Below are 288,358 nucleotides of genomic sequence, written 5' to 3'. Positions count from 1 at the left end.
GTATGTTGTTCAGAAAATGTTGTCTTTCCCCCTTCCAATGTATACATTTAACATATTATGCCAAATATTATAAATTATTTTGTAATGCAATGTTATTATACCCCTCCATTGAGATACAGATATTCGTTGGATTTGATTTGATGTATGTGAGGCATACTAGAACTACTGTACTGCTTGAAATAAATGATTTTCAAGGCAGAATATACTTTGATTTTCTTTGAGATGAAAAAAGCTGATCAGTGAAGCAATCACAATCAGGTGAATCTTCATTTTTGAACACTCATGAGTATCTTCTTTATTAAAAGAAGGCCTGTGGTTATCTTTTACTTAAATAAATGGAACATTGAATCATATTATTCTGTAGTGAGCTTTCTTCGATTTGTTTTTAATGAGCCACAATGTGTTCAAAAACAATGTTTCTTGAGATAATTAAATGTTATGTGGGGATTAAATCAGTTTTGAAAACAAATTGACTTAAGTGACTAGGCTACTTGCCCACAAGAACCACTTTTGTTAGCTGGCTGAGGCATATTAGGGTGCAACTTGATGTGATGCTAGAAATTTGTGATTAGGCTTTCTCACAATAGGTTGATCAGGAGAACCAGTTGGTTTGGGATTATAACTCCAGGGAAGGGCTGCAAGACCAATATTGTCTGCGTCGTGTCAATCCACCCCCCAATTATATTTTCCCTGTGATAGAAAACCTACAGATAATCATATAGGACAGTCAGATATAAAAGACATCAGGGCTACTGCACATTCAATTCTTGTGTAGAAGAAGAAAATTCAGCTATCCTGATAAGATTGCATGCACTCCAAACACTGCCATAGTGGGTGCTAACTTGAAATAGATATGAAGTTAAGAGAGGTTGTCATGTTGGATATGGAAACAATATCCCACTCTCTTTTTTGAGTTATGTAAACCTCTTTGGCTGGATACTGGGGGTTGATACTTACAATAACCTACCAGGCAAATGGCTGTTTATGTGCAGGATTGGAGATGGTTGGTGCTTACATTTTATTTATTGTATTTTGCTATGCAGAAATGGCATGTGCATTCATTTGTAACATGTATGCTTTGCATTGGGTCAAAGTTATATATGTCTAAATGGTGGTGTGGTGGGTAGAGTTAAGAACAGGTGCACAAATAATGAAATTGCAGATATTTTTTTCTGGGGGAAATTAGTCTGCCATGTTATAAAAAATACCTGGTACAAAATCTATTGTGTAGAATACTGATTTCAATGTCTCTAGTGCTGTAAGACAGAAAATTCACCTGTATGTCACTTTGTATTGCTACTTGTGGGATCATTTAAATTGATTCAGAAGTGAAACATCTAAATTGATCCCAGAAAGCAGTTAGTGCAGCTAGCACAACATGAGTGTAATATGATCTGAATGACTTACTTCCAACAGCAGTGGAGTGGCCACATTTCTTCACTAGTCAAAGCTTTTGAACTGTCTTCAAAGGCAGCTTCATATAAATGCACAGCAGTTGTTATGAGAGTAACTTAAACTCAGATTGTCCAGACTGGGTTACAGCTGCTGTACCAGCAACCTTAGTTTATGAAAGTCACTCTGCCACAATCACTGGTAATGCCAACATGCCCTGCATCCCCAGACTTCACTTTTGGTCTTTCTAAGATATTTCCCCCCTATCCATAGAACGTTCATTTTGACAGGATTAATCTTCAGCACAGTTCAATCCAAGATCCATGTGACTTTCACCAACGTCTTTGTGTTGTGTTGTTGCTATGTGTCATCAAGTTATGGTGTCCCTGTGAATGAAAGATCACCAAGAGACCCTGTCATTATGAGACCTGCTCACCTCTTGCAAACTAAGGGCTGTGGCTTCATTGACAGAGTTAATCTATTTGTAAAATGGTCTTCTTCTTTTTCTACTTTCTTCCACTTTACCAAGTACTAGTTGCCTTTTCCAATGTGTCAAATAAAAAATGAATGAATGAATGAATGAATGTGTCATGCTGTCTAATGGTATTTTGGCTTTTGATGAGGATTCAGACTTAATTTACTGTCAAACCCATTTATTGATATTTTCTAAAGTCCCTGGTATCTGTAGAAGTCTCCTCGAGCACCGCATGTCTTCTTACAAGCTTTCTTCATTCTCCACCTTTCATGACCATAGATAGAAATTGACTATACAGCTGACCCTCTGTTTTTTGCGGGGGATCTGTTCCGGATTCCCCCCATATGAAAATGAAGTTTGGCTTGAATATAGGCATGTGGCTACGGGAGTGCACATGCGCAAACCTTGGCCACGTGCCCCATTATTTTCCCCTCTGTTCATCTCTCATGCATAAGCGAGGGATGCGAGTTTGAAACCTGCAAGAACAGAGGGAAGACTGTACTATGGCATGAATGATTTCAATTGATAATATTTACACTTGAGGTATTTTCAATTTCTTTCATAACTATCCTTCCAAGTCTTAGTCTTCTGATTTCTTGACTACAACCTCCATTTTGACTGATGACTGAGGCAAGGTATAGAAATTTTTTAACAATGCTGAGGTCTTCATATCCACTTCTTAGTTGTGTAAATCTTTTGTCATCATTATTATTGTTTTCTTAATATTCAACTATAACTCTGCTTTTGTACTTTCCTTCTTAGTTTACATTAGTAGTCATTCTAAGTTCTTGCTGCCTTCTGCTAATAGTATGATGTTGACTGCATATCTTAAATTATTCATGTTTCTCCTTCCAATTTTCACACTACCTTTTCCCAAATTTAATCCTGCTTTTCAAAAGATAGGGTGATAAAATGTTCCTTTGTCTGGACTTCTTGCCAACTGGAACCCAATCTGTTTCTCCATAGTTCATCCTGACAGTAACATCTTGTTAGGAATATAGGCAATCCATCATGGCAATCAAATGTTGTTGCACTTCTGTTTCTTTTAGAGTGATCCATAAGTTGCCATGATTTACACAGTCAAAGGCTTTCCTGTAATCAATAAAGTACAAGGCTGATTTTCTTCTGAAAGTCTTTGGTGTCTTCTATCAGCCAATGAAGTTTTTCAATATGATCTTTTGTGCCTCTTTCTTTTCTGAATCCAGTTTGGATGTTTGCCATTTCTCACATCATATACTGTAAAAGTCTTCATTGTAAAATTTTGAGCATCACAATAGATTAATTCACTAGTGTGATGGCTGTTACAGTTCCTGGCATTTCTTTTCTTGGGCACTGGAAAGTATGGCCCGGTACATACCTTTCTGGATGTCTGGAGCGGCAGTGGCATTTTTTCCTTTACAGTGAAGCCGCACCTGCTAAACTGCGTGGCTTCCCTGCAGAGGAAAAAGAACCCGCAAAAAGCAGGTTCTTTTTAAAGCCATGGGGCTGTGCAGCAACGTGCAGATGCCGCTCGGCGCTTATGTAACAATGGCAGCGCCCATGTATACAGGGTCCTGCCATTGTTACAGCGCCGTGCCATACTAGGGTTAGGAACTATGCGGTTGCTGCACGGTCCCTTAACCAGAGTATGGTGCCAGCCAGCACAGCGCTTTAGTGCCATGTATACCACACCTTAATTGAGCAATTTCAGTCTTGTTTTGCTAGAATTTCTTTAAAAATATTTTTTATTAAAAATAAACACAACCAAACGCACTTTAAAACTTGTATCTAAAAACAACATAAAAAGGTAAAGGCCAAGGTTTCCCCTTTGGCAAGGTTGCCAAGTCATATCCGACTATAGGGAGCGGTGCTAATTTCCGTTACTAAACTGAAGAGCCAGCATTGTTAAAGACAACTCTGTGATCATTTGGCCAGCATGACCCCACAGAATGCTGTCACCTTCCCACTGAAGTGGTGTCTATTTATCTACTTGCACTTTTACATGCTTTCAAAATGCTAGGTTGGCAGAAGCTGGGACTAGTGACGGGAGCTCACTCCATCACACTGTGCTTTGGCCTTAAACTGCCAACCTGCCAGTCTTGCAGTTGTCAAAGTCAGCATCTTAACCTTAAGCTGAGCCATCACATCCTTCAATATAAATACATAACAGGCATACATAACGACAACACTGCAAACCCAACTAAACAACAAAACAAAAACAAACAATATTAACACTACAGACTGCCCACCCTCAAACTGATGGTTATATTTCACTATTACTAAACTTCCTTTATATGATATTTATACTTCTGCTACACACAAATTCTATTTAATTTATAAATTCTAAAACAGATGTATAGCCTCAGTGATATTGCACAAAAGTAATAATTTTTAATCTTTATTAAAACATTGTTCAAAGATTTCTCCTTAATCAACATTTATCAATTTTAGCTGAAATGCCTTGTTAGAATTTGAATGGATTCCCTCTCTATAGCTTGTCTTATTGGAAATTTATTTCTTCCAATGGTTTGAGAACAGCTTGTTGATGTGAAAAATCGTAGGCACAGAAGAGAACTTTGTGGCAACTTGTAGACAAAAGGCTATGTGAAATTCTATCTTGTGGCTGACAAACCAAGTTTATATGAGTTTGCTAGGTTAGAAGAAGCAATTTCAATTCATTTTATTTATTATACTATACACAAATCATGTGTATACACAAACCACACTTTTTACAAGGGTGGGAAACTTCTTATGAATTCAGTTTCAAGCAGCTCCCCCTGGAGTTACATCACAGTGGTTGGTGGCAAAAACAAAAGGGCGTTGAAGTGCTTACTGGCAACAACACAGTTTTCTGATTGGCATTTCAGTGTTTCTGAAAGAAAAGAAAAAGCAGTACAGGTTGAGTATCCCTTATCCAGAATTCTGAAATACTTCAAAATCCAAAATTATCTATATGGTGGCTGAGATTGTGACATTTTTGCTTTCTGATTGTTCAGTGTACACAAACTTTTTTTCAGACACAAAATTATTAAAAATATTATGTACAAAATTACCTCTGGGTTATGGACATGATCAAAGAAGGCTTCTATTGTGGGACTAGAGCAAGATAGAGCCATTATTGGGAAGCAATTACTGCACAACATTGGGTTCATCCTGTTGCTGGTATGGGCTTCATTTGTTTCTGAAATGTACATTGTCATGGATGGAGAAACCCATCAATGATTTACAGTAGGGTAGTCCCCATTGCAGAATAATTTCTTCCACTTCAGAAACAAAGAGACAGAAGTCACATGGCATGAGGGTATCAGGAGTCTCCTCCTCTTCCATTCCTGCTTGCCGAGACATTCCTTTGATTTTTTCTTTTTTTTGCTGTCAATCTCCATCTGATATCTTTTGCTCTCAACAGATCGATCTCTCTTCCCCCCATGAGACCAATCTTTCTCTCCCCTGCCAGACCAATCTCTTTTTCTCCCACCAGGTCATTCTCTCTTCACCCTTACCAGAACAATCTCTCTTCCCCTTGTCAAACTAACCTCTCGCCCCTGCCCAACAGATTGATCCTTCTTACCCCTACTAGACCAGTCTTTCTTCCTCTACCAGACCAATCCCTCTTCCCCCACCAGACCAATCTCTCTTCTCCCCCAGTAGACCAAATTTCACTCCTTTCCTGCCAGAATGACAATCTGTCTTCTCCCCTCCACCACCCACTCTGTGGGTTTATTAATTAAATGTTAATATGTATTGATATGTATTATGTTTAATTATTTTTGTAGAATGTACGCCATAGGCAGGTTTATTTTATTTATTCTATTTTTAACTGATGGTATGTACAGCACTCTGTAAATTTACAGTGCTTTATAAATAAAGCATAATAATAATAATAATAATAATAATAATGTGTCCCCCAAACTGATCTGCATGCCCAAAGTAGGGCAACGAAGGAGAGGAAGCAGAAGCTCTGCAGTGCAGAAGGAATGTGCAGCATCATAACCAATATTGAAGCAGAGGTCATAGAATCATAGAATAATAGAGTTGGAAGAGACCACAATGGCCATCCAGTCCAACCCCCTGCCATGCAGGAAATCTCAATTAAAGCATCCCCAACAGATGGCTATCCAGCCTCTGCTTAAAGACCTCTAAGGAAGGAGACTCCACAAAGATTGCTTTAATACTGGTAAGAAACTCATACATATCTATGCTGTACCTACAGACCTACAGATGATGCCACAGCCAAGAATTCTGATGCAGCAACCTGCATGAAGACATTACAGTTTCTCCTGCCCAGGAACTAAAAATCTGAGATGCTTTTCCTTCTGGCCAGGAAATTATTTGAATCTTCTGAACAGTGACAAACATCTTTGATGGTTGATAAGTGCATTCTCACATCATGAGAAGGCATGGCCCATTAGAAAAGTCAATAATGCAAGGAAAGGTAGAAGGTAGTAGAAAGAAAGGAAGACCTTGCACCAGGTCAGTAAACTCAATCAGGGAGGCCACAGGTCTGAATTTACAGGACCTAAGCAGAGCAGTGGAGAACAAGGGGTCTTAGAGATATCTCACTCACAGGTTCACCATGAGTCAGGGCTGACTTGAGGGCAGTTAACAACAACAAACAACAAAGATGCATTCTAAATTTAACATGAATTTGGTGGTTTGCTTTTCTGTGAATGTATATTCCCACCTATGGGCAAGTGTGTTAGTTTCTAAGGTGGCTGGGAAGTAGGTATCAGAACAGATAACTCCTTTTATAAATTGCATTCTATGTCAAGAGAAAAACATGAAAGTACTGTTTGCTACATTCAGAAGTCCAGGATTTCAATTACCATAAAGAGATAATGGTTTTTCAGGAGGGAAAGCACTTATACAAACCATATCCTGAAGAGAATTTCACACTTTTGGCTGGAGGTACTGCTTGCAAAAGTCTTTAATAACTCCTCTGTGTTTGCCTTTATTGCTCTCATTCTCATTGCTTTTACTTCTTTTCCTCTTGGCTGGCTAGATTCCTAATGGGTTCCAACTGCTTTACTTACTCAAAGTGTATGAACATATTTTGAAGACATGAGAATCTCTTCATCTTTCTCTACTAATCCATATTAAATATAAACCGATACACATTAAAAACTGGACCGCAACACAGATGATACAAATTTCACAGATTACCCATACTTTTTTTTTTAACAAATTACCACTAGCAAACCAATATGTGACCAAAATTTACCAGCCTGCTCCTAGTTTTGTGGTACTACCCCTGTTGATAGAGATGATAGGTTACATTGGCTCTTTAGTTTTTTGTGGGTTTTTCAGGCTATGTGGCCATGTTCTAGACTTTCTTCCTGGCGCTTTGCCAGCATCTGTGGCTGGCATCTTCAGAGATCATGCACACAATTGCACACAAATCTATTGCACACAAATTATTGTTATCATTATTATTATTATTATTATTATTATTATTATTATTATCATCTTGCATCTCCCTATGGATCAGTGAGGCGGGTTACAGTGAAAATAAAAATACATAGGTCAGCTATCATCAACACAATACAACCATCCCCCTGCCCTCCAATCCTCCACCCTCAACATAACCATGAAAACAAGTTAAGCAATAAAATAGTTAAAAACAATGTAAAAACAGCAGAAAGGAGTGAGATAACTTGGGGCAGGTTTTTTATTCCAAACTACTAATGGTCTTGGTTGTTAATCAGTGTGCACACAGACAAAGAGAGCTCTTTATTCAACCATAGATCTTCCATGACCCGGCAACATTTTCCTTCTACAAAGAGAACCTTCAGAATTGCCTGGATTCTGTATAAGAAATAAAGTCATTAAAAAACAGCACCACCCAAACCTCATCTTGGACAAATCCTAGCTTTTTTTAAAATAGATTTTTCCTTTATTTCGAACAAGATTAAAATTACAAAAACCAACATATTTACAATTCTTTTTTTCCAGTATTGATCATAGCATCCACATCTATTATAAAGTAATTTAAATTCTTCCAATATATCACATAGTTTTTCTTTTAACTCGTCAACCAATTCATCAAAAATGAAAAGAAATTCCTTCTAAAGCCATTTACAGTTTGACCTTCCTTCTTTTAGATTCTACTTCTGTGTGGTAATTACATCTCTTTACACCCAAGATTCTTCTCTTTGGATTTTCTTGCTTTTTTTTTTTATCATTTTTCCTTTTTAAACTTATATGGTTTCATGTTTTTGTACAAATCCTAGCTTTTAAATAGAGGTACCTGAGCACTGAAATATCTGTTTTCTGTCTGTGAAATGTAATAAAGCTTGAATTTAAATTTCTTATCAAAGCTTTATCCCTGAGATCCCAGTTTAGAGACTAGAATATATTAATAAAATGATCCCATTGAATGGTGGGAACCCTCTAACACAGTGGTTCCCAAACTTTGGTCCTCCAGATGTCTTGTGCTTCAGCTCCCAGAATTCATGACTGTTGGCTGACTGGGGTTTCTGGGAGTTGAAGTGCAAAACACTTGGAGGACAAAAATTTGGAAACCACTACAACTCTTCAGAACCTTGTAATAGGCCTACATTGTTTTCTCCAGCCACCTATCAATGAAAACAGCTTGGCATTGGTTGCTCCAAGCAGCTACCCAACTTGCTTCCCAAAGAGGTCTGAATTATGCTCATCATTTGCAAATTGCTTATCCAGTGTCTTTTAAAGACCATATTCAATATTGTTTTTCCATGTTGGAGAAGTAGAATCTTTAATTACAACTATGGTTCAAAATTTCAGTGCACTGAGCTGAATCATATTTGAGTGCTGCTATATTTGAAGATAATTTTCAAGTATAATTGCAACACTTCCATTTAAACAAAATTAAGTGTTTAATCTTTAACTGTTATGTGTTTAGGGTGCAAATATCAAAATTAGTTAGCATAAATGTTGGTGAAACCAATACACATATTGATACTTGATGTTATAGTAGGTATTTGGGTCTGAGCCGTATACATCCTGAGAAAACAGTGAGGTATAAATACATACTGTATATACTCATGTATAAGTCTAGAAATTTTGGTAAAAATTCACCCCAAAAACCTAGGTTGACTTATCCATGGGTCAATGTAAATACTATACTTTAACTCTTAATAAGAATGGAACAATCTTATTAAGAAAGGCAAGAGGGCAATCTGTCCTGGAAGTACTGACCTCCCTCTACTCTCTCTTCCATTCAGCCTTTAACGAAAGCCAAAACAGTTATGCCTTCCATAATTTTGTAGGTTCTTTTGCATTGTTTTCCTTTGTTTCATCATTTAGATTCTTTTTTACGTGTCCCTAAATTTTACCCTTGACTTATCCAAGGGTCATTTCAAAATCCATAATTTTGCCCTTAAAACTTGTCCTCGACTTATACATGAGGTTGACTTATAGTTGAGTATACATGGTAAATAAAATTTGGAAGGACTATTCAGGAGAATGTTCTTTTGTTCTTTTGTTGGCCTTTCATGAATGGGCTGTGGCATAATATCCTTCTGTAGTGCCAGGCAGCTGACAGTGCCATTTTAAATTCCCACAATATCCTACAATGCTCCTATGTAGAGGAAACTGGGAGAAATTAGAATGGTGGCTCCCAGTCCTAGCTATCCAGTGAGGAGACATCAGTAGCATGGGATTCACTAGATGGTGTGGGATTACACATATTCATAGAACTACAAATAGCCATGCAGCATTTTTACACAGGCCAATTAAACTGGTTTCTCCTTGTCCTCATAGCAACCTGTCTATACAATGCAAGGCCAAATCCCTGATTTCTGTATGAATTATCTTCATGACAGGAGGCCAGTTCTGCAATGAATCCACCCCTTCCCTCCCTTGAACCAATATAAAATAACTCACTTTTGGAGCACTGTGCAGTCACACTGAGCAGCTGACTACACAAAGGTCCCCTCTGTGTCACCTGGTGCTACTCCTGCTGCTGGTGAGTGTCCTAACTGGGTACCCAGTGATGTGATCAATGTTGAATACTGCATTTCTGACCTCAGAGGAGCAATTCATGCCAGCAGTGGTGTGTTGGGTGGCTGACTACACACATGTGTCACTGCTGTGGTGTCTGGCATGCAGCCCCATGCAAATGGCTTTCTCTGATGTCACAACGAGGCACCCAGCCATATGATCGATGCTGGGTGCTGCATTTCTCACCTCAGAGAAAATTACTAGCACCTAGAAGTGGTGCTGGACAACATGGCAGGGATGTGTGTATAGATAGCTGTCCAACATTGCAGCAGAGTGCAAAGGTGATGGGCGGGATCTAGGGCAGTTCCAGGGCCAGAATACTCCTGGAGCAGTCTGGAGTATTTTGGCTGGTGTAGACGAATCATTCTCCCTTTCCCACTTCTGTCTCTCTCACACCAATCTAGTGGAAGCGGATAATATGTTAATGTATCTTTTATTTTCTTGCTTAATGTTTCACACTCTCACATTAAATGCAAAAATCCATGGACTTTTACTGGCAGTGCACAAAGTGATTAAATGAAAAGCAAACACTACCTATTAATAGGGCTGCATTTCAAGGTAGCCTCTGAATTGTCAGTTTAGTATTTTTATTTATTCTCTTTATTTTGAAGATTTGAGTAATTTACTCTGTTATTGTTGCTTATGAGTAGTAAGGAGTTTACAAAATTACACAAATGCCTAGAAGCATCATGAATGATTAAATTCTGTGTATTAAAGAGGATGCAAATTAGAATGTGCTTTGCAAGAGAATTTGTTAAAATTAGTTGCATACTTTTTTAGAATCTCTTGTGAATCAGACTCGTGATTTTAGGCCCTGAAGATATTACATGGAAATGAGCCCTATTGATTTCAGTGGGGCTTTTTTAGTTAGAATGCTTAGGTCCATATTTTAAAAGGGGAAAAAACCCTTTTGTGTCCTTTTCCTCCCCACATTTGATAAGAAAAAGAAACCAGATGGAATTCTTTTATTTATATCAAAGAACTAAATAAAGAAATACTGCAGAAATATTCCAGTTTGAGACTGCTTTAACTGCCCTGGTTCAACGCTAGGGAATTCTAGGAACTAGTTTTGTGAGACATTTAGCCTTCTCTCTCAGAGAGTTTTGGTGCCACAACAAACTACCATTCCCAGAATTCCCTGACACTGAGCAGTCTCAAACTGGATTATTTCTGCAGTGTGTTTTGAACCTATGTAAAACAATCATACAGATGTACTGAAATCAACAGATTTTACCATTGTATATCACCAAAAGAGAGCCCGTGTGCAGTGATTTGGATGGTGGACTAGGACTTTGAGAGACTAGAGTTTGAATCCCCATTCGGCCATGGAAACCCACTGGGTGCCCTTGTCATATGCTGTCAGAGGACGGCAATGGCAAATCTCCTTTGAAGAAACCCTGCCAAGAACTCCCCATGATATGGGATGCCATAAGTCTGAAATGACTTGAAGGCACACATCAACATCATCCATGAAGGATGTAGTTAAATATTATACATTTAGCATATCATCATCATTTAGAATACAGTCAGCTTTCTGTGTCCATGGATTATTCATAGAATCATAGAATCATAGAATCTTAGAGTTGGAAGAGACCACTAGGGCCATCCAGTCCAACCCCCTGCCATGCAGGAAATCCAAATCAAAGCATCCCTGACAGATGGCCATCCAGCCTCTGTTTAAAGACCTCCAAGGAAGGAGACTCTATCACCTTCCGAGGAAGTGCATTCCAAGCATCCACAACTTGAATATATACCTTGACTTTGGCATTTTATATAAGAGACATCATGTTATTATCATTGTATTTATTTATTTTTATTTTTATTGAGCATTCCTTTTTTAATTTTATTAAATTTACAAAAACAGACATACATAACATAAAACATTTAAGTCACAAACACAATCTCTCATATCAATTGTTTACCATCAGATGGAAAAATTGAAAAAGTTTTCTTCGTAAACAATCCTCTCTCAAATACCACCTTTCTCTTGTCTCTCTTATCCTTCACTCCTCTGAACCTTTCCTCCAATCTTGCGTCCTCAACACTCCATAAACTTTCTTCACTTACACTTACCCTCTTTCACATACTGACACATTTTCTTCACCTTACCAAACATTCTTCCTAACTTACAAAAACTACCTACCTACCAAACTAACAATTCCTACCTCAATCTACTCGTCTAACATAAAAACACAGACCTTCCTATCTTGCACTCGGGAATAATCTTCAACATTTCATTTGTAATCCTATTGTTATTTACTTATTATTTATATCTGTATGCTACAATCTTACTGAATATTTCTAAGAAGACTCCAGATTCTAAGCATCTTCATGGCCCTTTCAAATAAAGAAGTGGACATATGTTTGTTACATTTGGTAGCATCCAATTAGTTATTGGCTCATATCTTACTATTCTGTGTAAATCAAGCACTAATCATGCAAGACTTTTTAAGGATTGGAAATGGTGCTACAACAACCTTTATTGCTGTTGAATGTTTTGGCAATATTGAGGAGCAGACTCAGCCATGAAGGTCAGAAACCGTTTTTAGACTATTAGAGATCAGGTGTACAGTTGGAGATATGCTTACAATAATATTCTGACACTTTTGATCATATGCTGCAGGAATCCCCAGTGGGGGATTTCTTCAGGGAGAAATATTAATTGCAGCCCTAAGGAAAATGTGTAATAGGCCATCCCTGCTGAACAGAGGAAGTATTTTAAATGTGATTCCAAAATGAAATATTACAGAAAGTTTTTTAAAAAAATCATGTTAACAAGGTGAGATACATAGTATCAAGTGAGTCAAGAGAGTTTTGCCAAATACTGGTTGTTATTGTTTTCTTCTTCTTCTTCTTCCTAGAATGTTGTTTTCAACAGCTCCTGTTTTCAACAGTTGTGCTTAAATGTGGGTGTATAGCACAAGGACATAGCAACCACATAAGGAAGATTTAAAAACCAATAACAATCTCATCAAGCAATAATGTTAATACAATTGCTATTAACTACTCAATGTAAATTAGTTCTATATTTTTAAAAAATTATTTTGACCTAGATTTGATGCAGTGTAAACAAAGGCCTATGGAGTGGTGATAAGTGCAGCAAAGAACTCGTTCTAGGCTGCGCGTATCGCGTCCACGGAGTCGCGTCCGGCAGAGCTGTTCAGGGTAGTGAGGGAGCTCACTCAGCTACCCTCCTCCCTGAACTCTATTTTGGAACCATCCAAGGCCTGCTGTGACGAGTTTAACAACTTCTTCGCGGATAAAACCTCTCGGATAAGGGCTGATCTCGACGCCAGCATTTCTTCAGGAACCAGAGTAGAGGTCTCCAGAGCTTCCGTGGACTCAATTGTACTGGATCATTTTGAGTCGGTGAGTACTGAGGAAGTGGACAAGATCCTTCGAAGTGTTAGGAAGACAACATGCTCTCTCGATCCCTGTCCCTCGTGGCTAGCGGCTCAGGGGGGTGCGGCTGTAACCATCTTGTTGCGCTGCACAATCAATGCAGCACTCAGGGAAGGGCGATTTCCATCCAGCTTAAAATTGGCCATAGTAAAACCGCTGTTAAAAAAGCTCTCCCTAGACCCCCTGATGCATAATAATTATTGGCCTGTTTTGCTGCTACCTTTTTTGAGGAAGGTGATCGAGAGGGCAGTTGCAATCCAGCTTCAATCGGTCTTGGATGATACTGATTTTCTAGACCCATTTCAAACCGGCTTCCGGGCGGGCTATGGAGTTGAGACTGCCATGGTCGCCCTGGTCAATGATCTCCGTCTGGGCATGGACAGGGGTAGCATGTCCCTGTTAGTGCTCTTAGACATCTCAGCGGCTTTCGATACCACTGACCATGGTATCCTTCTGGAATGCCTGAGGGAGTTGGGTATCGGGGGCACTGCGCTCCAGTGGTTCCATTCCTACCTCTCGGGTAGATTCCAGATGGTGCAGCTGGCGGACGTGTGCTCTGATAAGAGGGCACTTACATCTGGTGTCCCTCAAGGAGCCATTCTGTCCCCCATGCTATTCAACATTTACATGAAACCGCTGGGAGAGATCATCCGGAGACACGGGGCGAGGTGTTATCAGTACGCTGATGACACCCAAATATGTTTCTCCGACTGATGCAGTGACCAAGGATGGCATCTCTCCTCTGAATGCCTGTCTGGAGTCGGTAATGGGCTGGATGAGGGAAAACAGACTCAGTTTGAATCCAGAGAAAACAGAAGTGCTCGTGATAGGTTCCCCGGGCCCGGGGAAGGATATTTGTCCACCTGTCCTGAACGGGGTCACGCTCCCCTTGAAGGACTCTGTTCGCAGTCTGGGGGTGCTTCTGGACTCGTCGCTCCACCTTACATCTCAGGTGGATGCGACGGTCAGGAGCACCTGTTATCAGCTTCGGCTGATACGCCAGCTGCGACCCTACCTGGGTCAGGGGGACCTTGAAACGGTGGTACATGCTCTGGTGACCTCTCGGTTGGATTTCTGTAATGCGCTCTACATGGGGCAACCCTTGTACCATACTCGGAAGCTACAACTGGTTCAGAACATGGCAGCAAGACTGGTCACTGGATCCTCCAGGACCAGCCACATAACACCTGTCTTGAAAGATCTACATTGGCTGCCTATTTGCTTCCGGGCGCAATACAAGGTGTTGGTTATAACCTATAAAGCCCTAAATGGCTTGGGCTCAGGGTACTTGGAGGACCGCCTCTCCCCATACAATCTGCCCCACGCCCTCAGATCAGCCGGGAAGCAACTGTTGAGGGTTCCAGACACAAAATATGCTGCAACTGCTCAGAGGGCGTATTCTATCTCGGCCCCGCAGCTCTGGAACTCTCTTCCTGGCGAGCTCCGCTCAGTCACCTCCCTTGACCAATTCAGGAAGAGGTTAAAAACCTTCCTCTTCTAACAAGCCTTTCCCCAGACATTGTAACATCTGTTATCTCCCCACTGCACACTGCACATGCACTTTTGAGTCAGTTAGTCTGTATGTTTTAGCTTGTATTTTTTAACCTTGTTTTAATTGTTTTTATATTGATGTATTGATTGATTGTTATTACAATTTGTATATTGTATACAACCATGTTACCCGCTTTGATCTACCCAGGAAAAGCGGGCTACAAATAAATGATTTATTATTATTATTATTATTATTATTATTTATTTATTTATTTAAAGTCCATAGCAGTTCTTTTGGAAACTGGTAAAGTATCTTCTATAATAATAGTAGCCCCAAATGTACTGATCAGCCAGTAGTTTCCAATAAGACATTTCCTGGTTTATCATATACACTGCAAATCCAAAATGGAACAAAATGAAGGAGAAATCAATGGCAGATTAATCTTGCATTGTCTGGTTTCAGAACTTTGGTAACAGGTAAAAGTAATTTTGAAATTATACGAAACATGGAGAGAGGATAATGAGAGAACAGTGAGCACTGTGGTCCAATTTAGACAGAAGTAATACTGAGCCCTTGGTTTGGAACAGTATTAACAAACTAAGGAAATGTTGAATTCACATACAAACAAGCAGCTTCATTTATATACCACTTCATACTGAACTAGCAGTGTCTAAGTGGTTTACAGCTGTAAGCTAATTGCCCCCAACAATTTGGGTACTCATTTTAGTGACCTCAGAAGGATGCAAGATTGAGTCAGGCTTGAGCCCTTTTGCTGGTATTGAATTTGCAACCTTGTGGTTTTGAGTGAGTGGCTGCAGTACAGGTATTTAACCACTGTGCCACCAGGGCTCTACTAACCTATGCCTCCAGTGCAGCTCCAGTGAAATCAGAAACATATATCTCATACTCTAAGTAGTGGTGGCTTATCATTACATGTAAACTGCAGATGTTGTTGTGTGCCTTGAAGTCATTTCCAATTTATGATGACCCTAAGGTGAGCCCATTTGGGGTTTTCTTGGCAAGATTTGTTTAGCTTGGCCTCTAAGGCACAGAGAGTGTGACTTGCCCAAGGTCACCCAGTGAATTTCCATGGCTGAGCAGGGTTTCGAACCCTGGTTTCCAGAGTTATAGTCTAGCACTCAAACCACTATGCTACACTGGCTCACTATCATACAGCATGTCTATACTAAATTTCTGGGGATATGTTTTTAAGCAGTAGTATCTGTGTCTTGGCAAACCCATTACCCAACAGGGAAAAAAAGCATTGAGTGACAATGCTGTGGATGTGTTCTTTACACACTGAGAGCATGTGGCAATGCGTGTGTGTTGGATGATGATATGAAAATCCACCCTTCTCTGATAGACTTTGGCTCTAGTCCTTTCGTGGCTTCAGTTCTAACACTGACGTACTCACTTGGTTTAAAAATAGCATAGCAGACACTCTTTTCTTGTGTGTGTGATGTCACTTGAGCTGTGAAACCTATACACATCAGACTCTGTGGCAACCTCTTCGAATAGTTTTGTCATTTTCTTTTTGTAATAATAACTAATGTATTATTTTCATGTAAGATGAGATTTTTAGGATTTAGTCTTTGAAAGACAATAGAAGAGTCAAAATCTTTTTTGCTCTCTGTGGACTGCTGTGACATTAAAACTTTACTAGGATTGTAATGCTGTAAAATTGATCTAATTTTCTTTCCCCTAAATCTTTTCACTTGAACAATCAGCACTAATGTCTGCCTGTACAGGTGTGTACCTTTAGATCACTCTGCTCATTTGTCTTTATTACTTAGCCTGAGAATGCTCAAAGCCTGCTTGCAGGTTACAGTGAGCAATTTTGTTCTCTGTTGGATTCATGCTGAGGACGTAGTCTAGTAGAAGTCAACAACATATTAATCTGTGACCTTGCACCAATATGTATTTTGCATCCTACTGGTGTGTCAAAGTGATCCAGTAGATATTGCATACATGGACTTTCAAACAGCTTTTGACAAAGTCCCTTAGCAAAGGCACTTGAGCAAATGTAGTGTTCATGAGATAACAGTACAGTTTATCTTCTTGATTAGTAATATTAAATAACAAGAAGCAGAGAATAGAAATGAGTACAAAACTCTGACAATAGAGGCATGCCTAAGGGGCTGTGCATACTGGCCATAAAGGCAGGGTTGGGGGCGAAGTTGGGTTGTAGCATCCATATGATGCATGCCCCGGCTCTGCCCCCAAGGTGGTGTGACACCATACATCACACCACACAGTGCATGGCATCACGGCACTTCTCTGGTGCTGTGTCCACACGATGCAGCGCTGAAGGAGCGCCATAAAGCTGTGGCTATCATGCCCTTCTCAAGGCACAAAAAAGAGCTGCTTTTTGCGGCTTCTTTTTGCACCCTGCAAAGGCCAGATTGGGCTGTGGCATGTGGTTGCTGCAGCCCTGATCTGGCTGTAAAAGGGGCGGCTGCACAGCCCCTGAGTTAACAAAACCTCTGATAAAGAAGCTGCTTTTTACAAAGTCCTTTTATGGTTACTCAGTACCTCTTCTTTTTCATGGTCCTCTGTCTAGCTTGATTTTTTAACGCATAACTAGCATTGGGAGACAGTTGAAGGAGGGTTGTAGAAACACAGACTTTCATCAGATTGCAGCCGTGGCTCTGCTGTAAATAGCACAATACATTTTCTGCTGGGAAAGAAGAGGATTTTATTGCTGTAGCTGTATGTGCCTGCCTACAACAGGCAAGATAAACAGCAGCTGCCTCCAGAATCCTTTACTAAGCATGTGTGAACAGAACAAGAGGGGAAACGCAAAGGCAGTTAAGACTTCCTCAGCAGCTACCATATTTTCCGGCATATAAGATGACTTTTTCGCACAGGAAAGTCTTCCGCAAAGTCGGGGGACTTCTTATATGCCGGAAAAAAAAGGCCTTGCCAGCCAGTTGGGCCCTAAAGAGACCCTGCAGTGGCAAGACCTTCTCTCGAGGCAGAGGCCTTCTCCTGAGGCGGCTCGTGTGATGCGTCCTCCGCCTCAGAGAAGGCCTTGCCAGCTGGTTGGGCCTCGAGGAGAGGCTGTGGCGGCAAGGCCTTCTCCTGAGGTGGAGGATGTGCCGTGTGGCTCCTCCTTCTCAGGAGCAGGCCTTGCTGCCGTGGGCGCTCTTTAGGGCCTAACCAGCTGGCAAGGTCTTCTCCTGAAGGCAGAGGAGCTGTGCGGCACGTCCCCCACCTTGGGAGAAGGCCTTGCCACCACGGGCTCTCTTTAGGACCCAACCGGCTGGCATGGCCTTCTCCGAGGCAGAGGCCTTCTCCCGAGGTGGCTTGCGCGGTGCATCCTCCGCCTTGGGAGAAGGCCTTGCCAGCCGGTTCGGCCCTAAAAAGAGCCTGCGGCAGCAAGGCCTTCTCCAAGGCAGAGGATGTGCCTCATGGCTTCTCTGCCTCGAGAGAAGGCAGCCAGCTAGCTGGGCCCTTCCTCTTTCTCCTCCTCTTCTTCCTCTCTTCTTTTTCTTCTTCTTCTCCTCCCCTTCTTCTTTTTCTTCCCCTCTTACTCTTATTCTTTCTCCTCCTCCTCCTCCTCCTCTTCCCCTCTTCTTCTTCCTCCTTCGCTTCTTCTTCCCCTCTTCATCCTCCTCCTTTTTATCCTCTTTTTCCTATTCTTCTTCTTCTTTCTCCTCCATTTCTTCTTTCTTCTTCTGCTTTTTTTCTCTTCCTCCTCTGCTGCTGCTGCTGCTGCTACTGTTGTGTGCCTTCAGCTCCTTTCTGACTTATCGTGGAAGAGAGGGGTAGTCTTATACGTTGAGTATATCCGAAACTCTGTATTTTAAGTTGTAAAGTTGGGGGTCGTCTTATACACCTGGTCATCTTATACGCCGGAAAATATGATACTCTTAGCATGTTAAAAAGGCATAAAACTAGCCACCAAAATGGAAATCGTTAGAAGAATGAAGATTAGTGAAAGAAAAGAATCATCCCTAGATGCATAATGGAAGAATCTTTCAAGTAGTGTTTAGAAGGTTCAGAATGTTTTTGTATTCTTATCCAAGGGTTACCTGATCTGGTTGTTTCTTTTCATGTGTACATATTGTAGTTTTGAATAAAAAGTTACTTGAAACTTGTTGGAGTGTTCTTATTCTTGTGTTGTAATAACCTATCCTTATCCTTTCTGTGTTATTCTGCTTGTGGTACCAACATTTCTATTAAATAAATCCTTTCTGTGTTATTTCTGTTTGTGGTACCAACTTTTCTATTAAAGAAGTCCTTTCTGTGCTATTTCTGCTTGTGGTGCCATTCTATTAAAGAAGGCATGCCCAGCAATGCATCTACTTCATTAACTGTGGTATCCTTGTAAAAGGATCTAAGAAGTGGAGTTCCTCTAGGATCTGTATTGGGACTGTGCTTCTTAACATATTTGTAAATGGCCTAAAGTAGTGGTTCTCTAACCTTTTAACCTTGTGATCACCTTTACATCTACACGTAGAGGTCATGCTCCTCCAAAACATAGTATGTGAATAAAAATATTTTGTTTGCTTAGTGTGCATATTTTTGTTCACACATTCATGCATATTTTAACATTTTATAAGGAAATAACATTATTCAAATTAGGACAGTTTTATTTAAATAAATTCAGTATTTAACATATGTAAATTTTACGTATATTGTCACACAGTTCCATATATTTTCACCAGTGCTCACAGATAGGTACACACCCTGAGTGAATCAGCATTGAAATAATTCAGTTTGACACCACTTTAATGGCCATCCTATGCAGTCCAGGGATTTGTAGTTTGTTTAGCTACCAGAGCTCTCTAACAGAAAAGGCTAAATAGCTCACAAAACTATAAATCAGGGGTAGGCAACCTTTTTGAGCCGGGGGCCGGGTTGGTGTCCCTCAGGCGACTGGGGGGCTGAAGCCGGGGGTGGAGCTTCAACCCTCCGGGGCGGGGCCTACAGGGTGGGGCCGCGAGCTGGAGGGCCCCAGGGACGGCAGCGGGCCCCCCAGAGGCCCCCTGCTGCCCTCGGAGCCCTCCTGGAGGGCCCCAGGGATGGCAGCGGGCCCCTCAGAAGCCCCCTGCCGCCCTCGGAGCCCTCCTGGAGGGCCCCAGGGACGGCAAAGGGCCCCCCAGAGGCCCCCTGCCGCCCTCGGAGCCCTCCTGGAGGGCCCCAGGGACGGCAGCGGGCCCCTCAGAGGCCCCCTGCCGCCCTCGGATCCCTGCTGGAAGGCCCCAGGGACGGCAGCGGGCCCCCCAGAGGCCCCCTGCCGCTCTCGGAGCCCTCCTGGAGGGCCCCAGGGACGGCAGCGGGGCTCCCAGAGGCCCCCTGCCGCCCTCGGAGCCCTGCTGGAGGGCCCCAGGGACGGCAGCAGGGCTCCCAGAGGCCCCCTGCCACCCTCGGAGCCCTGCTGGAGGGCCCCAGGGACGGCAAAGGGCCCCCCAGAGGCCACCTGCCGCTTCGGAGCCTTCCTGGAGGGCCCCAGGGACGGCAGCGGGCCCCCCAGAGGCCCCCTGCCGCCCTCGGAGCCCTCCTGGAGGGCCCCAGGGACGGCAGCGGGCCCCCCAGAGGCCCCCTGCCGCCCTCGGAGCCCTCCTGGAGGGCCCCAGGGATGGCAGCGGGGCTCCCAGAGGCCCCCTGCCGCCCTCGGAGCCCTGCTGGAGGGCCCCAGGGACGGCAGCAGGGCTCCCAGAGGCCCCCTGCCGCCCTCGGAGCCCTGCTGGAGGGCCCCAGGGACGGCAAAGGGCCCCCCCAGAGGCCACCTGCCGCCTCGGAGCCTTCCTGGAGGGCCCCAGGGACGGCAAAGGGCCCCCCAGAGGCCCCCTGCCGCCCTCGGAGCCCTCCTGGAGGGCCCCAGGGATGGCAGCGGGCCCCCAGGAGGCCCCCTGCCGACCTCAGAGCGCTCCTGGAGGGCCCCAGGGGCAGCAGCGGGCCCCAGAGGCCCTCTGCCGCCCTCGGAGCCCACCTGGAGGGCCCCCGGGATGGCAAAGGGCCCCCCAGAGGCCCCCTGCCGCCCTCGGAGCCCGCCTGGAGGGCCCCAGGGACGGAAGCAGGGCCCCCAGAGGCCCCCTGCCACACTCGGAGCCCTCCTGGAGGGCCCCAGGGACTGCAAAGGGTCCTCCAGAGGGCCCCTGCCGCCCTCGGAGCCCTCCTGGAGGGCCCCAGGGACGGCAGCGGGCCCCGCAGAGGCCCCCTGCCACTCTCGGAGCCCTCCTGGAGGGCCCCAGGGACGGCAGCGGGGCTCCCAGAGGCCCCCTGCCACCCTTGGAGCCCTGCTGGAAGGCCCCAGGGACGGCAAAGGGCCCCCCAGAGGCCCCCTTCCGCCCTTGGAGCCCTCCTGGAGGGCCCCAGGGACGGCAGCGGGCCCCCAGAGGCCCCCTGCCGCTCTCGGAGCCCTCCTGGAGGGCCCCAGGGACGGCAGCGGGGCCCCCAGAGGCCCCCTGCCGCCCTCGGAGCCCACCTGGAGGGCCCCAGGGACGGCAGCGGGGCCCCCAGAGGCCCCCTGCCGCCCTCGGAGCCCTCCTGGGTGCCGCCATTTTGGGAGACAAAATGGCGGCGAAGTCTCGCGTGACCTCCCCTGAGGTCGCGCAAGATTTCCCCACCATTTTGGGCGAAAAAATGGCGGCGCCCATAGCAGCCTCTGGGGCTATGGGCGCCGCCATTTTTTTGCCCAAAATGGCGGCGAAATCTCACGCGACCTCGCCGCCATTTTGCCGCCCAAAATGGCGGCGCCCAGAGCGTCGAAAAGCCGTGACGGGCGGCCACCGCGGTGGCGGCAGCAGCGGCAACAGCAGCCAGGGGCCAGGCGGCAGGCCTCCGCGGGCCGCATCCGGCCCGCGGGCTGGAGGTTGCCGACCCCTGCTATAAATCCTAGAATTCCAGAGCATTGAGCCTTGGCAGTTAAAGTGATGTCAAACTATTATTTGTTCAGCACAGGATCAGCAGGGTCATTTGCTTTTTCCCTCACACCCATACGCGTTTATCATACACAGAAACATTTGTTATCAGGACAGTGATGGGATGGGTGGGAAAAAAAGAGGAATGGGCTCTGCCAAAGGCCATGATCCAGTGAGCTTCCCTGCTTTCCTCCTCCTCCCCACTTAGGTAGAGCCAGATGCTCTAAATGACCTCTTTTCTTCACCTCCAGGTCAGAAAAAAATTGGTAAGTGGAGAAGATGGAGGAGGAATTATCAGGGTCTCCAAGTCTTGCACCCCCATCATCATTTGAGAACCACTGGCCTAAAACTGGTCAATGAACATGCTAAGTTTGCCAAAGATACCAAATTTGTCACAAATTATTCAGAGTATAAGAGGTTTACCAAAGAATATTCAGAGTATTAAAAATAAAATAGAATTGCAAGCAAATTTTAAAAAGGTATTTTCCAAATGAGTGATCAAACTGGTGTGGTTCAGTATAACTAATAAACCCTCATTTCACATATACATTGATGGTTAATTGACATTTGGATACCAGACTGAGATCTTTTTCTTCTTGAAGGGTAAGTCTGCCCAACCATACGAAGTCACATTTGGCAAGAAAGGTGAGATACAGATCCTATAATTATAACAAGAATAATTTGGTTTTATTATTAGCTATACCACTTCTTTTACTATTTTAATTTTGAAACAGTTGTTATTTTCAGTTATTTTTATAGTAGCTCCTCGAAGAGCATTTGCTAGTTGAACTATGTAGATTATTACTCAAATCAGCTCCTTTCAGATTACTGTAAATCCATTGATTTCCCCCCCCCCCCTGTCTTCCATTCCAAAACACCTGGCTGGGCATATGTGCCCTTTCACCTTTGTTGGCACTTTCTTCCCCATGCTAGTGTTTGGAGAAATTCAAGCAAGACTCCATGAAACTGAAAACAAGGAAGTGTTGTGGGTAGTGGTGGACCTTTAGCAGGATAGATTAATTTGCAAATGATAAAATTGTGGAAGGAGGGACACCTAAGAACTCATTTCATTATGTCAGTGTTGCTTGTGCAAGAACACCATCCACATGAATTTTAATATAGACTTTAAAAACTGCAAAATTATGTGGAAATTAGATGGAATAAACTGAAAATAAAGATGAGAAACTGATAAATTTATCCCAATTCATGTAGGAGGTAGCTGACATACCTTTGAATGCCCATGGCTGGAGAATAGTGGGAAAACTGGTCTGCCCTTGTGTTCTGTTTATGGCATTTTGTTGGTTTCTGTTGGAAGCACAACACTAGACTAGATAAGTTTTTGTTCTGATCCACTCAGGCTGTCACTTTATTTTTATAATCAGAATTGTTCACCATGATAGGCCTTTTGGCTCTTCTTAATGAAAGTAGGAGACAGTGTTGGACTATGACTCTGGAGACCATAGTTTGATTCCTAGATCAGCCATAATTGCAGGGGAAGGCAATGGGAAACCTCCTCTGAACAAATCTTGCCAAGAAAAGCCCATGGTAGGTTTGCCTTTTGGTCGCCATAAGTCGGAAACAACTTGAAGGCACACAAGACATGCACACACAATGAAACCTGGTTTAATACTGCCAGCTTTCAATGACACAACTCTTATTTATTTAAATACTGTAATATATCCCACCATCTTTCTGATAACCTGAAGGTGATGTACAGTAAAATCAACTTGACCAGCTTGCAGTGCATCATAGTGAAATGATTTTAATTTTTTTAAAAAAATAAACAATTTAACAAGTTGAAAGACTGATTAAAACGGGTTAGAATGATTTGAAGCCATGAACATGTGTGGATTTGTATAAAAGCAATTAGACTCCATATTTCTTGCTTCCTTTGGCTCTACCTTGACAGATATGACTCTTCTTGCCTTTGTGTTTGCACTTCTTTTCTTCCTTGAGGGACGTGAACACAGATTGCCAACACAATACTGGCCACAGCTACTACCTGTAGACATTATAGTCCTAGTGAATAGTATCTCTGTAGCTTCTTTACAACAAACACCCCAATACAGCTACGAGTGGTCATAGGGGCTAAAAAGTCATGGAGAGGATATGGATGCAGTGTAAGCAGACTTTCATCTGCTATGCTTGGTGATCATGCATTTCTTTTGCTTTTAAACCCTAGGACTATCACTGAGTTGTCTTCTGTGATCTTCAGGGACTATAGAGTTGCCTGGAGTTTCTAAATCAGTGCCGGGATTTCTGAATAACTTTCTTTTGGAGAGCCCTGTGCCTCCTCATTACACCAGTTAGACAAGGCATTGGTTACACCCATGCTGATTGGATCTTGCATTCATTTGACTGGATTCTTGTTTCATTGGTGCTCTTAAGGTAATGTGACACACTACTGATATCTCTTGCATTGCTTGACTTATTGTTTTACTTTGAAAAGTCTTTTCATCTGTCTACTCTAAGGTTGTGCAAATGTACACACAGAGGTGACTTTGTCATGTGTCTGGCAAAGTGAGCTATTTTCCATGGAATCTTGTGTTGCAAGTCTCAGAGTTGCCACCGGATTTTTCTGAAATAAGCTGCTTGTCAGTCAGAAAATGTTTGGTGCTCAGGAGCTTGATAATTTGCTAAGTTGTTCATTAAAGCAGAAGTGTGTCTACCTTTGCAGACAAATCCAATAGCACTAATAGCTTCATAGCGCTCTGTGCCAGCCTTCTCTTCTCTGTCCTTTCTAGTCTGATAGTCATGTTATATAGGCCTGCTAAGTAAAAAATGATTTAGCAAGATGCTATGAATCATAGTTGATGCTTTTTCTTCAGTGACCTTTCCCATAAGATTTCTTTAAGACAGGAATCCTTTCTCCAATCTTAAATGATGAATGGGCACTCAAATATTGGACCAGATGTAAGAGTCTGTGTGGCTGAAAGGTTAACAGGCAAGTCGGATCGCTAGCAAATAGGCTTGTATGTGTCAGAATTTCATTTTGACAGACTGGAGTGTTCATTCTGATAAGCCACTGATGCTCCTAGAAGAAAAAAAAGGATTGCCTGATATTTCAAACACATTAGTGGTATTCACGAAGAAAGAAAGGACAAAGTCTAGAAAAGCATGGAGTTGCATTTTAATCTCAGATGATATGCTATTAATGCCAATCTTTCCCTCCTAAGCATGTGATCTTGAAAATTTATATACTGGTAATTGAATTATTCATTATGTTGCTGAATGTTTTAGAAATCATTCTGAGGGATGATGACAACAGTGATGATAATGTGGTATTTTAGCACAGAAACACTGATGAGCATAATAATAAATACCACAGCATAGCACCTTTAAAAGGTTAGATAAAAGTTAGAAAACTCAGGTGCAATCCAATATACATTTACTTGAGAATATGCTGATGAAACCTAAAAAGACATCTGAGTAGATGTGCATAGGACTGTGCTGTATGTTGTTTGCATGAGACAATTTTTAAAAGTACCTAGCTACAGATGCCATAAAATACCATTGATTTTATATGTAAAATATTTTTACAAAATTTTTATTAAACATGTAAAACACATACATTAATAAAAACACAAAAACACAAAAGGCACACATTTTACATATCAGCACTCCATACCTTCTTTTTATAAAATTCTCCTAGTCATATCAAACCAACCAATCACTTTTCCTCTTCCATACCTTTTATATTCCTACCTCTCTTAATATCTTCTTCATCCATTCTGTCTTTCAACCCTCCTTCTTCTCCATCCCTTAAACATTCTCTATATCTCCATTCTACATATACTGTACCTTTCTCACTTACTCAAACCTTCTCTTCAACATACTTATACAATCATTCAAACTTATATGTATGTACAGCTTTTCATATGTAAAATATTTTGAAGTAAACATAAAAGTTAAATCATTCCACCCTATCTTCCTAAGATCTACCTGCAATTTTACTTTTGTATTTTGTTTCATTTGGGAGGGAGAATTCTGCACTCTGTTTTCTAAGGAGAGCTAAGAATGTTTTCAGTTATTCTGTTAAGTTTGAGTGATACAGACATTTTATCTGGGGCAAAAAGCAAAAGGCTATGGGAATAAAGATAAAAGATTCTTGGTAACACAATTTGATCCAGCCCCCTTCTTGAAAAAGCACTTGTGTTAGTAGCTTTGGTACTAATGTTTGCTCTATCGCACATTAGTATAAATTGGTATAGGTACATTAGTATAAATTCATCCATGTTCTTAAAAGACAGCATACATTTCACAAAATATTTTTAAAAGATGAGATTTTTTACAGATTTTAGGAAATTGTCAAGTGACTATAGTGTAACTGAAAGTGAGGCAGGGTTTGTATTTCTCATCATTTACTAGCAGTTCCCACAAACTGTTGGGATTGTATTGCTCCTCATTTACTAACAACTTCCACATACTACAGATTAGCATGCCATGGAGAAACAGCCTAGTAGAAAATACCACAATAGTCATGCTGAATCAAACTTGTAGGGTAATTTAAGTTTCCTAAATCTACAGCCTTTTTAAGGAAACAAAAATATTTAAATATCAAAACATCAAAGCTACTGTCTACCTTCAAAACAGCAGAATAGCAGAAATGTCTGACTCCAAAAACAACACAAATACGTTGTAGTTTAAAACAAAAGTTTACTAATGTCTTTAATCTATATTTATATAAAAAGCTATACCATAATCTAGCTAGTTCAAGTAAAAAGAAATATTTATATCACCATCCTTCCAAAGAAGGTTGAGAGAGCAGGAAGATAGAACACAAGACCTCAGCTGACAATATTTTGAGAACTATAATAATGATGTATGTGTAGGATTGCCATAAGTCAGGACCTCCAAACTGGGACAAATGCAGGACAACATTTTCAAATGTAGGACACAGTTTTAATAAATGGAGGACACGTGGAAAAAATTGATGATTTTTTAAAAAATGTTAATATAAATGCATGTTTCTTAGGCATGATCCAAATGGAGGACATTTTGAAATTTGACAGAAGAGGACATGTCCTGGAAAAGGAGGAGGATGTCTGGTCACCTTGTCTCTGGTCCAAAATACACTGCAGAAATAAAACATATCTGGACTGAAATGCCCAGAGTTCCTCACCAAAGCTGCATCCACACTGAGGAAAGAATCCAGTTTGAGAGTGATTTAACTGTCCTGGGTTAGTGCTGGGGAATGCTGGGAATTGTAGTACACTGTGGCCCCAGAGCTATCTCTGACAGGGAGTCACATAACCCTCCAAACATAGTTGAACTGCAGTGCCCAGAATGCCTCACCAGGTGCATCCACACTGAGGAAATGGTCCAGTTTGAGACTGCTCAGTGCTGGGGAATCCTGGGAATTGTAGTCTATTGTGGCCTCAGAGCCATCAATGACAGAGGAGTCTCAATGTCTCCCAAACACTAGCATTCCCAGGATCCCCTACCACTGAGTTAAAGCAGTCTCAAAAGTGGGTTATTACTCCGGCAGTCTGTGAGAGAGATAGAAAGGCTAGGGACTGGATTCATTCATTAACTCACAAAAGGAGGATATCTGTGTCCAAAACACGCTGCTTTGACTGCCAGGGCTCAGTGCTATGGAATCCTGGGAAGTGTAGTTTATTGTGGCACCAGAACTCTCTGACAGAGAAGGCTAAATGCCTCACAGACACCAGAGTTCCAGAGCATTGAGCCCTGGCAGTCAAAGTTAGAAAAAATACACAGGGGCAAAATAAATCTTGAAAATGGCCATGCACCACCTCCTCCTTCTCCTTCTCCTCATCCTCCTCGGTGCCAAAGGAAATGGCCCTCTCCCCCCTGCTGCCTTGGGGACCAAACAGAGGAGGAGCTCCTCTTCCTGAGCCTGGCAACCTCCTGTTGCCAACAAGCCTCGAAGATAATTCCCCAAACGTTTGGCCAAAACTCATCAAATCCCCCCCATATCTCACCAAATATTCAGTCAAAATCCCTGAAAAGTCCCTGTAATGTTAATATGGCAATAAAACATAGCCCTAATTGAATAAAAATAATTGGAACTTATTTCAACTTTCAAAATTACCATTAAAACCAACCACCAAAATCACACCAAAGGCTCTGAAAAGTACCCATTTTGGTATGAAAGTCACCAGATTGGCAAAACCCAGGACAAACCTGAGTCAAGGAGGAAACCGTGCAGGGACGCCCCCTAGTGGGGAAAAACCGGGAATGTCCCGTCGGCAGGAGGGTTATGGCAACCCTATGCATGTGCCTCTTGTGTGTGGGAGATTTGCGGGACAATACGCGTTGCTTTTGTAGTATTCATGTACAGTCTGATTTTAAGCAGCTTCTGTTTTGGAGAAGTTTAATATTGTTTAAACTGGGTGAATAGTTCAAAGCAAAGAGATTAATCCTTCAGGTCACCTCACTTGCATGTTTACTACCTGCAACAGAAAGTAAAGAGATTTCTTTTCAAATATTTAATCCATTGTTCCCAACTTGGTGTTGTCCAGATGTGTTGCTGCAATTCTCTTAATCTATGATCACCTAAAGGGTTGTCAAACTGCATTATTTTTACAGTGTAGATGTACAGCATACTATATTGTATGCTGTATGTACAGCACACAGCATTCAGCATACTGAAGTATTTGCGAGGGCCCACCTTTCCCTGCAGGACCTGAATGAGGGGTTATTTTGTTGTTTTCTTTGCAGCTATTCCTACCACTCACATCCAGAATGAATTAAAAATAAATTGGAAGTAAAGCAATTACTTTACTGTTCTGACTGTAAGTCCTTACATTTGAGAAATAACATAAAAAGCAGGAACAATGCTACTTTATTGCTGTAATGTAATGTTTTCTAGTTACTTTTTAAAGTGATTTTTGTGCTATATTACTCAATGAGACACTGAAAAATAGCAACCTCAGTTTGACCAAGTTAAGTCTGCATATCTCCTGAAAAATCTCCTTTTGTTTTACATATAAAATCTTTTCAAATATTTCTTTTACCTAAGTGTTTTGAAATATAAACTTATATATGTATAAACTTTTATTTGTAAAATAAATCCAAAATAATATTTATTATGGATATAAAATGCTTATATGTAATATAAACTAATAAAATAACAAATAATAAAATAAAACAAACAAGTTAATAAAATATAAAACAAATATTATTTCATATTTGTTTTACTATATATATCACCATCAAGTTGGTTTCAACTTATGATGACCCTATGAATGAGAGACCTCCAAATGCATAAATGCATTTATTTTATCATTTTAATGCTGCCTCTCTCACAGAGTGGTACCCAAGGCAGCTTCCAGAGAAAATCAGTTAAATTACCTTAATAATAAAAAATTTAAAACAATTTACCCCCCCCCCCCCCCCGCACATTAAACAATATAAAATCAGGACAGAACTTAGAATCACAGACAGTGGAGTTACTTAATTATTTTGTTTTCCTGTATGGCTTTTAAAATTAACTCCATTGTCTGCGATTCTATGTTTTGATTTTATCCTGGTATTTTGTTACATTTGGGAGAAAGCATCATACACTCATACATTTAGGGGAGAGAAAAGAAGTACCTCCACCCTCTTTTGAAACCTACCTGTTTAAATGCTGCATGCAGCCAAAATAGGAGGAAACAAGATCCAAACCCATTCCAAGGCTATATATCAGAGCAAAATAACTTCTGGTTTGATTTGATTCAAGCCAGAAAGTGCAAACTACCACATGCACTGGTGTGGAGATGGAGGGAGGCGCCAAACAGCTGGTGGAAGTGGGCAGGAGTAGGTGCCCTAGGCCAGGTGAACTGCAGGTGTGATTGTGATCCCCCCAATTTTTTTTGTCTACCACCTGCAAATGAATCCCATTTTACACACAGAAATAAAATAATGACAATAAAATACCAACAATGCAATGGGTTAATAAAAATATTTACAAACTGGTTGTTCTAATGGGGGCCTTGGGAGAAAGGGGGTATGTATTGGGGGGGTTCCATGATCGTGCTGTGCCAGTGTGTCACTGGGCACACTGATGTGCTGTATGTGCGACCAGTTGATTGTGTACTTGTGTGGCCAGTTGCATGACTGGTCCAATAAGCTGGTGACTGAGCAGAATGAGGGAGATGATTGGCAGGTTCTGATGGTTTGTTCAAGCACTTGTGATCATATGTTTGGGGTAGAACAGAAAAATAATAATGGTGTGATGTGGTTTGTGGCCATGAATGCTCCATTTTGGCGAGTCCTTGCAGCGGTATGGACTGCCCATCAGTGGTCAGCCTGTTGTGCAAACCAGCAGTGAGGTCACCGATTCTCCTTGCAGTTTGGGAATCCCTGGAGGTGAGCCAGCTTTTCTGCTCCATCTACTCAGAGCCTTAGAGTTCCTTGTACTGATTACTTGTTTTCTAAGCTAAAATGTTTTCTGTTGTTACAAAGGACAGTTTATAAATGGAAGACAACATTAATGAACATTTAACAAATTATGCAGATGCGCCAAGACAGAACCTTGCATGCACAGTGTCTCCTTTAATATTTTGAACTGGAGGCAAAATTCTAAAGGAAACAACACTTTATTCAGAAGATAAAGCCAAGCCAAGCATTGCAAGCTGATCAGTGACAGATCAAATCAGGAAATGATGAATGTCAGTGACATCACTAGTATGGATTTCCCCAAATTAAATGCCTAATGGCTGTGCATTTATTGTTTAAAAATGATAAGCTGATAAAAAGAGTGAGCTTGATTTTCTTTCATGTGAAACACAAGTTTGCTTGCTTGTTTACCATGTTGGTTTGATGTTTTCCTGAGCATCAATTGTTCATAAGTACAGGCAACTTGCGTTTGAATTGACTCTGAACTTTGCGTACCTTTGAAGGTCACAATGCCATTTTGGCTTTGATTGGCCTCAGCATGTATTCTCTGGTTACACTTAACCTTTTTCGTGATTGTTTTCCATGACATATTTGACATATGCATGTACGTTTTCTGTCTAAACTAATAGATGTGAGTAGGTTTTGTTTTTTTTAATTAGAAAGATGTTTGCATGGTGCTTGGAGTATTTGTCCTCTTGGATGTTCTATGATCATTCCAGTTAATTGCTTATTTTTAGATATTTCTGCAAGTGTTTTGAAGTCAGACTCCTTCAAGCTTGTGCTTTCAGGCTGTAATAGGACTGAAACTGAAATATATTTCAGATTTTATTCATTTGTTTTTGCATATTACAATGCCAAGGAACAGCCATTTGCAGCAGTTGCCAGTAGCAGATTAAGTAGTTTTTACCAGTGAGTGGTTCTGTAGCATATGAAAAATCGAGTGGCCGCGTTTGAACTATTGCCAAACATTTACTGTGCAAGAAAAGTCTTCAGCTGTTGCCTTCTTACAATGAGAACAATGTATGTTAAGAGAATTGTTCTATGATGCAAATACACGTAAATGAAAAGAGAAGCCTGATGCAAGATGCAGAACAGAAATAGATTAGATACCTTCAAAAATCCTAAGAAGTCTTTCAGTTTACTAAGATATGTGTGTCATGGGAAGATATAGACATATATGGTGATGTTACTATCTTGCGTGCACATATGTTTCCTAAGTGATTGTGTCCTTACATTTCAGTTCTTCTAATGTATGCCTCTCACATTCTGTGCCATTATGTAATATGTCTCATGTTACCTGCTTTTGTACTGAAATGAAAAGTTTTCTGTCAGGAGTATATTGCATTTTTATGCTACTTCCTATAAAGCCCCAGTGACTCTCCCCAAAATATTTTGATTGAAATAAAACAATGATTGCAGATTATGTCAGGAAAAATATATTCTGTGTAAAACCTGGCTTGAAAGTGATAGTGTGCGTCATTATCCACGTTCTGAATAAGAATTCTTTGTCATCAGCTGATGACCATATTTTTTAAATAGTGCTAACATTTTAAAATAGTTTAAAAAGTAACATTGCCTATTTTTGTTTGTAATGAATGCCTTATTTATTTATTTATTTATTTATTTATTTATTTATTTATTTATTTATTTATGGATGGTATTTATACCCTGCCCTTCAGCCCTAAAGGCTATCAGAGCAGCTTACAATTATTATTTTTAATTAGAGGGTTCCCTACCCTCAGGTTTACAGTCTAAAAGACACGACATAAAAGGAGAAGGGAATGGTGGTGGGAAAGGGGATGAGGTCCACTGGTTCTTCTCTCCCTCTGAGGCCTGGACCAAGGCAGATGGACTAGAGGGAGGGCTCTTCTTCTTCAGGCTAGCCTTGGTGGAGCTGGACCTGCCTGGTCACTCTCTCACAGGCTGAAGGATGACAATTACCATGGAGGGAGGGCTCTCTTTCTTCAGGCTAGCCCTGGTGGAGCTGGACCTGCCTGGTCAACTCCTGCACAGTTCATTATAAACCAAATGTTCTTGTTCTTTAAAGCACACATGTGCACTGTAAATTCTGAGCTCCCAGAACAAGTTGCTTTCCATGAAATTAACAATTAAGATTGAGGGTCTATTTTTAAATCTTAAAAGCTATCTTGAATGCATGTATACAATTAGCAACTGTGTTAATTTTGGATTACTAATTAATTACAATGTAGAAATGTTTTTCTCCCTTCCTCTGAGAATCTCTAAAAATATAACTGTTATGAGAAAAATATTGCTCAAGTTTCAGCTATAGTAGTGTTTATAGGAAGGGTGATTGTATTTAATATGATTGCTAAAAGTGTTAAATTGCACAGATGACAATATTAAAATGGAATTCAGTATTTGTTTCTCCTCTTAGAGTCCCTTTCACACTGTAGCAGTGTTGAATACATGGTATTTCCATTAAAACATAATTACTATTGTTGGGATACTTTTAGTATAATTAAACATCTGCATTGGAAACCTTTTTCTGTCTCGAAGTTCAGGATCCTAAAGGGCTGTGTCCATGTTTCATAAATACACCTGCCCCCCCCCAACCCCAATTGTGTGTCATTCCATAGGATTTCTCAGATGTTGTTTTAAATTATATGAACTCAAACTTGTGATTTAGGAATAGGAGGAAAGTATTTTTCAGAATTGAAATTGGGATCCAATATACAATATACATGTGCACAACAGGCCTTCCTATCAAATCTTCAGATTATAAATTACTACCTATGTATAGCCCAAAAGGGGGAAATGCATCACAAAAATGAGGGCAAAATCAGACAAAGGTTCTCACAAATGCCCATATGCTAATTTATATGTATAAAGGAAAATTTAGAAAAAAAAGTTGTTGTGAAAGAATTGTGTTGTTGTGTCTGACCTATGGCAATGCTAAGGTAACCTGATTGTTGGGTTTTCTTGGCAAGATTTAATCAGAGGGGGTTTGGACAATGCAAGCCCCAGATTCCAGTTCTGGTGCAGTTTGGACAACATTTGACCAGTTCAGAAGTGAACCCTAGGGCTTAGGAAACCCCCCTTATAATAGAGTCAAATAACTCACCTTTTGCTCTGGATCTTTCCAAAAGATACAGAGCCCTCTGTTATGACACTGGGTTGCTGTTTATTACATGCCCCCCTGTTTTGCCAGCTGTAGCTGTAGCCATGATGAGTTGCTCGCTCTGCAGTCAGAACAAGGTGTCCACCCATATGATCAATGCTGGGTGCCTCATTCTGACTTGAGAGCAAGGGACTCACTGTGGTGGTGGCTGTGCCACGCACATGAACAGCCCCCTGGTGTTGCAGTGGGAGTGCCAGCTAATGAGTTGATGTCAGGGCAGCTCTAGACCCAGAATACTCTGGGCTGTTCCTGGTGTATTCTGTTATGGAGAGACTCCTGAAATGGAGAAAAGAGATCAAGGCAAGTTGCTGCTGTTGCAAGGGTAGAGATGAAAGGCAGGAGACCCAGTGCCTGAATAGAGCACTCAGATGCTTATGTGGATGTGCCAGGGCAGCTGGATTCTGAAATTCCCTCTTGCAGATGTGCTTTGTCCCATTTCTAGCATATATATTTTTTTTGCTACATGAAAAGGAATTACTAGGGATATTATTATGATTATTATTAATTGTTTTTGGCACTTGGGTCCAATAGAAAGGTGCAGTATACATGCTTTTAATAATACTCCAGAAAATAGAACATATACATCGTGCCCTCTGTATGTGCTGGTGTTAGGGGCACAGGACCTCCATGAAAATGGGAAAACTCAGGTTTTTTTTTAACCTGAGAGAACACTTCTCTAGGAATGTCTAGGTCTTCCAGTAAAACTCTATGATGAACATCAGCCAGACGTTGACCATATAATCATGCTGGAGGACCTACAAATGGATAGAAAAGTGTTTTCTCTAGGAATATCTAGGTCCTCCAGCGTAACTGTATGGTCAAGTTCCATCTGAGTCATGCTGGAGTATCTAGAGATCCTTAGGGAGAATATATCAATTAAATCCATCAATTATCAAAGCCCAAAAGTCAAAGCTACAAATGTGACTGTATTGCTCATGGCCCATTACTGATACACTAAGCTACAGCCTAGCACAACGATAAGCTTATGTAAAGCTATTGATTTCCAGAGACCTAACCATGGTCCTATCTATATGAATTGTGTTTCAGGTTCTCTGAAGAAGTTTGTTATTAGATGAGTAATAGCTGGTTATGAAAAATTCAAAACATAAAGATAAACAATCTCCTTTCAGAGGGTGATGCTTCTGTATTCTAATGTTCAACTTTGTTCTCCCGTCTATTTTGCCCCTTCAACTCATTTTTTATTTAGTCATATCCCCCACCTCCCTTCAGGATACCAGTGATCCATAAGTCATTCAAACAACATGCTAGGAAATCCAGTGCTGTGTCATCCAAGTTTCATCAAAGGCATCACGATTTGAAATATCTTCCCCTATCCCTACTCATCCCCCATAAAGAAGAAATTATTACTGTATGTGTTTTGCAATCCATTCAATTTTAAACTACAACCCAACGAATACAACTAACAGAATAGGAAGTTAAATATATACAGGGATAGTTGGAAACCAACATGCTGCTGGCAGGGGGATGTATGCAGAAATTCATGTTATTGTCTAGCTTCTTTTATATAAAAATCTGCATATTGATATATAATTAATCAAAATGTTAGTTGTTGTTATGGGGATCCTAGAAAGTAGGGCTGATGCCTATAATATTTGAGTTCTTCTTGGGAAGTAACTTGATACCAATATAATGGACACACATTATGCATTATTCATAGAAACATCTAGTCACTATGTACTCTTCCTATGGACCAGATGTACTCAACATGTTACCATCCAGATATTTTGGATTATGGTTTGCACCAAGCCCCAGTTTGGCTCATTAGTGGCTGGAATGATGGAGATTATAGTCCAAAATGACTGGAGGGTACCACATTGGTAAAGGTATAATAATCTTAATGAGGGCTAGGGAACTAATTACGTAGATAACTTGACCTCGGTGAATCAGCGAACCAAGCATCTTAAGTACATTCCTGCTCAGAAAACTCTACGAAAAAATTTCTTGCCCAAACTTGTTTGGTATTCCCACATCATCCTGCTGACAAGAAGCCAGGAATATTACACCACATAGTTAAGAGTGCAAACACCTTTTATGGGTGGGGCACAAATCTGTGACCTTTTTAAAAAAATACTACAATCCCATCACATGTCTAAAACATCATGTCTTTTGAGATAATGTTTCTATTTTATTTCTGAAATTAAATCTTTACATTACTAAAATTGCGTTATGGATTATGCTTCAGGAATTTTCTGATTCTCCTTTGCCTTCTCCTTTTGCAACTTTTATTTAATCTAACACTACATGTTCTGTAACGTTTTGTTTGGTACATATAAAGACATTCTCTAGCCAGTGTTTTGAACTTTTTAGTCAAATGCATTGCTACTCAAAGTGATAATCTGTGCAGTGGTGCTGATCTATGAACCATTAAGTTTTGGTCCACTATGGGTATCCAGGAAAATATGAAAGTACAATAATAAAACAGATATATGTATTATTTATTCATTGCATTTATATGCTGCCTTTACCGCACAGTGGGACCCAAGGCAGCTCAAGAACAATAAAATGGGGCCCCGAAACTGATGGGCTGAAAAATGCAGTTTCCGGCTGCATTAGATGACGCACAACCGGAACATGGAGGAAACCAGGCCATACCTGCATCGTTCCCAAAGAACTGGGCCAAAAAGGAGCAGTCAAATACTGCTCCTTTTGCTGGCCTGGTTCAAAACGGTAACAGCAGCTCAGCCTGAGGCCAGGCAGAAGTAATTAACATGGCCCCAGTGCAAATTGTGTCGGTGTGGCCATGGACCATCTTTTTTGGCCCATCTGATTTAGACCAAAGTAGACGTAAGGTGACTCACAAGTAATATGGCAAGAATATGCTACCAGTCTCTGGTGCTGTGGGGGTGGGGGTGGGGGGGAAATGCTGGTTGGCCAAATGAGGTAGCTATTCTAATAGACCAAAGCAGTTGCAAAAGTTTTGCAAATAGATAATTTCACTTCATATTTTGAACTTTTAATCTTTCTATTGCCAAACAGTGAATTATATCCCAAAGTCATATGAGCCTTCTGGAAAGCTTTCTTTATACTCATAAGTCTTTATTGTGAAATCATTTTCATCTCATTTTTTCTCTCCCCCCCCCCCCCCTACATATTGTAATTAGTCTGTTGCTTGAGCCAGACTGTAAAATTTGAAAAACTGGAGGACTGATTTTGGTCTTCCTTTTTTCCCCCATTCACTTCCTTTTATTTCTGCACATGTCAGGGTGCCTTCTTTGCATTTATATCCAGATATACAGAATGGTGTGTTAGTATTTTGTACCTCTAAATCTCACAGACATGACTGATATTCCATTGTACATTTGGGATCAGCGTCCTTGATTATTATATATTTGTCTCCCACTTGATGCTTTCTCCTGCCTTTGCACAAGGTCCTCTGACACTTCTAAACAAACTCCATGGGATTTAGAGAAATACATGGGTCAGCAACCTGTTGCTTGTTCTGCGCTAACACTGTTACTGATTGAGTCCATTAAGTCTCTCAAAGTTTTGGCAACATAAAAACAAGTATATATGTGTTGTAAATGTCCTCAAGCAAGTTAAATGTCCCAGTCCTCCCTTGTCTCATCATCATCATAGAATTCTAATCTGGGCTTCCCTTGACACATCAGATTTCTGGGTCTTAGTGAAGCATGCACCCCCTTGGATCTTGCAAATCATTGTTTTAAAACATGTTTTTTCTGACCAAGTGTGGAATCCTTTGTCCTGAAGACCACAAGACTGTGATACATTTTTTGAGTTTTTGAGAAGACAGAATATACAAGGAGCCTAATATAATACACTTGTTTATTGCTGTTTCCCCCCTGCTTCCATCATTGGTACTGCACTTCTTTTTCATATTCAAGGATATATGGAGTTGGCTAAGAAAGTCATGTGAAAAAAGAAAAAAATATTTCTATTATAATATTTATTTATGATCCATTTTTTCCTGGCCTGGAATTCAAAGCAGCTTACAAAAGTGAAAAGACTCAATCATTATGAAACCAATAGGTTTCATCCCATTGACACATGAATCCAAGGATGATCCTGCTAGAAAATCTCTTTCTTCTCTTGTACACATGGTCCTAAATAGAACCCAAAAGTTTTTCTAATAGAGCAGAAAGCAAATTGCACCAAGTTTCTCTGATATTCACTTTCTTTTCTCTTAGCCTCCCAGATCTTGCACTTCATGTGACCTTTTGTGAGAAGGGAAGGCTTTCCCCCTGCAGGTTGCTTCAGCAAAAGGAAAGTTGAGCCTCATCTGCACTGCAAAAATGATTCAGGTTGACACTACTTTGTCACGACTCAATTGTGTGGAATCCTGGGATTTGTAGCTTATTGTGGCATCAGAGCTCTCTGACAGAGAAGGCTAAATATCACAAAACTCACAGAATTCCACAGAATTGAGCCATGGCAGTTAAAGTTGTGTCAGCCTTATTTCTGCAGTATAGATAAGGCCTTGGATAATTACCTCCACTGCTCAAGAATTTGTATCCTGTGCAGCACTGAACTCATCCCATTGTTTCTGCTGTGCTTTCAGTTACTTTTTTTTCCTGGTGTGTGTTGTTGGAGAATTGCCCCTGAAGAACACAGCATATATGTTTAAGATCAGCAGTGGAGGTCCTTCTTGCTTGACCATCTTTGTAAGAAGTCAGTTGGTGACTACAGGTGAGGGGGTAGTTATTTATGAGATAGCTAATACAATACTTTTCACTCCAGTTTCTCTTGTTAGTATTTTTTTCAATTGCCTTTATTCATCCTGATGTTTGTTGTTCTTTTGAGTTACATTCAGAGTATTTTGTACTGTAAAAAGATCCCACAAAATGTACAAACAAATTAATAATTCTTCAAAGAACTCAGTCAATAAAGCACCAGTTTTCACTTTGACCCCTCCTTCTTGGGTGCTGCTTCTTTTTTCTTCCCCATTTTAAAAAGGCCCCATCTGACAAACTACTCTTCTCAAATGAATCTCAGTTTTATGTCAATGTTTGTTAACAGAGAGGGAAGAAGTCTTGGCAGGCATATATCAGGGGGTGGCATCAGTGGTATGTCAGTTGTGATGAGGAAGTAGAGATTGATTTATCAAGCCAGAGAAACTACCTGTTTTGGGGAGGCATGCAAGACAATGTGGTTACCAGAAGTTATGTAAGGAGTTAAGTAAGTAAAGACCAATAAATGGGTCTAAGAGCCAAGCAGGCCAACCTCTCCCTAGAAGACAAGATGACTAAACTGAGGCTGTTGTACTTTGGAGCTATCATGAGAAGATGTGGCTCACTAGAAAAGAAAAAAAAGATGCAAGGTAATAGGAAAAGAGGAAGATCACATTACAACTCAATAGATGCAATCAAGGGAGCCACAGCCCTGAGTTTGCAAGGCCTGAGCAGGACTGTTGATGGTAGGGTGACTTGGAGGTCTCTCACTCATAGAATTGCCATACATTGAAGCAGTTGATAGCTGTTAACAGCAGTGAAATTAAGAAAAATAAAACCTGCAGTAATGATAGTGGATAGTACAATCATATTCTGCCTTTGCCCATGGTAAAATATTTCCTCCATCCAGTTAAACTCTTCTGCTATCAAAATTATCCTCTTGAATCATCAGCCTGCAAGTATGTTCCCACATGGCATCAAAATAGAACTGAGTGAGCCAAAAGACAGGATTTGATTATCTGATCTAAATTTAAAAAGCAAAGACCATGGTCAGAATCCAAATGAGTGTCCATGCATGGACTTGGAGAAGCAGCAACACATTGAAATTTCCACCTCCTTGTGTCTCTGTAGTCTCATTCTGTCTCATTCATATTGAATAAAAATCTATGGATGACTGGACACAGTGGGTAGGGATTATAGCTCAGTGGCAAAGCATAAGGTTTGTATGTAGAAGGACCCAGCTTCAGTCTCTCAAATCCCCAAGCACAGTTGAGAAAGATTCTTGTGTGAAGCTGTGCAAAGCTGCAGGTAGTCCATGTCAACTGGCCAATAGCCTGATCTAGTGTATGGCAGTTTCTCATGTCTAAGTCAGCTGACTTCTCTTTGTTTCTCCCCATTCACCAGTGAAAGCTCCCCCCTCCCCCACAAGTATTAAGGAGCTTAGAAGCTGTATCTTGGCTGACGGGACTCTCCTGCTATATGGCATAAGGCTGAAAGGATGGAATTGATGGTACTTTTCCTAAGGAGGATATAGACTGATTTGAGATGCTTAAAGTAGCATCTGCTAAATCTCCTTAACTTGCTTTCTGCTTCATGATACTCTTCAGTATCATGAACTGGACCTTTTCAACTGTGTAGCCTGGATTCCTAGAGGTCAGCAGCCACAACGTTCAGCTTCCTGTAGACCATAGGACCATCCATTGCTTCCTGCATAGGCCCCTGCAACATACTGGATACCACAAAATGAGTTTCTAAAATTTTTGGAACTGGCAGCCTGGGATTGCTTTTCTTCTCTGAGATTTACTTATTAGTGTGAAGGAACACAGCCAGTCTTAGCCGATAAGTCTTGTACCATGCACATTACATCAGGAAATCCCTTTGTTCTTTGTGCATAACTGTGTTCATTGCCTACCCTTTGTTCCAAGGTTAGTGAACAGTTAAAAACTTAAGGAGAGGGTGGAGATCAAACACTCCCTCTCTAAATAAGAAAGGTGTGCCTCATCATGACACAGAAAGTATCATTGCTTTTGGAAGGTACATCCTAAGGTAAGATGCTATTGATGGCTGTTTAAATAATCTCACATGTTGTTTATCTACTTCATCTGTTTCCACAATTTATCTGTCAGTTCAGTAATCATTTTACCACTTTCTGGTTCAGTCACAGGCATGGCATGGGCACATGGAAAAACGTTTATTGATGGTGTACTTGAAAAAACTATGTCTAATAAAACCTTTCCACTAGGAAGAATGCCAACTAAATAAGGGAAGGACAATTATATCTTTGATTGTGAGTGGCAGAATGTGTGATCTCTGCAATGAGATAACTAGTTTACTTGGAGAAATAACAAGACAGGGCACATATTTTAGAAATACTTTATTCAATTAAGCATCTTCAGGGATTTGGTTACAAACCAAAACAGCTATCGTTCACTATTCCATACATTTGATAGTATATATATTCGATATGTGTGTGCACTCCATTTATTTGGTAGTAGATGATTTAGCTGTCCTTTGTAAAGTTGCATTCTGGCAGATGAGATTTAAATGAGTATTTGCTTCTATGCAGCTCTTTTCATATTGGTTCTAGAGAGTATGAATTCCAAAACAGGTGTGACAACTGCCCTGAAACAAAATTTTGCAATAATTTCTGACCAAGAACCAGCATGCTGTAATGGTTTGAGATATTGGGGGACTGAAAGAAAATTTCATGGGAAGTGGAATTCATATGGCTTTCCCCCCCCCAACACCCCCATTTTACCTTCCTCCCTGTAACTAAGCGCCTGCTTTAGTAACAAAGGAATTTTATTTACTAATAATATAATGATGGAGTGACTTGAGTGTTGGTCTGAGACGCTGGGAGAACAGGATTCAAATTTTTGCTCAGCCATGGAAACCCACTGGGTGACCTTTGGACAAGTCATACTTTCAGTGTTAGAAGGCAATGGAAAACCTCCTTTGAATAAGTCTTGCAAAGAAAACCCAAGGATAGGTTTGGCATAAGTCAACAGTGGTGTTATTCAAAATGATTAACAACTTTTTTTGCCACCACACATTAACCAAAATTTTCCAACTGTTGCATTCTTCATCATTTCACTTACAAAACACGTTGATGATGATGATGATGATGATGATTGTGGCAACAACAACAATTGAAACAACATTCAGTTTTTTTGTTGTTGTTTTACATTATTATCAAACCATCTAAAAAGCATAAATTTACAGCTCTATATAAATAAAGCTTAATAATAATAATAATAATAATAATAATAATAATAATAATAATAATAATGTACTAATGGCTGGCAGACAATGAAGTAAGAGACCACAAGGTTGGCTGATGATGAAGAAATGTGGTGGCTGCAGCACTGGACAGGGGTCAAGACTACACACTGTCAGGATGACCCTTCCTCTGCTTGTTTTCTCAGTCATTATCCCTCGCTCTGCCTCCTTTCTTTTTTCTTCTCTGCCTTCCCTTATGTAAACTGCCTTCTTCCTTAGCCTTCGTTGGTGGTACATGCTGCTTTGGCAGAGGCAGGGCTGGTCAGGAAAGCTCTTGGACCCTTCCTGCTGCTGCTGCTGCTACTGCTATTGCTGCCAGGCCCAGAGAGGACAGCTGACAATGAATCAAAGCATGCACCATTTTTCTCCTCCCACAACAAGCGTTTCAAGGAATCCCACACATTTCAACAACTGGGTTCAGGTGAACTGGTGCAAATTGACTGAATGGCATCACTGTAGGTCTGACTTGACTTGAAGATACATAAAAGTATCCTTACCTCTTTAGGGTTCTAGCCAGGCAGGCTGTGTCCATGAAACTAAAGTTTGGAGGCCCCAAGCCGTAATTTTAGGTTTATTGGCACTTTATCCTATAAAAATAAGTTTGGAATAACAGCTTCATGTTGAAATGTCTGCCACGCCCTTTCCATTTATATTCATGCATTAAATAGATCAATGAGAAGTTAACATCATGTGGGAAGGATGCTATTGAATGCCTGTTCGTGTCTGTGCTATTTTCTTTCCCAGCTATCTGGGAGGTAGATAAATTTTGTTACAGATAAGGTCATACAGATATTCACCACACACATAAGTAACAAGCAGTTCTTAGAAATAATCTCTATGTCTTAGATCTGAAATGGGTATCTTTGATAGGTCCAGGGGCCAGTTTTCTGCCCATTCAAGATTTTCTTGCCTTTTCCAGGGGGCTGCACAAACAAACAAAAACCCTTAAAGGGAACGGCAGAATGGGCAAGGCAAGGTTTTGAAAGATAGTTATTTTTTTGATACTAAACAAAAGATGAGCCCCTGAAACTTGTTGGAAATGTGAATTAATATTGTTAGAGGCTTCCAGGAGATACTATTTGCTGTCCCTTTTCACCAGAAAAAGGCTAGTTCCAGGTACCCTGAGATGGTTTGGGCTTACAAAAACAGCCTTGAGGTTATATATGACTCTAAAGCCACACTGTGCCCACCTCTGTTTTAGAATCTGGTTTCATTCCTTTAAGATTACTGTATTCTGTGGTTATTGTCTCATGAACATTTTACTATGTTTGTCCATGGAGATGGGATAACAACTGCAGTTTGTGAGGGGCAATCTCTTCTTTCTGTGAGGAACAGTTGTAATACATGAGTGATCCAGATATACAGATGAGGGGGGACTGTCAATAGAAAAAGGAGTACAATAATCATTGATTATATATGGGGAAGTGGGGAGTATTGTTATATTACCATATTGCTTCCTTGTTCTTTCCTAGCCCTGTTCTTTGGCAACCATATACATCAGGATCCCATTAGTAACAGAAGAAGCTCTAGACAAATAATTCCCAAAGTGGGTGGGGGCAGTAGAAAGATCCAGGGGGTGTTGAGGAAAAAGGGGGTGGCAGGGGGGAAGTGAAAGAAAAGGTATGGTGTGCAAGAAAGACAAGAGGCCTTTAGGACCATGGTGGGGATGAAAGTTGGATAAAAGTTCTTTTCAGGATCCCTTAGAACAACACAAATCCTTGCTGATCACTTCATGTGGTGGTGTCTCCCACTCTTTGCTCACTTGCTTAGCCACATCTTTTGCTAATAGTGGATGGAAACTCTTGTAAGGTTTAGGTGCAGGGCAGCACTTCCATGACAATGATCCAGATCTTTGGTGGTGAAAATGCACTACCAGATTGATCTGGATTCTGTGGGATCTTGTTTGGAGTGTAGTCCTCCCTCCTCCTCCCCCCCCCCCCAGTGTGAACTGCAATAGGGGTAAAATGCCACAGAGAGATTCAATTGTGCCGAGGAGACACGGATTTCCTTGGGACAGAAAGATAAGTGTGAATGTTCCCAATGATTGGATGGTGGTGGTGGTGGTGGTGGTGGTGGTGGGCCTTAAAGCTGTGTGTGGAAAATAGACCAAGAAACAGGCATTCAGGGGTGCTAGGGTTGTCATGTAAGAGGAAACGGGAGTGTAGCCTAAAAAAGTTTGATGACCACTGCTCTGGACTGTTGAAACAGCTCAAGCTGCAGATATGAGAGCCCAAGATTCAAATGTGAGCTACCACCTCCACTGTGAAAGGTTAGGAGGAGCCCTCACAGACAGATGAAAGGGTGTGGTTGATATCATCCATTTAAAGAGAGTGGTGCATCCTGTGGAACTCCCCCATGGGCCATTTACCTTTTTTAAGTCAATTTCACCTATCTTGTTTTTTCACTCAAGAGTCTTAGTCAGAGGTATCCCAACAGGCCTCCTTGTTCTTTCTCCACCAGGCAATTGCGTTATACAGCATGGTAGTAATATACATCTTCCTTGTGTCTGTATGCTTACTAGGGTCTGTAAATTCTACAGAGTTTTTTGTGGGTTTTTTTGGGGGGCTATGTGGCCATGTTCTAGAAGAGTTTCTTCCTGACGTTTCACCAGCATCAGTGGCTGGCATCTTCAGAGAAATTCTACAGACTTTTATGGGTCAGAAGGTGGAGGAACCAGTAGCATCTTTGCTGCCAGAGTCTCATATAGGCCATTGCTCTACTATAGCAGAGATAACCAAAGTGCAGCCCATAGTCCACATTATTATGATTTTATTTATATGGCATCCTTAATGTACTTGGAACTTCACAGAATAAAAAAATTAAAGAGGCATGCAAACTATTAAAAATATAGGAAGGAGGGAAGAATACAGTTAATAAACTGTTTGTTTGCAAACACAGATTTATATGACTTTACAGATAAGTTCAAATGGTGCTCAAAAATAAACTGGGAGCTGGTGATATTCTTTTAGTGCTGTCTTATAACTTCCACTCACTGGTTTTAGTAGAGATGTTATTTTAGATAACCAAAAGATCTAGCCTCTGGTTTGAGACATATTGTTGCATACAGTGTGTATATGATATATGCAAAAGTAGAATTGCTGTACTTCAAATTTCAAAAAGAATTTTCCATCTAATCAAATGTAATCTCTCTAAATTTGTCCAGATGTACAAGTTTCCTCCTCACCTTCAAAACAGTACAAAACAGAATCATTAGTTCTTCTGATACTTCTGAATAAATTCGGTGGAAATTTTACTAACGCATGGAATCATAGAATTGGAAGACACCACAAGGGTCATCTAATCTCTTCCACCCTTCTGTAAACATGCAAAGAAGAAAATTTCTAGACATGCTTTCCTATAAGTAATGGTCATTGGACTCAGGGCAGACAAGGCAAAAGGAGTGGCCAGAGGTGTGGTGTGGTACTGCACAGGCCCAGGCCTGATCTGCACCACTGCCACGATCCTGAGTGGGACACCAGCAAAGAGCGGACTTTCCCTGCTTCTTTAGTAGCTGGCTTTTGCCAGCTGGGTGACCTCCCTGTGTGAGCTCACCCAGAATTATATGGAAGTGAAATAAGAGTGGAATAAGATTTTTTTTACTCTGTCTCACTGTAGAGTAGTATTCCATCCACATGCAATCCTGTCTAAATTCAGGACTTAGGCTCAGTACAGACTGATACTGTGTGCTGGCCTGGGGCTGAAATTAGGATTCAGGAGAGCAGAGCATCTGCATGCTCCCAAGCCCTACCACGCTGTCTGGGTGGCATCTTGGCGTGCACACATTCAGATGGCTCATGCTCCGATGACGTGCCTCATGCACTGTGTTCAAACAATGTGGCACACAGGGGATGTTGCCGCGCTGCTCCAGAGCGCTAATGGTGCTTGGGCAGCGGCAGAAAAAGGAGCTGCATTTTGTAGCTCCTTTTTCATGGTGCATTGTTGCTGCACCATTTGGTTGGTGCGGCCATGATCCAGGGGAGAAAGGGGCGGCTGTTGTTTGCCCCTTTCCCCCGTCTGTACAGGCGCTCAATCACAGGTAAATGTGTACAGTTCTGCAGATTAAGTGAAGGCCATTGGCAGGCACCCCTTCCCGTATAAACCAATCACAGTGCCTCCCTCCCTACTCTATCTTTTTAGAATTTAATATCATTCCATTTGTCTCTTGGTGTTGCATGTATCCCCAATTTGGTACTATAAAACTAAATGAGTGAGAGTGTTTACTTGGACTGTCTGCCAATTAAATAAACTTAGGCTGATAAATCTCTGGCTCTTTACCAATATATTGGTTAATTAATCAACTGAATAAATTTGAAGATATTTCCATTTAACAAAAGCTCAATGCAGATTAATTTTTGAAACATACAAGGAAGTTGATTTACAAATTTAAAAACTGAAATATTTTATATTGTTAGCAGGTAAAGCAACCAAATGTTTCAGCACAGTCCTGTACAGGTTTACTTGGCATTTGGTATTTACTGTCAAGTAAACCTGTACAGGACTGTGCTGAAACATTTGGTTGCTTTACCTGCTAACAATATAAAATATCTATCAAGCCAAACATGGTGTCACATGATGCTGTTCACCATCCATAGAACTCTTTCCTTTGAAGTCTTCATCTCCTCTTTATGATAAAAACAGTGACCAGGATTCATCCTTCTGCATGCTTAGAAAGTGCTTCTGCACACACATTATTTCTTCTAGCACTATCCTCCTGTGCTAAATCACATGACACACTCAGAAGTAGATGCAAAATCTAGTGTATGTACACAACTAAGTACACGGTGTTTTGGATCCCAGCTAATATTGTGAATCTTGCTGATGGAAACCGGTTGTGAGCAGTTCTCAATGTTGATTTATTTATTTAGATGGTGGCAATCTGAGCAATAACATGTATTAATAAATGTATTCAATGCCTGCAAAGTAGCATACCTGCTAATTTTTGATTGCCAATTAAAAATTGTGCACAAACTTGTAATTTTTAGTTCATAAAAATTCAGTTTACGATGTCTAAAAGTTACATTTTAAACATTGTAAGAGGGCTTAAGAAAATCTAACCCAAATCAGTGTAATTGCTGTTTCAATTCCATACGGAATACAGAAAAGCTAGCCTGAAGCTACTATTTCACTTATGAATGTTTATAAAAAACATTGTATATATATATATAAAAAACATACTTTTGTTTTTCAGGTAGCTCTTAACTGCCCCTGAATTTAACCCTGGACTATGGAAGTCAAACTTTGGTTCCTCAAAAGGCCTGACTAGTTAAAAAGAAAAGGAAGCATCTAATTGCAGAGGTGGGAATCCTCATCCCCTCCAGATGTTGATGCTGCTCCCAGCATTCCTAGCTGTGCTGACTAGTCCTGCTGGGGCTTACAACCCAACAATATCTGGTGGGCTAGGGCTGCATGATTCTCACACCATAATCTAATGTGTTCCTTGTGGCAATAGCAAGTTAAAAGCATCAGGCTGGCAACTTTCAAGCTCAATATGTGTTTAGCTGGGAATAAGCCTTATTAATCTCAGGCAGGCTTTCCTCTGAGCAGGCATGCTAGGAATTGCTTTGTCAAGCAATACTCCCCACTTTCCAGTGTGTACTGTTTGCAAGCAAGGGAATGCTACAGTATCTTCTCAGACTTGAACATCTGCCTTTCTTCTGTTTAAAATCACAGAAGCCTTGCCAAAAAAAAAAAAAAAAAAAAAAAAAAAAAAAAAAAAAAAGAAAAAAAAAAGAAGGGAGGATATGTCTGTAGAGTATTTAATAAATCTGATGCATATAATATAATGACCCTTCCTATTCTGTAATGTTCAGAAATTAAACATGCATTTAGGTCACAGTCCAACCAAAATAAACTGCTTTTCAGCTTTATTACATTTTTGCACTCATGCATTTCTGTTTGAGATACATGGGACTTCAGAGCACTTAACTTTGGCTTTTGGTATTTTTGTTGTTTTACATGTAATTTGATTTCTTTGATTAGCTAGTCTTCAGATGCGTATGCTATCTGCATTTGACATTCCTATTAATATTAAAGCTTTGTTTGTGTTTTTATATGGCTAGCTGTTGTTATGAATAAATGAAATTTGCAAGTGGGCAAGTCATGTTCTCTCAGCCTCATAGCATGGCAATGACAGATACCCTCTTAAGAAATTTGACAAGAAAACACCATGATTGGTTTGTCTTAGGGTCACCATAATTTGGAAATGCCTTGAAGGCACACAGCAGCAGCAGCAGCAGCAGCAGCAGCATGGAGTTTGCCAAGCAGGTTTGTCTTTCTGGACACCAATCAAGGAAAAGCAAATGTCTGCATCTGTGGCTAAAACTTATGGATTGTATGTGATTTGCATTCTGATACTAATTGCTCACTAGAAATGTATACTTGAGCACAAGACAACATTCCTGGTATTGTAACCCTGATGATTTATTATTTCTGGGCATGACATTGTGTGTTATGCAGTGACAGCACATTTCATAATAATCTAGCTATTATTAGCACTACCAGTAAAGTGTTTGCTCATCATGCAAATTGTTGACTACAGTTGCCAAGTGTCTCTTACAGAAGGGACTGAACCAGTTTAATGGAACACTGTTTCCCACACATAAACAATGAATTCTTGAGTCCTGTCATCCTGGTGCCTGGAATTATTGCTGTTGTGTTTCTCCTATATTAGACAAAGGAAAAATCCAGTCATGTGTAAAGTATAGGTTTGAATGAACAGTGAGCATTTTCCTAGCATATCAGTTTTTTCTTACTGTTTCAAAATGAATGCTCAATCCTTCCTCTTTTATACATAGCATCGGACAGTAAGTTTGTTTTAATGGAGGCAGGGAGAGTTTTGAATGAAGAACCAACACCATTAGCATTACTAAACCATTTCAGAAAATTAAAAACCTAATGGATCATTTTATTCTTTGCTGTCCAGCAAAAGAGGCATTGGCAAATCCTTGTCTTGATTAGCAGCAATGAGCTGCTAAATTGCATAAGGAGAATGTGCTGACAGCCAGAAGCCCATCTCTCAGCTTCAAATTTTAAGAGTTCTGATATTAAATGAAGTTTCCTTTCATTTATTTCCACAAAAATATCTTACTGGACCATGAAGAAATAATGTGCATAATTTCCCATTCAGGTTAATGCCTGTAAGCATTTCTAAGAATATGTTTCACAATAAGTATTCTGTCCTGAAATGGCACGACATATATCCTTATTCTTTGGCTGGTATCCTGAGATAGACAAGCAAGGGGGAAAAATCCTGGCATTGGCATTGTTCGTAAATGATGATAGCAAAATGCATTGTGTGATTTTAACTTGTGCAAGTGATTGTACAAGCATACACCTTGAAACTTTATGCAAGACCTTGCTCAAGAGACTGTACCATTCATTTAAATAAAATTGCATCTGGAATTCAGTTCTCTCACACTGAGTTGGAGAATGACTTTCTGCATAGTGAGGAGGACATCTGCTTGTGGAAGGGTATCTGTGGAACAAATTCATTATTGTTTGGTGTCCTTACTTTATTTAAAAATTATTCTATTAAACAATGAAAGTACTTTTGTTGTGCTGTGATATGCTTTCAGATCAACTCCAACTTATGCCGTCCCTCTCATAAGGTTTTCTTAACAAGATTTCTTCAGAGATTTGGCATTGCTTTCCTCTGAGCAGTGGCATCACTAAGGTAATGTGGAGAGAGCGGCTCACACCAGATTACCTGACCAGAGGGGGAGACACCAAAATGACTTTCATGTGTGGGAAGGTGCTGGTTCCATTCTGACCAGCAGGCAGAAAGTTTGTTGCTGGTGAGGTTCCTTCCCATGCCTTGTGTTTCTCTGTCCTGTAGCTTGCCCTGGGCTGCCCCACTTTCCCTGCCCCTCTCATTCAACTTCAGCTACTCTCCAGCTTGCTCTGCCTTCACTGTCCTTTTAAATCCCAGTATAAGGGCCGCCTCTTTTCTACCCTGCTCCCTTTCTGGCCTATTTGCCAGGCTCAGTGTGTGAGCCAAGCTCATGCCAGAGCAATGTCTCCAAGTGACTGTTGCAAGGTGCTGCTGAGTGAAATGTGCACTTAAAAAGCAGAGTAGCACACACTTGCACTCTGCTGCTCTCCTTTCCTCATTATTCCCACACTTTCCTCTCCTGTGTGCCTGTGGAGGTGCTTGAATGTGCAACTATGCATGCACATCAACCTCCTCAGCTAAAAGTCTTGGATGACACATCTTCCTGTATCCTCCCTCAAATATCACTTCAGGAGTAGAAAGACACAGTGATAGTGTTAGTATCTGTCCTACAGTCTTCCAATACTCATATTTTAGATTCTCCAACCTTCTGAAACCTTCCCTCACTGCTACTATTTTTTAAAAAAAGTTTTTAAAAAATCCTACAGGATAGCTACGAGTAGCGGGGATTGGTATAGGATGACCTGTTGATCTCATTAAAGCCACTCCTGCGTCATCCAGTTGTTTCTCTTTCTTTCAGTAGTACCAACCCTGGGTAACACTGCCAATGAGGCTTCAATGGTCCCCCTTTTTAGTCTTATGCATTTCCTAAATTTCTAGCCTTGCTGATATAAAGACTGCCATGTAGGTTTGCCATACTTCTACTATAAGGTAACTCAGGTGCCAGCATGCTTTGACCAAGACAATGGACCATTTTGGGGCTGTAGGGCCAGGCTATGTGTGTACAGAGAGGAAGAGCTGCCATTAACCTGTTGTTTTGTGATGTCAACCTGTTTCCAACTTGGTGACCCTACCTGAGGCTGACAGAGTGTGATTTGCCCAGGGTCACCCAGTGGGCTTCTGTGGCTGAAACTCTGGTCTACCAGAGTCTTAGTCCAACACTCAAACTACTACACCATGTTGGCTGTCCATGCAAGGACTCTCCAGTAACCTCTGCACCCAGTAAACAACACCTGGTTTAAACTAGTATCGATAAATGTTCTGTTCATTGATTTTTGCAGTCTCTTTTTTAAAAAGCAGGCAGGCAGGCTGCAGGGATAATGGGTGTTGCATCTGATGTTTCAACTTTTCTTCATACCTTTTGTTTTTGTTTTGTTGAAGAGTTTTAGAGAACTATGAAGGTCATTGTTTGAAGTAACTTGTCAAAGCTTTGCCCAAGGTACAAAGAAAACAACTGGTCAAGTGTACCTTCTTCACTCACTGCAAACCACAAAAAGTGTTTGGTGGTGGCCTAGAGGAAAATGGAGGTTACCTGAAGAAAGACTGTATGGCCAGGTATCCCCAGATTGTTTTTTTAAGGTTGGGGGTGTTTATATTGGTGGGCAAGTACTGTATATACTCATGTATAAGTCTAGAAATTTAGGTAAAAAAATTAACCCCAAAAAACTCCATGGGTCAATGTAGGTACTGTTCTTTTACTCTTATTTAAAAAAGGAATCATTCCCTAGTGAAAGGCAAGAGTGTCATCTGCCCTTTTTAATGGTTTTTTTTTATATATTGTATTTTTTTAAAGATTGTACGCCACTTTGATTGTGGAAACAAAAAGCGGGATATAAATTAAAGTTTTATTTATTTATTTATGCCCTCGAGTCACTAAAACCCCTCTGTTTTCTCATCCATCCAGTCTTTAGTAAGAGCACAAACAATTATGCCTGCTGGAATTCTGTAAGTTCTTTGGCATTGTTTTCCTTTGATTCGTCCTTTACATCCTTTGTTTGATGCCCCTAAATTTTACCCTCGACTTATCCATGGGTCAGATCAAAATCCATAATTTTGGTCTCAAAACCTGCCCTTGACTTATACACGAAGTCAACTTATAGTCAAGTATATAGGGTAGTTATTAATTTTGCGTACTTACAGGTACTTGCAAGGGAAAGTCAAATTAATTTACACATCTATTATCATTCAAAGTATGAAGACTCTTATCAGCATAAGAAATACTATATATTATAAATGTACTGTACAATTATCAGACAAGGAAATGACTTCTGAGACCAAAGCAGGGATGTAGCTACAGAGGGATGGATACAATTGGGGTGCTGCCCTCCAAATAAGAATTCTGCGCTCTAATGAAGTTTTCATTCTGTCTCACTCATTTTTCTCCCCTCATAACTATATCCTGCTGAAGCTGATTGTTCAGCTTAAAAAGGAGGAAAGGTGTGTGTGTGTGGGGGGGGGGGGGGAGAAATGTGGCAGTACCTTTACAACCGTTTTTTATTTTAGCATGCAGTTTTGTGAATATAAACCATGATCATGTAGCTGTTTCAGTTAGGGTGTATGGAATTTGTCCTGAAAATGGTTTTAGCTGCTAATCAGTTTTTGTACCATTATTTGTCTGCCAGCAGGTGCTTCAGCTTTGTCCCCAATCCTCCTGCATCTCTTCCTTTTCTTGGATTATTAAAGTGGGTGATCCCCCACAATGTGGAATTACTGAATAGGAAGACGATAGAATGCCACTCAGTCAATCCAGTGTAGTTAACAGATTGATGTTACCGAACGTAGGTGAAGGAAATTATGAGTGAGGTCATACGCAGCAAATAAGCAGGTTGTGATCTAGTGCTAAATTGCTGATAAAATTGGCACAAGCTCTATCACTGGGGTAAGGGGTATCATATAGTCAGGGTACTACTACATAAAAGGCTCTATTCCATATTATCACTCACTATAATTCTCCTAATGGTGGGGAAATGAGGTAGGTCTCCCCTCTAGATCTAAGTAGAGAGAAGATTTCCTTCCAACCTCAGGCCCCATGTCATTTAGGAGTTTGTAAGTTGATACCACCATTGTGCATTTTGTCTAAAATAGGCTGACCATATTTCCTTGAGAGAAAAACAGAACATTGGAATGACACAAATGGGTCGGGGTTATGTAATATTCCATATTCATGAAAAAGTATGATAATGACAAAAGTTTTATTACATGAACATATTGAGCTAACAATTATTCTTCAGTGACATAACTCAAAAAATTAGACAGATGTAGAGGAGGACTGTATTTCACCACAATTGTAACATGAATATTTCTCTGATGAAGTAATCTTATGCAGCAAACTTCAGTCCTTCAACATCATATCATAAAACTTCTCACACTCCATGACAATTTTTTTTTGACAACCACAGTTTCAAACCAAAATCTTGAAACATTTTTTTTTTGCAACATAAGGGCATTTTTCTTGAAAATGGGAGAAAATTGACATTTAAATTAAAATGATGGGGTGGCCTGGAAATATGGAAAAAAGGAACTGTGCCATTTAAAATGGTAGTTACCATCAGCCTAGCCTAAAAACAAGTATGCAACTAAATGCAGCTTTCTCAGAAGATGTATTTTGCATTAGATCATTTTCAAGGGCAGCTCCAGGAAAAGCATTATTATTATTATTATTATTATTATTATTATTATTATTTCTATTTGTTAACATACAGCTTTTCACTAACAAAGAAAGCAAAACCAAACCAAACCAAACAAACCCCAAGGTGATTTACAGTATCTTGGTTATGAGATACCAGAGCATGGTTCACAGTGGCTAAGCTTGGAAGGAGTGCCTTAGGGCTTGTCTACATGATTTTTCATCCTGGAGAGAAGTGACCAGTGGGGTCCCACAGGGCTCTGTCCTGGGCCCAGTGCTATTCAACATCTTTATCAATGACCTGGATGACAGAATTGGGAGCATACTTATCAAATTTGCAGATGACACCAAATTAGGGGGAATAGCTAATACCCCAGAGGACAGGATCAAGATTCAAAATGACCTGAATAGATTAGAAAGCTGGGCCAAAGCTAACAAAATGAAATTCAACACAGAGAAATGTAAGGTATTGCACTTAGGGCGGAAAAATAAAATGCACAGATATAGAATGGGTGACACCTGGTTGAATGAAACTACATGTGAAAGGGATCTAGGAGTCCAAGTAGACCACAAGCTGAACATGAGTGAACAGTGTGATGCGGCAGCTAAAAAGGCCAATGCTATTTTAGGCTGCATCAATAGAAGTATAGTGTCTAGATCAAGAGAAGTAATAGTGCCACTGTATTCTGCTTTGGTCAGGCCCCACCTAAAATATTGTGTCCAGTTCTGGGCGCCACAATTCAGAAAGGACATTGAGAAACTGGAGTGTGTCCAAAGGAGGGCGACAAAAATGGTGAAGGGTCTGGAAACCATGCCCTATGAGGAACGACTTAGGGAGCTGAGGATGTTTAGCCTGGAGAAAAGAAGGTTAAGAGGTGATATGATAGCCCTGTTTAAATATTTGAAAGGATGTCATATTGAGGAGGGAGCAAGCTTGTTTTCTGCTGCTCCAGAGAACAGGACCCGGAACAATGGATGCAAACTACAGGAAAAGAGATTCCACCTGAACATTAGGAGGAACTTCCTGACAATAAGGGCTGTTCGACAGCGGAATGCACTTCCTCGGAAGGTGATAGAGTCTCCTTCCTTGGAGGTCTTTAAACAGAGGCTGGATGGCCATCTGTCAGGGATGCTTTGATTTGGATTTCCTGCATGGCAGGGGGTTGGACTGGATGGCCCTAGTGGTCTCTTCCAACTCTACGATTCTATGATTCTATGATTCTATGATTTAAATGCTTTGCATCCTATTTGAATAGACTATGATCCCTCCACATGCAGTTTGGAGAACTTCAGGCTTTTTGCAAGGAGAGGAATCCTCAAATTCTGCAGAAAAAGGAACTGCGGTTTTTACCAGAGTATCCATGAGTATCTGTGAGGATGCAGCTTATCGAACATGTGGCCATCTGTCCACTTTGGATGATTCACATGGCTGTAGATTTTCGGCATAGGGAGGGCAAATGGTGCATATTTGCACAAGAAAGTGAAGACAAGTGTTGATGTAAATGGGTGAAAATCCACAGCATAATATAGTTATGTGTAGACTAGCCCTTAGCAGTACACACAGATGTCACTCTTACTTTTTTAAAAAATGTGCCTACCTCATTCTCAGAACCCAAAACTACTAACCCATAGGACTTTGATCATGTTGTAACTGGTCTACATATATACGTAACTGGCTCTCTTGCAACCCATGCCAGCCTCCAGCACCTTCACAGAGTAACTGGAGTCAGATGACAAAGAGAGGCAGAGCTGTGTCTCATCAGTGTACTACTGGTACTTTGGCCTAGATCTGAAACTACTGCTGAAACTACTACTGACTCTTGACATAAAATAAAATAAAATAATTTTTTAATTTATATCCCTCCTCTCTGTCCGAGACAACTGGGGTGGCTTACAAGTTAATACAATACAGTCCCATATCCTGGAATCCCACCCCTAACATAATAATTAAACAGTTCACAATTTAAAATGATCCATCTGGGAGAGGCGGGAAAATACAAATAAACTATTATTGTTGTTATTATTATTATTGTTGTTGTTGTTATTATTATTATTATTAAAACACACCTTAAAATCAACAAGCATAAACAGTTCCATAAGTGGCTATAGCAGATTGAAAGGGTCATGGGTTCCAATTTTGGTGGCCGGTTATCTATTCAGGAAAGGCCTGCCAGAAGAGATCCATCTTAACAGCTTTTTAAAAGCTGTTTAAGCTGGTAATGTGATGGATCTCTTCCAGCAGGCCGTTCCATAATCTGAGAGCGGTTGCAATAAGTTCCTCTCATAGGACCTGAGGAGAATTATACAGGAGGCAGTCCTGAAGATAGGTTGGACCCAAGCCATTTAGGGCTTTAAAGGTCATAACCAACACCTTGTACTGTGCCCAGAAACTAATGGGCAGCCAGTGGAGCAATTTTAAAATAGGTGTTATATGATTGCTTCTGTCTTTACCAGAAACCTATCTGCCATGTTCTGCACTAATTGAAGTTTCTGAACTAGGCACAAGGGTAGCCCTGTGTAGAGTGCATTGCAGAAATCAAGTTGTGAGGTTACCAGCACATGCACCACAGTTTCTAGGTTCCTCACTTCCAGGAAACAGCATAGCTGACATATCAGCTGGACCCTGCTGCATAAGGAAAATTCCACGTATGCTCGAGCCCGATTTAAAGCAATGGGGCTCTTGCCTATGGCACGTGCACACGCATTATTGTCAATGGGGCTCAAGGGTGCACGCTATTTGTTTTACGTGGGGGAAGGGTTCAGAACAGATCCCCATGTAAATCAAGGGCACATTATACTATAGATTAGAGTGCAACAAACATTTCACTTTTGCCCCAAATCCCATTCTACAGTATTTGTTCAACAGGATGTCCTGGGTGATTATCCTAACCCTTTCTATGACTTTTAATACTATTAACAGGAATGTACTCCCCTATCTCTTTCCTGGCAAACCTAGAACCAGGCCATTTGTTTCAGATTTGCACCGTTGTTCAACAAATATGTGTAAAGAAAGCATGTGAAGAAGAACCTTTACTTAAGCCAATGATTATGATTATGATTATGGTTGTTTATTTATATCCCACTTTCTCCCCAAAATTGGGATTCAAAACAGCTTACAATTTAAAAGCATAGTACAGTAGACCCTTGTTATACGATGGGGTTTGGTTCCAAGATCCCCCATAGATAACAAAATCTGTGGATGCTCAAGTCTCATTAAATATAATGGTAGAGCAAAATGGTGTCCCTTATAAAAATGTAAAATCAAGGTTTGATATTTGAAATTTATACTTTTTAAAATATTTTCAAACCATGGAGGCTTGAATCTGTATATAAAAAATCCATGTTTAAGACTGTATAATTAAAAACATACAAAAGTGACAATTCAAATAGAATTAAACTATTACAATATTAAAACAAACCACTTTTTTAAATAAGAGGATACAATTAAAAAAGATAGCAGTCATAGCCTGCCAATGGAAGGCAAACAAGGGTGGGGGGGCATTTAGGCCTCCTTGGGAAGGGAGTGCCACATTCTCAGGGCAGCCATCGAGAAGTCCCTCTCTCATGTTCCCACCAACTGTGCTTGTGATGGTGGTAGGACTGAGAGAAGGGCCTCTCCTGAGGATCTCAAAGCCCGGCCTGGTTCATACAGGGATATATGGTCTGCCAAATACCGTGGACCTGAGCCATATAAGGCTCTATAGGTCGTAACCAGCACTGAATTGAATTGTGCCAGGAAACAAACTAGCAGCCAGCGGAGCTGTTTCAACAGCTTAAATCAGGAGGTTTCATTTAGTGATTTAAATTATGATATAAATGATACAGTGATTTAAATTGACTTGAATCAAATAAGTCCACCCCATTTAGAAGTTCATGTACAGCAGCCTTTCATTGGCACTGTTGTAACAGTCACACCCTGTAGTATAAAGAGGCACCAACCACTCCCTTGACCTAATTTGTCATTCTCATTCACACACACCTTGATGCCCAATGGCATAAAGAACAAAATTCATTTATCCATGTGGTTGGCTATGCTTTTCCAAGAACCTTATTTACATAATCAAGCTTGAATAGCTGAAATGGATCCCAACCAACTTTTCTTGACACTGCTGTAGACACCTCTGTTACCTCTGTAGCAATAGCAGCATCAGGTTTTGCCTGTATGTGTGCTACTTTGTATTCAATATGCCCTGTAACTTTGCCAAAGCAGACTTCCACTGTAGAAATAATGCAGTTTGTCACCACTTTAAGTGCTGTAGTTCCATCCAATGGAATCCTGGGATTCGTAGTTTTACAAGGTCTTTAGCCTTCTCTACCAAAGGTGCTGGTGCTGGACAAATCTCTAGATCCCAGGATTCTGTAGGATGGAGCCTTGTCAGTTAAAATGATGTTATACAGTGTAGATGCCCCCAGGTCTGACTTCAGTAAACCTTCCACCACCAAATTAGCCCTACCTACCTGAGGATGCATTGATTGTTTTCTTTGTTGTCATCTCTGCCTTGGGTTTCACACAACAAAGTGCTTTCAGCAATGTTGAATCACATTTGCTTTCTAGCTCATGACACTTGTATGCTAGGTGTTATCTCCCTTACTTCATTGCCCTACAATGCCTCCAAATCACAAGAGAGAACACTTGAAAGTAATTTTGTGGAAAATTTTCTCTGTCATCATTTCACTATGAGATTAGGGTTTCAGTAGGAGCATCAGCCATGTCAGCCATCCAAATCTACAGTTTTCAGGGGTCAGATTATTAATCTTTCGCTATGTTATACATATATACCTGGAAATCAGTTCCACTTAACACAGTGGGAGTTACTTTTGAGAAAATGTACATAGGCTTGTGTTCTAAAGGCATTATTTAAATTAGTTATAAACAACAAATATATAATGTACTTGTGGTATGCTATTACATCCCTATATTAAAAATAAATTGCAACCCAGTCCACAAAATATAAAATAATATACAGGCATGCTTAGAAAAGCCACTGAGAAAGAGGCATCTTTTAACTAAGTCTTATTATGCCTCCCCAGCCCTCTTTCTCCCTGGTCTTCTACCAAGCTTCAAGGTTTTTTTTTTAGTAGAATCAGTATTTGGAGGATGGTGATGGAGGACTGGAGAAACACATACTTTTATGCTGGGTTCCAGAAGCATATCTGTAGTAAGCATCTACTTCATTTACACGAGGTATAAGAAAGTTGTCACAGGTCCGAAACACATGGCCCAAAAAGAGCAGCTTCTGGGTGTTTTGGGGGCAAAGCATGCAGACAACACATGCCCCGGAGTGTCTGGAAGCTGCTCTGGGACCACCTAAGGCGGCCTAAAGCTGCTGGAAAAAAGAGCGCAGAAAAAACATTCCTTGCCAGTGGGCTGTGCGATCACTGGAATCCCTGACCAATGAAGGGCTGATTAAAAAACACTATAAATATTATCAACAGGTTGTACAGATACTCCCTTGATCCTTTGTCAAATATACCACCTATTGTTGGGTGTCGGGTGAAGCAGACCGGTGGCTTGCAGCAGCCTCTATTTGACAAAGGATCAAGGGAGTATCTGTACAACCTGTTGATAATATTTATAGTGTTTTTTAAAATGGTAATTCATGCAACAATTCGTAATGCCCAAGCAGGCAAAAACTTCCTTTGGTGTGTGTGTGTGTGTGTGTGTGTGTGTGTGTATATATATATATATGTATATAATGTGGAGAGTTCATCTCAGTGCTTTGAAAATAGCATAACCTCTTCATGGACTGCATGAAAGACATTTCTATTTTTCCTAGGTAACCTGACAGTGGTCCCCCTTAATTCAGTGATATTGCCCACATAGTCTGAGCCATTTGGAGGGGAAATATCCCCCCCATCTGAAAATTCTACCAACTCAGCCTCCTCCTTTTCAACAGAATGCAAATTAGCCTGTTGGCAGCTTTCAAGGCTTGGCAGCTCAGTGCCTTACAAACCCTTGCCAATGCAGAGTAAGACACTCCTAGGTTTACCCAGCCAGCCATCTGGATGGATCTGTATTTTAATGATTATTTGGTAATTTATATACATTCCAAGCTCTTTGGAATTTTTATTGAGTATTATTTTTCTAATCAGTATTTGGAAAACCATTACCTTGAAGAAGTAGCAGGAAATTGCTCTCAATTTCTGATTAATAGAATTTAAAAGACAATTTGTACCGGCTTTGATGTATGCCTCTTTATTTCAGTGGTGTGGCGTTTGGAATAGCAAAAGGCTGTTGGCCATCAACTACTGTTGCCTCTGCATCATCTGTAGTTTGCTTCCCTTTTTAGATGAACTTTCTAGTTTCTGGCTGTTCTAAATCCATGTGTGAGTTTTGATAGCATTTTCTACTTTTTGAGATGAGCAGTTGATTATATTAAATTCAGTGCTTCTGTTCAAACCATATACTGGATTCTCATTAATGATAAAGGTAAACAGAATGAGAAAATCATTTCCCCTTAGTTTACTTTAAAAACCTGGTAGGTCAGAGAAAGAGATAAAAAGAAGCAGCCATTGTAATCTTTGTAACATCTTTTTTTTTTTTACTGTGACAAAAATGAAAGGAAAGAAAATAGAACATGATGGGTTTTTAAAATGTGAAAATATTTACACTTTGGAAGGCAGAGAAATCACAGTGGGGAATATATTTATATTTATGGGAAAATAACTTTTTAGAAAATAAATGTAGACTCTTGTGTACATTTAAAATAAGTGCATTTTATTAAATGAGTCCACTGTTTCTCAGGGAATCACATAATAGTTTCCCATATGATCCCAAGGGTTTCTGATGCCTCCTTTTTTGTCCTTGTGGCCAGAGAGTGTGCCTGCAAGGCCATGTTCCGCAGCAATGATTATAGTCTACTATACTTGGGGGAAGGGTATTAGTCATACCCAGTAAGGAAGTGAGTATAAATATAATACACAAAATCGGTGAATTCTTAACAACCAATGTCAATAAATAAACAATATAACTGAAACACATATAGAATATACCAGACAATTATATGGTTAACCTGAATGTAATATATAGATTAATGCACAGACAGCAAGCTCTTACAGCTTCATATTACAAATATTAAAGGACACATGTTTTTAAGATTTGTTAAAGATTACTATTAATACAGCCTTTCAACATTTACAACCCTTCATGCAAGCTCTCATAATTGTTTATTCCTCTTAGTGAAGGATGTATGTTTTAAAGATATTATGGACTGCAGTGCATATATTTATTTCATGTTTATTGTTTGTTGTCTGTAGAATATTAAATGCAAACATTTTGCAAATATTTCCAAATGTTCTTTCCATCTTAAGGTGACAGAGAGGGCTGTGTATGTGCCAGAAATCATTGGTTGCCTAAGGGACTGCAGTTAAGCATTCTTAGAGAAAGTGCAACTGCTTATGTAATTATTGTTTCCATAGTGCTTCAACAAGGTCTTAGCCTTCTCTGTCTTCTTTTTTTTTGGAATACCTGTGTGCAAATTGCTGTGGGAAGAACGACTGGCTATTAGAGCAATTCACTTTCTCAGTATTTCTCTTGATGTCAGTCTTTTTTGTTCACAGCGTTCCCTTCTTGATCTTTCACCATAGAGCCTATCACTTTTGTGTGTGAAGGATGCACAACATGATACCAGAGTGCTGTAGTCCCAAGAACCTTGCCACCTGAGTTCTAGCTTCCATGTTTGGGCTTTATGTGTTGAGCTGGATGTGTTGTGACTGAGTGAACATAGTTTTTGTTCAGCTCCCAGGCCCTGTCACAAAGAGGTAGTTGGAATGGGAAAAGGTGCCAGCAGTGTATTTGGCTTCCCAGTTGTGTTCATTGTGACTGTCTGACTGAGGCCAAAGTGCAGATTTTGGATACAAGAGTTTTCTACTTCATTTAACTTTCTAGTTCCTCTAGTTCATTTCCCTAGGATAAAGGTACATCACCACTGGATCTGAAATCAAGGACTGAAACAAATCATTAGTTTGAATCCTAAACCCAGTCCCCTGCCAATTTGTCACTGATGTTTTCATTTTCAATCCTACCGCTGGGAGAATTACAATTGTAGAGATATGTTACCAAAATGTTCCATTGGATGAAAGGGATGGCAAATGTTTTTGTTCAGTTTGGATTTTCATGCATACTTACTTGATTTGTGCTAGTTGCCTTTATAAATGAACCAGAAAGCAGTTGCTTCCCAAATCTGTACTTTTCACAACTCTGCATTCAGGTTTGCCAGTGAAATCACTGTACACTATGGTTTGTGTATTCATTTTGAAATTAAGTATTCAGGATCCCCCATGGATAACAAAATCCGTGGATGCTTAAGTCCTATTAAATATAATGGCATAGCAAAATGATGCCATGTAAAATGTAAAATCAAGGTTTGCTATTTGGAATTTATACTTTAAAAATATTTTCAAGCTGTGGATGCTTGAATCTATTGATAAAAAATATGTGGATAAGGAGGGCCAAACATAATATGAATTTTATATTATGAGGAATTTATGTGAAATTAATATGAATTTCATGTTGTGAGAAATTCATGTGAAATTAATATGAATTTTCCTTTAGAGTTTTAAAAACAAAATTCACAACTTGAAAAATGTTTAATGCGGGGAATCTGAAAAAATAAGTAAAATCCATTTTTGCAGTTTCACCCATTCCTCATGTTATAATCATGATGTTCCATCCTCTCCTCATTTAATGCTGAGGAAGCACAGAGTACACTTTTTATAAATCAGCTTTAGTTCAGTAACTTTTTAGATGCAAATGAAAATAAAGTGAACAAACAATGATAACTATGCATGTCTTTTTGTAATTCAGCGAAGGTGTCATTGAAACATGATTTATGATAAACCCAAACAAAGGAGGATTATTTATCTTTCCAGCAAGGATGCATTAAACCTGCAAATATTACAAGGGATGGGCGATTTCCATCGGATCTTAAATTGGCCATAGTAAGACCGATCCTAAAAAAGCCCTCCCTTGACCCCCTGGTTCATAATAATTATCGGCCGGTGTCGCTGCTACCATTCTTGGGGAAGGTGATTGAGAGGGCGGTTGCGATTCAGCTTCAGGCGGTCTTGGATGAAACGGATTATCTGGACCCATTTCAAACTGGCTTCCGGGCGGGTCATGGGGTTGAGACGGCCATGGTCGCCTTGGTCGATGATCTCCGTCTGGGCATTGACAGGGGAAGCGTGTCCCTGTTGGTGCTCTTGGACATCTCAGCGGCTTTCGATACCATAGACCATGGTATCCTTCTGGGGCGCCTGGCTGAGGTGGGAATCGGGGGCACTGCGCTCCAGTGGTTCCGTTCCTACCTCTCTGGGAGGTCCCAGATGGTGCAGCTGGGGGACGTGTGCTCCAGTGAGCGGGCCCTCAAAACTGGGGTCCCTCAAGGAGCCATTCTGTCCCCCATGCTATTTAACATTTACATGAAACCGCTGGGAGAGATCATCCGGAGACATGGGGCGCGGGGTTATCAGTACGCTGATGACACCCAAATTATTTTCTCTATGTCTCCGACTGATGCAGTGACCGGGGATGGCGTCTCCCCCCTCGTGGCCTGTCTGGAGTCAGTAATGGGCTGGATGAGGGAAAACCGACTCAAACTTAATCCAGAGAAGACGGAGGTACTAGTGATAGGTTCCCCTGGTCCAGGAATGACGGTGGTTCCACCTGTCCTGAATGGGGTCACGCTCCCCGTGAAGGACTCCGTGCGCAGTCTGGGGGTGCTTCTTGACTCTTCCCTTCACCTGACTGCTCAGGTGAATGCGACAGTCAAGAGCACCTGTTATCAGCTTCGGCTGATTCGCCAGCTGCGCCCATACCTGGCCCAGAGGGACCTTGAAACTGTTGTACACGCTCTGGTAACTTCGAGACTGGATTTCTGTAATGTACTCTACATGGGGCAACCCTTATATCTAACTCGGAAGCTGCAATTGGTGCAGAACATGGCAGCACGGCTGGTCACTGGTGCTCCCAGGACCAGCCATATAACACCCGTGCTTAAAGATCTCCATTGGCTGCCCATTCGCTTCCGAGCACAATATAAGGCGTTGGTTATTACCTATAAAGCCCTAAATGGCTTGTGTCCAGGATTCCTGAAGGACCGCCTCTCCCCGTACATTCCGCCTCGCACCCTCAGAACATCCGGGCAGCAACTCCTGAAGGTGCCTGGGGCTAGGTTGGCTGCTACGGCCAGAAGATCTTTTTCCACAGCTGCCCCAGCCCTCTGGAACACGCTGCCCACGGAGCTCCGCTCATCCACCACCCTGGCCCAATTTAGGAAGGGTCTAAAAACCTTCCTATTTAATCAGGCATTCCCCGACTAAAACATCCTGTGGGCCTCCCTCCTCTCTCGTGGCCGTGAGGATGGGCTAAGGGGGTTTTTATTGATTAATATTATTGTGCTTGTTTTTAATTCTGTATTCTGTCTGCGCTTCGGTGCATTTTGTTAGCCGCCCTGATCATTCGGAAGGGCGGGGTATAAATAAAAATTTTATTATTATTATTTATTAAATATTTAACCTTGCTGCACCAGTGCACTTTCTGTTCTGCTGAGTGGTAGCTCAGTGCACTGGATTTGAAGGCTTTCTTTGTGGAACAATACTATCTATGTGCACCAGTTGATGAACACCAAAGGCACACAACATTCACAACATGGCTGTCATGGCAAGCATGATTCACTTTCTTGGAAGGCAAACAACTGAAGTTAAAAGAAAAACAGTTTTCACAAGAATCTAATATAATTCAGAGTTGGAATTTGAACTCCAAAACACAAGTTCACCAGTTACCTGGTCCCAGATTTTGGAACTCCTTCTCTAGGGAGGCCAGACTGGTCCCATCCTTGCTCTTATTCTGTAAGTTAAAACATTTTTATGCCATCAGGCATGTTTTTCCAGAGAGACTGAGATGGGATTTTAATGCTGTGCTGTGCTGATTAGAGAGTGCTTTTAGAGAGCCAATGTGGTGTAGTAGTTTGAGTGTTGGACTAGGACTCCGAGGGTCCAGGGCTCAAATCCCTGCTTGATCATGGAAACCTACTGGTCACAACTCTTCAGCAGGTGACAACTCTCTGAGAAAGCAATGCCTAACCTTCTCTGAACAAATATTGCCAAGAAAACCCAATGATAGATTCACCTTAGGGTTTCCGTAAATCGGAAATTACTTGAAAGCATACCGCAGCGTCACTTTTCTTAATGTTTGTATGTAGTCTTTTAATGAATTTTAATTTTTCAATGTTTAATGTTTTTAACTTTCTAAATTGTTCGATTGTTTTTAAAATTACTTTCATATTTGTACATTTATTTAAATTTTGTTTAGTTTTAATCTGTTATTGTTTTTAAATATATCATTGTTCACCTTGCGTCTCATTATTGAGATAAAGGTGGGACATAGAAATAAATAAATAAATAAATAAATAAATAAATAAATAAATTAGGTTTCTTCATTAATACCCATTTCAAAGAAGGCAGATTTAAAAACATATTTTAAACCAACCAATAATCACTGTTTGTGATTATGTTAGAAACAACAAACTGGCTGTGAAGTCAGCAATGTGAGAAATATGAAATGTTGGGAGGTTTCATGGGAAAAAAAAAACTCCATGGAAATTCAGGAGAGGGTGACTATACCACAATTTGTTTATTGTGGCTGACATGTCCTATTTATTTCAGTGGATCTATTCTAGATAGGGCTAATGTTGGGTTTAGTCCTTTGCTAAAAGGACTCATTGCATTGGTGAATTAATGCACCCCTCACCACTCGTGTTCATTTCACAATGTACCCCATTTTATATCTAAGGCTACAGACATTCTAGTATGTAATTACATATTTTGAAAGTCTAAATCATTTTCTAATTTTATTGTTCTTTGTAATATTGTTATTTGAATCACATAACAAACAGATTTCTGCTCTGATCCCTCTTACTCACATCAAAGTATTTAAATACTGAGATTTCAATATTAGCATAGATTTACAAGACTTCTTAATTTTGTCCTTATTGACATTTATTTGAGTTATAAAGTGCATCATTTTCCTTCTAAGTGCAGCCTGCTGATAGCTGTGAGAGAGCAATTTGAAGCAAAAAAGAAGAAATCATTATTTGCTGTTCTAAACCTCTGTTGAGATCAGAGGTCATTTGCTTGACACTGCAAAAATAAATAATGACAGATTCCTTTTTCCAAACAGCTTGCCTCTAAATTGGGTACAGAAATAATGTGAGAAGCAGGAATGCCTGGTTGTTGTTGTTGTTGTTGTTGTTGTTGTTGTTTTTAATGTAAACGAAGAAAATTTTTCTAGCAATTCCTTAGTGCTATATGTGTTCACATATATCACTATGAAATGGAAGGCAGAGCTAGGAATTATATAAGTGCTCTGAACATTTCTTCTTTCTTTCTTTTAGTTTACCCTTGTGCCAGAGGCTGTGAAGGCATTTTATAACCATTTCGTAATGGAAAAAGGAAAATTATAATGAGTAATATCCTAGGAGTTGTTTGGACTCATATAAAGCTCTCATTGGTGCAGAGCAGTGGTTCTCATCCTTTTGTCCTCCAGCAGCTTTCAACTTCACTTCCCAGAAACACTAGCCAGCTTAACCCATGCTGGGGTATTCTGGGAGTTGAAGTCCAAAACATCTGGAAAACAAATGGTGAAGATCCCTGGTCTAGAGGTATGTTAATACTTTCCCTCATCATATTTGATGGTCTATAGGCAGGAGTACCAGCCCCACTTCCCATGAAATGAAGTGGACCTTTCACTTTTGACAGTGGATGAATTATGGTACATCTCCTCTGAAAGGGAGGTCTGCTGTTTGTGCCATTGGTTCTGCCTATCCCAAACCTTTTTCTGAGCAATACTCAGAGTGTGACATTGGCTGGGTAACCACAGCTTTCTGCTCTCCTGGGGTGGCATATTCTGCAGGTGGAAGGGAGTTGATGTGGCTCCCTGGATCAGCCTCCAGCCCAGTGCCTTGCTCTGTGGAGCCCTCAATGTGAGATCCTGAATGGAATGGTGCTCTAGAGAGCCACACTGCTCACCTTTCTGCTGTGGCTAGCGGCTCTCTGAAGAGGCTGACTGTCCGGTGTTTCCACCTGAAGATCTTTTATTCCTCAGAGCAAGTTATTAGGAAGGCAGAGAAGCAGATAGCAGACTCTCTTGAGATCCCACAGGCCCAAAACATGTTGCTCTGAGTGCCTCCTTCTTCCTCAGAGAAAGGCTTTTGAAGCAATGGGGCTCAAAAATTTCATGCAAAATGGGGAACTCTTTTTAAAAAACGAACAAACAAAAGGTAAATCAGAAGCAAAGCATAGCACAGCAATAATTTACTGGCTCTTTCATTTCTGGCCTACACATATATCAAACTGCTACCATATAAATACAAAGAACTATTTAATTAGCCAAATGAAACTATCACTCATCGGCTTAGCATGGCAACCTATGGCAGCGTGAAGCCCCAAACACTTTAGGAATGTGCACAGTCACATTACAATTTTTTAAAATCTCTATTTCAAAACTTCTCTGTACCCAGTGTGGAGCCTTGCCATCTTCTGGTTGCTTGTTTTAGTTTCCCGTCTCTTTATGAAACAGTTGCCCAAATCTCTGAGCAAGAACCTGAGAGTAGTGTTCATTTCAGTCACAGCAAACTGCTAGGCATATTGGCAGTGTTCCTAGACTTTTCATAAAAGAGATTTCAGGATCAAATGAAAGTTGCATATCTTGTTCCATGGATTTATAAGGTGTTATTATCAGTGGATAATGGTAGTCATGCTCAGTGCTTTCTGCATTTTACAGTCTGCCTTCCCAAAACACAAGAGATGTTATTTCCCTGGGGGATATGTTATTAAGTGAATCCTGACCATGGCATAAACATAATAAGAGATATGTCGTTCTGCAAGTAGAGGATCTGTCTTTTTGTTGGTTAATATTTAATTGAAGGTCAAATGAAATATTAAACAGGCAAATTATTTAATTGTATGTGAGAAAACAGCATCATTGCCTAACGTTGGCTGACAAAATGACATCGTAGTATTTACAAGAGCTGGAACAAATATTAAACAGAGTGATGGACGTGTGAACCAGGAGAAATCTTCTAAAGTATATTTATGTCACTTGTAGGAAAAGATCTGTGAGAAACACTGGATGTAACATATGACAAGTCAAATGAAGGCCCTAAAAGCTGTAGATCTAGCAACATTTCCAGTTTTCCAACAACTAGTGATTTCTATTCATGCAGCAGTAATAAGGAAAGCAATTAATCTTCTATGTTTTAAATGTCTATTTTCTTTAGAATAAATGGATAACAATAAAGGTCTAGGGCAATATTTACTATCCTGCCTAGTAATTATTGTAATTTGTTTTAAAACATGGCTTTTAGAGAAATTATCTGATACAATGACAATAAATAGGGGATGAATCAGTCAAGATACTTTTGTTGAAAAATGGCTTCCATTGATTGAATCTGTAAATACAACCTTGCAAACTATTAGACCACCTCAGTCCCATCGAAGCGTCTGATTAGACATGATAACGAACTCTCTCAATAAGGAAGGCACAGACCCAAGATAAAAGTTGTCATGATATTAATTTTATTATTGTATCATGCTAAATACATTTATTTACTGAGTATACAATTTTAAAATTAAATTTAAAAACAGTGATGCCCCTTTCAACTGAAGATTACTCTAAGGTTCCCTGATATAGCAGTGCTCCACTTTGCACAGTCTTGGATGGTGACAAAAACAGACTTACTTTAAAAAAATAATAGACTGATCTGAAGTAGAGTAGCTACTAAGGTTGCATGAATTCTACCCTATAAGAGGATGCTTCCTGCCATAGCTGAAGTAAAGTGCTAATGAAGGTTCTTAGGTTGCAGATCCATTCTGTAGTAATATGAAACATGTGGCTCTGTCAGGTCAAATATTTTCCTGAAACAGGAGGCAGCCTTGTGAAAAAGAGCAACACATTACAGCTCATGAATGCACAAAAAGTATTCTTGTTCTTTTACTCTCTCTCTCTCTTTCTCTTAATCAAGATTCTCATGAGAATCTGATCCCTTTTCTTTTTAGAACTTCCAGCCATTTGATTCATTTGGGTCTGCAGCCCCATACGGCTACTTTGAAAGTTTATAATACATGCAAGAGACCTACATAATGGTTGTGTCACATCATAACTAGTTGAATCCTGCATCCTCACCTAGTTTTACTTGGCCCATCACAAGCAGACATTTAATGATAAGTGTGAAAGTGAAATCCAACTCACTGCAAAACTTTGAGGTTATGCAACCAGCAGAGGAAATTACATACACAATAGCAGGTGGCTCCTGGACTACATAGAATAATGGAAACAATGAACAATCTGTTTACACATGCAGTTCATATATGTCTGTTAAAGGTTGAATGAATGAATTAATTAATTAATGACATGCAGTTCATCACATTTTCTTCTCAACTATTGACTTTTCCCTAGAAAAATAACTACTTGGGGGGTCTGGAAATTCAACATCAGTTACAGAAATTCTCGTGTGTGTTTCTGGCATCCTTGGATGCATTATATTAAACTCCAGTAATATTTAACTGAACATGGCTTATCATCCATTATCCAGAAATTGTATTAACATTTGAAAGGTCTGTTTTTACTGTGCAAAATAACAAAACCCCTTTCAAAGGGTTATGGGTTGTTCAAGCTATATAATGGCAGAAAGCCTCTCTATGCAATGCAAAACCCTTTAATCTCTGTTAAACTCTTGAGTGGCAAAGTATAATAGCTTCCTTCACCATAGTTGTGCATAGTTCATTAGCACCTTCCTGGGAAAGAACATTTTACAAAATGTTAAGTAATTGCTTCTTCCCACTGATCATCTGTGTGCATGTCTGAATATTTCACATTAAAGTCCCTTAAAGGTAGTTAGGTTTGCCTGCTTGGCATTTGCAAAGAAATATTCAGCTCTCCTGCTAAGAGTATCAAGTGTTCTGGTGAGTCAGATAACAGGTGGTGCTGAAGGAGAGCAACGTTTCCTTTACATACGACACAGAGGACTTGCTGTTTAGCCTAAAGCACTCAGGTGTTTTCATCTTCATCGTTGTGTTTGTGTTTATCTTCACAAGCTGTGAAAGCAGCAAAGTTTCATTTATTTAAATGCATTCCTGACTGGAAATAGAAAAAAAAGTCTCTTTTTCAAATTCATTTTCCCCTGCACTGAAAAATGGTTTTTCTAATGCATAAAAGCATAAGTAATAGTAGCCAATCGATTTTTATTACTTCATATAGGCATCATCGGGGTGTGGGTGTGCATGCGTGCACATGTGTATGTGTTTTCTTAGGAGATGAAAGATTAATAGAATGGTCTGAACAAGAGCCCCTACTAGAGACACATCTAGGTTGTTGGGCTAATGGCTTACTTATTAATATTCATGAGCCATCTCATTTAGCTGGTGCTCTAGGGACTTGATTAAAGTAAGGACTGCAATTGCTACTGAAGCTAGAAAGAGTCTTATGGGTGACACAGCTAGTCCATGGGCAATCGGTTGAGCCGGCTACGACAACAATTCTGTTACGGCTTCACCAGCATATATTGTCAACCCTTCTGTGTTAAGGCTCATGCATTCAAGCCCCTTTTAAGATTGGTGTGATGGAATCAGTTTCTCATTTAAGCTTCTAATACATGCTTTGCATTTATTTCCTAAGGTCTGAAGGAAGAGATGACCATGTAGATGACAGCAGACGGGGTGCAGCATAATGGGAAACAGTGAATGGGGTGGAACTGGCCTGCAACCTTGAAAACAGCCATCGTGTGGACTATTACCAGAGAGAGACATCCATCAGTTATTGCTTTCTCGCCTGTTATTATTGGAAGCAGAAAGTGGATTCCTTCTGTTATTTTGTCCGGGACTTGAATTTCCACCCTTGCAAATTTTCCAGTTGTATATAGCACATAGCACAGAGCAATACTATCAGCAGCAATGGGTGATATGACAAATAGCGATTTTTATTCAAAGAACCAAAGAAATGAGGCCAACCATGCAGGAGAATTTGGGTGCACGCTTGAGGAGCTGCGCTCGCTCATGGAACTTCGAGGAATGGAAGCAGTAACAAAAATTAAAGAGACATATGGGGACACTGAGGGCCTATGCAGACACTTGAAGACATCGCCAACAGAAGGTAAGGAATAAGCGTGCTTCACTTTCCCCTTGGCACATACTGGGCTTTTGGTGTTTATGGTGGTATTCCCAATAGAATGAAGAATACTACAGAAGGGAAAAAAAACCCAGAGAGACTATATTGCAAACATACAGATACAATCAATGATTAAAGCTTGTGTAGAGTGAGAGTATAAAAAAACTTGCTGCTCTTAAAAAGAAATCAAATATGTTAATTTGATTTTGAATCAGATACATTTTCAGAGGAATGGGTGGGAGTAATTATTGAAGAGTTTTTGGTTTAATTATGTTCTGGGCTACACAGGTTGAGTCTCCTTTATCCAGAATTCCAAAATCTGAAATATTCCCAAATCCCAAACTGTCCACATGGGTGGCCTACATAGTGACAACTTTGCTTTCTTATGGGTGAATGTAGACAAACATTGTTTCATGTACAACATTATTAAAAATATTGTACCTTTAGGATATGTGTATAAGGCATATATGAAATATAAATGAATTTCATGTTTAGTTTTGAATCTTTTATTAGGCATATCCAAATATTTCAAAACCTGAAAAACTTCAAAATCTGAAACACTTCTGGTGCTAAATATTTCCGATGAGGGAGACTCAGCCTATAATATTGTTAAAGTTATCCAAATATGGATTGTTTTGATATTATGCTTATTGTTGTATAACAATATTACTTTACTTTTATGCACATCCCATCTGTCTACATAGCTGAAGCTGCTTTGGTTATTTGAAATACAACACTAAAGCTTGTGTCATAATGTCATGGATAATCACATAGCAACTTCTTCTCACAAACACCTTTTGAACACGTTATCTGTTGCGTCTCACTTAAATGCATTATGAGCAGTATAAAGTTTATTTTAGAGGCAGAACTTTACATATGAATTCTGTCATTTTGATTTTTCAGTATGGAAAGCCATCCTATAAATATGTTTGAAATGCTTTCATAGACAGCTTGACTGACAAATTAGGAGAGTAGAAGATGAGGATTTGCATCTATTTGTCTTCTGATTTTAAACACCTCATGACTCAGAAAAGAGTCACTCTGCTGGTATCTTTTAAAAGTAAAATGCTATTGGATTTCTAGTTTAGCAGTTAGGGGTTAGATTTGGCTATTGTAGTAATGCTTGACTTTTGAGGGCCATCTGGTCATCTGACATACAACATTGTCATTTGATGAATAGGTGGGACAGTGACATCAAAAAGCTAGAATAATCCCTCCACTGGTGTCTTTGCATAGTTTGCATTGTATTTAGTCCGAGTATGTGTGTACGAACGCCTTCAAGTCTCCTGTCAGTTTATGGCAACCCGGTGAATTTCACAGAGTTTTTATTGGCAAGGAATACTCAAAGGTGGTTCTTCCAGTACTATCCTATGAAATATAACCTGCAATACTTGCTATTCATTAGCAGTTTCCCATCCAAGAAATAACCAGGGCTGATCCTGCTTAACTTCAAAGATCAGATGGGATCAGGGTATCACTGATGGAAATTATCAGTTATCATGCATGGTAAGAGTTAGGGATAGGAATTCACACTCCAGTTTTAGATGAAATTTTGTCATATAAATGTGTATAAAATTGTAGTACAGAAGCAGTCTCAGAAAAGTAGGCCATAATGCAAATCCTTTTGCTTTGTGGGCTAGACTGTGAAACTCCAAAAGTATTTTTGGAGTGGTGTGGACTTCTGAAGTACCATGTACTTATTTCTGAAGTGAAGATCAGGCCTGGATGATAGTGTGAAATAATAAAATATGGGGTCTTAATTAAGAAAAAGCTCTGCTTGTATAACTAAAATAATTTGAATTGGATTTACCATCACACTGAAGTAAGAGGGTAGGGAAACACTTTTTGGTGACCCTCTGCCTTTGAGCAGCCTTTTTGGTCTTCTGAAAATCTACCAGATGAGAGAGATTATGCATTTGACACATCTGAGAAGGAGAAAGTGGAATATTTTGTGTCTCTGCCCCTTTTCTCTAGCCAGGAACCTTAACTGGATCTTGGCCACTTGTAGAATGTCCAATCTGGATCCAGCTCCATAACCTGAAATTTACAATTATGTGATGTATTCTTGTATTTAGAGAAATATTAAAGGCAATTATGGTATGAAGTACCCTGCTGCCATTTTGCTGTTGAACTGTAGTAGCAATAAATGTAAACTTTGTAAGCTGGAAGTCCCTATATAGGTCTTTTGCAACTTTATAACAAGTAACAATATAGATTGGAAGAATAGCATATGTGGCCCAATAGCTGTTGGACTCCATTGCCCATCAGACCAAACCAGTAAGTGACCAATGATAAGGGATGATAGGAGTTGCAGTCAAACATGGGGAAAATGATACATTTCCTCCCTGTGGTACAGATCTTGAAAAGAGGGGGGAAACTATCATGCAGTAGCAGAAGTAGTGTATAGTTTTATGCTGTAGAAGTAAGAGATCAGGTATTGTATCATGAAAAATATTTAGCATGCACGTTTTGTGCGCATTGGGAGAATTGTTATATGCTCTACGATAATATCCAGCCATACCAATATCTTCTAAGGTAAACTGAAACTCCTGGGATAAGTGTGTTCTATAGTTCAAATTCTCAGTTACATAATATTATAGCAGCTGAGAGTACAGCCATAGTGCAGCCTGAGAAGAATTCTGTATTGCATTATTTACAGAAGAGGGAATGATGAAGAAATATAATCCCGCTTAACAGGACAGGCTATTCAGTTCCATATAGTCTGTTATACAAAGTAGTTCAAAAATAATATGTACTTAAGGTAAGAGTTCCAAATTCCACGAATGCCGTCAACTATTGGGGCATAGAGAATTACACATGGATTTTGGAATTAGCCTCAAATCATAAAGGCAACTGAATTCTGACATTGTGAATGGCAGAGGTACATATCATAATGAAATATTTGTTTGGCAGACTTCTTATAAGTTGAAAAAAACATAGGTTACATGACATACGCACATGGAATGAAAATGTTAATTATACCTAGTTGTGGAAGAAGACAGCCACCTTCCAGCTAATTTCACATAATGAATAAAGAAATGAAATTAGCTGTGACAATAGAAATTTCACTGCATGAGTATACCTAAGTCACAGCAACAGATATACTTGATGTAGTACTGGAACACAATAGCCATTTATACAGTGTTTTCTAAGCATTCATCAAATGTAAGTCTTGCTGTCTGTAAGGACACTTTGTAAATAGCCTTCCGCCTTCATGCACCTTAAAGGCAATTCTGAATGAATGTTCTATTGCAGAATGCTGTTCCAATCATTCCTGGAACAACCGTAGACACACATTTCTGGCTTTATTTGCAAAATATACTGATTTAATGTAATTTTAATGTCTATTGTTGTTATTCTTACTGTTTGTTTATTGTATTGTATCGGTATTATGCTGTGCACCGCCCTGATCATGGGAAGGGCGGTATAAAAATAAAAATTTTATTTATTTATTTATTATATATAAAAATAATAGAACTCCCTAAAAATTTCAGACCCAAGTTGAACAAACAATTAAGAATATCAGTTTGGATAAGATGAATATAAGAGGTTGTTGTGTCAGATTAAAGAACGAAATTATGTGATCATTGAATGGTTATAAAAATGTGATCCTGTTGTTGAATTCATGAAGAAGAGTTATTCCCATTTAGAGTCAGGGGAAATATTATTCATGAATAATAAAAAGTTGATGTTGACATTATTGGACCAATAATAATGCAATGGTTTTAACAAAAGATTTGTTGGAAGCTCTTTAAGTAATCAATATTTAATTTTCTACATTGAGTACCTGTGCAAAGATGGGTGAAGAGCTGGTGACAAATTCTTCATTTTCCATATCCATACATAGAACTCTTGATGTTGTTGTTGCTGTGTGCCTTCAAGTAGTTTCCAACTTATGGGGATCCTACGTCTGTCATGTGTGCTTCTTGGCAAGATTTGTTCAGAGGCAGTTTGTCTTTACTTCCTTTCAAGCTGAGAGAGTATGACTTGTCTAAGGTCACCCACTGGGTTTCCATGGCTGGGCAACAATTCAAATCCTGGTCTCCAGAGTTGTAGTCCAATATTCAAACCACTACACCACACTAGCTTGCCATATAGAACTCTACTGTCCCATATATGTGTTCCAAACCCATATGTAGAACTTCATTGTGGCTCACAGCTGCAGAGCAATCTCCATTTCTGCTCTTGACTCATCATTTCTTCCCTCTCTGACATTTCTATGTTCCAAAGAATGCAAGTTATGAGTTGTCATGGTGGTGTAGTGAGGTTCCAAAAACCTGTTAAAACAAACAAACAAACAAAAATCTTCACCAGGATACCATGGAGGAGGTCACTCTGTCCTCTCTAGAAATGGATTTGTAGAAAGCTACTCCAAGGCTTCTCTTGGAGAGAATGTCTGAGGGTGATAGGACTAAGAGATGGGCCACTCCTGAAAATCTTAAACTCTTGGACAGGTCATTGTGAGAGAATACAGTCCTTTGAGTCAGTGCAAAGCAAGGCAGTGGTCTGTGGAGAACCTCTTATCTGTGAGCCATTGGTTTGCTGGGTGTGTTTCAAGGAGAGAAAGAAATAGTTGTAGTCATTGGGCACAAAAAAGCCTTTCTCTTCTAACATAAGAAAGCCTAAGAAACATTACCTTAGATAAACCGGATCTAAACCACATCAGGCCTTTAAAGTCATATCCAGCTCTGCAATATCTGGTAAGAGTAAGGGTGCAGTTCCTTAAAGGTAAAGAACATTTGGCACTTTATTTCAGTTAAGTTCTTTTAGCTTGTTAACTCATAACTCATGTGAAAACAAGACATCCATTACTTGTCTGAACAATCTGATTAGCGATTGTGCGAATAGAGTTCCCACCTGGGAAATAACAACCTGCACTTATTGCTGTTTAAAAATATTGGATGGCTGATGTTTCCCTTTAAGTGTGCCAAGTGAAAATGAGTTTACTTCAAAGTAAACTGGGTGCTTTGAACAGTGCTACGTTGGTGCAATATTTTAATGAAGATGAACAGATTAAGGAAGGTCAGACTGTCATTCTAAAGAGGCTTAATTCACACCTTCTATGATGTCCAAGCATTTGAGGAACTAATTAGACAAGTTATCGCACATTGTTATGAAGTCTTTTCTTGAGGCTGCATTTGAAAAGCATGGCTATGATTTTTAGAGATATTATCATAAATGGTCCCTGGAAACAAATACCTTGAAAAATGCACCAGTGTTCCCTGATGGCACAGAAATCTATTAGCAAGTCAGAATGTTATTCAAATTCCATACAAAAGAGTGTAGAACTTACTGTGGTGAGCAGTTACGGCTTCTTTGCTGCTCTTTATGTATGAATGCTTGTTTCTTAAATGTAAAACATTTATAGGCTGCTTTTATTCGCTCAAGGCAGCTTCTGTATTTTATAGAAATAAAAATGACAATAATTGGAGTAACAGTAAACTTCCAAATAAACTTAATTGTTAATAAGAACCAGAAATCAAAAGAGCAAATAAACAATGAAAAATAACAGAAGCCAAAGAAAGTCTTATAAAAATTTAAATGATGTTGAAATGATTACAGTAGAAATTCTGCAGCCCATAAAACTATCCTAAGAAAAAGCCAGAGAAATCGTATGCATTTTAGGGATCTTCTACATCTTTATTTTTATTTTATGTGTTTTATTTGCTATATATCCCACCTTTGGGCCACTAGAAGCTCTCAAACATCTGTTATGCTTTGGCCAGAATGGATCCATGCTTAAGAAATCCCTTTACTTTGTGCTCCTCAGTCTAGTTGTTCTCACCAGCAAACATGCAAATTACTACTTTAGTTGTTGATTTCAACATAAGGGCAGCCATTAATATGCAGGAAGGTAGCCCTTCAGGTAACTGGATCTGAAGCCGTTTAAGGTTTTAATCATTAAACCCAGCTCTTTAATTTGGTCTCAGAAATACAGCAGCAGCAAGCACAACTGATGCAGTATAGGTGTCATGATATTGGAGTAGCCTCATTCTGCTTCAGCTGAAGTTCCTAAAGGCAGGCTCTACTTAGAGCACAGTAGAATAGTTCAGGGAGACTATGGTGCGTTACAGACAGGTCTGGCTCCGCCTCCGCTTGCAGTGTCCGGGAGCCACAGTGGCCAAACCGCGTGGCTCCCAGACGCTCCAAGGAAGGAGCGGCTGCCATTTGTCACGGACTCTGTCCGTGATAGGGTTGGGGCGTCTGGAAGAGATGCCCCTTTTTCAAACTGGGGCGTCCTCAGGACGTCCCTAATGGCGGTCTGTAACCCGCCTATGTGTGTATGTGCCTTTACGTTGCCTGTTGACTTATGGGGACCCCATGAATTTCATGGGGTTTCCTTAGGCAAGGAATAATCAGAGATGGGTTTTATGAGTCCCTTCCTCTCAAATATAACCAGTGCACCTGATATATGTTGGTGATCTCCCATCCAAGTAATAACTAGGGCTGACCCTTCTAAGGATCTGGTACCTTTAGGGTATTTAGGCCCATCTAGTGCAATTCATGCACCAGGCTAAGTACTTCTGATCCCTGCACCCACATGGTGCACCCTGATCCCTGCACCCACACCTTACTACTAAGTTCAAGGTGACTCTCAAACTGTGCACTTGTCCTTCAGAGAGACCAAACTCATTTCAAACTAGTGATGTATGTCTCAATTTTGGTGACCAAATAAAGCAATGAATAATTTCAGCAATTTCGTCCCAGTGCAGGAGGTTCCATGAAAACTGTGTAGTATTGGCAGTCTTTTATGCACAAAAGCCACATTATGTGTGGAAAACATGGTTTTCTATGTAGAAAACAATATTTCTGTGCCAAAAAATACAGTTTTTTGTGTAGCTGCCCCCCTCACTAGAAAAGTACCAAGCTGCGAAGTTTCTTGACAAAGGGACTTCTCATCAGTTTCCTGTAACTCAGAAAGAATTGCTCTGCTTGCTAGAATATTTTTTAATATTCTCCTATCCCCTTTTAAAGATCTGTTTTAAACTTCCATACAACATAGGAGATTCTCACAACCCAAATCCTCACTGGGATAGAAATGGGTTATAACCATCACTAACGGATCTTATCACACTGCCCCATGCCTAGGCAGTAGGCAGCCCATATCCAACTCAGGCTTCTCCTGCAGCTTTACAAGAATGTCCAGATGGATGTTAGACACCCATTTCAAATCATGTCTCCAGGATTAAACTGTTCCTCTTGTGGCTTAAAAATAAAGTGAGTCAACAGAAGGGTGACATTTTTATTAGATGTGTTAGATCTATAACTTAACCCTTTTGTGTTTTAATTTATTTAATTTTTTTTTTTTTTTTGCTTTTTTAGGTGATTTTATTATAATGTGGTTTTATTTTACTGTATGTTTTACTTTTATGTGAGCCACCTTTTATTACAGTGCCCTAATAGGCAGACTACAAATATAATTAGAAACCTTGAAAATCTATGATTTCATTAGTGTAGTTAGTTCTTCCACTAGTTGATGTGGACAGTCCCTCTACAAATGCAGATCACATAACTGATGTCTCAAATTTGTCATCATGTTGCCAACCTTCTAAACAAGTCTACCTAGATTAGAGATGCTACTGGTACTCTGCTCAAAGCCTTAATTGCTTGGTAGAATCTGCCAGAGTTTATGCTCTAATCGGCAGCTGTAACCTTGCATAGGCCAGGGTTACCTCCCCACCATGGTGAGGTAGCTAAGATCATTTTAATTTTGAAGAGTTTAAATGAATAACCATTTCAGAATTTAAAAAAACACACACACACACAGATGCCAGATAATAAAACATCCAAATGTTATATTTTAGGTTTTTTTTTTTTTAAAAAAACATCATATTCAGTATACAGGCCACAATGTCACAGCTACATGCTGCTTCCTGATGTGACCCTTAAAGCCCATCTTAAAAAGCAGACAAAGGAGTTGTGTGGCAGTGGTGATCGGAGGGCTGAAAAATGACTTGTCTTGCTCCCTCCCACCAGTGAGTCATCACTGATCAGCAGAAGCATGGACCTCTGTGGCCTCCTGTCATAACTCCTTATCACACTGGAGCTCGCTGAAGGGAGCAGACTGGATACAACATCACTGAGCACTTCTCTTTCCAGTGCCACAGAACTCCTTTACTCAGTACAGCTGCCTGATTTTTAATGTGAATTTAATGTGGCACAAATGTAAATGTGAACATGAAGCACTTACACGGTTGTGTCTAGTTTATGTCATTGCAACTGCCTAAGAAGATGCTGGCCACAAATCTGAAATTTGCTTCAAAATGTGATACTGGAGATCACATGGCAAATTTCTGAATATTTGCAGATATGCAGTTCAGCTCTAATCTGGGAAGTGGTTTTTACCCCTTTTAAGAGGAGAGGTAGTTTTATTGTGGTGCAGTTATAGCTGAGAGGAGCCAAGAACTAGGCCATCGGTGTTACACTGGACAGGGAATCAGAGTAGGGGGCCAAAGCAAGAAAAAAAATAGGATATAAAGGTGCAGGACTGAATAGCAATTGTCAGGACCAATCCCTGCCCAAAGAGTACAGGAAGATACTGAAGTTAAAGAAGACTGTTTTGTTTTGGTAAGATTTAACTAAAAGAGGAAACTCTCCTATACCCTGTTCTGTCCAGGATAATCTGACAGCAAACCTGGGATACAAAGTCAATTCAGAGCTTCATTGTACCTCACTAGTGAGGTAGATGGTTCATTTGTGATATGCACTGAGAATTATATTGTTGCCTTTGTATTGAGATGTATTGCCATTGATGTTATGATGTTATGATGTTTTTGAGATATGCTGTATTATGTTATTGTTTGCGAACTGTTGTAAACCACTTTGATTAATTCATTTTAGAAAAGCGGTATACAAATAAATATTATTATTATTATTACACATTTCAGCTGCACGCATATGCAAAGACTATTAGTTCGAATCCTGACAGAATTTGACAGATGCACTTCCCTTCTGATGCAATTACATTGCTTGTTTTAAGGAAAGCAAATATTCTTCCAGAGTTAATAAAATATGCACTATGCGAATGGAAAGGAGAAAGATCTCCCCCTCCCCCCACAGTATGATGATAAAAATCGAACTTGACTGCACACTGTGTGCCTTGCCTGTGTCATATCACATTGTTCTATCATTTACTTGGCCTTCTCATATTAATGTCATTTTAATAAAACTTGTCCTAAATGTGGCACAAAAGAATTTTAAGCTTACATGGGTTCAGCCTATATTTTGCTGTTTGCCACATATCCATCTCTTTTCTTTTCATTCAAAGAAAATACCAAAGCAGTAACAACAATCTGAAATTTGGGAGAGAACAGATGAGTAAATGTGTCTTGACTTTTGCAAATGACAGAGGTCCTCTAATGTAAATATTTATTATGAAACATGAAATGATTCAGGAACATTTTTTCTGTTCAGTTATTATCTCTTACCCCTTTGGTTTACTATGTGTGCATAGTATTTTGAAAAGTCAGTACCATTTGTGAGCATACTTGAGGTATACTATACATCTCTTGTATGTTCTGTTTACCTTTGAGTTTGAGTAGATAACAACAACAACAACAACAACAACAACAATGTGAGTGTTAAATTTGACGTTTCATGCACAATATCTTACAGCTAGCTGATAGTATGGATGTTGTGACAGCACATTGTGTAAACTTTCTGACATGGATATTATAGTTCTGCAGGTACTGAGAGACATCCTGTTTTGGACTACTAGGAGAAATGGAATAATGGTGCTCATTAAGACAAACATGAGGGGCACAGTTTAGTGCAGGGAGGAGGTGCATGAGGTACAGATCCCTTCTGTCCCAAGCTGATATCACTGTTTTGTCTGTCAGGTTTCAATAGGAGGTCTCCCTTGGTGGAGGCCCAAAGGTGATGGGCTGGACAAACACTCCAATTCAATTTCAACTAGGTGACTAGAGACAAGAGGCCCATGATGAAAGGACTTCTTCGTCAAATCAAATCATGCAGCCTGTTACCTGACAGGACAAATCTGAACTCCTGCAAAATGGACAGCAAGATAGTAACAGTGGCATCATCAACAAAGAGTGCCTTCCTGACCCATCACTCTCCTTCTCTTGCTTTTAAGAGTGATATCAAATCTCCTGATGGGAACTATGACTCCCATTATTCCTGGCCCTAGTTCCACCTGAAAACAGTAGTTGCCAGTGGGACTCAGTCCTCACTGAGAATCTCAAGTCTGTTTTCAAGCTGAGCAACCTGGTACCTAGCCATCTCTCTGATGGACTTCTTGGTGATTAAGTATAATTTTTTAATCTTTTATAACAACAATAGCAAGAACAACAACATGTGGGAGGAAAAGTTGAATGTGAAAATTAACGCTCAAGGCAGAATGCTGCTCCTGAGATTAAAAATAGGTGTATAGACAGATAGCTGGATACACCCGGAACAAGGCTAGAGATGTGTGCATGTAAACTACAAAGGTCAACAGTAAAATGGACAAACATTGCTCAAATTTCTTCAGTAAGTGGAAGAAACTACTTTCTGGAATAAGCAAAAAACCACTGAAACAAGCAGAGACCATAGCAATGCATGGCAATGCAGAAGCTGACCCTTTTTGTTGGAATGTAGGGAATAAGTACAGATGCCGTCTGTAACTGATGGATGCACATCACCAAGTTTGTTCAAAATGTTATTAAATAGTATTCAGGCTAGTCTTCTCCAAACTGGCAGCCTCCAGTTGTGTTGGACTACAGTGCCCACCAGCCTGCCTACAAAATCTTACGGGCTGGAGATGGTGGGAGTTGTAGTCCAACACTACTGAAGGCTGCCAAATTGAGGAATTCTAATTTAGTTCCAGGGGCTACAAAGAATACTGATGAAACTGATATGGACAATTCTGGGGAATCTCAATTAGTTTCATAGAACTGGCTACAGAGGCTGCAAGGAAGCTTTTCAATTTCATCAGTTTTTTTCTCTGTCTTTGCAGAGTAAATATGATACTGTTACTGTACTGTTGACATTTACAGCACTGTATGCAAGCTACCATGAAAACAACAACAACCCACCAACTTTTTCATTCGAGATTTCTGGATCTGAGTTGGATACATGTATATGTTTCACAGATACACGGGAAGTTGCTTAGAAAACTCATAGCTCCAAGATACCATTCAGAGGCTATGTAGTTACCTGATGCTATAAAGTGGAACAGCAGAACATCAATCAACATAAAGAGACAAATGCTACACACTTCTACCTGTAATGTAGGTCACTATGTAGGTATCCATCTTGTGGATGACAAGATAAAAAATGGAATTTAACCAAGAACCATCAGTTGAATTGGAAGCTGAGGGGCAAGTTGAACCATGGACTTTCTGCCACACCACACAAGCTTTAGATAAATTATGAAGAACACAAAATATAGTGTCTGAAAAGGGCTGAACAAGACCTTACACCATAGGTGTTCAGCTGTACCTTTGAGGACTTTTGGAATGTTGTGTGAAGCAGTGTCCAAGCTACAATTAACTGTTGTATACAAGTAGAAATGCTAGCTGAAAGTAACAGCTACAATAATATGAGGGAGAAAACTTGCAGAATGAAAGAGACAAGAGGACAGATATTTTTCTGGGTGCATCTAGTGGTCATTCAGCCTGACTGTCACTAGGAAGCCACACAGGGATGGTAAAAGCCTTTCTGCTGACTCAGATAATAAAGAAAACTAGGAGAGATTCAGCAGTGTGAGGGAGAGCAACCTTCGAATGTAGTCCCTTCACCTCTTTGGTACTTTCCCCAAACTATGGAACGGCCTGCCGGACGAGATCCATCAAATTGCCAGCTTAGACAGCTTTAAAAAATCTGTCAAGATGGATCTCTTTCGGCAGGCCTTTCCCAAATAAAAGTGCCTGGCCACAGAATGACTGCCCCCCACATCATGTATCAGCCCACCGCTCTGTCCTCGCTGTATTTTTATTGTGTTTTTAATAGATGTTTTAATTGTAACTTGTTTAATCCTGTTTTAAGAGGGGGAATTTGGGACATAATGTTGTAAATGTGGATATTTTAATATGTTGTGAGCCGCCTTGATTGTCTTGTCACAGAAAAGTGGAATAAAAATAAAAGTTTTATTTATTTTATTTTCTGCCCCACTTACTATGAACGTTTTCTAAACAGATTCAGTCCAAGGAAATCATCTCAATAATCTGAAATAAGAAGAAAAATTCAACTTATAGCCTTTTATGTACTATGGCATACCTACAGTTTGGCCCTATGTGTGTGTATGTGTGTGTGTGTGTGTGTGTGTGTATATATATATATATATATATATACACACACACACACACACACACATACATACACACACACACACACACACACACACACAACCAAATACCGACCAAATATGCAAATATATGCATGTGCGTGTTTTAAAATACTGGCAAAAAGGTAAAAGGTAAAGGTTGTTCTGAAAATCATGCATAGAAATCATTCATTTGTCAGCTGTAGGCTTTTTTTTTTTAAAACCGTTATGCTTTCCTTGAAACGTCACAGGTGATGCACAATATACTGACTGGTTTGACGTGCTCTGGTTTCCATATACACTTTTGGTGTGGACAATGAAGTACAGAGGCACTTTGTTCTTTAGTTCATTGTTTTATTAACCTTCCAAGCCTGCAAGTTCTCTCAGTATGAACAAACGTATTCTGTGAGGGCTGATCATCCCTTTTTGTTTCATTATGCACCTTTGAAGTTGATGAACAAGTACTGTGCCTTGCTATCTATTCAAAAGACAAAGATCTTTTAATTCTTAGAAGAGAAAATCATAGTAAAAGAAAGAATTGAATATGCGCACATTAATTGTGTTTGTCTTAACGTTGTAATTCTCTAAGAGAAGTAAGGCAGTTGAACAGAATGAACTTCGGAGTGTACATGGATGGGATTGTGCACTGCAAATGAGTTTATTTCAAAGGGCTTCCAAAGTATGTTTAAGGTTTCCAAAGTACACTGGTGCATTTTTCTTCATGAGGATTAAAACTCTTGGGCAAAATTGTTGACACCCTGCCTGTGCAATCTCCTCCTCTTTAGAGGATCTGTTCTTCTGTGGCATCAGCTATTGTAACTGTTGACTTTCATATTAGTGGGTTATCAGAGTGGTGAGTGCACTTTGGGTTTTACTCCAAAGTTTAAAGGAATTGCCTATTGCCTATTGTGGGGGACAAGGTTCAACAACTTGCGTAGCTTGGATAAGCTCCAACTAAAACCCAGAGCTTATCTGACGTGGAAGCCACAGCTGTGACTGACATCAACTAAAGACTCATTCCTTTTGCCTATTTTTTTAAATTTCAGCTGGAAGTTGTTCTCATTCTCTGCAATTTGGTCTCTTATGCTTCATTGTATTTTGACTGTTAGGTGTTTTACTGTCATTTATTTAGCTTTTAAATCCTTGAGAATTTATCTGTGACATAGCCTATCAATAAATAGATAAATAAGTATAGATCGATAAATAATAGGGAAGAAGTCACTGGGGTCAGTTAAGGAAAGTTGGATTTAGTTATGCACCACTTTCCCCTTTTCAAAGAATTCAATTCAGAACTGTCCTTGGTAAACTTGGCAAGGAAAGAAACATCCTAAAATAGTAATGCTTCTGTTTTGCCAAAAGAACATTTGACTTTATAGAATAGATTGCAGTTTCTGAACTGGAAGGGAACTTCAGGTACTTCAAGGAAGTTTGTGAACTGAAAAATAAATAAATTTCAGTCTCTTGTCCAGGCTAATGTGTTCTTTGTAAGCAGCCATTATGGCAAAAATAGGTAGAGTGATATATGGAGTGGGAAGACTCCATATGATCATAATAGAAGGTAGAGCCACAGGGTATTGGTAATTTGTCCCCCACTTCAAATATTTTTGGATAGCCTTGGCAACAGGACTCTTGGGATTAAAATGCTGCTGCTCAGTGCCAAGTTGGTAAATGGAAAAATATCCTTGACCCAGGACTTGACCCTGGATGAGTGTTCTGGCTTGGCTTGTATTACAGAGACCTGACTGGATGAAGCAGGGGGCAGGTAACCTCTCCTAGCTTTGTCGACCTGGGCTATTTGTACAGTAGTAGGCAAGGCCTGGGTTTAGAATTGCAATGATCGGTTGGGATTCCATCTCTCTTCCCAAGTTCCCTGTCCCACAGTCTGCTGGATTCAGGTTAGGTGCTTTACTGTGTGTGTTTGAGCATGGGTAGCCAGGATACATTAGGGATTCTGTTGGTGTACCACACACCCTCTCCCTCAACAGTCTCCCTTCCTGAGCTGGCTGAGTTGGTCTTGACAGCAGTGTTGGAGTTCCCTAGGCTTGTTGTACTGGGGGACTTCAATGTTCATGCAGAGGCCACTCTGTCAGGAGCAGCTCAGGACTTCATGTCTATCATGACAACCAGGGGTCTGTCCCAAGTAATATGCTTCACAATATACTCTTGACCAGATTTTCTTGGCTGGGCTGGGTGGCATGATCTGGGTGTGGATGGACTTTCTATAGTTTCATTGCCAAGGAATTATCACTACCTGGTGGGATTTAGACTCACTGGGATTGTTACCCTCTGCGGGGGTGGGGAGCTAATGAAGATGGTCCACCCCAGGAGGCTTAAGAATCCAGATGGATTCCTCACCACTCTTGCAACGTTCCCTGTCGAAGCCTTGACTGATCTTTGGAATAGAGAAATGGCCAGGGTGGTGAACACAATTGCCACTAAGCATCCCCTCTTATGGAGTAGATCCAAGCAAGCCCCTTGGTTCACTAGTGATGAAATGAGTGGGACAGAGACGGGAATGGTGACAGTGGAAGTCCAACCAAACATAAACTAGAATTCATTAGAAAGTCTATGCTGTGGCAATGGTAGCAGCAATGAAATTATAGTTCTCTGCACAGTGTCATCCAGCAGAGCTTTCCCAAGTGGTGTGTGACCTTTTACACTCCCCATGAGAAGAAAACAAAGCCCTATCAATAGCCCACCGTGGAGACTTTGCAAGAGTTTGCAAGACACTTTGCAGACATAATTGCTCAGATTCATTCTGACTTGGATGCTGTAGTTGATACAGGTCAAGTACATGTAATCTTGATGCCTGCTTGTCCTGTATTATTGGATACATTTCAGTTTGTGCAGCCTGAGGATGTGGGCAGGATCTTTGGAGAGGTGAAAGGCATCACATGTCTACTGGATAAATGAGTTCTGAAAGCATCTAGAGAGGATCTGGAGTGAGTAAGGGGAGTGGTGAACATCTCACTGGAGCAAAGGCCATTCTGCTTAAAAGAGACTGTGGTGTGTCCATTACAAAACAAACAAACAAACAAACAAAAACCCCACCCACCCTGGACCCCACAAATCTGAATAAAGTCTCTAATATGTAATTTTGGGGCAAGGTCATGGAGAATGTTCCAGCACCAGGGTTTTCTGGATGAGAAGGATTATCAAGATTCATTTCAATCTGGCTTCATTCCTAGTTATAGGACAGAGACAGCTTTGGTCCCCTTAATGGGCAACCACTTTGGTCCTCTTAGTGGATGCAGGGAACAAAGAGGTTCTGTTGGACATCTCAACCGCTTTTGGGAACACTGACTTTGGTATCCTTCTGACTACCTGTCCAAGATGGGACTTGGGGATATAATTCTGCAGTTGTTCTGGTCCTTCCTGTAGGGGCAAACCTAGATGGTGGTGACGCTCTGGCCATTGACCTGTTGGGCTCCCTCAGGGTTCAGTTTTGTCCGCCATGCTGTTTTACATCTATGTGATTTAAACCACTGGGAGAGGTGATTTGGAGTTTTGGAGTTCAGTGTCACTAATATGCAGATGACCCAATTCTATCTCTTCTTTCCATCTGATTCCAAGGAAGCTGTCTTGGTACTGAACCAATATCTGTTGTCAGTAATCAACTGTATGAGGGCAAACAAGTTGAAATTTAATCCAGATAAAGCAGAGGGGTTTCTAGTAAGTCAAAAGACAAATCGAGAAATAGGGACTTGGTCTTGCTCCCTCTGAAATCTCAAACTTGCAGCTTGGGTGTCTCCTGGACTCTGCTCTGAGTCTGGATGCCAGATTTTGGTTATGGCCAGGAGTGCAGCTGTACAAATAAAACAAGTGTGGATAGCTGTGCCCATTCCTTGAGTTGTCAGCTACAGTGACACATGCCTTGATTAAATTACTTTTGGACTACTGTAAATACATTCTACTTAGGGCTGCCTTTAGAAACTTCACTGGGTCCAAAATGCTGCAGTTAGAATTCTGGCTGTATGCTATTATAGATACCATGTATCTGCCCTATTCAAACAGCTTCACTGGCTGCCAGTTAATTTCTGGGCACCATTCAGTTGTTGGGCATGACTTTATAAAGTCCTATATTATTAGGTCCAAACTATTTGAAGGACTATGGTCCAAACCACAATGCAGAAATAATCCAGTTTGAGACCAATTTAACGGTTTGGCTCAGTGCTAAGGAATGCTGGGGAAAGTCATTTATTGTGGCACCAGAGGTCCCTAGCACTGAGCTAGGGCAGTTAAAGTGATCTCAAATGGGATTCTTTTTTGCCATGTGTTTTGGACCTATATTAAACTGCTAGAGTCTTAAGATCCATGAGGGATGGCTTTTTTTTAGTCCTGTCAGGGTCACAGTCTTGCATTGTGAGGATACGAGAGAGAGCCTTCTCAGTGGCTGCTCCCACCATCTGGAACTACCTTCTGCCAAGCCCCTTTCCCTGTTTTACTTTTCCAGCAGACAAAGCTCTTTCTACTTAGGCAGACTTTTAATGTATAAGCAGAGAGGCTTAATACTGAGCTGTGTGCTTTAAAAAAAATAATTTAATGTTTTTAAAAATAATTGCATACTGTTTTAAATGTGATTATTGTAATTATTTAAAAATGGTATTGTTGAGTTTTAATTGATTTCTTTTGTGAGCCATTTTGGATCATACTCTGGGAGAAAGGGTATATCAATGAAATGAATGCATGCATGAATGAATATCTAGTGGAGGAGACACTATGCAGCTAGTTAACCCAGTCAGTGTGATCAGCCTGGAGACCAAGAAGCACATGTATACCAGGAACTCCAGCTGATTTTCATTAGAAAACTATCCTGTAGCTGTACTGTACTCATAAATATGGCTTTATTAGCACGTGTTGACATTAATAAAGAACCAAACTCTGGCAATTAGATGTGTTCTTACCATTATGCAGTACAATTGTGTTTGCATAAGACATTGTATCATGAGCAATTCACACTATGCCATATTAAGTTTTGGTGGTGTCACTCTGTTCACTTTAACTTGTTTGTTTTGTATACAGAAATATTAGCTATTTTTTATTTGTCAGAGGTTTTGCTTGAATACACAATTCATACTTTTTCCTCATAATGTGTCTGAATATCCTGTTTTCCTGTGAAACATATGATGATAGAAAGTTTTTTTAAAAAATGCATGATGTCTTATGTACTGTAGTATTAACGTGACCTGCTTTTGGTGGATTACAAAGCATTGATATATTTCCCTTTCCCAACTTCCCTTTATACAAATTACATTTAATGTTCAGGACGAGGTAAGGATTTCTTTATTAACATTTATGGCACATGACTGTTAAACTATCATCTTATGAAATACACAGCATCTTCACTAGGTCTTAAATCTTCAATGTAATTTGCATGAAGCCATGTCAGAAAATGTCTGAAGTGATTAATAATAATTCTTCCTAGTGTGGATAGCTATTTTAGCATCAGCAAACTATAGAGGCCTCTTAAGGGCAAATAGAAGTTTCTTTCTCCCTCCAAACATAGAAGTTATTTTTAATTCCTGATGTTAATCCTGTTCAACAGTGATATCAGTCTGTGGCATGTGTTGTCATGAGATGCCAGTAGTTCTGCACACTGTCCCAGTTTTGTAGAGGTACTGTTTGCTCTTGCTATCAATGTTGATATGGCTGATAACTTAAAATCATTACAAGCATAAATCTATTATGTTTGTTGTACATCATAGCAGCAATATCTTTTTTGTGTTTTCTTTTTCAGTTGTTTTCTCTTTAAACATTTCCATGCTTAGCAGCTGTGTGTATGGAAGTGTGCATGTGCCTTCCAGTCACCTGTCAACTCATCGTTAACCCCATGAATTTGATAGGGTTCTCTCAGGCAAGGAATACTTAGAGGTGGTTTTTCCAGTTCCTTTCTCTGAAATGTAGTCCAGATATTCATTGGTGGTCTCCCATCCAAGTACTGACCCCACTTAGCTTCCAAAACTAGAAACTGCCACAGTTAAAACAGAGACACTTGGATGGGAGATACAAAGTGTGTGCTGATGAAATGGTTCATAGAATCATAAAGTTGGAAAAGACCACAAGGGTCATCCAGTCCAACAGACTCTCAGTAATAAGAGACTCTCAGCTTTTGCCTATTTTTGTGTGTGTATATTTTGCTATTGTACAGAGGTAGCTGGGATCACCCATCAATTCTCTCACATTTGCTCACAGCAGTGTCTACACTGCAGTTTCCTAGTGATAGTTGAATTGAATACAGGATGAAATGCATGAATACTGTAACATCCATTGTAGATGCAGTTTCCCAGTGATACAGTGGTACCTCGGGATACGAAATACCCAGGTTACGAAATTTTCAGGATACGAAAAAAAATAATTTAAAAAAAATTTTCCGGGTTAAGAAAGTTTTTTCGGGTTACGAAAAAACTTTTGGTGCTTTTCTGCGCGATTTCACACGGAATCGCGGCTTTTCCCCATTAGCGCCTATGGGGATTCGGCTTGCGAAAGCCTTTCGGGTTACGAAATTGACAGCAGAACGAATTAATTTCGTAACCCGAGGCACCACTGTAGTTGAATTGAATACAGGATGAAATGCATGAATACTGTAACATCCATTGTAGATAATGTTGCACAGAATAGTAGATTGTAGATATTCTGATGCACCAAATTCAGTGAAGAATCTTGTGGAATTTTAAAGACATCAGGTCATATCTGATGAAATGTACCATAGTCCACAAAAGCTTATGCTAGAAAATTCTGTATTCCAATTTCTGTATTCCACTGTATAAGTCTAGAATTTTTAGTCAAAAATTGACCCCAAAAACAGAGGTCAACCTATCCACAGGTCAATGTTAGTACTGTACTTTAACTCTTATTTTAAAAAAGGAACCATGCACTAGTGAAAGGTGAAGTATAATCTCTCCTGGAAGCACTAACCCTCCTCTATTCTCTCATCCATCCAGCTTTTAGGATGTGTACAAACAGTTATGCCTTCTGGAATTCTGTAAGTTCTTAGGCATTGTTTTCCTCTGCTTCATCCTTTAGATCCTTTGTTACGTGGCCCTAAATTTTACCCTCAACTTATCAATGGGGCATATGAAAATCCATAATTTTGGCCCCCAAACCTTCCCTTGACTTATATATGACGTCGACTTATAGTCGAGTATATACGGTAGCCTTAAAGGTGCTGCTGATTTTCTTTATTAAGTCTTTAAAGACTAGAACATTTATTGTGGCATAGGATTTCCTTAGTTAGATGCTACTTGTTCAGATGCATATTGTGTTCCATAGTGAGTGAGTCTGTATCCTAGGTACACAGAGAAGATGCCTGCATAACTTACCTATTTTAATAGCAGTAAAAAACTGAGACCATGGGAAAGATAGCGGTAGGTGTGTCACATTAACATGTAGAATATAAATATAAGTATAGTATGAAGAATATAAATAAATTACACAACGTAAGCAATTATCCTTACTTGGAATATTAATAATGCAACAAACTTTTAAAGAAGGACAGTTGTTCTCCTTAGTTCTGTGGTAGGCAATTTTTTGGCTAGTGGAATTACCTGCTTCATTTCCTAGAAACCAAGATCCACTAATTACTGAATGCAAAATAGTGTGATGGAAAGCAGCATAATTAATTACCTACTGGATCCCATGGCCACACACTATCTGCAATTTCATGCCTGCATCTAAATTACTCTAGGTCAGAGATTCTAATATAAAACTTGCATAGCGGCTCATAGAACTGCAGAGTTCTGTGCATAGGCAGCCAGCTGTTACTTGTACTTTTCAGGAGATAAACACTAAGAGAGAAGTGATTGGCACAAGGCATGTGTGAATTTCTTTTGGCTTGTTATTAAGTCAACACCATTAAATGATCACTAGAGAGAAAACCTTGGCAGACTCCTGCAAATAACTCAGAACTCTATCAGTAGATCCTAATTCATTTTCTGCCTGCCTCTATTTGAATGATAAACTAGTCATTCCCAGAGTCTGAGTTTCCCAGAATTTCCTAATGTATTCATTTGGTGTTATTAATTGCCTCATAGTCAACCAACTCATGATGACCCTATGAATGAGAGACCTATCATGAACAGTTTTTGCAGACCCAGTCATGGCTTCTATGACTGAATTTGTCCATTTTGAATGCTATCTTCCTCTTTTCCTATTGCTTTCTACTTTGCCAAGTGTTACTGTCTTTTCTAGTGAGTCATATCTTCTCATGATATGGCCAAAGTACAACAGTCTCAGTTTAGTCATCTTGGATTCTACGGTGAGCTCAGGGGTGATTTGCTCTAGGACCCATTTCTTTGTCTTTTTAGGAGTTCACAGTATCCAAATAACTCTTTTCCAGCACCACATGTCAAATACAGTGGACCGTTCCGGACCCCCTGCACGTAAGGCAAATTCCGCCTATGTTTGAGCCCCATTCATTTGAATGGGGCTTGTGCACACGTGGTGGCGCATGCGCACCACAGACACGCACCCCATTGATTTGAATGGGACGCGCTGACCCTTGGGACCAGCATGCTCCCCGCGGTTCAGGTCAATATATAGCACGCCCGCATATAACGCGGGCACACTGTAATATGATTCTCATATCAGTTATTTCACTGTCCAGCTTTCAGAACCATATATACAAAACTGGAAATACAATTGCATGGACAATCCTGGCTTTGGTATTCAATGATATCTTTGCATTCATACTCAGCACCTTTATTCTGGAGCTTTCTTTGAACCTTTTGCCTTTTCTTTCCAATGTCTTATTTTTCTGCAGCAAATCCAGTTCTAGTCTTTTCTTCATGCGGATTGCTTTTTAGTATGTTAATGCATAGCAGTATTTTATTACCTGACAGTCAGTGTGGTGTAGTGGTTTGAGTGTTGGACTATGATTCTAGAGGCCAGGATTTGAATCCCTGCTCAGCCATGAAACCCTACTGGTGGCCTTGGACAAGTCACACTGTCTCAGCCTCAGAGACTGGCAATAGCAACCCGCCCCCCCCCTCCCCTGAAGAAAACATGCTGGTTTGTTCTTTTTGTGTTGCAGAAGCCTCTCCCTATTCTTTCTAAATTAATTTCTGTTTCTGGCACCAAATTTTGGTTAAAGAAGTAATGCCCAGGAACATATCTATGTTAACTGAGGTATATCTATACTGCAGATGATGGTACTGTCAAGAGTGTCTGTCCTGAAATGTTTAATATCTGGATAAGTTCTTAATAATAAAAGCAATCACTTGGATAGCCACTTCCCCAAGGCCTTGAATGTTAAAACCAAGACCTTGAATTGGACCCAGAAAGGAACTGACAACAAGTTCAGAAATTTCCTTGTAAAGTAGTTCAGGATGAGGAATATGATCTGTTCTCTTCTGTTTTTCTGATACTTCCAGTAAGTGGGTGGATAATTACTACAGGTGCTTACATTCATCACCACTGAAGTAATTACCACCTCACCATCATTTCATAACAATACTCTTTCAAAACCATGCTGCAGAAAAATGTATCCGCATATTTTTCTAGATTTCCTTGAGGATTTCCTCCATCCCTTATATTTCATGCTAATAAGAATGAAATGTTCAACTCTTTCATATTTTAGTAGTTCATATTTTACTAGTAAACTATAGATTTGTGCTAGTATATAAGACTTTTTGTAATTATAATTTTAACTTCTTTAGCTGTTAATTTAAAGTGCTGATCTGGGATATAATTAGATTTTCTCTCCATTTATTCCTTTCTTGGGGTGAAGCAGATGGGTAGGAAGGAGCAGCCAGAAGCCTCTTCCAGCCCAATTGCCATGGGGCCATGGTGAAAACCCGCCACGACCCCAAGGGCGCCTCCTGTCATGGCCCCAAATAGGAGTGGAAAAGATCTATTCCTTTGGGAGCTGGATTTTCTGCCTTAGGCATCCTTGGCGCCACCCTAGGGTGGCTTCTGAAGGCTCTGAGGGAATGCGTCGTGTAAACCCCATGCCCCCAGAGCATCCGGAAACCACCCACATCTGCCTGCATGTTTCAGGCCTTAATCTCAGTACAAGATCACTTTATTATGGTGTATACAATTTTTAAATGACTTATTCTATTTCCATTTTTATAAACATGGCCTAAATACAGATGTCAACCTCTTTCAGAGTGGATTCACTGAATCAATGAAACACAGATTATTATTGACTTGTTGTTCTGTTGTTATCTGCCTTCAAGTCAGTTCTGACTTACGATAGTCTGAACCTAAGAGTTTCTTGGCAAGATTTCTTCAGAGTAGGTTTGCTACTGCTTCCTTTGAGGCCAAGAGAATGTGACTTGCCCAGGATCAATCAGTTAGTTTGTATGGCTGAGTTGGGGATTTTCTATGTTTCTTCTCAAAGGTAGGAATGAGTAATTACAGCAGGTTTTTTTTCCTGCTGTGATAAAGTCTTCCAAAACAGTGCAGCTTTGAAGGTTATTCACAATTTCGGATATATTCTGCACAAAATTTGTACTTGGTTTATTTACAAAAACAACAACATGATTTTCGGTGGAGGAAACAGCATTTTTCCCTGTGGAAAATAATGTTTCAATGCAGGAATATTAATTGTAATGCTGTTTTATGTGAAAATTAATAATGTGCAAATTTTACAAATTTCCAATTATACCTTTTTCTGCATAGAAAACAACAACGAGTATAATACAAATAGAATTTCAGTCTGAAGAAATATCTTCTTTTTCACAGTGACAGAATTTTTACTTACTTGGTGGGGCGTTTTTGTAGTTATGTTTTTAAATATATTGCTTCCACTTGTTGAATTGCTATATTAATTAGCAAGAATCAGAATGGGGGACAAGGTGGTTAGCAATATCATTTTCATTACATTTTTTTTAAAGGAAAAAGATAAGTAGGATTTGTACCAGTGGAGTGACAATTTCATTATATAGTGGTTCATAGTTGTTTATAGCTAAAATCATTCATTTTATGCTAGAGGCTTTTAGGATTTTCCTTGCTGCTGTGAAACCCTTAACTTTCTTTGTTACTGAAGCTGAGTTTGGGCCAATTGCTGCATTTATTAGGAACTTGGTATATGCCTAGAATCCAGAAAATCCCCAGGTTTTTTTTTTAAAAGAAAATACATCGTGAAACCTAACCCATCTGTCACACTCTGTGCTGGAGAACAATTACTAATACATTGCTGTCATCCTCAGATCTTGACAAATACCACTTCTCTGGCAAGTAATAGTTTTTGCACAGAAGGCATGGAACTAATGTTTTGAGGTAGGCTTTCTTTTTTGTTTTCTTCTGCCAGATGCATTGGAAGAAAAATTAGTGCTAATTGAGGAGTGAATTATTATTTTGTTGAGATGGTTTGTTATTGGGAGGGGGGCATGTCTTGTGCCCATCTTAATTCTTCCTATCAGTTACCATGTTGGTGAGAACCCTTTATTCCTATTTTTTGTACAGGAAAGGAGTGTGGCATTGGATGCTAGGCAACCGCCAAACCGGAGGCTACTAAATAGTTGTAGGCATGTTTTCTTGCATTTTGCCTCCACTGAATGTATAATTTTTTAAATTCATTTATTATTTAAGTAACTTATACTCCACTTATTTTCCTCCAAAAAACAGTCATTCAAAACAGTTTACCAAATGTAAAATGCTTAACAGCAGGAGCTGACACATAACATATTTGCAAGCTAAAAGCAGGATTCGAATCTCTGCTCAGGCATGGAAATCCACTGGAAATCCACCTTGGATCACAGGTCACTCTCTCTCAGCTTCAGAGGAAGGTAAATCCTCAACAAATCTGGTAAAAAAAACCCACGATAGGTTCACCATTGGTTCGCCATAGGTCAGAAATAGGCCATAGGCACACAACAACAATAAAAACAGCAGAAAAAACAAAAATAAAATAAAACAAAACTAACACAGTCAGTCAATCTGTCAATAATCTGAGCTACAACATTAGTGAATGCTTAGTTTAAAAATCTTAGTAATGCTTAGAGGTGAAACAGGGGGTTGGACTGGATGGCCCTTGCGATCTCTTCCAACTCTATGATTCTATGATTCTAATGAATTTTTTGTTGTTTCAAATAACTTAGACAAGTGTGCTGACAGATGAAAGTCCCTGGTTTTGTTCTTGTACAAACCAATTTATTTTGGATATCCACATGACATTTTCTTCATTTGGAAGTATGTCCTGGGAGACCTCAGAATTATCAAGGGCTTCTTATTCTCACCCCCCAGTTTTGCATTTAAATTCAATGTTTTTTTTTAAAAAAACAATAAATTCCTAAAACATGCAGCTTGATGGATACTTAGTGTTAGAATCAGCTTTGCTCATGCTCATCTTCTCAACATTTCCCCCCCAACATAGAACAGATACTGCACTGTTTTTAATAAAGGAGCAACTAATTAAAGTAAGTTTGCAAATGGCTCCAGAACATCCACTAGGGAATACTTGATTTATTTTCCACATGTAAAAATAAGCATAATGAGCTCTAAAACAATGAATTCATTATTTTATCAAGTTTATTACATTGCTCAGTCTGTTATGGGAAATCTGAGCAAGCAAAATTTTTACATCTGCAGCTTTCTTTCAGGCAAATTGTTTGCGGTTAGATAACATGAAGAAGCAGGAAAAGGACACCTTCAAAACTGTATTTCAAATTTAAGTGCAGCTTGCAGTAGTTTTGTTTTAGTTATCAGAGTGGTTTTGAGACATTCTATATTCAAAGAAGCTTTTCCCCGTGGAAACATCTGCCAGTCAACTTTGGCACACTTGCTAAGTTGGACAGTGGACTCTCGTCCTATGAATCTATCATCATTTCATCTTTTTTATATTCTTCAGTATATTGTTTCCATCATCTTTTTTTTTACTAGTTGGTTATATAACATGTTCCCCAGCTGGTCATATAGCTCCCAACTCTTGGCTTAAACTCTCCTTTGATTTCTTGGGTTTTTTAAAAGAGATCTCTTGTTTTTCCTTTTTTGTTGTTATCTTCTATTTCTTTGCATTGATTATTACACTAATTGATTATTTCTTTTTGCTCCTGTGTACACTTCATTGAATAGTTGCACTCAGGTTTCTGACCCTACTTCTGTTCCTTTTTAGTTTTACCCCCTTTTATGCCTTATCTGTTGTAAACTGCTTGAAGAATTTCATCTGTCATCCATCGAGCCTTCTTTTGGTTGCAGATAGTGTCTTTTTGCATTCTTCCCTAACAGTGTTCCTCGGTTCAGTACAGAGTTCTTCTAGCTCTCAATCAATTAGGCGTAATAGTGCTATTTTAAAATATATATATATATCTTTACATTCTGTGGGGTTCTTCAGACTGTATTCTAACACAAAGATTGGCTTAGTATTCTTCTTTACCTCTACTTTAATTTATTCCAAGTTTTGATATTAACAGTTCATAGACTCTGCAGTAATCTGCTTCTGGTCTTGTTTTCAAAGAGAGAATAGAGCTTTTCCACCTTCTTTTGATTATGTCATTTATTTGATTTCTATATTGGTCATCAGGTGATGTCCATGTATACAGTCACTTCTGTGGTCTTGCAAAATGAATTCAGTTGCTCTCTTCCTTCATTTCTTGATCCTAGGTTGAATTCTCCCAGTCTTTGGTTCTGCTCAGTTTCCTGCTTTTTCATCCTAATCACCTATGGTTACCAACTTGTCATGCTTTGCTGTGTGATCAATTTTCTCCTGGCATCCCGCATAGAATATTTCAATTTCTCCTTCTTTGGTCTCTGTATTTGGAGCATAAATTTGGATTATGGTTATAGCATAACTGTATTTGGAGCATAAATTTGGATTATGGTTATATAGATTTTTATTTCCTGAATAAAACATTTGAATTAATATGCCCCATTCCTATCCACTTTAACTCATTCACCACAAATAGTGAAATGTTTATACATTCCTTTACTTGTTTTCCAATGTCTAGCGTCCCCAATTCATGCTTCTCACATTCCCTGTTCCTATAAAACATCTTGTGCAGCTTCATATTTTTCTTTCACCTCTGAACACCTTAACAGCTGAATGTCCTTTCAACTAGAGTTCAGTTGCATCATTAGCCACAGAGCTACTTGTAGTTGTCCTCTTCTGTACCCTAGTATCTTGCTGATGACTTTCTGAGTGTTATCTGTTGTTTCTTTATGGTTTGTCTCATCATGGAGTTTTCATGATAGAAGATGTTTAGAAGAAGTTTACTGATGCCTTTTTCTGCGCATTACTAACAAATGTTAGTATGGCACCATTAGTAACAAGTGTTAGGAGCACTTAGTCTCATCACCCCAGAAATGTAGTGGCATGATGAGTCACATTTACACACTCTCCAACTTTTCGCAGATGAAAATCAGGGTACATGTAGCTAAGCAACACCAGAGTGTGGTCAAGATGGTAAAGATTATTAATGAGGAAAAACAGAGATGCTAGGACAGGCTGCAGCAGTTTGCATTTTTCTCTTTCTGTGTGTTTGTTATGTGTCTTCAGGTCACCTATCAAATTATGGTGATGATGAACAACTGAATTTAGGCAAAGAACACTGACAGTTGGTTTCCCCAGTTCCTTCCTTTGAAATATAGCCTACAACACCGGATATCCATTGGCAGTCTTCCATCCAAGTACCAACCAGGGCTGACTCTTCCAGCAGGTTAAACGCTTTCAATTCTGACAGACTTCTGGCCACAATTGGCTGTTGTAGAATGCTTTTTTAATGGGGCGAGGAGTTGTACTTTCTCCTTTTCAAAACAAATGGTTTAAAACAGTGCTTGGTTTTAATATGATAGCTTATATAATTGTTTTAATTGTTCTTTAATGTTATGACAGTGATTGAAAACTGTGTTTTGGTTTTATTCATGTTGTAAAATGCATTTGGTCTCAGACCAATATGTTTTGTGGTCAGTTTTGTCTTACAAGCCTCAGTATGCATTAAATAGATGAAGCCCTGACTATAATCCTAGTTGTCTTTCCGCATTTCTGTTACTACTAGAGTTCCAGAGAAGAGTAGAAGGGAGATGCAGAAAGAAGATGTGGGCTAGTTACTGGATAGAGAGAAATGGAGCAGATAAAGTCTACAGTTGTGAAGGAGTAAACTCATATCTTTCCCTCCACAACCGTGGTTATTAAATGCAGGCATTTGTAGCAGTCTCATCCCACACCCTTCTAAGTTTTTTCTCTCCCAGTGAAAGGCTGGCAGTCACTTTCCTTGAGATCGTTTCTTTAACAGCTTACATTGCAGGTGACCCTAAACATATAGAAGGTTTTGTAACAAGCAGTTTTCCCCAAAACCAACTGGGAAAAATGCTTCTATTTTCAGGAATAAATAGCCAAAGGGAAAAGAAATGGCAAAGTTCTAAAATACATAAGAGTTCTAGCTACATGCTGAGTCTCCCTCATCTGAAATTCTTGAGATCAGAAGTGTTTGGGATTTGAGAGTTTTTCATAGTTTGGAATATTTACATATATATAATAAGATATTTTGGAGATAGGACACAAATCTAAACATGAAATTCATTTATGTTTTGTATACACCTTTTACACATAGCCTGAAGGTAATTTTATACACAGTATTTTAAATAATGTTGTGCATGAAACAAAGTTTGTGTACATAGAACCACCAGAAAGCAAAGTTGTCACTATCCCAGCCAACCTTGTGGACAGTTTTGGATTTTGGAATATTTAAGATTTTGGAATTCCAGATAAGGGAGACTCAACTTGAATTAGGTTTTTAAGTTTTGAATGGACAGAATAATATCATAGTGTTATGTTGTCCCTGCAAAGACATTCCTTTTGTGATGTTGCTAGATTTAACAATACAAACATTTAGGATAAGTGATGCAAGAACCACTGAAGCTATATCAAAGCAACCAGATTGGATAGAAAGTTATCATTAATTCTAATGTGCAATTCTCGGGGGGAAAAAATCTTTAGAATAAATGTGTTATGAATCATGATTTTCAGTTTCTCAATGTCCTGTTCAGTACATGAAAGAGCTTATTAGGATTACACTGGATTATCAAAATGCAACACACTGGTGAGAAATGTAAGTTGCCTCTGCTCCGCAGTAAAGGATGTTCACTTAGCAGTGTTCAGGAATGCACGCCATCAAAGCTCTTATCCTTGAAATTGGAATAAACATGTGTATGCAGAGTTTACATTTATGAAGGTCAAGGGAAATGAAGGTCTGGGAAAAATCAATCTGGTTTTAAGAGTATGAAAACAAGGAGTACTGAGAGTACTTTGTGATTCTGAATGTGCTCTGTGCTTCAAGATAATACAGCTCTGGTGGTGAGTAGGAAAATTTGCATTAAGTGGGTATATACCTATAGGGACATATGGATATGGGTGGCAGGTGGTGGTGGGGTTGAGATTGTAAATATCTAAGAAACTGATGTTCTTATTATAAGCTTCCTCCATTGAGAGTGTTCTAGTCAAGTCTATACTAGAAGAAATGTAGAAAAACAACATCCATAGCTTCTTATTGTATTTGGTATCTGTTGTTATGATATTTGACCTGTTTCAAAATAGGGATTTTCTTTAAAATAATACATGATTACTTATGAACAAAATGATCTAACCTATTCAAAATATAAGGAGAAGAGAGGAATGAAATGAAAAGGAAAGAAAACCTGTAAGGATCTCTTGTAAAAATTCTTTAGAATGTTGTATCTGTTTATCCAGCACCTAATCCATTTAGCTGCATATCCAGAACCTCAGTCCTCGTGATCTTTTGAAAACCACCACAAGTATGCTTGAAGGATGGAATAAGGGTTGTTGTTTTTTCTTTTCCTCCAAATGTTTTTTCCCCAATGTTCTTTCTCCAGAGAACATTGATGACCAAGTTTTGAGGCTCATCCACGTGTCCTTTAGCAAACTTCACCTAGCTGACAGCTTTGTTTTTTAGAGCAATGGTTTCCTCCTGGTTATTCCCCCATGAAAATCATTCTTGTTTGCTGCTGACACTTGCTGTAAAATCTGGGTGGCCCTTGCGTTTTCCAAATTCTTAGCGACCTTGAGCTTGTCTACACAATTACAACAGACATAGAGGCAAATTGCAGCCAATTCAGCTAATGTAGCCACATGTTCCCACATTCCAAGCTGTTCTCCCTGAAACATTTTTGGCAACACGTCCATAGCTGCTTGACTTTAAAATTATTTTCCCTTGTCCGTCAAGCATGTGAATGTATGCATTACTGCCCTGGTCCAGGATACTCCTCTGACTGTTTTTTTATAAACTACAGAAGGACTGGCCTTTGGTCCTCACTAAAGCTAATGCAAACAGTTAATCAGAGATACTCGAAGATACAAAGATACTCATAAATGCAACACCCTTGTTTAAAAATGGTAAACAAGACACTCAAACTTCCCATTTCTTGAGAGTTGTCATTTCCTGGAAGGAATGATCATGCAACTGCTGGACCCTGTTTGTCCCACCACCATCACCACAAGTTCCTCCCTCTGCCACTAATGCAAATCATCCTCTGGAGCCAATGCAAATCATCCAGATGACTTTTTATCATGGCATGTCCTATCCCCCAAGAACAATATGGTAAAGACTAAACTCATAAAGTTTCTGATCCTTTTTGTGATCGTATCTCCCAAATTAACTCTACAGACCACTCAGTTACTTAAGTACCCTTTTCTAATTCTTCCCTTTAATTCAGCTGATTCATCCAGGGCATCCCTCATTTTTGGACCTGCTCTGAATTTTTCATATTTATTGCTTGCCTAATTTATGTCATTTTATTCCACAAGGTGTGGTATCATTGATATAAACAGTACTGGATATTTGTAAAAGACCTGGCTTTGGTTCACTAAGGCTGTCATGATAAAATATGTAACATCCACAATTATTATTAGGGTTCACAAACTTTTTCTCATCACTCTATGCACTCTATGTTGACTTGTAGCTCAAGGTCACATTCTTTTCTAATGTGGGATGGAAAAGTCAATTTCCATTCATGGTTCCAGTCTTTAGATTCTAGGTCCTAAAATGGAGAATAACAGTTTGTTTTCAATATGTGGATATTTACCCAATTTAGGTAGATGATGATTGTGATAGTTGTCAAGCAAGAAACATTTACCAAATGACTTAGTATGTGTTAACAGCTTGGACTAGCAGAAATTACTATTATAGGGGTAACAGTCATGGCCTGATGTTAAGGCTTTCTCACGAGATTCATATAGGGCTGTTATATCTAAACATTTCAGGGATCATGGTTGTGTTCAGCTACTAATTCAGTTGTTTATCCTCAGAAAACATATAAATTTGGAATGTAGGCATATCTTCCAGCATTTCACACATGAAAACTGGGACAGGTGTAGTCAAGCACCATCAGAGATGACAAAAGTTATTAAGGAAGAAGAATGTACAAGCTGGGACAGGCTGTTGCAGTTTGCTTTTGCCGAAGCTTTCTGGGAAAGGCAAATTTATCTCCCCCCCCCCTCCATTTCTTTCCTTCAGAGTGGAGTGCAAATTACTATTGCACTCGGAACTCTGTTTTTAGTAATTGAAGTAAACAGGACAAACAAAGAAAGTGGAGAAAAAGAAATTAGAACATTTTCAAAGCAGCTGAAAAAGTGGGATGAGAGAGGCTTAACTGCAGCTGTCCCGATTTGGAGGATATATGTAGGAGAAATTGGTTTGAATATTGCCTGTCCTGATAGTGAAGCAAATAAAACACTTCAGTGGTTGACAGATGACAGATTTTTGGCAGACATTACCAGTCCCTCCCCCTCATACATTTTTGGAGGTGGATGATTTGCTGGTTAATTTTTCCAGTTGTACAGTATCTTTTGGGAAACATTTTGATGGGATAAGCCAGGATGAAGATCTAGAATGTGTCATGTCCTGCTAGTAGTACAAAATGCAAAATGTGATTTTGGCCAATTTTATCCCAATGGACATCATAAGGTTTGTTTTGCACATGTTCAGTTCATATTTTCTATCCAATGAACAACATGTGCAAGGGGTCAGGAGGGGAAATGGAGGTGAGTGTAGCTGGTTACCGAAGCATGGGAGAAAATATGGTGATAATGCCCAATTTATTCTGCCTTGAAGACAAAATATTTCAGAAGACATCTTAAAGCAACTCGCAGGAAGGAGAAAGGCCATGAACAGAATCCACAGATATTGCAGCTTGAATAGTTTAACTAATTTTTGCAGTTCTACTAGGCTGAATACATTTATTTTTTAACCTAACATATTTTCATCTGGTTATTAGTAAAATAAACTTTATTCCTCTCCTTTGGAAATGCCAAGAAACATGCCAATTTTCAGAAAGAATTCATTAGTAAGGTCAGAACATCCTGTTTCTGGAATATTGTCATGATGGGGAGCTCTGTCCTAGCTCAGAACAAAGTCCAGACAGCCATATCTTCATTTGTATCTTAGAGTTTATTTTTAGACAAAAGACAGAAGACAAAACAAAGACAAAGGACTTTATCACACCGCCTCCAGTGCCCGATTTACTTCTTCTAAATTTGAGCCAAATTTGGAAATTACGCTGATTTTATCGCATGGACTTCCCCCTCAAAACATCTCCTCATTGCCTCCAGTGTTGAATTTGGGCCCCGTAAGTCACTTTGGCGGCCATTTTTTCCAAATTGGATGCTTTGGAATTGGAAAAAATGGCTGCTGAAGTGACTTACGGGGCCTGAATTCAACACTGGAGGGGAAGCCGTTTTGAGGGAGAAGTCCATGAAATAAGCGTTACTTCCGAATTTGTCTCAAATTCGGAAGAGGTAAGTCAGGCACTGGACGTGGTGCGTTAAACTCCAAAAACAAAGACACCTAGCTAGGTGGGTGCTGATGATTTTTGTGACACGGATTAACAGTTTGCAGGCACTTTTAAAGTTTTGCTTGGCTCATAGCAAATACATGTAGACCAAACAGCTTGCTTGCCTCTGCTCACCTTGTATTACTTTCCACTTTGCCTATTACATGTTTCTCCTTGACATGTTCCCCCCACCTTACACATGATCATTAAATCTTTAATTGTTCCTCCCATGGGTGGGGAAATTAATATTATAAGGAGCTTAATGAGGCTATAGGACAGCAAAGTTCATCTCTTGTAGCTCTCCTACTCCCAATGTTCCAGGGTGGTCTCTTATGGTCTCCTCTGACCACAAGTTTGGTTTCAGTTCGACAGTTGTCTCTATCTGTGTCCTGTTTTGCCCAACTTATTTTTATTAATAGCATAGTCAGGTTTCCAATTTGGAAAAAATGGCCACCGAAGTGACTTACAGGGCCCCAATTCAGCACTGGTGGCAATGGGAAGCTGTTTTGGGAGAAATGTCAGTGTGATGAAATCAGCCTAACCTCCAAATTTCAGCCAAATTCAGAAGAGGTAAGTCGGCACCAGAGGCAATGAGATAAATTCCAGAGTTGTAGACTGTGGGGTTTTTTTTTTGGGGGGGGGGTGTTCTGGAGGTGAGAATGTTAAAGAGATCACTTCTGGTCCATCTTTCTCAGCTTCTATGGCAAATAATGCATCCCCTTAGTGCCAGGGTCAGTTTTATGGAACACAGGGTGAAATAATTAACATTATTTCTCAAAGAGGAACATTGTGAAGACACACCCAACTAAAGGTGGTGGCAACTTTGGGTGTGCAACGCCGGTACCCTGGTGAGATCGAACTCTTCTACCCAAAAAGGCTCAGAAGCTGAATGTAAAGTTCATAAAAGGGGGAAGTTTAATTTAAAGAACAAAAATAAAGAGTTTTCTCCCCCCCCCCCCCAGCTCTAAATAAAAGATACTTTACAGACTTTCAGCAATCTTCAGGGTGTCATATTTCTGGGTCTGATCTTGGTTTGATCTCCTCTCTCAATGGAGCTGGTGCAGGGTCTTTCAGCTCCTGAATTCCTTTACTCACTTGCTGTTGGTAACTAAAATGGCTAAGTGTAAGAAATGCCCTTTCCAGCTGTCTGCACCTGTTTACCACCAAAAGACAGCTCTCTGCCTACTCACAGCAAAGACTGCTCCAAACTAAAAAGCCTCTAGCTAAGGCAGAGCATGCTGGGAAAGGGCAAACCAAACCTGGAAAAATGCAGGGGATACTACAGCTCCTCCCACAACTAATACAATGAACTTTCCTACACTAAATATTCTATGGCCTGAACCAACACAAAAGGAAATGCAGGGGAAGATTCAAATAGTCCTGGCAGGGCATCACAAACATGCATGTGCCATAAAAATGAAGCAGTTAGGGAGAGGGAAAAAAGGAATGTAGCAGTGTCTTCAAGACTTGTTGTTGTTGTTGTTGTGTGCCTTCAAGTCATTTTTGATTTACGACAAACCTATGGTGGACCTATCATAAAGTTTTCTTTGTAAGATTTTTCAGAGGGGGTTTGCCATTGCCATCCTTTGAGGCAAAGAGAGTGTGATATGCCCAAAGTCTCTTAGTGGGGTTTCATGGCTGAGTATGATTTTGAACCCTGGCCTCTAGAGTCATAGTCCAGTGCTCAAACCAGCACCCCACACTGGTTCCCAATTACTAAAATGCTTCTATGCATTAGCAAGAGAGGTGAGAAGAAGGGTCATCCAGAGATGCCTAGCCTTGACCCTTGCCCAGTGCTGCAGCCATGTGTGCATCCACATATATTTCTTCAGCATCAACCACCCTTGTGATCTTTTATTTAATTTTCTGCCAGCAATTAGTAAGTTTTGAGAATAATGTAGAATTAAAAATTGCATGTTGCTTCAGTTGTAGCTGTTCTTGCCACAATCATCATCATCATCATTATCATCATCATCGTCGTCGTCATCATATTTTGAAGCAGAATGATGAAACATGCAACAGATGAAACCTATCATGGAGTTTTCTTGGCAAGATTTGTTCAGAGAAGGGTTAGCATTGCCTTTCACTGAGGCTGAGAGAGTGTGACTTGCCCAAGGTCACTTAGCCAAGAATTGAACCCTGGTCTCCAGAGTTGTGATCCAACACTCAAACCACTACTCCATACTAGCTCTCTAAAAGCATATCTACATGGGACATAAAAATGGGTTTTCCCTGCCCTTGCTGTGATCTGTCTTCATAACTCAAGGCCAGAGCCCCAAACCAACTGTGGACTGTTTTCATGAAATAAGGCCAGTTCTGCATCAAATCTGGGACATCCCTCCCTTAAACCATTTAAAAAACAAGAACTCCTTTTTAACCTTTTGCTCTAGATCTTCCAGGAAAATCTAGAGCAATGCAATTGTTGGTACAGTTAAAACCCTCTAAGGTCACAACAAGGTGCCTGGCTGTGTGAGTGATGCTGGGAGCCTTATTTTTGGCCTCAGATGGTGCAACCTGCACCAGTGGTAGTAGTGCCTTGCATCTAAGCAGAAGATTGTATAAACAGCTGCCTGCCTTTGCTTTGAAATGCTCAGGGGAATTCAAAGCAGCTTTGGGGCCATAAAACTCTGGGAGCAGCCCAAAGTATTCTGGCTAGTGTAGACACACCCTAAGACTGATATTTTTTATGCTGAAGCCAGCCATCTGAAAAGGGGAAAAAGACAAGCAAGCAAAACCATTGGTTTCAGCAGGTGCAGGGGGAGTGAGTAATATCTGCAGCTGAATTTACAGATCCCAGGAGAATTTCTGTTGCTAGACGTACAGCCCCCAGATATGTGAATTAAGAAAAGCTCTCTCTAATTTACAAATGTATTAGCTTATCAGAGATTTGTGCTAGTGGAAATGTGAGAGTTTTTTTCTACATCATTTTGAACCATTTAAGTGTAGTGCAAGGTTTTATGGGATGTGTGATAATAAAAGATTTCATTTCAACCCCAGTTTGGTACTTTGGAAAATGAAACAATTCAGAGGCTGTCCAACATGACTTGAGTGCTAAATACCAGTTGAAATTTAATATTATGAAGTTTTGCCTCCCATTGATTACAACTAGATTTTTAAAAAAAATGCTTTCAACCATTTTCCTATTTGTCATTGTTAGAATAAATGAACAGTCAGAGTTGCGTTTTAGAAAGGGATAGTGCCTGCCAGATTTCAGACAAATAGGAGTGTGTGTGGGAGGGAAGGACTGTGCTACATAATATTAAAGTAGTTTTTGATATTTACTGTCAACTCTGCCATGCTCTTTGGATATTACTGGTTGCCTTTCCCAGTTGTGTACTTGCAACATGGAATGGTGACTTCAGCTGTATAAGAGTTTCACTTACAGCGATTCCTGTGGAGAGACAAATCTGGGACATTTGTCTACCATTCTGCCAGTGAAAGCCATGCAAAGGTAGAACTAACCACACAACATCCTAAATAATCTGTCTCTAAGGGCATGTCTTTCAAAGATAGACTTTCCAGAATTTGGAGCTTGACTGAATACGGAAAGCCCTTTGCGCAACAGGTTAAACTGAAAGGAGTCAGTGTGTGTGTGTGTGTGTGTGTGTGTGTGTGTGTGTGTGTAATTGGATGTATGGAATAATAAGGTCCATTTTCTACCCCCTGCTTTTGTTCAAGAGTAGGAAGTTGATAAATGTTCCTCACTGTCAGTGCAAATCTGCAGTCAACTGAAATTCTGAATGATAAATTATAGATGAATGTACCTGAGGGGGCTGAGATGACTGCTATCAGATCTGTGTGATGTTAGAGTTTGAAAGGGATGCCTGGAGAAAAGGAAGTCTTTAATAATTAACCAACCTGTAGATGGGATGGGGAGACAGCCTTGGCCTATATACTGTAAGCATTTTCCTTTATGTCAACGAGAATAAAGAGTCTATGGTAACTGCAAGTCATACACACCAGTGGAAGCTGGAGTGCTCTTCCATTGTGCTGGGCACTCATCTTACCTGAGCACGGCACTTTATGTTATGGCATTTTTCTTTCATTCTGAGGCACTACAGTTCATGCGAGGTGAAGGATATCTTAAATAGCTTCACTAGACATAAGTGCTTGTGGCTTATTATACAGCAAGTGGTATCTATAATCTGCCATGTTGAAATGAAGTATCGGTTATAAACCTCACTCTGTTGAGGTGTCTTTCAGGGGAAGGATTGCAAGGTATGCTTTTAATTGCTTACCTGTCCACCGAGGTAACTGAAGGTTTCCATCATATGGCCTTCAAGATATGTTCCTGTTTGAGCTTTTTCTATGCATTTTGAATTGTTCTATGCAAAAATAATGGTTATTGGTTTTACATGAAATACCAGCATTGTTTGTAAAGTAAAATATAGTGATATTGTAAACTATACTAAAATATAGTAATATTGAAAATTTTCATTCAAAAGATAAGTCTACTGAGGCGAGTTATCGTCTGCTGTGAATGAGCCTTGTATTAGAATTAAGTTGATTTTAATGCCATTTATTGCTTAATTCCATTTTAACTTTTGTAGATTTTTATGAGTATGAATTTTAATTAGTTTTGGTTGTACTTTTTGTAAGTCACCTTGAATCTCAAAGCTGGGGAAAAGGCATAACACAAGTAAACAAAAATACAGTTTCAGAGACCACTGGTGTCTACATATTTGCCTGGATCTTTCTGGAAGTCTCAGTGGACTCAGTCAGTATGTGACAATCAGCAATCAGAGATATTATGATTTTATTGCCTGAGATATTATGGAGATGTAACCCAAAAAAGTAACTTCCCCACGCTTTGAGAACAACACTGCTAGGACACCTGGTAGCACGTGGAACTTTCTGTTGAAATTGTGAGCTTTGTTTAGACCATGGATCAGGTTCTGCTTGTTACTTCTGTTGCATTATCTGGAGCAAAGATGAGGTGGTATGTATGTGTGTGTGAGGGGAGGGATCTCGGTCTGAAAGAACAGGAGATCTTGCTTCTGGTCATGGTTTAGTTTCTTCACATTACACAATTCTAGTGTAATGATTCCACTTGAATCACCATGGCTGGATCCTATGAAATCCTGGGATTAGTATTTGGTCAGAATCACTAGAGGAATCCTTTGGCTGAGAATTCTAAAAGCTCCTTCCTAAACAACAAATCTCAGGATTGCTTAGGATGTTGCTAGAGCAGTAAGATGGCCAAAAAGACCAACTCATGGATTCTAGAACAGATAAAGCTTGAACTGGAAGCCATGGCCCAATCTAGACAGGCCTAAAGTGCGCCCTTGTCATGTGCTAGGGGTTGGCCGAGGGCGCACCGCCCATACGTGCCTCACCCCTAGCATGTGATGAGGGCATCAAAATGGCGGCGCCCTGTACACACAGGCGCCGCCATTTTGACATGACAGACAGCTAGCGTTCGCACGTCCCGGCATCATTGTAATGCCACGAGTGCACCATTGGCGCACTGTGGCATCACAATGGCGCAGAAATAACCCGCTTTTTGCAGGTTCTTTTTGCTGTGCGAGGGAGCCATGCAATTTGTCCACTATGGCTCCCTCACACAGCAGAACAAGGCGTGGATAGACCGCCTTTTTTGGGCAGTCTGTATCTTGCCCAAGATGACTAAACTGAGGTTGTCAAACTTTGCCCCATCATGAGACATTAGTGAATGATGACAATAATGCTAGGAAAGGTAGTAATGCTAGGATAGGTGGAAAGTTAAGAGAGCAGTAGAAAGAGAGGAAGACAGCATAGTGATAATTGGATTCATGGGTATAAGCCTTCAGAACCTGAGCAGAGCAGTGGAGGAGAGAGAGTCATGGAGATGTTTTATCCATAGGGTTGACATGTGTCTAGATCGATGCAAGGGCAGTTAACAACAGCAGCAGCAGCAACAACAACAACATAACATGGCAGTTCAAGTGGAATATAGTACTATAAATTATTTAGTATTAAAGGACCTCAGTTCTCTGTCTTGGCTTCAGTGCTGGTCTTTCAAGGAACTCAAGCAGCAGTGCTGTCATTAGCCTCACCCCAGTCCCATAGTCAAGTCTGCATCTATTTTCTAAAGAAATAAAGGCCCCATTCAAACTACACAATTTTAGCACTATTATCCCACTTTAACTGCCATGATTCGATCCTGTGGTTTGGAGTTGGATGAGGCACTGGGATGCTCTGGCTGAGGACAAGTGCAAGTTCAAGTGCAATATTAGTGCTATAATTATGTTGTGTGAATAGACCTGAAGCGTACAGTGGTCCTTGAGCATCTCATTCTTAAAACTATAATGTCCTTTCCATTTCTGCTTCTTTCCCTTCTATACCTGCCTATTAGTTCCCCAACTACATTTGTATCTTCCCTGTTATTATCGTTTAGACATGTTTCTTAGCTTGCCCTTGACATTGTTTCTGTCTAGCTATAAACTAGGGCCTGGTGAGCGTACTCAGATATTTTTTTTTTTAAAAAAAAAACTCTTTATTAAGCACAAAAATATAATATAAAACTCATATAAAAGGGAAAACATATAATCTTTCCCTCTGTTCTTCCTTTACCCAGCAGCACAGAAAATGCATCCCAGAATGCCCAGAAAAGGCGACAGACGCTTGTAAGGTTTGGCTCTGAATCTCCTATGTCGTTCCTGCTGATTACACTCTCTCTAACCAGCAACCACCAAACTCAGCACTTCCCTGCTCTGTGTGTAGCAGTTTTGGAGGCTACTTCATGGTGCCATCTCCAACCTGGAGGTCTTGAGTTTATCAGACTTGATTTGGAGTGTGAGACGGTTACAGGCAAAAATGGAGAATGTTCAGAGAAAAGGTTGTTTAGCCTCCACTGAAAAGTTACTTAATAATTTGTGTGAGTCTCCAAATGCTGGCTCTGGTGACCTTTCAGATCCTCAAGCTGTTGGGTGATTGCTGCCACTGCTGATGTTGCTTAAAATGAAGTAGCTTAGCTTTTTCTCCCTGTGTCCTCTGCTGCAGCTGCTGCAGGAGGTCCACTAAGTAATTGCTCCTCTTTACTCCTCCTTTCACACATCCTCTTTCTCTTGTACCACCCACCTACTATTCTGATGCCTGAAATGGTGGGAAATAGTTTTCCAGACTCACATGCCATTGTGTGGTGCCACAGGGAAACTGCATTTCCAATTATTTTTGGCAACAGGAATGAGGGAAAATTGAGTTGGAGAGAGAAAGAGAGGCCAACCTTCTGACCTTTCTGTTTCCCACCCATCTCACTGATGGAGAAGCAGAAGCAACAACTAAAGGACATCCTTTAATAGGTGGGAGGATAAATGGAAAGAAAGGAGGAGTTAAAATCTGCATAAAAATCCGAACCACAGAGAAATGTGGGGTTTTTTCAAAGGAAAAGGTCATACTTGAAGCTTGATGACATTTCACTAAGTGATACATTTGTGGATTGTATCACACCAGGTGAGGATCACATCACAGAAATCTCCCTCACAAAATACCCAAAACCTTCCTCTCAAGCTAAGAAAGCTTATTTTGTATATAGGAATACTGAGTCTAGCAGTCAGCACAACACACACAAGTGTAGTATCTTAATTCAGCATCTTAATGAGAAAGCGGCCCTGGCTTAACGTGGATCTTGTCTTTAACTTTTGGGCACATTCAGAAAATTATTTTGGAAGGCAATAGAAGAGGTGGGGTGGACTAAGAGGTTATTTTTGAAAGTCAGTCACATTCAGTTTTCCTATTGACAATTTGTATGCTTGAATTACCTAGACAAGGTGAAGCTGCTTTGCACATTTTCATCTTGTGTTTGCTCATCAATTTCTACGCCTACAGTAGCACACACACAGCAATGTTCTAATGTTTCACATTTTGATGACTACTCTATTACTGCTTCCCTTAATAGCATTCCTATTATTTGATAGTCTACGATAGTTTGAAAAGTAGAACTATATTGCCTGTAGTTTGTTATTTCAATACACACTAGGAAAAAACCAACACATTATTTCTTTTGCATCTTAACAGCAGGTTGGCTGCTTGTTAGTGTTGCTATGTACCACAGCTTGAATAGTTTTTTGTTAATTATGTAATACTAGCATGTTAACATGCAGCTGTGCTACCTTTTTGTGGATGGCTTGGAAATACTGGTTATACCTGATACTTGGTGTAACGGACCCCCTTTTAAAGATGGCAGGCGCTTGGGCTTTATTTATCCCACCGCTGCCACCTAATTATGCTGTCACCATTTATGTACCGGATGTCCAAACCACAAGCCTTCTTTTTTTATGGCAAGCACCTGGGACTTCTGTTATCCCACTGCTGTCACCATTTATTTATTTATTTATTTATTTAGGTATTTATATCCCACCCTTCAATTATGTAACGGTTACCCTTCTTTCCTTATTGCTGCCACCAATTTTGTAATGACTACCCTCTTTTTTATGCCTGGCGGTAGGGTCTTTTCTTTATATAGTAGCATGGAGCTGATATGTATGACTGACAAGCTTGTATGTAAACCAAAATATAAACTTTATTAAACAGAATGGTTGAACATCTCTTTCTTGAACTGAATGATATTAGGTAATTGCTAGTTCAGGCACAGGTTACTTAGTTATACTTGTATTATTTGACTCGGCTACTGTCACTTTATTTTTCCCTAGATATCCCTCTATCACCTAGAGACTTTTCTGCCTCTCTTTAGACAGTTCGTTCTCTTAACTCAGCCACCAAGGCTAACCATATCCCACAGGATATCACACTCCAGTCCCTCCCTCTCCTAGAGGTCTGGCAGTGCAACGGTAGGGAGCCCTTACTACACAGACTCTACCCCTAACCGTCCTTCTCGAGCCCTGGAACCCTCCCTCTCAGGATTCCAGCCCCTAACTAACACATTCCCGCAGGACCTCCTGGACCTCAGTCCTCTCTCCCCAAGATTCTAAACCCTAACTGCCGTTCTAAACTGTCCCGGTTCCAACTGACTCCCCAACTGTCAGTTCGGAATCTTCAAAAGTTCCAGCCTACAGGCTATTGGCTGGCCCTCAGCTGCCTTCTGATTGGACAGCTGGGAGTGCTCTCCGTTACACTTGGGAATTAGGTTTTTAAAAATAAAATAAAAAAAGGGGGGGACACCTAATTTTTATTGTATTTGACTCTTTCTTCCTGATTGGGATGTACTTCGTTTTCTGTTTTATGCTATTTTGTTTATTTGTATTTTCAAACTGTCATAAATCCGCTTGTAAAATTTTCTAGTGGAAGTTGCTCTATAAATTTAATTCTTTAAAAAAATCTTTCCCACTTCAGTTTTGCTAGCTGAGTGAGGTGGGTGACACTCACCCCAAACTTTGAGCTTGTTTTCTCATTTAGTTGCACTCCCCAAATATAATAACAGATGTAATTAAATTATGGATCTCTTGAGTTCCTTCCCCCACACTCCTCTTTTGAAGCTATCAGTACATGGTATCTGTATTTCAAACATCAGTTGTGTTTTTAACTTGTGTTCCTTTTTAATTAATGTAAAGTTTGAAATTTTATGCTTCAGCAAACAAGAATGTTGGCATGATAAAGTGGGCACATGAAGTTTGCAAAGACTGAGCACATCATTTGTTTATTAAAAAATATTTTTGATTAACACTGTTCAAATCTGAATGGATTTTTTGTTACTAGAAACAACTTTACCACATATGTACCATATATTAGTTGACCAAAGTGTGAATGTAAATCCATTTATCATAATGTCTGAACATTAAGACTTAAGAATAACTTTACCTCACAAGAACTAGAGGATAGAGGGAAATGAAAATATTTTCTTAACTTGCTAATTTGTTGAAGGCTTATATACATATCATAGGTTCACACTGCCATCTATTCCAATTTACATTAAAATTGTGCATGGATCCATTGTTATCTGCAGGCAGCTTTATTTTAACTATTTTTGCAGTTCTGAAACCTTCAGGGCTTCCCCTAGTCTTGTGCGTGGGTGTTGTTGGTGTGTGTGGGTACTGCTGTTGTGGTTACATAAGTGACACTACTCAGGGAATTGAGCTGGAATTAGAACATACAGTGTTATTGACTAAAATGTTTTGATTGCTGCAGTAAGATTTCTGAAAACATCTTGTACTTTTAAAAAAATACTTGTGCCTCCACATTTCTTTTTCTGCTGGATGAATAAATATGTAAGTCTTCGCACTTTCCTCTCAGTTAATCACATAAACTTCCTATCACTTGATCAAAACCAACGTTCACTGTTGTAAGCAGAACCCATAGTTCTGCCCCATTAAGGTTCAGTTGGAGAAGGTGACTTCGGTTGAGGCATGATAAAGTCTGGCAATGCAGCCTGATAAGTCTGATAATACAAAATCTGTATGAACCCTGGACAGAACTGTGTTGAAAGGGATGTCTGGAGCATTCTCCTTACTGGGAGGTGAGGTTCAGTAAGGTGCACAGGCCTTCTGAAGACTTCTGAATATTGGCCATATTAGTCCTGCTATGTCCTCACCCTACAAAAGGGCTATCTGTGCACTCGGTACTTGTGCAATGTTACAGTGAGAGTTTGTTTTCCAAATCAGAAGAATCTGGCAAATCAGTTTCTTCCAACAGGAAACGTCTGAGAGCTGGAGGATGATGATTAATTGAAAAATACCTCTTCCCTTGTCCATGTTTTCCTGTTGTTCTGAGTCAGTTTGAGGCTAGAAAACATGATGTATTTAGTATTTCTTCTGAAAATGATCTTCACTAATTTCACTACCAAAATTAGATTGGATCTTCATATTGGAAGAGAGTGCTTAATGTCATTCCACAAATGAGATTATGACTACAGTAGATCAGAGAATGACCCACAGCCTTCATTTTGATCACCTACAATAATTACTGCCACTTTCTTGGAGCTGTGGTAAGTGAAGAAGTAAACATTCATTGCTTACCACTACCTATGGGAGATTTTTGCTCTGGCAGTACTGTCTGCTTTGAAGCTGTGCACACCCTCATTTTTAGAATGACGATGGCAGAAGATGTTGTGTCTTGGGAGTATATAGAGAAAGGAGGTAGTGTATGCACCACATGCACAACATTCTTACTTTCTATGATACGAAGACTTCATCATCACTATTGAGCTTAAGAATTCCTTAAGAACAGAATGTATACATTTTATGGTTAAGACTATAAAATATTATTACATGCTCCCCTTTTTCTCAGCAATATGAAGTTCCAGAGAGTGTTACAGGACTTAGGTTCTTTGAGATGACTTGCAGGGTCTTTGTAATATCTGTTTTGTTCTAAAATAAACAAGTGGAACATGTTATTAATGAGCAGACTGCAAAGAATAAGCAGCAGAACTCCTGAGAATAGTTTATGCACACTTTGTCCCCCCCCCCACCAAAGCTGCAGTTCCACTTCCATGTAACCACCACTAGGAATGCTTACCTCACCAATGTCCTTCCCCACCATATCACCATGAATGACCATATCACCCTCAGTGTTTTAGAAGCTAAGGAGGGTCTGGCCTGGTTATTACATGGGCACCAAGAAAGTGGAGGTATATCAAGGATTTCCCCATAGGACTAAGAATCATGACAGAAATCCTGGAGAGCAAGCCAGAGTTCACAAGACTGGGCTAGATGTACCAATGGCATGATTCAGTAAAAGGCAGCCTCCTGTGTTCTCATGTCTTATCACCAAAATATATTTGATGTTACCTTCGGACCATTCCTCTGTAAGTAAAATTGTCCTTCAGGGATGAAGAAATGTGCAAATTTTGGGAAGATATTAGTAAAAACCAACCAAATGAAATTTTCACTCATCCAATTTAAAGCACAACTTAATCCAATTTAGTGTTCATTTAGAACTGGACACGTTTTAATTATCTGGGTTGAGGAGGGTTGACATGAATGCACCCTTAAGGAAGCAGCTAGCTGATTAGCAGTTGTGAAATGACAGGTCTGAACTTTCTGATTTGCTGACATACAAGATTGCATCAGATATTACTTCTACCCCTTTTCAGAAGAACTCATTGTAATGTTCATGGTCTATTGTTCCCATAAATCCTTAAAACAACCCATGAGATAGGTTATATTGAGAGATGGTGACTGCCCAAGGTAACCCAGTGAGGTTTGTAGCTGAGCTGTGATTTGAAACCAGCTCTTCCCATTTCTTTTCTGACATGTTATCACACTATTAAGAGAAAGTCCTTGCAGAACAGGAGTTCTTGGTTCACTTTTTGCAGGCCCAAGATGAATGAATATGTAAAAATAAGTAGCACTGTTATGTGAAGTCGAAGGCTTTCATGGCCGGCATCCATGTTTTTTTGTGGGTTTTTCGGGCTATGTGGCCATGTTCTTGAAAATTTTTCTTCCTGACGTTTCACCAGCAGCTGTGGCTGGCATCTTCAGAGAATGCTTTGCCTGGAAAAAATTGGGCGTATATATACTGTGTGAGCCTGGGAATGCAGAAGTGATACTGTTTGAGCCTGGGAATGCACTGTTATCTTTGGTAGGCAGAGATCATCATTCCACCTGGTTGAATGGTAACCTTTGATGACATAAGAAAACAAAATGGAACAAAAATGGAAAGCGACTGAACACTTTGTTATTTTAGGATAACAGCTTCTGAATACTGATTTGTAAACATTTCTCTGTCAAAAGCTAAGCAATTTAATGTACTGCTTGTTCTTGTTGTTTTTTAAAGATGTAATTTATAAAGATAATGAAATAGTAAAGGAAGTTAATGTAGACTAGCATGCAAATAGTAAGGCTGATGACTTAGTAGCACTCCTCCCACTTTGTAAAATTGCCTTTTATTTAATTAAGACTCTCCAGGAGGCTGATGCATTCCTCTTACTGGGAAAACAGCTGTATTGCCATGATGAATCCTCCAAACAGCTAAATTTATCTGTGACTGCTGTGAATCATGGCAGATAAATGCCAGAAATTATCATTGTATTGCTAGGAAATGCTTGCTTTTGGAACAGTTTTCTCAGTAATTATCACCATTATATCTTGCAATGGCATTTTGTTTTGAACATTCATCATTATCAATCTTCTGTCCATAATGTTTAACTATCTCCTTTGTAGAAGAGCATTTAATACCCCTCCCAGACTGTGTTGGCTTAATTGTCCTTGTAGATATTCAGTTCAAGAAAAGTAAAAACTACATGTGTGCAAAACAAAGCATACACAGGAGACATATGTTGACAAAATAAATAAGACGTCGATTTCCCAATGACTCTAAGCATTTGTTAAAAATCTCCAATGGCAGTTTCCTCAATGTAATGGCAAATTACACTGCAGGGAGTAAGCAGATGAAATTTTTCATTTCTTTGTGTGCGAATGAAATGAGTAAAGACAAATAAAGTTAAGGTTTTCCTCCCACTAACTTCACAGTAAGCCAGAGTAAATCCATGTCATAAAATCAAAGTCAAAAGCAAAAAAGAAAATGCCATCTAGGCTTCTAATGTTTGCCTTAAAGACCAGACAATCCCCTTACCAGATATTTCTGCATGAAATAGTCTACAATAAGCCATTTGAAAGTTGAGAAAATTTAGTAAGTATGCAGGCCAAACGATCAGTGATTCAATTGAGTCAATTGCAATTGATCAGTGATTCAACTGAGTCAAAAGCACACAGTGCCTCTTCTTCTTTGGTTATATCCTGAACTTCTCAAGTCTTCAGTTGTTGGCTGGGGTACTACTTGTTTGGTGGTTGGACAAGCTCAAAATACTCATCTGTTTTCTCTATGTGACTGATAATTGTACCTGCGTCATTGAGGGGTTTTCATTGTCCTGGGAATCTGTGGGCTGGCACTGGGACAAATTACTGCTCCTTCCTAGTGGCTGCTCAGAGGGCTAACACCAAGTCTCACAGTGCTGGCTGGCTATAGCAAGACTTGGCAGTGTGATCTAGGGCAAAATCTCCCCTAGCTTAGTAGCCAAATGGAGATGAGGGACTTGTGAAAGCAGGGCAACCTGTCCTGGTTTTGGTATATAAGGATAGCCTGCAGGACCCAGAATTTTCTTTTTTAAAATGGAAAGCCACAAAATTTTGCCTATAGCCAATCATGGGAAAGCTTTTTTTTAAAAAAACTAGAATTCTTCCAATCCTTGCCTTGTTCATCAGAGTGCTAGAGAAGTAGTAAGAGGAGCAACGAAAGCAAAAGAGGCAGGCAGCATCTCCAGTACACAGAGAGATTCAGACAGAATTTAAGACAAGAAAGTTAATTGGTTAATAAACTGGGTGCATTTTCTGTGGGGAGTAGGTAGATTTGTGAGTGTTTTGTGTGGGGAGTTGCTGGGTATGGGAGGGGTGCACAAGGAGAATGGAATGTCAGGTTGAATGTGCCAGCAAGCAAGCATGAGGTGCGTGAATTCTCTGAAATGAGTGCATTTTTTTGGGTGGGGTGAATGAATGAAGGATGAGTGGATTTCTAACAGGGAAATGGTGTGGGCTACATGGATTTCTGTTTGGAGTGAATGGATTTCCCCCAACATACACCGTTTTGCACTTACTAGCTTAAGACCACTTGTATTGGTTTCCTTCACTGTGCAATGCTGGATGTTGGTGGAACAGATAAATGTGGCCATAAAGGAATGTTTATGTGTGGCTTTGTGGATTATTTTTTTTAATAAAAAAAATACAAAACAAGACCTAAAACCTCCAAATGTCTCCTGGGATATTGTGGCATTGTGCTATGTTTTGGCTTTCTCTAGGCTGATTTAGGCCCAGGAGATAGGGTTGCCATAAGTCAGGACCTCCAAACTGGGACAAATGTAAGACAACATTTTCAAATGTAGGACACTGTTTTAATAAATGGAAGACACACGAAAAAATGGATGTTTTTTTTTTTAAAATGTTAATATAAATGCATGTTTCTTAGGCATGATCCAAATGGAGGACATTTTGAAATTTGACAGAAGAGGACATGTCCTGGAAAAGGAGGAGGATGTCTGGTCACCTTGTCTCTGGTCCAAAATACACTGCAGAAATAAAACATAGCTGGACTGAAATGCCCAGAGTTCCTCACCAAAGCTGCATCCACACTGAGGAAAGAATCCAGTTCAAGAGTGATTTAACTGTCCTGGGTTAGTGCTGGGGAATGCTGGGAATTGTAGTACACTGTGGCCCCAGAGCTATCTCTGACAGGGAGTCACATAACCCTCCAAACATAGTTGAACTGCAGTGCCCAGAATGCCTCACCAGGTGCATCCACACTGAGGAAATGGTCCAGTTTGAGACTGCTCAGTGCTGGGGAATCCTGGGAATTGTAGTCTGTTGTGGCCTCAGAGCCATCACTGACAGAGGAGTCTCAATGTCTCCCAAACACTAGCATTCCCAGGATCCCCTACCATTGAGTTAAAGCAGTCTCAAAGTGGGTTATTACTCCGGCAGTCTGTGAGAGAGATAGAAAGGCTAGGGACTGGATTCATTCATTAACTCACAAAAGGAGGATATCTGTGTCCAAAACACGCTGCTTTGACTGCCAGGGCTCAGTGCTATGGAATCCTGGGAATTGTAGTTTATTGTGGCACCAGAACTCTCTGACAGAGAAGGCTAAATGCCTCACAGACACCAGAATTCCAGAGCATTGAGCCCTGGCAGTCAAAGTTAGAAAAAATACACAGGGGCAAAATAAAGATTGAAAATGGCCACGCTCCTCCTCCTCCTCCTCCTCCTCCTCTTCCTCATCATCCTCGCCTCGGTGCCAAAGGAAATGGCCCTCTCCCCCCCCCCCCCCCTCTGCCTTGCTGGGACCAAACAGAGGAGGAGCTCCTCTTCCTGAGCCTGGCAACCTCCTGTTGCCAACAAGCCTCGAAGATAATTCCCCAAACGTTTGGCCAAAACTCACCAAATCCCCCGATATCTCACCAAATATTCAGTCAAAATCCTTGAAAAGTCCCTGTAATGTTAATATGGCAATAAAACATAGCCCTAATTGAATAAAAATAATTGGAACTTATTTCAATTCTCAAAATTACCATTAAAACCAACCACCAAAATCACACCAAAGGCTCTGAAAAGTACCTATTTTGGTGTGAAAGTCACCAGATTGGCAACACTGCGGGCGGGAGTCAAGGAGGAAACCGTGCAGGGACGCCCCCTAGTGGGGAAAAACTGGGAATGTCCCGCCGGCAGGAGGGTTATGGCAACCCTACCAGGAGAGGACTTTTTCAAAGTGACTTGAAAGTCAGCTTCTGGGTAATATCCTGTTTAAAAGCACCTTTGAGGCATGTTGTTAAGAGAAAAAAAAGGTGTTCTGGGGTGGACTTTCCACAACCTTGGTCTAGAGCTTTGTTGGCCCATGATGCACCCATATAGTTCTGCACTATTCTGTCGTCTTTAAAACTAGGCATCTGTTCATAATAGTGATCAAAATTATGAAAAAGCGCCAATGTAGAGAATAGAGGAATTCCTCCTTGCGCTGTGTTCTGGGCTCGAATCAGAATTCTTGCATGTGTCCTAGAAACTTTTTTGGGCAAATAACATAAAAGCTACTGAATGAAAGTTACTTTACAGAGTGAGCTCATCTATGCAAGAAATTATTAATCTGGATATCCAAATTATAATCTAAAGTGAATGACCAAAGGAACAAATTCACAGAAATTAGGGACACTGTAACAATAAATTCAGTCAGTTTGTTAGCATGACATGGCCAGTTGTATTCGAAAAGATTTACCCAGTAGTATCATAATATACACTCAACAAAATTAGTGTATACTCTTTTACAGATTATTTCATTAACTTGCCATGTATTCTGCTTTATACTAGCAATGGAAGAGGTACACATGGTAGAGAACATACAGTATTTGTGTAACTGACCTCTAATTATTAGTGCACTTTATTACAGAAAAATACCGTGAAATTTTGCTACAAATTATATTTTTATTTTATGTATTGAATTTAATAAGCCCTATGTTATTTAAATGAGAGCCACCATGATGTAGTCCTTTGAGTGTTGGACTATGGAGAGCAGGGTTGAATCCCTGCTTGGCCATGGAAACTCACTGGGTGACCTTGGAAAAGTCACACTCTTTCAGCCACAAAAGGAGGCAAGGGCAACCCGCCTGAACAAATTCTGCCAAGAAAGCCCTGTGATAGATTCACCTTAATAAGTCAGAAATTACTTGAAAGTGATTTCTTGAAAGTACACAACAACAACATTACACAAAACTTAGTTCCACAACGATTGTTCAGTTGTATACTTTTTTTTGTAAGTAGAATAGAACTGTACACACTGTGCTCCGCTTGAAACACTAGGACTATTTAAAAAAATTTTTGTTATAGCTTCACAGATGATGACTTATTTATAAAGAAGTCTTTTAGATCTGCAGTGAGATGCTGAATTTTTAAAAGCAGGGTGTGTGTTAGAAGCTAAATAATTAAACTCAGTGCCTCTTCAGCATTTTATTTCAAATATTAAATATTGCATAAGACATTTCTCCCAGAAGGAATCAGATTTTTAAAGAATGGTGGGATTTTGAAAATTCATAATTTTGTTTGATAAAACTGGTTTGGAACCCATTAAGTATGGCAGATAGAGATTTGTGCTAGAAACTAGAAGAACTGAGCTTAACACTTTAGATGTTGCTTTAGATTAGAAGCATAGGTTTTTCACTTTTAATTTGTTTTCTGTAAAATAGTAATAACTGCAATCTGATTTCTTGGATCATGGTGAGACTTCAATAGCTGGTGAAGTGCAAGTGTGAAGACTTTAATTCAATGATTCCTTCTCTGGACAGTTTTTATTCTGCCCTTAGGCACAAGCGCTCTCAGTTTGGCTAAGAAATCTAAAGATTTTTCTCCACTTCTCTCCCCCCACACACAGTGAATTAGACTGTGATATCATATCCCAATGGATTTCATGGCTCAGTGGTGATTTGAACCTGTCTCTCCCTGATAATAGTACAATCATCCCTCCATATTTGTGGCTTTGATATTTGCGGATTTGATTATTCACAGATTTCATTAATATGTTCTCTCTAGGACTGTCTAGGTCCTCCAGTGCAACTCTGTGGTCAACTTTAACTAAAAGTTGCACTGAAAGACCGTTTGTAGCTACTCCAGTGCCATTCTATGGTCAGTGTATGTTGGACATTGACCACAGAGTTGCACTGGAGGGCCTAGAGATTCCTAGAGAGGTGTCCTCTCAGGTAAAAACAGTGTTTTTGTTATTTGTGGTTTTTCCATATTCACGGGGGTCTTGTTCCCCTAACCCTAGAGAATATGGAGGGACAACTGTACTATATAATTGACAAATGGCTATGTCCTGACCATTTGGCTTATATAATTAAATCAGTTCTCACCCTTCTTGTTTGTTTGTTCAGTTTGTACCCTGCCTTTTTCCTACCAAATGACCCAAGAAGGCTTACAAAATGTAGGATAGAATGTTACTATAATCGACATTGTTAATAATGTACAAGTTAAACAGTTAAACAACATTATTAAAGCAGATGGTTAAAAACAATTTAAATACACTTAAAACAATTAAAAACAAATAGGATAAAAACATCACTATCACTATTTCACCATATGATTTAAAAACCAATCAAATGTCTGCCTAAATAAGGTCTTAACATAGTGGTGGTGATGGTGGTGGACTCAGAATTCATGAGGAAGAGAATTCCACAGCCTGGGAACAATGACTGAGAAGGCTCCTTCTTCTTATCTTCTCATAGAGATTGTATATGTTTCCAGTCCTTACTTTCAAAGCTCTCCAAGGTCTTGTTGCTCTTCATTCCTCTGTGTTTATATCCTGATCACCCCTTCCTGTGACTTTTGCTAAGTCATCTCCACCCCTCTCTAAAGAAAGATTTTTCACTACCTTTCATGCCTGGAGGTGCTTCCCAGAGTTCTTCTGTGTGACACCACTCCTTTAGGATTACTTTTTCCAGGAAACCATTGAATCATCTTCCTTGTCTCTATATTGTAATTAAGTCAAAGATTGTGTAATTAATGTAATCACATACGACTTTTTCACATGGGAGGAATGTATCACCATCCCGGAAAAAAAGAAAGTGGGGCCAATTTGGAAATGCATGGAATTACGTACTACTTCATCACACACAGACAAAAATAGCATTCATCCAAAGGAGAAAGCAGTGCCAATGCGAATGAATTCATTACATGAGTACAGTGCGCCTGGGTTATACGTGGCTTTGAGTGGGGCGCAAGGGGTGGTGTGTCCCATTCACATAAATGGGGCGCTCTCCCATGGCGTGCGCCCCACACGCTGTTGCCACGCCGCCACAGGCACAAGCCCCATGAGCATCTGCGTATTTTCTCTTACGCAGGGGGCGGGGGGGGGGCGGCAGAACGGATCCTTGTGTAAGAGGAGGGTGGACTGTATATACAAATTGGCTTTCTATTGCAAATTAATGTGTTTGCACCTGTGCAGGGAGGACAGGATCACGTCAGGACGATTTTGCAGTTCCAGTCCCAAGGACACACCCCCTAAGTTGGAGGTGGACAGAAATGAAAAGGAGGCAGGAGATGTGCTCAGCCTCCTCATCTTTACCTTTTCCCCTTTCCCTAATTCTGCCAAAAAGAGCTGTTTTCCTCTGGGCAGCTAGGGAGTAGGAAGGAAAATCACAGGAGGGAAAATCGTAGCAAAAGATCTTGGGAACTGTAGTCTGTTTCTAACATTTCCTGACAGAGCATTAAACTGAGTTTTTATTTTGTTGCTGTGTGCCTTCAAGTTGTTTCAGACTTATGCCAAACCCTATTATGGGGTGTGTGAGCAAGCTTGCTGAAGCAGAATCCCTTCATTCTTCCCTGGAAATCTTGATAAAAAGTTTAGAGACCAGTAATTAATGAGATGAAGTAGTTAAGGAATCCCCCCCAGTCAAGCAGGGATAGTTTTAATGAATACAGTCCATTTGTCCATAGAAAACAGACATTGGATCAAGCCACCCTTCATTACAATTATTCCCTAATGTTCCTTCTTTAAAATTTGCCCCTGATTTTGAAGTTCTAAATTTATCTTCATTCTGTAAAACTCTAGATTCTGTGTTCTTGTGCCAATGATTTCATTGAATGTTGTCTTTAAATCTGAGAACAAGCCACTGACTTGTGTGCTATACTTCCAGCTGGCCGAGATAATTTCAGAATCCCCCCAACAGGAATGCAATTTTGACATTTATGACTTACTCAGAAATTACACAAGCAAGCACTACTCATAAAAGGTGATAGATTAATGCCTTTGGAAATTACAAAGTGTTCAGGATTGGAGAGAGGTACAGGTCAATTTGAACCTGACTGCTGAGAAGTAAGTGTGTGTGTGTGTGTGTAAATGTCTATCTGAAATTTCCCCTAGAATGGAAATGAACTCTATCCTTGGCACCATAAATAGTCACAGATATATCTTTGCATTATGAGCACACTGTATCTTCTATGGTTTCGTTTAGATGGATGAAATTACAACTGCCTGAGCATATTAAGCTGGTGATAGTAGGAAGGGTGCCTTTTGCTTTAATTGCAGCAGCTTTGGGAAAGAAGCAGTGCCAGCCCTTATTATTGTGATGAGTTGATTGGCTGAGAGATGTATTCTGTGACAACAGGAATCATAAGGTTCTGTTTTTGTTGATTGCTTTCACAATACTAAGAATGATAGAAAGCATTTACAGTGCATCAGAAATTAGGTGAATATCTCCATACAAGACGAGCAGAGCAGCTAACAAGGAGAGTAATCATAAGCACACACAAATGTGGTTTTGTGGTTTTTTGTTGTTGTTTTTGCATATGAGATTCAAACAGTCATAGAAGAAAATGCACACAGTGTTGACAGAATAATAATAATAATAATGGTAACAATGAATTAGACTATTTGCTAGACCTTTACTCCTCAACTTTAATAATTTGTTTTATATTTTCTTCTTCCAAACACAAAAACCATTCTATTAATTCCTTCCTTGCTATTTATTTTACAGACACCAATGTCTGTAAACCCAGTGAATGAATGCAATATTCATAGTAGTCTTTTGAAGGGGGGGGGGGCATCCTTTCTATGTGATAGGTAAAATATACAATTCTCATTAAAAGGCCATTTTGAAGCTTCCCAGATAAGGTCAAGAAATCATCTGCATTAGTTTACAAGCAAATGTTGAACTACAGTAGTATGAACAGACCTTTGTTTTTCATTGTATTTTTCTCAAACCTGAAATATGCCCCCAGGTGCAGTGTTCCCATAGTGTGTGTGTGTGTGTGTGTGTGTGTGTGTGGTATTTTGCATCTGATGGAGGTAAACTATAAACAAAGTCCTCCCATCAACAAGGTTTGGGTATTTGGCAACAATTGGCTGAGCAAAGATTCAAAACCTGATCTCCCATTGTCCTAGTACAACACTCAAACTACTACACACTGCTGGGATATGAAAGCATTATCAAAATCCAGCGAGAATAAAAAATGATTTCAGCTTGTCAAAAGCATCCAGAGGGGGTCCACTCATACAGGGCCATGTGTTGCAAGGGATATGCTAGTAATCTGTACACGGAGTCTCAGTAATTCCAGAATGTTTGGTAAACTGATTTACATGGGGTGGTTAAGCTTGTGATATCTGCTTTGTTCTTGTTCTTGTTGTTTTGCTAGAGCCTTGACAGCTATAAATCAAAGATAGATGTGAATTTAGCTAGAGGTTAGAAGTGTTAGTTTTTCTATGTATAGTTCCCAGAACTCTCCAGCTGGCAAAGTTTCTGAGTGGGAAATCGGGGGAAATTATGGTAACAGTAGGATAAATTCTGCAAGCTCTACAGTTAACAAATTCTGAACTCCAGATCCCTCCCCCATACCAGAAATGAAAGAAGTTCACAGTTCTTCTACATACAAACCAAGCCACAGTTTGTTCAGCTCCAAAGCTTGATTTAACCCAGCAATATAATTGGGAGGTAAGAGCAGCTATACTCCTTCTGCTGTTATTATTATGCAGTTTCCAGTCAGCAGTTCTTTCTGATCTTCCTGATCACACAGAGAACCACCAGTTCATCCCAGATTTTCTGTAATAGCTAAAATAAAATAAAATTTAGAATTCATCCTTGGAAGCTCTCCCACAGATAAGGCATAGCAGATGTGTAGTTTATTTTTATAAATTGTAAGATTCCTGCTTAAACCATGCTGCATGAATGTGCCTTTCGACAGTTTAACGTCAGAAGCAAAACAGTTTTGGAGACACAATAAAAAGTCTTCTTCCATTGAGAGGAAGCTTAAATACTTATGGATGCCATCCTGGAGTACATGGAATCTAGGAGGCTGCATTGGTATGTGTAAACAGAAGCAATACGAAAGCACACTTGGATGGTTTAGTACAGTTCCTCTGCCATTTTGAAGATGAGGCTACACCAACTCTTCAGATGTGATATCATTCAGATGTGATATCATTTAAAAAAATAGATCCACAATCCTATACACTTGTTGCTGTTAACTGCCTTTGAGTTGCCCCCCCCCAATTCATAGCCCCCCCCCCCTGTGTATGAGACACCCCAAAGCCCCCCTGTCCTCTACTGGTTAAAGCTGTGCCAGAAGAGCTTCTCTTGTGCCTGGAAGAACTAATGGGGCATGCTCCGCAGCCATGAGCCCCATTAGTTCCAATGGGGCTCCAGCATACACTGATTTCCCCTTACGCAGAGGGATCTGGAACGGATCCCCATGTAAGGGGAGGGCCCACTGTATACTGAAATAGAAGCAGTTGCTTTCTCTAGGAGGCTGTCAGACTTAAATGTCTCAAAGCTGAAGATTGTATAACAGAAAAGAAAACCAAATAATAGGTTTGGAAATTTTGGTGAGGTTGAGAGGACAAAGAGTAAAATAGATGTAGACCAGGTTAGTGGCTATTGTTCATTGGATCCGGTATTTGCAAGAGAAAGAAAAGTAAGGCTCCATGTTTAATGAAAATCATCATTTTCTAGAATTTTTGGTGTTTGGACTCATTGGGAAATAGATGAATATTGGAGGCTAAAACACTGAATTTCTTGAAAGCATGATGACTTTGTGCTGCAACCGTCTCTTTTTGTTATGTTTTAATTATTGTAGGATTCCTTGGGCTGTCCCTGGCATGCAGAGAGTTCCCTGTGTGATTAATTCTGTGTCACTCTGCTTAGTTTCATGACAGCCAAATTAATGTTGGAAATGTGTGAGTCATTGTGTAAAGAGCTTTCTCAAGGACAAGCCAAGGGCATGAGAGGATGTAAAATGAATGTTAGACTGGGGTGGCTCACGAACCATCTAAAAGTGTTTCAGTACTGAGAAATTTTGTTCCCAAAAGTTGTACAGGGGAATAAAATGGATGTGGCTTTATCCATTCTATTTTCAAGCTATCTGTAACATGTTTGCTTCTCCCCCCCCCCCCCCCCCCATTTAAAAGTAAGCTTCTGGTTGAATTCTTTGGCTTCAAGCCAGAACAGCTTTTTTTACATAAAAAAGACCTGTCTATTTATGGAAAGGCTGACAATCCAGTGAAGAGGCAAGCAAGGCAATGTTCATTTATTCTCCCATCCCCCTCAAGACTCCTGCACAGTTTCTTCTGCTGTCCTATAATTGTCCAAGTAGATTTTCAGCAACTGTTGTGGGCATTAGGACTGGAGAAATGGGCAGCCTTGCTTGCAGACATGACTGTGTGCCCCCCAAAGGATGTCAGAGTTAGAGACAGGTGGTTAGGATTCCCTGATGTGTTACCCTTTTGTCTGTTTTGTTCTTTCCTCCTACATAGACTGATACTCTCAGGACTGATTTTGCTTCCTCCCACACACCTCTTCACCATGTTGGGAAATGTAAGAGATTTCAAGCAGAGGAATCAAATTGGCAAGGTGCAAACTGAACACTCTTACCCACATACCATGCATCTAGAAAAGAAAAGAAATATGCATAATCTTCTTGGTAAAAGGAATATAAGTAGCTTTACTTACAAATTACTTGTCCATAATCAAACATGAGGTCAAATGGAAGAGAAAGAGAGAGGGAAGAAGACAATAAATGTCAGTCACATGGACATCACTTGAGGGGTGTGTGTGTCAGATTGCACTAGGTGACATCCAAAGATAGGGTGACACCACTGCTCCCTGAACATCTGCCTTTTGGCAGATATGGGCTGTGGTGTTCGCCTGCATCCTTTTAAAATTCTGGAGCTCAGCAGAGGAGATGGTGTGAGTGGGGTAAGACCTAGTGGTAGGAGAAAGGAGAGGCCTCAGTTGTTTTCTATTAAATAATTTTAAATTATAAAAAATATTATTTTTTAAAAATATATTTTTAAAAATCCACACCTGACCAAATTGTCACTTTAACCACATGAAACTATGTACATGTGAATACATTTAGCCTGTGTGTATGACATTGAAGGGCGGGGTATAAGTACCGTATAAAAATAAATAAATAAATTTTAATTTAAAGGTATAATTTTAATTTTGCTAGTTGTTTATGTCACAACGATTGCCATTATATTCAGTGATATACAAGAATTATGATTTATGAGAAACATTTAGATATTCCTAGAGAGAACATATTAATCAAATCAATAACAAAATCTGCAAAAGTCAAATCTGCAAATGTGGAGGGTTGGCTGTACTAAGGATTCTATATAGAGTAGTATAGGAGGAAGTCAATTGGGGGGGGGGAGAGAGAGAGGGAGAGAGAGAGAGAGAGACCAACCATAAGTTACTGCACTGGGTGACACCAATCCTCTTGACATCACTGGTCAGTTTGAATGATGTAGGAAGAAAGTGGATGTGGAAAAGCAAATAAACAGGAAGTCAACAAATATGCAAACTATCTGTTAGTGATCGTGGATATGCAAAGGCTGCTCACTCTAAAACACTACCATTTCCATATGCAGAGAAGCAAACCCAATCCTTTCTGACTCCAAATATGTTATTCTCTCTATTATAAACATTATCATTACTGAAAATGGCTTTTCACTAAAAGATTCCATACACCAGCTTCCATGTAGGCTAACACAAGAAGGGTAAATTGTGTGTGTGTGTATGTGTGTGTGTGTGTGTGTCAAAATTCTGCTTCCATAAGTAAATGTCCAGTCAGAAAATGTCTGGCTATAACTCTAAATATGAAAAGGATGTTATTAATAACATAATGCAGTACTATGTAGACTATATGGTAAAATTAGTATGTGATTCCCCAAAATCTTGTGTCTTGACTTCTAAGCAGGGCAGCTCCACACATTGCAGCAGTAAACACAGAAAGTGTGAATGTCACACATGCATGCACTCATATCTTTTAAACACCTGGATACCCATATCTGAGAACCTGGTACTCGCTGTATCATTTAGCAGAGCTGTTCTGACTTACCAAATGAAGCAGAGCATAGCAGATGTGAGAATTAATTAAAATATGAAGACACTGTAGCTTTATTAATAGTAGTGATTATGTATGCAGTCCTGCACTCAGCTACACGCACGCATGCATTGCATTTAGTGTAGTACCACATTCTTCCAGAGTCTGGTATGGCTCAGAGGGGCAGAATATTTTCAGTGCAGTCCAGTGGAGTCCACCAAGCAATGCACATGTGGATTTGCATCCCTAATAGGACCAGGATATCTTGCAGACAAGGGAACACTGTTGATCAGTGCTAGATCAAGAGCATATCAGTCATGTTCTATAAATGTTTCTGGGGGAAGGATGTTTTATTCAAATATCAGCCTCCTCCTTGTGCATGGTGCAGAGTCAGGCTTACTGTGCTGCATGAATAAAAAATGTTTATCCTTCAGTGACACTGAGGCTGTAAATGAATAATGGCAGTTCAGGTTAAGAGGCGCTGTCATTGTATCCTTCAGCTCTGGAACATTGCTACATAAAATGCTGCATTGCAGCTATATCTTTTTTAAAAAGTTGTGGGGATGTATTTTTTAGCAACTTGTTTTTTAAAAAATGCAAGAGAAAGAAGTATGGCAAAATGTAAGAGAAATGCCAAAGAAAGTACATATGAATGTATGAAGACTCTGGTAGAAATGAAAGACTGTAAAAAGAGATTTATTGGATTGCTGAAAAACAAACACAGACACTTGTTTGATTATAATTACTAGAATGTCAAGAATTCTGGGAGCTGTGGTCCAAAAAGTAACTTTTCCAATCCCTGGAAATAAGAAATGCTGCCAATACTATACCGTTATATTAAGCTGCAAAAATTCCCAAAGAAAAGTAGTGAATTGCTTAGTGTCTTCACCACATTTGGTAAGAAGAGAGCAGGCACCCTTAGGAAGATCATGTTCCTGACAGGCTTCCAAAGAAATGCACTATCTGATGCATGTTTACTGGGAAGCCAGTTGCTCCATGTTCAAGTGGGCCTTTTCCACTAATAACTACTCTTAGCCTCAATGATAATGCTGAGCCAGGCGAAGTGCCAATCCTAGCAATTTAAGTGGCTTGTGAATCCTAGCCATAACAAGTTACAGTGGCTAGATAGAATTGATTAAAAGCTGTTGGATCACATGGGATATATAATTGGTCCGGAAGGGATGAGTATTGGCACCCGAAAGAACTTTGTCTTGCATAGTCTTTGATCAGTCTCTTTATGTTGGATATTTCATTCTGTTTGCCTTCTGTTATTTCAGGCAAGCTCAAAATCCCTTCCCCCCAGAATTCTTAAAGCATGAGCCTATAAGCAGAAAATCTTATGATCACCTTTATTAAACTGTTGCCACAATCAGTAAGGTGCCATTTCTCATCAACCAATTTTTGTTTATTATCGTATATAATTTTAAAAAAACTTTATTTTTTTACAAGTGCATTGAATTGTCCAAAATAGTTATTTTTTTGCTACTTTTAAACAAATAAATGCTTACTACCTAATTTGGCTTGTATGGGGGGAGTCCTTTAACAATAGCAGATAATCTAATTCTAGATTTTTAAAAAGTGATGTAAAATTCAGTTTAAGGCAAAAAAAGATGAGTGCACAAAAGAATAGCATAAGAACAGCATATGCACATTTTAAAGTCCTAGGATACCATGTTTTTAGGCATCTTATGATAATTTTCTTCTGCATGTGCTCATGATGTTTGGACTGATTGATACTTCCTACTTCATTGGAAATCCATTTCCACATACTGTTTGAAAGGGCTCATCTCTGGCCCCTTGCTTGAATGGCTACCTGTTTCAATTTCTGAGTTAAATGATCTGATAAAACAAATAAAATCAGGCAAAGCAGCAGGCTAGAATTAGATTCCTCTAGAGTTAATTAAGAGAAAAATCTATTGTTATTATTATTATTATTATTACTACTACTATTATTAGGAATATTTATATCCTGCTCTTCAGCCACAAAGGCTCTCAGAGCAGCTTACAAAATTTTTAATTAGACAGTTCCCTTACAATCTAAAAAGACATGACACAAAAGGACAAGGGAATGATGGTGGGGAAGGGGATCAAGTCCAGTGGTTCTTCTCTCCTTCTAGGGCCAGGGCCATGGCAGATGGACTGGAGAGAGGACTCTTCTTCTTTCTCTGCCTAGGCCTGATGAAGCTGCACCTCTCCCCCTGAGGCCAGATGATGGTGGATGGACCAGAGGGAGGGCCTTCTTCTTACTCTGGGCAAGGACCAATGGAGCTGGTCTGCCCTTCTCTCCCTCTGAGGCCTGATGATGGTGGATGGATTACTGGCCACTGATTCTGGCAAACTTTTTTTTTTTTCACAGAACAAAATGCTTGCATCCTATCTGATTAGGAACAGTTGTCACTATTCCATTTCTTTTTAAAGAGCAAGCCAACACAGTGAACTACTGTCCCGTTACTGACCATGATTACCATGTGTTAAATATCTCTCTTCAAACTTTAAACCTGGGTGGATGATGAAAACATCTCACCTAATGACCACACAGGTTTTAGAGCAGTCTGATGCACTACAAATCAGCCATTGATTCTGACTGACTATAATGTGGAGAAACATACTAGCAAACCTAATATGTCATTGCTTTCAGCCTTCCTATATCTCACATCTACCTTTGATTCTCTGTCTTTAGAGATAATGGTATCAATTTGCTTCATCAACTGTGGGTTGCTACCTATTACTTCTTAAGTACAAGATGCATGAAAGCACAAGCCTAAAAATCAGATGCAGTCTGGAGCGATCTATCCAACACCATTCTCATATCTAAAGAAGGAAAGTGAAGTGTACAGTCACTTCATTTTTCTTCATTTCTACATCAATTTACTTATCCGAATACTTGACCATCCTTAATTTCATCCTTCTAGGCCAGTTGGTGGAAGCCTAGCAGTACTACAGTATGTTGATAAAGCATTACATTTGTTTCTGTCTCCCATGGACTTCAGAACAGCTTTGTCTGCACAATACTGCCAGAATGAATGCTTGCACATAAATTATCAGAAAACAAAAGGCATGGGTTGTGCTAAAAATTGAAGGCTTTATAGATGGTCTATGAATGGTCTATAAATGGTTCAGTCAAAAGACTGAAGAAATAATTCTGGGCATTCCTTTTCAAGCTAGTGGTAGCCACAATGCTGATGCAGAATGTGCTGCTCAGCCAGTGTATATCACTTACTCAGCTTTTGTATGGAGCAAATCTATTCCCTATCTCAGTTTCCCAAACTGTCCAATCAAAATTCTTTAACTGTCTTCTGGTGTTTGAAATGATTCTCTTTGACTAGAGGCTTGACTTTTGGATGCAGAATGTGGCTTATTATCTTTAATAGCTGATTTTACTTCAAACCACCACCACCACCAGTGGTGTAGCATGGGGATGTGACTGTTTGCTAATTTTGTTCTTGAAGAAAGCAACAAATAATTTTAGCAATTTTCTACCCAGTGGGAGAAAATCTTCAGTAACTGCATAATTTTTGAAGACTATATGCCGTTCAGCACTTATTATGCACAAAATTAGCACTTTAAAAAGAAATAAGAAAATAGCATCTTATGGGCAGTTAACAGCATTTTCTATGCATAAAATATTTTTTCAGCAGTATTTCATTGGAATGGATCATGTGCAAAGCAGAATACAGTCTCCCTCAGGCAACACACTATATTGAATATCAGTGTCTGGTTTCTAGACACAGAGAGTGATTAGAGAGGCAGACTCTAGTGAAGTAAGGCATACACACATGCATTAAGCCTATCCAGGTCATGCACATACACATGTGAAAATGAGGAGACGTGTAGCAGTGGGATCTCACTTGTTCTCTTCTCAGTCATGGAAAGCAGAGCCAAAGGGAGAAGACCACAAAATGTTCATCTTCAATCCAGTCCAGGGATCAGGAATCCAAACAATCAGATAATTCTCAAAAACATAGCTCAGCTTGATGAATGGTTGTCTGCATCAAGAACTCTCTCCACCACCAGAATGGTGCTTTCCTCCTACATGAGGCAAATAAGATACAGGGAGCACACAAAGAAGGTGATAAATCAGCAAGATACAACCTGATCTAATGCTTCTGGGTTTTAGAACTTTATACTATTAGGCAGCAACAATGGTAGTTTTACACCATTTTGTGCAAAAATAATTCTTAGGGATGCAAGAAATTTCATTGGTACCATCAGAAACTATATTACTGACTTGCATGCAAGGAGATGGGTATTATATTTTGGGGTTTTTTTGGGGGGGAGGGGGCAAGGTGTTGGTTGCTCATTCACACACACACACACACAAAGACAAATGTGCATCCCTTCTCTGAAGGGGTTTTCTGTGTGAATAGAAACATTCTAGGACTTGGAAAGTAACTTTCATATAATTAATTAAATTTATTAAAAGTAATTCACTATCTTTATAATTAAAATTTTAAATTAACTGTTTACTTTTCCTGTTTCTCAAACCAACTAAAAATGACTTTTAGATACTTCTTTTAAAAATGTCTGAATGTTGGCCTGTGATATAAGCAAGCTCCATTCCCATCTACTTAATTGTTCTTTCAAGCTTCCAACAACCAAACATAGAAAATCATAGCCTTTGAACTAAATGATATTTCTCCCCTAATATTTTGTGATGCTACATTATTCCCACAATTATAAAATTAAAAGTTCCAGTTGCAGTGAAAAAGAATGATGCTATTCCTCATTCAGAACAGTATTTTATGTATATGTTATGTATATTGAAATGTTCCCATTTGTTTATTCCTTTTGGAGCCAAAGTATGGAGTGATCTGAGTGTTGCTCTATGACTCTGGGAGACCAGGGTTAGAATCCCTGTTTGACCGGTTGACCAGTTAGATGACCTTGGGGAAGTCACACTCTCTCAACCTCAGAGGAGGGGAATGACTTCTAAACAAATCTTGCCAAGAAAGTCCTGTGGTAGTTCTATTTTAGAGTCACCATAAATTGGACATGATTTGAAGGCACATACAACAAGCAATGCAGGTATTGAACTTAGGCCTTTTGTTATACATTCTGCTGTGACAGAATGTGTGCACCAGTATTCATATATGTCATTATCTGAAGAACTTCATCCTCCTATATAAGCACACCTGGTCTCTGATCTTTGCCAGAGGCCCTCCTCTTGATCCTAGCCACCTTCACAGGCATGTTTGGCAAGAATAAGGAGGAAGGCTTTCTCTGTGGGTGCTCCTTCACTTTCGAAATTCCTCCCTCAGGACACTAAGTAGCTCCCTCTTTGCTCTCCTTCCATCAGCAAATGAAAACTTTTCTGTTCTGAAAGACTGCAAGTGTACAGTTTTACTGCCTTTCATTTTCATCTTATATCTGTTTTTAAAGGTTTTAATTGTATGGATTACTTAATTGCATTTTTACAGTTGTTTTGGATGTTTTACTCATGGTTTTGTTTAAGTGCTTTAAATTATTTGTTTTAATTTTAGTAAGGCACTATGAGGATATGAATAATCATCATCATTATCATGAGCAACATAAAAACTTGGGAACAGCTATAGGAAGGGATGGACAGGGGCTCTGACAGTTCTTCTCAATGTTTGAGAGGGAGGAAGTAAGGCTTGTTGAGGCAGTGACAACTACTTTGGTGCCTCCTATATAAGTGAGGTAATGCATCTGTTCTGGGTTATTGAAAGTTCTGGGAATAGGTTGCAGCACCTTGGATAGCTCATTTACAATCCACCCACCAGCTTCCCCTGGGATGAGGTATGTCTGAGTAGAGGCAGCTACTGATGGCAATCATATGGACCCTCTTCTGGGACTAAGCCCCATTGAATTCTGTTTAGTATAGTCATAGGATTGTATAGCTGGCCCTCTGTAACCATGGATTCTGCATCCACAGATTCAATCATCTATGACTTGAAATATTCCAAAACAAACAAACAAAACAAAAAGCATACCTTGCTTTTAGCATTTTATACAAAGAACACCATTTAGCATCCACAGATTTTGATATCTATGGTCAGTGTTTGGTTGGAACCAAACCCCAACAGATACCAAGAGCCCTCTGAACTATTATTATGATTTTAGAGTTCTGACTAATAATAATAATCATCATCATCCTCATATTACTTAAACAACAAAATGTATTTTAGAAAAATAGGCATGAGGCATATACAGGTCTGTGCTTCTGGCAGGGTTTACACCCCAGTTTTCCAGGGACTGGCACCATACTTATTCCCATTGACTACAGTTGATTCTTTCTTTCCTGGAAATTATCAGAGGACTGTCATCTGATGGCTTGCAGAGTGGTACTGATCCATGGATTATCATTTTAGATACCACTATTATATGTATGCATCTGCCCTTCAGTTGCTTGTCAACGTATGGTGATCCCATAAATTTCATAGAATTAGTACTTGAATGGGAGACTGTCAGGGATTACCAGGTGCTGAAGGCTATATTTCAGAGGAAGGAACTGGCAAAATCCTTTCTGAGTAATTCCTTACTTTAAAAAACAACAACAAACACTCACAGATTACTGAAAATCTGATACCATGATATATTAATACTTGTGTAAATAATTCTTCTAAAAATATTTAATTTTGAAAATGCTAAATAATATGTCTTCACAAACCCTCACAAGATCCTTTTTCAAACTGTGCATAAAACCCCAATGCATAGAAACTACTTGGCATTTTTCATTTGTGTTCTATAAATATGTCCTTTGATAACCAATCTATTTCAACAGAAATAAAACCTTTTCTTTGGCAATATGTAAATTAATATGGTATATTTCTCACGTATTTTCAGCTTCTCTCTTTTACAGTCCCTTAAATTCTTTTACAATTTTCTGCATTAAAGTTGTTTCCATCTGTGACTCTTTTGTGTGTTTGAAATGTATGACTAGAGATTTTTGCTGACATATAAAAGAGCAAAATTATTACAAGCCTTAACTTTTAATTAACCTGTATTTAGTAAAGAACTTCACATGTAATGATTACAAACACATATAGAAAAAGGCAGGGTCCGAATAAACCACAAAAGACCATCACGAACATATTAAAGATATAATTACAGACTAAATGAAAAGAATCTTTATAGTCCCTAGGAATAACAAATGAATAGGAATATATGCAAAACTAAACAGAATGTCACAACTTAGAACCAATATGAAACGGTGCCAGAAGTAATATTACAAATATAGCCAGATAATCAATATACCAGAAACTACCTTATAAAACTATACAACAAAGAAAATGAATACTAAATGAATGAAGTTGATAACAATACCTAAACATACAAAGTCAAATTTAAATCTTCCAATGATAAACGAACTCCAGCTGTGTATAAAACAGAATAGCTACTGTGAAAATACTTGCTCCAATGAATGACAAAAATGAAACAGACTATTCATGATGGGCAACCAATCTGTGTTCTCTTGTGAAATAGGAACATTCCTGAGATATCTATAACTGTTTCATGAAGGGCACATGAAATATTGGAAAGTTCCTAATGAAGAAGACCCTACATAAAACATTGGCTATTCATATTGACTATAAAGACTATATTCATTAATTTTTCAATTATGCTATTTAATAATCTTTATCTGTGTTTCTGAGATGGTCTTTTGTAGTTTTTCATTATGTAGAGAATACAAATCCATGTACTATGCTTTACAAAATAGGCACATATGACAAAAAAATGAATAATTTTTTTGTATCCGCTTTTTCACAAAGGAATCAAAGCAGATTCCAACAGTATAATTAAAACATAAAACAATTAAAATTACAATTTAAAATGCCCCAAGCCCCAATCCTCCCCCCAATCATAAAAACAGTGATCAACCCATAAAAAGAGATTAAACATCCAAATTTAAAACTGTCCAATAGAAATACACTAAAATTTCGAGCAGATTGGCTCAAGAAATGAGGGGGGATGGGGAAATGGTATCAATCAATCATGATATCAGAACAATAGAGGTATCATTAGAAAGGGGAGGCAAGTCTAATGGATCTAATCTAGTCTGGAAAGGCCTGCCAGAAGAGATCCATCTTAATAGCCTTTTTATTTATTGCTTTATTTAACTCAAATTTAATATTCAAAGAATTTCATGTCATTTTCCATGTGCCCAGAAGATTTTTGGGAATGTGCAGAGTTAAGGCAAAACACTTTGTTTAGTACTGTCAACAGAAGATACCACTGCTTTTCCATTTGGTTTCCAAGGACCATCTTGAAAACATCAATTTCCATTTCATTTATGAAACATTGAAGGCTGTCTTTTAAGGAATAGTGTGTGTAGCCTTTGAGCTTAGCCTAACAGACCACCAGTTCAGGACCATTCCTTACCAGGGATATTTTAAGATTCCACTAAAATAACGCCAATTCGTCAATCTGTTTTCTATCCTCCCTACCTATATTGGTGTTACTTACCATTCACCTTCATGCATAACCACTAGATAGCTAGGCTTGTAATTCAGTTTTAATGCACCCATCTATAGGTTTTTGTGAGCACACACTTCAGAGTGTTGACCTATCATTGTTATAGCATACATCACATCTCTGTATCATGCTTTGAAGTACAGTAACTGTGACTTAACACTGATAATTCACGATACTTTAAAAACAAGAACATACTCCTTAAGTTTCACTTTTGGAAAACAAGCTGTACACACGTCATTTTCAAGTGATTTTCCTAAACAGCTTTAAAACATATTGTACATACCAGCAGCTGCTCTTGTAAGTATTTTTCCATTTTGGAGGGTTAGATTCTCTTAAAGTATACAATATAGTGCCACCTGAAAGCATCTTGTTAGTGTTACCCAATCTGTTGCTTTGGGGCTGTTTATGATAGATTTTCCATGTACCATCAAGAATTATTTTGATGGTTTTATTGTTTTTAAATGGACTGTGCAATAAACTGTTCAGTAGCTAGAGGAAGTGACAGAATAATTAATTATGTCATGTCTTTTGTTTCTGTTCTAAGGAGAGGAAGGGAGTGCAGGAGGGTTTAACAGCAACACTGAAATGTATTGCTTCAGCGAAGCCCCTGGCTTACAGAGGAATAAATGTAATATACTGTGCAAGACTGCAGGGAACAGTTTAAATTGTTCAAAGTAATCATAATATATCATCTTATCCCATAATTTCAAAAAACATTACAAAAGATATTTTTTCATATGTTAACAATCCCCCATGAAATGTTTTCCCCCCTGTATGTATGTTCCATTGTACAAAGAATCCTGCTTTTAAAATATTGGCTAACAGAAGTAAAATCTCCTGCTGTATTCATTTTATTTGAACATCTCATAATATCCAGGCAACTCTGAAAACTATAGCATTATTGTTATATGGTAATCCTGTTTTTCCCTTTGAAGCACTAGGACTTTCACCCTACTCACCGTATCAACACAGCACAGAACACAACAATAACAACAGGAACAAGGAGCTTAAAAGTGGGCAGGGCGATCCTAGTCTCTGTCTGGAGGGAGTTTAGGATGGGTTAGAAATCCCCTCCTCCTTCTGGCAGAGAAGAACTTTACCAGCAGGGCAGCCTGTTTGCCACAGATTAGTGGGTTAGCTCTAAGAAATACATAGGAGTTGGGAATGGCTTTGAATTTACTAAATTCAAAATCTTCTCAGTTGCTCACACATATGCCACTCTTAGATGGTGTAGGTATTTTTCTCCCAGTGGAATTTGAACATCTGCTTGAGAAGGAAAAAAAAATGGATTTCCCACCACCACCTCAAAAAGACCTCCAGCCCTTGCCAGAACAAGCCGGCAGGTCTTGGGAAGTCATGGGTTGCCTGCTAGGTCCATCCCATTTGGAAGTGGTCTGAAGTCTCTTCTCCTAATCCAGCTTTCTTAACACCTTCACTCTACACTGTCACCCTGTTGAATCTGAGTACAGTGAGTCCTTGGTATCTGCTGGGGTTTGGTTCTAGGAACCCCCATTGGTAGAAAAATCCATGGATGCTCATGTCCCATTAACTGTAATGGCATAGTACAATGGTGTCTCTTACATAAAATAGCAAAAATCAAGGTTTGATTTTTAGAATTTATATTCTAAAAATATATAAATTATTCCATTGTCAATTCACCGCCCATAATGCTTGCTTGGTATATGTGTGAGGAAGCATAAGAGATAAAGGGAGAGGCACACAGCATTTTAAATGGTAAAATAGACTTCCCTAACTCACCTCCCTGACTATCACAACCAAAGGGACCTGATAGGACACCATCAGGGCACAAGGCAATGGTTGTTTTTTTTTAAAGTAGAGCTTGAAACATTAGGTTTTGAAAGCACGACTTTCCAGCATGGTCAGTGGCCATAGTTTCTGGGATAGTCTGGGAAATGAGGAAAAACTGGTTGCTTGAATTGTAACTCCCACCCAGATAAAATGTCCAGTGGCCATAGTTGTTGGGGCATTCTGGGAGCATTAGAAAGTTTGGGGTTTTTTGGATTACAACTGCCAGAATGCCACTCTGGCCATGCTGGCTTATAGTCTGTGAACTGTAGTCTAAGAGAGGTAGTTCAGATTTAGCTATCTTTCAACCACAATTCCTTATTTGCAAATGAGATGATATTAATGGCATAATTGATAGGACTGCTAGATGGGAAGTGGATATTACATACCACATCACATGTTCAGAAGGTGATACAGAAATCCTTAATAATAGATAAGCTTTTCCATAGTATAAAGACACAGTTAGATACAAAACCTTGAATATTATAGGGATTTATTAATAATTGGGTGTTTTGAATTATTTTCATGATAAAAATAATAGTCAATTCATCATTTTAATAATAATAATAATAATAATAATAATAATAAATTTTATTTATATTTTCCTGCTTCTCCCAGGTGGATTGAGGCAGGATTACAACCCAACAATAACAATAAGATGCAAGAATAAAACATATAATTTTCAAGCATTAAAACAGTTTAAAAAAGTACAGTCAAACAATTATAAGATATAATATTCTGATCCTGAGCAGAAGTGAATTATGTCTTTACAGAAGATTGGGTGGATAGGCTTGCCAGAAGAGATCCGTCTTAACTGCCCTCTTGAAACCCTCCAAGGAGGTAATAAGACAGATCTCTTCCGGGAGGTTGTTCCATAGTTTAGGAGCCACTGAAGTAAAGGTTCTTTGAGAAGTTGAAACCAGTCTGGTTGGATGTACTTCCAACAGATCTTTCCCGGAGGTTCTGAGAGTGCGGGGCAGATTATGCAGGGAGAGGCGTTCCTTTAAGTAACTCGGGCCTGAGCCACGTAGGGTTTTATAGATGATAACCAACACCTTATACTGCACCTGGAAGTTAATAGGTAGCCAATGAAGTTCTTTCAAAATAGGTGTTGTATGGTCAAATTTCGAAGAATCAGTGACCAATTTGGCTGCCGTGTTTTGTACTAATTGAAGCTTCCGAATTTGGTACAAGGGTAGCCCCATGTAGAGCGCATTACAGAAATCAAGGCGAGAGATTACCAATGCATGTACCACTGCTTTAAGGTCCTTTCGGTCCAGGTAGGGTTGCAGTTGTCGTATCAACCGAAGTTGGTACCAAGCACTCCTGGCTGTCACGTTTACTTGAGATGACAATTGTAGCGATGAGTCCAGGAGTACTCCCAAACTGCGAACTTCGTCCTTTAGGGGAAGTGTGACCCCGTCCAGGACAGGTTGACTAATTTCCTTCCCAGGACCTAGGGAACCTATCGCAAGTACCTCCGTTTTCTCTGGATTCAACCTGAGTTTGTTTTCTCTCATCCAGCCCATTACTGACCCTAGACAGGCATCCAGAGGAGAGATGCCATCCCTAGTCACTGCAGCAATCGGAGACATAGAGAAATAAATCTGGGTGTCATCAGTGTACTGATAACACCGCGCCCCATGTCTCTGGATGATCTCTCCCAGCGGCTTCATGTAAATGTTAAATAGCAAGGGGGATAGAATGGCGCCCTGAGGGACGCCAGATGTCAGCTCTCTCTTAGAGGAGCAACTATCCCCCAGCCTCACCATCTGGGATCTGTCTGAGAGGTAGGAATGGAACAACTGAACTGCAGTGCCCCCGATACCTAGCTCTCTCAGGCGTTCCAGAAGGATACCATGGTTGATGGTATCAAAGGCTGCTGAGATGTCCAAGAGCACCAACAGGGTCACACTTTCCCTGCTGATACCCAGTCGGAGATTGTCAACCAAGGCAACCATGGCCGTCTCAACTTGTATCCCGCTCTAAAGCCAGTTTGAAATGGGTCCAGATAATCGGCTTCATCCAAGACAGCCTGGAGCTGGAAGGCGATTTTTTAACTCATTTTTTAAACTCATTTTTAACTCATTTAACCACATTTGTTGTTTTCTAGTAATTTATATGAACATTAAATATATAATATGTAGATCAAATTATTTATTAGTGTTGTATTCTTCCCTTCAATACCCGTTACAGTTTAGTAGAATGGATATTCTATTTTACAGAGTGTTTGTGTGTGTGTTTATGTGGGGGGGGGGGGGTATGTGCCTTCAAGTCTTTTGTGACCAGGCCTGTAGCTAGGGGAGGGCAAGCGGGGCACTGCCCCAGGGCCTCCAGCCAAAGGGGCCCCCAAAATAGGGTTACCTAAAAATTTTTTTTTTACAAACTTACTTTCCGCTATTTTAGTAGAGGACATAGCGGCCACAGGGGGTTCATTTTGGGCAGCAGCAGGGCCAGTGGCACACATACGCGCCACCGCAGTCACCAGGAGGAAGCCAGGGGGAGATGCTGCTGGCTGCTGCACATGGCTGGCCTGGGCTGGGAAAGAAATACGGCTGAGGCACTGGAGGAGGTCCATAGCGCTGCCACCCTTCTGGCCTCACTGCAACCTGAGAAGGATGCACCCTTGAAGGAGGAGGAAAGGAAGAGGAGGAGAGCCCCTTGGGGAGGGAGATGAAGCCAAGCTCCAGCAACTCCTGCCGTTGTTGTTGTTGTTGTTGTTGTTGTTGTTGTTGTTGTTGTGTGCCTTCAAGTCGTTTTGGACCAAGGCGACCCTATCCTGGGGTTTTCTTGGTCCTCTTCTCCTCCTCCTCTCCTTCTCTCCTCCTTCTCCTCCTTTCTTCTTCTTTTCCTCCTCCTTTCTCCTTTGCCTTCCTCCTCCTGCTGCTCTCCTTCTCCTTCCTCCTCCTCCTCCTCCCTCCCCTCCTGGTGTGTGTGTGTGCTGAATCATGGGGGGCTTTCTGGGGCTTGCCTTGGGTGGGTGCCATCGGGCCCTGGCTAGAGGAGGCCCAGAGCCCTCCCGTCTGTTTCCCCCAAATCTCTCCATCATCTCCCAGGGACCAAAGGGGCCCTGCTCTCCTCCCCCCCACTTTGCCCCAAGGTGGCTCTGTCCAACAACGCCCCTGGGGAGGCTCTTCCCGAGGGTCGGGCACCTTCTGTGTTGTGGGCTACAAGTTTTTTCATCATCAGGTGGTTTTAGTGGCAAGCTTTGTTCAGAAATGGATTGCCATTGCCTTCCTCTGAGACTGAGACAGTGTGACTTGGGTGTGTGTGTGTATGCGCACCTTCAAGGGGTTTTCTTGGGAGCTTTGTTCAGAGAGGGTTTACCTTTGACTTCTTCTGAGGCTGAGAGTGTGTGACTTTCCCAAAGGTTTTCTTGGAAGATTTGTTCAGAGGGGGTTTGCCTTCACCTTCCCTTGAGGCTGAGAGAGTGTGACTAGCCCAGTGAGGTTTTTAATGCCCAAGCAAGGATTGAACCCTGGGCCTCCACCACTGCCTCCTGCTGAGATGCATTTAACCTCAGAGGTGCTCCAAAATCTCTGTCATCAAATTCTATTATTATTATTATTATTATTATTAACTGAAAGAAAGAAGTTGGCAGCATGAGCTTTTCTAAAGCGTACTTCCTGAGATGCATTTAGTCTCTAATGTGATCAAAAAACTCTATGTCTTTGAATTCTATTATTATTATTATTATCTGAAAGAAAGAAATTGGCAGCGTGAGCTTTCCTAAAGCCTACTTCCTCAGATGCATTTAGTCTCAGAGGTGGAACAAGATCTCTATAACATAAGGGTTTATATTAATGTTTTGGTTTAAAAATTTTTTTAATGTTTTTAGCTTTTACTTGGTTATGTCCCCCATTTTTCTCAAATGCCCCACATTTTGGGGTAAATTTTGACCAACATTTGTCCTACATTTTGGTCTAAATTTTGTCCTACCAATTTTGGATTGGGGATTGTGATTTTATGATTTTCATTTGATGTAACTTTTATGGATTATTTTATGGAACCCACCTCGGTCCATAAGAGAGATGCAGGCTAAAAATAATAATTATCATAATTATTATATTTTTCCTACATTTTTCCTGGTTTGGTGGTAGAGAATTATGGCAACCCTACCTCAAAGGAACCGCATGAGCCACATCATTGACACACGGCCCATGTAAAGAGTGGTGTGCCAAGATGCTGCCCGCGGTGCGCAGTACGACTCGGGACATTAAAAAACATAGGGGCCCCAAATGTACTTTCTGCCCCAGGGCCCCTAAAGGCCTAGCTACGGGCCTGTTTGTGACTTACGGTTACCCTAAGGCAGGGTTTTCTTGGGAAGCTTTTTCAGAGGAGGTTCCAGTCAGCAAATAGTTGTCTAGCAAATGTATTCGTGAAAGATTTCTATAAATGTATGGCTATGTTTGTAATATATTAGCTCAGCCTTATCAACAGAAAATAATAAAAATTGGAAGTTTAATGAGCTAATTTTTTTCAGTTTTTCAACTTTTTTTTAAACTGCTTTACTTTGAAAATGCAGTTAATATGGGTGTTAAGAAACCTGCTAGTCACTCTTAAACCATTTGTATTTCATTTCTTTATAGGATTGCCTGGCACTGCTGCTGACTTAGATAAAAGAAAGCTAATATATGGGAAAAACTTTATACCTCCGAAGAAGCCAAAAACTTTCATACAGTTAGTCTGGGAAGCATTACAGGATGTGACTCTTATCATCTTGGAAATTGCAGCCATTATATCTCTTGGACTCTCATTTTATCATCCACCTGGAGAGGAAAATGAAGGTAAACTTATTTTCTTATTCTAACACTAATGTCATAAATTAAATTTCCTATCTGTCATGTCTGTATTGCAACTTTTCTACATCTCTTCTCTCATACCCATTTTGTATTTTTACCTGAATGTTTTATTTGAATTTTAGCTTGACTTGATTTGCCTCTTAATGTTTTATCAGCTGTCTTAATTTCAGTTTATACTAGGAAAACCGTATGTTTAAAAGGTGCCCAAATATACTCCTCACATCAAAGAGTGCTATCAGAACTGTTTTTGTGCATGTGTGTATTGATGTTTCTGACAAAAAGCAGGACTAGGAAATAAGGAATTTTCCAGATTTTGTTGGACTGCAACTTCCAGCAGCATAGTTAATGATGGGGGAATGATGGAATTGCAATGCAATAATATTTGGTGCCAGGCACATGATCTCCATCTCTGGCATTAAAAAAAAAAAGCCCAGACTGAAAGAATAATGATTATAATATCAATGTGTTCTAAATTTATTTTAATTGTCATGGATTTTAGATGCTTAGACAACTCCTTTGAGTAGACATCCATGTTGTCTTGGGATTTATTATAAAAAGAAAAGGAAAAGTCAGACGCACACTCTGGACTTCAAGAAAGCTGATTTCAGTTTGTTGTTGTTAACTGCCATCAAGTTACTTGGACTTATCATGACCCCATGAATAAGAAACTTCCAAGTCACCCTGTCATCCTACTCAAGTCTCGCTGATTACCCATGGCTTCCTTGATTGAGTCTATCTGGAATGCAGTCCCCCCCCCCCACTGCCTTCTACTAAGTATTGTACTGCATTCCTTACTAAGTGTTGTTGTCTTTTCTAGTGAGCTATGTCTTCTCATGTTATGACCAAAGTATGACTGTCTCAGTTTACTCATCTTGGTTTCAAGGAAGAGTTCACATTTGATTTGCTTTGGGACCTGTTTATTTCTCTTTTTAGCAGTGCATGATATCTGCAGAACTCTTCACCAGCATCACATCTCAAATGAGTTGATGTTCTTCCTATCAGCTTTCTTTACTGTACAGCTTTCACAGTCATACATAGAAATGGGAAATAAAATGGCACGGACAATCATAACTTTAGCATTCGTAGATCTTTATACTTCAGAATCATGTCTTGTTCCTTCATAACTTCCCTTCCAAGTCCTAGTCTTCTGATTTCCTGACTGCAGTCTCCATTCTAATTAATGACTCAGCCAAGGTATGGGAAATCTTAACTATTTCAGTATCTTCATTTTCTCCTTTAAAGTTATGTAAATCATCTGTGGTCATTTTTGTTTTCTTAATGTTTAACTGTAAACCTGCCTTTACCATTTCTTCCTTGACTTTCTTCCGTAATGATTCCAAACTGTGATAGTGGTATGGTATCACCTGCATATCTTAAAACTATTGCTGTTTCTTCCTCCAGTTTTTACGTCTCTTTTCTCTGAGTCAAATCCTTCTTTATGTTTGATATGTTTAGTGTACAAGTTAAACAGATAGAGTGATCAAATGCAGCCTTGTCTGATCCTGTTGTCAATTGGAAACTATTCCATTCCATTTCTCTATATTTTGCCTTGATGGACAAATCTCTTGTCCTGAGTACAGGAAATACAAATGTTGTGGCACACCCATAGTTTTTCATGATGTATAGAATTAAGGTTTTGCTATAATCTATAAAACTCATGCTTATTTTCATTTGAAATACTGTAGTGTGCTTTATTATCCAACATACATTTGCAGTATGATTCCTAGTGCCCCTTCCTTTCCTGAACCCAGTATGGCCATCTGGCATTTCTTGCTCCATGAATAGTAAAAGGTTTTGTTGCAGAATTTTGAGCATTACTTTGCTTGCCTGGGAAAGAAATGCTGTGGTCCTGTGGTATCTCCTTTCTTGGGAATTGGAATGTATGTTGAGTGTTTTCAATCTGTAGACCATTCTTTTCTTTTCCAAATTTGTTGACAAATTTTATTTAGAACTAGAGTAGATTCTGTCCCTGGAGCTTGAAGCAGCTCTGTTGATATGTCCAGCTTACCTGAGGGAACGCGTCTCCCATACAATCCTTCCCACACTCTCAGGTCCTCTGGGAAGAATCTCTTGCAGTCCAAGAAAACCAGACTGGTATCGACTTCCCAGAGGACATTTTCTGTTGCCGCTTCAGGCACTCCCAAATTGACCTCCTCGGAATGTTCACTCTCCAGTTGGGAATTATTCTTTTTAATGCTATTTTAAAGTAGGAGGGAGATAGGGAATTGGATTTTATATGCTTTGCTATATTTTTACTTGTGGTTTGTTGTGTTCTATTTTTATTGTTCTTACGTTTGTTATTACCTGCCTCTATCCAATACAGGGAGAGGCGGGATACAAATTATTATTATTATTATTATTATTATTATTATTATTTTGCTATCTGTTCCTGGTGGTTTATTTCTCTCAGCTACTCTGAGTTCAGCTCCCACTTCACTTTCTGAAACTGTAGGTTCATCTTCATATTGTTCTTTCTTGAATGAATCTGTCATCTCTTTTCTATAGTTGTTCCATATTGTTTCCACAATCTTTATATTTCTTCTTGATCATGCAGTGTGTTCCCCTGCTGGTTGTAGAGCGTCTGCACTCTTCATTTAAATTTCTCTTGACTAACTTGGGAAAGAGGTCTTTTGTTCTTCCTTTGTGGTTGTTGTTATCTTCTATTTCTTTACAGTGATTATTATAGTAATTCTCCTTGGTAAATGATTTACAAAATGGAACAGAAGCATTCAGCATACACCATACATACTTAGATTGTTGTTTCAGATGAGGATAAAACACATCTAGGAACATACCCTACAAATCAAGAACTAGAATTACTCCATACTCTATCAATTGGACCAAAACAATACTTAGAACTATTGGAGGAAGCACAAGACTTTGTCATTACATTTCCTATATACCACACATGATCAGTACATTAAGATCATATTGTACCTCCTCCTCCTCCTCCTTCTTCTTTTGAAAGAGTACCAATTTTTGGGTAGAATACTAAAAGAAAATTTCTGGAAATAAACTTTGTAATTTTCTTTCAGATTCCTTTAAAGTATTGGATATTATCTGGGAGATCCTACTGAACTAAAACATTTGTGTTTCAATTCTGTCATGCTTATCTATGTACAGAGTTGCTTTCAATGGAATTTCTGAGTAAATGGGTCATGCCCCAAAACCAAGAAATAAAACCTGAGGACAGAATAGATTTCTTCTACCCTTTTGATTTCTTTCCACATCCCCAAAATCTATTCTAGAGAGTTAAGAGCTCCCCCAAATCAAATCTGAGATTGGCAAGAGTTTTGTGATCAGAGGTCTTCTTAGGCCTGCCTGTATAATCTTAGATTTAACCCAGGGGGGTTAGGTTTGGAATAACAAGCATCCATGTACATCAGTTTGTCTTCATCAGATACAGCATGTGAGGTGACATGAACTCCATAGTGTATGAATTAATAAATATAATTATGTTATTGTTTCATAATTTAATGCTGGCTATATTTTTAATGCCCTTCATTCTCTTGACCATGTATGCAGAAAATGAATGCCTGATACATAAAGGATATATACTAATAAAATTTATTGGCCTCCTCTTCCATTTATAAGGATGAGTTATTCTTGCAGATAAATAGCCTGCTCTCATTAACATACAGAAGTTACCTTTAACTTTAGGAGAGTCATAAATTTAGAATCTTAAATGAGAAATGGTACAGAATTAATTTTCTTAAGCAAATGAACAGCTGCAGAGTAACAGGCTGTGATATTCTGCAGGTCTCAGTAGCTGCAAATAAACTTGTCTCCTATTTTTAAACCGTTGTTATTAAAGGGGGAACATTGAACATTTGCTATCATAACAGTTCAGTTGAGTGCTGCAAATGCATTCACTTTTTGCCTTTTGCTGGGTTATAATATTCCATTTCCCATGGGAAACTATTGCACTTTGCAATTGACAGCTCATGTAGTGGGAAAGGTGAAAAAACAACATTCAGCGTGAGAACTTTATATGCCTTTCCCACTACCCTAATAAATTAGCCCACTGGAATATATATTTTAAAGTGTTTGTTTTGCCACATTTTAAGTGTAGTTTAATTTTAACAAAAGATTTCTATCACACCATACTGAGGAAAATGCACTGCTTCAGGCAACAGTTTGTACTGACAGCTTTTGTAGATTTCTACTTTGATTTTTCCCTTCAGCTATTTCGAAGTAGTAGTCCCAAACATTGAAAAGAGAAAGAGACAGAATATCTGTAATTATGCTTAATGTGCTAAATATGGCTTTATGCCTTACCACAAAGGAAGGTGTCCTGGAAGTATAAGCCCATTTTTACACATGTATGTAAGTCTCACAGATTAGAAAAAGTTCCTATATCACTTAACCCAATTTGATTTATTTATGAGGAAATATGTATAGGACTGTACTATATAAATAACCAATAAGCCCCAACCAACTTTTGATAGTTTCTGTAAAATAGTTTTATATTATAAACTTCTCTCCTCCTTGATGTATTTGCACACTGAATTTCTGAACAGAGCTACTGTTTGGGAGAAAAGAGAGTCAGCCCTAGATAGTTCAGCAGCTGGGTAATGTGACAGAATAAACTGAAGGAAGACTACCAGAAAGCAGCTGTGTGTTGTGATATCAAAACTTGTGCAACGTATCCAGGACCATCCTAAAAGATTTTGCTGACTGAGGTGAAGAACAGGATGATGACTCCTACCATGTAAGGAAGAATGTCATATTGGCAACTGGACTTCATTTCTGTATGAGGGAATTGAACACCTTCCTTTGCTGAAGGCAGCAAGCTGCCTTGTGGGACACAGGACAGCTTACACACTACAGATAGCAGCTGTTTTCTCTATTATCATCTCACCACTGCTCTCCCCCTCAAATCCACTGCTTGAGCTATCCCACTTGCTCTGGCTAGTAGCACGGCTCTCCTGGATTCCAGACAATGCAATCCATATTGGTACATGAAAATAAGGATTCACTTTCTCGTCCATTATACATTTTTGCAATAATGGATTGATATGTATGGCATTTCAATAGTGGATCACTACATAAGGTATGTCTCCATTCTCCAAACTTTTTTGTGTTATACTTATGTCACTAGTCATGTGACATATCCTTTGGGGCATAACTATGTCTGGAGGTGGGCTACAATATTTTTCCTCTTTTAAAAGATATCCCCCAAATAACTTCTGCAATCATTGTTCTCCAATGCAGTGTGTTCAAGTGGCCTATTAATGAAGAGGTGATAATCATGGAGTAGGTCAGTGGTCTAGTGCAGGTCAGAGCAGTGTTCTGCTCTGACAGATAGTAGCTCTCTGAAAGCTGGAAATAGACCCCGTATCTATCCATACTGTCTGAAAGCTTTTAAACTATTTTGAACATGGGAGTCTAGGACTTTGTGCATGATGTTATCTGGCTAACATCAAATTATGGCCCTTGTGCTTTCTGTATGGAAAGTAGTGAGTGGCCACTGCAACCCTATATTCCCATACGTCACGTTCTGTATCTCCAGTGCCATAACTGGAGCCCCAGTTATGCAGGAGTCAATCCGATTGGACTCAGTAGGGCTGAGTGGTCATGAATGGCATTCATTATAGTTTGGGATAATTTGAAACCTGAAAATAGGAGTGAATTTGTGATGCTGTAATGAGTGAGTGGTTGAATAAAAATCTAACTTGGCATTGCACAAATTAGGACAGTAGAGGCCCCAGAGTTGCTTTGATGTAGCTGCCCCCATGATATGAGTCCAGTAATAAGAGCTTTTGTTCACTGGCTTTGTGTGGAAGATGTGAGACATCAAAAGCCAACTGGTTTAATGGCCTTTTCTCTTATTAGGGCTCAGTAGATGTGATCTGGATTTCCCTTCAGTTCCGTGCTAGAGCTGAATGAGAACGCTTGTAGAAGGAAGACATTAATGCCTACTCCTCCTCCACTGCCTCCTGGCATCACTGCGTTTGATGCTACTGCTGCTGGTGGAGTGAAGAGTTAGCTTTTGTGTGTTTGAAGTACAGACTCATACCAGAATCTTGTACTGTGTACTTCAACTTCCTTGTGCATTCTGCATGTGGCTCCTTTTGTTAAACTAGAATAATAGTAGGATAGTGCTTCATGCTTTCTGAATATCTCGCTTCCATTATAGTAAAATTTCTTATTCCTTTTTAGGTTTGTTGAAGTCAAACACTAGTCATTTAGTTTTTCAGTGATAACTGATACATCATGAAGTGGTAAAGTGAGGGAGACAGTTCTGCCAGCAGTTATTCTTAGACATACAAGCACAGATCAGGTTAAAGCCAAGTTGGCAAAGAAAAGTTGTAGTCTTTTGCCTCCTTTTTATGGCAATTGTCCAACATTGGAATACCTCAGAGCAGTTTGTTCCATGTGCTTTAAGCTAATATATGTTTATTGTTATAAAGAGTTAGTGTGGCATAGTAGTTTGAGTGTTGGGCTAGGACTTCAGGAGACCACAATTAGGATCTGCACTTACCCCTGGAAACTCACTGGGTGATCTTGGCCAAGTCTTCCTAAAAAGAAGGCAATGGCAAATCTCCTCTGAACAAATCTTTCTGAGAAAATGTTATGATAGGGTCACCATAAGCTGGTGTCAACTTGAAGACACAAAATGATAACATATAATTATTGGAGTGTGTAAGCAAGCATATTTAATATGATGTGAGGAAAAATGCTAACAGTTTGAAACTGAAGGTAAAATTGATTCTTGCAGTAAATCTCCCAGCCCAAAACGGGCTGATTTCATTTTTGCATGTCACAATGAAAGTTTTAAAAAGTGTTCCATCTACTGGGTAAAATGGAGGTGCAGGTTTTAGTACACTTTCAATGATTTTTCACTTTGTAGAATTTTGCAATTACATTTCCCTTTCTCCTCCTCCTCGCCAACGCCGGGTGTCCTTGGTGCATGAAGCCCCAAGGACACCCCTTTCCAGGTCGTGGGGAAGTGGCCTTTTGCCGCTTCCCCGCGGCCTGGAAAGCAGCGGATCAGGGTCTCGGAGGCTGCCGCTCTGGCAGCTGAGGCCCTGATCCGGGGGGGAAAGGAGCGCCTACAGGCCGCCCCAAAGGGGTGGTCTGTAACGCGCCTAAAAGCCTGAAAATAGTGTTTGGCCCATTGTGGGAGTTGACAGTACTGTCAGCAGGTTCTCCCCATAAATCAGGAAACCTAGAAGTAAGCCGGTTTTTCCATTCTGTCTCCTCCCATCCTAACTGAAAGAAAGAAGCTGGTAACATTAGCTTTCATAAGAGATTATTACACAGAGACTTACCACTATGAAATGGTTGGCTAAACGCTTCAGAAGTGCAGAGGTGTGGTAGCCGGTGGCGCTTTTGAAGCATTACTGAAGTGCGTCCCCTCGCCTCTCCCGTCAACTAAGCATTTCTTTAATAACAGTGTTCCCATTATTAAAGAAATGGCTGCTCCATGAATACTTCCTCAATGGGAGAGGCAAGAGGACGCGCTTCATTGATGCTTCAGAAGTGCCACTGGCTACCACACTTTTGTGCTTCTGAAGCGTTTAGCCAACAATTTCAGCACGGTAAGCCTCCGTGTGATAATCCCCATAGACTACTTCCTCAGATGCATGGAGTGGAGAATCCAGGGACAGACCTATATAAGTGAACTGTGTGAGAGAATAGCAATAGAAATGCAACACTTTTGGGTATAGAGATGAGGTGACAAGTTCAGTTTTAATAATGGTTGTTGGGAGACAAAGGCAGGAAGAAGGTATATCATTGTTTTTCTTCAGCTGCAAGGTTTTTTTAGGGAGTGTCAATACTAGGATTTTTTTTTTAATGTATGTTGTTTTTTAAAAGAGTCTTTCATCTGAAAGTTAGACTTCTGTTAAATATTTAAATAGTTAAAGGTAAAGGTAAGAATTTTCCCTTGACAAAATTGTCTAGTCATGTCCAACTATAGGAGGTGGTGCTTATCTCCATTACTAAGCCAAAGAGCCAGTCAAAGACAACTCTGTGGTCATGTAGCCAGCATGACTGCACAGAAAACGTTTACCTTCTCGTCAACGTCTACTTGCTTATTTATCTACTTGCACTTTAACATGCTTTTGAACTGCTAGGTTGGCAGAAGCTGGGACTGGTGACGGGAGCTCACTCTGTCACGCGGTGCCTGGGCCTCGAACCTCTGGCCTGCCGATCTTGCAGTCATCAGAGTCAGTGTCTTAACCGCTAAGCCATTGTATTACCATCATTTAAATGTCATAAGCCTTAATACAGAGATAAATCGTTCTTTTTTTTCCCTGGGAGGACTCACAAAATCCCTGGCTTTTCGTTTAGCATCAAATGTTAACTTGGAATTGCTAGAAATGCCCCCCCCCCCCCGGCTTGTCTTGTATACTCTTCCTATCAAAAGTCTTCAAAGTAAAGATTCTATAGGAAGTTTCATATTAGTTCAAAATGATTTGCCTGCTGCAAAATAGCAGTTAAAATTAAATTGATTTATTCTGCAACTGCTATAAGTTCCTTGAATTTTAAAATGGAATTATAAGGAGCCCTGGTGATGCAGTGGCTAAATGCCTGTACTGCAGCCCCTCACTCACAAACCACAAGGTTGTGAGTTCAATACCAGCCGGGGATCCGGGTCGACTCAGTCTGGCATCCTTCCGTAGTTTGCTAAAATGAATATCCAGCTTGTTGGGGGCAATTAGCTTACACAAGCCGCTTAGTACATCCATAAGCAGTATAGAAATGTACTTGCTATTGCTGTTTTACACACATACACACACACACACACACACACACGGAGAGAGAGAGAGAGAGAGAGAGAGAGAGAGAGACGTTTGAATTCTTCAATTTTCACCAAGCATTTCTACATGATAGATATATTATAACATCCTTTCAAAGGCAAGCATAAATAAACTTATTGGGATGCCTGATTTGTCTGATGGATTGATGAATTCATAAATAGATGACATGGTATTTGGAATATAATTTAATTGGATCATGGATTCGTTGCTGTTGTTAGTGTTGTTAGTAAAGAGGTTTGATTAAAATGGTTATAATAACTTAATTCTCTCACCAATATAAATAATATTCTCAAGTTAATTATAATTTTAAGTAGAACACTTGAGATGTAACTGTAAACTACTACAAATTCTCTTCTGAATTCAAAGTGTACTTAGTGATATTCAAATCCCTAAATGGCATGTGTACCTTGGTTGTCAGTCAGTATGTTTATTGAATAGCCCAAGAGCCATTTCAAAATACTCAAAACACAGTAAAACAAGCAATGACACACGCATATATAAAAATGTTAATATAGTGCACTAAGTACAATATACCACAATACAATATAGATACGTATGAATAGCCTAAACATGCACAGCTTATATACAGACTATACAAATCTAAATAAAAATATAGAATATGTATAGAACATTGGTGTATTTCCAGTGCCAAGTAAAAACATGGATTTTTACTGAGGCCTAATTGATTCCATCCAAATTTGCCCATGGATTTAAAATGAATAATGTAATTGGTTGTTTTTAACTTGTTTAATAAGATTTTAGTGTATTTAAATTATTTCAGTTTTAAAAATTTTGTTGCAGTGATTTTATTGTATGCTGTCCTCAGACCCTTTGACATAGGACAAGGTTTAAATATTTTAACCACTAATAAACAAATTTTAAATGCAGGTATGGTAAGTTACAGGAAATTGTAAATTGTTAGTTAATGCTGTGTAATTCCTTTTGCATTTTGTCAGCTTCAAATGGAAATTATGGCTTTCAGTCAAATATGGTTGTTGAGGCATACACCATCCTCTTCCTTTGCAAATCTCTCCAGTGGGAAAAACTTACCCTAGAGACCTTCCTAGCCTTTTGGAACAAATTTTGAGGGATTTGGGAGGAGCAGCAAATTGTGATTGCAGAAGCCAGTGCCACATATGAAATGAAAGAACTGGATATTGGCCAACATGACTCAGACCAACAGAACATTTACGCCATGGGTAGGATGTTTGTGGCCATAGAGGTCTGGGGGTTGGTAGGGATAGCCGAGGTATAATACAAGACACTCCAGTACCCTTGATTGACACAAAGCGCTGAGTCTCCCTTATCCAGAATTTTGAAATCCAAAATACTCCAAAACCAAAAACTTTTTTGATGGGTGACTTTGCTTTCTGATGGTTCAGTGCACCATCAGAAGAACCCATTATTATAATGACAGCTGAAGGTGCTTTTTAGCCCTCTTTCATGTGAAAGTGATTTGTGCTATCACTTTCACTCAGGTCATGGATGGGATAAGGACAGGGAAGCAATCCAGTTCCTGTCCCATCCCTCTGTGAAAATCTCTGTTTCATGCACAAAATTATTCAAATGTTGTATAAAATCACCTTCCAGCTATGTTTATAAGATGTATAGGAAACAAATGAATTTTGTGTTTAGATTTGGGTCCCATCTCCAAGATATCTCATTGTGTAAATATATGCAAATATATGTATTCCAAAAATTTTTAAAAATCCAAAATTCAAAACACTTATGTTACTATGCATTTCAGGTAAGGGGACAACCTATGCAGGAATACAACCCATACATGTGTGTGTGTGTATGCACGTGTGCATGCGTGCATATATGTACGCATATATAGACACAGAAACAGACACACACCATGTAACTAATAAAAACTTCAATTTCTACTGATTTAATTATTGTACTGTTTTTATTTTTCCATATCATACTGCAATGCTGTTACAGATATATGGTGCAATTGTTCCTGTTTTGTACATCCAGTCCATTCTGAAGTGGTAGCAACATTTGTCAATTCCAGTGCAAAACACAGCGTCACTAGTTTCTTTGTTCTTCATGTGTCATGCTTGATTCTCTTATATCTGGGTTGTATTTGATCTATTATTAATATTGCATTTAAAAATTCAAAATTTTGATAAAGCTGTGGGTGTTGATTTCTTTAAACCTGATCTCTTTCTTGTTCTGTTTTTCTGTTTCTCAAGCCTGTGCAACCTCAGCAGGAGCAGGTGAAGAGGAAGGTGAAGCGGAAGCTGGCTGGATCGAAGGCGCTGCCATTCTCCTCTCCGTTATTTGTGTGGTACTGGTTACTGCTTTTAATGACTGGAGCAAAGAGAAGCAATTCCGTGGGCTTCAAAGTCGTATTGAGCAAGAACAGAAGTTTACTGTAATCCGGGGTGGACAAGTAATTCAAATCCTAGTAGCAGAGATAGTAGTTGGTGACATTGCACAGATCAAATATGGTAAATTTTCTTATATGCCTACTGGAAAATATAGCCAAATCTGGTGGTGGGATATAATTTCACGGTGTTACTTCTCTCTGTGGAACTATGAAGGGGCTGATATTTTTTAACCACTGCAGCTGAAAGCCCTGCTCTGGAAGGCAGAGCAAGTTTTTAGGCAACATTGAGGGCTTCTGGGAGGAAAGGAGGGAAACAAAGTCTTGTTTCACTCATAATAGCATTCTTTGGACCGCCATAGTTGCTTTATGTCATGTTGAAAAACAAGGAAATAGCAACCAAGATTCACAAAATTATCTTGATATGTTGCTATTACACAAAATAGTGAACAGCAAAATGTAAGACATGATTGGTTATGTTTCTAGGACTATTATGTTGTTAATAATTTGAATTCAAAAATTCTGAAAACCCCACCAGTGAGAATCTTTTCCCCATCCTCCAGTCAATCTGTTGCAACCTCCACATCTTCAGAAAATAAATGTGTTCATATGATGTCTCCTTATCAATTGCAAGGCATACAATTTTAACTCCATCTATGGTTAAAATCACTGGGATGGAAGCATATCTGGTGATCATATCTTTTCAGAGCAGATATGTTGCCTTTTGATGAACACAAATCTCAAACACACGGAGAAGTCTTAGCAGTTTTTTTAAAGTAGAAAATATTAGGACTCTGTTTTTGTAATAGTTCACAAATAAAAGGTGGAACAAAGCATGTATATTGAAACAATGGCCCATACAGACAGGCCAAAATAAAGTTGCTTTGGGTCACTTTGGAGGTATGCTGTTTAAATGACACATGCATCCTAAGAGGCCAGAAGCTGTGCCAAAGCCGCGCTCCAGTCCTTAAGACTGGAATGTGGCTTTGGTGCAGCTTCTGGCCTTTAGGACACATGCATCATTTAAACAGCATACCTCCAAAGTAACCCAAAGCAGCTTTAGTTTGACCTGTCCGTACAGGCCCATTATGAGCTCACAGAGTAGTATTCGGTGGGTAACTTGCAATGGGTCACTTCACACAATACATTTTTCTTTTTTCATTAGAACAGCCCTGATTTTGTATATATTTACATAGTGTAATGTGTGAATAGGTAGTGGCTAATGCTATAGTGATGGCTGGTGAAAATCGGGAAGTGCTTTTTTCATTGATGAGGGAAACAGTGTCATGTTAGTTTTAAATTTGATTATTGAGATATATTGGGAGATTCTTGTTTTAGAAGATAAGATGTGTTTGAAGATTCAGACATCATAGATAAAGAAATGTGCCAGTCTTGTTCCCCCCCTTAATCTGGTTTTCATAATAGGTGACCTCCTACCTGCTGATGGGGTATTTATTCAAGGAAATGACCTTAAGATTGATGAAAGCTCATTAACCGGAGAGTCAGATCAAGTCCGCAAATCTGTTGACAAAGATCCAATGCTGCTTTCAGGTGAGTTTTGAGCTTTAAATTAGCTGTTGCTATTTAAGAATTTTGAAGTATTCTTTTTACCCACTCAACCCCCTGGGATTTTCAATCCATATATTTGTTATTCAAAAGCATAGGGTTTGAAACTATTCTAATAATTTCCATGTTATTTCTTAATTATTATCCCAATTTTTTCGTATTTTCTTGCTAGGTTCTTTTCAGATATCATAACTATATCATTTGGCTGCTTGGGTGTTTAGCAAAGGGCCTGAACAGACAGGCCAAAATAAAGCTGCTTCGGGTCACTTTGGAGGTATGCTGTTTAAATGATGCATGCGTCCTAAGAGGCCGGAAGCCACACCAAAGCCACTAAGGACTGGAGCACAGCTTTGGCACAGCTTCTGATATCTTAAGATGCATGTGTCATTTAAACAGCATACCTCCAAGGGGACCCAAAGCAGCTTTATTTTGGCCTGTCCAGGCCCAAAGTGAGAGACTATAATTTCTCATTTTTCATCATTTCATTGGCCCAGATATGTACTCTATGTAAATGTACCATCTGTATTATAAACATGAAGATCAACTCCTGGCTCTAGGTGGTTAGCCCATAGGCATATGGGATTTTTAGTCCTGGAGGGTACGGGTCATGTGATTTCACTGAACATTTGTTTCCCAAATATACTACAAGGGTGTTTGGTTTTTTTAACTTTTCCAAATGGCATATCTTTTTTAGATATATTTTCCTGTAATTTTTCTGAGCTAAAATAGAAAATGGGACAATTTCCCTTGTATGAGCATGGACTCTCATTCTATTGAACTTTTAAATGTTAAATTACTTTATGGCTAAGGACCAAATTAGGTCCTCAGCACTGAAAAGCCAGATCTGCAAGCAGAAGGGCTGTTAAAAGTCCCTGACCTTCCTGCAGAGAGCTTTGCTGTCATTTTTTTTTTCTGCCAGTGGAAAGTGGTAGAATGGGTGTGGAAACATAATATTGCAAACACTTACATTTCTTCTGTATACACCAGGAACAGGTATGACTCTATCCTAGCCATAACAGCTGTAATTAATTCCCTCACATGCATTCAATGGGGAGCATTCACTCACCCAGGCAGGGATATGGCAGAACATATGTTGGCTACCCCACCAGTGGTCCTGCCTCCTTCCCCTAGGATTCCTTTGTCTGGCTAAAATCCTATACAAACCAATCTGGGAATAATTTCCATTGTATTCTATGGATTTTCTTTCCGAGTAGTTCTGTACATAGTAACATTATAAAGGGTGGAATGGAAATAAAAAAATAGTATGCTATTAAATATGCTTTTCTTTTTAAAAATTATTATTTGAGTCCACAATCCAACAAAATAATCTTCTGGCACGATATGACTCCCTCAACTTGGTGTGTGTAGAGGCACCTTAAACCTAGAAAAGTCCACATGCGTTAGCACTGGCAGCAGGGGTGTGTGCAACATTCACTGACCAAACACATGTGGACTTTTATAGGTTTAAGGTGCCTCCACACACACCCCTGCTGCCAGTGCTAATCTGCTCCAGGAGGTTTTGTGCCTTCTTTGACCATTTCTAAAATCTCCTAGGCATCAATTGGGAGTTAGACACATGATCTTTGACTAATATGTTTTCTAAGGTTTATAGAGCACTTTGATATGATTTGTAATGGTCTTGGCTTCAACCTATAGAATCTTGGGATTGGTAGTTTTGTGAGGTATTTAGAATTCTCTGCATGAGAGCTCTGCTGCCTGTCCACACTACAAATCTCAGGATTCCTAGAATGCTTCCATTAAAGTTGAAGCCATAATGAAGTGTTCTAATAGTATTATATGACACAGATCTAACTTACAAGTATACACTCATGGCACCGGGGCCGGGGATGGCAGTGTCTGGGGTGGCCCCTTCCTCCCCTGGCTCTTCCAGCAACTGGCTGTCCGGAGTGAACGTGGTCCTGGTCATGGCCTACGGGCGCCTGGTCTTTGTACTACTCTTCATTTTTGTCAAGAGGCAGATCATGTGCTTCGCCATGAATTCTCGCCATGACTCCCACGTTCCTGTGGGTCAGCACACACCCAAGGGCCTGAGATTGAAATCTGACTGTCCCAGGTTTAGGACATCAAATATGAGCCTCGGCTGTTAGCCTATGATGACGTCACGCTGCTTCAACTGGAGTATCCTCGGAGCCCATGTTCCTATAACTACATCTACAGGATGCACTGGATGCTGTCAGAGAATCAGAAATCCCCTTTTCTGCCGAAGGCAGGCATCCCAAATCCTTAATCAGGAAGAACTTCCAGGCCCATCTGGACCTACGGAACACCAGCACCCCCTTCAAAGGCATCCGCAAAAGTCTTATTGACATGCTACTGTATGGGTATGACAGTGCCCGCTACGGGACAGGGTCTTTCAGCAAGGCTGAATATCTCAAGTACCAGGAATCTTTGTACTAGCTAGCAGCAATCATCAAGGCCTGAGGCAGTGGAAGCCTGCAGCAGCACCAGTCCACGGCCAAGGACCTGACCCTCTCTCTTGTGAACTCTGGCCCGAACATCCAGGTCACTTACCTACCGTCCAGCCAGAAGAGCAAGCGGTCCATACACTTTCTGGAGTTCAAGAGCTTTAATGACAACTACAACACACTGGAGAGCACCCTATGATCCTTCCCTCTCTCTCACCACAGAACAAACAGAGAGGCTTCACTCTGTTCATGGTGGCAGTCATGCCCTTGGTTTGTAATGTGAGGACTGTTTTTGCAATCCTGGTCAGCGGGTGGCATCTCAGGCAATGGTGCAAGGAGCCACTTTGGGGCACAGGGGAAGGGGCATCCGAAATCCTCCTGCTCTTCCCTTGCCCTCCAAATCCACTGGTGGCTTTAGAAATAAGATGTTCACTTACCTCTTTAAGTTATTTATACAGATGTATACCCTCCCTGGCATATTTCTCTCTACCTACACCCCTGTCTGAGCCAAGAATGAGGGGGACTTCATTTGGTCCTTGTACTAGGGAACTGACCCCTTGCCCTACTACTCCGTAATGCAAATTGAATCCACTTCTCCTCCCATGGCCCATGTTTCTGCGCCTCTGTGTGTGGACCCAGCCCTCTTTGCATTCAGATTGACCTGCCTTCCAGATGCTGGGATGTTACACTTATGTAATTAGGGAGCCTGACGGATGATCAAGTTGTAAACTGTCTGCAAGTCAGAAAACCAGCTTTTCTGCCATCTCATTTTGGATGAGGGGGTCATAGTGAGGAGGCTGCTTCTTGCCATAGGTTAAACTTGTCCTCCTTGCCTTTGTCCACAGTGGGCAGCACCTGCCAAACCAAGTGGGCTGTGTCCCCTAATGGCAGCTCCTCCCTTTCTGACCTGGATCCCAGCACAAGCCTTTTCCCTCTTGGGAAGAACAAGGGGTCCTGTCAATCCTCTTGTTTCTTTTTAAAATGGCTGTTTAATAAAATGGGCGTCTGCCCAGCTATAAAACAACAATAACTACTGCTACTATATACTTGTCCCTCCCAATTTGCAGGGGATGCATTGTGGACCCCCCCGTGCGCAAATCAGAAAAATGCAAATATCCAAGCCTCATTGATATAATGGCTGTGTGCTCCTGCGCACACACCATTTTGTACCTCCTGGCTTCCCATCCACGGAAATTCAAGACCACAAATGGGAAGTCACGAACAAGGAGGGGCGACTGTAGTTGGGGTTTGCAGAGGTTTGGCTGCCTTGTCTGGTGTGTAAGAGAGAGGCAAGAGTCTCCATGGCAGGACTGACTTGTTCTCTTTCAAGTAGGGATGTAAAAATAATCAGGTTTTTTTCCTTGATGAGAAAGGGTGGCTTGACGTGCCTAGACACCCTATTAAAGAAATTATTAAGGGCTGCACAACATCTTTTGTCCCTGACAGAGACTGAAAAGATGAATCCTTTCTTAATTTTGTTTTTGTTCTGTTTTTCATAAAAGGTATTCTGCACAAAATGATTATACTTGGTAAAAAAATTAATACATTGTCTACTAAATCCATTTTTTGGGATTAAGATGTAATTTGCACTCAGACTTTTGGTGCAAAAAAATGCAAACATTTCACAAAAAGTTCAAATGTGAAAAACTGTTTTAGAAAATGTGCAAAAAGTTATGTAATCTTACCCACCGGCGAGAAAAGTTTGGCAATTTTTCATTGTTGCACGTAACAATTAAACAAGCAAGATTTCCTTCCATACTTTCAGCATGTTAGCTTTTCTGAAATGAGTTCATGTGCTATACCTAGAATAGGATTTTGAAGACTGCCTCTTAGGTTGACCTCTTCTGTGACGTGCTTTAAAACCAGTGACTGTTTACTAATCACAAGATGAAAACTAATTCCCACGGAAAACTCCCAGCCATGGTTGAATTCTAAAACACTGAACACTGTCAACATGCCTTGAGGGATGCCATTGCTCACAGTAGGGGCCAGAGCCATATTATCATTGGGGCAATCAGTATACTTGCTTTAATTTGAAAAACAGCAACAGTGTTTCTGTTATCAATATTTTTGTGGATTACTTGGATAATTGAGCAGAAATGCATGAGATGAGGCTGTCACTTTCATCAGAATTGATAAAAATGGGTTCACACATGAGGGGACATGTTCTGCTATTTGTCATGACATTTAATTTCTGTGCTGCCACTTCAAGAATATCCCACAGGCATGCACAAAGGGGGTCCTGTTTTAGGAAACCACTCTAGGGCCCTGGTACCTTGATCTACCCTTAGTGGGTCTTACCAGGAGTTGGCATTGTTAATGAACAGAAGAACAATCTAGGCAGAGCACAGCTTTTTAGGGCCTAATCATAAAGTTTGGCATTTTGCACTGTTCTGGCCTCATTTGGTGGAGTGTATTTAATGTTAGCACAGAAGGTATTACAGAATAATCAAATAAGAGAAGTTACGCAAACTGCCATTGAAAATCCCCTCTTCCCCAGCCTCTCTCAACATAAGATTCCATTTCTATTGCAAGTGAGTTGCAGGCTTTCTAACTGTCCCAATTTGGCAGGGATTGTCCTGATTAATCCTCTTTTCCAGCTGCTTTTAAAAAGTCATCCTACTTTTTCAGTTGCTTTTAAAATGTCCAGTTTCTCTCTCTTCCTCCCACTTTCCCGCTTTGTCCTCAGCTTACTTCAGTATCAGCAATCTGAGTTTAAAAATGTAAAAGCAGTTTGTACTCAGTTAACCCTGGTAGACTGGGACAAAAGCAAATTGCTGCAGTTGTGTGTTCTTATTAATTACTTTTGTAGTCTTGATCCCATTCTGATGCTGCTTGGTCATATGTACCCCAGCATTCATCTGTGAAATGCTGGAGAGTATGAAATTGTTCTGTTTTAATTTCCTGGTGCATGCTGAAAATTTCTGAGACTGATTTGAGCATACACACACTTTCTATTAAAGCAAATTTTACATGATTTGGGCAGCAAGAGGCAAAATCTAATTGACATGGTCTGGTGTAGTTTTGTGGACGTTGGGGCAGTTTTGGTACAATTTTTCACAAAATATTAAAAAGAAAAAAGTTCAGGAGAGTGTCAGGAACTTTCAGTAGATATCCTGGGAGCTTGAGGACCTGCCTATAGACCGTACCTCCCCACACCTTCTTTAAAATTCATTTGGCCCTCAAAGTTGAATGTAATGAGGTCCAAAAGACACTTCAGAAATAATCCAGTTTGAGACCACTTTAACTGTCCTGACTCAGTGCTAGGGAATCTTGGGGATTGTAGTTTGTTGTGGCACCAGAAGCTCTCTGACAGAGAAGCCTAAATGTTTCACAAAAGTATAGTTCCCAGAATTCCCTAGCAGTTAAAGCAGTCTCAAACTAGATTATTTCTGCAGTATGTTCTGGACCTCAATTGCTTTAGACTGATCTCTCTCTCTCTCTCTCTCTCTCTCTCTCTTTTAGTAATGTTCTCAATTTTAAAATGGGATGTTCTTCAATTCCAGCACTAGAAGCTTTGGCTTCTAGTGTTGCTATCACAGTTTCTTCTCCTGATTGATTAGTGCTTGCCATCTGTGCTTTCACACTACTCGTGTTTGTGGTGATTGTATTCTCATTAGAAATAATGTTTTGGCTGCAACATATTTTGGAGTGCCAAATGAAAGAGGCTAAATGTATCAGGGTTGTTATGTTTCCAGCTCATTCTTTTCAGTTGAGTTTTTAAGTGAGAAAAACAGTAGGAGCTTTGTCTGTTATGCTTCAAGATCTGGCAGTTCAAGCCACTGGCTCGCCCTATCCTTTCTCTTGCCAGTACGAGGAGGCCATTTGGGGAATGGGAGGCAGATCAATAATATGATATGCATCAATGACAGGACATGTAACAAATCCTGGGTGTGGACAGTAGCATCTCAAGCTTGTACAAAAAAGAGGGAAAGCTGAGATTCAAAGATCTCTAGATGTTGAGCTGCTGTTGCTAATCAGAACAGACCATGCTGACTTTAAAAAATCCAAAATCTATCCTGTGGTTATATGTTTACTGAGCCAACCAGAATGTATGCAGTATATCATGCAAGTTTTCAAAGTTTCACAGACTTCTCCATCAGGGAAAAATGGCTATATATTCCCATAGTAAATTTATCAAAGGTTTTTGCCATAAATGTAGTGAGAAATACCAAATGTCCAAGCTGGGTACAGGAAAGGAAGAAGCACTCAGGATCATATTACAAACATATGTTTAAGAATATCAAAGAATTTCAGAAGAAAATCAGCTTGTGCTTTATAGATTATAGGAAAGCCTTTAATCGCATAATTCATTAAAAAAAAATATTAGGTTGTCCTGATGCATAACCTGCACTAAGGATGAGAGGCTGCTGTTAGGACAGATGATGGAGCAACTGAATGGTTTCCAGTTGGCATGGGGGTCAGGCAAGACTGCATTTTATCATCCTGTCTACTTATCTTGTATGCTGACCATATCATAATTAAAGTAGGATTATGCTAAGAAGAAAGAGGTGTGAAAATTGGAGAAAAGAATGTCAATTAATTTAAGATGTGGAGATGATACCATACTGATAGCAGAAAACAGCAAAGATATGGAACAATTACTGAAAACAGTGATATAGTGCCCAAATAGATGGGCCAAAACAGCAGCCTCTCATTCTTAGTGCAGTTTATGCATCAGGACAACCTAATATTTTTTTAATGAATTATGCAATTAAAGGCTTTCCTATAATCTATAAAGCACAAGCTGATTTTCTTCTGAAATTCTTTGATATACTTAAACATATGTTTGTAATATGATCCTGAGTGCTTCTTCCTTTCCAGATACTTTGGAGGTAGGATGTTTAAATTACACATGCCTCCAAAGAAGCCAGAAGCCACACCAAAGCCACACCATGGTCCTTAGGACCAGAGCAAAAAGGAGATGGCATAGTCTGACTCCTGATGGCACTGGTCAGACCCTGTGTCCATGGCCTGCTTTGGGAGTGGGCCATGCAGACAGCAGGCTTCCAGCCAGAGCATATTCGAGCTATTCTTTCATGCCCATCTCTTCCATCCCAAGGAAGAACGTAGTTTTACAGTTGAACAAGAATAATGACCACAGAGAATGTACAAAACGTCAAAATAGACAATGAAGATACTAACATAATTTAAGACTGCCTATGGGATTTATCACATGCCTTTTCAGCCCAATCCAGGCATGAGACCATAGACATGCATAAGCACATGATTTCATGCATACCCTCTTTGCATTATTCTTACCTCAAGAAATAAGGAAGTTCCATATATTGCCAAAACGAATCTTAAGGTTGCATCACATCCTGGAAAGTAGTTAGTCTAGATTTAAATTTGTTGCTACTGAAAAAGCTGCAGTTAATTTGGTTTGGATCCAGATTTCCTGTGAACGGAATTGCACTCCTGAGATACTCCCTCTGCGGAAAAAAATAAAGGTGTTTTTCAGTTATTCTAATTAGACTTTTCTTGAATCCAAACCTTATTACTGTAGTTTTACAGATTAGAAAACATAAATTGCAACATCTTAAATATTTATAAGAACAATTTTGGCAGCATGAAAGACAGAAACATTAGGAATATTAGCTTTGGCTTCTTGTTTCTTGATTCTTGCTATTCTATGCTTTTTGGCACAATTCTGTAGAATGGATAAAATGCTTGGTTGGGCTGCTGCCTAATATTGGCTATTTCTGACTCATGCATGAGGATGAAAAGCAAGCTTTTATTTATTACTGCCTTTGCTAAGAATAGTAACATAACAATACAGATGGTCCAATAAGTCAACTGCTGGTAATGTGCGTGCGCGCGTGCGCGCGCACACACACACGGGTATTCAAATCATTACAAAGTTTACATTGCTGACTTTAAAAGGACTTCAATAATAATCAGGCTTAAATAAGTAGTTTTGCAGATGCTATCCTCCTTTAGCTACAGTTGTGTTTCTAAAAACAATATTAATTAGAACCACATAAAAAGATCATAATATTATGAATATTATGAAACCTAATTTCAGACTTATAGCCTAATGTTCAAGCCACTACACCAGGCTGGCTCTCATCAGACCATATACAGAGGTATTTTAAGCACCATAATCAAATTTTCCTTTTGTATATGGAGAAAAATTGTTGAGACTGTGTCTTGAATAAACTTGAAATAGATTTGTTTTCAGAACTTCAAAGCTGTTTTATTATTCTCAAGGGACCATATCTGTAGGGTTGCCATTGTCAGGCCCTGATTTTTCCAAGGCAAAACTTAAAAACTAGTGATGGACCCTCATGATATCATTAAGGTCCAAAACACACTGCAGAAATAATCCAGTTTGAGACCGCTTTAACTGCCCTGGCTCAGTGCTAGGGAATCCTGAGAACTGTAGCTTATTGTGGCACTAGGGAATCCTGGGAACTTTATCTTACTGGCCTGTTACAGACTGCCAAAATAAAGCTGCTTCGGGTCTCTTTGGAGGTATGCTGTTTAAATGATGCATGCATCCTAAGAGTCCAGAAGCTGCCCCAAAGCTGCACTCCAGTGCTTAGGAATGGAGTGTGGCTTTGGCACGACCTCCAGACTCTTAGGACCCATGCATCATTTAAACAGCATACCTCCAAAGAGACTCGAAGCAGCTTTATTTTGGCAGTCTGTAACAGGCCACTGTGACAGAAAAGGCTAAATGTCTCACAAAACTACAGGTCCTAAAATTCCCTAGCATTGGGCGAGGGCAGTTAAAGCAGTTTCAAACTAGATTATTTCTGCAGTGTATTTTGGACCTAAGTGTTATGCATTAAGTACTAACCACAGCTGTGCACAACCTGTCATTCAAACATGCACATTTGTGCACACGCATACACAGTTAGAAAGAAAAATAACATATTTTCTTTTCTTTTTTTGAAATTAAGACAGAAACCTTAACGAAAGAGGCTATTCTCAGATCAAGGTGAAATGAGGGGATTATTCCTTCTCTGAGATCTGGCAACTCTATGTTTGACACAAGTACACAGTCCTAAACACATTAGCTAGTCCCAATTGGAATAAGCAAACTGAAACAATTACTGAGTAGTAAGCCATTTCACTCAGGCAATTTCCATTGATTCAGTGGATCTGCTTTGTTTGGGAATAGTGATCAGATTTAGGCCATGTTTCCTTTAGGTTTTAAACATTTATTATTTGGAATGTAAAGTAGATGAAAAAAAGTACATTTGCACATACCTGATACTAAAATTAGCAGCTCCTCTTCTCTATATTTAGCCTGGTAGTGACATAAAATATGCATGATTCAAACTGATATTTGTGACTGCCTATTTAAAATAATATTGAAAAAGTAATATGAGTGATGAATGAACACTGACTGAACACAAAAATGCCTGCCTATACTTACAGACTCTAGTCAGGCCCCACCTGGAATATTGTGTCCAGTTCTGGGCACCACAATTCAAAAAGGACATTGAGAAACTGGAGTGTGTCCAAAGGAGGGCGACTAAAATGGTGAAAGGTCTGGAGACCTTGCCCTATGACGAACGACTCAGGGAGCTGGGGATGTTTAGCCTGGAGAAGAGAAGGTTAAGAGGTGATACGATAGCCCTGTTTAAATATTTGAAAGGATGTCATATTGAGGAGGGAGCAAGCTTGTTTTCTGCTGCTCCAGAGAACAGGACCCGGAGCAATGGATGCAAGCTACAGGAAAAGAGATTCCACCTCAACATTAGGAAGAACTTCCTGACAGTAAGGGCTGTTCAACAGGGGAACACACTTCATTGGAGTGTAGTGGAGTCTCCTTCCTTGGAGGTCTTTAAGCAGAGGCTGGATGGCAATCTGTTGGGGATGCTTTGACACATTTCCTGCATGGCAGGGGGTTGGACTGGATGACCCGTGCGGTCTCTTCCAACTCTATGATTCTATGATGCTATGATTCTATGATCAGACATAGGAGAACATATGCATCTACTTAAAAATTCAAAATGTATGAAATATCAGAATATAATGGGTAATTTCTTTCATTAATTGATAAATAACAAAATAATTATGTTATTATAGAATAATATAACATAATAACATAATATTTTAGATCATGTCCAATTAATATATGTCCTAAATAAATATCATGTCTCTTACTGTGTTTAAGACTACCAACATCAGCTATCTCAGAGCACCATTGAGGACTGTTAAAATCAATGGGAGATTGGCCATTAACTACAACATGGCATGTGAACTGCATGTCTTCCTATATATAAAAAGCTTGTTATTAAAATGGGTTGCGATGGGAGCAGGTATATCAGTTTATCAGGTATTAATCTAAATTTAAGGAATTAAATTCTCCTATTCCGATTTTAGAATGCAGTTTTAGCCTATTAATCAGACCAAATCGAAACAGTTTTCTAGATGAGCAATGTAACCCTGAACTCCATATCCTTAGTTGTCTAGCATGGAAAATGAAGAAAAGAACACTCTTCTCCAAAAAGGACAGAACAGAATTAAGACAGTCAGGCTCCTAACATTCAGAACAATGTTGTCAGCGCTACATGTCTGTATCAACATGGTGAGGTAGAGATACTGTATTTAACTTCTTGTTTGCTGGTCAACCCTTTGTGCCTCCACATCTGCCCCCATCACACTACAAGGAAGGTCTCTGTAGCCCACAACTGCAACAGAAAATGGGAGGAGAATGTCATTTTAAAAACCTGAGGTTTCTGTGTTGGTTTTCTAGATAGGTCATTGGTTGAAATCGCAGCATTGTGAGGAACAATTTAATGGGCTGGGAAAATTCATCATTCTCATTTGTTGCCTCCTGGAACTGCCTCCAGCTATATTTTCATCAGCTGGGTTCCCAGAAATATATGGTCATTGAAAGCATGCATACTGGACTCTTGGACCAAGCTCAAGTTTCATATCACCTCCAGTGGTCTCTTCTAAGTTGAGTTGGGATTTGAAGAGGGGATTTTGTACATTCAAATGCATGTAGTCACACATTGCTCTATTGATGAGCTCACCTAATGGTTCAGCCCAGACCTGGCACCAATAACTTTGGAAAGACTGCCAAGTCCCCACTATTCTGTTGGAGCTCGCTGGTGCTAAAGCCTGCCCCAGGCCCTTGAAACAGAACTGTTCTGTGGCATTTTGGGAAATTTAAATGACTACCCACTCCAACAGCTACCGCATAAACTCATACCCAGGAATCCATCAGTGTATGAACAGGGCACTTTGGCAAGAGTTCCCTCAGATCTAAAGAATCCTACAACTTTCTAGGAACCCTTTCTTGATCTGCCAGGGATTTGAATTGGTGAATCAAAAAGGAGATCATAAATTAGCTATATTTGGAGAGGCCAGTATATTTGGAATCCCGCCTAGGAAAAAAGCAGCTGAGGGTCATTTAGGAATGAGCCTGAGAGTCCTGAAATCAGGAGATATTCATTATTTAGATACACACACTGGTCACCATGCTTTATTAGTTTTCTAAATAAATAAATAAATAATAAATAAATAAATGATGCAGCTATATTAAGGAATCAGGTCAGTTACTGCCTGGAGAAAAAACAACTCGGATTCACTCTTGGTTCTCTGGCAGTAAATGTTCCAGTACGTGTTTGTTGCTAAACAGAAAGAGCGTAAGAGCAAGTTTCCAACTTGAAAGGCCCCATGCTCTTTTGATTTCACTGAGCACTCATAATGTTTGCCTCCATTTGTACTCACTTTTTAAGGAGAGAGTTTTGTTGCACTGATTACGCTAAAAATTTCTTTTTCTTTCTTTGAAGGTAGGAGGAAAAACTTATGTACTTTCTATGTACTTGGTATGTACAATGGCCACAAGAATTATATATGTTTTTCCTTCTCAGTGTTCACACTCAAGGTCTATATTCTAATGTTTTATTTTAGAGGTGATGAATTTCCCTCTCCTTTTTTTGGAACCACTGTAAGCCAAACATTCAGAAATATGATGACAAAGTCCATTCCATATCAGCCAAGGATCAACTCCTTTCCTCCTTGATACTTTATGCTACATGAAATGTAGGAGAATATATTTCTTAAGCTACCTGGTTCACCATCCTTTTCATTGGCCTTTTTGGTGAAATAATATGGGCCATGGCATAGCTTCATTTTAGGACACCTAGATGAGCACCTTAAAGCGTCTACAAGATGAAAGAACTGCTTATTTCAGAAGTCTGAAACAGTGTAAAAGCTGATTTATTGACATCATCATCATCATCATCATCCTGTCCCCCCCAAAAAAAATTGTAACTGTATGCTGCTCACAATTTTAAAAGAGTAATATAATGAAAAACATTAAAAGTGCACATTAAAATAGAAGTAAACTATTTACTGTGTTAAAGCAATTCACATTCATGTTAAAAATTAAAATTCAATTAAAAAAAAGCTCTTTAAAAGCAGTTCATTTAAAATAATACAGCACCATCTAGCCTCTACTTTAAAAACTTTCTGTTTTAAAATGCCTCTTTGTATAAAAAGGACAACAAAGAGGATGTCATTCTGGCTTCCCTGAAAAGAGAGTTCCAGAATCTAGGGGAAGCCACTTAAGTGAGAGCCTGCCTGGTGTAGTAGTTACCCTCTCGGCTTCAGAGGGAGGTAATGACATACCTATGAACAAATCTAGCCATGAAATCTTGCCATTGTATGATCACCATGAATTAGAAATTATTCAAAGGATTGCAACAACAAACAATAAGAAGAAATTAATTTCAAAATAATACATTAATGTCAATGTTTTTAGCTAACTTTATCACATCAATTTTGTTTTAGTGTCAATCACGGGCTCTATGCTGACCATGGCAACAAATCGGCTACCCACCTGAAGAATGGTAGCCTGCACTGCTTGCTGTTAGCTTCAAGCTAACAAATTCCTTGCATCTATTTAATAGTAATACCAGTGATGTTTTCAAGACTTTTATTCCATGTCTCAAGTTGTGTCTCGAGTCTCTACTTTCAAATCTCAAGCAGAGTCTCAATTCCTTATACTTCCTTACTTCCAAGTCAAGTCTCAAATCCAGTCTCAAGCCTGGGAGCCAAATTTTACAGGAAAAAAAAGGAGGTGGTGGTGGCAGTGTGTAAACAAATTACACATTAACAGCACATTGGTTCTATAGTCATATTTTCTGAATTGCTGGGTTTCATCTGTAACATGGAATAGCACAAGATTATGGTATCAGTAATAAATGATAAAAGCACTCCTTGTATGTATGTCATTATGTAACATGTCAGAATCAACACAACTCAGTACATATTTCTTGTATCTTGAATGTGCCCAACAATCACATATTTTTAGAAACACAAGTTATGACTTAACATTAAAAGTTACATTTGGTCCTGTCCTCTAGTGAAATGAAGACAATTTGTATGTGTTCTACTTTAGTTTCTGTAAAGTGGCTTTTGTGGAAAATGGCAAACATTCTGGTTTTTCTTTTCAGTTTTGGTTTTTTGCATGACCCTCTAGAAATTGCAGTTAGAAACACAATTCACTCCAGGCTTTTTGTATCATATTTGAGCCATCTATCTGCTCCCTGCACTTCACATGTCTCTGTGCGATGGAGTCATTTCATAATGAGCAGAAGTAAAAGAAATTGTCTTCATGGGCGCAATGCAATATTAATGACTGCATTAAAAATGTACTGTCCACTTTAGTATCATTTAAATACTATACTATATCTGAAATTACGTATGGATGCTTAAAGGCAGCAGATAATATCGGAAAACATTTCAGTATCTTTTGAGAATTGGGTTCAGTTTTGAGGCATAGCATTGCCTTTAACATCAATTAAAATAAGAGGGAAGTGCAACAAGATATACTGTACATAGACAGGACAAGCCAAATGGCTAAATATGGATAAATGTGTGCATAAAGGGATTGATTAAGATGCCATGCAAGATTAGAAGGTTGGCAGTTTGAGGGTGAGCTTCTGTCACTAGTCCCAGCTTCTGCCAGCCTAGCACTTTGAAAGCATGCAAATGCAAGTAGATAAATAGGTACCACTTCTCAGCGGAAAGGTAACAGCATTTGGCGCAGTCATGCTGGCCACATGACCACCAGAGCAGTCCTTGGATACTGCTGGCTCTTTGGCTTAGTAACGGAGATGAGCACTGTCCCCTACAGTTGCTTACGACTAGATATTCATGTCGAGGGACTACCTTTACCTTTACGCTTACCTTTATCTTTAGGCCTGATTTTACTGGGCACTACCTTCCTTAGTGACCTCTTTAAAAAAAAAAAAAAAGGATTGCAAGACCTGCAGAATTTGAGGGGCAGGATGGCACATGGAAATATTAGGGATGGGAGTTAATCAGCCAAAAGCAGCAAAAACTTTGGTTACTAACTCATATATGCACACACTGGTATACTTTTATCTGCATCCAGACCATGTATTTATTCCCAAAATAAGTGAGATTTGTTTTGTTTCTCAAAGAGAAACTTTGGAAGGGATTACTTGCAAATGAGAATGCATAGAATACAGCAAGAAATCACTAAATATAATAAGAGAATAAAAACTATGCTGGATTGGACCAAAGATCTTATTGGACCAGCATTCTGTTCTTGGCATGGCATTTTAGAGTTACACTGAACTGCTTTTGCCATTTTAATGCCCATTTCCCCAGTTTGAAGAGTTCTTTTTGGAGTTCTTTACCTAACCTTTTTTAAAAATGTAACTACCCTGAATAATTTGATGCCATCAAGTAATGTGGCATCTTACTCCTCCCCATAAGCTGACTTGCTTCTCAACCCTGTGATGGGTAGGGGTGTGAGTGGTAGGAGTAATATTGACACTTGATGGTCTAGTGGAGAATTTAATAAATTAGTGGGGCTGGACAAACCTTTTTACTGCTACTGTGTGAAAGGAAGCATACATTGGACAAAAACTGTTCTTCACATTGTCACATCAGGGCTACTGAGCGGTGTTATGTGCTTTGCCATGTTTTGAATATCAATAACACTGACCTCTCATTGCAATGCAGGAAATACATCCCCATGTTGTCAAAGCAACCTCATGACACCCCTGTCCTCCTGAATACCGTCTGCCTAGTCAAGGTTACTATAGCCTTCTTCAAGTGTTACTCTGAATGAAAACAAGATGAAAAAAAGTATTACTCTCCAGGCTTTCTAAACAAATGGGTGTAGGTCAGCACCTACCCTGTTCCCCCACCCATTATCACTTTCCTCTCATAAAACGAAAGAGGAGACATTTCTCTTTGGTGGGGGCTCTCCACATGAAGAAACTCTAGGAAAGTTAGGGGTTTGTGCTGGTCTGTGAATGAAATAAACCCAATTCATTTGCTCAATCAAAAATAACAAGTTGCTCACAAGGTGAGGCTCTTCTCTCCAGCTACATTGCTTTCTATGTAAGGAAACCAACTTCCCAGCTCCTGTGTTGAAGAAAGCACAGTGAGTGACAAATGAACTGGGTTTCCATGATTTTCTCTCTTCCTGTACTCTGCTGCAAGAGGCAATAAAATTCCCTTCAAGTATAATATGGGAAGACTGAGTCTTTCCATTGCTGTGAGATAATTTTCGTTTCTATGTGGGCACTTTGTTGTTGTGTACTTTCAAGTTGCTTCCTGCACATGGTGACCACAAGGTGAACCTATCACAGGATTTTCTTGCCAAGTTGTTCAGAGCGGCAAGAAACACACTGTTGAGAGAGTGTGACTTGCCTAAAATCACCCAGTGGGTTTCAGTGACTGAGTGGGGCTATTGTAGTGCTATATGAAAGCTTTCAATTGTTTTTATTTGCTAGTTCTTTCTTCTTCTTGATTTGGAGTGTGAGATTGGAAGAGTGTATGAGAGGTTGTGGAATTCCCTCTCATGGCCCTCTCCTTTTACCAGCAGGCAAATTCTTTTTTTATTCAGACATGTAATGATTAATCACTTTGAGATAGCCTTTTTATTGGGGAAAATACAGTATTTTAACCTTATAGTTAAGATTTTAAATGATTTTACACTTTTTAAAATGTGATGATATTATAATATGGTATCTTGCCTTTAACTTTTTTATTATCAAGATTTTAACATATCTTGTTTTAGCCTTTTTGTGAGATACCTTGGGTCCCATGCTAGGAGAAAGGCAATTTAAATAACTAAGTAAATAAGTGATGTTTTGAATTAATTGTCATAACTGTGTTTAGTTTTAGTTTACTGAAAGTTGCCTTTGTTCTGTTTTGTGGGAAAGCAGGGTAGATTTTTAAAAATAAATAAAATAAAGGCATGCTGTTTTGTTTGCTTTTCAGAATGGCATTACATAACCAGGTCTGATTTTTTTACTGTGCACACTCAGGGCTTCTTTGGGGGGGGGGGGCTGCAAGCAGCCATGCAAAAACTGTAACTGGTTTGGGGCTGGGAAGTGAAATCAAACTAGAAATGAACTGGCCTTGCACAGGAGAATGCCTTGCCCCATTGCACTGGTCACTATATAAATTGAACACTGTTGTTGTCATCTCCATGTTGTAAAAAATGGAATGAAGCAGAAAGATGAAAGGCGTGGCTACAAAGTAGAGTTCAGTATGCATAAAAGTAGACTTATTTCTGAATTAAGAATGTGATCTTCAATTAGAACTTCATCAACAGGACAACAGGTTGTTGGTGAGGGGTTTTTGAAACTTTTTTTTAAAAAAAAACTGTTCAAAATTGTTGTTTTTTAAAGAACAGCCTGTTAATATATACCTTTAAAAATTCTCATAGGTACCCATGTCATGGAAGGTTCTGGAAGAATGCTTGTCACTGCAGTGGGAGTTAATTCTCAGACAGGGATCATCTTTACCCTGTTGGGTGCTGGTGGAGATGAAGAGGAAAAGAAGGATAAAAAAGGTACAAATATCATTCTGTATCTTAGTTCTCACCTAAAAATATTAATGACTCAGACTGATAACACAGGAGTACTTGAATTTATACTGATTCAGTCCCATCAAATTATGAGTCCTTCCTTCAGGGATAGAAGTATATCTGACATTTTGAACATTGTAGACCTTGCAAAATTTGAGAAACAAAATCAGCTGCATTGTATACCCTCTAGTGGAACTTAATAATGGATCGTATCTTTTTTTTCATATGAAATCCAAATTTTCATATATTCAAAATTCGCAAAAAGAATTCAGTGTCCCAGTATAAATATTCCAGTATAAATGTAGCAAATTCTTGCTTTAGTAAGTTCCCACCTTTCATCTAGGAGGTAAATTACATTTAAGGAAAAAAGAAAATAAACTCTAATTTTTAAGTTTAAAATATATTTGTCTAAAATTGCCCCTATTTTTTATTTTCTAGCTCTATAATTTGGATGCGTCCTTCTGCTTTATGCAGTATGCAAATGACGTTCATTCATTTTTTGTAAATAGAAAGTGCCATGCCACTTATCTGAATACTGCCCAAAAGTCTGATAGTTGAGGGGATACACTGAGAGCAGGAAGTAGGAACACTTGCATAAAAGGACTTCACCTATGACAGGAGGGCAGTTTAACCAATGGAGCAGTGGATCTGACAGAGTGCCTAGAGGTAGGCTAGCTGGGGTCTTCCCTGTGTAGAATACTCCTTGAAAACAATGCTGTTTATATTTCATGGAAAGTGACATGGATATTACTGCTTTATTTTCAGAACCAGGCAGCTATTTTTAACAATTTAAACTTAATGAAACATAAAGCCAGAAGAAACTCCTTAGACTGTAAGGCTATATAGAAATTAATAATAGGGTTTTTAAATATCTATATATTTGTGTGGTTCACTGCAGCTGATTCAAGGTTTCTTAAAGCATCTCTCGTTGAAATAAAAGTTGTTTTATCAAACCATACATCCTTAGCACAAGTATAGCCATAAATATAGTCAAACTTTTTAAAAAATAAATATATACTTTCTCAGATTTCTACAAGTATGCACCATAATTCTGGTATCTCTGTGCTGATAACATAGTCTGAAATCCAGTTAGGCTGGAACTTAGTATGAGTATAGCCAAAGTAAATGGTACCAGATATGTCCCAGTGTATACTATTGCGAATCATGATCCTAGTTATTTTCTACTCAGAAGTAGACTCTATTGAGTTCAGTGGACTTACTCCCAGGAAGGTTGTGTATTCCTGCAAAGCAAGGGCTTGAACTGGATGGCCCCTGTGGTCCCTTCTGACTCTATGATTCTAAATGCATGTGGCATTGCAGCCATAAACATTAAAAGAAGTGCATATTAAGAAGTAAATATGAAACAATACATGACATTTTTTACTTATAGACAAGGAAAGTGTCTGGGATATTTTATCCCATGTACATTAGTGTATCAAACCTGTGCATACATTTAAGCACTGCAAGCTGTGTTAAACATCCACCATACACTTTGCCACACTTAAAGCAACTGATTTTGAATTTAACTTAAGAAGAATATATATTACAGGCTTATTTCCAGAGTGTCATTTTTCATATTTTAGACTACATAAAAATGGACTTAGACAAAGTGAAAATTGAGTGGTCAGAATAATGCAACTTTTTTTTTTGGACATACATTATTTCTTGCTTTATGTAACATTATTGTGACAAGTGGAACACAAAAAAGTAACCAAGGAGTTAAAATCTTTTATTAACACATCTTAAGTAGACATCATTTCAGACAGAAACCCACATATAGCTCATCACTATCTACAATTTTTACAAGTTCTTTTTTCTTTTGGTGAGAATATCCAATTCTCCATAATTCTCTGTCTTGGAATAGTGTACAGTTCTTTATTGCCCTGCATTTTCATTTCTTTTTTCCCTCCCTCCCTTTAAAAAAAAGAATAACCTGCTAACCTACACTATTGACTGAGGGAAAGGTGGGGGGAACGTTTCATGTTTGTCATATAGCTTTCATTGCACATCCACTAAAACATCTAATGAAGTGCTTTCAAAATCCATTCTGCAGTCATTCAAGCAAGCCTCTGGTGATGTAGTGACTAGGCTGCATGGAGCTGCAATTCTCCAAGCACTGTTCCTATCCTCCCACTATTTGTCTAAACAGGGCTTGTTCATGATTCTAGCATGAACTCCTCTGAAATAGACTGTGGGCTACAGCAACAGTGCTCATTAGATAATGTCCCTGATTTTAAGCACAAACATCATACGTTCCTTGTATGTATGCTTGAAGCTTTTTTGAAAGCTTACCAGTCATATGTGTTTGCATTTCAGTTTTATCTAGTATATTCCTTCCTCATTAACATTTTGTAAAAATCATCATGCAGGTGTGAAACAGGAGGATGGACATCACCTTTCAGGTAGAGTAAGAAATCTACCATCTCAGAGGAGAGTCTGGGCATTTTTAAAAGGGTCTGTCCTGCTAATGGTGCTGGAAATCAAAAAGAGAATGAAAAAGACCTGAGTGAATAGTCAAGAAAACATATCTTTGTGATTTGGTTGCAATTAAATTGTGGATTTCAATTTGGACTACATTCTTCCCCCTTTTTTCTCTGTTGTTCTCTGGTTATATCTGCAAATTCTTCATCCATTTACAATGTGGGCGCAAAGTCATTCATTTTAACTTTTATTGAACACTTAGGGGCCCAACCAGCTGAGGTTAAAAACATATTTTAAGAGGAGACAGGCAGGCTGGGGGGAGTCGTTGTTGGGCAAGCACAAGAAATACCCAGAAATCAGAGAATGATGGCAATAGCTGTCTCCCAATCTTGCTCCCCAGAACTGGTATTGAGAAGCATACAGCATCTGATCCTGGAAGCAGTCTGTAGCCACTGTGATTAGTAGCCACTAAGAGCCTTCTCCTCTGTGAATTAGTCTAGTTCTGTTTTCAAGCTGTCTAACCTAGTGACCACCAGTGGGAGCAAATTCCAGAAGTTAGCTATGTTCTGGGGAGAAGAGTACTTTATCTCCTCTCAGTCAGCTTCATTGGACTCCCCCCAGTTCTAGTGTTAATGTATGCCTGATTAGTATTTTAGTTGAGCTTTGACAGTCATGCAGCAATGGGGAAGAAATGGCAGCTAGCCAACCTAGAAAAGAAAGCCACTTGGCTATTGGCCTGAGCCTTTACAGTTTTGAACTCTCCTGGCAGTTTCAAGCAGTCCCTCTGATACTGAGTTTCATACCATTTTATAGCTTTGATAAGATGCTAGATGCTGCTGACTGTACCATCTCCACCTTAAATGTTTAGTATTAGAATAGCAAAACATACCACTAACTTACTTGGATCACATGCGGCTTCTGGACACTCAAAAGAAACCAAAATTAAATATTTGAAGACTCCCTCCCCATTTATTTTGGCTAAAGATTTGTAACTTTAAGTATAAAATATGCTTGAAAAAGTTCAAAAATTCTGTTATTGTTTTTTTATATATAAAAAAAACCTAATTAAAAACAAAGTTGTTTCAGACCTGTCATTCACTGTGGATTATTCACTCAGCTCTAGCTCAGCTAATTTCCAATCAATACAAAATCTTGGGAAACATTCACTGTCTCCTGATGTGAAGAAATTTCTTGCCTGTCCTATCCCTTTCTTTGTAAGCCAAACTTTTGACATTTTAGAACTGTGATTGACCCATTTTTATTTTCTGTCTTCAACTAATACAAAATAAAACAACAACAGCACAAGCGTACTGGTAATAAGCTTACTTTATCAAACTTGAACTGAACCTGTTTTATCACACCAGAACAGAATGCCAAACATAGTTAGTGGGAGTACTGTTGGGTTTCCCTAAATCGCTGTTACATATAATCCTGTACAAGCCTACCTGGGAATAAGTTCCACTGAACCCAGTAGGACTTAGTTCTGATTAGGCCTGTAAAGGGCGGCATTCTGAAATACGTGCTTTAATGTTTTGGATACAGTACAATGAATGAAGCATTTTAAATAGGACACCTTTTAGATGCATGTATAAAGTGGATTCATTCTAGATAAAGTACAGTAAATACAGGTATTTAAATATATATTTGCCCCTTAACCTTAATCTAAATCCTTTAAAAAAAAGCAATTTAAGAATGTCTGCAAAGAGGAGCAGAGGAAATAGAAATACTATGTAAAGTCAGTTTTCACCAACTCTGTTAACTCTGTTAAATGTCTTTCACATTTCTTTCTTATAATATTCCACATATGAGTTTTTGTTCCCCACTTTTGTAACATTCTTGTAATGACATTCATTTTTTAAGACATTACGTTGCATACCTTAAAACAAATCTGTTTTGGAGAAGAAAGAAAAATGAAGCCACATTAGTCCATAAATGTTCTTGTTTCTGTCATGTGAATTTGTTCATATTATTATGATTTACTCTTTTGTTTTTCTTTTATCCATTATTACTCAGTAGATTCTTCCCATACCTCCTTCCATCCTCCTTCAACTACAGATGGGGCAGCAGGTGCAAATGCCACTGATAATGCAAATGCCAGCTTAGTCAATGGTACGTTAAGAACACCTAGCTTGTTTTATTTGATGGATTTCTCTCCTGACTATATAAGCTTCCCTCTTTCTCTTATGAACTGCACAGATGTTGTATGTGCATGTGATTACCGTGTGAGAGCTCCTATTGTGCAGCAGCTTATAAGAGATGCCACAAATCCCACTATTTTTTTTTACTAGCTAAACAAATCTTTGTTTCTCACTGAAGCAACAATGGGATGAGAACAAGTAGGAATTAAGGAACCTTTTATTACTGATCCAAATGATTTAAAACAATGTAAAATATATCTCAAACCTGTTTTCCCTACTCACAAGGTTTTCAATGTCAAACTGGTGTTTCTGTCTGTTTTTCTCAGGACATATTTGAAAAGAGAGCATGATTTTGGATTATGTTTTTCATCCTGGTTTTCCCCCCACAATGTGGCACTCTCATAAGCATTCATGATCTCAAAGTAGTTTTGGGAAAACAATCCTGCTGGGGTCAGGAATCTGGCTTGAACACAACCAGTAGCATTGTAGAGCTTTATTGTGCTTCCCACAAACTTTTGACTCAGCACCAAGCTAAGCATTTACTGTAGGTGATGATACTAGAAAACAAAACATCGCTATGTGCTCTTGTGCATGTGCTTGGATATGGTTTCATATGTTATTTTTCTTTTAACTAGTATAACTTCAGTTCTGATTTTTCAAATGTGGTTTTGGTCAGCTTCTTGACTCCATTTCTTAGCATGCCCATATTTTAAACTGCCTCATTAAGGAGATAAATTTATAGTAAGTATAAATGGGTGAATTTTGATCTCGATTTTGAATAGAATACTTGCCTTTCTTAATTATTACAATATTTCTGTAAGAGGGTGTGTGCTTTTAAGTATCTATCTTATGAGTTATTTCTCTTTCCACTAACAAAAACAAAAGCATAGATATTATATAATATTTCTTTATGTTATTAATTTGAATTCTTAAATTTTTTTTAAAAGAAAGTAATATGTATTTTATTGAGTCTCAGATAATCTTAGAGGTTTTTTGATACTCAAGAGAATCCTTTACTCTGGAGTGTAGCTATGCAGAGATTGCCTTTCACAAGACATTTTCCTTCAGTCCCCAATTTTCTAGCATTACAGAGTGGGATACCAAAAATGGTTCACACCTAGAATGCTCATATCTTTCCTTGGTTAATGTGCCTGTTCCTTTTCTTTGGATGCCTAAACTGTTTTTGTAAATGCTAACCTAATGTTAATGCAATGCTACAGATTTGGGGACTAAAGGGAAATTTCACAGGGTGACATACATTTTGTGTGTGTGGGGGGGGGGGAGAGCAATATCCTCATTTTGTTCCCCTGTAGCAACACCCCTTTCCCTACTCATCTACAACTCCTAACCTTGGAGCCATCAGATGCAATTTGGTCAGAAGAAAATGCCCTGTATAAGTGCTCTTAGACTGAAAAGGAATAATTCAAGCATTCAGTCTATTCTTGCAAGATGGTTGGGGAGGGAATGTACTGAACTTTTTTATTCATTATGGCCTTTGGGAACATAAGGTTTCTAAAGACATGAAAAAGCATGAGGATACAGAGACCTAAACTTCACCGGATGAAGAATAAACTGGAACCAGGACCTTACTAGCTTTTTACAGCCTATTTCTGGTTTCTAGTCTTAACTAGAATATAACCATTAAATCAGTGCTAATCACAATGGATTTAGTGGGCCTTTCCAAGCCAGAACTAGCAATTGTACTTAGACACATGCTCATTCAAATGTATTTCTTGCCAGACCAATGTATTTTTTAAAAAAATTGTTTGGACAGATGAGTACTAAGTCATATAAAAATATGCTTTTCTGGAGCTGTCATCACCTTTGAAGCCCATTTGTCATGAGGCAAGAAGTGCTGCGTGAGGAAAATAAAGCTAGATATGTCACAACTGGTTTCACAGTTCTTTAAATTCTGGTGAATAGGAATACAATATATTATTTCTTATTGCTAGCTCTGAATGTACCACCGTCCCATTTACTGCTGAATCATACTGGAACTAAAGTCTCCAGATCACACTCCTTGGAGGAAGGTGAAAGTCTTTTTAAAATGACAATGTAATAGTTAACTATGGAGACTGTTCCAGAGGCAGGAAGGGAGAAAAAGGGGGAAGAAGAGAGAAGTGGGAGGAAGATTGGTAGCTGTCTTGTGAAGGCTACACAATGAACTATGTAGCTTTAGCAATAGAAGGAAAGAGGTGGAAGTCAGAAGGTGGCATTTGACAAAGACAGATGCCTTTCTTGCCTTATTTCTGTCCAAAACATAGGGACAGGGCAAAGGAATCCTTTGTGTCTTGGTAATCTCATAAATACTACAGAAAGAAAGATATTTTCTTCAGCCATGGCAAAATATTACCAAGCAGAGTGCTTTGAGATCCAGAGAGAAAGACTACTCCAGCTGAGAGTACTGGGGTTTCCAGAAAGAACTTACTCACCTGGGGTTTAGTGGTTCAGAGTTACAAGAACAGCTGCCACCCAAGAGCTCTGTAAACTGTCAACAGAATTAATAAACAGCATAGAGAAGGAGGTCAGAAAAGGACATTCATCTAGTACAGGGTATTTGACATTTAGCCTTTGGAAATAAGGCTCAAGAAAGAATAGTAGAAGAATGGAGAAGACAGTGTCCCACATGCTGTGTGATTATCAGAAATTCCTGATAATAGGTAGATATATATTTATGTGTATAATAGATACTATTTAATTTTTAAGAAATTATGTTTTAGAGGTGGTTTATGTGTTGTCTTGGTCCCACCATTACAACAAATGTGCTTTTATTTATTTTATAGCAGCTCAGTTGGTGATAAGGCCAAAACACATTGGGCTTTTTAAGAAATAAAAATTATTGGACATCACACACCACGTCGGACATTGTCTCCTTTTGTTTCTCTACTGTGAATACATGCTTTTCCTGTCAAGAAAGAATAAGCCATTCAAGGAATGGTGATTCCCAGGTGGCCAAACAACAACAACAGCAAAAACAAAAACCCACAGGTATCTTGCTCCTGTAACAAAATTGGGAGGGAGGGAGCATTTAGGCTTCCATACCTCATGTAAAGCTGAATTGAAATTTCAGGCCAATTCAGAACAAATCAATAGGAGATAGAATAGATTTGTGGCCCTTTCAGGCAACACAACTGTAGTAGTATATTCCACTTTGTGGCAACATGGAATCCTGGAATTTACATTGGAAGGAAGGATGTTTAGAATGGATTCTCAGCCAGAAAGCTGTAGTTCTTCATCAAATGACAAACTCCATGATTCCATATGATGGAACCATAGCAGTTAAAGTGGAATCACGGTGCAGTAACGGTGTAGGTAAAAAGGCCCCTGCAGAAAAATCTGATCATTTAATAATTTCAGGGGTTTGTGCACCAGTGTGGACACTCTTTGTTTATTTCAGGAGAGAGGTCAATGGGAACTTAAAATACATTTGTTGAACCCCACCCCCCTTATTTTCTTGGTATGCCATGATTAAACATGGAGGCCATGGTTTTCCATGACAACCAAACCAGGAGACTATACCTGTCATCTTTGAGAAAAGGTACAGTTTAAAGGAGCTCCAAAGTACTGTATAGTTTTTGCCAGCTTCCCTGGTTTTTCTGAAGATGGGAATTTGGACAAATTCATGCAAAAACAATTATGGCATTGTGGTTCCACTTTAAATGGCCTGGCAACATTGTATGAAATCCTCGGCTTTAGGGAGGCACTAGTGTTCTCTGGCAGAGAATTCCAAATAAACCTCCCTAAACTGCAAATACCAGGAGTCCATAGGATGTTCCCATGGTAGTTAAAGTGGAATCACAGTGCTACGATTGTAAATTGTGAAATATCCCATGGGTAATTGATACTTTGTAATATAGAATGGGGGGAGGAAAAACAGATGGTGGATAGAGTACATTGACAAAATCTCCATTTTTGTTGTGTTACTAAACTGAAGTAAAATAATCTGAGCTGAGCCAGCCTCTGAAAACAAATTCAACCAAAATAGTCACACCTGGAATAGACTCATTGAATCAAATGAACTTAGTAAATCAATACTTAATTGACTCAGTGGCGAGTTACAGACCACCCGTTTGGGGCGGCCTGTAACTGGCCCTTTCCCTGCTGTATCAGGGCCTCAGCTGCCACAGCGGCAGCCTCTGAGGTCCCAATCCGCCGCTTTCCAGGCTGCTGGGAAGCAGCAAAAGGCCGCTTCCCCGCAGCCTGGAAAGGGGTGTCCTTGGGGCTTCATGCCCCCAGGACACCCGATGGTGGTGGGGACCAAGAGAAAGGGGCTGCTCGGCCCCTTTCTCATTTGCATCACTGGCGCAGCCATGTAGAGGCTGCGCCAGTGATGCAAATCCTGGAAGGAGCTCCCAAACGGAGCTCCTTCCTGCACTGCCGAAAGAGCGCCCCAGGCGTTCTCGCGTGGCGCGAGTATGTCACTTCCGCGCCGCCTCATTTGGTGGCGCGGTCATGACGTAACAATGGCGGCTCCTGTGTGGAACGGGCACCGCCATTTTGTACGGACCCAGTCCGTATTAGGGTTAGGGGCGCAGGAAGTGACGCCCCTTCCTAACCCTAACACATCCTGGGGACGTACTTTGTGCCCGTTTGTAATGGGCCATTGAGTGCTTCCCAATACTCTGTTGATTCATTGGGTCTACTCTAGCTGGACTAGCAGTTGTATTTAGGTTACAGTAATTGTTGCTATTATGAGTCCATAACTGAAATCCATCAAAATGTTATCAGTTTGCATAGACTCAATAAAAGTGTGCGTGCTGTGTATGCTTTTAGAATATCACTTTATCCTGGAGCAATTTGCAACAAAACTCAGAACCATATTTCATTGAAACAGTCCATTTGTGTGATGAATCATTCTTTTTATGTATAAGTAAAAATTGCATTCCATTTACCCTGAACACACTTAGGATGCACAAGAAAAGTGCTAATAATTTTCTTAATAACAGTTAGTGACACTGATTTTTACAATCTGATCCTTACTTCAACCAAACAAGCATGCAGAGAAACAAGCATTTATCTGTCCTAAGAAAAACACAGTGCAACACACTGTGAATTATGTTGCTAGTTACTGTAATAAATAGAGAATTAAAATCTGCATGGAATAAATTCCATGAAGCTCCAGGTGCATAGTTGCTTGATGTTTAATAGCAGGAACTGTGCTTTAAATTACAGGTAAGATATGACTGAAAATGACTCAAATCTTTATATATTGTATAGGGAGGTGTAAATGCTCCCCCCATGTCAAAAGAACTATAAAAGCCCCTGATATGTTATGTGCAGTCAGATTGTATCAAACCTAGCTCCTGTGATATTGTGGTAACATAAATACCAATCCTACCTTATCTCCAGAATCACAGACTAGTCACTTGCTTATACCAGCCTAGAACTTGAACAGCTAATTTGCAGAACCAAGAGTCCTTATAGATCTTCTATGAATAAAGTACTTTTATTCCTTTATTTCTCTTATCTCCTTTACATTTCTAATCAAACCTTGTTCCTTTAGTACACATTCACTATAAGAGTTGTAAGCAGAAACACTGGATCAACCAATGAACATTAATGAGTAGTATATGATAACTTCAAATAATCACTTTTTAAAATGTTATATTTGCAGTAGAGGAATGCATTTCATTAAAATAAGACACTGTGTTTTAGAAGATAGATCTTTTGAGGGGTAAATAATGAAAAATAGTTTTGTAATAACAAATCAGACATGAATGGTCGTTTGCAAAGGTTGCTTCTCTTATTGGAATTGCTTGAAACATTTATGTCCATTTAGGAAGTGCTAGTCTCTAACATGTAGAATAAATGAGTACGGATTTATTTTCTGATCCCAAAGCCTGTATTTGCACATAGAGCTTGTAATATGCATGTTGGATGCTGACATATGCATTTCACTGGAGGGAACAGATAGATAATGCACATTTATAGTTGCTTCCTCTGTTGAAATACAAGGGAATGACTATTTAATAGGTGAAGATTCTGTATGCATAATATTCTGGGGAAAATCTCAGGACTGGGTTGATTATAACTAAGCTCTGCTTTATTTGCAGGACAGTTTATCTGCTTCAAATGTCTAGTTATCTGACACTGTAATCCCAAGAACAGAATACTGTTAAGGATTTGAATTGCAGCCATGTTCCCCTGCATTTTACAATCAGAATTCACAGTTTATTTATTTATTTGGTCATTTATAATCTTAGTAATCATAGACTGTGTTGATTTAAGCAATCTAATTTGTCAGAAATAGAAATACATATGATTATTGGATTTTCAGTCAGAAATAAACTGCCTCAGTAGCCTTCAGCTCCTATCCTAGCCCACTATTCCATTACAGTACAAAATCATAATTGCATCACATTTGTCATAATTCTGCTAAACAAAGTCAGTTTGTGCTAATCTGAATAGTGTTTTGATTTTCTGCAACAGTATAGGAAAGACTATGGAAAGTTTTCTCATTTAGGAAACTATTTGGATTTAAAACTGTAATTTTCATTCTCCACAGTTTTGGGACTCTTTTGGGAGTTTGGCAGAGGCTGTTCAAATGGATAATTAGCCAAGATACTCCAGTTAATAATAATAATAATAAATTTTATTTATATATCGCTTTCCCAAAAAGATCAAAGTGGTTTACATAGAATTTAAAACCAATTACAAAACACATCATAAAATAGATAAAACCGAGAACACTAAATACAATATACAGTCTGAAAACAATAATTCAATCTATCAATAGGGTGAGGTAAAGAGTCAATGGGATCAGAGTACACGACTTCATTTTCCAGGGGGAAAGGTTTGACAGAAGAGGAAGGTTTTAAGCCTCTTTTTAAATGTTTCCAGGGGGGTGATAAGACGGAGCTCGTCGGGAAGACTATTCCAGATTTGTGGGGCCGCTAATGAGAAGGCCATCTGGGAAGTAATAACATATTTAGAAGGTGGAATTTCCAACAAGTTCTTCCCGGTTGTTCTGAGTGTGCGGGGCGGATTATATGGGGAGATGCGGTCTCTCAAGTAACTCGGGCCCAAGCCATGTAGGGCTTTATAAGTAATAACCAACACCTTGTATTGCGCTCGGAAGCGAATAGGCAGCCAGTGCAGATCTTTCAGAATAGGTGTTACATGGTCAAACCTGGACGCACCGGTGACCAATCTGGCCACCATATTTTGTACTAACTGAAGCTTCCGGGCTTGGTACAAGGGTTGCCCCATGTAGAGCGCATTACAGAAATCTAGATGAGAGGTTACCAGAGCATGTACCACCATTTCAAGGTCCCTTTGGCCCAGGTAGGGTCGCAGTTGGCGTATCACCCGAAGTTGATAGCAAGCACTTCTGACCGTCGCATCTACTTGAGATGTCAATTGCAGGGACGAGTCCAGAAGTACTCCTAAACTGTGAACTTTGTCCTTCAGAGGAAGTGTGACCCCATTCAGGACCGGTGGACAAATTTCCTTCCTCAGGCCTGGGGAACCTATCACCGTTTTCTCTGGATTCAAACTGAGTTTGTTTTCCCTCATCCAGCCCATTACCGACTCCAGGCAGGCATTCAGAGGAGAGACGCCATCCTTAGTCACTGCATCAGTCGGGAACACAGAGAAACATATTTAGGTGTCATCAGCATACTGATAACACCGTGCCCCGTGTCTCCGGATGATCTCTCCCAGCGGTTTCATGTAAATGTTAAACAAAGTGGGGGACAGAATAGCTCCCTGAGGGACACCAGATGTCAGTTCCCTCTTAGAGGAGCAAGTGTCTCCCAGCTGCACCATCTGGAATCTGCCCGAGAAGTAGGAACGGAACCACTGGAGCGCAGTGCCCCCGATGCCCAGCTCTCTCAGGCGTTCCAGAAGGATACTGTGGTCAATAGTATCGAAAGCCGCTGAGATGTCCAAAAGCACCAACAAGGTCACACTTCCCCTGTCAATGCCCAGACGGAGATCATCGACTAAGGCGACCATGGCAGTCTCAACTCCGTAACCTGCTCTGAAGCCAGTTTGAAATGGGTCCAGATAATCGGTTTCATCCAAGACAGCTTGGAGTTGGAAGGCAACTGCTCTCTCGATCACCTTGCCTAAAAATGGCAATAGTGAGACCGACCTATAGTTGTTTCTTAACAGGGGGTCCAGGGAGGGGTTTTTGAGCAAAGCTCTGACTGTTGCTAATTTCAAACTAGATGGAAATTTCCCCTCCCTGAATGATGCATTAATTATATGACACAATAAAGATGTTACTGCATCACCACCCTGGGCAGTCAGCCAAGAAGGACAGGGGTCGAGAGAGCACGTCATCTTCCTAACACTTCCAAGAAGCTTGTCCACTTCATTGGTATGTACAAACTCAAAATGATCCAGTTTAATGGAGTCCACGGAAGCTCTGGACACCTCTTCTATTGTCTCTGAAGAAATGCCAGCGTTGAGATCAGCCTTTATCCGAGAGATTTTATCTGCGAAGTAGTTGTTAAAGTCGTCACAGCAGGCCTTAGTTGGTTCTAAAATAGGGTTCAGGGCAGGGGAAAGCTGAGTTAGCTCCCTGGCCACCCTGAACAGCTCTGCCGGACGCAACTCCACAGACGCAATACGTGCAGCATAGAAAGAATTTTTTGTTGCACCTATTGCCACTCCATAAGACTTCAAAAGAGCTTGATGGAGTGTCTTGTCGGACAAGCACTGGTGTCTCCACCAGCTGCGCTCTAGTCGTTGCGTGGCCCGCTTCATTTCCCTGAGATCTTCCGTGTACCAGGGTTTCTTGTTTTAAGTGGGCTGGAAAGGACGCTTAGGAGCGATACTGTGTATAGCCCTGGAGAGATCATTATCCCAGATATTAGTCAGGGCATCAACAGAGTCACCATCAGATACAACCATAAACCCCTCTAAGGCTTTTTGGTACCTTTTGGGTTCCATCAGCCTTCGAGGGTGGACCATTCTAATAAGTCCTCCACCCCCGGGGGGAATTTGGGTAGTTGCCTTAAGTCGGACCTCGACCAGGAAATGGTCCGTCCATGATAGGGCAGAGGTACTACAGACCTCTGCCCACGGATTATCCCAATCCGTACTGAAGACGACATCGAGTGTATTACCTGCACAATGAGTTGGTCCCAAGACTAGTTGGGACAGGCCCATGGCCATCATGGAGGCCATGAATTCCCGAGCCGCACCTGTCAGATCTCGTGAGCCGGCCTCGAAAGGGATGTTGAGGTCCCCCAGAACAAGAAGTCTGGGAGACTCCAACACCAGTTCCGAGACCAGCTGTTTAACTGAGTAGGAGACTTTACTCTGCTGTACAAACTGTAGCCAAATGAGATAGCTGGCTTTAGGTATTGGTACCCACAAGGTTGTTTGCCCCAAAATAAAACTGGCTTGTTCAGCCATTCTGCCTGGACCTTGTAAACTCTCAAACAGAAAGGGTTTCAAATATTGAAAAGAACACTCCAAGAGACTTAGGTCCAAAACATATTGAAGAAATAATCCAGTTTGAGACCGCTTTAACTGGCCTGGCTCAATGCTAGGGAATTCTAGGAACTGTAGTTTTGTGAGACATTTGGACTTCTCTGTCAGACAGATCTGGGGCCACAATAAACTGCAATTCCCCTGGATCCCCTAGCACTGAGCCAGGGCAGTTAAAGCAATCTCAAACTGGATTATTCCTGCAGTGTGTTTTAGACCTCAGTTCCCCTTTTGCCACCTGCTTGTATCTACACAAGAAAAAATGTTCAATTGAGGACCAGAATAGGGCTTCAAACCTTGGTAATCACTCCTCTAAAAATTAAAGACATCTCAGGGACTCACGTCTTTTCTCAACCATTATATCAGAAGTAGGGAAAATGCTCTAGTAGGATAGAGTTGAAATTCTGTTGATTTGCATTTTATTATGAATTTAGCTAACTACACACTTTCAAACCAGTGTGAATAAAAGTTTAGTTAACCTTTAACACTGTCACTTTTCTGAGATTTGCAGTTCAGTTTTTCAGTGGAAAGAAAAATGAGTAGGGTAAGACCATACTGAAATACATAGGGAAAATGTAGTAGGAGAAAGTGCACACAAAAATGTACATACCGTCAGATTTGCAGATTTGGCTTTTGCAGATTTGATTATTCACAGATTATTTGCTGCCACCTCTGCTGCTGCCCTATCCCATTTTTTATAGGGGCTGCAAACCTTGCAGGACTAATAGACTGCAAACATGCAGTGAAGCTTTTAGGTTTCTATTAAAAATTGTGCAGGGAAGCAACGGAGGCAGTGACACACTCCACCAGCTGCCCACTTCTGCTTTCATAGGAACCCGGCCACCTTGAAGGCATCCAGAGTAGGTTGAGCCTTTATGTGTTAAATATGATTGGTTATTTTACCAGTTGTGGGGGTTCTGCGCCCCTAAACTGAATGTGGAGAGCTAACTGTATTTTCTCAAGAATGTTACTCTTTTGCAGCAAAAACAACCAAGTCTTGTGATACTTTAAAAGCAAAACAAGCATTATTTGGCACAATTTTTCACCTCTAATGATGTGTGCTGCTGATTGTGTGTCTCTTTCTTTTTAGCTTATACAAAATGAATCTTTTTAAGATTCCACAATACTTTCTGATGTGGTTTTTTTAAGTGCAAAAAAAGCTTTTAAAAACAACATATTGGAGGAATTATGTGGAAAGCATATGAGCAAAATTCCATACAGAATTTTGTATAGTGAGCAGATTTTCATACAGAAATGAAATGGAAATAATGCCCCCGAATGTGTACAAATTTGCAAGTGAAATTTTAAAAATACTAATTAAAATACTAAAATATGCTGAGTTTAGAAGTAATGCATTATAAGTAGCAATGTTAACTGTAACACATTACATGGAGTCAGTCAGATATTACTATTTTTACAAGCTAGCCTAAGGACTGTTAACATCTCAATAAAAATATTTACTCATTAATTCCAAATGTTGTTTTGGAAATTAGTGGGGATTTTTGTCCATTTTTCTATTTTTAGATGTGTTTTAATTTTAGAAAGATAATAACAAAAAAGTAGCAGCTTAATAAAGTGTTATTCATAAATCAAGAATCAATGAGTTACTCAGCAAACTTGCTTCAAAGGTAAGAGCTAATTCTAATGCATTACTTTTAAAAATGTTATTCATAAGTGTTATTCATAAAGCAGGAAGCAATGAGTTACTCATCAAACTTACTTCAAAAATAAGAGCTAATTCTAATGCATTACTTTTTTTAAAAAAAAGCCTCAATATCCTAAAAGGCACCAAATCCTGTCTGATCGTGGAGGCTAAGCAGGATCAGCCCTGGTTCATAGTTGGATAAGTCCCAACATTCCTAATCAACAGTGTCAGTAGCAGTTTCAGCTGAGAATCACAGTGCTTCTAGTTGAGCCTTCAGTGAAAGGTGACATCGGAAGTATCAGAAAGCTGGTAGGGTCTTCTGGGAGGGAGCAGGAGGGAGTTGTTTCCCCTTCTATTCTGTTCTATGTTACACAGTGACTATCTTTCTCCTTGGGCCATGACTCTGGACTGTGGTGAGACAGAACTGAGGCAGGTGCCCAGATATGTTGGGGCTATGCCTGTATCAATTCTGCTTTTTCAATAAATATGAGCAGCACCCATGTTCTGAAATTTTCATGATACCTAGTTCAGTTGTTGGTTTTTCCCCCTCACACATAGTTCACCCTTTTTCAGGCAAACCTGGTCAATGATCCCTGCAAGCCAACAGTGTACGTTTCAGAAGCTTGGAAATGTAAGGAATTCTGTAACAAGCAAATCAGAATAGAAAGTGTCCCCAGTATAGACCAAAAAGCAGTGGCTTTGATCATGTCAATGTACAATTTTATGAGCTGTATTATACAAATAATTAATCTTCTCTTGAAATTCCTAGGTCTATTATTAGTACAATGGAGGAGGTATCAGTGGTAAAATGATAAACTGTTATAAATCTTTGTCCTGAAGCTTCTTCATGCATATAAATCCATCACAACAATTTGCACTAAAAATTTCTTTGAAATGTGCTCATAACTTTTGTCAGTACTTTTTTTATTTAAATTCCTCCTTGTCATGTTCTGTCTGTATGTACTGATGGTTGACTGTCTGTTTCTTGTTGTTTGTTACCATTTTTACAATATAGGCAAAATGCAGGATGGAAATATGGAAAACAACCAGAATAAAGGTAACCTTCTTTCATAATAAGGAGGATTTCAAAAATGTACTTAAGTTTCATTCAGCAAGTATACTATTAGGAAAATCCAAGATGGGATGTAGTTTGAAAAAGACAGTAAATGCTTTATATTCCATTGGTCAAAGAAACACAGGAAATAAGCCATCAGTTCCGGAGCACCAAATGATACAAGAAACATGTATTTTTGGCTTTCCCAGATAGCTGCCTGCAGACACAAGTTTGGAAATATCTGATCTAAGTGTATGTGAAAGAGATGCTTTGCAAGTTGTTCCTTTCCTGTTTAAACACTGACGGCTGAAATAACAGATCAGAAAATTCCACTATGTTGATTCCATCAATTTGGAGTTGTCATAACCCACTTTTCTCAGATTATATCTGCCCATTGAATTGTCCTGAATGCTTTCAGATGGTTGATCATAGTCAGGGCCAACAACACGCAGAGCTGTAAGTTGTGTTCATAGCTAAGGCTAGGACCTTTTTTCTTTCAATATGAATCAATATGATATCATATCAAAGCCACCTATAACTAAGCAGGAATAAGATAATGCTCTTAACCAACCAGAACATCACTTATGAGGGGTTCTTAGCATAGCATTGTATTCATGCTTCTCAAAAGTAGCTTCCCAAGCTCTGTCCGTGACACTGACACTGGAATTGTACTTCAGCAACCAACCAACCCCCCAACACTTTACTTCTAACTACTCCCTGAAGCTTATTAGTGTGTTGGTGAGCAGAAGTGGGATACACGGTGAAATTGAAATCAGCACAGCTCCATTTGACTCATATTTTTCAGTCAAATGATGTGCTGGGTAATGGGACCTCAGCATCACTGCCATCATTTTGCTATTCTCTAGTGCCTGGGTTTGCCCCCATCTTGTACATTAGGTAGGGAATAAGAAAGGTGGTAATATGAGTGTGGCTACCTGGCACTTGTCCTCTATTGTTGTAACCCGCCCGGATTCCATGTGATTGGGCGGCATATAAATAAATAATAATTATAATTATTATTATTATTATTATTATTATTATTATTATTATTATTATTATTTTCTGTGTGGGCCATTAAAAAAAAGAAGAAAATCTAAAAAAGGAGGTGGTGTTGTGAGTCACAGAGGCCCCTCTGGAGCCTGTAGATTTTAACATTTGCCCTCCCTTGCTGGTGTGGGCGGGGCTGGCGTTCCTGGTTGCATCTTGGGCGGAGTTTCCTCCCTTCTTCTCTCCTGCACGTGTACCACAAACTGACTCCACGGGTTGCAGTAACAGTAACTTTTAACTGAACAGAACTTTTCCTTTCCTCAGGATAACATACAACAAAACCAATAAACTTGAGCTTAGTTCTCTGGGCCTTTCCCTTCGGAACCTACAGCATGCGGCGACTTCAGGGTTGGGAACCTTCCTCAGTCGGCCGAGGACCCCTGCAATACTTCTCGAGGGGTTCAGTCTCAGCCTTTTCCAAGTCTCTAGGCAGGGGCCCAATTTCCCAATGTTCACCTCTCGGGTCCCACCACTCATCCTCCAAGTCCTGTAGGCCGTGAGCCGCCCAGTCCTCCGCATCAGAGAAGGAAAAATCCCCCTCCTCCCTCGGGTTTTGAAGTTGGACCTCCTCGTGTGGTCCTCTTCTCTGGCACCGTCCTCGACGCCTCAACGATACCGGGGTCCCGTTCCGCCCTGGACTCCTCTGCACCTGTCCTTTCCCTTCCTCGGCCGCCACTTCCCGTCCAGCTCTTCCACGTCCAAGCCTTCCCGCATGCCCTAGCCCTGCCTCCTTTATCCCCCCAGGGGCTGTCTCCGCCCTCCCCTCTGACTCCACCCCTGCACTCTCTTCTTCCAGCCTCCCAATCTCACCCACCTGGGCCTCCTTAGCTTCCTCATCCCTCCTTGCAGCTGTAGCCTCACTACAGCTGGGTGCAGGTATTATATGCTCCTGATCTGGTTCCTGTACTGTACTGTACAACATTGCTCCAATTTTTATTGTGCAGAAAATCCTGATAGTGTTCTCTTTAAGGTATTCTAGCAGTTCTGAGGTTTCTTTTAAAAGCTATAGTTTGGAGAATTTTATCATATAAAAACTTAGGGGCTGAAATCCACAAGAACAATGAGTGCAGGGGATTGTGCTCTGCAAGTGGTATCTTTGTAATAGTTATAGCCAGTGTTGTCAATGCATTACTGAATTCCCCCCCACCCCCCAATCTATAGTTGTCTGTTGGGTACAAAGGGTTCTTCCCGACATACACCCATTGCTTTGCCAAATTTGATATTTACATCTGAAAGCAAAATATTTTTTATCTTTTATCTTTATTTTATATTTAAATGATAGATCTGGAGGTATTGTGTTCTTGAATAAATAATTTGCTCTATTTGGTTTAATACTGGTTTAGTAGTCTAATGGCAGTGTTTTGACGTGTTTTTCTTTGCAGAGAAAATGTAAGCAATATAGAAAAACTGAATATGCTTTTGTGTACACACACATGCCATTAGGAAGACAAAGACTATGGAAATAGGCTTGTGAGTTTCTGAGAGGCTCAATTATATTAGAAAGAATATAATTTCACTTTCAGTGGAAGTAGAATTGATTATTTATATAAACTTAATATCTCTTATCTGGAATTCTGAAACTCAAAATACTCCAAATCCCAAACATTTTGAGCCTCGTACCTGTACTGTATTTGCAAGACTGGAGTGTATTTCCTGGGCTGGAGTGAGACTGGCTGGAGAGAGGTATGAGGATCTGTGAAATGGCAGGAGGCACTTATTTGTGCCAAGTGACTTGGAATCACTCCATTTCACAGATCCTCAGTCTTTTTCCAGCCTTGTTGTGTCTCACTATGGAGGGGGGGGGGGAGGACCTGAAATACGGAACACTTCCAGTCTCATTCATTTCAGATAAGGGATACTCAAGGGATCAGAAGTGCAGTTCCTTCTGCATGTGACCAGTAAAAACTAGACACTGGGCACTGGAAACATCTGAACAACACAATTAAATGATGTTAAGATTACAGCTGGGCCCTTGCACATCTCCCATCCATTCTGAGTGGGATTTTACAATGAGAGTTTACAGGGCATTCTGCTCTAGAGCATTTTTATTATTCCATTCATTGTTTATAAGAAATGTGTGGGGTAGATGATTAATCAAGCTACAGAGGTTCTTACAATACAATTTTACACGAATTGTTCTACTGACTGAGGTAAAAAGAAAGTCAGTGTCACAGTTTGTTATTGTTATTTCAGATTTATTATTTTTTTAAAAAACTCACACACTCTTGAGTACATTATGACACCTTAAACATGAACAAATTGTATTATGACATATGTAATCCATTTCAACATATGATTAAAGTATTACCTCATCTTTCATAACAGTTATGGTTGTGGGGTCAGAGGGAACTGATATACTTCCTAAATGTTTTAGTGGTGTTTTACCAGTGCTTACCCTACGGTAAGTGCTGGTCTGAAAATCTTCATTGCTAAAGTCCTATACCAAAAGTAATATGGGACTGAAAAAATGGTTAGAGGGTTAGGACTCTAAAAATAACCCAGTTTGTTAACTGTTTTCTAAGGAATATGTGATCTTCAGAAAATGCAGAGATCTAACTCCAGAGATCTTGATTTCTAAGTTAAAGTTAGGATAATACTGACTTTCCTAAATATTTATTTTTCCTTTTGCTTCTAGCCAAACAGCAGGATGGTGCTGCTGCAATGGAAATGCAGCCACTGAAGAGTGCAGAAGGTGGAGAAGGAGATGATAAAGACAAGAGGAAGGCTAACATGCATAAGAAAGAAAAGTCTGTTCTCCAGGGAAAACTGACTAAATTGGCTGTCCAGATAGGCAAAGCAGGTATGATGCACATTTTATGGAATTACATACCTACTATGATAAGGAACATATCAGAGAGATCTTGTCAGCAGTTATATCTTTGCAAAACTAAAAACCATTTAGTCTTAAAGGTGCTGTCAGAGTTCTTTTTTCCTCTCCTTTCCTTCCTTCTTTTTATGCAAGAGACTAACATGACTACTTCTTTGAAAACTATCACTTACCCAAGATCACTCACTGCATTTCCATGGCTAAGCAGGACTGTGGCCTCCCAGAAGCCACTCAAAGTACCATACCACACTGGATCTATAACAACACCCACTATTCCCAAAGAAATCTGCTACAAAGTATTCAGTTTGTTGTTGTTGCATGCCTTCAAGTTGCTTCTGACTTATGGTAACCCTAAGGTGAACCTATCATGGGGTTTCCTTGGCACAATTTGTGCAGAGATTTGCCATTGCCTTCTCCTGATGTTGAGAGCATGTGATCTGTCCAAGGTCACCCAGTGGATTTCATGGCAAGCTGGGAATTGAACCAATCTCTAATGGATACTGAGGGCCCATTACAATTTAGTTTGAATTCAATATTGTGTTAAGTGTTAAGTACTATAACAACACTGGGTTATAGTTGTTTATGTCCAGGGGATCCAGGGAGTGCTTTTTAAGAAGTGACCATACCACCACTTCTTTTAAACAAGATGGAAAATTTCCCTCCCTGAGAGATGCATTAATAATATATTGTAATTGAGATCTAACTGTATCTCCTCCCTGGACGATCAGCCAAGAAGAACAGGGATTGAGAGGATAAATTGTCTTCCTTACTTGCCCCAGCAGCTTATCTACATTGATGGCACTCACCAGTTAGTACTGATCCAGTGTAATCTTACTCATAGTGTCGCTGAACACCCATCATCAACTTGTGCTACAATGATAACATCTAAGTTGGCTCTTACCCAAGAGATTTTGACCTCAAACAGACAGCCCAAAAGGGCCACCATCAGGCTGTTCCAGGGCCAGGGCATGCACATGACACATGCTCCTGGATCGTTCTGAGGCCATGCTGAGGCTGCGCTGGGGATACTGAATGTGGCCCAAACAGTCTGCGAAAGGAGTGGTTTCTTACCATTCCTTTTTGTGGACCGTTGAGTACCATGGCGGCAGGCACCCTTGAGACTATGGCATCTGGTTGTTGTGGTCCTGGGGTGGTCCCTGGGCAAGAGCAGCCTCTGGTCTCTCCTTTAGCCCCATCTTCGCCCCTTTATCTGTATGACATCTTGTCCCATTTAACACTCTCAAGAATATAAATATTCCCTCAATAGAAAAGAAGTGCAATATGACTTGGATATTAAGGCGCGATACAGAGCGCCAAAAAGAGGCTCTGGGGGAGGCACCTCTTCTTGTTCTGCAGCAGCGTTGCAGCAACCAAATTGTGCGGCACTGCTGTGCAGCAAGAAAAGAGCGTGCAGAAGCAGCTCCTTTTTTGCAGCGCATTTGTGCCACACCATAGTGCCAGTGACGGTGCAATGACGTGCCAGTGGCACAGTGCTGTTTGGACACTGCACTGCTGGCATGTCATCACTGTGTGCACCGTCTGGATGGTGCCATGCAGCTGTGGTGCATTCATGACGTGCTAGGGTTGCGGGGTGTGTGCACGTCCCACAAAAGGCCCCTCTGTACTGGGCCTAAGATAATGTAAGGAAGTTCCTTGGAAGAAAGACTCTTGGATGTCCTCTTTTCTGTGGCTCCCCATGTCAATCCACATTGTTCAGAAAGTTCTGCATACACTCTCCAAAGAGGCTTTTGAGTAGAGGTCACAGGTGAGATCAAGGGGGAAAGGGGGGCAAGAAATAATTTCCTTCCATGGATTTCTCATAGTAGAAGGGATGTTTCTCATAGTATCATAGAGTCGGAAGAGGCTATAAGGCCATCCAATCCAACCCTGCCATGCAGAAATACACAATCAAAGGACCCCCAACAGATAGCCATCCAGCCTTTGTTTAAATACTTCCTAAGAAGGAGACTCCACACTCTCCAAGAGAGTGTGTTCTACTGGCAAAGAGCTCTTACTGTCAGGAAGCTCCTCCTAATGTTGAGGTGGGATCTCCTTCCCTGTAACTTGTTCCATTGTTCCGGGTCCTATTCTGCACTACAATGAGTTAGAAGAGGCAGCTTGGCGTTGCTCTTGTTCCTATCTAGCATCACCAATTGTGTAACATACAAAAGTGCAATTTATACCATACTACCAGAACAACTAAAACAAGGATGAGGTAGTTTTCCAGCATGCAGGATCACTCTACCATTCACAAGGCAGTCATCTCAGCAGATGCTTAAGCAGCAGCAAGGTGTAGGACAAGGCTGGACAACTGTGGGAAGCTCAGGGACTAAATTACCCCCTCCAAGAGATCTTGGAGGGGCACTCCACCATTAAAAAAATCATTTTTGCCTCAAATATTTGCAAACACTCTCTAGGGGCTGTGGCTAAAATGCCTCCCCCACCACATCATTTTGACCCCCCAAAGCCTATTTTCAAAACAAGAAGAGACAAGAAGTTGTTGTTCGTTGTTGCTGTGTATCTTCAAGTTGTTTCTGACTTATGGCAACCCTAAGCTGAACCTATCATGGGCTTTTCTCAAGATTTGCTCAGAGAAGGTTTGCCATTGCCTTCCCTTGAGTCTGAAACCATCTGGTTTCCCCTGGGTCACCCAGGGCATTTCATGACCGAGCTGGGAATTGAGTCCTGGTTTCCAGAGTCATAGTCCAACAGTCAGACCTCTGCTCCACATCTGGTTTATTTTATCAAGTTAATTCCTTGGTCTGTGCATCTCGTGGTTCTCTTTATTACTGCTAAAATAAAGAACTATTTCAGATGTCAGAGAAGAGCAAATTTGGGTTTATAGCAACATTCTTCCATTCTGATTCAGATTTTGGATTCTTCATGAACACTACCATGCGACATAATTTATACCATAATTTTATATCTTCCCAATCTGTCTTCCATTTTTTCCTTTTTAAATCATATCTCTAGTTCCATGTTTCTCTTTCTCTTTGGGGAAGAAAATAATAGTACCAGTGACAGGATCCACTTTACCTTAAGACACAACATATTTGTGGGACTTGATACACTTAGGGATAGATCAGTACTCTTAAAGGGAATCTAGATATTTGTCACACCCCATTTGTATAAAACAATCTTGATTACTTTTTAGAGGCATGCTTAAAGCTGCAGTACTGTGTACACAGGAAAATATATTTCCTTTTAAAGCCTTTATTTATTTTTGGCATTTCTACATCATTTCCCAGCCCACAAGGGATCCCAAGATGTTCAACAAATAAAAGCCATTAAAACAGTAGGTGTATAGCAAAATTATATAATCTGTGTAGTAATACTTATTGACAAACATGGGTATTTTGATTTGTAATTCAAGAAACGACCAGGATGGACACTTTGATCTGGTGCACATAGATTGTAGTACAGTACATGTACTTCATGTATTGGTGGTATATATCAGAGGCACATTTATTTTTAACCGTTTTGCTGTTACTAGCAGCAACCTGCAGTAAATCTGTCATGAAAAAAAAATGTTTATATATCAGAATTGCTTATAGAGAAAATTAGCTTAGCTTAGCCTTCCCTCTGAAATGGACCACATTCTCTGAAGCATTCTGAATGTGCAGTGTGTGGATGCTTATGTGTGTGAGAGAGACTTTGAATCACTTATCTGGGCAGAAGCATCAGCTATGCACTTCATTTAGTAAAGTGAAATTTGAATAGATGAAGGCTGCAATCTTCTCACTGCCTGGGAGTAAGTGTCATTAAGCTCAACAGAACTTCCTTTCAAATATGGGTTTAAGGTAGTGAGATTCTGTTATAGTTTTTTAAAAATAGCTTTCCTTTTTATCTTGTAAGATTTTTTTTAAAAATATTATAACAAAACATGCATTTTCATCTCTCTGTTTCAGGTTTGGTAATGTCTGCCATCACTGTCATCATTTTAGTATTATACTTCACTATTGAGAATTTTGTAGTCAGCAAGAAGCCATGGCTGCCTGAATGCACTCCAATCTATGTCCAGTATTTTGTCAAGTTCTTCATAATTGGTGTTACTGTGCTTGTAGTTGCTGTACCAGAAGGACTTCCACTTGCAGTTACCATTTCTCTTGCTTACTCTGTAAAGGTAAGTAACACTGCCATATCCAATCTGAAATAATTATGCCTGATTATCTTCATTTGTTGGTAGACCATTTTTTTCTTTTTAAAAAAGTGTATTGTCTAGCAAAGCAGATAAGATTCCATGTCAACACAATTTAAGAAGTGATTAAAAATGATTGTGTAATAGACGCTCACTAGACTAATAGTTTTATCATAATATTGACACTTCACACAGCTGATTATTTTTCTGGAATGACAACTTCAGTCCTTCCTTTGAATCAGAATTTAACAGTTCAAACATAACATTAGTGAGCTAAGGCTTTACTCAGGAAGTAGGGAATGAGTTATAGAACACCAATATGTTACAGTAGAGAAGCATTGCATATGGATTACCAAGACCTGTCTTTGTAGCCTCACATATCATGAAGTTTCTTAGGTACTATTGAGTCAATTGCTCTTTTTCATACTGGCCTAGCACTCAGGGACAATGCTGATCTTACAGCACTGAGAAGAATGTGTAGTGCTAGGAACTCCAGTGTTCCAAGTCAAACTGAAACAAGGTGGAAACTGGCATCAGGAATTATGCTTCATGCATCTGATGAAGTATCACAAGACTCGTCATTTTTGCTGCAACACAGAATGGCACAGCTACTGTTCTGGAAATTATACAGTTGTGTGATTGGATAGCCACTCAAACACTGAAGGAAATTGTTTTCTATTTTTGACAAGAAGGACAGAAATTTTACAGAGACCTCTTTTGCCAATTGCTGAAAATCTCCTATGCTGCAAGTCTCTGGATCAAGGCCAGTATTATTTATGGTGAAATATCATAATGTTTAAGTGTAAAGGATGAAGGAACATCAACAATCTAAGATATGCCAGTGATACTATACTACTAGCAGAAGACATCACAGACTTGGAACAATTACTAAGGGAGGTAAAGAAAGAAAGTGCAAAGGCAGGATTACTGCTGAACATAAAGGAAAAAAAAATAATGACCATGGAGTCACTACATAAATTCAAATTAGACAATGAGGAAATCAAAATAGTTAAAGATTTCTCATACTTTGGATCAAACATTGTTCAGAACGGAGACTGCAGTTAAAAGATAAGAAGAAGGCTAGGAATGGGAAGGGCAGCTATGAAAGAACAACATAAGATCTTAAAGAGTAAAGATATACAACTTAGCACTAAAGTCAATATTATTCCCCATCACCATAGACGGATGTGAGAGCCGAACAGTGAAGGAATCTGGCAGAAGGAAAATACTTTGTTTGAGATATGGTGTTGGAGAAAACTGCTGAGGATATCACGCACAGCCAAAAAGATAAATGGGACCTTGAGCAGATTAAGCCTGAACTTTTCCTGGAAACCAGGATGATGAATCTGTAGCTGTTGTACTTTGGCCACATCATGAGGAGGCATGACATTAGAAAAGACAATGATGCTAGGAAAGATAGAGGGTAGCAGACAGAGAGGAAGAATGCATGCCAGATGGATAGACTCACTCAGGGAGGTAATGGAACTGAATTTACAGGATCTAAGAAGAGTAGTGGAGGATAGGGTGGCGGCGGGTTGGCAATGGGCAACAGGGTTGCTATGTCAGGGCTGATTCAAGGGCAGTTAACAACAATAAGAAACCTAAAAGTTCCCAATTCTGTCTGATCCTGGAAACTAAGCAGGGTCAGCCCTGGTTAGTTCTAGGGAGACTGCCAATGAATACCAGATGATGTAGGCTCTATTTCAGAGGAAGGAACTGGCAAACCATCTCTGAGTATTCCTTGCCTAAGAAAACCCTGCGGAATTCATGGGGGTCTTACTATGTTCACAATGACTTGAAGGCACACACACACACTTCATGATATTTATGGTCTACATTTGCACCACAGCCCCCCACATGCTTAGTATAAACCCTTTCATGTTGTATTAATTCGTCTAAGTCTTTCTTTCCCCCATTCCATGTGTTATTCATTCTCAAAAACAAACATCCAGATAAATTAATACCACGCCACTGACTCCCTACTCCCCCCATGCTTGCTTTTCCCTTTCCACTATAAGAAGCCATTCCCTCAGTTCCTCAATTCTGAATGATGAATTTTGCATAATAGTATCTAATTCTTCTACATATATAAAATACTAAGAAAGTGTTTTAAATAGTTTTAAATCATTTAAAAGTTATTTTTAACCTCTTCAGTGGTTTTACATGCTTAAATGGTGTTGTGCTGTCCCCCCCCCCCCCCCTTTAAATCTGCTATCTATGCCCTGGCTTGACAGGTTTTATATATGACAGGATCTGAATATTATAGTAATAAATTGACTAAGTCTGTGCATTTAAGTAACATATTTTCCCCCAGTCCCTTCAGTTTGCTAATACAGCCCGTGGGACTCTGAGAACTATGTACTGCATGCAGAATTTATTTGTTACAGTTGTCCTTTGACATTTCTTAAATTGTCTTTAGTCTTTTGTATATGGATGCTTCTAAATTTCCCTTCAGATTTAGTGGTTCTAATTTCTAGATCATGGAATGGTAACAACACATTTGGTTTCTTTGATATTTCTGAAGATTTCTAGAATCTATATTGACTGTTGTATTTACCATTTCCATAGCTTTTCATACCTTTTCTTTGCAGTATTTGTTTTCCATTTAGTTACTTATGCATATGAGAGATCACACACATAAAAACACTGGGCAAATACTGTTTGTTTGGCTTCATCCAGCATGTGACAATGAACACAACTGTATCAGTGTACCTTTTAATGAAATCTTTAGCTCAATGATATCTTAGTGATAGTTTGCATATTAATCCAGATCCTAGTTAGTGTAAATCATTCACTACTATTTTGCAAGAGCAAGCCTCTTTATGACTTTAAAAACAACAACAACAGTAGTACATATGGGCACATTCTTTCTCTTTAAATCAAATGAGAAGTCTGTTTCTTATGAAGAAGCAAATAGCTTTACTGTTTATGGCTCCCCATTTAAAACCTGTCTGGCTTATAATTTTCATCTGGTTCCCTATTTAGATCCCTCAGTGACTCGCCTGTTTTAACCCTTCTCTAGTTTGATGGAGCTCATTTAATAGAGGAAGTAGGCATTTTTCCATTTATTTTCTAACTCCTTAAAAATGACAGGAAAAATCCAAAACTAAGGTTAAACTACTCTTCATCAAGTTAAACTGTAATGTAAGTATTTTATACATCTTGTTGTTGTTGTTGTGTGCCTTCAAGTCACCTCCGACCTATGGCGCCCCAAAGCAAACCTATCATGGGGTTTTCTTGGCAAGATTTGTTCAGAGGGGGTTTGCTTTTGCCTTTCTCTGAGACTGAGAGTGTATGACTTGTCCAAAGGTCACCCAGTAGATTTCCATAGCCGAGTGGGGTTTCGAACTCTGGCTTCCAGAGTTGTGGTCCAATGCTCAAACATTATGCCACACTGCTATTCATTTTATATAACTTTGGAATGTACAAAGCTTTCTTTTCTTGGAACTAAGTTCCAGTGTATTCAGTGGGCTTCATCTCTGTTAAATATGTAGGGTTGTAATTCTTCACTAATTTTCCTCTTGAGGAAAGCAAGGAGCTCCCCCACCACCACTGCTGCAGAAAAGTCTTTTAAAACTACACAATTTTGAAGCCTATTCAGAATTCAGGATTTATTCTGTACAAAATTTATACCTGGCTGTTTTGCATAGAAAACAAATTATTCTGTACAGCATATCATATTTCTGCATAGAATTATTATTTTGCTTAGGAAAAAGCTGGTTCCTGGGCAGAAAATTTCCATATAGATTATATGCACGTGAATTTTGTACTGAAAAACTCCCCTGTTACAACATTTTCTACACAGCTTTCTCTGCACATAAAATAATATTTATGCATAGATGATCTTATTTTCTGTATAGACTACATCTCAAACTTTGAAGAGTCTCACCAGTCTAAGATTCTTTTCATCATGGTATCTGGACACTTGAAAAATTTGTTTTTGATCATTTTTCAAATATTTTTTGAATATATTTCCATCCCTATAATTGTTTTTAAATTAGAAGTGGTGAATTTCAGTTTCACTGTGTCATCCTCTTCTATATCTTATCTTCAGCAAATATCTTCATGAACTTTGCTCATTCATGCTTTTTTCTATAATACTCTGTGTCTCTGTTTTCAAATCCATTTTAGTTTTGATACTGAAGTCTGAAAATTGTCATTTATACTATAATTGAACACACAAATCATTGCCACATGTTCCTTCTAAAATGATGCACAAAACCCTTGGTGTATATGTGTGTGTGTGTGTGTGTGTATGTATTTAACTCATGTTAATCTCTAAATCATACAAACTTGTAGAAGTGCATTCTGTATACCTGACATTCTTGTCTCTGTTTTAAAAGGGTAAATATAATTTGAGAAAAGATTAAGGCATATGCCCACCTTTTAAAAAATGATGATGCATTTTATTAGCATAAAGAATTCTCAACATATTTACCAAAATAAGCTCTTACATATATTTTTTTTCTTTAGAAAATGATGAAAGATAACAATCTGGTCCGTCATTTAGATGCGTGTGAGACTATGGGTAATGCTACAGCCATCTGCTCTGATAAAACAGGGACTCTAACAACCAACCGGATGACAGTAGTACAAGCCTATGTAGGAGATGTCCATTATAAAGAGATCCCTGACCCAGATTCCATTCCAGCCAAAACTCTGGATTTGCTGGTTAATGCAATTGCCATCAACAGTGCTTATACTACAAAAATTCTGGTAAGTAGGCTTTGCTTTCAACAGTTAAGGGGAGGGGGGAGCTACAACAGTTTTGGGGTGCTGTGTAAACATAATTCTTCCTCTAGTTTTATTTTTTTTTAATTGTGTGATAGGTGTGACAGTGGCTTAAGAAGTACACATATCAGAATATCCTGCTGCTTTTTTTTTTAAAAAAGGAAACCATTCTTTTATTATATATATTCTAACTTGCATTGAAATCCTACACTCCCTACCCATTTAATTAGGAGTCCCGTTGATTTCAATTGTACTTTTCAGTATTAATGTAAATCTTCACTTATTTTCTTCCTCTGTGTAATAATGAATAGTTTAAAGGGATTTTTCCTGATTGTGCTAAATTATTAAAGCTTTTACACATTTTTCAATGATATTTCAACAAATGATGTTTTTCACCAAACAATCCATAATGTGTATGTAAGGGGGGAATGTCTCCTTGGTTGGCCATTTTCTGGGTAGAATATCTCAGTATTTCAAGACATGCTTTGTTGTTGAGGCTAAGAAAATTTGTAAGCATTATATCATTATATATAGGATTGTGATGCTGTTTTTGATATGGAGATAATTCATAAGGTTTGATTTATGTTCTGAAAAATGGGCTTTCTGGGAGAAAAAACATTTCCTTTCCTTTCTTTTCCTTTTATTTTATTGGTGCCCCTGCTCAGCCCACACATGCAGCTGCATGATCCTAGAAATGTGAAACTAAATGTGAAACTAGGTATTTCATATGAAATATCTGATTGCTATCTTTAATAAAGCCCTGTAAAGCAAGGGTGGTCAGCCATAAATATTCTCAAATCATATTTAACCCCAATTGGCCAACCAAAATGCACAATATACTTGTTGCAAGCTTTTGAAGCTCCACTGCAACAAGTATACAGTGGATCCTTGTTATATGCTGGGGTTTGGTTCCAAGATCCCCCGTGTATAACAAAATCCATGTATGCTCAAGTCCCATTAAATATAATGACATAGCAAAATGGTGTCCCTTATAAAAAATGGAAAATCAAGGTAAATTTATACTTTTTTTGAACATTTTTAAACCGTGTATGCTGGAATCCATGTATAAAAAATCCGTGTATAAGAAGGGCCGACTGTATTGTGAATTTTGGTTGGCCAATAAAAGTATCACTGTTTGGTGGATTTTTGTTTGAACTTGCTAAATGACCAACACAGCTACCCCTGCATATTTCCCATATTTAACCATTGTTCTAGTTCCCCCATATTCTTTTAGATCATACTCAGCCATGTTTTCAAAAATGGAGGTCTGTGGGTGTCTCCTTTCAAAGATGGCCTTAACATGGAAATTGTGTCTCTTAGTGTTTCTTAGGAATATGAGTCTCCATTTTGGGGTTCTTCCCACCCCCCCCCCCCCATAAATGGAAGCTCAGATGCCTCTCTTTGGGAGGCCTTGATCGGCAACACACACTTTATCTATATAGAAGTTTACTGAGTGTGAGAGAGAGTAGCTTGCCTGAGAGCCCATATTGAACATCGTGACGTCATACTACCACAGAGCCTTCATGACAATGGGGCGTAGCACATCAGCAGCTTGGAGTGTCCTCTGGCCGCTTCAGCCTCAGTTGGCCCCTGACTGCCCTGGGACCATGGCGACCAGATGCTGCAGTCCTGAGGCTGGCTACCACTGTGGTCCTTAATGGGCCTCTGGTAAGGAGAAGCTTTTTGCCACTCCTTTTCTGGCTGTCTTTGGTGGCTTCCAGCTGCATCAGCAGCATGCTTCATCTGCACATCATGCCCCAAAGTGTCTGAAAGCTGCAGCTTTTGGCCCATCTGTTTTGAGGCAATGTCACTTAGAAGAAAAGAAACTCTCCTATTATTATGGAGATTGGAGTTATGTCTTCACCTTTACCCTGTTGATTAAGTAATACTTGTTGCACTACGCTGGTAGTCTGATTGCTTGGGAGAACATTTTATTTGGTTTTCAATAGTTATTTGTCACTAATTGGGGCAAAAATTTTTATGAGAATGTACAACTGGACTCTCTCCCTCCTCTCTGGGTAGAGTTTTGTATCCTTTCATAATGAGGTATGAAAAATCATTAAAAAGGATATCTTGCAGGGATGTGAGGAGTGCAGAGTGGGAAGTGCTTGCAAAAAGCAGACACCATTCACTCTAGAACACTAAATTTACATGTACCTTAGATGCTATGCAAAATATTATATTTTAATTATATGGAGATAAAACATGCTATTCACTTAGTCTTTCCTGGTTGAAAAATACTAAATTTAGAAAGAAGAATGAAGAGTGCATTGCAGACTACCTAGGTTCATGCAGACTGAGCAAGAAGATTTCACACTTACTAAAATAGAATAAGGATATTTATTTTCTTAAAGGCATCTAAAGGTGATTGATGCTACTGTCCCCAAGGTAAAAGTGTCCAGTGGCTTGAGTGGGGCAGTGAGCCCACACTGTGTTTTATGGGAGGTGCTCATGGTTTTACAAAGCTATCCAAGTTTCTGATTCCTCAAACAGATTCAGCACTTTGGAAAGCTCCCCTTTTTATAAAATACAGCATTCATTCTTTGCTCTGAAGCAGTGGAAACATCAGCTCCCTCTATGCCAACCCTTTTTCTTGAGAACAAAAAAACATTATTCAAGATAACAAACAGTCATCTAAAATTGAGATAGCCCACAATAATTAAAAACTTTCCCAAAAAAAAAAATTAAACAAAATAATAACTGAACAGTCCAGGCAGAAAAATTCAGCAACAGAACTTTATAAAGAAAAGAGATTCCACCTAAACATTAGAAAGAATGGTATGAGCTGTGCAACTATAAAATAGGCTGCCTTGCACTGTGGTGGAGTCTCCTTCTTAGGAGGTTTTTAAACAGTGGCTGGATGACCATCTGTTGGGAGTGCTTGGACTGTGTATTCCTACATTCCAGGAAGTTGTGCTGCGTGGCCTTTGGGGTCTTTTCCAGTTCTATGATTCTAATTCATTTCAGACCGAAGCACCAAAAGCATTGTGACAAAGAAGAGTTTTGCACTCTCTTCACAGTATTGCCAGAGGAAACTGTTCCAGGCCTCTTCAGAGGGCACTCCAAAGTTCAGGCTAACAAAAGAGTCTGTTTCCTACAAGAAGATGCAGAAAAAAATCTGGTGCAAGCACAAAAACACAATTTTCATGCACCCCCTGCATTTTCAGGAACCTACATTTTTATGTAAAAACCATGGCTTCTGTGTAAAAAGCCAGAAGTTTTACAGAAGGAAACCTAGTGGTTATCTGGAAAGCATTTGGGTTTTTTTGCATGAAAAACACGTATTTATGCAAAACTTCCATGATTATCATGGAGAAAATTCATTTCTGCATGTATATTTTATATGAAACACTTCAAGATATGGAAATACTGGGAAAATACTGAGCAAAATTCATGACACTGTTTTGTTCTTCCTGACCCACTTTCCCAACTGCTGGGAAACTCATTTTCGGCCATAAAATGAATATCAGAGAATATTTTCCCACCCCTGCTGATTTCTATGCAATATGTTTGGAAATTATAAAGTATGCTTCTATAAATTATAACAATTCATCATTCTGTAACGTTTGGTTGGCTAAGAGCAAGCACATATGTTAATCAGTTGACTAACAGGTTACAAAAACCAGTTTCATCTCTTACTGAAAATGTAAGTGGAAAGCATTTAATAATAATAATAATAATAATAATAATAATAAAGCTTTATTTGTATACCGCTTTTCCGGTGATCAAAGCTGTTTACATCAAAACACAGTTACATTCAATTTACAAAATATAAAATCTTCATATATCAATAGCATAATAAAAATACAACCATAAAATCTATCAGTCCGTAAAGTGAACTTCTATCACGAATGATATCTACAAGGAGTCAGACGGGTACGCTAGCCTAAATAAATATGTCTTCAAAGCCTTCTTAAAGGCATCCAAGGTAGGGCAGACCTGGATTTCATCAGGGAGATTGTTCCAGAGAGTCGGTGCTGTTGTCGCAAATGATCTTTTGTGAGTTGTTGTCAATCTCACTCTCGGGCACTCAAAGAGATGTTTCCCTGTTGTTCTGAGAGTGTGGGGCGGATTGTGTGGGTGGAGGTGCTCCTTCTAGTAGCTCGGGCCCAAGCCATATAGGGCTTTATAGGTAATAACCAACACTTTGTATTGAGCCCGGAAGCTAATGGGCAGCCAGTGAAGAGATTTCAATACCGATGTTATGTGGTCTGCCCTAGATGTTCCAGTGACCAACCTGGCTGCAGCATTTTGGACTAACTGAAGCTTCCGAACTTGGTACAAAGGTAGCCCCATGTAGAGCGCATTACAGAAATCTAACTGAGAGGTTACCAGTGCATGTACTACTGTTTCAAGGTCCTTTTGGTCCAAACAGGGTCGCAGCTGGCGTATCAGCCAAAGCTGGTACCAAGCACTCTTGGCCATCGCATCCACCTGTGATGACAATTGTAAGGATGAATCCAAGTGTACTCCCAGACTGCGAACTTTGTCTTTTAGGGGGAGCGTAACCCCGTCCAGGACTGGATGAAAAATTTCCCTGCCTGGACTTGGGGTACCTATCACAAGTACCTCTGTTTTCTCTGGATTCAGCCTGAGTTTGTTTTCCCTCATCCAGCCCATTACTGACCCCAGGCAGGCATCCAGAGGAGAGATGCCTTCGTTAGTCATTGTATCAGTCGGAGACATGGAGAGATAGATCTGGGTGTCATCAGTGTACTGATAACACCGAGCTCCATGCTTCTGGATGATCTCTCCCAGCAGCTTCATGTAAATGTTAAACAGCATGGGGGACAGAATGGCGCCCTGAGGGACACCCGATGTAAGCTCTCTTTTGCGAGAGCAACTGTCCCCCAGCCTCACCATCTGGAACTTTCCCGAGAGATAGGACCGGAACCACTGGAGTGCAGTGCTTCCGATACCCAGTTCTCTCAGGCGTTCCAGAAGGATACCATGGTCGATGGTATTGAAAGCCACTGAGATGTCCAAGAGCACTAGCAGGGTTACGCTACCCCTGTCAGTGGCCAGATGGAGATCATCGACTAAGGCGACCATGCCAGTCCGTATCCTGCCCTGAAGCCAGTTTGAAATGGGTCCAGATAATCGGTTTCCTCCAAGACAGCCTGGAGTTGAAAGGCAACTGCCCTCTCGATCACCTTGCCCAAAAATGGTAGCAAGGAAACTGGTCTATAATTGTTTCTCAACAGAGGATCAAGGGAGGGTTTTTTCAAAATTGGTTTTACTATTGCCTGCTTTACAGCAGTTGGAAATATACCCTCCCGAAGAGATGCATTGAGAATAAGATGTAACTATGTTTTCATTACATCTCCTCCCTGGACAATCAACCAAGAGGGGCAAGGGTCGAGAGAGCACGTTGTTCTCCTTACACTTCCAAGGAGCTTGTCCACGCCATTGGTACTTACAAACTCAAAGCGATCCAGAATAACCTTGTTTCAGAGTCACTGGACGCTTCTTTTATTGATTCTGTCAAAAAACCGGCATCAAGATCAGCCCTTATCTGAGAGATTTTATCGGCGAAAAAATCATTGAAAGCGTCACAACAGGCTATAGTTGGTTCTAATAAAGGGTTCAGTGTAGTCGGTACTTGAGTTAATTCCCTGATCACCCTGAACAGCTCTGCTGGACGAGACTCTGCCGATGCAGTCCGTGCGGCATTGAACGAATTCTTTGCTGCATTGATTGCCACTCCATAAGAACGTAACAAGTTTTCATGGAGTGTCTTGTCAGATATGCGCTGATGTTTCCGCCAGTAGCGCTCTAGTCGTTGCACAGCCCACTTCATCTGGTGTAGATCTTTTGTATACCAGGGTCTTCTATTTGAAGTGGGCTGATAAGGACGTTCGGGAACAATACTGGTAAAGTTCTTATTCCAGGGTTTCGACAGAGTCGCCATTGTTCCCAAACATAATTCCCTCTAGGGCATCATGGAACCTTTTGGGTTCCATCAGCCTTCGAGGGTGGACCATTCTAATAGGTCCTCTATCCCCAAGGGGTTTTTGGATTGTGGCATTCAGTCTGACCTTGACCAGAAAATGGTCCGTCCATGACAGGGGGGAGATATCAGTTATCTTCGCCCACGGATGTTCCCGGTCCGTACTAAAAACCACATCGAGAGTATTACCAGCACAATGTGTTGGGCCCTGGACCAATTGGGACAGGCCCATGGCTGTCATGGAATCCATGAACTGCCGAGCCGCACCTGATAGATCTGATGAGCCGGCCTCGAAGGGGATGTTGAGGTCCCCCAAGACAAGAAGCCTGGGAGACTCTAGCACCAGCTCCAAGACCAGCTGTGTCAGCTCAGCCAGGAAGTCTGTTAGGCTATGGGGTGGACGGTAGACCAACAGAATCACCAGACTGTCCTTGGCCTTTAGGGTCAGGTAAATGCACTCAATGTGTCTCAGTTTCGGAACCGGGTTCCTGGTCAAGGTGATGTTACCTTTATGGACAACAGCCACACCTCCCCCTCGCCCACTTTCCCTGACCTGCTCCTTCACTACATACCCAGCTGGGAGAGTTTTAGCCCAGGTCACGCAGCTATCCTCTCCCAGCCAGGTCTCTGTGATACATGCCAGGTTGGCGTCCATTTCATCTATTAGATCGTATAAGATGTGAGATTTATTTTTCACCGATCTAGCATTACAGAGGAGCAAGGAAAGGGTCTGTGGTATGCTTGGGACAATCCTCGGCTCTTTCAGGTTAACAGGGTGGTTGGAAGGCGGGATGGATATTAAGCATCTATCTCGTCTTCCTCTAGGAATATCTCTCATCCTGTTAACGCCGTATCTTCCCATGCCCCGCACAACTCCTATTGGTGCACCATAAACTGTGTTGGAATTTGCATTAATATCCATATCCTCTCTATTCCTGACAATAATCCCATCTCCGTTGTTCCTGATTTGCTGTATTACTGATAAATTTGTCAACATGATGTAGACTAGTATACAGCAGTAAATAAGACAAATGGTAAAGCAAAGGAGAGATCCTGGTTTTGTCAGTGACATCCTAGAGCACGATGCTAATTGGTGCTTCTATTATGGTCAATCTCCTTGTCTGCTCAATAAAATTCCTCAGACTGATAGAATCCTAAAATACAGTGCATTTGGTTAGGCGCTTTAAAATTCAGCAGTAACATTTGTCAATATAAAAATGTTTTGATGTTTGTAACTATCAAAGTGCTTCTATTTATGGAAAACAATCACACCTCTGCTTTTGCACTTCATATGCATTGTGTTATTTCTGAAAAATGTATTATCTAAAATTCATGAACCTAGTTGTTTTGCTTATGAAGATAATGTGAGCAGTAGCATATTCATTTGCCTTTGCAAGGAAGTTAATGCTGTATTGACAGTTCCTTATTTCAGGGAAACAAGTAAAATAACATGTCAGTGATCCTGATCCATGGTTTCTTTCATAGTAAGTTATTTGTGACTTTGACTTATTCAAGTGATTACAAAAACAGATGGACTTTCAAGGCAATGTGTTTATGAAAATAGGTGTATTTCTGAATAATAATAATAATAATAATTATTTATTTATTTATACCCCACTTTTCTACCAAGGCTATCATAATAAGACCCAATAAGACCCAAGATTGCTGTAAATAGCAGTAGGTATGTTTTTATACCTGTGGAGACTGTGGAGATGGATTATGGTTATATTGTTTTTATATTTTGATTAGGGTTTGATTCGAATTTGGATGGATTCCACGCCATAATAAATAAAGTAACCAGTAGAAGGCAAATCTGCATTTCTATCTAAGGCACATGATGTATAGAAGGAAAGATAGTCATGGAAGATGTTGAGCTGTGTACTGCTTAATCTTTCCCACATTTACTCCTCTGTATATGTTCCCCCCATGCAGTTTCTAATTTGCTTTGAGGGCTGTTCCCCCCCAAAACCCCACCACCACCACTGCAGAAACAAAAGGGCAGGGAAAAGGGAAAACTGTCAGGATCAGGAGACTCCACCTTTTTATCCTATTACTGAATTTTGCTACCTGGATTATGTAATTGTTGTTATTATTTTTCATGACCAGTGTTTTCACTTTCATTGCATCAGTAAATGAGGGTCAGTAAAGGGGAACCAGACTTTGCCAAAGAAATTTTCAATCTACCATAACTGTTACACAGGCTGCATCTTTGCTGCAGAAATTATCCAGGTTAACACCACTTTAACTACCATGGCTCAGTGCTGTGGAATTCTGGGAACTGTAGTTTTATGAAACATTCAGTCCTCTCTGTCAGAAGATAGTTCTAGTTCTACAATAAACTACAGTCTCCTAAATTCCATAGCATTGTGACATGGCAGTTAAACATTGTCAGCCTGGATTATTTCTGCAATGTGGATGCAACCACTGGTAAAAAGGGAGAAACCACTACAGTAGCATTAACGACATTGACTACTGTATATTCTCATGTACAAGTCTGGAAATTTTAGTTTAAAAAATGACCCAAAAAAACCCAAGTCGACTTATCCATGGGTTAGTGTAAGTACTGCACTTTAACTCTTATTTAAAAATGAAAAATCTCCTGGTGAAAGGCAAGAGCATAATCTGATCTGAAAGTACTGACTCTCCTCTGCATTTTCATCCATCTAGCCTTTAGTGTAGGTACAAACAGATATACCTCCTGGAGTTTTGTAATTTATTTGGCATAGTTTTTCTTCGCTATATCCTTTACATCCTTTGTTACATGCCCCTAAATTTTACCTTCAACTTACCCATGGCCCAGTACAGACCACGGAAAAGGGGCGGTCTGAAGCTGCCCCTTTCCACAGTGGATTGGGGCCAGGGCAGCCTCACCGGCAGCCCAGATCTGGTGCTTTTCCAGGCCATGTAGAGGCTGTGCCAGCGATGTGCACATGCAAAAGGAGCTCCATTTCAGAGCTCCTTTCTGTGATGCTGAAAGGGCGCCCCAAGTGACCTGCATCGTTGCAGTGATGTCAGGCGCATGCCAGTCCATTTGGATGTGGCACGCGCCTGACAAAATCAGCACACCACATGTATGGACGGCACACTTCCAAAATGGCACCGTCCATACAAACTAGGGCTGGGGAGCATGCAGTTGCTGAGCGCTCTCCACCCCTAGTTTTGGCCCTAGGACAGCACTTCTGCACCATCTGTATCAAGCCCATGAGTCATATTAAAATCCATAATTTTGGCCCCAAAACCTGCCCTCAACCTATACATGAGGTCGACTTTTACTGTAGTCCAGTATATATGGTATGTATTGATCGTGATCTTTTTTCACAGCCCACTTTGAAGATATAGCAAAAACTATGGTAATCCCACCCCCACCCCCCCCCCCCACCCCAAATCTATTTCAATGTAACAGGAGTGGAATTGAAGTTGGAAAACTGTACTCAGTTCACAAAGCAGCTGAAACCCATCAATGGACATGCAAAAGACCCTTGGCTCACAGTTCATATAAACCTGGATTGTAGCCTTTATATATCTTTTTTCAGGTACAAGACTTTGCAGTTGTTGTTAACTCTGTCAAGTTGACTTTGACTTATTATGACCCCATGATTCAGAGACTTCGAAGTCACCCTGCTATCTGTAATGACACCCATCTTCCTCTTATCCTACTGCTTTCTACCATGCCAAGAATTATTGTTTTTTCTAGGAAGTCATGTCCTCTCATGACATGTCTAATGTACAACAGTCTCAGTTTCATCATCTTGGCTTCTAGGGAGAGTTCATACTTGATTTGCTCTTCGACTCTTTTATTTGTCTTTTTAGTAGTCCACAGTATCTGTAGAACTCTTTTTCTAGCACCACATTTATTTTCTTCCTATCAGTTTTCTTCACTGTCCACCTTTCACAACCAGACACAGAAATGGTAAATACGATGGCAATCTTTAGTATGATGAACAATGAACAATCTTTAGTATTCAGTAATATATCTTTACACTTGAAGATCTTATCTAGATCCTTCATTGCTGCCCTTCCAAGTCCTGGTCTTCTTCTGATTTCTTGTCTGCACTCCCCATTCTGATTAATGACTGAAACAATGTATGGAAACAATTTATTTCGAAGTCCTAATTTCACTGACTAGCTGGCTCATAATGTCTCATTCTTGGCCATCCACTTTAGCTTGTTCACCCTAAGTTTTGGAATGTTTGTACATTCCACCTCTTGTTTTACAGTGGTCTCAAGCAGACGGGTGACTTGGGGTGGCCTCTGGCTGCTCCAGCCACAAGTGCGCCCTGAGCAGCATGGGACCATGTTTGGCACTTTTAGTCTGGCTCCTCATCAAAAGTCTGTCTGACATGGGAGACTCCACCAGCAGCACTGCTGCCGTCAGCTTAGCCTCTTGTCTCACAGGAGCACACAATCCCACCAGCACAGAAAGGGAATGCCAATAGTGAGGGAGAAGAGTAGGATTAGGGTTAAATTCAATCTAGTTTAAATTATAGAGGTTGGAAATGTTACTTTTCTAAAGTACTTATAAAATATCCCAACACACACACACACACACACACACACACACACACACACACCACTTTTCATTAATTTAATAGCCATGACCAGAAATGGGGAAGTATGTTTGACTTGATTTTTCAAAAGAAGAGGAAGATGCAAAGATAATTATATAATTTTTCTTTCATTTCAGTGATCAGGGCTTAACAGCCAGATATCACAGAAGTATCCACTACATGTTGGCTTATTGTTGTTGTTATTGTTGTTGCTACTTTTGCATTGGGATAGGGAAGAAAATTCAGAGTCAGATCCCAGTCATGTTCACAGTTCACTGCATATGGTGAGTCAATTAATTTTAAAGCATGCAGTGGAACCAGAAACTGAAATCTGGTGTTGCTTGCCTTCAAGTTGTTTCTGACTTATGGTGACCCTAAGGTGAACCTATCATGAGGTTTTCTTGGCAAGTATCTTCAGAGGGGGTTTGCCATTGCCATTCTCTGAGGCTGAGTGTGACTTGCCCAAGGTCACCCAGTATCTTTTACTTGCTTCTAAATCACTGTGCTCTTAGAGGAACAAAATGCTCATTAATTTCAATGTACAATCACATTTCAGATATCCCTTGTCCACAAATCATGGAGCTGATTCTGATGCACCTAATATACCACTCCAAGAACACTGTTTTTTTTTTGGGGGGGGGGATGTCTGATGCTTCAGAGTAGACAGACTTTGTTCCATGCACAGAATTAATTAAAAAATAGTGTGTATGCTATAGGTATAAGATGTACATGAAGCATTAATGAATTTCATGTATAGATTTTGACTCCATTTCCAAGATATTTTATTATGTAAATGCAAATATTCCAAAAGCCAAGGTCACCCAAGGGGTTTTCATGACCAAGCTGGAATTCGAACCCTGGTCTCCAGAGTCATAGTCCAATGGTCAATCCATTCTCTCATGAGATGACCTGACTCACTGAAAAAGATGATAATGCTAGGGAGACTGGAAGACAGTAGGAAAAGAGGAAAACCACTTTGCAGGTGGGTTGGTTCAGTAAAGGGAGCCATGGCCCTGAGCTTGCAGGACTTGAATTTCTTGGTGGTCATTCATAAGGTTGCCATAAATCAAAAGTATCTTGATGGCAAATAACAACAAATTCAATCACCAATAAGCCATTTCTGTCCTGTGAAATTCAAAGTGCCCCCATTAATGACTCTGACACCAAAGGTGAATTGCTGAGGTTACTGGCTAGGGCTGTAGGAGTGATCCCTCAGCAGGGTAAAATAATTAGAGAGGAGAGAGAAGATGTGAGAGAAGATGTAGTGTTTTGAACTTTAGTGATACTACTAAATATTATTCTATAGGCATATTTCATTGAAAGTGAGACCTGACAAACTGCAGAAATAAAACAGTTTGAGACCACTTTGTCACGGTTCCATCCTGTGGAATCCTGGGATTTTTAGTTTGGTGAGGTATATAGCCTGCTGTGCCAGAGAGCTCTGGTTCCTTACCAAACTACAAATCCAGGATTCTGTAAGACAGAGTTGTGGCAGTTAAGGTGTGTCAAGCTGCTTTATTTCTGCAGTGTGCATATATCCAATATTGCGACTAAAATTTTAGCATCTAGCTGATGCAACATCTTCTTCATTTCATTCATTTGGTCTGTTGCCATGATCAACAGTCCATTGATCTCATCAGTGTCTTTATATTGGGCTCTTTCCTTCAAGGTAGATAAACTCTGCTCCTTTGTCATCACACTGCTCTCTGATTTCATGGGAATCCTGTCTCCGTCTACCACCCAAAATATGCACATATACCTCATATATGATTTTTTTAAAAATTGGGTAGAGTGAGGGACTGAACAGACCGCCCCTAAGGGGTGGCCTGCACCCACCCCTTTCTGCGCCAGATCAGGGCCATGGCAACTACATGCCGCAGCTCTGATCTGGCCTTTCCATGGTGCAAAAAGGAGCTTCAAAAAGTGGTTCCTTTTTACTCCATGGAAATGACACCATAGCTCCCGGCATCGCAGCTTCTTGGTGCTCCTTTGGTCCTGCATCATCTGCATCAGGGGAGCCCTGTGATGCTTCCCATCATGTGGGGTGTGCGGCATGGGGCCAGAGTCAGGCCGTGCATCCTGCGGACACCACACCCCCAATCTGCTCTGATGCTGGCCTTTGGCAATGCTCTGAGTCCTCTTTATGTAGCTTGCGGGCAGTTCATAAACCCCAAAATAAGGCCTATACTTTAGGTTTATGCCCTCTAGCAGCTTGATATTATTACAACATTTTGTTCTTGGAATCATAGAATGATTCACAGTTTTAAATAGTTTAAAAGAAGTTTAATTGCTGTGAGCTACTTTGGGAGGCAGTCTTTTCCTCTGAAAGAGAAAATCTAACAATATAATACACATAATCACTGGATTGGGACTAATGGAGACAGCTGAATGTTTTGTGCATGCTACAGTGAGAGAAATATTTGTAATGGCCACAGTTGTGAAAAGTTGGATGTTGGGATCAATGTTGATGTATCAGCCGAGTTTTTAATTGAACAGATTAAAGCTTTCTGGCCTTTCCCACATGTGCAAGTCTGTTTCTCTTCCGGCAGCAGCCTTTTTGAAGTGTAGTCAATATTTGACTTCCAAATGTGAAACTTATACTCAAATGTTATGATAACAGAAGCCATTTACTTAGAGATAGTGGTATTAGCTGTTTCATAATATTAGATTAAATAAACCTTTCCATTTTAAGCAGGAATAAGCAATAAAGCCATGCAGGAAGTGAGAAGTTATGACTTCATTGTCTTGCAGCATAAATAGGAGGAGAGGAGGGGAGGGGGAGGGAAAAATGGGGCAGCATTTTTAAGACTAACTGGTTTTTATTTTAGTGTCAGCTTTTGTGGCTGCCTCTGAATAAGTGGCTTTATCTTCACAAAAGCTCATGCTAAAATAAAAACCTGTTGTCTTAAAGGTTTTCTTTTCTTTCCCTTCCTCCTTTTTATGCTGTAAGAGACTAACGTGGCTTCTTCATTGAAAACTACTTCATTGGCTTGCATAATTCCTCTGATTTGTATATATTATTAGGACAGATTTTGAAATAGTTATCTGTCTTGCTTCCAAATGTTCCAGATAATTGTCTATTTCATTTGCGATGTATTTCAGCCCCAGCATTGTAAAGTTATGTTCCAAACAAATTCATCAATATATTAATTGGTTAAGATTATTTGGCAGCTGCAAATAATTGCTGGCTGAACTGCATATGCAAGAACTGCCAGCTGAACTGCATAGGCAAGAAATTTCATTTTGATCTTCATTCAGAACGTGCTCAGTGTGATATGTTTCAGTCTCCAGCAGAGAGAATAGCCATGGGCCCTACTGTAAAGTTGCTGTCTGCTATTTGAAGGGCTGTCTGGTCCATTTTAAGGAATAAAAATCCCAAGGAAGGAGAGCAAGAGTCTTGAATAAAAAAAAGAGGAGAAAGGGGGGAAATTGGTCATGTGACATTTTAAAATCTTTAGGAATTTAGCATACCTTTTTGTTGATCAAAATATACTTCTTCATATACATCAGAAGTAGGCAACCTTTTTGAGCCGGGGGCTGGGTTGCTGTCCCTCAGACAACTGGGGGGCCGAAGCCAAAAAATAAATAAGTAAATAATTTTTAAAAAATTTAAATAAATAAATAAACTGGGACAAATGTAGGACAAAATTTTCAAATGGTGGACACTTTTTTTAAAAAAAAGTGGAGGTCATGTGAAAAAAATTGCTGATTTTTTTTAAAAATGTTAATATAAATGCATGTTTCTGAGGCTTCTATAGACAATTGCCCCTGCGCGCGAGAGGCCAAAGGCCCCGGCGGCAATCAGCAGCCAGACAGGGCTGGGGCCGGTCCCAAGGCCTCGCCGGGCCGCAGGTTGCCTACCCCTGATATACACTAATGGAGAACAGTATTTAAACTTAATTTATGTAAGGTGCATCTACAATGTAGAAATAGTTCCTTTAGAGAACTCCTCTTTGACATTTTCACAGTCTCTAAGCAATGCTGTTAGATTGCTTGCTCACCAATTTATGTAATATACTGGTTTGTGTGATATATATAATGGCTTAGGTGACATATCATACCAGAAATTGATCCCACCAAGGACTTTCCACCTCAGTACACCAAGCATATCCTATATATTTTTATTCATTCATACCTGCACAAACTCCAGATTAATATATTTATATATATTTATATATGTACACACACACACTTTTAGAAATAATTGCTACAGGAGAGACTGAAATATAGTACACCTCACCTTGGCAAAGTCATCCAGGTATGCTATCCTGAGGGCTGTATGTGGATATTTCCAAAATGCTTGATAACTGTTACTATGACTGGGTACATCTGCACTATAGAAATAATGCAGTTTGACACTATTTTAAGTGCTGCAGCTCGACATTATGGAATCCTGGGATTTATGGTTTTACAAGATCTTCAACCTTCTCTGCCAAAGGGTTGCTTGTGCTTCACAAAATTAAAAATCCCAGGATTCTGTAGGATAGAGCCATGACAGTTAAGGTGTCAAAATGCTTTTCTTTGTTCATTTTAATTTTGAGAGTTACTAAACAGGAATTAGTCTAAAATAAGTGTCAGTCTGAAGCATAACCCAGATTACCTCTTGCTACAGATTAAAGAAAGTAATCCATGCTACAAGGATGTTGACTTGGCAAACAGATTGTTTTTGCTAAAGCATTGCAGGAGAGGAAGTGCCACTGCCAATTCTCACCACCATATGTTAAAGTTTAATAAACACCATGCCGAGATTGTGGGGTCTGCAGCTGGTAGAGTCAGCTTAGCAGGCTTTTAGACCTCTTTAAAACTGTCATGTTTTCTTTATTAGAGCTACATTTATGTATGTGAACTTGAAGGAAATAAAGATGCTTTTTGGTATTTTATTTTTTTCTGTTTCAAACTATCTAGTTCTAAAATGATTGGAATATATTAAAAAGGAGTCTGTCTGTCTGTCAGTCTGTCTGTCGTGTTCTTTCGAGTCGTTTCCGACTTATGGCAACCCTAAGACAACCCTATCATGGGGTTTTCTTGGCAAGATTTGTTCAGAGAAGATTTGCCATTGCTTTCCCCTCAGGCTGAGAGCATGTGACCTGTCCAAGGCCACGCAGTGGTTTCCATGGCTGAGTGGCAATTCAGACTCTGGTCTCCAGAGTCAATATCCTGCATGAAAACCACTATGCCATGCTTGCTCTCATGTTGGCTTTTTTAAAAAGCAGAACTGAACCAAACCAAACTCAAGAAGTGTGGCCTTTGGTAAGTTCTGTATGTTTCTGTAATAAGTAATAATCTCAAATTCAATCCTTTCTTTTTCCTTAGCCACCAGAGAAGGAAGGTGGTCTACCTCGTCAGGTTGGCAACAAGACAGAATGTGGATTACTGGGGTTTGTCTTGGACCTAAAGCAGGATTATCAGCCTGTCCGGGATCAAATGCCTGAAGAGAAGCTTTACAAAGTGTATACTTTCAATTCTGTAAGAAAATCAATGAGTACTGTCATCAAAATGCCAGACAACAGCTTCCGAATGTACAGCAAAGGAGCTTCTGAAATTGTCCTAAAGAAGTATGTACTCAGAAATGGTCTCTAAATTCTATATGTGTATGATTCCAAATCTTGTTGATCCATTGGTTCACATCCTACTATTCAGGTACATAAACTCACAAAGAGACTCCTTAAATATATAGCAAGGAAATGGCAAGTAAGGGCCTTATCACACAAGGATCCTATCCTGTGACAATCATGTTGCCTGTAAAAATGTGATTGCGCCCTCACCTTGTGTACCTTCAGAACCATTATAGGATAAAAGCATCAATCTGAACTAAAATGTTATTGTGGACAGCAACTTCCCCCCACCTCATCCAAAACATCCTTGCCCTTTTTCATTGTTTGGCACCCACATTATGCTTAGAAGGTGTAATTTTTGAAAAAAGTCCCATCCTCCCCATCCTTCTTGTCCCTTTGTTCCAAGTGGTGTTGAGGTGGGAAAGGGATGGGGTGCCTGGGTATGAAGGGAACACGTTTCTGCAGACAGTGGATGGCTCCAGGGCTCTGTCACAAGGATTTTCAAGGGGGACACAAATATGAGAGAGAGAGAGAGAGAGAGAGAGAGAGAGAGAGAGACAAGCCTTTAAATGTTTCCTTTACCTTGTTCTGGTTTTTCTGGCCTGGAACTCCATCCATGGTCCTCATCCTCTCTGATAACTTCTTCAACCCTTCTCTCTCCCCTCCTCATTCTTTGCCACATGATCATAAGCTGCTATGTAGATGCAAAACCTAGCTGGAGAGGCTTGCCTTGGGGAGCTGCTTGTTGCTCCGTGCGCTCCATGGAGTGTGTGCATGTGTATGTGTGTGTGTGAGGGAGACAGAGAAAATGAGGCAGTAGCATACTATACCATTGTGGCATAGTAATGACAGAGACTCTGGAAAGGGATTGGATCTCCCTGATAACTACGCTTCCCCACTCCAAGCACACCTGCTGACAATCCACTGACCACCCAAAATAAGAATAAAAGTGCAATTACACTTTTGCACAGGAAATCACAGCAGGACAGAAGCAGTGAAAGAGGTCTTTACTGGGTTTCTTCTGTTATTTTTTTTTAATCACTTTTAAAACTGTCTCCCATGGGACAGCAACAGAAGAGCAATGCTGTCATGTGGTCACCCCAATCAGAAAAGGCAATTATGGAGATGTGATTGCACTGTAATTGCCTTGTGTGATAAGCTTCCAAGTCCCTTGGAAATAAACACATTTAAGTGGGATTCTTCTGCAGACTACATCCTGGCAGGTAGCACTTGTGCCTTCTGTGTCTCGTTTTGTTTTTATTTTTACTTTGGTACGGTGTACTGCTGTCGACTCTAAAATGGGTTTTAAAAGCCTCATGTAGCTATTTAGCTGTTTGTTAGAGCAGGGGTGGGAACCTAGGGCACTCCAAGGGCTGCTAACCATTCTGGCTTGGAGATTCTGAGAGCTCTTGTCCAAAACAGTACAGTTTTCAAGTTCTTAAGTCAACACTTGGAGGAATACAGTTGCCTACTTCTGCTCTAGAAAGATGGGATAGGTGTGTGGCTGTGCATGTGCAGCTTTTAAGAATTCACATTTAGGCAAATAAGCAGTGGAATATACCAGAAAATAATTTGCTTTTACAAGCCATGGTCTATGATTCTTCTGGATATGCAGGGATGCCCAGGGGCAATCCTCACTATCCATTTACCTTCCCACACATTTAGGGAAATCCATGAACTATGCATGTGATATGTACCGCAATTGTTTCTACATTTACTGATTAGTTTACCATTAGAAGCTTGCTGAAATTGCAAAATTTACCAGGAACTCAGAACTTTGTCAGGAACAACTCTGCCAGGTTTAAGGTCAATACTACAGTTACTTGATGCACCTTTCATACATCAGGCTACCTTTATGTTCACACAAGGCTTAAGATGGCAAATTTCCCAATAATGCTTGTTCGATCAAAAACAATTGTGATAAGACTTTGGTTGATTCCACCTTCCAACTACAGAAGGTACCCAGTCACTTACATTTTGTCCTACTTGCACCCTTTTAACACTATCCTTAAATGTACAAGGACTAGGGTCCCAACTGTCTCCATAAACTAGTTTTACTATTTTAGGTAGCATGTTCTCTCTTATTTTCATTTTCTAACAATCAGTTCAGTCAGAACCACTATAAAACAAACAGTAACTTTTATTGAGAAACGTATAGAAATAAAGTCTTTTATGTAAGTTAACTTCAAGCTCAGTATTGTTACATTAAAATCAAACACTTGGCAGGCTCTAGCTGCTCAACTCTCTTCATCTACTTCTCAGATATCCCAACTCTTTTACTTCCTTCGAGACCAACTGTCAAAACTTAACTCTGTTCTTTAAAATCACTCTTTTCACCAGAACATGCCTCTCATCAAACACAAGTTGTTTGAGTTTCACTCCTCCTGTCTCATCCAGCTATCTCATCCAGCCTGGCAACCAGCTATCTAGCTGACTTCACCCAAAATAGCCAGCTCCTATATCCACTTCATCACTATTCTTTTCAGAAATAAAAGTTCCTCATCAATTTACTTAAGAAGACACAATTTGCTAGATAATCATAACTATAATTATTAATAAAGTATCAAATATGATATATATCCCACATGCTGAAATCTTAATTCTTTGCTTTCTTTCTCCAGCAGTTTATGCAACTGATATTGCTCTTTTTTTACTTCCAGGTGTTCTAAAATTCTTAATGCAGCTGGTGATCCTCGCATCTTCAGACCACGCGATCGGGATGAGATGGTAAAGAAAGTGATTGAACCCATGGCCTGTGATGGACTGAGAACCATCTGTGTTGCCTTTCGAGAGTTCCCTAGCAGTCCTGAACCAGACTGGGATAATGAAAATGACATCTTATCTGACCTGACATGCCTTTGTGTGGTTGGCATAGAAGATCCTGTAAGACCGGAGGTACGCTAAACTAAAACCCTGATCCTAAGCAAGCTTATTTTTGAAGTACAGTACATTCCATCAAACAATAATGATCATTTCCAAACAAATGGTTAGTTCAAAATGTTGAAGTGTTCTTTATTTTACTTTCCAAAGAATTGTACTTCCTACAGTTTATTTTATTCTTATATAGTCCTCCAAGTTAAGGGCTCCTTTGCACTTACTCTTTTTTCCAAAAGTAGTTCTGGCCTTTCTTCATATGCTCTAGAACTTCTGTGCTGCATAAATTTCAATAAGACCTCTTTGTAAGTGAGTTTCAGATTATAGCCTGATTATTACTGATAATGCAAGCATTCCCTTCCTGAGTATTGCAAGTTCATAATTAGCCGACAATATTTCCTCCAAAGGAAAGAGATGAGAAAAGAAAGATGAAAGAGTGCACAAGTCCCATCACATATTCACACAAAAAGAATTGCCATCCATTTAAAAAAAGGAAATGGAGAATTTTCTCCTCAAGTATACCCTGAAAATGATCTAAATTGGGTGTGAAACTGCAGCAGGTCCAGGAGCCACCTTTGGCCTTCAAGACACTCCAGGAGAGCCTCTTGGTCTACCAAAAATGAAACAAACCCTCCAAAGTGACCTCAAGCTGAACATATGAGTTTTTTGATGTTAAACTGTAAGGAAAGCAAAGGGTTATTTGGTTGTTTGAGAGATGATGTGCAGATGAGGATTCATGGGTGGACGAGGCAGGAATTGATGAAAGACAGAGAGGAATTCTGTGCCTTTAAAAGCTGTTACTTACAAATTTTGGGGATTCTTATCTGAGCCTTGCTTAGGAGGAATTTTCTGGTTTGTTTGTTCGTTTGTTTGTGGAAGCAGTTTGGCAGAAGCAACTGCTATAAGCACTTTAAAAAGAAAGCCTCATTTGCCTGTGAGAAGTCATTGTTTAGTCAGAGTAATACCTTGAAGTACCTCATAAGTAGGAATTTTACTGTCATTTTTGTTCTTTTCTTTCAACCATGGTATACTCTTAGAAAGGACGCCTGTTTTTTCCTGTACATGTTATCTTTTATTTACAGATTTATTTATTTATTTATCATGTTCTGAATGAGTTTATTCCTGACTTTTTGCCAGCATCTGGGCTGGCATCTTTGGAGAAGTTTCTCTGAAGATGCCAGCCACAGTTGTCAACATGTCAGGAATAAACTATTTTTTGGGCCACATAGCCCAAAAAACACACCCCAAAAAGACTATGAATGCCGACCATGAAAGCCTTCGACTTCACATTTCTGTTCCATCCAATATTCATAAGATCTTGGGAGAAATGTATACATGTTAAATCAATATAAACAGGATAAAAATTACTACAATAAAAATAATCCAAATAGATTTAAAACATATTAATTTTTTTTAAAAAAAATTAAAACGTGTTTAAAAGATAAAACAGTTTAAAATTAGATGTAAAGTGTTTTGAAGGAAATTATTTATTGCCAAAAGCTTTAACAGACAGCCATATTATTAACTGGTATCTAAGTGAAGCCATGGAATGGAGACTAGGAAAAGCAAGGTCTGAAATGTTGTTGTTTTTTCAATCACCAAAGTCCATGGTATTTTAAACTGTGCTTTCTGTACTTCAGTACATTGATAAGGATGATGTATCTCTTCACTTATTTTGTTCTTGCACTCCAGAATAAGTAATTCTGAAAGTTTTCTTCCTACTTCCCACATTTACAGAAATGTTGGCCATTTTCAATGAGTCTGGGTTTTGCACCTGTTTCTTCATGAAAAACAAATTGCACGGAAGCCTTCTTTGGGAGCCCAAATGCATTGGTTTGTGCCCCAAATGTAATTTTGGCCCCCAAATAATTTGTTGTTCATGATTACACTTTATAAAAAAAGTCTCAAAAAGTAAAACTCTCATAGGGTATAAGGAAATCTGTGAGTAATTTTTACAACGCTGATTGATGCTGGAGTGAATTACAGTTATTTTTCATACGTTGACAATGAGCAACCTTCCATTGAAAAGCTGCTCCTGGAAGTACCTACAGTGAAACTCATTACAAGTGTTTGCATGCTGAGGGCATCTACTTCAGCAGAAGGGAGAGAGAACTTTGGCTACTGTGTACAGATTCATGCTGACATTCACAGCACGTCAGATAGATCTTGAGCCACTCACACAAAACAATGCTAAACAATGTTTAGAATTGCTCTGTATGGTGACTCCAGTGATACCTTAAGCATTAATTCCAAACTGCATTATATGCCATTTGTTTCATTATTCTCAACAATGCTCACACAGTAGAATGGAGCAGCTCATTTCCAGGCTAAGAGAGGGTGGGATTCTGTTAAATAACCTGCCTCAATTAATTAATTGGACTTAATGAAAAATCCACTGGTAAAATATTTAATCTACAAAGAGCTGCTTTCCCTGTTGCTGGAATTTCAACAAACTTCCTTGTGTGTGTTTTATGTTCTTGCTTTCGCGTTGAGTTCAAAGGTTGCCTGTTATGCATATTTGTTTAAACTTTCATATACATGTTTATTTCCATGTATTTGGGATTTTTGAATGTTGTGAATTTCCCATAGATGGCAGTGGTTGAAATTCAACTGTTAGTCTCAACTAGAAGAGACCCAGTGTTGGTAGGTCAATGCTTAAGTAACTTCTATTGATTTAATGTGGTGGTGGTGGTGGGGACTATGGTAGGGTCAAGGGCCAGTTTCTGTTCTGGGGCTCATTGGAGCCCCACAGATTGCCAAAAAGAGCCTCAAAAACCCTGTAGAAGTTCACCTCTGGTCTGGACCAACAGGTACTGATGAAACATATTTAAAAAGTGAATTGCCACTGTGGAAGGCTTCCAGGAGAGGCCATTCACCCAATATTTTGGCCAGAAGGGCAGTCTGGAGGTTGGGGAGGGTCTGCAGGCAGCCTCCATCCCACACTTTGCTATGCCTTTAACTCTAGCTGGGACCAATAACTGGGCCGAGAGCAGTATCTTCATATGGTTCCATTTCTTATGAACTGACAGGTACCAAGGGTTGGGAATGTTTATCTGCTTATTAAAGTTTTATGTTTGTTGTCTGTTTTTGAGTGGTTTCCAACTCATGGCAACCCTAAGGTGAACCAATCACAGGGTTTACATGAAATATAGTTATGTCGTATCTATTTCACATGGTCGACCACTCTTGTTGAGCAGTAGTTTGGGTGAATGTAAAGTCGAAGGCTTTCATGGCCTGCATCCATAGTTTTTTGTGGGTTTTTTCGGGCTGTGTGGCCATGTTCTAGCAGAGTTTCTTTCTGACGTTTTGCCAGCATCTGTGGCTGGCATCTTCAGTAGTTTGGGTGAGTTTCACTTACAATACATACAGGACTGTAACCTCAGTCATTTATGAATGCCAGGAAATCTGCAAGCAATATATCAAGTATTTTGTAGATTTCTATGAATCAGCTATTCTGGGATCTGCTACCTAAGCTTTAGCTTGTTTTTCTGTCTTTTGTTGTTGTTGGGCATAGGATTGCAATTACTCATCACTAACCTTTGTAGAACTTGAAGTGGGAAATCCTTCCCAAATGGGAAGTTGGAACCTATGCTGGAGGATGGCATTGTGGTTAATTACATGTATATATAGATGGATGTTTTGGCATTCTTTTTTGTGGTATAATGACAATAGTTTCTGACTGATAAAGGGATGTTGTAACAGAGGCAACATTATTATTATTATTATTATTATTATTATTATTATTATTAACCTTTATTTATAAAGCGCTGTAAATTTACACAGCGCTATACATACAGTCTTTTTAATTAGACGGTTCCCTGCCCTCAGGCTTACAATCTAAAAAGACACCACACAAAAGGAGAAGGGAGTAGTGATGGGGAAGGGGATGAGGTCCAGCATTCCTCTCTACCTCTAAGGCCTGGACCAAGGCAGGTGGACTGGGGGGAGGGCTTGGCTTCATAATGGATGGTTAATCTTCATCCAGGGAGGCAAGCGACAATTATGCAAGGCCTGGGAACGCTTCTCTCAACAGGATGGTCTTCAACTCCGTTTTGAAGCTGGTTAAAGAAGTGATGGCTCTTGTTCGGGGGGAGGGGAAGAATGTTCCAGGAGTGAGGGGCAGCAAGTGAAAAGGGGCGAATCCGAGATGGGGCAGAGGAAATCCTGGGCTGGGACAGCAGACCTTGACTACCAGAACGGAGGGCCCGAGTGGGAAGGTGAGGAGAAAGAAGGTCTGATAAGTAAGGAGGGGCCAGCCCATGGAGGGCTTTAAACGTGGACAGCAGGAGCTTATACTGAATGCGGAAAGGGAAGGGGAGCCAGTGAAGGGATGCCAGCAAAGGAGAGATATGGTCAGAGCGGTGGGCGGATATAATAATGTGTGCAGCTGAATGCTGGACAGAAATTAAAGGACGGAGGTGAGAAAGAGGAAGCCCTGCCAGAAGGATGTTACAGTAATCAAGTCGTGAGATCACTAAGGCATGGACCAGGATCTTGGCAGTAGAGTCGGAGAGAAATGGTCAGATTTTGGCAATATTGTACAAAAGGAATCTACAAGCCTTGGCTGTGGTCTGGATCTGAGGGATACACGACAGACAAGAGTCAAAGATAAAACCAAGACTGTGGGCTTGCTGGATTGGTTGAATAGAAGTGTTGTTCATAGAGACAGAAAAGGAGTGTTGAAGGGTGGGCTTAGGAGGAAAGACAAGAAGCTCCATCTTGGACATGTTGAGCTTTAAACACCGATGGCACATCCACTGCAAGATAGCTGTGAGACAAGACGAAACTTGCTGTTCAAGCCTTGGAGAAAGGTCAGGGGCGGAAAGATACAACTGGGTGTCGTTGGCGTACAGATGGTAGGAAAAACCAAAACAGCTAATGAGTTTACCTAAGAACATCAGTTTAGAAAGTGTTCTTAGTTCACAGCTTTGCTAATAGATGCATTATGGTCTTTGTGATCATTTTTACACTTTAAAAGGGCTCAAAAAGAAACTTATTAATAAATAATATTGTGGGAGAGTAAAAATATATGTCTCATGTTGAAGTAAAATGACTAACAATAGTCTATGAAGAACTATGTAATCCATGTAAGATTATGCTGAAGACAGGTTTGGATTTTTTTAAAGTCTCATAGAGCTTATATTGAATTCTCTATGAACTGCATATTTAGCTTATATTGGATTACAACTTCCTAAAAGAACCTCTGGCAAAGTGTTGCTTTGGCAACAGAACTATTGTTCTCTGTATTAGCTATTGAGGCTGAAATCCTGTAGAAGCCCACCTAAATTTAGAGTAAACCCTACTGAATGCAGTGGTACTTCCTTCTGAGTAGATATGTACAAGTTTGATTTTCAAGAGCAGTTACTGTTGGGGTGTATTTCTTTTAATAACCCATTAAGAGAAACTTGATACAGTTTGCACTGGAAGAAAAGATCAGAAGATCTTTCTTTTGATATTGTAATGATTACTTCCGCTCAACAAATTACAGGATTTTTTAAAAAGATGGATAATTGTAACTGTCTCTTTATATAAGCATTGGGAGAATTGAAGATAAGGTATGTGTCCTGGAATGACACATTTGTTGCATAAAATGCTTCCCTTTTTCCCACAAAAAAGGCTACTCGTATATTTAATTAAACTTTCAGTTATGAATCCCTATCAGTCCATGCAATAACAATGACTTCCTCTGATAAAATATGATATTTTATAATGCAATAAATTGTTTATTGTGAGAAATCTTTTAAGTCTGAAATCTCACATACTTCTACTTACAATGTTAAGAGAATTAGTGAAGATACCTGTTAATGGCTGCCTAGCATGATCTTAGTCTTTGAGCCAAGCTGCTTGGGGTGGCCAAACTGGATTAGGAATTTGGGGAATTGTAGTCTGAAAAGTAACTATTCCAAGAGCAGTTCAAAGCACATCATTTATTTTGAGATTGAAATATGTATTACACACACATATGGGCATGCATATATATAAGCGATTAACAAACACAACATAATAAATTAGCAAAACAGTTCAGCTTGGGACTTCTTCAGTTGCTGCAAATGAAAGTAAGCTGCATCCAAGGTGGTATTTTAGAATATTGCCAATATCTATCGCCAATATTCTTAAATGGGTGTCATGTATAAACCTCTAGACTGAGAAGGTCTTAAGTGTGTGAACCTAGGCAAATTCTCCCTCATATTCAAAGTATCTGACAGAGATGGCAACTCAGTTGGAAACAAAGATAAATCAGGAAGACTGTGTTGCTCCAAGTTAAAATGTCTGGTTACTGGTTGCTCAGGCTTCCTAGTCAGGATTGCAGACATGTGATTCCTGAAGTGTTTACACAGGTCTGTAATTGTTTTCCCCACATACTAAAGATCACATCCTATAAATCTGTATTCAGTTATGCTAAATCAATAAAAAGCAACAAATAGGTGTTTTGTGGGACCCTCGATTCCTTGTTGCGCTAAAAAATAAAGAGTCAGACAATGGTCAATAGTACTCTGGCCTTCCCTGAATCCGGCTTGTTCAGGGTGAATGATTTGATTACTAGATTCCCATTCCTCCAATCTATTTAGTAAGTATTTGCAATATAGCTTGGAATCAACATCCAGAAGGCTTATAGGCCGATAATTGTTGGGATCTTGCTTATCTCCCTTCTTGTATATGGGGAAAACTATGCTCTGTTTCCAACCTACTGGAGTTATCCCTGTATTATTGATTTGGGTAAACACCTTAGCCAATATTGGAGCCCACCATTCAGAGAAGTTTTTATATATTTCTGGGGGCATCATATTTTCTCCTGGGGCTTTATTCAATGCAAGAGCTGCAATCAGCTTTTTTATCTCAGACTCTGAAACCGGGGGCCAGTAAAGCAAACAGGTAGTTTTTAATGCCACAGAGGAGTGATGCTCTGCATTTATAGCTCCATAAAGTTTACTAAAATGGCTATACCATTGTTGCAATGTGATGTGCCCAACAATAACTGGTCTGATCCTGTTCATGCCAGAGGCAGTAATATCCCAAAATTGTTCCTCATTCTTTTCTGTAACAGCTTGTGCTAATTGTTTCCATTGTGTTCTAATATATATATATATATATATATATATATACATACATACATACATATATATATATATCTTTTTTCTGTTTTAAAAGTGCCTTGTAAGATGGCCGCATAGAAGCTAAGATGTCAGGGGAGATATTATCATTATTTCTAAGTCCCTGTCGAGAGCAATCCATCAATGCTTTCCGAGCACTTCGACATTCCAAATCAAACCATTTGTTAGTTACTACTTTGTTGGGGTTAAATTGTTTGTTACTCACCAACTTAGGCCTAAGCTTTTGGATAATGGTTTGGAAAACGTGTAAAATATCTGAATTGGAGTTTAAAATAGCTGATTGTAAGGACTTAAAAGTAATACTCTCCAGCATTTGATGAATTGAGGTGCCCATGTTAATTGACCACCATATTCTCTGTTCTCCCATATGAATTCCATTTAAATTTTGGAGAATGCATGGGGGGCAAAATGACCCAGAATTAAATAACAATGACAATGGGAAATGATCACTTTCGGCATGATTAATAACTTCAAATCTACAAATATCAGGTACCAGGTTTGCAGATGCTATTATATAGTCTATTGTACTTGCTCCGCTGTTGGTGACATAAGTATAAGGGCCCAATGTCAGATCATAATGGGTTCCATTAAGACACTGCAAGCCATGCAAAGAAAGAACTTCTATAAGCTTTAAGCCAGATTTATTGGTGGTTATATCTTGAGAAACCCTAGGGACAGGTACAGCATGAGAGGTCAATCCGTGATTAGTACTCTCCACCTGCCTTGAGTCATTTCCAATTCTAGTGTTAAAATCTCCACAAAGTAATAACCTTCTAGAGGGATATTGTCTCTCCAGAGAGGACAGGGTTTCAGATAAACTATCTCAAATACTATTAGGACCTACGTTCTTTGCTAAGTTAGGAGGAAAATAAATGTTTATACAGATGAAGGAACCAAAATGCATGCTCTTGATAGCAAGCACTTGTATACATTGTGGAAAAGCACTACTTATTGGTTGAATTTCACCAAAACACTGGAAGAGCAACAGCAACCAATAGTGCTGGAAAATAGCATTCAAAACAAAAATAATCAAAATAAACTAACAGAACAGAAAAATACCCCGGAGCTCGTTAAAAACATCTCCTATCACACCGGTGCCATCTTGGCTCTGCCCAGCATCCCAGTCCAAAAGAAAAAAGAAAAAAAAGAAAAAGGCAGGCTTACTTTCATCCTCCCTGAGGCAGGTGTTGAGGCAAGGGAGGAACAAACACTCATAGGTCTTCAAGCAGCCCAAGTCCAACCTATTCAGTTATGCAAATAAGATTGCTGGACCAGCAAGTGATGTTTTGATTAATGTAGGAGGTCCTGCCAGTTGTTATGGTCCTAAAAGTGATTATCTTCTTAAGGTACATACATATAATGCAATACTTGGAATCACAAGGTTGAGTCCAAGTTTGTTGACTGGTGATTTAAGGACAGCTTTTACCAGAAATCTCTGCAAACTAAGCAGAAAGCTACATACCATGAGAGGTTTGCTGGTAGCCCCAGCAAGATGTAGAGAATTTGCTAACAATTAATAGGATTTCCTCATCCTTATGGTAATTAGGAAATGGTGGGGGAAAATCTACCCCAGTACATTTTTGGCTGTTGCTTAACTCATGTCTTTTGTGGGGAAGGGTTTCTCTCAAAATGATGGTTGCTGTCTTGATATTGTCAGCAACGAAACGAGGAGGATATCTCCTTTGAAAGCAGCTGTTGCTTAAGTTTGTTGGTCCTTTTATAGTAATTGTCATTGGTGTTACAGTTGAATGCGGGACCATCACACTTTAACCTTTTTATCAATGACTTATATGATAGGCTCCATTGACGCCCCTTTGTCATGGGGGAGAGGCGTGCGTACCCTAATGATGTTGTGAGCTATGCTGGTGGTGGTATAATAGCCACTGGCAGGGCCTCCCATGCCAGACAGGTCACAACCGAAGGGTCTGACCAAGAGTATCAAAGGGCAGGATGGGCTCTCTAGCCTTATGGCAACCATCCTAGGAGAAGGAAAACTCTAATCCCAAACCCGGGCAGATGGTGCTTGTCTAACCCTGTAAGGCCAACCATCTCAGAGAAGGAAACTCTAATCAAACCTACGACCCGAGGACCTCGCTGCCACCGTCCATGCTTGTCAAGGCCTCAGTAGACGAACCTCTGGTTTAAAGGGTGAGGCCAGTTCTGTGCACGCTGCGCTTCACCAGAAAAATCCATTGCACAGGCTCGAAGGATACATCCAATCTCCGAAAAAGCCCTGTAGCGATAGGCAAGGGACGAAACGGCAGATGTAAAGATGCACTGGAAGCCGCAGACCCAACCCTGCATGCAGGCGGTTCAGGACTTTGGTTGCTTGAAACTGACCCGGGGATGACAGTCTTGTTTGGCAGCATCCTGAATGACCAAGCAGCCTTTTTAAAGGAGAGCACTGCTTGCTCCATATGGAGAGGGGCCTAGAAAAGGTGGCCTAAAGAAAGCTCATGCCCAACTATCTGGTTGGCTAACCGCGGCCAACAAGCATCTTCTGATGTGGGCAAACAAAGACAAGGAGACAAAGGCACACACCAGCCTCCAAAGGTGCAAATAGACTAACGCTTGCATGTTGGAACATCAGAACCATGCAAGATTCTGCAGATAGTGGACGTCCTGAGCATCGTTCTGCTCTAATAGCCCATGAACTGTCACAACTTAACATCAACTTCACTGCTCTTAGTAAAGTTCGTCTCCACGAGGAAGGCAGCCTTAAAGAACACGGTGCTGGCTACACACTCTACTGGTCTGGCAAACCCAAAACTGAAAAACATCTTTGAGGTGTAGGCTTTATGATCAAAAACTCCATTGCCTCCAAACTTGAAACCTTGCCAACAGGACACTCTGATCGCATTATCTCCTTACACCTCCCACATGTTGTTCTCTTCAGTATATATGCCCCAACTATGCAAGCCGACCCTGCGGAGAAAGACAAATTCTACTCAGACCTACGCCACCTTATACAAAAAGTCCCTGCAGAAGACAAAATCATTATCCTTGGTGACTTCAATGCCAGAGTAGGAAAGAACTTCAAAGCCTGGAAAGGTGTTTTAGGCAAGCATGGTGTTGGAAACTGTAATGATAATGAACGCCTCATGCTAGAGTTTTGTGCAGAACAGCAGCTGACTATTACAAACACTATCTTTCAGCAGAAAGATAGCTTGAAGACAACCTGGATGCATCCCCGATCCAAACACTGGCACCTCATTGACTACATCCTAGTGCACCAGAGAAATATTTGCGATTTCCGTCATACCTGAGTGATGCCCAGTGCAGAATGTCAAACAGATCATTGCCTCATAAGATGTAAACTAAATCTTCATTTTAAGTTTAAACCTAAGAGGGGTGGCATCTTAAAGAGGAGACTCCAAGTCAACAATCATCAACAAGCTACCATGAGAGACAACTTCCAGGCAAATTTGCAAACAAAACTTGAAGACCATCCTGTAGACTCTTCTCCTACAGTGCTTTGGCAACATATCAAAAACAGCATCCTGCAGTCTGTGGAAGAATCCTTAGGATTCTCCCTCAAGAAAAACCAAGACTGGTTTGATGAAAACAACCAAGAGATCCAGGAGCTGCTCACCAGGCACACCTCGCTCAGCCATCCTGCCACGTCAAAGAAGCAGCCTTTCACCTTGCATGTAGTCAACTCCAACAAAAACTCTGAGACAGTCAGAATAAGTAGTGGATCAATTACACAAGGTTGTGCAGATCTGGGTGATTCCAGAGGATTTTACGAAGCTCTTAAAGCAGTGTTTGGACCTACATATCAGATTCAAAGCTCCCTATACAGTACAGATGATCAAACACTAAGCAGAGGTAAAGCTTCCATTCTGAACCGATGGGCTGAACATTTCCAAAGCCTCTTTAGTGCCAACCGAGTAGTCCAAGACTCAGCTATTCAACATATGACACAACAACCGATGAAGAAGGAATTGGACATAGCTCCCACTTTGGAAGAAACCGTTAAGGCCATACAGCAGATGAAAAATGGCAAGGCTGCCGGGATTGATGGAATTCCACCTGAAGCTTGGAAACACGGAGATCATGTATTCCATGCTAAACTCCACGAACTCCTTGTGAGTTTCTGGGAAAAAGGCGAACTGCCATCAGATCTCCGAGATGCAGTCATCATCACCCTGTACAAGAAAAAAGGAGCAAAATCAGATTACTCAAACTATCGAGGTATAACACTGCTCTCCATTGCTAGAAAAATCCTTGCAAGGATACTGCTGAACAGATTAGTTCCTGCTATTGCAGAAGAACTTCTACCTGAAAGCCAGTGCGGCTTTAGAGCTAATAGGAGCACTACAGACATGGTATTTGCCCTTAGACAACTGCAAGAGAAATGTAAAGAGCAGAACAAAGGACTCTATGTGTCATGGCCAGCCAAGAACAGCTCTCGGAGGATGAGGACGAGCCTCCTCCAGAGCAAGAGCTAATTGAGGCTACACCAGGTGATAATCCTGCTTTGCCACGTCCCAGCTGTGATCTCCCAGCCCCAGAGGAGGAAGCCCAACCAGGTCCTAGTGCTAGTGAGATGCCTCCTGTGGTGCAACAGCCTAGTGGTGACTCTGGGGAGGAAGCTTGCCTGGATGTGCCTACTTACAAACAGAGAAGGGCTGAGAGTGCTTGCAGGCACAGATCCAGGAGGATTGCAGAGAGGCAATTAGCAAACCAGCCTCAGGTGGCATGGGGGAGAGTTTCCCTTACTTAAGCTGTAGAGAGGCTTCAACTCAGTACCTGAGTTTATTGCATGATCCTTTGGTGTGATTGGTGCCGGCACTGGCTCCTTGTATCTTGACTCCTTGTTGCTTTGACCTCGGAACCGACTGGACCCTTGTTATCTTCTGGCTGCTTTGACCCTGGACTGATTTGACTACTCTGACTCCCGGTATCCTGACTTCGGCTTGGCTGTCGGACTGCTCTGACTTCTGGTATCCTGACTTCGACTTGGCTTTTCAGACTGCTCTCACGCTTACTCCTTGCAAGGTCTGTGTTCTGCTTCCACTTGCTGTGCTAAGCCATTCTTATCGGTGTGTGTCTGTGTGTGCTGGCCGCAGTCCAGGACACTATGTAACATTTGTCGGCCTCACCAAAGCCTTCAACACTGTGAGTAGAAAAGGTCTGTGGCAGATCCTGGAACAACTAGGATGCCCCCCCCCCCAAAAAAAAAAATTCCTCAAAATGATCATCCTGCTACATGAAGGCCAGCAAGGTCAAGTCAGATAGGGCGATACTCTCTCGGAGCCCTTTCTAATAACTATTGGTGTGAAACAAGGTTGTGTTCTCGCTCCAACTCTATTTACAATCTTCTTCAGCAAGATACTCCAAAGGGCTATGGCAGATCTCAAAGAAGAAGACAGCATTTATATATGCTACCGTCCTGATGGTAGCCTGTTTAACTTAAGCCACCTGAGGGCCTGCACTAAGACTCTAAACTATCTAGTCCATGAGCTGCTTTTTGCTGACGATGCTGCCCTCATTGCCCATACAGAAGCAGCTTTGCAGCGCCTAAGATCTTGTTTTGCTACAGCTGCAGAGCTCTTTGGGCTGGAAGTCAGCCTGAAGAAAACGGAAGTTCTCTACCAGCCTGCACCACAGAAAGAACACTACCATCCTCACATCACTGTAGGCAAATCTGTGCTTAAGTTCATCCAGCAGTTCACCTACCTGGGAAGCATCATCTCCTCAGACGCCAAGATTGATAAATAGATCGATCACAGACTAGCAAAGGCATATAGTGCATTCGGAAGACTTCACAAAAGAGTCTGGAGTAACAAGCACTTGAGGCGGAGCACAAAAATCTGTGTGTATAGAGCCATTGTACTATCTATTCTCCTCGATGGGTCTGAAATATGGGTCACCTATCGCCAACACCTACAACTTCTTGAACGCTTTCATCAGTGCTGTTTACGCACAATTCTAAATATACACTGGACTGACTATGTGACAAATGTTGCTGACCTTGAGCAAGCAGGGATCACCAGCATTGAGGCCATGCTATTGAGGACACAGCTGCGCTGGACAGGACACATCTCTAGGATGAAGGACCATTGCCTCCCAAAAATAGTATTCTATGGAGAACTCGCCATGGGTCAGCGTAAGAGGGGTGCCCCAAAGAAGAGATACAAGGACTCCCTGAAACAACATCTCAGGCTTGGCCAAATTGATCACCAACAGTGGTTCGCCCTGGTCTCGCATCGGGAGGCATGGAGAAGCACTATCCACAATGCTGCAGCCTTTTTCGAAAGCTCACGCCGAACGAGTCTCGAAGAGAAACAACAATGCAGAAAAAACTACAACCCGGAAACATCACCCAAGGAGACTTTGCGCTGTGCTTTCTGTAACCGGACCTGTTTATCCTGGATTGGCCTTTTTAGTCATCAACGCGCTTGTTCAAAGCGCGGGATGAGTCCTTCCTGAATCTTCGTTTGTGAAACAAAGCCAGAGAGAGAGATGATAGGCTAAAGAGAATTCATATCAAGTTTGTAGATGGTACAAAACTGGGAGGGCTAGCTATCAGATAAGAACAGAATTAAAAAGGACCTTGGTAAACTAGAAAAATGGGCTGAAACAAACAGAGTGAAATTCAGTAGGGACAAATACAAAATTTCACATTTAAGCCACAAAATACAAATGGACACTTATAGGATGGGAAATACATGGCTCAGCAGTACAGTCAGCCCTCCACATTTGTAGCTTTGCTTTTGCTCATTTTGCGACTTCAGTGATCTGATGGGCTCTTAAGGTCCATGCTAATGTCCCAGTTTCTCCTTGGTGATTCTTCCCAGTATATTAATATGGTGTTAGACATACCACTGAGCATGTGCAGGACATACTGCAAAGCATTCCCACAAACTGGGTGAACTCAAATGCTGTTGCTTTCATGTTGTGATATTTTCTTAATTTGCACTATAATCTGTTACATATTTTGTCAGTCTATAGATTATCCATCAAATAAGGCAGGGATGGGCAGGTGTGGAAGACTGGGGACTTCATTAGGCGCTAGGAGACTTTGGAAGGCTCCACTTGCTCCTGCAATAAACCTAAAGTAAAATAAAGCAATTGTTTGCCTCAAAATGCTTCTACCAAAAAAAAAAAAAAAAGTTTTGCCCCCAAGCACTCCAAAGGAGCATGGGTGCCTTTTTAAACCATGTTTTGAGTTGTTTGGGGGTGTTTTGTTTTTTAACCCAGAGGACCCACAAAATGTGATGAAAAGACAGTCTCTGCCCCAATGGACATTTTGGAGCACTTCAGACAAAAACATTATTTTGAAACACTTTGCAAAAAATAGTTTTGACTCCTGGAGGGCTGGAGGGTGCACCAAAGTGGTGAAAATCCCCTCCACACACCCTAGAGATCATTGAGGTGCACTCAAATGCTTCCCTTTTACCCATCCTTGAAATAAGAGGATCAAACAACAGCAACATTTAAAACAGTAGTGTGTGGAAAGCATCTGTTCCTGATGCTTGCTTTCAATGTCACCATTATTGGAATTTATGATCTCACATGATCTGAAAATGTGTGGCTTGGTTTATTTTTGTTGGTATTAAATTATTGAATGATCTGGTACTTTGCAACATTTGCACCTACTGGTTAGATAGTCAATTTTGAATAGTTTAAACATTATGTTTTGAATGAATGCACATCAACCATGGGTTTTTAATCTTGTTTCAAAATTAAAACATTATTCATCATGCACTGGGTATCTCATTATTTCTAATGGGCATGAAAATAAGTAAGACTAATTAGATTGGTACTTATGCTTAAATACCCCAAAGGCACTAAATCCACTAATCTTGGAAGCTTAGCAAAGCCAGGCCTGGTTAGTACTTGGAAGGGGACTGCCAAGGAATACCAAGTGCTGTAGGCTGCATTACAGAAGTAGGCAATGGCAAATAATCTGTGAGTATCACTTGTCTAAGATAACCCCATTAAAGTCATGGGTTTCACATAAGCCACCAGGTGACTTGAAGACATACACACTTGCACTTAGAATAAAACAGAACACTAGGTAGAACAGAACCTTGTAAAATGCTGAATTGGATGAAACTTTATCTTTATAATTTTTCAGAAATTTTTAATCACATGTATGTGGTACCTGGAAGAAAAAAAATGTCCTACTTAACATACAGCACTTGAAAGGTACATAATGGAGAAGATCCTTAAGTGCAAAGAAATAAGACTGAACCCTAAAGCTAGGATTGTCCAAGCCATTATATTCCCCATCACCATGTACAGATAAATAAATAAAATAAAATAAATCATTTTAAGAGCTGGACAGTGCAGAAAACTGATAGAAAGAAAATCAACTCATTTGAGATGTGGTGCTGGAGAAGAGTGCTGAGGATGCCATGGATGATCAAAAAGACAAGCAAATGGATCCTTGAACAGATCAAGCCTGAATCTCCCAGGAAGACAAGATGACTAAACTGAAGCTGTCATACTTTGGCTCCATCATGAGAATGCATGAATCATTGGAAAAGGCAATGAAGCTAGGAAAGGTGGAAGGCAGTAGAAAAAGAGGAAGGCTACATGCCAGATGAATGGACTTATAGGCCTGACCCTGCAGGAAATGAGCAGAGAGGCTGAGAGTAGGGGCTTTTGGAGTTGTCTCATTCACAGGGTCGCCATCAGTTGAGGTTGACTCAAAGGCAGTTAACAATAACAACAACCATGGAGAAGGTGGAAAACTAATCGGTTTCATGTTACTCAGACTGCACTTTTTGAAAATACTTCCTTCTGAACTGTTATACAATTTGACTCTTCCTTATCTGGAATTCTAAAATCAAAAATATTTCAATAACCAAAACTTTTTTTCATGAGTGGTTGAGATAGTGACATCTTTGCTTCCTGATTGTTCAGTGTGCACAAGCTTTGTTTAAAATATTGTATAAAATTACTATCAGGCTGTGTTTGTAACATGTATATGAAATATAAATGTGTTTAGACTTGAGTCCCATCTCCCAGATATCTCATTATGTAGGTATATGCAAATACAAAAATGCAAAACACTTCTAGTCCCAAGCATTTTAGATAAGGGAGTATTCAGATAAAGTGGATAATCTGATTATCTTTATTGTATCATCTTGTTTTTCTATTCAATCTCAATCTGTTTTTTTAGGTTCCAGAAGCCATAAGGAAGTGCCAGCGAGCTGGAATTACAGTCCGCATGGTTACTGGAGATAACATCAATACAGCTCGTGCCATTGCCATAAAGTGTGGAATCATTCACCCTGGAGAGGACTTCCTCTGCATTGAGGGAAAGGAGTTTAACCGAAGAATCAGAAATGAAAAGGGAGAGGTAGGTCATGTGCAAAATAGAACACATGTTATATACAAAATAGAATATATGTTATGCTATCAAATGAGGATAGTGAAAGCTGTTAGTTCATATTATCATAGTTTTCTGAATAGAAGATATGATATTGTGTCTGAATTTGTATTTTTGTAATATTAAGAGTAAGAGGTAGGCTTAAACCTTATGTACATTTCAGTTATTTTACTAGAATGGTGTACTGTACATATAATGTTAAACTGTGGTTTGATTTTATATTAATAAGTATTTTGTGTTGGTTGACTCTCTTTTCCACTTCCACTCTGTTATGCAATACATCCACTTTCTTAGAAATCACAGGTTTTTCTTATATCTGGATTGGTTAATTATGATTTGCAGTCCTGGTTTAGAGTGAGGATCCAAAACATAGTGTGCCAAATCAGAGGAACAGGAAAAGCAGGAGTGAATGATTAAAACAATATTGGAGGTGAAGAGAGTATATGTGAATAGAGTTCACCTCTAAACAAAATTAAGCTGAAGCAAGTATCTGCATTTTTGGTCTAGCACAACTATTTTCTATTTCAGTAGAGAAGGTACTGAAATCCAAATAACCTTTGTTGGATAAATTCAGTTAGGTATGATAAATATAGAAACACAGGCCAATCTCATTCTTCCTTACAATATTTTTCAAAAACAACAGAAGGGATGTCTCATGCACATGGACCATTAAATTGTTGGAAGGAATATAGTGGAGAAAATGCACTGACCTTAAAGCCATCCTTGTTCAAAAGGACACTGGAATGCAGAAAAGTTTCTGAAAGGCTGAGAAATATATCAGTATTGTTTTCCAGCTCATCAGTTTATAGAATGACTGAACTTTCCAGAACTTGGTTGCTCCCCAGGAATAATCTCTTATAGTTTAATTCATGATGTTGTTAGAAGATTATCATTTCTTCTGTCCCATCTCTCTTTAAAAAATGCTCTAACTTTGGCCTCTGAATATGAATGCTTCTTTAATTATGACTTCCAATTACATTAACAGGTGGAAGATGTATATGTGAATGGTACCACTACTTTTGCTAATGCCATGGCTTTTCCAGTTCAATGTCTGGAGTTGATGGGGAATTCAGATTTTACTGTGCACACTTGAGGTAGAATTAAGCCCAGTATAGACTCAAAATAGACTCAAAGAAAGTCTCATTGAGTTAAATAAATGTGCACAAGATCACAGCCTTAGTGCATTATACCTTTAGTATAAACATGCCAGCAGTTGTCTACTCTGCATTCTGTCATTTGTATTTATTGAGCTTACTGGATGTTTATAGCACTTAGAAAGGTCAGTGAAGAGGCTGGTTCAGAAAAGACAGATGGTATCTATCATGATAGGTTAGAACAGACGTATATTTGCAAAAACACTGGAAAAAACATGAGATCATCTAAGTAATATGATGGTATTACTTAGATGAAAATGACAAAGTGACAATGAGAGTGAAGTATGGCTGTAGATGAGAGCAACAGAAAATCTTGGGGAGCCTTTGCAGTTCTCTGGAAAATAGGAGGGATGTAGTGTGGGAAATGCATTTACCTTAAAGACACCCTTCTTCAAAAGGACACTGGACTTAACATTTCAGAAACGTTGAGAAATGTCTTATTATTGTTGTTATTTTCAGATTGAGCAGGAGCGCATTGATAAAATCTGGCCAAAACTTCGTGTCCTTGCTCGTTCATCTCCGACCGACAAGCACACTTTGGTCAAAGGTAAATGCTACCTCTATACTTGCCCTTCTTATGTAGTCCTCTATACTTGCCCTTCTTATGAAGTCACTTAAATTATTTGTTTTGTCACTACTACTGCATTACTACTGCACCCTACATTGATGATGTTTGCAACAACAGAAAAATATTTCTTTTGGTAATAAAAAGAGGTGCAGATTATCTTTTCTGAGAAAGTTTTGGTTTAACCTCTATCTCTTAGTTCTGATCTCCAGATGAAATGAAGGTAAAGGATGCTAACTGCATTGCTCACATTAGTCTCTCCTTTCTCTTTGTTGCCTTCCCTACCAATGACCGGTCTTATTACTTATGTTGCTCTGTAATGTGCACCCTACATTGATGGTGCTTCATAAATTAATGATAATAATAGTTTCTGCATTATCAGTAACAGGTATAGTGTGTGGGCTTCTTGTTTCTTTATGCAGCTGAGGAGTAAGCTGCCTCCTGAAAAACAATATATTGAAAGCAGCACAGATGAATGTTTGTAAAAAGCCTAACATTATATTATTCTAATGCTAGAATTTCTGTTTGAGCATTTGAGCTAGCAGCATTATTAATAATTGGAGAAGAAAATTTTCTAATGAGCTCTGAACCTTCATTTTTGGAGTTAAGCATCTTAGTGTCTTGAAACCACTTGAATCTAAATCAGAACTCCTGATAATGTGCCCGTGTATTATTTTGACAGAAATAAAACAGCCGGAATGTCTTATATAACTATAGTTAGAGCCGCAGTGAGGACACGGAGCAGGGAGTCAATTAGCCAGTGTAGTGGAAGAAGATTTCTTTTTGTACTTTCCTTGGGAGCATATTTTAGATTTTGTATTTCTGAAGTCCTTTGAGAGTTACACAAAATTATTTGAAACATTAACTTCTCTAGACCAAGTGTGTGCATAACTACTGTTTGAAGGACAAATCAGGCTCTCATCTTTGATGCATAAGAAGTGCTCTTGGGCAAATATAGAAACCCCATACACACACGCACAAAAACCTTTTTATATATGCTATATTGAATGTTTAATCATAATACAATTTGCCACAGGGAGGGAGCTTTTCAAATCTAGTACACCATTTATTTTGTTCCAGTACAAGGACTCCTTCATTTAGCCAGAAAATGGTGGTTGAGCCAGCAAATGGGGAGGGGGGGAAACTCTGTTTACCATTCTGAATTTACTAAATGCAGAAAATGGCACCTAATCCCAAACATTTGTTTTATATTTTCTTATTGATTTTAGATTATTTACAGTCTGTTTGAACACAATTAGGATCCCAAGCAATCTGGATAAGAGTGTTGTCTTCAGTTTAGCTTTGGTTATAAATATTGTTATATAAATAGCAGTTAGGTTTAGTAAAACTTCTTATCATCTGAATCCTTTGGATATTTGTTGAATTTTCCAAAATGTTACAGCCTCACTGAAGGAATTTGGATGTGAACAACTTTTCTCACATGCTTATATTGTTCCTAATCAACACATAGCCTTAAGCTCCAATATTTCTACTGCTGTTGATTAAGTATCTTACCAAGAGTGTAATATTGCATGTTATGAAATTACACTGGAATGAGTCCCCCAGAGTCTATTAATTCTTGTGTAGAAAGCCTATAAAGACAGAACTTTGTTTTTCTAAAGAAAGCACCAAAAAGCTGCTTTCTCCTTCAACCATCTTTCATGTATATAAACACTGGTCTTGGGAATCGTTGAAATTTAAATGATTGAAGCAAACATTTAGGTATTTATGTGCCTTTAAAAGAAATTGTGTTTGGCAAAAGCTATATGCACTTCTCCATAGAAGCCTCCTACCCTAACCTCACTTACACTTTGGTGCCCTCTGGTGGCCATTTCTCAGTATACTGACCTCAAGGTAGTGGCAAGAAAATTTCTTGGAAAGAAACAAAGAAAGAGTGCGTGAAAGAGAACAGAAATCACAAACCCAGTCAGCATTCCAAAGCAGCTTATGTTTTCTTTTGCTTTTAGAATTAAGTTGAATATTTAGCTTCAGTGGTGTTTTCTTACATACTGTAAGGGATGAGGTTAGAGAAGGCAAAAATGAAAGAAGGTGACAAAGCTTGATAAGACAGTAGCAAGAAAAAACAGAGCACCGTATTTGGATGTGGATGTAAAGGTACTGTGAATGAATGGGAAACAAGTTGCATGAAACAACTCTGTGAAATAGCCTGATAGCTTAGATCACAGACGTACATAATGCCATCCACAAAGATGTCTTTGCCTATATAAATGATCAAGTAAGCATCAAATTGTGACTTTTTTTCTTCAAGACTTGTCCTGTAGTTTCTTAAAATACATTTGCATGTATGTTGCAGGTATTATTGACAGCACTCAGGTGGAGCAAAGGCAAGTGGTAGCAGTAACTGGTGATGGAACGAATGATGGACCAGCACTTAAGAAAGCTGATGTTGGCTTTGCAATGGTATATCGTAGACCATTTCTCTTATTAGCACTGCATCTGTTGTAATAGTGGGGATGGGGGTGAAATTAGCTCATTTGAGAGTGGAGTAGAAAAATTTCCAAACTCCAAGTAATGATAAAAGTATTCACCTATTGTTTCTCCAGTTTTTTGCTGGTCTGATGCAACTTTTCCTGTTAAGATGTCATTTTCTCTATGCTAATAGATCAAAGACTTGAAAAGTTACTTTTGTGGACCATGCCTCCCAGAATCCCTCAACCAGCCTGCCTCACTGATGCTGGCTCAGGGATTTTGGGAGTTGTAGTCCAACAGTTACTTTTTCAAACAGTATAATAAACATAGGGGTCATGCAGACTGGGTGAAAGGATTGGCCAAAGGCCACTCTTGGCCTGTTTGGCACAGGACTGTGGTGACCACACAGGCCTGGCCCCAATCTGGGCCACAGCCTCAGTCCAGAACAGGATGCTGGCAAAGAGCGGACATTCCCCACTCTTTTTGCAGATGGCATTTCCCTGCCAGGGGTGCTCTCTGCATGTTTTCAGCCATTCTGGGGCATGCATTATTTGCATGCCCTGCCCACAAAGCAGCCAGAAGCCATACTTTTCTGCCTTCTGTTTTGGGCCATATAGGCTATACTGGCAAAATGGAATTAGATAGTAAATGCTTCATCTGTTTTAAATAGATAAATTTCAAATAACACTAATGTAAGAACTGTGATATCAAACCAAAATTTAAGTAATTTCAAAATCAGTCTCCCATCCATCCTAGTGAACTGTTGTTGAGGAAAAGAAATCAAAAGCCTCCTAAGCAAGATTCATGTTTCTTTGGATCCTGAAATTCTTTTGTTTATGGCAGCTATTTTAAATTGTTTTGGAAGTAATATTCCTCACCAAATCATTACTGCTCGTTCTAGTAAATTATTCCTGTCATTTCTTCTATATTTTTCAGGGTATTGCAGGAACAGATGTAGCAAAGGAAGCCTCAGATATTATCCTGACAGATGACAATTTCAGTAGTATTGTGAAAGCTGTAATGTGGGGGCGTAATGTCTATGACAGCATCTCCAAGTTCCTGCAGTTCCAGCTCACAGTAAATGTGGTGGCTGTGATTGTTGCTTTCACAGGGGCTTGCATTACCCAGGTAAGGCTAAATTGGTAAATGTGTGATCTACATGGATAAAAATCAGCTTTCCACCTCCAGCAGGAAATCTACATCAGATGAGGGTATATTTTCTCCAGTGGCAAAGCTCATATGGATTCTGCGTAATATATGTATACTATTCAGACTATATACACCTTAATCTGAGCCTGACTTAAACAAAAACGATGAACATGTCAATTGGTATACCAGCTGTGTAGGTAATCACTGCATTTCTTGACTAATAGGACCATGATGGACTAAAATGTAAAAGGAACACTATGGCCTGTTACAGACAGCCAAAATAAAGCTGCTTCGAGTCACAGTGGAGGTATGGTGTTTCAATGATGCAAGAGTCCAGAAGCCACACCAAAGCCACGCTCCAGTCCTTAGGGCTGGAGCATGGCTTTGGTGCGATTTCTGGACTCTTAGGACGCATGCATCATTGAAACACCATATCTCCACTGTGACTCGAAGCAGCTTTATTTTGGCTGTCTGTAACAGGCCCACGCCTCCACATGCCTCAAAACACTTCTCATTTTAAATGCATCATTTGCTTTCATTTACAATTTGTACCTATATACTTGACTATAAGTCTAGAAATGTATGCCCCAAAATGGACTCCAAAATCCTGGGTCAACTTATAAATGGAATAATATGGTAATACTGTTTATAAAGCTCCTAAAAGAAATGCCACCTTTCTTCATAGCCATTGATCTTAAAACAGCTACTGAGTCAAGGGGAGAGAGAGAGAGAGAGAGAATGATTTCCTCCTTGTCTGAGTCCTCACCCGCACTCCTCTTTCATCATAGCTAGAGATCTTTAAACAGCTACTGAAGCAGGGACAGAGAGTATTCTTGACTTAGCCACCGGTCATATCAAAATCCACAATGTTAGCCTCAAAACTAGCCCTTGACTTATACATGAGGTCGACCGATAGTTAACTGTCCTCATTTTCAAAAGACAAATATGGTAACATAGGTTTCAAAATGTAATCTATGCATGTAAATGACAATGCTTTAAATATAGAAGCATGAACATAGTACTTGCTTTTCACTTGAGTGCACCAGGTAAATTTAACCTCTTTGAGCAAAGTCATGAATAAGTCATTACACATACTGTAAAGAATAAGTTTACCTTGTCATCATGATATGGCCAAGTGAAACCTGAGGCTGTCTCTTTTAGAAGCCATGAAGGTAAAACTCCTCCCAAATTACTGCTTTAAATTTTTCAAGGTGTTCAAAGGTTATAACTATTTATTTCTTCATGGACCTTAGTTCCTCTGAGCACTGAAAACTCAAGCTATTGCTGTTGACACTGCAGGTAATTATAAGCAGAGATGGGAAAACAGAATTAGAAATGGGGAAAAAGTTGTTCCCAGGGCTAGTTCACATCATTTTTCGAATGCATAGAGAGACCTGGCAGATAGGTGTATAGAATTCTGGGCAACACAATAACATAATATTATGCTGAAACTCCTCCTGGAGCTATCATTTTACATTAGCCCGTGGGTCAGAAAGATCAAAGTGGAAGACAAAATGGAACAAATCATATTTACATATTGTTTCATTTGCTCATTTAATGTTAGAAATGAGCCATCCCCCCATAGGAGTAGGTGAGCATATGGGAGTGGCTTCATAAAATGCTCTTCCCCCCCCCCCTCTGTGATTGGACCATGTATGCGACATTGGACCAACCATTATTTTCAAATTGAAAGTACAGGCATCTAGACATTCTCTTTTCTTCCTTAGGAAAATGTGGAAAGCTAAGAGCTTGACCATCAGAGCAAAGTAAGGTAAAGCTGCACTAAAGGAACAAGTATCCTCATCCAAGGAAAATTTTAGAAGCTGCAGAATTATTAAAGCATTAGGAATATCAAGGAAAAGAGGATTAAGCATTTCCAAAGCATTCTGAACCTACCATCAAGTAACTGGCACTTTCTAATAAAACAATAGCTATTGGAAATGTAAAGGAAAGGTTCAACATGAATAGTTTTCACTTGGTGCTTGATTGGTAATTTTCAGCCATGGCTTAATAATTGCTGTTTAATGATTGTCTAAAATATATCTATTGCACTCCTGCGATTGCTAACTGGTGTTGTATGCTATTGCTGGATAGAATTTTTTAACAACCATTATAAATGATGTGTGTTCACCTCAGCCCCAGAGTACTAATTTTTAATAGGAACATCTGAGCTGATAAAATGTTAAATAAACTGTTGTCTTCAGTTTACTAATGTCACCATTTTTGAACCCTGAAAGGAGCAGGTTTCCCCTGCAATACTGTATGTGAAAAACTAGCAGGTTTTGAGGAAAGAAAAAAAAGAGTCCTCCACTAGGCTTTCTTTTGTCCCTTCCTTTATATTCAGGTGTTTTCTGTGTATATGACTGGGCAGTGAGCATGCATAATTTGTGCTTCTTAAACTTGAAAGGCATCATCATTATAGAAAAGCATCCAACTATCCATTAAAAGAAATAGAAAACTAATCTACTTGCTTGTAGAACACTGTTAAATAATTGTATACATTTATTTCACACATATATTTTATGTCATTCTTTCACTGATTACATTAGGCCAGCCATACTGGCAGGCTAGTGATCCATGGATTCAACAACCCATGGATTACCATACCCCATATTATTCAATAGAGGCATGTGCTCCTCAATAGAGGAGTCCAAGTAGACGATAAGTTGAACATGAGTCAACAGTGCGATGCGGCAGCTAAAAAGGCCAATGCAATTTTAGGCTGCATCAATAAAAGTATAGTGTCTAGATCAAGAGAAGTAATTGTGCCATTGTATTCTGCTTTGGTCAGGCCCCACCTGGAATATTGTGTCCAGTTCTGGGCACCACAATTCAAAAAGGACATTGAGAAACTGGAGCGTGTCCAGAGGAGGGCGACTAAAATGGTGAAAGGTCTGGAAACCTTGCCCTATGAGCAATGACTCAGGGAGCTGGGGATGTTTAGCCTGGAGAAGAGAAGGTTAAGAGGTGATATGATAGCCCTGTTTAAATATTTGAAAGGATGTCATATTGAGGAGGGAGCAAGCTTGTTTTCTGCTGCTCCAGAGAACAGGACCCAGAACAATGGATGCAAGCTACAGGAAAAGAGATTCCACCTCAACATTAGGAAGAACTTCCTGACAGTAAGGGCTGTTTGACAGTGGAACACACTCCCTCGGAGTGTAGTGGAGTCTCCCTCCTTGGAGGTCTTTAAGCAGAGGCTGGATGGCCATCTGTTGGGGATGCTTTGATTTGGATTTCCTGCATGGCAGGGGGTTGGACTGGATGGCCCTTGCAGTCTCTTCCAACTCTGTGTTTCTGTGATTCTGTGATTTTTGAGGTTCAGCATTTTCCTCATCCACAGGAGGTGGGACCAAACCCCGATGTATGGGAAGGGTCCGCTCTACTTGAAAACTGAAAGTCACTATCTAGTAACAGAATGAAACAAAATTACTATGATATTCTGGTGTATCTAAGATAAACATTGTCAAATTTTTCTAAACTGCATAATGTATAATTGAGAAATGCTTAAATTATGAAAATGACAGAGCTATTGGGATTATAAATGTTTTTATGTACCAGATGTGGCCATGTATGCTCTGAGTTGTATGGGAACTGTCCCAGAACTAGATCCTAACTTGATAGAGATCTGGCAACAAGAAATTCTCCCAGACAATTCATAGAAGTTATGGAGGATGGAAAACCAAGAGTGGATTCACTACCTCTGAAGAAGTGGATCCAACAGCTGTCCTTTTGCTGTATTGCTTTCTAGTAGTTATATGTTTACATAATATGGATACAATTGTATCAGTAGGAATATCTGAATAAGATATTGTGTTTTGATTGGTGACTTTGCAACTTTGGTGTTAGCTGCCATTCATTATTTTTGGCTATAAAAAAATTCTTCAAAAGCATTTGGAAAGTTGTTATGTGATAAGCTGTGGTGTCTTGCCAGTGTTTTGTGATTTATCTTTATGCATTCGCAAGCAAAGTTTATGGTATATTTTTACATAAAACCTAAATGGGACTTGGGATCCAACTTGTGCATATGTTTTTGTCTTTGGAGCAGAGTAGCCCTAAATCCTGTTCATTTTTTAAATTTGGGTGAGAGCATGAAGAGGGGACACCAGCTACACTCAAAACAGACTGAACCCTACGCATTTCATAGACAACAAAAAGGACTCAGATCACATGTGTGGCTGGTGTTTGCTCTTCCTGAGTTCAGCTCTATGGGCACAAGTGTAAGATTTTTATTCTTGTGGGACACCAGCCTCTCCCAAGGCAGGTTTTATATAGGCCTGTCTCACATTTACCAGCCAGTCTTGAGATGGCTTATCAATCCTAGCTGGGGTATGGAGAGCAAAAAAATATGTCATTGTGGCCCAAACCTGCTCTTGGCCCTGTGTAAAATATGCATGGGCTTCCTCATTTTTATTGTACCAAGTCTATACTGTATATCCATGCTAATAGCTTCCATGATTAGTTTGTAAACTAAGTGTTGCCTTTTAGTTTTTAACATCATCTGCAATCTTCCTTGAGAGCTACATAAATTTAATTGGAATATCTATGCAATTGCTACCAAGTCCAAAATATTTTTCTGCTATCTAATATGCGGTGGAGAAAATGTCTAAAAAGCCCCATAATTTGAACCCTCCCCTGTCCTTATGTAATGTAGGCAACAGATTCGCCTCTTTAAAAGAGGCTAAACCCACATTCAAATGTACATTTTCCTTAGATTCCAAAGAATAATCAGAAGCCGCAGTGGAAATTTCATTCCATCAAGTGCCAAAAGTAATTTGTGTTTAATGCTTAGTCTGGAGCTTAGAATGAGCTTTTACACTTGACTGAACTGTGCAGCACAGTAGATGATAGATAATTATTAGAGGCACCTTAGCAACATAGAGTGATTGGCATTGTGAAACAGTGAGAACATGCTGCTGTTAAAAGTGATGGCTTCCAATTATACCTGTGTAATTTAGAGGATGGATCAAGGTAGGGAACTTGCTTTTCATTACACACCATATTTCTCTTGAGCTTTTACTGACACTTGCACAACAGAGTACTTTTTTAAAAAATATCTACAAATACAGATTTAGGTGAGGAAAGATCAGAATTCTGGAACAAACACTTTATTACAGTTCTTATTATTTATAGCATTTATACTCCATTCTTCAGCCAGAAGGCTATCAGAACAGCTTACGTTTTTTAAAAAATTAGACATTTCCCTGCCCTCAGGCTTACAATCTAAAAACACAAGACACAAAAGGAGAAGGGAATAGCAGTGGGAAAGGGGGAAAGTCCAGCAGACCTTCTCTCCTTCTGATGCCTGAACCACAGCAGATGGACTGGATGGAGGGCCCTTCTTCTTACTCGGATTAGGCCCGATGGAGTTGGCTTGCCCATCTCTCCCTCTGGATGATGGTGGATAGAGGGAGGGCCTTCATCTTTTCAAGCAAGGCCTGGAGTTGGCTTGCCCTTCTCTCCCTATGGATGATGGTGGATAGAGGGAGGGCCTTCATCTTTTCAAGCAAGGCCTGGAGTTGGCCTGCCCTTCTCTCCCTATGGATGATGGTGGATAGAGGGAGGGCCTTCTTCTTTCAGGCAAGGCCTTTAGGCAATCATTTCTTACTATCTGGCAAATTACTAATTTGGTAACTTCAAATATAAATTCCCTTCTCTTTCATCTTCCCAGCTGATTTCTTTGTTAGACTAGCATGCATTATCAAATGGTTGGGAAAGGGAGCAGTTAAGCTTTGTCTTATGGTTGTCAGGCCATAGTCCCAGTTCCAAGCAATTCCCAGCCTCCTCTCAGATTGTAGCTTCCATTTTTAACCGTTTGGCCAAGATCTTACATCAGAGACATACCCATGACATTGTAGCTACACTCTTAAAAGCCAGACAGCTATGCCAAGTGAAACAATTCTGCAGCACTGGCAAGTGGGGTACTTTAGAATGATGTATCCAGACCTCTGAGCAGCATCGGCTTCTTGAACCATCGCTCATTGGTGGAATGGGGTTCCTCATGTCACCCTGCAGTGGCCTGCTCACCAGTGCCGCATGACTCCATTGCTTGGAATGGCTGAATGGCTCTTAAGATGATTTATGGGGCATTTATAAGCATGGCAATGGTACCATGATCATAAATGTAAATAGGAAACAATTATGCAGCCAAAGTCTAACTTCTGACATTGTAAGTGACATACAGGATGGCAGCCTTTGTCTTTAAGGACAAAGAGGCATCACAGGAAAGCATAACACCTCATTTATTATATCATGATTTATGTAGTTTTTAATATATGTTTCTGGTATTTCTTTGAAGCATATCTTGCAAGCGAAAGAATTGCTTGTGCCTCTGTACAGCTGCCAAGAAGGAAGAACCTTTTGGTTAGCACAATTAATATGAATACAGCTTTTAATGATCAAGACAAGTTGTCACAAGGTCCTCAGCCAAATCGTACCAAGCTGTTGAAATATGGAAGAACAAGACGTTAATGTGCATTAGTGCAACTTGTAAAGCATTTGTGCCTGGCAAGCAGGACAAAAGTAGATTGCAACAGATGTCATTTTAGTGAGCCCAGTTTCATAGCAGGAGTGATTGCGATATCACCAATACAGCAAGCTGGGCATTGCCATAGGAAGATTGTCCTTGAGCCTCAGCACTCTTTGAATGGTGAATATCATTACTGTTGGACTCTGTGATTATCATCCTGTAAAACAGTAACTCATTGTAAAATACTTTTTTTCAAATAGCAGCACAATTCTGATTTTTAAAAAACTGAATTAGTTATTCCAGTTAATTACAAAAAAATAAAATATAAATGAATATTGTTAAACCGATATACTCATATGTCATTATAGCTCTCAGTGAGAAAGGATACTAAAAATGACCATAATCCACAACACCATTTCATAAAACACATTTAATTGTAATATAGTTTATTTCTTGAGATGTTAATTAGCTGGTTTTAAATGGTCTGTTTTGAGCCACCATTTACCTGTATTAGATTCAGTGAGCAAATAGCTCCTTCTAGTGGTTCTTCATGTAGTATTGAAAATTGATACTTTAAAAACCCCACAAATTACTTAACAATTTAGAAAGCTGAGTGGATATCTTGAAATTCTGTTCATTTCTAAAATAAAATTACACTTCTTGTGCTCCTAGAAAGACTCCTATCTCTGTGATTCAATAGTTACTTTAGACTTTTCCAGTTTCTCTCACTGTTACAGTTGCAGGTGATGAGTCTATTGTATTTACATGTATTATCAGAGTGAAACATTTAATCGCCTCTCATTTTCTTACAGTTGTGGGATAAGGTTTATGTCTCTAATTGGTTTTTGATGCTTGAGGTGCAGATTGAAATACCTGCTAGTTACTAAAGTTGACTTCTTCTCACTCTAATCTATCTCACAAGGCCTATGCGAAGCTATGTAAAATAAATGAGAATTGTAAAACATGTATACAAGGAAAGGTTTTACATGAATGTTTAAGAATAACAAACAAGTATAGTATGGAGTTATATTTCCTTTTGTGTAATTTCTCTCTTCAGGACTCTCCTTTAAAGGCTGTACAAATGCTGTGGGTCAATTTGATTATGGACACCTTTGCCTCTCTTGCTCTGGCTACGGAACCTCCCACAGAATCCCTCTTACTAAGGAAGCCATATGGTAGAAACAAGCCTCTTATCTCACGCACCATGATGAAAAACATTCTGGGCCATGCAGTCTACCAGCTCACTCTTATTTTTACTCTTCTCTTTGTTGGTAAGCTCAATTTTTTTTTCTGCCCAGCACTTAAAACCATATGTTGGTAGCTTGTACAATCTAATAATGTTCTGTCATGCAACTGTATTCCTAAGAGAAAGCATTTCAGATGTGCATGACATGCTGTTTTTGAACCATGAATGAGGACCAATGTGTTCTTTCTGTATCTTTACCAACAAAGCAGAGGTGAGTTGTGAGAGCTAAACACTGCTGAAAACAAACAATCTCAGTTTTATACTGGAAATATCACTTGGTCCTAACCTGACCCTATTCCTTTTCCCACTTTGATAACAGTTCTTTAGCATTTACTGTCCCAGGTTAATGACACATCACAACATTTCTCATCAGAGAACCTTTTCCATGGAACATTTTCTACAAAACACACACACAAGCACACAAACATACCCATGCTTAGAGCATTTTATCATATATAATATAAACTTTAAAAATGTTTAGAGCCTTTATTCAAAGGTCTTTATGAACCCCACCCAATGCCTGTAACACTTCATATATGAAATATACATATATCTCATCTACTTGTATCTATAGTTGTCTTGGCTGGTATATGACAATCAATCATGTTAGATGACCTACATGTAGAATATAATCTAGTTATTCTTCAGGCACTGACAACCCTAATGCTTAGAGGAATAGGTTAACAAATGAATGCTCTGCTAGGCTTGTTTCTATTTCAAAAAAAATCTGTTGCTTTTGAATCAGTCACAAGTACAGGTAGTTTAAGCAAAATGTGAAAGTTGCCTGGGTTCATTGACTTACATCCATCCTTCATTGAAATCGAACATTCCACTAATTATACTGAATGAAATCTTGCTGAATTTAAAATGGAATCGATTTGTAGTCCAGAGAGTGAGAGAGTGAAGCTGATGGTATAACACGCCTAACAAAAGGAAGTTAAACTGTAGATATAAAATTTGTCAGGTATATTTCCTCAGGTATGTGTTCTTAAAATAGTGTTATTTCATTTTAATCACTTTTGTTAAATAGAAGGGGACTATATGCTGTTTCTTTACATTATTATAACATTACAATAAATAATTTCCACAGCTTTGAATGTCTGGGGGGGGGAGCTCCATCAGATAACATTATTTAGGGCACTGGAAAAAATGTTCAGAAAACCCATATCACTTCTTAGTATCTCTCTGTGTGCTATAAAAGCTGTGGTTTCATGATGACATATGAGAGGCTGTTATTTAAACAATTAGAAATGAGTGATGGATGAAATTTCTTCTGCTCTATTTATAAATGGTTTCCCAGTTACCTGAGTGCAAGGGAAGAAAATATAATTGACCTCACAAGTTGTAAACTTGTTATTACATTTGCTTAAATTCTCTTTTCATTTTTGAAAACTGCTTCAGAGAACAATGAAATAAGCTGTTCAAGAAGATGCTTTTAGTCATATGAGATAAGAGAAAAATGGAAAAAATGCTGGGAGCATTACGAAGTCTGCATATCACCATATGCCAATTTGATTGAATATTGTCTCAGTGTTTAGTTATAGACAAAGCTTCATCGATTAAGCATGGTCTAAAAGCAATAGCTCACTCCTTATGCTCCATCTCAATAACTGGAATCCAGAGTCATACTTTCTTGGAGATGCAAAAAAAGAGAGTGTCATCATAGGGAATTGTTGCTCCTAAACCAATCCAGTAAGAATATGTCTAGCCCTGAAGCCCACAGCCACCCCCACATCCTATAGCCGTAAAGTCCATAAAATATGTGACTATATGAAGAAATTCTTTCTCTTGACTTACATAAATCTTCTGCAAATTTATTTCACATCTTCTGGTTCTAGTATCAGACTACACAGGAATGATACATGCATCTTTTAATCCCATGATTCTGATTCATTTTTCTTTAAAAACAATAGCTGGGCAGGGACAATCTGGATTAGGAAATAAACCTGCAGCAGAAGCTTGAGATTCTTTTTTTCTGAACCCTGAAGCTGTCATTTGTCATCATGGCTGCTAATAGTGGCAAAGAAAAAGCAGTTTCAGGGAGTTGGAGGGAGTGGCTTTTTAGCTGAAAATATGCAGGGTAAATGTGTCTTTGTGCCATGGTCCCAGTTCAGAACATTCTTCTTTGGATGACAGCAGTGCAAGATCTTCTACTGCTTGAAGCTGGAAAGCATGACCTCCCTCCCAATAACTGCTGTCCCTTCCACTGGCACCACTTCATCAACTGCCAACCACTGCCTCACTTTGAGACATAGGTTGTGTGGGCAGGGCCTTTGTAGTGTAGAAGGTTGGAAGTATTCAGGCTCCTTTTTGTAACCAGTAACCCTCTCCAGAAAGCCCACTCTATGTCTTGCTTTGAGGGAATTCAGAGGCACACCCTTAAAAAACCACTATGGTGACTTACTCCAGAATAACTGTTGGACCCATGCCATAAAGGGCTTTATAGCATCACCATGTTTTTGGTTTGATTTGCCTTTTATTTATTATCTATATATTATTTTTGTTAAGTTATTTGTTTTAATTGTTTTATTAAACAGTGGGCCCATGGCATTGTTGGGCTAGGGATACACAGATTAGACCATATCACCGTGGATCACCATGGCCCATATTATCCAATGGTGGCATGCACACATGTATGTGCTGACACAGGTGCTTACACGTTACCCACCCATTGATTAATATGGGCCATGAGCATCCATTTCCCCATCCTTGGGGACCCCAGAGTCAAATCCCCACAAATCTCTTATCATCAACCTATATTTGTTTTACAAGGGTTTTCAATTCTTTCTTTCTTTTTATATATATTTTTGTTCTCCTCATTTGGACAAGACTTCTATTTCCTTTTTTAAAGGAAGATTGCTTGTGTTTTTATAGTTTCTTTGAGTCTGCCCATTAGCCACGGTGATGTCATCTTGAACAGTCCTAATCTATGACAGAAATTCTAAGTTTTCACTATTGTGGCTTTAAACAATTTAAACACCCTAGAGAGAAGATTGATCTTTTCTCTCATTCCCCTTCTATTTTCTGTTAACTCTTCTCTCACCACTACCATTTTTAAACCTTATGTAGACTTTTATCAAATTTTGAGCTTTGCTCAAGTTTAAAACTTGTTGCCTTCTTCCCAATTTATCCCACTGCTTCAAGAAGTTCAGAATTTGAACATGCGTTTACCTAGTGAATGTGAGGGCAGTTGAGGTCATTCATATTACAACTTGTTCCCTTTTTCCTGATATCTTTTCCCAGCTCAAAATTATTCTCAATGTTTTGATTGAATGTGAAGCATGATTACATATTTCCAGTAGTAGATTAATTTTGGTCTTGATATGTTCATTCAGAATTATTATGTGGAAAATTTTATTTCATTTATCTCCATATCCTGTTTACTGAAAATATTCTTATACTGTTTGCAACTCTGACCACAATATATCTTTACTCTGTTTTTTCATAATATCTGCATTCACTGATAATTTTATTCTACTTATTCTCTACATGCCACCAGGATTTAAATATGATCACTATATCAATTATGCTGTGTAGAACTATCCATTCCAGCTTCCTCTGCTTGGCTTGGAGACTTATAACATTGCCATATAAATGTCTTACATTACTTTCCAAATGCCCTTCTATGCATATCGGTCAAGTTCTACTCTTTTTCTCCATTTAAATGAATTCCTGAATCCTCCTGAGCTCATTATTCCTCAGTTCCTTTCAATTTCCCTCAAATTCATTTTAACACTTGCTTAAAATATAAATATTTAAATGAATAAATAAATGAATAAATCTGCAGACTTTGGTTTCCTTACATTTCAATTTGAGCTTACAATATAAACTTCGTTGGCTCCTTGATTTTCTCTTGTACCTACCAAGCTTTTTTTTCTTTCATTACCATTTTTTCATTCATGCCCTGAGACCCATGAGTTAAGAATGCCTAACTGACCTTGTGTGTGAAACAGGATGTGCAGTCTTGGGAAACCTAGACTTTGACATGTTGCAGAGTTGGCAGCTTCATAATTAGGTATTTATTACTGTTTTTACTTTGGATTAGGCTTACTGTTATGGTTGTGGTTATGACTATGATCGGACAGAGCATTAACACTGTGGAGTGGTGGAGTCGTTTGCATATTGGACTAGGACTCTGGGAGACCAGGGTTTGAATCTCCCACTTAGCCATGGAAACATGCTGGGTGACCTTGGAAAAGTCACTCTCTCTCAGTCTCAAAGGAAGGCAATGGTAAAGCCTCTCTGAAAAAAAATGCTTGCCAAGAAAACACTATTAACAGGTTCATCTCAAAGCTGCACAAGTAAAAATAAAATGACTACAAGGCACACAACAACAATTTGACAAGCAACCTAAATTGAATTGTGGACACGTGAATTGAAACATAATTTGAATTAGGTGTTTTAAGATTTTATTTCTTTTCTGTTTCCTTCTTGTAATCAGGTGAAAAAATGTTCAAAATTGACAGTGGCAGGAATGCACCCCTCCACTCTCCGCCTTCTGAACACTACACCATCATCTTCAATACCTTTGTCATGATGCAGCTGTTTAATGAAATCAACGCACGCAAAATCCATGGTGAAAGGAATGTTTTTGATGGCATCTTTAGAAACCCTATATTTTGCACTATTGTACTGGGTACATTTGCTGTTCAGGTAAGCATTATACAGAGTTGATGCATCAAAATGTTATTTGCACATTCCACTGTAAGGTTTCTCTACAACCCTCCATGCTAACCTGATATTCTTTGAAAAACCAAATGTTTTGTTAGATATGTTAGATATAAATAAAACACATTTATTGACAATTTAAGCAAATGCTCTGATTTTTCTTTTGCTGCTGTCTGTTTTCTGGTTGTTTTAATTTAATCCTTCTTTCTTTTTATCCTCCAATCTATTGCTTTCTCTTTCGAAGTTTCATCTGGTATTTCTTTTAGTTGTTTGTCATTTGCTTGTTTTGCTCTTCTACAATCCAAGAATCAGATTATGTGAAGGAAGATCAGAAGAAGCAAAAATGCTAAGAGTGTAATATATTCTTTTGAAACTCATCTTATTGGTCTAATAGTTTTAAAGCATATCGAGTTATTTTTAAGATAGTACAGTTCAAAAATATATTAATAAGTAATCTTGGTTACAATAAATCTCATGATGTCAGACTTTATTTGATAAAGAAAAAGTTTCTTCACAATCTTTTACAAAGATCTTAAACTTGAAATTGAATAGCCAATCTTGGATACTTTGCTCTCTTAAGATAGCAAAGGCAGTATTGCTGAAATGGCATATTTTAGATTACATGAGACAATAGGTATGTAGTGTTGAGTCTGGCTTAATCTAGTGTGTACAAAGGATATAAATCTGTTTTCTTGAAGCTTAGTTGTGAGAGAGGAAAAAAATTGACCTGTTGATAAAGTTAATTTAAAATTACTGTGTATCTAAATAAAATCTAACAAGCAATTACAGAGCATATTGACTAAATCTATCAAAGTCATCACAAGTAATTTAGGGTTCCTATATATAAAGTTGTAACACTAGTGGGCTAGTCCTAAATATGAAGTTGTAACATTAGTGGGCTATTACCCATAACTTGTTTTCGTAAGTGATCATTGTTGTTTAATGTATAAGGGCTTGATTTTTGGTAGGGGGATTAATGAGAATTTATGGTGTGTCGGGGCAAAATGATACATGCATGCATAAGTGTGGTTTACATGCACCCAGGTCTCTTTCTGGATGGGACACAAAGAGCAGATCACTTGCTCTTTGCTCCTCATCAAACCCTACAGTTGTCAAGCCCTAGGAAGAGCCGCAGCTGTAGTGGAAAGGGGAGGAAGGGGAATTGATTCAGACAATGAAAATATGACTATTCTGGGCCTAAAGAAAGGTCCATTCCATCTGCAAGCACACCATAGTTTTTCCCCTTCTGAGTTGAGAGCATCTGCTTCTTAATTGTCTGAATTGCCTCTCACCTCCCTTTACTTTCAACCAGTAAACAGGAGAAGCAGAGGGTCCTCTTGGGATATACAACTCTGTGTCCTTCCTCCAATTCTATTGCATTTATTAACACTGGAAATAATGTTTACCATTATTCATTTCCTAAATGAAACACTTGGGAAAACCAGTTAGGAAGGATTCTGTACAGTTTCACCTAGTACTTGTACATCTCAAATAACTCCCTAACAGTAAGAGCTATTTGACAATAGCACATACTTCCTCAAAATGTAGTGGAGTCTCCTTCCTTAGAGGTTTTTTACACAGAGGCTGGATGGCCATCTGTTGGGGATGCTTTGATTGAGATTTCTTGCATGGCAGGGAGTTGGACTGGATGGCCCTTGAGGTCTTTCCCAAGTCTATTATTCTATGAGTTTGTTCTAAAAGTGTTCTGAGAAATTATTTTGTGTAGAATGAAACGTGGTTTTGTTTTTTTGCTTGAGCATGGTGAGGGTTTGTGCAAAAACCTCTGTTTCCATACAGTTGGGTATATTCTTGTAAAAAGAATGCCATTTTATGCACAAAAAAACAATAATCTTGCACCAAAAAAAGTTACACAACAAATATTGCAGCAATCTTATACAAAAAAAGCCACATGGTTTTGTTTGGCAAGATTTCTGTTATCTGTACAATATACATTCTTGTGCAGGATTGCTGTGTTTTTGTGTGGAAAACAGTAGTCTTGCAAAGAAAACACATAAAGCTGTCTGGAAAATTTGGGTTTTTTTTCTATGCAACTCCAAAATTCTCCAGCTTAAAAATGGAAGAATTTCTTGAACCACTTTGGGATCCCTAAATGCTGGGGAAGTACTGTGTAAAAATGTTAGTCTTCTCCACAGTTAGGAGAAAACAGTGCAAATTATTTGTCCTCTCTAGTCAAATATTGACATACCTAGCCTGTATGTCTGTGTATAAGTGTGTGTGTGTGTGTGTGTGTGTGTGTGTGTGTGTGTGTGTGTGTGTGTGTGTGTTATATCCCTGCATCTATAGAAATTTGGAACTCTGCTACCTGGTACCTATCCCAAAAAGGACATTGCTGCAACCACGCTTTGTGCCTTAGTGCAGGGTGGGAAAGTGTTGTGGTTTTTTTGGGCAGGTTTCTTGCTGTTGTGCATCATGCTTTCTCAAGAGGTATTTTGTCTCCGAGTGTGTCTGATGTTTAACTTTATTGTAAACTTCCTTAGGTCTCTTGCCAAGTAATAAATAAAGTAAATTTTTAGAAAATAAATTGTGGTAGTGGATGGGGCTAAAGCAGATGAGATCAAACCCAAAAGTAGTTCTCCATCTTTCTGAGGTTTTCCCCCCTAAATCTCCCTGTCTTTCTGCAATGCTCTTCTCTTTCCCTCACCCCTGCTGTCTGATTATCCAGAAAGTTGCTAGGGAAGGATGCAGTTGTAATCGCAGAAGGCTTTTGAAATACTGTCAAGGACCTTACAAATTCACATCTTATTATAGCTTACTTTTTTATATTCTTGTGAAGTTTTTGTTTTTGTTTTTGTTTGTTTGTTTGTTTGTTTGTATATAGGGTGCATGTCTGTTTGTGCATGTACATACAAACATACACTTTTTTCTTAGAAGAATCATCCTCATAAACCAGTGGATGACTTTAAGCTGCATTATCACTATGAAGATTATCGCACGGGGATTAAAACGTTCCCCGGTGCATTCTAATGGCCACGCACGGAGGTGTGCACAGAGCGTGATGGGAACCCGATGGGGCCCAGAACGCTATTTTACCACACAGTGGAGCGCCGCTGTGGAACTCAATGGGAACGCGATAGGAATGCCCGGCGGCGGCGACGGCGTTCCACTGTGCAGTAAAATAGCGTTCTGGGCCCCATTGGGTTCCCATCATGCTGCGTGTGCGCCCCTGTGCGTGCACATTAGAACGCACCGGGGGACGTTTTAACCCCCGTGCAATAATCTTCTATGATTATACTGAGCTTAGCCTAGTTTAGCTGCCTTGGGTCTCATACCAGGGGAAGGTGAGATATAAATTAAATAATATAATATAATATAATATACTCTATCCCTAAATCTTTCTTTTGACCACATGTTTAAGCCTGTCTCCAGTCTCTACTCATTACTCTTTCTTCTGTCATTTACTGCTACTGCCTTCTCTGTTCTCTGAAAAATATTAGTAGCAAGGTTCCCACCATCCCACCCCCTTTTCTCCTTTTTTCACTGATTCATTTTTATATTCTTTTGCCATTCTACTCTCTGTGTCTGGAACATCCCCTATATTCATTAGCCATATCAAGATATTTCTGAAAATGTCTTCTTTCAGCGAAATATTTCTTGAATCATTCTGCACCTTTTCTGCACTTCCTTGCTTGATCTCTTCCTGCTCTATCTTCACTGCATTCATGTATCTTTTTCATCTGTCGAGTGTTTAGACTCTATAAACACTATGAGCTGGACCATAATTCATTCTGTGAAGAATGGCATTGTTGAAAGAATGGTGTTAGAAGAAAATTAGTTTTAATAGTATTGTTTTGAGTAATGAAAAACCAGTATTTAGTAGTCAAAGATAGCTGGATATAGGTAGCATTTATTCTGCCAAGTTCCTTCCATTGGATGTTTACATATTACTGCAGAATAAAAATGAAACTATCCATACGTACACCATGGCCTCAGTCTAGCTAAATTTTGTTTAAATCTCATTAAAAGCACTGGCACTTAAATCAGTTGTGATTAACATGTACCATTTCTTTTAGTAAAACATTTTTGGGCTGGGTTGGAGCTCTGGATAAACTATTTCATCTGACCATGCCTTGCTACACTGTCTTTTGTGTACTGCTTGCATGCAGACCGTAAAAGAGTTAAAGATAGCATTCAGAAAGAAAAAAAATTGATAGAAAAAGAACAGAAAAACAGAAAATTATATTTCTCTTGACACGTTTTTCATCTCTTATAGCTTTTTTTAAAACCGTGTTTGTTTGTTTGTTTGTTTGTTTGTTTGTTTTGTGGTCCTTTGCAGATAGTAATTGTACAATTTGGTGGAAAGCCTTTTAGCTGTTCTCCTTTGCAGCTTGACCAGTGGATGTGGTGTGTATTTATTGGATTGGGTGAACTTGTATGGGGTCAGGTAAGCAGCATTTATTTTAATTAGAAATGTTTTTCATTTCTGTTCAGATGCACTAAGTCAGCTAAATCAACTTGAAATTTGTCTAGGGCCAACATGTGCATGACAGTCACATCTGAAATTCCTGTGAATCTATAGGACTTCCACTGTTGCTTATAACATTTTATTTATTTAGCTATCTATCTATCTATTCTACTCTTCCTCAAGGTAAATTTACATAAGTGTAATCCAGACCGGCGCTTTGCTCCAGTTTGGCCACATACTAGGGTTGCTAGGGGGCAGAGCGTCTGCATGCCCTGCAACCTCAGTACGTGGCAGTGCCGTAATCATGGCGGCCTCCCATCTGCATGGGGTCACCAGGATTATGTCACACATGCACTGTGTCCAAACAGCGCGGCACATATGTGACATCTCGCACCGTCCCAGACTGCTTATGGCGGCCTGGCTGCAGTGCGAGAAGGCTGCCAAATGGCTGCGAGAATGACGCCAGGGAGGGGCCAGGTGGCCCCTTTCTCCCATGGCTGCAGCTCCCAGGGTGTCCGGGGGCATAAAGCCCCAAGGACACCCCTTTTCCTCGCCACAGAGAAGCGGCATTTTTCCACTTCTCCATGGTCCGGAAAAACTCCAGATTGGGGCTGCAGGGCTGCCAGTGAGGCTGCCCTGCCCTCAACCCAGAGCTAAAACGGGCGGGTGCAGGCTACCCCAAAGGGGCAGTATGTACCATGCCATAGAGACCCCATTTTGTCCTTCCATTAAGAAAGTATGACCAGTACATTTTAAGAGTATGTGAGTAAACATCTTGGAAGATTGGGTTGCAGTGGTATACATCTAGCCTGGCCTAAATCTGCCTGTTTGACACAACCATGAGGCTGAATATTGATGTTGCTGGACTTACTGCAGTCTTTGTTTTCTCTGGTGGGTGGAATGGTGATCTTGGGTGGAGGAATTTCCTATAGCTTTGTTGTCATGGTCAGATCACTACATAGTATGATTTAAGAGTCACTGGAATCTGAAGCCTTTACTGATAACAATATAGTTTGCCATCCTCAGCCATCTGATTAGTTTTCTAATAGCTCTTGGGGATTTTTCTGTCACCTCAACATGAGATTCTGTCAGAAAACTGCTTATCTCTAGAATAGGGTGGTGGAAGCAGGTTGTGGAAACAGGGTGGTAGAAACAATTGCTTCTGAGCATCACCTTTCACAGAGTGGAGCCAAACCACCCCCCTGGTTTTCCAGGGGCCTGGTGGCAATGCAAAAAGTGAGACACTGACTAGATCAACACTGGTGGAAAGCTTGGAATGAGTCTGCCCAACCACAGGCTAGAGACTCTTTGAAGGCCTATTCCCTGGCACTATGCAGCATAATTTTTTCTTCTTCTTCTCTGCCACCATTGCATCTGCAAAGAGCCATCCAGTGGAGCTGTTTCAAATGATTTGTGGTCTTTTACAACCTGTCCCATGAGAAAAGAATTCAGAGAATTGAGACCACTTGACAGCCCATTGTGAACAATTTGCCCAGTACTTTACAGGTAAAATTGTTTGGATCTGCTCTGATATGGATGCTTTCGTGGATATATTTTTGGTCCCTGCTTGTGCAGCGATAATAAATACTTCTCAGTTTGTACAGCCCAGTGAGCATTGCCATACATGTACCAGATGAAGCCCCACTGACTGCCCACCTGTGATCGTGACAGGATGGAGAGAATCTCCTCCCACCCCCTTTAAGATATTACAGTTCAAACAGGCGTAAATGGAAAAATGTTCTTCAGATTGCCTGGATCCAAGCTATATATGGCATTTTAGATTGTAGTCATAACTTTCAATTGTGTGCAGAAAGAGATATGTAGTGAAACAACCAAGGTAGTCATGTTTACTTTCTGACCAGCCCCACTCAACAGTCTGGCTACAGCTCTTTGGGTCAGCTGCTGTTTCTGAATACTTTTCAAAGGCTGCTCCATGTTGCCTTTTGAAAATACATCACAGTAATTGATAGTACATCAGAGTTTCCCAGAGAGTCTGGGGGCCTGAGAAAAGCATTATGTTGATAAACGTTACCCCTGCCCTCTGCAATGACCCATCCATGTTGGAAAAGAGGGCCTCTGGTGAACAATGTAGTGGACAGCTAGCTGCTGGGGATGCTCTAGCTGGAGATTGGATTAGGCCCAATGGCCCATGAAGCCCCATCCAACTCTATGATTCTGTGATTTTATGAATCTCTAAGTGGGTTCAGTGCATGCATCAGTGGTAACTCATGGCACAAAGACAGGTGATGCTACGTACTTCAGAAACCTCAAACTGTCCCAGTTGCATCCTTCAGGGCAGCCATGCAGTGTACAATAGGGAATCCCTGATTGAATGGAAATTCAATCTGTTGAATAGAAAGTAAGTTGAATTTCAATGTTCTGAATTGTAAACTGTTAGTATTTATATTTATTTTGGCCAAACGTTCCCAAAGCATATTGATACACAACTAGAGCTAATATCAGATTATTATATTTAATGTACTAATTGCAATTTACAGCTGTGCAGAAGAAGCTAACACATCTGATGATCAGTTTCAAGTATTATCCCCTGTTAACTAATATATTCAAACTACATCCTCAAATGCCTCCCAGAAAAGGCTGACAGGGGCATAAGTTCCAAGGAAAGGAGATGAATTATTCCTGTCATTAGAGCATGTATAATAAAGGCACAGCACTAAAGCAAATGAACTTAAATTCAAAAGCAGCATGGAAGTGATGTTTCTGAAAGTCACACTTAAAAGAAGATTTCTAAGGCTCTTACATCTTTAATTTTCTTTTCTTGTTGAAGTTCAGTTGAAGCTTTCCCCCTTTCCACTTGAAACTAAGAATAGAACTTGCTTTTTTGCCCTGAAAGATTCACTTCCTATTTTCAAAATCTATATACTTTGCAAGACTTTCCCATTGCCCAAATGACTGCAGTTAAGGAAGAGAATTGTACTCAGGTTAGTAACACCAACTAGGAGGAGGGCTTCAGGAACCAGAATTTATTTCAGATGTCTTCTGTTATCTAGCCCAGGAAATGCATGTCACTGTATACTGTTTTTGTGATCAGATGACTGGAGTAGCAAAAGAGGGTTATATGAAAAACATTTCCAGAACTATGTTTGCTACCTGCTGGAATCATGCTTGTCTGAAGTCCAAAGCTTTTTGAAGTCAAGAATCAGGAGAGGCATGACTTTTCATTTTCCTGGCCTTTAATTTCAGTTAATGAAGGCTCTAATTTCTAAAATCTAGTGATTTTTTGTGGCAGTCTACATACTTAGAGTCCTTCATCATCACAAGGCTAAAGGACCTTGTGATGACATTAATTCTGTATCAGATGGTTATAGATGTCAGTGTTATCCTTGGAGGTCTTCAGGAAGCCTGTGGTTTGCTTTGTATAATAAACAAAAGTTATTTATGTTCTCTCTGCAAATATTCTTCATTATCATAGTTCTAAAAAATCTTTTCAGGTCATTGCAACCATCCCAACTAGTAGGTTAAAATTTTTAAAGGAAGCAGGAGGGCTCACAATGAAAGAAGAGGCACCTGAGGAGGAGATGAATGAAGATGTAGAAGAGATTGACCATGCAGAAAGAGAACTACGGCGGGGACAAATCCTCTGGTTCAGAGGGCTAAATAGAATCCAAACCCAAGTAAGTTGTGCTAAAAGGGTGTTTCTGTGGGTCTCTGCAAATGAAATTAAACTTCTTTGTATGCATCAGAGTCACTGGTCTAGTAGGAGGGGGCAAGGAGTATAAGGTTTAAAGCAAAAAAATAATGGATACTTAACATACAAATCATAAAAAAGTAAATTGGTAAAGTAAAAAAATGTGAAGCAAAGTGTACACACAGGAAATATATACAAATATGCTTAGATCTCTGTTTTGATTTGTGTTTTTTGTTCACCTGGAAGCAACTGTGATATATAGTATGTATTCCTACTATGTATATTTATATGAATAATGTTCTGTTGTTATTTCCCATGATTTTTTTTCTGAAATAAGAAATCATATCTCCAGACCATCAGAAACTGGATGAGAGAGGGGGTGGTAAATGTTTGCGGTCAACCTTGAATGGCATTAAAATTTTTAAATCTTTTCAGCAAAAAGTTTGAATGTTAGAAATGAAGCAAATGTTTACCAAATATAGCTATGTTGCATTTATTTTAGCACCAGGATGCTAAAGTTCCAAATTGGTTATGAATATCCAATTTATAAAATTAAAATAAGAGATCCAAGAATACAACCTTTATGTATATCAGTGGGTAAAAGAAAAACATGAATGTGAATTAATCTTTTAAACAACAAAATATACTTTCTAAACAAAATGGTTATGTATAAATGTACATTTCAATCATCACTTCCCCCCACCTCCCTTTCTGAATAGGGATGCTAGTTATTGCTGTAAGGTATGATGTTATCACTAGTGATGATAGAATTTTTCTTCTTCACAGAACTGTTTTATTCAGACTTTTGAAAAAGTGTGCTCTCAGTGCAATGGACAGAACAGATTATAGCAGAAACCCTGCTTTGTATGTTCAAGGAACTTTTTAAGTTTAATTATCCATCCTAGAACCTTATCTTAAAAAAATACTAAAGTGACTACATTAAAGTAAATGCAGACCAGTTTTCTAAAGCAAAACAAGATCCTTTTTTGATTTCTTTTGTTTCTGTTTTTGAAAGAAAGATAATTGATGCACAAGAAAAATCTAAACTGCCTTTGATGTGTTTTTTTAAAATGTTGACTTGAGAAACTAGTGGGGTTAAATACATATAAAGTTTATGTTTTACGAAGGGATAAATTTACAGTATTCTCTGGGTAAGTAGTTAAGTGAAGTTATGCAAGGTTGGATTAGAATAGTGATTTGGGAGCCCTCTCCAACAGAGAAGATTCTCTAATTGTTTGCCCAGGTGGGGGCTCTTTTCAGCCCTGAGTTACTCTCTAAATGTGAACTGTTTTCTTCCTGGTGGCTGTAGGAGGAGTGTTGTCTGTTGACATTTCTGTCAGGATGTCTTTCTGGTTGTGGTGAGTGTAAACAACAAAGAGCAGATTCTGCTCTCAGTTTGTCTTGTAGATTGAGAAATACCCTTTAGTACTTCTATATATCTTTATCTTCATGATCCATGGAAAATTCTTCTTACTGTTCAGTACTTAAACCAAAATAAACTATAATAATGTTTTCTTGCTAACCGTCATTCTTCAGTTTCCTTTCTATTTAGATGTATATCTAATGTGGTAGGAATTGTTGATCTGTTCCTTACCAGTAGTTTCTGTGATTTACCCACTCCCATCCCTTTTGTGTCCTCTCTGTTTTGTCTTCAGTGGATAGCAACATGCAATGAGTTCAGAAAGGGTTTTGTGAGAAGTTTCAGTGGGTTCACTGTAGAGTGTCCTTTGGGTTGGGAAAGATTAGATTAGTATACGTATATGTTGTTGGACCATTACTCCTAGTGTTTGGTGCATTTAGTGATACCAGTTCATTGCAGATGTGCAGGGCACCCAGATGGATCCACATAATTCTGCTGCATTTTCCAGAAAATCATCAAAGGAAGGACTTGTGAGAGAAGATTAGGAAGTCTAGCATTCTTGTGACTTGAGGATTTGTAGAAATCCTCCCAAGCCTTATGCAGTTCTGGAAATATGGAAAAGAAGGTTGAACATTTCTTTGGCTCTTTGTATTTCCTATTAGATGCACACATTTTTAAAAGAAAAAAGTTCAAACAACTGTGCACCCTTTCCCCCTTCTGTTTCCCCATTATGGGTGAAGATGAGGCTGAAGAAAGCAAATCCCCAACCTTCTGGATCTCCAGCTGGATGGGAACTTGAAAGTTCCCCTTTGGTTTTGTGCACCTTTACAAAAGAAGAGAGAGAGGAGACTCTGCCCTTTAAGTTAAAACTAAGACCCCATTCTTTCTTGCCCTCTTTTATATTGAAGTAGACCCCCCCCCCAAAAAAAATTACCCCATCACTGTCAAAGAGGAAAGGTTAGGATAAACATGGGCTGAACAGCCTCTGGGAGCTGACTGTCCACACATAGTTTTTCAGATGGTGTTGAAGTATAACTTGCAGCATTCCTTACTGTTAACTATACTTGCTAGGGTTGCTGGGAGCTTCAGGCCAGCAACATTCCGAGGGTTCCCTGATTCCCATCCCTGGGATAAATACAGTTACTAGTCTCAACTAGAGTACACCCATGGGATGTGTTTACAATATATATAACACTATATAAGTACCATTCACTCAATGAGTCTACTTTAGTTTGGCCTAATGATTGGATTCCCCCCCCCCCTTGTTAGTGACTGCCTATTTACTTTATTCATAAATCTGTTTTCTGTAGGTTCCATTGTGGGAGAGAGGTGGGATATAAGTCAGATAATCAAAATAAAATATGAAGGTTTTCTGCTTTTCCTTCCATCTGTCAGAAAGCACATGTACAAACCTGGTTCTATGAATGTTCCACATTTATTTTTATCTTTCTGGCAAAACTTAAATTTCACTTATTTCTATGCTCTGAAGTACATTCACCTTCTTTTGTGTGAGAAGGATTGCCCATTCTTCCTGAAAACTTTAGGGCTTTTGTTTTGAGTTGCCTCTTTTAAGTCCATAACACTGATTCATTTGGGATTTTTTTTTTAAATGAGGAAGCAATTCATGTCTCACTGTTTCAGGGTCTTGTGTGAAGCAGGGACTGAGGAGGATTCCACGTTTCTGTGTTCACATTAGAAAAATAACATGGAAGAGGGAGTGGTTTTTTATATGAAGCAGGATATTTGTATTTATATGATATTTACATATTGGCCAACAGTATTAGTTCTCTGGGCAGTATATAAATATATTTGGGATGAGGTAGAGGTCTTCATGTTGCGCAGTATTTTTCCTATTGTGTGAAAGAAATAAAATTTCCTAGTTTTAGGAGATAATCATGGGGGAGGGAGCCGGGAGTGAAAGGCATACTCCCGGCAAAGTCGCATAATCACATTGATGATTTTCAGACACATCGCTCTTATCCAGGACTTAACCGATGAAGATCCAGGAATGCTCCATCAACTAACCTTTCATGGGGAAATCCCATGAACAGTTTGCTGCTGGAGCATTCCAGGATCTTCATGGGTTAAGTCCTGGATAATCATGATATCATCTGAAATCTTCAGCGTGACTGTGTGACTTTGCTGGGAGTATACCTTTTTCTTCCCCATTTCCCCCCAGTCTCTTTAGGAAGACTAGAGAGTGATCAGATGGGCAAGCTATCAAACCCATGGTATTTGGCCAGGGTCAGTCCTAGGGCCAGCGTGACAATGGGGGGTGCCACCAGAATTGTCTTCTTCAGCCTTTCTAGGTGTGTGCAGTTATGTCAGTTTGGTACCACTTTAACTGCTTTCATCCTGGGGAATCCTGGGATTTGTAGTTTAGTGAGGCATTAGAGGAAATCTGCAGAAGAGACGTCTAAATACTTTACAATACTACAAATCCCAGAATTCCACAGGATGCAGCCATAACAAGTAAAGTGAAATGGAAGTACCATAATTGCACAGAATGAAAGGACCAGTGTTGCCTCCCACTGATAATTCAGTAAACTGGGAAATGTATTTAGCTACTTTCCTCTGAAAAAGCAGCTGATCACATCTCAGTGTTATCTGTTCCTTTAGAATAATGAATGCTGATGTTTCCTGAACTTTTATCCTTTCTTTACAAGAATGGTTAAATTGATTTTTGGGTTAGTCACTATGCTGCAGTGTGTAGTAGTCACTTATAGAGACCCTGAAAAACTTGAATTAGCTCTATTGGAGAGTATATTAGGATTTTGGTTTAAACCGAAATCTATATTTAATGGTAAATTAGAATGTTTTGCTTCAGTTAAGAAAAGGTCCTGTAATGTCAAAATTTGTTCACAGTTAATGTTATTCCCTAGTATGTGTTCCTTGGTACACATTTGCCATTTACAGGTATCGTATTTTGGGATCTCATGTTCTGTTATATACAGAAGAGTATGAATCCTGAACTAAGCAGACAAATATAGAGCAAAATTCTTTGATCAGCACAATTGAGATTGACAGCTAATTCCATGTCTGGTTCTGTATATGTAGCAAGGCTTTCAAGAGAGTCTCTTCTGCAAATATGAGACTTCTTATTCTGTAATTCTTGTTGATCTTCCCATCCTTTGGTTGCAGCCACTGTTCTCGCACCCCACAGTACAAAATCCCTGTTACCATCCGAAAACATGCGTGGCATGTTTCTCTAAACTCAGATTTGATTTCAAACCAAGTTATTCATACTTTTCTGTTCATTCATGTACAGTTCCAATGGGAGGGGAATCCAATTTGAAATGTCACAGATCAAAATTTTAACTTAAAAACAAACCAGTTTTTATACAACCTATTTTCGGTATGGAAATAAGTTGCCAGTTTTGCAATAAAATCTATTGTATTTTTGTACAATATCCTTTTGTGAGATGACTCAAATATTAGATTTCTATAATAGTTAGGTAGGAAAATGTACAAAAATATGAAAAAACAACAAAAAAGTAACATGGTCTTGCATTCGGCTTGGAAACCATATAGATCTGGTGCTATAAAAAGTAATATCAGACTCTATAACCTAGAAATGTTCTCCTGCAAATCCCATAGCCATACCCCTCATGCAAGCAGCATCCAGCAACAGAAACATTGCAACTTGATTTCTGTTGAACTGGTATATATTGTTTTGTGAAGCCACATTTTCACAAGAAAGCTATGTCCTCTTTATGGCACACTGGTACATTTTTGTGATCACAGAAGTAAATTAGAGGTATGGGTAGAGTCCTGATTCCCTAAAAAATAATTGTTAATGCTTCTAAGGTGTTATGGGCTGGGATCTATTTGACGTAGCACTCCTGTGTAATGATGCCAGTGTAAGCAGAAGGTTAAAAAAAAAAGCTGACATTAGGTCCACAGCAACTGCCAGGTGGAAAGGCCTTACGGGAGTAGAAGAAATGGATAGGTGAAGTCAGTCAAGCAATGTAGGCCAGGAGCTAGGATGAGTCTAACCATTAAGCTATTTGAACTAACTCTGTCTCCCCATACTACAATACTACTTATTAATGTTTGTACAAAAAATTCCTATGCAGAAGATAGTTTTCTAAACATGTGCATATGTGTGTGCACACACAGGAAACCGTGTGCACATTTGTGCAGAATAAATCTCCAAATGTGAAGATTTTCACTAGTCCAGAGTTCTCCTGCTCAAGGTTTCCCAGCCCTTGAGAGACACATTTAATATTAGTAGCTTTGAATATTCATTCCATTCCTGTTTAAGAGGACAAAGGCAAGAATTGGTGGGGATGTATGGCAACCCAAGGATCCTCTGCAGTGGACGGTTCTTTCTTCCACCAGCATTTCTATCCCCGCAACCTCTTTAAAATCCTCCCCCAGACAATGGCATAGAGCATACTGCTTTCTGCAGTGAATTTATTTTGAACTGTGGAATACACTGAAGGCTTGCAATAGATACCTCTTCTGTTCTTTGATGTTCTTTTCTAGTATTTTTAATGTTGGTCTTTGTTTTCCTACTAATGTGCTGAGCTTGGGAGAGATACTTTTTGGACTACAACTTACAAGATATTTCAGACAGCATGGATAGTGCCTGTGCTGGCTGAAAAATTCCAAATCTCAGTTGTTGTTTTTTTTAAAAAAACAACTTTTCCAAGCTCTAGTCAGATGTCATGTAACAATATCATAAAACATCTTACTCTTTGTATAGAACTAGCACATATTCCAAGCCTTTCATTTGTATTATGAAATTGTAATTTTGACAACACTTACGGTAAGTAAGTCACATTACAGATGGAGTGACTGAGTGAGAATAGCTTGCCTAAGGTCAACTAATGAATTTGTAGCAGAGGCAAAATTTGAACTGGAAACTTCCTGATACATAGCAGGTCCAACTAGGAATTCCTGTAAAGTGTTCTCTTTTTAAGATCATATTTAGGTTTTTTTGACATCAGGTACCACTACATACTGGAGTATTTCATAGGAGGGATTTTAAAATTATTTATAACTGGAAAAAATTTAAGAATGCAACTTGCACAGCTAGGAGAATTTCTGGTAAATGTTTAAAAATACCTCATTTTTTTCTTGGTATTAAATTGTATACACAATTAATTTTACAAAATGTTATCCATTACACATGAATCCAGTAACAGGAAGACTGATTACTGTTGCTCTGCCTAATTTATACAGCATATATTAACAAGTAGACACACAACAAGAACTGTTATTTCATGATGCAATCCTTTACACACTAATTTGGGAATAAGATCAATTGGACTGAGTGGAGATTACTTCTACATAGACTTGTACGGGGTTGCAGGGCAATTTTAAAATATTCTCACATATTACATATGATTGGGAAGGATTGATTTTCTCTTTTTTGTGAAGAACCACATGCACAGAAATATGATAATATCTTCATAGGTAATCAGTAGATTTTTTTTTAATTTTTACTATAATAAGGCAGGTCTATTGAAGCCTAATGATGGCACAAAAGTGCACATAGCATTCTTAGGCCTGAATCCTGTTACTAGTCCTTCCTAGAGGAGACCCTGGGACTATTGACACTACAGAATTATAGTGCAATTATTTTAGTTTAATTGCCATGGTGCTGTCCTATTGAATCCTGGGATTGAGAGAGGCACATGGACAATTCTTAGCTTTCTGGTGAGCTCTAGTGTCTCACCAGAATACCAGTTTCGAGATTTCATAGGATTCAGCCATGGCAGTTAAAGTGGTATAATAATGCTATAATGATGTAGTGTGAATGGATTCCCCATTACATCAGCTGAATCAGTAGTTCAGTGGTGAGCCAACATTCATGTAAACCTAATTGATTCAATAGATGTACTGTAGTTAAGATTACCAACAGGATTTAGGCAGTGTTTTTCTAACTGCTAGAAATCTGCTGTCATAAATTGGCACAACAGTAGGACTGAATCTGAAGTTTTTTAAAGGGTGCTTTTATTATTTTTATCTTGGAAATCAAAGAGAGATTTTTACAAGCAGGGGAGGGGGGTAACTTGCATAGCTGTCAGTTGCATAGCTGTGTCAATTCCACAAGCAACTTGTTTCGTTCTTTCCTCCATTGCAGATCGAAGTAGTCAATACTTTCAAGAGTGGCACTTCCTTTCAGGGGGCTCTCAGGAGACAATCCTCCGTCACAAGCCAGAACCAGGATGTAACCAATATTTCTAGCCCTAGCCACGTTTCGTTATCCAATGCTCTTTCCTCTCCTACCAGCACACCTGCTGCGGCGGCTGGGCGTGAGTGTGTATTCTTAATGCATCTGGTTACAGAGATGCCAACTTACCTAGCAGTCATTAAAGACTGGCCACTGTGGCTCCTTTTCTAACTCTTACTATCTAGGGATAAGTCACATAGATGGAATGTGTATGCTGGCACACCCCAGGCACACTTTGCTTCACTCTTCCTTAAAGGTCCTCATTTTCACCAGTGGGGTCTGTCTATAGGTAGCCCCCTTTCCACTCTCCACTTGGAATAAACACTGGTTTCTCTCAGAATGAGATGGCTATATATGGCGTAACTTTTCTGAGTTCGTATGCTCATAGTTCTTCTTTCCCTGTGCACACACTGCTTTAATGTTGCCTGGTCTTTCCAAGGATCACATTTGATATAAAATAAAATAAAATAAAATCAAGCAGTAGTACTACCCAGTAGTAAAACGTTAAAAATATAAGTAAATCCAGGCATGCTGTAAGTTACTAAATCCTCCCCAAATTTCCTGTTGATTTAATTTATTTATGTCTAAATAATCATAATTTAAAACACATTTATTTAATAAGCAGCAAAAGTTCCATAACCTAAAATTTTGCAAATAGTAAAAAACTAAATTAGGATGGAAAGAACTTCTCTGTGTAAGCAACCACCCCAAATTTCATAAACAAAGAATATCTTCTCTGAAGATGCCAGCCACAGATGCTGGCGAAAGGTCAGGAAGAAACTCTTCTGGAACATGGCCACATAGCCCGAAAAACCCACAAAAAACTAAAGAAATAAAGAGTTACTACACCGAAGCTGCTTATCTTCCTTTCCTAAAGCATTTTATGGGGGGGGGGGGGGGGGAGGGGGAGACTAAAGTAAACACACAGAATCTTCCTTTTTTGTTACCTTTTCCTAGCCTTTCTGTATTCTGAGTCAGCTGGAGAACCATTCAGTTTGTTCATTATTCAGTTCTTTGAGCTGATGGCAAAAAAATTAATCCCTTGTTTTCCAACATGAACAAAATCCTCTAGTGTGAAGGGTCTTGGTTTTATACAGTCATTCTTACAGAGTGTGCTGTTGCTGGAGAGACAACGTGGCTTTTGCTCTTTCAAATTGCCTGTGTAATTAATGCCATTTCAGGGCATTAAAGGGGATTTAAAAAATGATAAGCATGTCGCCTTTAGGGAAGAAATAGCTATCCTTAAGTAACATACAGCAAAGGGAAAAGGAGACCTGATGGACAGCTTTAACCCATTCAGGACAAAATCTATGTGATTTCCTCCTTATAGATAGTGATGATGATAAAGCTTCTGTTTTTTACAGGCTTGCAAATCTTTTGAAGCCTATTCCCTTTCATTTCTCTATGTCAAGGACAGGCTCTTTCTTTTAAGGTCTGTGTAAGGCAATGTCTCAGAAACACCTCTTAGGCTGATCTAATCCTAAATGTTAGATCAGATTTCCCATTCCAAAGCTGGAGACAGCCCTCACTATCATCAGAAGTATGTTCCTTCCCATTCTTGCTAAGAGATCTATGTTACATTGGTGGTGTAGGTGCTCCAGCATCAGAAGAGGTTAAAAAAACAGGTGATCTGAGAGAGTATAGCAGACTGAGGAAGGGTTTGGACACACAGGTCAAAATCCTATTTGAAGCTGACAAAATATGAAGTTCTACCAGTTTTGCTTACACTGCAGTCCAGGGGCTAGAAGATAACAGAGCTTTCGTGGCATACCCCCCACCACCACCACCAGTCAGTAGCCTTTGAAGCTGATGAACAGAGCTATAACTGAGCACCATCTGACAGCCGTTATCTGCCCTAGCAAAAACCATTAGATATCCTTGTGCAAAGTCAGAAAAAGTAGTTTCGCTAGTGCAACAACTGGTTCTGCTGGCATAAAGGCACAAGAGGAATCAAAGTGTGTTATCTAAAGCCTTCCAAAACCCATCACATTCCAACATGGTAGAATGTTCGGTTCATCCCTAGAAATAAATATTTATTTAAAACCAAACCTGGAAGGGGGAAAACCCCAGGAGATATCACTTCTTCTACCCTGCTGGAATAAGCACAGATGGGTGCTGGATCCTGCAAACTTAGCAATACAATTGTTTTGTCCAAAATAATTAAAAAGCTATTTTAAAATATTGCTGTTGCAATATTTAAACTGGTATCAACATCAAGTAAATGAAAATAAGACTATTAAATAGGATTACGTAACTGAAGTAAAATACCCTTGTGTTCCTTGCCAGATACTGTTGCAGACGTAGGCCTGAACTCTACTGTTAATCCTGACTAGAGTAGACCCATTGAATCAGTGGGATTTACGTTTGTGTTAACTCACTATTCAGCCATTGATTCAATAGGTCTACTCTAACCTGGACTAACCACCAGAAATGTACCCATGGTCACTTGAAAGTTGCAGGAATCCCATATAAACATGATTCTACAATTGCCCTGGGTGGTTTGCAATTGACCCCTTTGACTGACAGATCAACAGCATCCCTCTGCAGAATAGAGGGATGGACAATTTTCTCTGGCCCCTACATTTCCTCATGCAGCCTCAAAATATGCTCCAGAGGGTTGTGGGACCCTCCAAAGGGGAATAGCTTCAGACATTGTACTGGAGAAAACAGATGGGAAATGTCCCATTGCAATGGTGAAAGTCTGCTCAATTGAGGTGGGGTGTTGCCTTCTTCGATAAAACACAAACAAGTTTATTGAATAGGCCAAGGGCCGTTTCAAAATACTCAAAACATAGTAATACAAGGAATGCTATACAATGTATACAGGCTATACAAATCTAAAAATATACAATTTGTACTGAAAAATATACAGATAAAGTGTTTACACAATCAAACAGAAATGTGTAAAATAGTTACCATGGGGAGTAAAATAGAATTAAAATGGGAGGTAGGAATAACATAAAACATCCGTCTTCTTCGATACATTTCAGACAAAAGTGTTAATAACTTTAAACTTTAAATTTATGAGGCAAAATTACAGTGTCTTTTGTATGCCACTGTCTGGTCAGATCCCTAAAAGATCCTTTTGAAGAAGAAAAGAGTAAAAAGCAGCATACCAGAAGTGAAACCTAGAGAACCGCATGCTCTGTCCTTTCAGACTAATACCACTCTAATGGATAGTCAGGCCGCAACTAGCATGAAAGACTAACTTTTCTTGAAGGCTCAGAGATTACCTACAAAAGAAGCCTGCACATTTTCCCTTCTTCTGTCATTAGTTTCCTTTATCACTGAAAACAAGGATATTTTTTGTTTTCATTTGAAAACTTTAATTAAATGCAATCATTTCCTAGGATAAAGTTTATATTATAATAACACATTTTCAAAATAACATTTGGAATCATACAGTATATGACACCTTCTATAAAGCATTATCTTTAGGCGATTGGTTGTGCAAAGAATAAGACCTGGAATATTAGTAGCTGGACAGTTAAGTGATACAGATTTTTTTAATCTATTGCAAAACATGAAGGCTGCCTAGATAACCTGGGGAGGGGGGCCCTCTGATATGAAAAGTGAAGGATTATATATTGAGTTTGACTTTACTTTCCATTATAAAGCCCCTTCACACTTATAACTCTTTGGGGATTTTACCATCACCACACACTGATCCCACACATACATGGAGGGCCACATTCCAAGAGCCATCATAAATAACTCAGCACATGAATGTATATATTCATATATGCATCTCTTTAATGGCTATAATTATTTCCTTCTTTTATCTTCTTTTCTTTCTTTGAGGTACAATTTGGTATGACTAGGGCATAGATGCTAACTTTGTAAGTAAGACATAGATGCTAATGATCAGATATAGATGGTACTCATGGAAATATGCACCTTCCACAGCCAACATAGGTAGTGTATGTGTTTTCACAGTCCCTGCTGCATAGAGAAGCTCAGTGGTCAGTGTCTATGTACCTTGTTTCTCTGCATTTAGGCTCAAGTGTGATTTTAAAAAATGGTTCATCTCCCCCCCCCCCCCCGAAATTAATAGCAAACCCTCTGCATTGCATTATTTTTACTCCTTTTTGAAATATGTTCAGAACATTGAAAACAGTAACTCTTTTTCACTTCATGGAGACTGTTCATGCTGTTGGTGTGGTTTGGTAAATTGGCTTGAAAAATTGGCAACATGATCACAGGATTTGCAGCTGTTGTACAAACATCACCTATATGGTGATGCCAGTTCACATAACTAGCACAAGGGTATGACTGTATTGTCAGAGTGACCAGAGTGAAATGGCCCTCAGTCTTTTAAATATTCAGAACATATTTCAAAAAGAGAGGAAATCTGCATCAATTAACTCAGCCCTTGTAGTCTTGCCTTTGCATAACCATACTCCTAAGCAAAAATAGCAACCATTAATCCTGAGTTGGCATCTCTTGGCAAAATTGACTTTGTGTTTACAGTATAAACTAATCTCCTTACTGTCCTTTCAAAAGAATTGAATTATTTGCTTTTGCAGTGCCCTATTCTCTACTTTCTGAATATTAAATGTGTTTGTTTTCCCAGAGGGCTAGAGATCACTGGACAAAAGGGTTCAGCAGGAGAGAGTGAAATAAAAAGAGGTTGTGAGTCTTTAACCTTGAGCCTGACAATGAATGTGAACCAAACTCAAGATACTTGGCTTATATGAAGCCAGGTAAACATTCGAGTATAAGCCCATATGCTACCTGCTGTAGTACAACTGAAAACTGGACCTATATATTTGCATGACATTATTGTGTTAGGAATTATATTCTGTACCTTAGCAAGATGATTTTTTTTTCTTTTCTTCTTCTGAAGACGATAAAATCTGCAGTATCTAAAAACTGTGTTTATATTCTTTCTTTGCCAGATGCAAATAGCTCACTTTCAGGGTTGGGCAAAACTGAAACATTTTTCATTACAGCAACAGAGAAGAAAGAAGTGGAAACAAAAAAAGCCATGTCAAAATGTCCTGAAGTGTTGTACCCAGCCCTATCCCAGCTCCTTTGTTAAGATCGGTTTCTTTTATTTCCTGTTGTCTTCATTCTTGTAAGAAAAGGGAGCTGTGTAACTCATTGTTTGTCATTCCTTGGCATTGTCCGTTTCATAAAATATGTCCATTACATCAATACCATGTAGCTGATATTTGTTTCTGGTATTATCCCCACATATGCATGTGGTAAGCAAGCATAGAAACAATTCTTTAGAATGCCATTAAATCTTGTCTACTTAATTAAGTAAACTCATAAGCTGCCACTTTTATCCTCACAAGTCTCAATTCACTGATCTAATTAAGCAATATTAGAGAAGTGTCTTTAAATATAACTTCAGTATAACCTAATTACAAAGATCAGGCAAATAAAAATAAATTAATTGGGTTAAATCTGATGATCAGCCAATGAAATTTCTAGGTGAAAAATTCCCTTTCCCTGTCCTCCCATACAGGTTTGCTTTCACTATTCAGCATCTTTGTACATGCAGAAATTGCTTCCAGAAGGAGATTTATGGAGCAATACCTTTATTTACACATTAGGGATGTAATTCTTTACTCAGTACATTTTTGAAGGAAGCAACAAGTAATTTTAGCAATTTTACCCACGGTGACAGAGTCTTCAGAAACTTTGCAGTTTTCAAAGACTATTTGCAACTCAGAGGTTATTCTGTCCTGGTTTCACACTTCATTTGTGTGTAGAAGACAGCTTTTTCTGTGCAGAAAGTAATATTTTCTGTAAAGAAAATGTTGTTTTCTATTTTAAAAAAACATGCAAAGTTTGTGCAGAATTAGACTTGAATTGACAAGAACTTTGTCAGTCTAGGATTCTCCTTGTGAGAGTTTCCGAACTCTAGAAACATATTTTTTGACCATTTAAAAATATTTTCAAATATTCTTTCCGTCCTTACTTTGTATGACACATCCTTAATCTACTGGGAGGAGTGCAGTGTGTTTCTCCCACCCTAACTTCATTTATACCTCTACAATTTGACAGGAATAATCCAAAATATTTTATTGGGAAAGAAGAATGAAAAACAGGGCATGATGTTTTTCTTGTAGGACTAATTTGACTGTTCCCGATGAGAGATAATGTCAGTGGAAAAAGAAAATTGTACATGGCGATCAGACATAGAATCTTAAACATTTCATTTCATATGCTGGGGGCAAATAGCTGACATAGTTCAGTTGCTGTTGAACATCTTTAACCAATAAAGGAATGACTGGATGGCAGCAGTTGAGCTTCTAATTTATTAATTGTCTCAACCCATATAACAAGCATAATTGTTACAGCCTCATGTGATTATTGTAAAACTAAAGAATGTATAACATTTTACATGTGGCTAGTATAACAAGCTACAACAAAGAAAGTAGTAATTATAGCTTCAACAGAGTTGGTCCAACAATGGAGGCAGTCTCCCTCCATCACAACCTTTGGCATCTGTCTCATGCATAAGATGGGTTAACAGGCTTTCCTAGCCTTCCACCAGAATATAATTTTAAGGCACTGTGTGGTAATGCCATTGAATCCTGGACAGTAATATATATGTATATACAAAGATGCATATAGTAATACATGATGATAATTATGCATAAAATGTTGTGTATATATAATACTGTATATATTTAGTCTTGAATTTTTCACACAGATTTATTTTTATAATTCCTCAATAAGAAAGGGGAAACTTATTCTTCAGAATTCACTTTATCAGTTGAAAATGAAAATTATATTATTTCTACCCAGTCCACATCTGTAAACACTGCAAAAGCACAGGGCAATATTGAACTGAAGGCATAGACTTGTAAAATCAGTATTAGACTTAAATGGGGTGATTATTAGAGGTGCTTACACATTTATTTATAATAGCTATCCACCCAAGAACTGGGACTCATATCAGCTCATAAAATGAAAACAAATGCAGTCTAGATTTAAAAATTACAAAAATGAAACTGTTGAAATTAAATTGAAATATCTATATAACACCAAAAACAGTATAATACACGGTTTGTATTATAATACATCCATTAAAATAAAAAAAAGTTTAAAACTAGTACAGCACACTATTAAAAGGCCTTTCCTTCAGACCAATGTGTTTGTAAAATTTGGTTGGTATTTTTTAAAAAGCATTTCCTACTAATGAAGGGACAACAAGGATAGGACTGCTCAAGGTAGAGAGTTTCAAAGCCTAGTAACAGCCACCAAGAAGGTCCTCTCATGAGTCTCCATTAAACATGGCTTTCAGGGTGGAGAAACTCACAAAAGAACCTTACCTGAAAATCTCAGATGACTCTTTCACACAGCAAAAGTGATGGGACTTTCCCGGGAATGAAAGTGGCACTAAAATTGGTCTTTATACATGGCATAATGATGCAATTATGGAAACTTCATGCAACGTCCTCTGATAATCTTCAAGTAATTGCACAATAAATAATAATATAAAATAAAATTTTTATTTGTATCGTGCCCCACTGTTCAAGACAACTTTGGTGGCTTACAAGTTAAAACAGTACAGTCCCAAATCCCAGTATCCCACCTCCCCCTTAAATAACAAACAATTCACAGTTTAAAACATACCTTAAAATAAACAATCAAACAGTGGCTATAGCAGATTCAGAGGGATAATAGGTTCTGATCTTTGGTGGCCAGTTATCTATTCAGAAATGTCCTGCTATGCTCTCATCACTTTTCGCCATGTGAAAGAGTCCAGAGCCTGGGTAGACTCATATGAGCGAGCGTGGTCCTTCATGTATTAATTACGTACAGTTGTAGTAAATATGTTGTTAATTACTTACCATTGGAGCAAAGACACTAAGTGAAAAGTCTATGTAGTTCATGCATTCCCCCCTTCCCTAACATTTTCCCTCTCCTTATCCTTTGCAGAGTTATCTACTATTCCAGGGCATTGTCTATTAAGGGATGTAAGAGACTGCTGACCAAAATGGGAAGCAGTTATATGAATGCCCCAGTTCTCTTACCATAAATATTTGACAAGGCAGCCAAGTTAAGAGCCAAGCCAGACACCTGTGGCTTAAGCCAAATGTCCCCAATAAATAAATCTCAGTTTATGAGCATTTTTTAGGCTACATGAAATGTTTCCTCAAAGAAATCCCAAAACTAATATTCTTCACAGCCCCAATGAGCTGGAGCTTCAGCACCATTTTTGTTTGTTTGTTTTAATAGCTGTCATGCCATTAGGACAGCCAAAATGACACCAGATGCATGGCAGAATTGCACCACCATCTCCCCTAGAACATCCTGAGTATCTCGGAATATCTGATGTAGAAGCTTGGTCGTTTCTCCCCATCTCTAATGTGCCAGGAATTGGTACTGCATGTCTGCCCATTGGCTACAGCTGTTTCTTTCCATCTTGGAAATATTTCATGGGCTAGCATCTAGTCATTTGCACAAGTCCAGGGACCTCAACACTGCTCTAGAGGCCAGAGAAGGGGAATCTTTTACATTTTCCCCCACTAAAATGTTTTTGAATTCCAAAGGGCCCTGTGGGCCACACTTTTCCCTTACTATATTATGGTATCACTGTATAATCTTTCTCCTCCCACAGATATCCCAAACAAATGAACAACCCATTAATAAAATTTTGCACATTTGTGGGACATGATTGCAGCCATGTGCCTAGTTACCTGAGATGAAATTTCTTTGAATGCAGTGAAACCTGTTTTCAGCTGTTCATATTCAACCAGTAAAATGTGTTGAGTGTTAACAAAAGACTTCCAGCGAGCCAGCTTTTAAACAGAAACACAATTTTGCAAAGATGTATCACTAATTAAAACTGCTAGTATGATGTTTCTTTGCAGTTGTTGTGTGCCTTCAAGTTTCCAACTTATGGAAGCCCTAAGGTGAACCCATCGCGGGGTTTTCTTAACAAAATTTGCTCAGACAGAGAGTTGCCTTTGTCTTCCGCTGAGGTTAAAAGATGATAACTGGCCCAGGGTCATCCAGTGGGTTTCCACAGCTGAGCAGGTATTTGAATTGTGGTTCCCAGGTACAAAGGGATCTCATAGCACATTTGAGACTGAGAAAAAGAAGTTGATAGGAGCTAATGCTACCAACTTTTTTCTTTCAGTTGGGGGCTGTGCAGACTGCCCCTAAGGAGCAGCCAGCAGCCGCCTCCATTTTTGTTGGATTGGGGCTATGGAAACCACACACTGTGGCCCCAATCTGGCCTTTTCAGGGCACAGTAAGGAGCGATAGCTGCAGTACTGTGACTTTACGGCACTCCTTCAGTGCTGCGTCATGCAGACACAGTGCCAGAGGAGCATTGTGATGCTGCGTGCCATGTGGAGCAGTGCATGGCATCACACTGGCCAGGGGGCAGAGTCAGAGCATGTGTCATGTAGATGCTACACTTCGACTCTGCCCGCAGGCCAGGCTTTAAGGCCAGCCTGCACAGAACCTTAGTCTCAAAGGTGCTACAAGAACCCTTTGCATACTTATACTCCACACATAGCTGCATCTTTACTACCTGGTCTCCAGAGTCATAGTACAATGCTCAGACCACTATACCTGTGTCTTTCTAGTGTGGCTCTCTAGTGTGGAGGAGGAACTCTATGAAATAAAAGTAAAGAAAGAATATAACTTTTCTTTCTCTTTGGCTACATATAAAAATCCTATTTTGTATCACTTTAACTGGCCCAGAGCTATGGAATTCTGGTAATTGTAGTTCCCAGAATTCCATTGCATTGAACCATGGCAATAAAAGTGGTATCAAACCAGATTATTTTGGTAGTGCGGATGCAGCCATTGTCTATGTAAATCTTTCACAAAGTGCAGCAGAACTTGATATCAGCCATGAACCTTCCAAAGCAAAGACAGCCCATCAATTGGCCTAGGCATCTCTTTGCAATTTTTTTAAAGTCTGGGTTCAGCTCTGTTCTCCCTCCATTATGCCACATGACTATCAGGAGTAGGCCTTCGTCCATCCATCGGTGGACTGTTGAAGATCCAGAACTGAGAGACTTGAACTGAAATCCTGCTAGAGTTTTACACTGGTCCAAGGTACAGCTGCTTCCTCCTTTTTACTACTCCTACATGTTAAGATTTTAAACAGCCACAAAACAATTCCCAGTTATTTTTTTGCCCACATTATGGGACAATTTCTATTTGTGGCCCTTGCCTTGTGCCATCTTTTTAAAAATTAAAATAAATTGAATGAATGAATTCTGCCTTATTTCTGTCAAACTTTGATCCCATTCATGTTCACTTGGGATCTAGACCTCTGTTGAGATTTCCCAAATCCTAAACATTCTGCTGTAGTCTTTTTCTAATCTCATTTTGAATTTTGCACTCCAGCAGTTTCAAATTATTTTTAAAGGATGATGGAACTTTGGAATAAGAGACAGCAGAACTGTTAAGATAAATGTGTTAGGCCATGACCATTTCCATCCATTCAAGACCCTAATCAGCATACATGACAGCCAGTGGCATGCCTGTCACAGTCCCACTGAAAGCATGTGCCAAGTGATGTCTCATTCAGGTTAGCATTAATAAACCACCATGTAATTAGGAAATAGATGGAAAATCCAACAATTCTAGAATTCATTTAAAGTCATAATACATTTTTCAGTAGTTCACATGCTTGCCATTCTGTTTTTTTTTTCCCCTTCAAGAAATGCTGTCTTTTCTTACCAGTAATATTCAATAGAAACCTTGGCATTGGCAAGAGAAGAAATTCAAAATGCTCTGCCATTTCTGTGATGGAGGACCATGTGTGTCCCTTCCCAAACCCCAACCAACACACTTTTCAGCTCCTGCAGTGCATTGCAGGCAGCGTAGATTGGTGTGTTGTGCTGGCATAACATTGTATTTATCAACTCTGGTTACTGATTTCTCCCATGTCCATGTGGTTTAGTGACAGAAGGCAAAGAAATATCTTGACTTAACTAAATGGACATAGAACAAATACTGCAGATGAGGCATAAAAATTTATTAGCTTACAAATTAACCTTATCAATTGTGTTCATGATGGAGACATAGAAAATGAAGAAATCTGGTGCTTTCTAATCAAATTCTATGAAACTCAACAATCACTATAATTTTTAGTGCGACTTCTTTATTAATAAGTTTTTATTTTATTTTTTTTAAAAAAGCAAATGGCTAGAACAGTGGGTCTATACTCGAGTGTTTACCTCCAGTATGCATGAAGGAAAAATAAAAGTTGGATCAACAATCACATGTTCACATTATCCAGGCTTCCAAGTGTAGTTGTTGTGTGCCAGTTAGCTGTGTTTATGTGATAACTGTGATTTTTTTCCCCTGTATTGCATGGTTTTGCCTAAGTATTTTTGTCTGCTTGGTTTTATTTATTTTATTTTTTTGTGCTCCTGGCTGCTACATTTAGTTCTTGCTCTCTCTCTTTTTAAAGTATTATTTTATTTTCTTACATTTGGCTACTGTGTTTGTCTTTCATACCTATCCATCCAACTGTGTCTGTGTTTTGTGCTTTCTCGTTTGAAATGTTCAATGTGTTTTGTGTTCTTTTTTTTCTATATATAATTGAGACTTTTAAAACAACAACAACAACAACAAGCTTTCTTACTTACTCACTGCAAAACTATCGACATGCATGGTTCTACATTTGCATTGGAATTAACATGGCTTGTCTTTTACTAGGGATGTACCACATGAGTGGATGTTCGCTTTCTTTAACCCGTGCTCCCCATCAGTTCTGGAAACAGGTCTGATGGCTTTAAACTCATATGGTTTTAACATTGCAGCTGATTCAGACACTCAAAATGCACAAAACTGAGTCACTCATTTATGCATTTAGCATCCAGAGACTATGGACTACAGCTGCCTGCTCTGCCCTAACCATGCACCACATTTTTTCACCCCCTCAAAAAAAAATGTAAATCATATGACAGTGAATCAAAAAAACAGTTACCACTGACATTTCTTTTATCTTTTCCCTCCTCTCAGATCCGCGTCGTGAAGGCATTCCGTAGCTCTCTCTATGAAGGTTTAGAAAAACCAGAATCTAGAACCTCCATTCACAACTTTATGACTCATCCTGAATTTAGGATAGAAGATTCCCAGCCCCATATTCCTCTCATTGATGACACAGAACTAGAAGAAGATCCTGCACTCAAGCAAAACCCGAGTCCACCATCCTCGCTGAACAAGAACAATAGTGCTATTGACAGTGGAATAAACCTTACAACTGACACAAGTAAATCCGCTACCTCTTCTAGTCCAGGAAGCCCCATTCATAGCCTGGAGACATCCCTTTAGCTGAAAAGGTCACTGCAAAAATAATGATATAAATATTAATAATAATGATAATAATAATAATATAATATACATAGACAGATATGTATAAACAATGCTGGCTGAGAAGCTGTTTGAACTGCTGTTTGCATTGAACAAAGGGGGGGAAGACTGATTCATCGATCACAGTGGTTTGGGGGGGGGAGAATGAATGGCTGATTTACATCGATCCCTCTTATTTCCTCCTCCCCACTACAGAAACAAACAAAAACAATACAGATGCCCTCCTGCATGAATGTATTCCCATTTCCGAGCCTCCCTTCTTTTTACTCCGTAAGCAGGAAATGCAGAGAACTTGTCTGAGGCAATTTATCCAATTCACTGTTGTATGAATTTTTTTAATGCTTGTGTGGCATGGACTCAGTTGTATAGATTAATTTAAATAACCTTTTCGAAGTTGCAAAGCTTAACTTGCACAGTAGATTTGCACCAGTTGGACAGAGGAACCTAAAATAAGCATTTATGAGACTATATATAGAGATACATAAATAATATATTATAACGATATATGTGTATATATCCATATCTATATATAGATATATAGATATCCACATATATATATATATATCCATATATATCCATATATATAGCTATAGATATACACATATATACGCATTTCTTTGTTGGCATGTTGCCTTTTTCTGCTCAAATTGCTCTATTTTAACTTATTTATGTCCTAAAAAAAAATAAAGAATGTAATTTGTTTACAGACTTGTAGATAATATCCTTAACTATTTGTAGGATTAAGACAGCACTTCCTGCCGAGATAATATACAAATTGCTCAATTCAATGAAATTTCTGTAATATGGCACCCTGGATGTTTTATTACAACTGTGATCTGATTTTGCCTGATAAGAGTTCTTTTTTGTTTTGTTTTTGGTTTCGTTAAATAATGTAGATATTGCTAGCAAATAACAAAAGAAGCCAAACTATAACACACTGGATGTAGCATTGCGATCCTGTATAGAGGGTAGTGAAACAGAACGGCTTCCTTTGTTTTAAATACAAATTTACATGATCAGGTGGTTTTTTGTTTGTTTTTTTTTGCTCTTTCTCTTTTTTAATGAATTGTTTGACCTTGTTTTGATGCAATACTTAACGGTGAGGCCATTTCCTTATTTAAGTCTATAGTAATGGCTTCTTAAACAGATTTTTTTAAAAAAAATTATAATACAGTGGGGTTTCTGAATATCAGTTCAAAATTAAGTTGTATTTGGCTTTATATGAGGATCAAACTAGTGTTGAAATATTGTGTGCTGATTCTATTCCATTAGAAATTTAGGCTTTTATTTCTTGTCAAATATGGGCTGTTGGCATTTTGGATGAGAACCACTATGGTTTATTGCTTTCACATGAAAAAGAAAGAAAAATATATCATTTTCTGCACTATGTAGACCTGAATGAAACTTTATGAAGTGTATACTAAAACGTGCTTTGTGTGATTATTTTAAAATCAAGTTTGTCTTCCTGTAGTCACATACCTATATAGTAGCAAATCCACCAATGTTGTTTTCCTCTCAAGTTGTGGTTTCTACCAGGAAAGCCACTGGAAACTTCTGCAATATTGTGGGAATTTTTTTTTTCAAGATGGTAACAGCCCTGGTAATTTAGAAGTTGATATGATTTCTATGTCAACCACTTGAATGCAAAGCACTTTGTGGATCACAGATTTTTCATAAAATGACTTTTCTATTGAATATAAGGTTTGCTTCAAGACTTTTCCATAAAACTGTACAGTTCGAAAAGACATTTTGATTTATATACTCAATTATTCCAGAAGAGGTGGGCAAAAGGCCCTTTTAATTAGCTTGAAAATGTTGTCACATTGCCTGCTGTTTTAAAGTTGGCTAATAAAGCAGAGCACCTCTGTAGTCAGAAGAATTCTTGCAAGCTAGAAACTCTTCAAACAAGATGAGATTCCTGGCTAAACTGCAGTTTGGAGCAGCTGATGTTCTGAGGGTGTACAGTGACTATTCAGCCAGGTAAAGCTCTAACCAGCTTGAATTACCTGCTTCTGGACTTTAGGAGAAGCTTTTCATGTCTTTGGGCACTGCAGAACAGTCAGTCTTCCCAGTCTTATACAACCCTTTTCTCAAGAAGCAGTGTTACCCATTTCTTCACTATCAGAGCTGACCTAAGAGCCCAGCAGACTACCTTATGGTTAGACTCAAACTGAGGGAAAGTTAGTCAGAGTTCAACCTTGGACTATATATTACAGTGGCTAACTTTTGTGTAACACTGTGGTTGTACATGGGATAGCAGATTTGAGAAAATAAAGTCTGTATACAGGGGAAAGCATGTGGCTTTGGAATCAAGCAACTACAAAATCATGACTTCTGGATTTGATTTTTTTGGGGGGTTCCTTTCAGCATCTTACTACTGATGATTTGCCTTTTATTTCAAACTTGTTTTTCATCACATTCTTTTTTTTAAATCATTTTGTGTGTGTACGCATTGTAATACTGCTTCTTAATAACCAATAGGGTACCATTTTCAGACTTGAAAAACTGTTGAAAAGACACAAATGCTCCATGCTGTACATATATAGTTAAAAGAACAAAAAAGAAAATAGAGCATATATTATTTGCGATGCATAGGAAACTTTGGGTTCTGTAAACAGAAACCGTGCTTTATGTATATGATAAAAAAATACTTTTTTTTAAAAAAAATGAAAGATGAGCTAAAATAACTTTTCAGTTAAGAGCTGTGTATATGTTCCCTTTCTATATTTGCTTGCCCTCTTTGTGACAGGAAGAATGGATCAAGAAACCAAAATGGTCTATATGTTGAAATTCACTGCAATACATAAAATGCTTGCTCTGGATGTACTGTACCTAAAAGCATGAGATTTGTGGAAAAATACAGCAGTACATTTGGCAATCCATCCCAGTAGGGGCTACTATTCCTATATGTTTATTCATCTGTTTTTATGAATTTTTTAAATCTAGACAATAATTGTAAATAAAGAACTTACTGTCTCTGTTCATTTAATACTATGCAAAAGGTTATGCTTTCTATTGTTATTCCTACAGTGTGATGCTGGAATGTTTGTGGTTTCAGAAACAAACACAAAAGTAAAATATGTGATGTAAATTATTTTATAGTTTGAAACAAATTGATAATGTTTTACTCTTGCTGCTTTCTGTCTAATATCTCTTGGCAGGAGCACAAGTGGAAACTAAAAGAAAAAACATAATAAATTCACAAAGCAGCATGAACAATAAAGGTCTGAATATAACATCCTTCTTTATTTCCACTTTCAGTTGATATAACACAGAGATTTTAAAAATCATGGGAACATGTGGTGTCAGAAGTTACAGATATGTTTCAGTCATCCCTCTGAAGGTTTTAGGAGAAAAGAGTCTGTTGAAAAAGGTTTTCTGATCAATTGTGGCACTCCAGGGATAGAGCTGGACTCCTTAAGAAGGATGGGATCTGGGGGTCTGGACTAATAGAACATTTAATCAAACACAGTGCAAATGTGTGCAGATGCAAATGGATACAAATGATTACACTGGGTGGATTTTACTACTATACAAATGGTGAGGTGGAGTTTTCTACACAACAGATATAGCTATGAAGTAAATTGGCTATCTAGATTGTCTTGCTATGCCAAGGGAAGAGCTGCACTATGCCATGCATCCTATTAATGACACATGCCATCTTAAGTCACTTTTTTTAGTCATTGCAGAGGTCAGAATTGTATACCAAATTTGCACAAAGACCTTCTTGATGTCACTGTCATGAATGTGGCAATAGGGACATAGCCAGATACGTCTCCAATGCTCCCTAGCTACTGGTCACTAAATGGCCTTGGGGGCTTCTGTATCTAAAAAGTGGGCTGAATGGGGTGCAAGGAGAGACATAGCACAGTGTCAAATTCAGAACCTTTGTGCCACATCTTCACATTACAGGAACCTAGCCCTTGTCATTTAGAAAGAGAGAAAGTATATTTTTAAAACCCTTAGTGAAGCAGGGTAGTGATAAAATTCTTACCACTGTTTGGCAAAAGTGAGACAAATGGCCAATTCCTGTTTTTTCAATAAGTTACCACCTCAGGGCTGCAATTCTGGAAGGCTCAGCACAGCAAAGTACATTTGGATCTCCATATCCACAGATTTGTTTATTCAAGGAATGAAAATATTCCCAAAAAATATTAATTCAAAAAGGTAAACCTTGATTTTGCCATTTTATATAAGGGACACCATTTTATTATGCCAGTGTATTTAATGGGACTTGAGCATCCTGGATTTTGGTATCCACGGTGGGATCCTGGAACCAAACTCATACCAAGGGCCCACTGTAGTTCCACATGCAGAACTAACTTATGGTGAGTCATTTGCCAACCCCAGATCAAAAAGAGAAATGCTGGAGCTCCATATCCATGTCCATTCTGTGCCTGGAGAAGGAAGCCATAGAAGCATCTGGCTATGTCCCAGGAGCTAGACAAAAATGATTAGATCATCTGCTGGGGTGCTCCAGCAATCTCAGCAGATGATGTAATCATTTCACATCTGGCTATGGTTATATTGCCAGATGTTTCTGTAATCTCTTCCAGGCACTGAATAGTTGGTTCAGTAGCTCTGTGCTAGGTCTACGGGCTGGCAATGGTCACAGCAAAAGGAAGAAGGAAATCAACTTTTGTAGCAACCAAAAACAGACATAGACAAGCGTAAAGTTAACGTATACCTGCATATGCCACTGGCACGATTCCAGCCTATTTGTCTAGCTTCAGACTCCTTAACTGACAAAATAGGATAAGTAATGCCATCTTATAAAATAAAGGAGATGGCAATCTAGCAATTAGTGCTAGAATTGTGATGCTGTAATTCCAAGACATTTAGAAACACATAGCAAGGTAATATGGAGCCCCCGATCTCTCCATTTAATCTTTTTGCCTTCTCCAGTCTTACAGTTTCTACCAAACACTGTCATGAAAATCTTTAATAATCCTTGAGCTAAACTAACTTAAATGGCCAGTGTGTGTGTGTGTGCGTGCACGCGTGCGCACATGCGCACATGCCTTCAAGTCACCTGTTGACTTATGGCGACCCTATGAATTTCCTAGGGTTTTCTTAGACAAGGAATACTTAGAGGTGGTTTTGCCAGTTCCTTCATCTGAAATACAGCCTACAGCAATTGGTATTCATTGGCAGTCACCCATACATGTACTACTTAAGACTGACACTGCTTAGCTTCCAAAATCAGACAGGACTTTATCTAATAAACATGTAGGTTTAAATATCCAGTCTGCTTATGGTTTTTACTGTTTGTCCTCTGGGAAAATGAACTGGAACTGAAATCCTACCTAGACCCTTTCATGCTAAACAATTATAGTATGGTGATTTCACTTTCATTGCCATGGTTGCATCCTATGCGATCCTCTAAATACCTGCTCCCTAAACTGCAAATCCCAAGATCCCATAGGATGCAGACATGGAAGTTAAAGGGAAATCATAAGATGACCATAGTGTAGTGTGAAAAGCCCCTTGTGCAGTTCTGCTGGGCTACTTCATCCTCTTTCTTCTACACACAAATCACTTTCCCAGCACTGGGTCATCTGCCCATAGCCATTTAGTAAACAGAGAGTGGATGGCAGCTCCTGAACATGTTCAGTGACAATTCTACAACTAGGAGAAAGGAACAGTCACCAACATCCAAGAGGGTGACAATTGCTCTTTTCTCCCAGAACTACATCTGTATGTTGCCTGGCTAATTCCACCTTCCCCCAATTACTATACTGTAGGTCAAACTCTACTGGCTATGAAATGACTGCTCTGCCCTTTCCCATTCACTAAATGTCCATGGAGTCATGTGTTAGCACTGTAAAACCCACTGGCAAGGGGAGAGGGAATGTTGCATATAGAGGTATTGGATACCTCCTTGCACAACAAACCTGGGCATCTGTATTAAAATGCAACTCATAAAGTTGACTGTTAAGGTCCTCAGGTTTTTTGCTTGGGCATCTATGGGCTTTAAAGTGACTTACTGCAATGTAAATTGTGGCATGAACCTTCACTTTTGCTAGCCTTATTTGAATGAAAGCCACTGAACAGTTACATCATGGTAGGCAATGTAGGGTCAGGGGCCCCTTGCCCTGATGCTCAAAGGCTACGTGTGCAAAGAGGATGGGCCTAAAGGAAAGTCTATGAAGATTTTTACAATGTTGTAATAATTAAAATTGATAAACTGTATATAAATCAGGTAAATTTTTAATAATAGGATCAAGGTGTAAACTCCCTGAGCCCACTAAGAATTCATTGTTATTTGAAAACCTTGATTTTAATGGATTGAATTTATTGCATCAATCACAGTTCCT

At 39.5% G+C, this 288,358-nt stretch overlaps 1 protein-coding gene and 1 pseudogene across 13 annotated transcripts; both read left to right on the top strand.

Annotated features, from left to right (window-relative positions):
• Positions 1–69,158: 69,158 nt before the first annotated feature.
• On the top strand, positions 69,159–285,277 carry ATP2B2 (ATPase plasma membrane Ca2+ transporting 2). 13 transcript variants are annotated; one of them, XM_089523567.1, is made up of 24 exons: positions 69,159–69,436; positions 141,487–141,684; positions 152,666–152,923; positions 154,225–154,350; positions 171,475–171,600; positions 173,985–174,017; positions 176,053–176,145; positions 188,276–188,317; positions 191,997–192,161; positions 196,097–196,311; positions 200,800–201,042; positions 216,868–217,109; positions 219,770–220,004; positions 236,232–236,411; positions 238,055–238,142; positions 240,475–240,581; positions 241,527–241,718; positions 249,266–249,479; positions 253,896–254,107; positions 258,417–258,524; positions 261,998–262,180; positions 269,646–269,817; positions 274,309–274,364; positions 281,691–281,774. In XM_089523567.1, the coding sequence occupies exons 1-23, from the start codon at positions 69,238–69,240 to the stop codon at positions 274,314–274,316; spliced, it is 3,639 nt and encodes a 1,212-aa protein (XP_089379693.1). In that variant the 5' UTR covers positions 69,159–69,237; the 3' UTR covers positions 274,317–274,364; positions 281,691–281,774. The 13 variants fall into 13 exon arrangements, with proteins under 13 accessions (XP_089379693.1, XP_089379734.1, XP_089379678.1 ...); XM_089523608.1 differs by lacking the exon at positions 274,309–274,364 and having other exon boundaries at positions 269,646–269,732; positions 281,691–285,277; XM_089523552.1 differs by lacking the exon at positions 274,309–274,364 and having other exon boundaries at positions 281,691–281,802.
• Positions 156,255–156,990, top strand: LOC149321521 (lipid transport auxiliary protein 1 pseudogene; annotated as a pseudogene).
• Positions 285,278–288,358: the final 3,081 nt, after the last annotated feature.

This window comes from Sceloporus occidentalis, unplaced genomic scaffold (genome assembly GCF_023333645.1).
Source record: "Sceloporus occidentalis isolate IW3139 unplaced genomic scaffold, rSceOcc1.0.p SCAF_1, whole genome shotgun sequence".
NCBI classification, from domain to species: domain Eukaryota; kingdom Metazoa; phylum Chordata; class Lepidosauria; order Squamata; family Phrynosomatidae; genus Sceloporus; species Sceloporus occidentalis.
Note: the sequence above shows the minus strand (reverse complement) of the source record. Positions and strands in the feature narration are given on the sequence as shown.

Bases quoted from the DNA above. Each gene is read 5' to 3' on its own strand.
- ATP2B2 (XM_089523608.1), top strand. From the start codon at position 69,238: ATGGGTGATATGACAAATAGCGATTTTTATTCAAAGAACCAAAGAAAT. The intron at 69,437-141,486 runs GTAAGGAATAAG...ATTTCTTTATAG, and splicing joins GAAGACATCGCCAACAGAAG to GATTGCCTGGCACTGCTGCT. The intron at 154,351-171,474 runs GTGAGTTTTGAG...AAATTCTCATAG, and splicing joins AGATCCAATGCTGCTTTCAG to GTACCCATGTCATGGAAGGT.